The 288,358-nt window shown below is 40.9% G+C and overlaps 10 protein-coding genes and 1 long non-coding RNA gene across 28 annotated transcripts in view; 6 read left to right on the forward strand and 5 right to left on the reverse strand.

The window, feature by feature from the left end:
• Positions 1-650: 650 nt before the first annotated feature.
• Positions 651-3,963, forward strand: nphs2 (NPHS2 stomatin family member, podocin). The gene is made up of 7 exons (XM_034147954.1): positions 651-972; positions 1,111-1,214; positions 1,688-1,760; positions 1,998-2,080; positions 2,622-2,881; positions 3,344-3,422; positions 3,766-3,963. Exons 1-7 carry the CDS (start codon positions 651-653, stop codon positions 3,961-3,963), a joined length of 1,119 nt encoding a protein of 372 aa, XP_034003845.1.
• Positions 3,964-4,219: 256 nt separating this feature from the next.
• Positions 4,220-14,667, reverse strand: axdnd1 (axonemal dynein light chain domain containing 1). Its single transcript, XM_034146118.1, has 26 exons — positions 14,503-14,667; positions 13,854-13,984; positions 13,674-13,777; positions 13,172-13,265; positions 12,628-12,713; positions 12,460-12,516; positions 12,181-12,289; positions 11,885-12,006; positions 11,510-11,650; positions 11,258-11,362; positions 10,896-11,016; positions 10,592-10,693; positions 10,303-10,469; positions 10,075-10,144; positions 9,589-9,823; positions 9,081-9,297; positions 8,698-8,791; positions 8,251-8,441; positions 7,970-8,060; positions 7,564-7,707; positions 6,943-7,011; positions 6,700-6,732; positions 6,270-6,371; positions 6,065-6,153; positions 5,013-5,152; positions 4,220-4,880 (listed from the first exon to the last, which is right to left on the reverse strand). Exons 1-26 carry the CDS (start codon positions 14,570-14,572, stop codon positions 4,765-4,767), a joined length of 3,000 nt encoding a protein of 999 aa, XP_034002009.1. The 5' UTR covers positions 14,573-14,667; the 3' UTR covers positions 4,220-4,764.
• Positions 14,668-15,229: 562 nt separating this feature from the next.
• Positions 15,230-37,442, forward strand: crb1 (crumbs cell polarity complex component 1). 4 transcript variants are annotated; one of them, XR_004557150.1, is made up of 15 exons: positions 15,230-15,486; positions 17,875-18,111; positions 18,866-19,061; positions 19,240-19,379; positions 21,636-21,818; positions 24,653-25,618; positions 26,812-27,362; positions 27,602-27,767; positions 28,574-29,516; positions 30,193-30,240; positions 30,865-30,987; positions 31,691-31,817; positions 35,075-35,121; positions 35,500-35,752; positions 35,837-36,067. XR_004557150.1 is itself a non-coding variant. In XM_034146120.1 (14 exons), the coding sequence occupies exons 1-14, from the start codon at positions 15,411-15,413 to the stop codon at positions 35,567-35,569; spliced, it is 3,873 nt and encodes a 1,290-aa protein (XP_034002011.1). In that variant the 5' UTR covers positions 15,230-15,410; the 3' UTR covers positions 35,570-35,983. The 4 variants fall into 4 exon arrangements, 2 of the variants coding, with proteins under 2 accessions (XP_034002011.1, XP_034002010.1); XR_004557151.1 differs by having other exon boundaries at positions 35,500-35,746; positions 35,837-36,010; XM_034146120.1 differs by having other exon boundaries at positions 35,500-35,983.
• Positions 37,443-37,953: 511 nt separating this feature from the next.
• On the reverse strand, positions 37,954-144,540 carry dennd1b (DENN/MADD domain containing 1B). 2 transcript variants are annotated; one of them, XM_034146752.1, is made up of 23 exons: positions 144,261-144,540; positions 143,587-143,651; positions 122,797-122,840; positions 102,903-102,952; positions 101,750-101,869; positions 96,391-96,460; positions 94,564-94,644; positions 93,218-93,277; positions 90,118-90,171; positions 89,505-89,615; positions 79,729-79,829; positions 77,592-77,637; positions 75,900-76,001; positions 66,829-66,954; positions 63,159-63,260; positions 56,492-56,582; positions 55,243-55,283; positions 53,918-53,953; positions 53,403-53,459; positions 52,059-52,148; positions 44,306-44,397; positions 43,694-43,916; positions 37,954-42,791 (listed from the first exon to the last, which is right to left on the reverse strand). In XM_034146752.1, the coding sequence occupies exons 1-23, from the start codon at positions 144,275-144,277 to the stop codon at positions 41,961-41,963; spliced, it is 2,610 nt and encodes an 869-aa protein (XP_034002643.1). In that variant the 5' UTR covers positions 144,278-144,540; the 3' UTR covers positions 37,954-41,960. The 2 variants fall into 2 exon arrangements, with proteins under 2 accessions (XP_034002643.1, XP_034002644.1); XM_034146753.1 differs by lacking the exon at positions 93,218-93,277.
• A 3,233-nt stretch (positions 144,541-147,773) lies between these two features.
• cunh1orf53 (chromosome unknown C1orf53 homolog) lies at positions 147,774-152,257 on the forward strand. Of its 2 annotated transcripts, XM_034146276.1 has the most exons (4): positions 147,774-147,847; positions 148,148-148,317; positions 150,579-150,680; positions 151,939-152,257. In XM_034146276.1, the coding sequence occupies exons 1-4, from the start codon at positions 147,781-147,783 to the stop codon at positions 152,008-152,010; spliced, it is 411 nt and encodes a 136-aa protein (XP_034002167.1). In that variant the 5' UTR covers positions 147,774-147,780; the 3' UTR covers positions 152,011-152,257. The 2 variants fall into 2 exon arrangements, with proteins under 2 accessions (XP_034002167.1, XP_034002166.1); XM_034146275.1 differs by lacking the exon at positions 147,774-147,847 and having other exon boundaries at positions 147,858-148,317.
• Positions 152,258-157,836: 5,579 nt separating this feature from the next.
• lhx9 (LIM homeobox 9) lies at positions 157,837-170,965 on the forward strand. Of its 5 annotated transcripts, XM_034146202.1 has the most exons (6): positions 157,837-158,113; positions 161,250-161,488; positions 162,438-162,640; positions 163,656-164,011; positions 167,277-167,476; positions 168,071-170,179. In XM_034146202.1, the coding sequence occupies exons 2-6, from the start codon at positions 161,309-161,311 to the stop codon at positions 168,323-168,325; spliced, it is 1,194 nt and encodes a 397-aa protein (XP_034002093.1). In that variant the 5' UTR covers positions 157,837-158,113; positions 161,250-161,308; the 3' UTR covers positions 168,326-170,179. The 5 variants fall into 5 exon arrangements, with proteins under 5 accessions (XP_034002093.1, XP_034002095.1, XP_034002092.1 ...); XM_034146204.1 differs by lacking the exons at positions 157,837-158,113; positions 168,071-170,179 and adding an exon at positions 170,612-170,965 and having other exon boundaries at positions 160,955-161,488; XM_034146201.1 differs by lacking the exon at positions 157,837-158,113 and having other exon boundaries at positions 160,955-161,488.
• Positions 170,966-177,207: 6,242 nt separating this feature from the next.
• Positions 177,208-239,495, forward strand: nek7 (NIMA-related kinase 7). 3 transcript variants are annotated; one of them, XM_034146715.1, is made up of 11 exons: positions 177,215-177,494; positions 199,637-199,798; positions 199,907-199,994; positions 207,491-207,631; positions 208,465-208,527; positions 212,414-212,524; positions 216,303-216,411; positions 217,308-217,415; positions 225,139-225,233; positions 234,360-234,473; positions 237,070-239,495. In XM_034146715.1, the coding sequence occupies exons 2-11, from the start codon at positions 199,791-199,793 to the stop codon at positions 237,178-237,180; spliced, it is 948 nt and encodes a 315-aa protein (XP_034002606.1). In that variant the 5' UTR covers positions 177,215-177,494; positions 199,637-199,790; the 3' UTR covers positions 237,181-239,495. The 3 variants fall into 3 exon arrangements, with proteins under 3 accessions (XP_034002608.1, XP_034002606.1, XP_034002607.1); XM_034146716.1 differs by lacking the exon at positions 199,637-199,798; XM_034146717.1 differs by lacking the exons at positions 199,637-199,798; positions 199,907-199,994 and having other exon boundaries at positions 177,208-177,494.
• A 646-nt stretch (positions 239,496-240,141) lies between these two features.
• LOC117495463 lies at positions 240,142-241,961 on the reverse strand. The gene is made up of 5 exons (XR_004557182.1): positions 241,726-241,961; positions 241,562-241,621; positions 241,348-241,453; positions 241,016-241,059; positions 240,142-240,710 (listed from the first exon to the last, which is right to left on the reverse strand). It is a non-coding gene; the product is annotated as an uncharacterized LOC117495463 (long non-coding RNA).
• Positions 241,962-242,780: 819 nt separating this feature from the next.
• On the reverse strand, positions 242,781-248,115 carry LOC117495464 (cell wall protein DAN4-like). Of its 4 annotated transcripts, XM_034146719.1 has the most exons (11): positions 248,074-248,115; positions 247,310-247,357; positions 247,143-247,166; positions 245,470-245,604; positions 245,221-245,250; positions 244,721-244,993; positions 244,391-244,624; positions 244,179-244,292; positions 243,662-243,796; positions 243,421-243,570; positions 242,781-242,977 (listed from the first exon to the last, which is right to left on the reverse strand). In XM_034146719.1, exons 1-11 carry the CDS (start codon positions 248,087-248,089, stop codon positions 242,796-242,798), a joined length of 1,341 nt encoding a protein of 446 aa, XP_034002610.1. In that variant the 5' UTR covers positions 248,090-248,115; the 3' UTR covers positions 242,781-242,795. The 4 variants fall into 4 exon arrangements, with proteins under 4 accessions (XP_034002610.1, XP_034002611.1, XP_034002609.1 ...); XM_034146720.1 differs by lacking the exon at positions 247,143-247,166 and having other exon boundaries at positions 248,074-248,110; XM_034146718.1 differs by lacking the exon at positions 248,074-248,115 and having other exon boundaries at positions 247,143-247,157; positions 247,310-247,379.
• Positions 248,116-268,268: 20,153 nt separating this feature from the next.
• On the forward strand, positions 268,269-284,984 carry ptprc (protein tyrosine phosphatase receptor type C). 4 transcript variants are annotated; one of them, XM_034146452.1, is made up of 32 exons: positions 268,269-268,376; positions 268,488-268,597; positions 271,554-271,580; positions 272,634-272,837; positions 272,970-273,125; positions 273,348-273,377; positions 273,605-273,880; positions 273,977-274,210; positions 274,308-274,421; positions 274,734-274,868; positions 274,960-275,112; positions 275,552-275,701; positions 276,573-276,787; positions 276,893-276,953; positions 277,105-277,213; positions 277,463-277,500; positions 277,813-277,922; positions 278,079-278,169; positions 278,562-278,638; positions 278,751-278,787; positions 278,868-278,965; positions 279,120-279,245; positions 279,440-279,597; positions 280,215-280,350; positions 281,442-281,591; positions 281,734-281,824; positions 281,944-282,080; positions 282,349-282,474; positions 282,577-282,699; positions 282,824-282,984; positions 283,307-283,442; positions 284,109-284,984. In XM_034146452.1, the coding sequence occupies exons 2-32, from the start codon at positions 268,534-268,536 to the stop codon at positions 284,424-284,426; spliced, it is 4,041 nt and encodes a 1,346-aa protein (XP_034002343.1). In that variant the 5' UTR covers positions 268,269-268,376; positions 268,488-268,533; the 3' UTR covers positions 284,427-284,984. The 4 variants fall into 4 exon arrangements, with proteins under 4 accessions (XP_034002343.1, XP_034002344.1, XP_034002346.1 ...); XM_034146453.1 differs by lacking the exon at positions 272,634-272,837; XM_034146455.1 differs by lacking the exons at positions 272,634-272,837; positions 272,970-273,125 and having other exon boundaries at positions 284,109-284,983.
• Positions 284,985-286,977: 1,993 nt separating this feature from the next.
• The window catches only part of abhd8b (abhydrolase domain containing 8b), a 2,487-nt gene continuing 1,106 nt past the window's right edge, over positions 286,978-288,358 (reverse strand). Inside the window, exons 2-4 of the mRNA XM_034147987.1 lie at positions 287,921-288,091; positions 287,352-287,568; positions 286,978-287,265 (exon numbers count right to left, since the gene is read on the reverse strand). Of these exons, the coding sequence (XP_034003878.1) occupies positions 286,978-287,265; positions 287,352-287,568; positions 287,921-288,091 (676 nt within the window). The remainder of the gene's footprint in view (positions 287,266-287,351; positions 287,569-287,920; positions 288,092-288,358) is intronic.

Genomic DNA, 288,358 nt, shown 5'->3' on the forward strand with positions numbered 1-288,358 from the left:
AGCTTTGCCTTAAATAATAACTATAAAAACACATCTGGAATATTGATTTGCTTAATGCATGATAATGCCATTCTCAGTCTGGGAAAGCGTGCAAGATCATTTCTGGTTGTTCAATGGATGATGTGTACTTAAAAATCCTGTTTACATTCCATTGCATTTAGCTCACGCTTTATCCAAAACAACTTATAATAAGTGCAATCATGATGACACAAACTTAAAATAGCAAGAATCTTTCAAGTACTTCAGCTTTCAATATACCATTCTTAGTGCTTCTGCATTGGATTCAAATAAGCCAAACCTTTCTAAGTGCTACCTACAGAAGTGTTTTGTTTTCTTTCGATTTAAATTGTATTGGCTAAGGTACAACTCATCACCACAATAGAGAGGGTGGTAAGTGGCACTCCCACTGCTGTGCTACTCCCACATTCAAACAGTCAAGCCTAATTTATCTCACATGTATTCTGACAGTGGACGTCAGCTGCACTGACTCATCTCACAGACCTTCAGTCTGAGGAAGAACTCACAGCAGAACAAATCAAAACATTTCTCCTTGCTTTCTGCTTTCTCTACAAAAGGAAACCGTCCACTAACCCATAGAGCTGAAGCACCCCAACAGACATCACTCATATGCTTTTAACTGCACAGCCAGTATGGATAAGTCTTCTGATCATGTCTACCCCGGTCTCCCACCGAGATCTAGAATGACACCCAGGAAGGAGAGGGAGAGCGGAGCCTCTGTGCCTCCCAGAAGTCACAGACAAAGGCCATCGAAGGCAGGACGGGTCCCGGAGGCGTCTTCGGTGAGAAAAGAGAGACAGAAAAAGGAGAAACAGACAGAGACCAATGAGGTGAAGGTGGAGCAGGAGACAGAAGTGAAGGTGAGTTCCACTGTGGTGGACATAGACAGCGTGAGAGAGGAGGAGGTCAAGGAGGACAACCTGGGGCTCCTGGAGGCAGCAGAGCAGGAGGACGGTAAGTCAAAGCATGAAGAAAAGTTTTTCCCAGCTTGTTGTTCTGGAGATATTTAAGATAGTAATGATACAAATAAATATGTTTAATCTGAGTATCTGGTTGGAATTTCTCCATAATAAGTAGTGTGGATCTTTGCAGGTCTGAAGCGCAAAAACCTGGGAGTGTTTGAGTGGATGCTGATGGTCTTCGTCTTTGCTCTGGTTCTGCTCGTCCTCCCCATTTCCATTTGGTTCTGTGTCAAAGTAGGAACTACACCACACCACAGACCTACAAACAAAACTAACACCTCATAATAATCTACATAAAAAAATGCAAGGATTAACAACTGGGCAGATGCGCCAAATTCATGTGATGGAGAAATGAAAGTGTGATAATGTTATCGTTAAAGTTTAGTCTGAGGATTAATGTTGTTTTAACCTTTTTCACTTTGACAGGAAGTAAAATATTTGGACAAATTAGTTAATATCGGGAATTGCAGAAGTCAGCACCTTCACGTCATATATATTTCTTATTTCTAATCCAAGGTGTTTACTACTCACGCAAAAACAATGTATCTATGTACTGTCACATTCTGGCTGTATGTTATTGTACAAAAGCCTTGCATAAAAGCTGGCCTTATTGACACTTGGACCACTAACAGCTGTGGTATTTGAGCAGAACACTGACTGTCTCCCCTTCATATGGACTGACTCATGTCTGTCATTTTGATTGACAGGTAGTGAGGGAGCATGAGAGAGCTGTGATCTTCAGACTGGGTCACCTCCTGCGAGGAAGACCCAGAGGACCAGGTTCTCACCAACTACTGAGTGTTTAATGCAAAACAGTTGATATTTCTGTGGATTTAATTACTGTGCGTTTTGGATGGCTAGTGATCATAAAGTTAAATAATGTAAAGCTTTGACCCCATACAGTCAGTTCTAAAGTTTTTGTCAAAGTCATAATAAAATGAATTATATTATTCAATATATATATATTTAAAATATAAATCTGTCCTGAGATGAAACCCATCTTACTTATATTTTCAGGCCTTCTTTTCTACCTCCCACTCCTTGATGTGTGTCACAAAGTTGATATCCGACTACAAATGCTCAAGGTTCCTCCTCACACGGTAAATAACCACAAACAAACCAAAACTGCAGCGGCGAACCGTGTCTATCACAACTGGACCTTCTGTAGACACACACACACCCCATTTTATTTACATTTTATTAAATTGCATTAAATTGTATTCATATTATTATTATATAATTTTTGTGTTCCAGGGTATTCTCTGAATACCTTGAAGGCCCTGACGGTTCACCACTGAAAAACTGACATATTCACATTAAGCACAACATTTTAAAATAAAGGAAAATGAATTAAATATGGTAATTAATTATGTGTTTTGTATATTAATGTTGCTTTCCCTGAGCATACAGTACATTTGTCAAAGTCGACAAAGAGATCTAACGTATTTTAAATGGTTGGACATTTTATCATCTAGTAACTTTCTCTAATGCGTCTTCCCAGAAGTTCTATCTTTCTCACAATGTTTCTTAACCTTTTAGGATGATGAGTAAATGACGCGGCCCCCTGCTAAACTAATTAAGCAGACAGTGACAAGGCTTTAATTGGATTAGGCTACTTAATCCTCGTATGTCTTTACCCAGGTGGTGACGAAGGATTTGGTGAGGCCGGAGCTGAGCGCAGTGTGTTATTACCAGATAGAGAACGTGGCTCTGTGCAGCACGGCCCTGTCCAGTCTGACCACAGTGCTGCAGACTCTGGTCCAGGCCGTGGTCAGAGACATCCTCGCCCAACACACGTTCAGCCACATCCTGCTGCACAGGAGGAGGATCGGACAGCAGATACAGGCAGCGGTTGACTCTGTTGCTTGCCTCTGGGGCATCAGGGTGGAGAGAGCAGACATGTAAGACTGAAGATACAAAAGATCATGTATTTCTAATTAACCTTCCTCGGCTGCATCTGTCTCAGCTGGGGAATTCCACTGGAAGAAATGAAAAAATCGCAAAGCACATTACTTCATGTGGAAGCAATGACAGTTGGTCTACATTTGACTGTGGGTAGTGAGGTTTTGCTGCGCCTCCTACACTGGGTGACCATTAATGTTGAACACTTGAATATATGAAAATAGGATGATGACCTGTCAGTCCAAAAGATAGGTGTCTTTGAGCACTTGATAAAGCGCTTGATAAATAAAATATATTATTATTAAAACAGAAAGGTTATCAACTGTAAAAATGTATTGTGTGCAAAGTCTTGTTCCTCTGAAAGCTTTGATTTTTCCTGGTAAACAGCAAGGATGAATGTAGTGATTTGTGGTGTACTGTGATCTTCCTGCTGACCAGGCTTGTGTTTGATTTTCTGTCAGAGACGAGCTCAGTTTTCCTGTGGAGTTACAGCAGAGTCTGGCTGCCGAGGCCGAGGCAAAGAGACAACACCAGGTCAGAGTGAGTAACCACTGTATACCAGCTTTTTTAAGTCATATGTTTATTGTTTTATATTATAACATTTGTTAATGTTAATGGATTTTATGGTTCCCACAAAAAACAAATTATCAAAGTTACCTAATGGTAGTATAAAAGACTTCTTATCTCTGTCCAATACCTTGAAACACATTCAATGCAACATGGTTTCAGTTTTCATCTTAAATCATCTTGTAATGTTTTTTCAGCCCAGAGCTTGGCCTTGGTTTAGCCTTCCAACTGATGTTTACCTCGGCCAGAGAGATCATTCTCAGCAGGATTCGTAAAGCTAACATGTTTCCAACAGCAGTATACTTCCCTCCACCAGGTGAAAGCAGCAGAAGGGGAGAGAGATGCCTGGGAGGGGTTCAGGGCTTCCCTCCGTCTGCTCCAACCTGCCCTGGTCCTTCCAATCCCCCCCGATCTCCTCAGCGTGACCCCTGACCTCTCATCCCTACCCCCACCTCCTCCCCCAGCTGTGGAAGGAGAGGGTGGGGCGACAGATACAGACTCGCCAATGATGTGAAAGATTGTTTTGCCATAAAAGCTATTAATGTTGAAATATCGATGGCAATGCGAGCCAATAATTCTTACCTCATGGATGAGTTTCCAGTGGTATTCTTCATTATTTTAAAGAAGGTAACCTTTACAACAAATTATTGTTTGTTTAAGTACAATTTAAAAATATTAGTTTATAATCAATCAATCCTGAGTGCTTTGAGATTTGATTGGTTTACACTGGTGAGCGTGAGTGCTGAAGGGTGTGATAGCATCTAGTGTGAACTGGGTTTGTTTATTAAATTTCACAATTTCCACATATTTATAATAAAAGCTACAGAAAAGTATTACTTTTTTAGATTGTATGTCTGCAGACACTTTATTCTTTTTAAGAAAACAAAACCTATTTTGCCCTTAGTTGGTGTCAAAGACATAACACAAGGTTTAACACAACCACAGCAAACCATTAGATAAATGGTAATATGACGATATTAATGATCATACAACAGCAAGCAGTCTGAATATAGGACAATCTCCTGATACTTGAAATAGCTTTGATGCTAGTGCTGATGAGTGATGCTTTTTGTCTTTTCTTGTATGTGCAACAATCATTTGTAAACTTGTGAGACAGTAAATGTGCTGTTAATATGCACCAAAAGTCATAATACCCTCTGTGGCTTTCCTTTACTGGTTTACATGGATGTGATTTTGATGGAGTGTTAACTCTTGTAATAAACAAAGAAACATAAAACTCTTTAAGTGATTTTTTAAATAGTTCACTAGACATTTACTGGACATACTGTTGTGACATGTCCTGATCTTATTCAAGTCACCGTTTCTTGGTCTTTTTAACGCTGCTTGATGGTTTGGCTTCAGCTGCAGTTTTCTTTGGAGGAGCTGGGGTTTTTACTGGTATTGGAGTAGGTGGTGGTGTTTTCTTTTTCTCTGCAACACAATCAAAGACCGTTACCACCTTTTGAGATTAAACACTGTGTTACTAAATCTCAGACAGAAAATCCTTCATTTTGATTTACAGAATGTCCAATTACAAGTTAAATGTGTTTGTTTAGTCGGTACCTTCTGTACTTGTTGGCTCCAGACTGGGCCGGCCCTGCAGTTGTCTCTCCAGGTGCTTAGTCTTCTCCAGCGCTGCCTGCAGGGCTTCCTCAGCCTTCAGGGCTCGCTGCTCTGCACTCTGGACCCTCAGCTCTGAATCCCTTACAAACACATGGAGAGAAACATAACCTGGTTGTCTTGCAGACATTCACAAGTCAATAGAGGTCCTTTCTATTTCTGAACAACCACTGAAACCTAGGTGAATAAACTTGTTTCCACAATGCTTAAAGGTGGGGTAGGTAATTTCGGAGAAACCAGCTCAAGTGCGTAGAATTTGAAAATACACAACCGGAGAAAATCTGCCACTTCCTTACAGAGCCCCTCCTCCAACACACACCGCGCACATGACCAATGACGGCACGAGATAAGTTTGTGCACAGATGGAAGGCTGACAGGCAGGTCGGCCATCCAGTTATTTTAGCCGGGCCGGCTAAAATGATTGGTCGTGCTTTTTACAGTACTACGGCTTCCACAGATGACATTTCTTTATGGATTTGTTGTCAAAGCACTTAAGATATTCATTGCTATCGGGATGTTAAGAGCATTCCATGGGATATAACAAAAAGTGTATCTCGAGCCGGTTTCTCAAACTTACCTACCCCACCTTTAAATATTTCAGAACTAAACAGCAAATCGGACATATTTATTCCCTTGTTGTCCTTACGATTGGCTTTTGTCTAATTAACTCCAAGTCTGCAAAATCTCTTTTGACTCATTATGAGAGGCAATACAAAAGCATGTTTGTTAAGCCATGTTGGGAAATGCTGCTCATTCTAATGTCATAGTTTTTCCTTTTAAACAATAAAGAAACATTAAATTCTGTATGACTCAAAAGTCAGCGAGTGTTTAAAACAAAACGTGGACAAATTGTATATTTATTGATATAGTCATTGTCCCTTTTTTGGGGCAGCCATGAAGAAAACATTGACTATGTGGGATATCATAAAAATAGAAATAAACACATTTCCCCTCAAATACATGTGTTCGATTCAACTATAAGAAAGTGAACTTACTGTATTTCCTGCTGCAGTAATCCCACTGTGGTCAGATCACTAAAAGCTTTCTTGGATTCATCTGTTGTTGGAGACACAACCAACTCAGTCTGACAGACAGAGACAGACAGACGGATGTCAGAGAGACACAAATGTAGATTGTTCACTTCTGTAATGAAAAAGGCATTCCACTAACATTGAATACTGTGTGATTAAATTCACTGACCTCATTCAGCTGGACACTGCTCTCTCCCAGCTTTCTTTGTGTAATGTTTCCATCATAGTTTATCAGTTTCACCACTGGGCTCTCACACACCGTTAGCTCCCCCTGCAGGACAACAACAACATTGCTAATTTCTAACAAGTAGGTCCAATACAACTGTACAATAAATGTGAAGTTGTATTTTTTAAATGAGGCACATTAATACAAATTCATACATTCATCGAGAGTTTATTCAATTGTTTTAGACTGTTCTTTCTTCAACAAAACATCCACTTAAAATACTCAAAATGCACCATACATTTATAATTTCCCTGTTCCATACAAACCCTGGGTCCTCTTTCTCTAAATCACATTTTTTTCTTTAAAATGTCACTCATGTGCAGTCTAGCCATCTTAATACTCTTTATGGAAACTATATGAACACCTGACAAACCTCTTGTTGTTCATCCTGTCCTTCAGCAGTGCACTACGGAGACACAAGAATACCCTCACTGCCATCATTATCAACATGACACATCATGATTTTGTAACCTTATATGCTTCACATTATCATAATAAGAAATCACAATATATGGTACACAATAAATAGTGCTCTAAAAATCTAATGATAAATGACTGCCAGTGGTGAACCTACATAATAGTTATTCCACACAATCTCAACAGCTGTTAATGTGACCATTCTGGGTTCTACCTCAGTTTCATCTTCGACCTCTGCTGTAGCCTCTGCTGAAACATCTTGGTTCACCTGCACGCACACACACAACACACACACACACACACACCACACACACACAACACACACACACACACCACACACACAAACACACACACACACACACACACACACACACACACACACACACACACACACACACACACACACACACACACACACACACACACACACACACACACACACACACACACACACACACACACACACACACACACACACACACACACACACACACACACACACACACACCACACACACACACACACACACACACACACACACACACACACACACACACACACACACACACACACACACACACACACGCTTTAAATCCAGTCAAATCTGATAATTGATCAATAGAATCTTTCCTCTGCACCTACTTCACTGCAGTATCAGAATTATTGTCAGTCACCTGACACCATGCTTTCAAGTTATTTCTCCAATAATAAAAAGATGACCTACTCTATACAACAATCAAAAACTGCCACATTAATTTTCAATAATTCATCACAACAACGTAGGTCTATTCCTGTGGGTTGTATTTAACTGACTCCTCACCAGACTCTCGGTGCTGTCAGCTGGAGAGAGCGGGACATTGCTGCTGGAGGCGGGGTCAGCCTGTCGGACCGGAAGCTCCACAGGACCGCCTGTCAATCTTGAGAGCAGGGTTTTGCAGGTCTCCACCCAATCAGTGCACTCCCTCTGAGGCAGACACGACAACACACACACACATTACAGAAGTACATTTTCTCAGTATGGCTCCCTCTTCTGGAGTTTTATAATGTTTGAACACAAAATGTGTAAAAAAAACAAACAGCTGCTGTTCAGTTTTTAATGGAAAAAAGATTGCATTCTTGATTTCTGTAATTTGTCACCCTGAGGCAGTAAATAATTGTGAAATATAAAAACACAAAGTTCTTATATTGCCATTTTTTCTTTCTTTCTGTAACATAACTTATTTTACCTGCAGCTTTCTGCACTCGCTCATCTCATTTTCACCGTCAACTCTATATGGTTTCTGCAGAGTCTGTTCCTCCAGAATCAGCTTGCAGGAGCTAGAGTACCAAAAAAAAGATTTCCTAATGAGAAATCCTGGAGAAAATCCAACATTAATAATACTTTGAATAGCTTTATAGCATTGACCCTTTAGGTAACACTTCTCTGAAGTAAAATTCTGTTTAACACTTGTGCAAGAAGGTAAAGTTTACATTAATACTGAGCACTTATTGTTAATACTTATTGTACCTGCTGATATATGCAGAAGAAACGTCTAGTTTCTCAGCCAGCGTCTTGGCATCCTCTACCAGTGTCTGTAGTGAGATGGTTGTAATGTAATGATTTTCCTGTTCTTGGCTGTGGCCCTCGCTGTGGTCAGGTACCGTGAGGAGCATGAAATCCAACATCCAGCGGGTCTGAGCCATGTGAATAGAATGAACCTATTGGGAGGGGAAACACTAAAACTCAAGAGAAGCACCTTGTATCATACAGCAAACAAACTCATTCATCAAATACCTCTTAATGTAGTCTATCTAGTACTTTTGGCCATCTAAATGAGTAGCTGAGAAACCACATTTTAAGCTTTTGTTGGTTTGGATATTTGCGTGTTTAATATGAGAGTATCATATTCATGGAGCTGATGGAAATGCATGTATGTGATATTGATAGTGTTGACAAAATGTGGTTTATACTGACCTCTTCACTGATTCTGTGGTTCTCAGCCTCAGCGAAGTTGGACACGCTGATTATGAACTCCTTTACTTTGTCTAAAACATTGTCTGTCTCTGTACTGTTTGAAAGAAACAAACACAGGACACGGACACAGACACACACACCACACACACACATAGAAGAAAAGCAAATATCAGAACTCCATATCCAAAATGCTTGAAGTCTTAATTTCTTTCTATCTGCTCTAAAGACATTTGATTAAAAAATGTTTACAGAATACCAAGTTTCTTGTGGTAAAGAACAAACTAAAGTTTTATGATAGTAATACATGAACAAACTTTTCTATAAAATGGTAAAAAAAAATGCATCTGCCTCTTAATGAAATCCATAGTTTGGACCAAACTTACTATATGTCCGGCTCGTTTTTGTCCTTTTCGTTCTCTGTCTGTATAATGAGGACGTTTTGAAATATCTTTTGGGTCAAACTCTGCCAACTTCGCAGTGAACTTTCCAGCTTCTGCCAATCAGAGGCAGACATCATTTCTGACCGGCCAATCAGGACACCAAGTTTGGAAATCTGGGACTCCATAAACCCGAGCAGTGTCATCATCTGTCCATGGATCCCTGAAACAGTGTTGCTGTAATCAGTTTCCAAACATTGAGTCCATTTCTAAAAGGACTATACCACAATAAGACTCATTAATACATTACAAAAAAAGAGACAGATGGAATAAAGTATCCGTGACTATCGCTGTTCAGAGCACACATTGTGACACTTCCCAGGGTCCTGCATATGCAGCTGTCAGCAGTACAGATATTTCAAATTTAGCCAAACAAAAACTAAAGCAGTCTAAAAAATCCAGTTTCTATCTCAATTAATATTTTTAAGATATGTGTCTAACTCTCAGCCCTCACCACTCTCTCCACTGACTCGACTGTCCAGCTGTTTGAGGAGCTCTGACAGGACCCTGTCAAGCTCTCTTAGGGCCTGTTGGCCTTCACTGGGTTCCCCATCAGGAGAAAGGTGTCTTCTGAGCAGCTCAAGGCTCATAGTCAGCCATCTTTCCTGCACACTGCCAAGCTCTCCCAGTGTCTGCTGGCAGCAGAGCAGCTTCTCACCTTGGTAGTGGTCACACTGGAGAGACAACAGCTGCAGAGAAACAGAAAACACAGGAGTATTTTACGACAACAAAAACATACATATATATTACATTGTAATACTGTATGATCATAATTTCAACACAGCCAAAATGGCAACCAACTGTTTACCCTTTACAAAACATACACCACCTTTTCCTGGTCGAAAGACTATTTGAATACCAAGCCAATTGTTTAACACATCAGTTAAAATCAATGAACATGATAAAAAATGTCAGACAGAGGAAGTAAGTGTAAATGTACAATTGCCCACTGCTTCACATCAGCATGAATCTTTTCCAATGAAGCTTTTTCATATTGCAGGTCAGGGAACCTTGAAAGAGAAAAAAAGAGTAAATCAGAATGCATATCAATCTCCTCCTCCAATAATTGCTGTCAGTGGCTTTGCTGATAAAATAACAATAATAATAAATGTTTTCCAGAAAATCCTTATTTCTTAACAGGTGGGGTATGATCTCTGCTTGTCCTTACTTGTTCTTTGTGGCGCAGGAGTCCAGACACTTAGCAATGCCTTGCTGGATGGCACTGATCTGTTCACACTGAGCATGCTCAGTGTTCTTCAGCTGGGACATAAACACAGTGAGCTGCTCTTTCCAGTAGTCACTGAGCTTCATTATGGCATTCATGTCCTCTGTGTCCTACAGAGGGATGGTCACCAATATAATCAGAGTGTAATTGAAACACCAGGGATATTTCTGATGAGTCATCAGGGCCACTAGGTGTTTTGCCATGTGTTAAGAAATAGGAAGTGCATTGTTACCTTCAAAGCAATGCTGAGGCTGCAGTGCTCTGCCGTCTTAAACCAACTCTGCTCCATGATATGCAGCTGACTGACCAGCTGCAGCTTCTTCACACTGATCACCTGAAGAGCACAGAACAAATGAATCCTTAACATCCATAAATTGTAGTGAGCAGCATAAGGGCCATATGTGAATATAAAATGAGAGTCCAATAATGATTATATTGCTTGTGATTCTGCAAACAAAGTCAGTTAACCTATTTTCTAATCAGCATAAAAGTACATGAGTCCAATTAAAATAAAAACTAGATCATGGCTCACACACCTCGAGGGCCAGGCAGAATGTGATCTGGCTCCAGCAGTCCCTCTCCTCCGTCATCTGGAGCAGCTGAGCCTCCAGGCGACCCCTCTGCAGGTCGTACAGCTCATGGTAACCCTGGACCACACTGAGAAGGGCACATGGACCATTTAAAAGGTCTGGTATCTTAGACATGTATGAGTATTGAGTAATGCTTCTGTAGTATTTCTATTTACTGTAGTGTTTTGCTTTTTTTTTAACAACGCCCAAATGACTGTTGCGTGAATATAATCACATATTTTATTAGAAAAATAAGCAGAATTTTGGAATGCATCAACGTGAAGAAAAAGTGTCTTTGACTGAATGAACACCAGTTCAGTGGGACTAACTCTGAGTTGATATTAGTCTGCTCAAGCGCTCCAGCCAGCTGTTGGTGAGCACACTCTGCCTGCTGGGAAACGGAGTCATCATGGTCTCTGATTCTAGACAGTTCCCTGTGAAGAAATTGCACATCCATAAACATAAACATGTGCCCTAAAACATATCTTATTTTTCATTTTATTATTTATTTTGTAAAATAATCACTCTATGTTCCCAGCAAAGAGTTATTTAAATCATCATGGCCCTGCAGGCCTACGTACGCGTTGAGCTGCTGGATGGATCTCTTGATGCGGTGGATTTCTTCAGTGAGCCGGCGGTCCAGAGCCCGCTGTGCCACGGCCTCAGTGTGCAGAGCCTTCAGACGACTGGGGATTCGCTGGAGCAGCGTCTGGTAGCGCTGTCTGGACACAAAAACAAAAGAGCTGCTGGGAAAAAGGCTTCCTAGGGTCATAGAAAATATTTTCTGAAAATGTGAAATTTCTCAAAATATGTTTTGAGTTGTGATAACATGGGGATAATACATTTGCAGATTTGTGTTTCATCTTTTGATTCCTTATTTACATCCATATTTCTATAGTATGATTTTAAGGCTCATATAGTTACCATTTATTAATCTTTATTAATATGATGCTTACCTGAGTTTTGCTAGCAGCTGTCCTCTCTCAGCACAGCCCACGCTGACCTGCCTTATCAGTTCATGGAAAACAATGTTGTAGATGTTCTGCTCAACCTGCACCAGCTCCAGCAAACCCTCCATCTGCAGACATATCATTGCACTGTTTCCAATATTTATAGGTGGATATTATTCTAGAAGAATCTCCAAGTACATTCATTTTCCATATAAACTTTTAACAAAATGAAAACACAACAACATAAATGCACAGAACTAGTGTCAGCAGACTGTGTACTCTCTGCTTGTCCGTCTGCCTACCTGTGAGAGCTCTGTCAGCTCCTCACTCTGCTGATCCACTCCTGCCTTCTCCAGCATGTCATCCATCATCCGCGTCAGCTGGACCACTTCCAGTCTGCCGCTGGGCCTCCTGGATACACCCAACACACACACACACATATCTTGTTTTTTGCCAGCAATATTCCTACTTAAAGGTAAGCAGTACTATAACTTACCTACTATTAAGCTGTACCATAACTTACTCCTCAAATTGCGTGGTGATTACTACTTCACTAAAGCTAATCTGTAAAGGGAACTCACAGTGAAGGGAAGACCCGCAGCTTCTGCTCATCATCCTGCAGCTGTACTGTGAACGCACTGAGGAAGAGAAGCAAAGATGAGATGAAAGAAAATATTAATTAATATAATAACAAGAGGATTTTACAATGAACATGAATGAAGTGGTAGGACATCGTAAAGGAGACTCACTCCTCAAAGAACTCCAGGCTCCGAAGCCCTTTGTTTTTCACAATGTGATATTCTTCTGGGATCACACTTTCTGAGACACTGTAGTTCTGAAAGACAGTGACCATTATTATAACCTAAAACTGTAGAGTGTATAAATGAATTGTAATAATTGTGAATTTAAAATCAGTACTATTATTGTAAATCAGAGAATTTTAGATATATACTGCTACATAATATGGAACATTTGTAAAGTTCTCTCTAAACTTTAAAACAAAAATTTGAATCTGCATGGTATCTGAAATACTTAATAAACAATGGAGTAACAAGGAAGTATTGTGGTAGTTAATTTGGGCTTTTTTTGTGTATTTATCACTTCTGGTTGATGTTGTTATGTTGTATAGCACTGCTTGTAATTGTGTAAAACTATATTAATCTATACATGTTATACTAGGGATGATAAATTGAAAAGGGAAATTAAGTCACATTCTCAGGTCCTTTGGTCCTTGCCAAAAAGTGTAAAAATGACAGAAAGTAGAAATACTGTAGGTCAGCTGAGGTAACTGACCTGTGTGTCTCCATTGGCACTCCTCTCTGTCAGGGGTGGCAGGGGTGTTGTCTTCCTATGGGCTACCATAGCATCACACAGGAAGGAAATATCCCTGTATGAATACAATAAAAAAATTGTTTTACAAACAGGCCAAATGTGAGACTTTCTGAGACACCTACTATTGCCCTGATTCTATATAGATTACTTATTTACCTCATTTAAAATAACTAACTTCAGATATAACATAACATTAACTTGACTTTGCTAAGTGTCCAGTTATGTAAAGCCAAGCTACGTTTGTATTATCACCTAAGTTAGTCTCGAGACTAAATATACATAAATATGTTGCTTTCATTAATAAATAAACAGTTAACACTTAACATGTTTTTACTAGATGACAAAACACCACAGACATTTATTTAAATTAGATATTTGGGGGGACTTCTAGTTGCAACAACCAACGTAATGTTTGTGGTTAGTAAGTGTGGTTAGTTAATATGTGTGGTTTCGTGTAGCTGACCTGCCGGCTCCAGTGAGTGATGTTGGCTGTTCCAGAAAGAATTTGTATTTCTTGCGTCCCAGCGGGTGATGCCAGACTGCATCTGGTCGTCTGATTCCACAGCCCTGTATACAAGGTCATCTTAGATGTGAACTGCCAGATTAAAAAACTCCCTCTTAGATATAAATCGGGGTTGAATACCTTGCAGTGGCGATTGTGCGCAGTGTGCCCCAGCGTGCTCCTGCTGCAGACCGTGGAGGTGAGGCTGACCAGCAGCTCATCTGGGATGATGTGGTTGTCAACGGGAGGTGGTTGTGTCTTCCTTCTCTCTGCTGGGAGTTGAAAATTCAGTTCACAGCAACTCAGACAAACCAGTAGGTGAATAACCTAGAGTCTGACCTTGGTGTGAGGGGATGGTAAAGTGAATGCAATAACAAATAAACACATAGCTAGCAGTGAGAACTGAATCATCAATGCAAAAGTGTGTTTGCTGTTGTTGACTGCAGTTGTAGAATGTAACTCAGAACATTGACACATCTATGTACCAATTATAAGGTACTTATCTTTTCCTGGAAATTATTGTACATTTTAACATGAATAGGCCTACATTTACTTTTGATACTTAAAGTAGGCTACATTTTGCTCATTTGCATCCTACTTTTACCTTAGTAAAGTTTAAAATGTGGGTGTTTATTTTTGTGAGTATTTTTACAGTGCAGTAGGACACTTTACTAAAAGTTTTGAATACTTAGTACGTAGTGCATGTGTGAGGTGATGTGAGTCAGTATGAGGTAATGATTCCTAGCTTAAGCTAATGTTTGTTTGTTTGTTTGTTTATCGCTAACGTCACCTGTGCTGTCCAGCGGCTGCACCTGCCTCGATGACCCCGGCGCTGAGCTGGCTCTCATGGACGCAGACATCCTGAAATCACCGTGGAGATGTTACAAAGAGGTTTTTGACAAAGCCATGAAGACGAAAACGTAGCATTATTTTCCAAAAAAGGGAGGAAATCGTCCTACTCTCTCCCCTGAGGTTCAACTTCCTGGTCGCGTTGCCATGGGAACGTCCACCGCTATCCGGGGGACACAGAAGCTCGTTCATATTTAATTTATGTTTAGGAGAAAAACATTGTTTTGTAACGCGTTCTTTAATGGAAAATCGAATTAAATCACCAACATGTTTTGAAAAGCGTATGCCTTTGCAATACGTGTGAAGTGGTTACCGTAGCACTCAACTGTCAGGGTCAGGGAAGTTATTGAATGTTGTGTAGTGTGTTTTTTCTGTGTAGCACTTTGTAGTAGACGGTCCCTGCACACTCTTCTGTGTGTGCAGATTCTTCTGGCTGCAGATAGACACCAATGTAAGTGGTCCAGCTCGGAAGACGTCGTCGTGTATAGACTTATTTTAACGGAAATTAGTTATTAGCTCCTTGTCTACCTTACAGTTGTTAATAGCCTTGGTTTGTGTTTTAACAACGACTGGTTTATGAGTTATTAATCTGTCAAATTCAAACTTTACCAAACTCCGCCTCTGCACGGGGGAGGGGGAGTGCAGCCTGTTGAAGACCACGCTGTGCTCTTTTTTATTTTTTTTATCTCGTGTGATGGAGGCTCTTGATGGTGCTCCATCAAGAAGAGAAGTGTGCATCAAGTGGATCTGGAGATGACAACAGATGAGCCGCAGGCAGCAGGCAGAAGCAGGGGCTCTGTGTATGACAAGGATTCTACACAACGATCAGGATGATTTCCTGTCACGATTATGGATTTAATTCGCTATCATAATTTGGAATTACTTGCATGCACAATTTTTATCTCTTCACTGTTTGTGATAGATGGTGAGTAATTGTTTCATCTCCCTTGAGTTAATGTAGGCTACCATAAAAACGTGTGATGTGATGCTGTAGCTGTATAACAGTCATAAAAGTAAACTGATAATCAGTGCTTTGTCATATATTTTTTGCATTTCAACACCTGCAAAACTAGATTGTTGTTGCATACTATCATTATCAATTTTCTCATGCATGCAAGTTACAACACTAATTCAAATATTAGTCAAATATTATAACTTTCTTGCTAAAGTTTCATTTTTAACGGTGTAGAGATTGAAACCAGCACTGTGATTTTAATTTCAGTCGAGTAATTGGCTTGTATTTTAACCAGTCCATGCTTGGAATATCAATTAAGACTGTGAGGGTTTACATCATCGCATAGTGATGTCTACATTTTGTAAGGACAGAAAGGAATCTAACAATGGGGGGCAGCATTGACCCTAGGGTGTGTTTGAGGATTGGGGGGTTGGTGGGTATGTCGATAAGTGTCTAAAGGGGAAGGCACTATATGTGTCTTCGGCTTTACAAAACATCCAACAATAACATGTCTTCTTATCACCTCTGAAACAAACAGACAGCTACACAGAAACATGCATCTGTCAGGTGCTTCACATGTGCCATTTGAGGGCCTCCAGATAGGACCAAACAAAGCCCTGTAGAGCTCATTAGCATATGAAAAAGCCTTACATGCTGTGGGAGGGGATGTGTGGTTGGCTGGAGTTCCATCTCGGCCTATCTCTCCTCTGAACTCTGCCCCAGGGCAATACTGAAAGACCAGCGGATTCAAGAGCAAATCCTACACCACCTGTTGTGGTTTCCTTTAAAATAATACATAGATAGTCATTGCCAATTTCTTGCACCATGGTTTTAAGTCATGTGTTTTTGTATAACATAATGTATGGAGCATGCCTTCTGAATTTACTTGGCTGATCCTGGTTGTAATGAAAGATCATTTTGGCATATGGTCAGAACATAAACACAACCCATGATCTGCATCCCACCCCAGGACCTCGGCCTATACCTCCATTAGTCTAGACATGTATTATAATCTGCTCGGGGAGAACCCTGCCAACTGACTGGGGAATTGATTGACCTTAACGAAAGACAGAAGAAAATGTGGTGCCCGAGTTGGTGCAGATGGAGCACAAAGTGTAATTGCTCTCTTCTCTTATAGTCTGCACTCTGCCTGATTGTGCTCTTGAGGCATGATTACTGTGTGATTATCATCTGTGAGGATTTTATTAGAATATCTCTGCTCATATCAGTGTTGCTACATTTATTTTTCATGATTATGACGAATCATGCTTGCACCCCTCATGCAAAACACACTTTTTCTTTAAGAAATGTGGTACAGTCTGATTATTAATAGAGGCAACACTTGTTAAGCTGATTTGAAGTGTCTTTGTAGTGGCATCATGCCCCTGTGGCCCCTCATGCATGTATTATGAGGACCGTTGCCTCTGGAGCCAGTTGTTCTGACTGGAGTAAGGCAATATTGAGATTCCTTTTGGTACCTATTTGTCTTTGAAGTTTTCTTGCATATGTAAGAGCTGTACAAGTCTCAATGTTGACATTAAATATAAGCAATGCATCATCAGAGATAAGAGGTTTTAAGAAGTGTGGTCATCCGATCACAGTGGTACTGAATGTTTAACCATTTAAAACATTATCTTAACTTTATAAAATCATGATGTTGGAAATCCATTGAAATCAAGTTATCTCAAAATGTTCAATCAAATATATTGTGTTTTTTTTAAAGATTTGACAAGTTAGCTGTCAAGATTACAGAAAATACTATCCTTATACTACCGCACATTCCACTTTGTGAGTTGTTGCTCCCATAACTTCCAAGCTAAATATGACTTTCCTAACACAGTTCTAGACATATTAAGGTTTGGAAATATACATATCTATTTACGGCATTATCTAATCTATAAAGATATAATGATTGCTTTTCATTGTTGTTACTGGGAAGGATCAAGTGTTGATCCTCTTATTAGTATGAACAGCATGTGTTCAATGAATTGACACCTAAACCTCTGTCAGCGTGGCATTGATGTCTTCCTGATTAAAGCACACCGTAAAGTGTCGCCTCAGATCTTCTGTTCATGCAATTGCCATGGTAACAGATTGAACACTGAAGCCAAACAGTTAAATAAGTTACCATGGCAGCCAGCCATAACGCCTTGAGAGGCCCTTAAGTTTAAAGTCCTTTCGTTCCGGTACTGACAGCTGCTACATTGTTTCTCATCTAATTTAAACAGAAAATAAATAAGCTTTATTCCAGAAATGATTAAACTAATATAGCAATCAAGATTCTGTTAATCTGCAGTATCAAGATCAAAGAAATTATATTCTGTGATATCAATATTTTTTTATTTGATCTCTTTATAGGTGCATCTCCTGACAGGCCGCGTTCACCAGTGGACCAGTGCTCACCAAACCCGTGCCAGAACAGTGCGATATGCAGGATCCGCAGAGACGACTACTTGTGCTTCTGTGTGCCGGGGTTTCAAGGTGCACACTGTCAGATCGACGTGAATGAGTGTGCCTCACAGCCCTGCAGGAACGGAGCTACCTGCGTGGACCGAGTGGGCCAGTTCTCCTGTCTGTGTTCTCCTGGGTTCACTGGTGAGGGAAAAAATACATTCTGGGTCTCCCAGGAGCAACAATGAGACCAACTAATTTAAATCCTAACATAACACATAGCTTTTATGATAGAAGATATGTGTGGGATTGTTTTTTAATGTATGAAATGTTGTATAGGTCACCCATGTGGTCACAGCTAGTATGGCTGTAGATTATTGTTGTCATAGAAAACTGGCCAAGTGGAAGTTCAATACGATTATTTATAGTCATCCGGGGTAGTTAATGTTTACTTTGAAATCTTCCCTACACTGATGTCTTGATTTAATTTTTAAATCTAAAAATAAATCTACCCAATGAAGAATAGATGAACTAGTTAAACCCCATTGGATCAGTCTGCTGAAAGGAGCTTGAAAGCATTATATCAAAGCAGAGTCATTTCAGTATTCTAGTATCACCCATTTCATTGTTCGGATGGTTTACTTAATGCATGCAGCCTAAACTGTCTCATTATTTGTATTTCATTCTGTTAAACTTTCATTCCAATATTTCTCCCCCTAGTTGCATAAAGATGATAGGATATCTTTATTGCAGAGATACATTTGTAGATACATTTGTATTGTGCACAATATACTGTTTTTAGAGCTGCTGCAGAAGCCGCGCTTTGAAATAAAAGGAGCAATCCACACATGATCACAGCCAGTACACATGAAAGCTTTGTCCATTGTTGCCCCCTGCCCTCAGTCTATGCAGCAGGCCCACTCGCCCTCTGACATCTGTCCTGCTTTGATGTTCACAGGGGCCATTTGTGAGGTCCAGATTGATGAGTGTCAATCACAGCCATGTCTCAATGGCGGTAGTTGCCACGACTACGCTGGTGGCTTCACTTGCACCTGCCTGCCCGGTTTCCAAGGACACCAATGCGAAATCAACATTGACGAGTGCCAAGAGCAGCCATGCCAAAATGGGGCGCTGTGTATAGATGGGGTGAACGAGTAAGTGGCACATCTCCAGTCGCTGGAAATCAAATATAGTATCTCTTGCCAAGTGTTAAAAGACAAATGGTTTTGTACTGTACAGATTTCCTAATATGTTTCGACTTACAAACAAAGCATGGAGGAAATGCTCTTATTCATTTACCTCATGTGATTTGTGAATCCTGGCTTGTTTTAGCTCCAGCTGTGACTGCTCTCACCCAGCCTTCACTGGCAGACGCTGTGAGACCCCACTCCCAGCCTGCCTCTCTGACCCCTGCTTCAACAGCGCCACCTGCCAGGACAACCAGGGTGACTACAGCTGTGACTGCTGGCCAGGTACATGAAGCACTTCTCTGGATCAAATATTAGGGAAAACAATGTATTTCTGAGTTACAGCTTTTGAAGTTTTAAAAGGTATGTATCTTAAATATCAAGAGATATGGGTCTGGCAAAAACAGATCAGATGAAAAATGAATTTGTGAGCAGAGAATGAGTCGAAATATCTGCTGTTGAATAATTTGGCAAGGACAGAAGTATGCTAAAAGGTCCCACATTGTAAAAATTACATTAAAGCTAGTAGAAACCCAAGATACAACTATGAAACCGAAAATTAGCATTATGTCCCCTTTAAAAATGGAATCCGACCATAATTAAAATAAGATAAGATAAAATAGACCTTTATTAATCCCCGTGGGGAAATTCAGGAGTTTAAGCAGCAACAGGGTGATATTGAAAAACAGGACAGCACAGATTCACTCAAGATTAATACAATTAAAGATACAATTACAATTATATACAGGTAAGTAACTGTTAAAATAAGAAATTAATTAAATGAACATATAAACATATTTGAGTCCGGATTGTTAAATATATTTATATGTATGTGTGATAAAAATCCTACCAATAATATATACAAGTTGGAAATCAGTGTCCCAACATTTACAATTAACTCCAATAAAAAGTATTAGTAGTGAAACAAAATTGAGAAAAGAAACAAGGAGAGCTGCTAAACAGGCTGCCACTCACGGTGGCGCCAAGTAAAACGATTAATTAATTAAGCTTAAAGCTGCATGAAGCCTCATTCAAACATAAGTTCTGAATAATTTACTTAACCCTTCTCTTGCGTTAGGTCATACCCCCCTTCCCATACTATTTTCGGTCAAAATTGACCGGTGTGTTTTGCACAGTGATATCTCAGAAACCCCTTATCCAATGTTGATGGTTGACATCGCATTTGTACAGTCAAAGCAAGTAGAATAAAGGGGTGACAGACAGAATGACACCAGGGGTGAATTTCATGTTATAATTTTGCAGTAAGTTCAAAGATAGTGCTTACTGTACATTACTGTATATTATAAAAATGCTTGCCATGTAGGCTGTGTTTACTGGAGATGGAAATGCTTCAGTTGGTGTTGTAGCTGAGATTCTTCCCGTTCCAATGATGTATGGGATGTATTGATTTGATACAAGCAAGTCAGTGTTTCATTGTGTACTTTCAACTACAGTATATGGTCCGGACCCACCGGTGGGCCCATCAATTTCAGCATTCACTGTGATGAATATAAAATAAGACACTGATACTGTTTTCCTCAATGAACATTTAGAGAAAAATAAGATTCAGGGCTCCTCTCCCTCAGGGGCCTCTTCCTGGTCTGTTGACTGTTGGTCAGGCTCATAGTCTGGATCGCTGTTGTCTTCCATTTCTGAGACATCGTCCTCTATGTCTGGTTCAATCTCCTCTTCATCTGGTTCAAAACATTTGTCCAGAGTCTCTCTGACAGAAAATCCCCTAATCGGTCGCCTATTCATTGTGTCAATGAGTCAAATGTGAGCAAGGCACAAATATAACTGCATGAGAGACAGCAATGGAGGGGCATTTAGCGCGAGAAAGTGAGAGGTTTTTCTTTCTCGAGGGGCACAGAGCTCGCACCTGTGAGAAGGTATGATACATTGTATCATACAGCGCGAGAAAGTGAGAGGTTCCCGTAACTTAGAGTAAATTGTTTTGTCTGGAAGGTGTGGGGGGACATAAGCACAAGAAGTGTGTGTGTGTGTGTGTGTGTGTGTGTGTGTGTGTGTGTGTGTGTGTGTGTGTGTGTGTGTGTGTGTGTGTGTGTGTGTGTGTGTGTGTGTGTGTGTGTGTGTGTGTGTGTGTGTGTGTGTGTGTGTGTGTGTGTGTGTGTGTGTGTGTGTGTGTGTGTGTGTGTGTGTGTGTGAGAGAGACATCTGCAGGATGAACATACTGTAATACACTCATACCCATTCATTTCCTATGGCGGTCATTTCTGACCGAAAACATCATGGGTGTTTCACTGTTGAATAAATCACAAAAAAATCAATGCAAGTGGTGATCATCAATTGTATATGTTCAGAGGCCTAGTGTGGAGGATAACATAAGGTCTTGAGGCAATTGGATGAAAAACACAATATTTATGATCAAAAACAAAGTCACTCGGTCACTTTTGACCCGAAATGCAAGAGAAGGGGTCAACATGTGATATTATTTGTGTGTATAATATGTGTGTTAAAATGTGCTGTTAAACGCAAACATTTTTCAAATGGCCAACACTTTCTAACTGTCTAACATTCCAGGGTTTGAGGGGCGTCAGTGTGATATTGACATCAACGAGTGTGGCAGCCAGCCCTGCATGCATGGAGGCCGCTGCATGGAGAGGTCGTGGCAGCCTCTGTATGGCAGCGAGCCTCTGCTGCCCGAACACTACGACCAGCAGCATGCTGCGGGCTACATCTGCAGCTGTCCTCCAGGAACTACAGGTAATTACATTATCATTATGTCTTTCACAGGTCTATTAATATGCACAGTAAGATGTCTGAGCAGGAAACGTACACAGTTTCGAATGGAAGCAATAGCAAGTTGAAAGGGTAAATCCAAAAATAGGAATATATGGCTATTATTCAAAATACATATTCAAAATATAGAATATAAATCTATACATAAATAGACTGGCAAATGTATCTAAAATGGCCACACATATATACCTTAACAGGTGAGGCAAACGATGAGGCTGTTCAGTCAAAGCTGTTAAAGGACCCTTCCAGCAGGGGATTCCAGGGAAGCATTGTGAGAGTCAGGTTTGCTATTGCCAATCTGATTTTAGCGCCCCCCAGTGGTAGAATACAAAACACTTTTATTTTATTTTATCTGTGATGTTATAGTCACACAGTTGTCCGGGTTATATTAAATTAGTAGTTGGGTTTATGACATTTTGTCTGCCGGTCATATAATTGTGAATAATCCATATTACATTTACCACATTTACACTTTCACAGTATATTGTATGGTGCATTGTTGTCAAGAGAAGATTTTTCCTATGGCAGGTTGTTACATCAGATGATACTTTTCGGTTGCAAAGGCAGAAAATTCCAGTTTTCTGATTACACAAGACTTGATCTTACTATGTAGGTAAGACGGTGAGCTGCTGCCTGCTGAGAGTTGTGTTCTAAAAATTGACTATCTGCCAGTCACTGTGTTACTGACTCAGTAAGGTGGCCAAATAGCATTAGCCTAATCCCCAGGATCTGGCTTTGCTGGTCTCCTGACTGGAACCACTCAGCCCTACATTGTTGTAGCGAGGTAGACAAGGAGCAGACCTCCACTGGGATGGCATGTACACACACAAACTAATATGTTGCAGTTAGAGGAGTCTGGGGCTATCCTGGAGGAAAAAGTGACGGCATGATGTGGACACCCGCACCATGGATTTGGGGGATTGTATTGCTTGGAACAGGTAATAACAAGGACCGTTTTTTATTAATAGATATTTAGTAAAGGTTTTACATAATAGGTATTTCATTCTTTTTTTCTTTTGCCGGTTCTTCTACCAATATTGAACAAATACATGCTGAAACTTAATTGTTCTACAATTTCCTGTGTTGTACTATATAATCTATAGTTGTTGCATCATATGGCAAAGGGCCTACTCATTGCATTCATTTTAGCTTTAATCCAACCACTTTTCTACATCACAAATTTAAAATGCTGATGCATACTGTATAAAGCATATAGCATAATCACACGTACATTTCTGGAGATAAAAACATGCACAAAAATTAACAAAGCTTTCAGATAATATTAAATGTGCAAGACATGGACAATTAACCGTTGTAAAGAGTAATACACCCCACAAGCATTGAAAACTGGTTTGAAAACCAGACAATTTGACTTTTGCTCGGGCAAATTGAACGTTGTATTTTAGGCCCCAATTATAGCCTAGCACAAGTGTATGAGTGTGACTTGTTGGTTGTAAACAGGGAGATCTATTTCCTACAACACTACTGAACAAGGAATAATGACACTGCAAGGATGACATATTTTTGTAGGCCGACCCAGAAAATTACCATTATACTGATTCCCTTGACAAAAAGTCAATGGAATTATTTTATTTTGATTATTGCAGAAAATAAGCTACGGGCCAACAAGACATTACATGTTTTGTTCAGCAAGATCATAAATAAAAGCTTTTATGATTTCTATAGCGTGAATGTAATGTTTGGCTAGAAATATACTACAGGACATCAAGGACGCATGACTTCATGTCAACAGCACTAAGCTAAAGGATGACTAGGGTTTGTCATGATAAACTTTGAAGTAGTCTAATTTAACCACTTGTTAGCAATCTCTTTTAAGGTCATCAAATGTCCCAGGTTCTCAATTGGGGTATTTACTGACACACTTATTAATAAGGTAGAACAAAATGTGAAAATCTCTTCTAAGCTTACTTAACCACACATTTCAGGCATCTTATCAAAAAACCATTGACTTCAAGACAAGGGAACCGGACGTTTTAAAATGCTTACTCATTGGCGGGTTTTAGGATTCAATTTTGCACACATTTCAGTGGAAAAACTACACTGGTTCTTTTTTGTGTGACACCAAGCACAATATACTGCATTGGTGCATTTGCAAAATGGTAACACAGAGAGCGAAAGGGATGGATGCCGCTTTAAATATGCAGGCAAATTCAACATCCTGTGAGTCAAACTTGGTGCAAGTTTTTTGATTAGAAGCTTAAGATAAAAAAGAAAATCAGCATTAAGAGGAAGGGTAAAAAGGAGCAAGACTAAGAGGCATCTAATGGTGAAGTCGCAGATTGGAAAACAGCTGAATACCCCTCCGCTTCCACACATTGTCCTTTAGGTAACATTCAAAACTTAAATGGCGGATTGCAGTGAAGAGGACCTGCTCCATGTAGATATAAAAGGCTTATTCTAAACTAACAAAAACAAAAATCCTTAGATCGAAACATTATGATGAATAACCAATAAATCCTACTGGTCTTCTAAAAAGGTTCACATTAAAAGTTTAAGAGTACCTTTTGGGGCGGAGGAAGTGCAGTGAGCCAGTTCACATGCAGGCATGCTTGCACCAGCGCGGGACAGTCGCCACCGACAACAGACACCACAACTTCACTTTGCAGCGATAGGCTTTATCAGCATTGTGTGAACTTGTTTGTCAAGGTCTAGAATGAAACAGAAATGAATTAACATGAAAAGTCCCACACTGCAGCTGTAAGTTGTTTAACGACAGTAACACAGTCTAAAGGGGATTTGAGTTTTTATTAGTTTTTTCTGCTTTCTTTTGCTCACAGGTTCCCTCTGCCAGGAGGTGATAGACCAGTGCGACCCCAGTCCCTGCCACAATGGGGGCAGTTGTGAGAGCCATGTTGGAGGTTACATGTGCCACTGCCAAAAACAGAGTCATGATGGCGTCCTCTATGGAGGTGTAAACTGTGATGTGAGGATAGAAGGCTGTGAAGGACATAAATGTGAGAACCAAGGCTCCTGCTCTCCTTTCCTGTTGGATGGGTTTAATGGATATACCTGTTCCTGCTCACCTGGTTACACTGGACCCGTGTGTGGGACCCCCACCACCTTCTCCTTTGAGCGCAGAGGCTATCTGCTGCTGCAGAGTCCCCTGGTGGATGATGTGGTGTCCTGCAACATTACCCTCAGCTTCAAGACATCTCTACCAAGAGCGTTGTTGTTCCAGAGTAACAGCAGGGGGCTGCTGCTGAGTCTGGAGCTGCACGAGGGGCAGCTTCGTCTCACACTCAGGAAGGAGGCCTCTGCTGGGGATGAAGCAGACAGCCCAAGCCAGGTCCTGGAGCTTCCACACAATGTCACAGATGGAGAGTGGCACACTGTGGAAGCAGTGCTGGGGAGCTGGATGCTCAGTTTGACTCTCTTGGATGATAATGGGAGCTGTGGGAGCCAGTCATGTCACCAGGTGGCCTCAGTCCAAAGCACCATGGCCAGGCTGGTGTCACCTCCTCAGAACACTTTTATTGGAGGAGTGCTTCAGGACTCAAATGCCCCGGGTGAGGTCTCTCCACTTCCAGCATTCATTGGATGCATGCGGGATGTGTTTGTGGACTGGCAGCTCATTGTCCCCGGGGAATGGCTGAGCGACTCTGCTGTTAATGTGTCCCCCGGCTGCAGCCACAGGGACCGCTGCCTGGATGTGCCTTGCCAAAATGGAGGACAGTGTGTCAACCTGTGGGAGAGCTACCAGTGCAGATGTCCAAGGCCTTATGAGGGGCAGGACTGTGAGGAGGGTATGTTTTCAGTATTCAACTAATAGACTTTAGCAGGACAGTCAAAAAGCAGCAACGCTAAGTAAAACACTTTTTTTAAGTTTGAGATATAAAATCACCAAAAGCAGATATAGATCTCTTTCAACTTTGAGATTGGAGGGGAATATAGCAGGTCACTCTCACCACATTTCTCTAGAGGCTAATTAGATACAACCTAGTTACTGGTGATTAACAAGAGATAAGGACGTACAGATGAGGCCAATAAAAAGCCACAGTAATGGACGGAGGCAGAGATCCTCTTATCTGGCGTACTGGATTAAGGTTATAAGGGATTCTATTTTGGAAATGTACAGAACATGGAGACAGTAAACTGTTAATTACTCTGATTTAAAAACACGTTAAAATAACCAAGTAGAATGATAAAGTGTTTATATGAGTCACTCACGTTCCCCCTGGTAATATGGAACAGTTCACCGAGGACATGCATAGCCTCTTGAGTGTATCCAAGCAGATTACCGATCACACACAGTTACTCACATGTGAACAAATGCTCACCTGCACACTAGCACCGACACGCATGAACCCTGTTCATATGACCTTTCACACATTGCATGTGCTCCCTGCTTTAACTTTGTGTGTTCCCAGTCTCCTTGCTGCTTTACAAGGTGATCATCCCACAGTGGAAAGTGCTGACATGGGAAATAGAACATGAGGGCTGGTGGCTGCTGAAATGTCCTCTTTAGTTACCTGTTCTTCTAGAAACCTCGACATGAACTGCGTCAATATTAGTCCCTACATGTTCATTTATCCTGCAACAATTTAAATCAATCGAAATTACAGTATCATTTGAATATTTGGTTTGGACAGTTTGCTCTCCACAGATCAGAAAAAACAACACAAAGACGAATAAATGCTATTACAAGTTTGATTTGTGAGTGTAAGCTCTTTTTGTACTGTGGTGGATAATGACATTAAGTTACATGCACCCCAGCTCTCTTATATTTATGGTCAAGTTTTAGGTTTTTCCTCCTACCTTTGCTTTTTCCCTATTTCGAACTGTTAAATATATCCTTAAATGTATAAAACCTTACACTATGGCATAGCTGAAAAAGTCAAGAAGGTGTTTTTCTAAAGCTTACAAACAACCAAGTCACTTTTCTCTCGTCTTTAACCTGAAAAATGTTGCGGTCTAATCTTATTCACCTTTTTTGCAGAACATGTGACGACGCGCTTCGGAACCGATGACTCTCAAAGTTACGCATCTTTCACTGTCACCGATGATCTGGGTGATGGCCTCTCCATCTCCCTCTTCCTGCGCACACGGAGGAACAGCGGACTCCTCCTGGCGCTCGCCAACAGCAGCAGCCAGTACCTGCACCTGTGGCTGGAGGACGGCAAGGTCACAGTTCAACTCAATAACTTTGCGAGCCTGAAGGCGGAGAGTGCGATCAATGACGGGGAAATCCACTTTGTGAGTGTAGAGGTGGAGGAGGATCGTATGGCGCTGTATGTAGCAGATCAGAAACAAGGAGATGTAGCAGTCAGGACGATCAATGTCCAAGCCGGAGACACTGTGTATGTAGGAGGTCGCTCTGAGAGTTGGATGACTTCAGCGTTTGGTGGACATTTTAAAGGCTGTATTCAGGACCTGAGGATCAACGACAGGAGGCTGCAGATTTTTGGGTTGGACTCCTCAGTGAGATCTTATCCTCTGAAGTTCATAAGAAATGTGACTGATGGATGCTCTGGGGACAATGCCTGCAGTGTGAGTATAAGCGTTGTAATCCTCTTTTTAGTTATATTTGTTTACCTTTTATTATCAGCGTTCATTGACTCTTTTTTAATGTGAAGTAGAGGATGCAAAACTGGACTTAAAAGTATATTCTGCCTCAAATGAGACTCACTCTTATAACAGCATTTACATATAGTATTGTCAAATGTCCTATTTCCAGCAAGGGAAACAGACACTAAATACAATGAACTTATCAATGTCTCAATCCTCAGATGAACCCATGTCTAAACGGTGGGCTGTGCTACTCCATGTGGGATGATTTCACCTGCACCTGCCCTCCAAAGACAGAAGGGCGGCGCTGTGAGGAGGTCAGGTGGTGCGAGCTGGCTCCTTGCCCCCCAGACTCAGAGTGCAAGATGCTTAACCAGGGATATGAATGTAAGTGGTGTCAAAGAGTTCAACTGTTACAAGCAGGGGTGGTAATGCAAGTCATTTGAGAGACGTGCAGAGATGTGAAAGTCACAAAGCTTGATAGGCAGATTGCAGGTCATAAAGCCATGTTCAGACCAACACATTTATAATGAGGTGGAATTTGAAACAATGAGCTCACTTTAATCCTTATTATTGGGTAAGTTTTTCTCCTTGACCTATTTCCTTTGTTACTTAAAATCCCCTAAAGCCAGAGAGTGAGTTGTTTGCCTCTTAGACTTACTGACGTTCTATATATGTTCCCTAATCTTGACCTTGTTTGTGGAGTTGGTCATTGGTGCTCTGCTGTAATTGGCCACTATGTAAACTAGTTATTCAACATGCTTAGTTATATACTGGCAACAATCTGCCCACACAGTATACTGTGTGTGCTCCGTAAAGCAGGATTGGCTTTAGGCCAGTTTATCCTTTTTATGCTGGGATTAGTGATGATTGGTGGTGTTTCCCGTCTGTCCTGTCACACCCCTCCATGTTCAGTATCAAGGATATCTGCTCCTGGTGACCCCATTTAGCTGCCCAACAGGATTTTATTGACATCAAACATGACCATGCCATTCTTTAATAACATTGTTGTATTTGAAATATTTCGATTATAAATCATTGCTCTTCCCTGATGCCCTTGTTGTACTTTCATGCATAAAGCCAGTAAATAATCCAATACAAAAAGCAAACAAAGTGTTAGGGGTGCAACAAGGGAGTGTGTAAATGTGTATACAGTACATTATAAAAAACTAATACTTTCTCTAATCTCCTAGGCTACTCCAATGCAACTTTCCTGAATGAGAGCACTGTGTTGGTTTACCGGGGAAACGGCCACATATCCCGCAATATAACAAGCCTCTCCCTAAACCTACGCACACGGAAGCGTAACACGGCTATTCTCCACGCGGAGAAGGGCTCCTCTTTCTTCACACTGTCCATCCAGGGTGGTTTCATCTTCATGGAGCTTCAGAGCAGCAGTGGAGAGAACGGAACGGAGGGGGAGGGAGAGCAGGCTGTGACCGCGGTCAGCCTCAGCAGCAGGACGAGTGTCAGCGATGGAGAGTGGCACAGCATCAACCTGCTGATGGCGGCTCCATGGGCACAGACCTCCCGCTGGACTCTGGTTCCGGATGAAGAGATAGAGGAAGCCAGCACTTCCAGGATGCAGGGAGGCAACCTGAACTTCCTCAGGCAGGGGGTGGACATCTTCTTAGGAGGCCTGGCCCCTGATGCTGGGTGGTCCCTGGCTGGGTGCCTGGGGACAGTGGAGCTGGGGGGCATTGCCCTGCCTTACTTCAGCTCCTCTGATGTGAACTTTCCACGCCTACAGGAGGAGCGGTTCACCCGGACCTCCCTGCTGACCCCCCTCCACGGCTGCAGCGGGGCCCCGGTGTGTGAGCCCAACCCCTGCCTGAACCAAGGGGAGTGTCAGGACCTTTTCAACATCTTCAACTGCAGCTGTGCCACGGGCTGGGCCGGGAGGCGCTGCAGCTTCTTCACCGACACATGCGCTTCCAGTCCCTGTATCCACGGCAACTGCAGCGTCAACGGGCTGACCTACGAGTGCAGCTGTGAGTCGGGCTACACAGGCGTGGACTGTGAGGAGGAGGTGGATATGTGTGAGAAACACCTGTGTGCCCATGGAGGAACCTGTCTGCAGGGAGCAGACAGATACGCCTGCCTCTGCCCTGAGAACTACACTGGATCACTTTGCAAGTAAGTTCAGGTGTTGGCTCACCAGAGAAGATCAAATAAGTCAGAATAACACAGTGCAAAAGGCTTGTGCGAAATACAGACCAACAGCAGACGAGAAAACAATGCCATAATAAATATTCTCTGTTCCAAACATGGCTCTTCCATGAGCCGTTTTGAGCGCTTAGCTAGTTAGTCAACACAAAATACACAAAGAAGTGCTCCAATTTGCACAAACAAAGGAAATTCACCCAAACACAAATATAATCCTTCAATGTAAATGTCTCCACATCACTGCCTCTGTGCAGCTTTTCAACCACGCCTGCAGTGAGCGTCTCAGATGCTGCATTTCTATTCTAGTGTCAGCCAGAAAAGGCCTCAGTGTGCAGCGGTATCTCACTACACAAGGCTCTGTGGTTCGGAGCCAGTTTCTTTCCCCTGTCATCTACCGTTTGCCTCGGAAAACCAACAGGGGAACGCCTCGGAGCATTTATCCTGTAAATACACAGCCTCTTGCATTTTGCCTCCTTTGCACAAGGAAAACCTTTGCAAGTGTCTCGCTAAGACAAGCTGCACATCTCCCTTTACCGGGAACATCTACGCTGTAAAGTTTTCATCAAAATGACTTCTTTTTGTTTGTGTCTTTTGTTTGTGTCTCCTTCTATCCCCTCTCCCCGTCTTCCTTTCTGTCTGTCTCCAGTGATCGCATTGAAGAAATTCCGTGGTACATTATAACATCACGAAAAGTGTAAGTTGTTTTTCTCTTCCTCTTCCATTTCTCAGGTGTTCACTATTTGTTTCCTGTTAGATATTCGTCTCTCAAATGTCATGTACGACGTCTCCGTTTCTTTCGTTTAACTGTGTGCAACAAAATGCCAAGCAAAGCTAATATTAACGCTTCCTTTGACACCGTTTGTCTTAAAATAAATAGCAAATGTTTCAAATGAGTGACAGCTGTGAATCAAAAATGATTTCTGGATTCTAAGTGTAAACTTCAATAACAAAAATGGTATGCCTTTCAAAATCAAAAAAGCCTGTATTTTGTTACCATTGAGGGATGAATTCCAAGTTGCTTCTGGCAAACAGAAGGTTACAGGGGCCAGGAGAGAAATGGTTGGCGTTTTAATTCCTGTACATGTGTTTTGACTTTTTGATTGTGAATAGTTGCCAGAGGTTTTTAATCGTATTAGTGTGGTCCCCCCCCCCTAAGCCTCTGTGTCCCCCCCTGTGGGGAGCTGCAGGAGGGCATGCCCCTGCCTGGCTGATCCTTCTGACGCCAAACGCCTCAATACCTCAGATATTACTGCTTGAAATAAAAACAAAATTACTTACTTGTATTTACCTTTTTACATGTCTGACTGTCTCCTACCAGACGGCCTAAGCTGCCTGTTTCTGTGTGTGGAGATGACACCAGGAACTACACCTGCTTCAATGGAGGCAACTGCACAGAGCGAGAGCTGTCCTGTGACTGTCCATCCGGATTCACTGGACACCGGTAGGAAAGAAAAATATATTATGAAATCATTGTAAATAAGATCCAGAGCAGACTGAGATACTGGAACAAAATGTACTATCGTCCCCTGATTTATAAAGAGAGCACTATATAAAGACGGGAGGCTTGACTCGCACTTGCATTAGCGGATTTGTATGAGCTGCTTCACTCAGGCCTCAGAATCAGCTGACGACCAATCATATTCCTTATTCTTTATTAGGATCACTAGCATGAGCATTGGCTATTCTTCCTGGGGTCCTCACACACACAAAACATACAGAAACATACATAAAACAAAACTGAAACAAAACAGCTCATCATTTCATGCAATTTAGAGCGCTATATGAAGTGAAATGCTCATCCAATTTTAGCCATCATAAGGCCAAACAAAAGAAAATACAAATAATTGTACATAGTAATAAATACCTTGCACTTCTATTGCCATCATTGTTTGCTGCAGCAGCTTCCTCCATCATTATTGACAAAACTAATATTTAATGTTAACGCGTGTTTACTAAGGTTAATCGTCCCTGCAGAGCTCAGGTGCTTGAGGAGTGCCCTTAAACAGCAGAGCATTGTCCTCTTCAGAGTCTATTTAAAGAAAGATTGATATAAATGGTCGATAACACAATCAATAAACCAAACATATAATACATATGTACATATCAACAGTGTCCCTGACCGAAGTGTGATTTTGTGTCTGTAGGTGTGAGCAGGAGACTGATGAGTGCATGTCCAACCCCTGTCTGAACGGAGGCTACTGCCGCAACCTCATCAACAAGTTTGCCTGCGTGTGCGAAATGAGCTTCGCCGGAGAAATGTGCCAGACGGACGTAAGCGACATTTACTTTTACATGGCCATGCTGCTGTGGCAAAACCTCTTCCAGCTGCTGTCCTACCTCATCCTCAGTATGGACGATGAGCCAGAGGTGGACTGGGGAGGCATGGACTGAGTGTGTGTGTGTGTGTGTGTGTGTGTGCGTGTGCGTGTGCGTGTGCGTGTGCGTGTGCGTGTGTGTGTGTGTGTGTGTGTGTGTACAGTGGGGTTTGTGAGTGCATATGTAAAGGGTGGATATCCCACATTAAGCAGGGGATGAGGTATTTATGACGGCAGACTGCACACATTAGGGTCTTCTCTAGTTTGACGTCAGGTGATCGGTACCACAGAGCTGATTCTGTGCCTTAAAATTATACCATCAGTAGCACTTTATTCATTATTTTAATTTTATTTTACACATATTAATTTGAAATACTTGCTATAGAAAACACATTTGATAATCTCCTTCAAAACCAACAGACAAAATACAGTTTAGGCAGTGGTTGCGGAGGTATCTAATTTCAGCCAAATTGGACTCTTTCATATATTTTGAAGCTCCATAATATTTTTGATGTTGTTTCTTTAAGGCTGGCTGTGTTTATTGAAAAAATATTTACAACTGAAGAGCTATGAATTCTGCATCATTTGTAAAATGAGGTTTTTTTCTCTTTATCCCTCAAGCAAGATATGTAAAACAAGGTTAGTTTTAAAATACTAATCTTTAAAATACCCATCTTAACCTACAATATTTATATATTGACTTTCCCTGGTAACATGTTTTAAAAGGTTATACAATACACTTTATTATCAATCATTCTAAGAGAGGACCAACTGTTCATAAGTTAGCATCCATTATGATTATTAGTGTTGATCATTTGACTTGATACTTGATTGACAATACCTTGATTTAATTGACGAATTGTGTCCCGGGCCTTTAGTCTATTGAAATGAATAGACTAACTGATTTATCAGAATCATTGTGTTCTGCGTGAAACTGCACAGGATAGTAACTGTGGTCTAAAGGGAAGGGTAGTCTACATTGAATAAAGCACTTTGTGATGCAGTACAGAACATTATAGAATATGTATTTATAATGTTTGTCATTGAAGATATGCTGTCAGTCTTGAACTGGATTCTGGGAGCTCCATGCTGATACATGTGTGAACTATCAAAAACAGTGTTGTAGAAACAAAGGCACCTAGAGGAGTTGGAAGACGGCGAGATGTCTCACTTTGTTCTTGATGTGCGTTCAGAGCACTGTGGTGACTGACTGACTGCGTGTTGTTTTCTACCCAAATACGTTTTTTGTCTTCCCGGGTGAGGCGAAGCTATTTTAACCCGAAACATTCTCAGTGGCTCTGCTTGAACGGTACCTATCAACATTCCCCATGCTGTCGTGGTCAACATTTCATAACACTCCTAATCATTGTCGATTCTTCATGGACTTGATTCTGTTTTTGTTTGTCTTTTAGTCTTGTTGTGCTGACATCATCATCTTGTTTGTCCGCTTTCTTTCATAATATTATGTCCTGTCTCTGTCTTTGTTGTTGTCAAATAAAAAAGAAATCTCATCGGCCTTGTCTGTCTTCTGTCCTCTTTTCATCTTCCTCAACTAATTGTCTTCCATCATCACCACACTTCTTTTTTTTACAAATTCTTTCCTCCATTTCCTCCTGTACTGTACTGTAGATAAACTTCAATTGAAGATGAACTGCTGTACAAATGCTTTTATTGATTTCCTCACTGTGTATCAGTGTGTGTCGGGGAGTGAAGGAGCAGAGGCCGCAGTCCGGTGGCTTTCCTCACACTCAACACTTTATCCCTCTTAACAAGATGTAGTGTGCGAAGATCCCAGAATAGCCCAAGTTCATAGAGACACACACGCAGCCAAGGCGGAGTGCAACAGAGTGCAAGCACCTGTGTCTAAATACCTAAAGTGCTGTTAATGTATAGTTTGGGACCTGCTCATTGCTGTTTAACATGACATTCACCTGTAAAGCAAGGTTAAAGTGTAGTTTCCCAAGTCATCAAATCCTTAGAAAAATCAGGGGTGAGGATCATAACACCTCATAACATGCTTCCTCTCTTAATGGACTATTGTTTTAAAATATGCCTATTCTTCGTCAAAGAAATGGTTTTCTTATAAATGTGTTGCCTTAATGCCCAACATCAGTGCCCTGACTGCTCTCATGGTTTAATGATGTCAATTTCCTGCAGCCATGTCTTAAAATGGAGTCTGTTTCAGCAGCAGATCGGTGTTTATTGTTTTCATTGAGAATTTGAAACATTTACATAGGTCTAATGTCATGTTCAGTTAAACCATGTAATCCATATGCAGTCGCTCTCCTCTTTCGTACACCTGCCCCCTCTCTTCCCATCTCATATTTTCTAGTGTTTGCATGCGTGTGTGTGTGTGTGTGTGTGTGTGTGTGTGTGTGTGTGTGTGTGTGTGTGTAGCTAGCCCTAATAGTGAGGAAAGAGGGGGAGGAAATGGGAAGCAGTTTTTCAGCGTCGGCACTGATGTGGCCATCCTTTGAGGGAGCGGGTGAAGCAGAGGGAGAAATGTGCTGCGCCAGCGAAAAAAGCAGCATCTGGTGCTGAAGTGCAGTTTCAGCAGAGAGCTGCTGGTATTCACAGAAGTTTGGTCTGCTTCACAGAAACATATGAGGGCAGCTTATCTGGCAGGTACACACACACACACACACACACACACACACACACACACACACACACACACACACACACAGCAGGTAGATAGTGCTGACAGCAGGGAAGCATTGCTGTGTGTGTCGCTGCTCTGCTGAGGCTTCAGGGTGGCCTTGCCTTGTACCTCAGAGACTGGTTAGTTAGACATTTCCGTGTGTGTGTGTGTGTGTGTGTGGGTGACTGATGGCGGGTCCTGGCTGCAGGCTGCTCCGGCTCGCTGGTGTCACACTCACTCTGACAGCCCACTGTGCTGCAGTGACAGGTAAGCACTTTCAGGGAGTCAACAAAGAACCTGTAGCAAGAGGAAAGAGAGTGTAATGTCTACAGCGTGAGTGCAGGAGTTATTTTTTGCCTCGGGATATGGATGGTTGTATTTTTGTAAGAATTATGTTTCCAAGTTGATTGCTCAGTGTAAAGTTTGCTGACTTCTGAGATTTCTTCTTTTCATAGTCTTGTGTAACCTGACAGGTTCTGTAGGAGGCTTTAGTTTTAAACACGGTGTCAGACAACATTTGAAATGTAATGGAGTGATACTGAACGCTGTTGTTGCTGTTGGTTACCTTGTAGCAGCCACTCAAGGTGTCACGACTCTCACACCAACCAGAACTACTGATGTAAGTCAATCTTCTCCGTCTTTCTGCGCTTGTTAATTAATGTTAATAATCGGCTACCTGGGACGTTTTGATACGCCTTGATTCACTTGGTTTGAATTTAGAGGTCAGAAATGTGTGTGTTTGCATGCGGGGTAATTGTGTTTCTGGTCTGTTTTGTAGCTGCTTGTGTGATGATCAAAGGGCCAAAAGTTAAAAATGAATCTTAGCAGGTTTCACACGTCATTAAAACGCTTCATGTAAAGCAGCTTCTCTTCCTGTTAGAAAAAAGCATGTGTGTTTGTGTGAGCTATTTTTGCTGTGTGAGAGTTTCGGGTGGTGTATATGCAAATGGGATCATCAGGCAGCATCTTGCTCGTGTGTGTGTGTGATCCTCCACAGACGGAGCGTGCTCCATACAGCTCGCGAGTGGCTGCCGTGTTGGCACCGTGTCTGGTTGGCTTGGCGATAGTGGTGATGCTGGGGCTGCTGCTGGCCGTTGCCAAACTGCGAGAGAGGCGGCAGACGGAGGGAGGTTTGAGTCCGCGGCAACTCGATGCTCCTGGTGGTCGCAACCCACCTGCTGAGCTGGGAAACACATCCATCAGCACTTTGGCAGCTCGTGTGGAGCGCCTGGTGTAGAGGAGAAGTGTGTGTGAGTGTGAGAAACCGTGTGCGAGGGTACAGAAATAAGCTCCTCTAAACCAAAACGTTTGTTTCTGTCTGTTTTCCCCTCCAGTTGACCTCTTCGGGTTTGACCTCTGACCTCTTACTGTCCATCAGTCTGGTGTCCGTCGTCCTGCTGCTGATCTTCATCCTCACCTCCGTCAGCCTGGTGGTGGCGCTAAATCGCCGCGCCACCCACGGCACCTACAGCCCCAGCCGGCAGGAGAAGGAGGGGTCCCGGGTGGAGATGTGGAGCATCACCCAGCCGCCCCCTATGGAGAGGCTCATATGACATGCACGCTGATAATGTGGTTATTATAAAAATGAATGCTCCCGATAACAGATTTATAACTTAAAGGAATGCTTCACCCACACAATTATAATTTGTGTATCAATGACTCACCCTGTGTTGCCTCGAAAACGTTGGTGTGTTGCTTTCACTGTGAAAGAAAGACTAAACAAAACAGGAAATGATTGATGAATCAAGGTAACCCGGGATGAGTAATACATGTTTTTAGGGTGAGGTATTATTTTAAAGAATATCTGCAGCCTGGATATAGCCGTGGTCTTCCTTTCCACTTTAAAATACTGCTGTCTTTCTTCACATGCTGGAAGACTATCGGATCTTGTGTCATTTCTTTGTGTAATGGTTCATCCCAGTGTCTCATCCATCTTCCTGGGATGTTTTGCACCTGGCTTCACCACCCAGCAGTTCATCCATCTAAATGCAAAGATTTGAGTTGAAATCGTATCGAGTCTATCATACCTATTAGTCTGATCCATATTTTTTTTTTACACACATGGGTTTCATCTGGAAACAGGCAGAATGAGTTAGACAGTTCTTCATTAGAGGATAAATATGTTTTTTGTTCCATGTTCCTTAAGAGACGGAGTAACACTCGTTTTTCAACATTAATCCCATTGGTTCCTACTGAATACATTCATCTTTAAAACAAATAAAAAAGGCTCTGTAATCTCCTAAATCAGCTAGGCACTAATTTGATATGAAGTGTTACAGGACTAAATAGTACATTTCTTAAGATCCGTTTTTATCTGCGGATTAATACACATTTGCTATTCAACTCAATATTTAATGAAGCAACAGAGTGTATGTGAAATTAACTCAATTCAGTGTTTTGGGTCTTTTCAAGGTCTCTGACAATAAGACAAATATAGAATACCACCATACTTATCCTTCAAATTCATTCACTTCCATCGATGTGTCTTCATTATTGCATCAAAGCATTCAAAATCCATAAGTGTTACATGTCTATACGCTGTTTCTTGCTGCCAGTTTTTATTTATTTTGAGGGTATATTTCAATAAGAAATACTCTCACTCCTCACTGACAGAATAATGTAATTTAGAAGTCAGGTTTTAAGACACATTAGCTGAGAGTAGTTTCTTAGTTTCCTCTGGGTCGACTTGTATGTACTTAGTTAGCTGTAGTGTCATTTTAAATTGTATATACCATAATAGTGATGATTTTTGTTTATCATGTTTGAGACTGTGAATTTTATTTCTACCTTTAATTGTTGGAAGCTATACAAAAAATGTTCTGGTTAATAAAGTTAATTTATTTTATGTCGACACAATGTTACGTATTTTCTAGTGTTGCTAACTGTATTACTGTTAGAGAGCATTAGCATTTTCTTTCTTTGTATGCAATAATAAATTCAGTGAACAGATATTCACACACACATTATTTCCACACCTGGTTGCATCTTTCTATGTAAAACAACATTAAAGGTCCCCTATTATGTTTTTCATCAATATATTATAGGACTCAGATATATACACAACATGTCTCTGAAGTGTTTGGCACCAAATACCAAACAGATCATGTCTGAGAGATATTTGGTTAAAAAGAACACAATACACAATGGTGCTCTCGGAGGAGATTCAGGTGATAAGGTGGGGGGGGGGGGTTACCTTGGTTGGTGATTGGCTAATGGTTACACAAACCAAAAATACATTATGACATCATAAAGTGGCCAAAATCTGATCAGCTCATTTTCAGACAGGTTTTTATATAAATGGATCAGGACAAAAAGTGAGTGAATCTTTTGTCCTGAAACTTTCAGAATCTCTTTACACAGAGGGGACACCTGTTGATGCATAGAAGGCATGAACAAGTGGATTTTGCAGGATAGGTCCCCTTTAGAGTATAAATACAAATCCGGAGATGTATAAGCATGAAACAGTATCATTTATTTTCAGTTCACAGTGCATACAGTTGTACCAAGTTACTCACCAATAGCACATTAGATTGACCTCAGTTTTTAAGACAGTTGTTTTCTCTGAAATGAGAACATGCAAGTGTGCACAGAATCAGAAAATCAGTTAATGGCATATCGAAGAGTTAATAATCATTACAATACCCAAAAAGAGACTGAAAAAAGGTTGCTGTAATATGGCACTACGATGACAACTTTTTCTTTTTCTTATCTTTGTGAGGTTGAGTGTTTTCACTCGATCAGTACCTCAGTTAACGCTGCTACACATCCGCCTACCACACTCCAATTTGTAATTTCAGGACCACTATTTATTTATTGATTACACAATTGTTTGCAGTGTTAGTTATCCTTAGTATTAACACATCTGCAGACATTGAAATGCAAATCACCGGACCTTTTTTTTTTTTTTATTACAATTAGTATTTCTTCCCACAAACCTCTACGGTTAGATTTGAAGTAGAAATGTTTTATCATACTTAAAATGCAAGGCAGATGGCTTGTAAGTCCACAACACCTATCGCAAGGCAAAATAAATGTATAGCGCGAGACCCAACGTTGTTTCCATCATTCTCAATTTGATTGAAGCTCTAAATACTGAAATAATAATTAATACCAACAGAATAGACTGTCAAAACAAATAACAACAAAGAGGTACATACATGCAGAAACAACAATGAGCATTGTACCGTTTACAAGCAAGCGCCAGTCTCTGCTGATTCTGATTAGAAGGGGTCAAAAGCTTTCCAACATGAATGGCTACACGGGACATTTGTTAATATTCTCTATTTTTTTCTTCCAAAAATAAAACATTCAAATATTAGGTGTCATTTTTTCTTTACAACGTACAACACCAATCATATATTATCCATGTAAAATAAACTCAAGCCAGCAAAAATACACATCTATTCAGTTGAAAATAAATGTTCCTCAATATAGAATCAACTCCTCGGAGTAATGTGTTTTTTTAAATAGAGTAAGCTCAGAACAAGTGTTTTAAAAAAAGGAATAAAATAAACACAAATGATACAAATAATCACTTAAAAGAACCATTCAAAGAAAATCTATTTAACAAAGAGAAAAATATCCCAAAGTAATTCAAAGATCTTCTATTAAATACAGGCGGGAAGATTCCCACCAGCCACCGCAGCAGAAACACTGGACTGCAGCCCAGATGGAAACAAAGACAGCTACAAACACACCGCTAGTACCCAAGTTCATTTAGCTCCGATTCTAAGGACAAAACCAGGTCTGTTTATCATATAAATAAAACAATCTAAATGTTCCTTACTTTGATAAAAGGTGGTCTGAAAACATTGCATACACCTTTCTATAATACTGTACCTCTTTCTAATGACACTGGGTGGTACTCTTACTGTATAAGGCACACCATACACACTTTCTGTCACCCTCAGCTCACACACAGTTAAATAGACTTTCATATTTATTTATTTACGGACACATGAGGCTTCCCCTACTGGAAACTAGATTGATTGTTATTATTTTTCAAGTAGAATTGTGCATTATAATGTCTGTTAAAGACAACTGACCTTTTTCTTTTGATAATTTGTAATATTTGCATAGTAAATATGTATTTTTTTTTTTAAAGTGTTTACAATGAGTAAGGCCAGTGCAGAGATTTTACTGGAGTCTGTTTTTTTTTTCCTCCTCCTTTTTGGAATTACTAGGACTGTTTCTTGGGCTTTTAGAAGCACGCCAAAGACTTTATGAGCAAATCGTTAACGCAGTGCAGCACTAAAAAAGCAGAGAAATAGCTACTATTAAACTGCCACACCGACTGGCGTCTGGCATAAATCAGAAGAACAACGAACCATAAATGTAATAATCCCTACACAAGCACATGAAAAAGCTTTTCTTCTTTCCTCCGGGTTTGTGGCGACGCAGAGAATGATGGGAACCCACAGTCTCTGGACGCAGCGTTCCTCTCCACAGGAGAGTCTCTTTCAGAAATACTTTCGACTCTGTACACATTACATCCATGTAGCTTCTCTCTGAGGAGAACCGTATTGCTTCATTACAGTACAATCTTCAACCACTGCTTTGCATTACAGTGTGTGACTCTAACCTCCGAGGGCAGAGATTGCATTTCCTCCTGCGAGCACAGAAAGGGAGACAGACCCAGAGAACACTATGGGATATGTCTGGTGACATTTTTCTAAATATATACTAATTATACGTTTACCTGTCCCAAACAAATGCATCTTTTACTCCTGTTTGAGTACCATTTTCTAAGAACTACAGTTCCCAGCTGTAAGGTGGAACTTAAACTACATATTTGTGTCCCTATTATTTTTCTTATTAGTACTGGTTTGGTATGGGAAATCAGTACACGGTGCATTGTAATTTGTTCCCAAAAATAAACACATAAATATATCACCAGCTGTATCCTTTAAAGTACACCTTTCTGACATCCACTCCAAACCACAGTAGCTTCGGAAAAAAATGGCCGCCATTTTTAAGGTGGACAGTGCAAGTCAGATGTGCTGCAAGGACTACAAGGCAGAAACTTAGGAACATGATGGTGAAGAAAGAAAAGGACATGGAGCATTGACACTGGTATTGTCAGATCATCCTCTTAAACTTTTGAGATCATTTCCTCCTCTTCAGAGAGATGTGTCCTGAGGAACACAGAGAGGTTTCTCCATCTCATTATCTGGAATGCTATTTGAAAACAGCAGCTTAAAGCACATTATATATATATATATTAACTATTCTATTATTCCAGAGAAATACAACTCTGTTTTAGTACTGCTACTGTAATGTTGCATTTAAGATCTAAGATTACAAAGTACCTGTATAGATTAAGACACCAGAGTATCAAAAACAAATCACATGTCCATTTAAGGCCTGGTGATATAAAACAGTTAGATTACACAGTGTTTCATTAACTCCAAAAGAAGAGTGGACTTTGTGTTTCAAATCCTGTCTCACTGTCGTTTTTGCTCAGTGATTTTAGTACCAGGTGGTCAAGGCTGAGTACAATTCTTAAATCTACAAGTGCAAATGTATCTTGATCACGTGAAATGTTTGGAACACAAAATAAAACAGACAATAATGTGACGAGGAGATATCGTCCCTTCATAATCCTCACAAAGTACTGAGAGTTTTCTTATTTCGTTCAAGTGAAGCTGGAACAATCCTCCATTGCCGGCTGGATTGTTGGGCCTTTTTCCCCGGAATTTGAATATAAATGTCGATTATTACAGACAGATATACTTTGATGAGCAGTAGACCCAACACTGGAGAAATGTCCTTCTTATCTAGTTTTAGATGTTTGTGTTACTTAGTGAGTGAATAAGGTGTATTTTCTTTAAACAAGTGAAAGAATCTCGCCGTACCTTGGCCTCAGTTTGTGTTTTTGAGGTGAGGTTCTCTAAGATAATTCACTAGTTGGAAGAAATTACAACTTTGTAAACTAACAAGTTGTTTTTGCTTTATCAGAGTATCCAATTCACTCAGAGGAAAAGTACCTAAATGGCATTGATAGTGAAAAATGTCACACTGTAGTGAGATTATCATAACTTGTTACATTGCAAATACATGCATTTTAAGTTGTTTTCTTTTCAAATGAAGTAGAGAACTTGTTTTTTTAAATAGTTTTTTTGGTTTGAAGTAAAAAAATCCATTTAAAAAACAAGTACACATTTATTGGTTGAAACAAGTTCTAATAGTCTTACTACAGTGGAGGGTTTTTCCACTTATATCAAGAAAGCAAGGCTCTATTTACACAGAAATGTCTTGAAAGAAGGGAAGGTGTGCAAATCATTTCTGCTCTGAGGCTGTTTGTGTCTGTACGACATCATATTTGTTCAGAATGTTTCCTGATAACTGAGTGTTGAGATAAAAAAGCTCTGAGACTGTGGCTAGTATTGTGGAAGTATTACAGTGGATAGATTTCAGTAGAACGTATGGCGTTTCACAGACAGAGGGTCTTTGAGGTCCCTACGCCTCGTCTGTGTTGTTGCTCTGCAGCGGGTGGGGGGTGTTGTTGCAGTGGACCTGGGACAGCTGCAGGCTGCTGTGGAGCACTGAGCCCAGGCAACACATGGAGTCAATCTCCTCCAGGAGGCCCTGATCCTGCACCACAGCCCCCTCCGAGCTTCTCCCCTGACCCAGGCACATGCCGAACCCCAGGAGCCCCTCCTTGGAGACCTCTTTCTCCCAGGGGATCTGCATGGCAGCGTGGCTGTGCCTGGACGGGCTGCCATCCTGCCGGCCCTTGCTGCCCTTCCTCTGGAGGGCCTTCTCCTGGTAGTACCTCACCGTCTCCTTGGACAGCACCTTCCTCCTCAGGATGCTGGTGGAGGCGCTCTGGTTCTGTCCCTGAAGAGGGTCCGCGTTGCCTTGGGGGTCTGAGACCGTCCGAGCCCGGGCCGCCAGCACAGGAGAAGAGTTCGGCTGAGAACCGGGTGCTGGAGAACTGTAGGTGTGTGTGAGGGAGGGAGATGGGGGTGTAACTCTGTGGGACAGGGAAGGCGAGTAGGAGTAGCGGTCTCCAGGCTGTCGCCCTGGAGGTAGAGGGTGGGGGTCCGAGTTGAGTTGGTTGGAGCTGTCTGCCTCCTGGAGCGGGAAGGTGGCTGTGATGGTGGGCACGGGGAGTTTCTTTGCCACCTTCAGGCTGCTCTTGTTGGGCTGGCGGCGGGGGGAGGGGGGGAGGTGTTTCCCGTGGACCGCACTGTCATCCTGGCCCATATTCCAGCCGCTCTGATCCCCACCCCCCCCACCGTCACTCTCATCTGCAGGAGGACATTCACTGGAAGGAGTGGGCTTGCTCTGGAACCGAAGAAACACAAACATAACATTAAACCAATAACTTCATGCAAATATTTGGTAGTTATAAAATACCTGTCCTCAATTTCCTTTACATCACCATTTAGCATTTTAATCTCAGACTCTTTTTGGTCTGTTAAATGTCAAAGAACAAATCAATGCTGCTTTATCAAAGTTAAAGGTGATTGTTTTTGGTAGTCCAAAACACAAAGAGATTCCATTTAATATGACAGGAGATATCTCCAAACTTGAGAGGCTATAGAGCATCTTCCGCCATTTTAGCATTTAAAATGACGATGAATAATAGATCATTTTTCTGGCAATCTGCTTATCATATAGTTTACTGATTGTTGCTGCTTTGGTACTGCCGACTGTCTGACACAGACAGATAGGTGTAACCCTCGGTCCGTCATCATACCAATCGCCTGGTTGAACCTCATCACTGACTTAGCTTATGTCAGTTGAAACAGAAACCTGTCAGATTGAACTCTTTAGTTGGGTTATTAAAGAAGTCTGTGATGGTCCTTCTTTGAAACTTTAGGTATGGGGTTGAAATGTACATATTTTTTAAAAAGAATTAGAGACTTTGAGATGTTTTTAAATGGTGGCTGTAGTACCCCCAGTTTTGGGACTGGGACTCAAATGCTGAATAGATATAACATAAAGAAAAGCTGTGAACCAAATATAAGTGAATTTAATTAATTTGAAATAACCCATTAAAAACCAAATATATTTTAAGACTGATGAAGCAAATGTCAGCCTCTGTGTATCCATTTGTCCTCAACCCTCAAGTGTCAACTTGAACTCTTTCTGTTAGACCTCTTTGTCCTCTTTCTTTAAGTCCTAAATGGTCAATAATAACATGTCCTCTCATAACTTTGTCTCCCTCCGTCTCTCTTCCTCACCGGGGTCTTGTAGTCCAAGTCGTCCATGGACCTGAAGAAGTCCAGGCTCTTGGCAGCGCTGAGTTTGCCTTGCTCTATTGTCGTGGTGTTCAGAGAGTCCAGGATCTCCTCCAGCAGGTTCATCTGTCCGGAGCGAGACGAGTCCATGTCCAGTTCCAGCGAGTAGGAGTCATCGCTATCCTCAATATATGAAGGGACGTCCCCGCTGTCCTCTGAGGAAATCCTGAGACAGAGAGAGGAGGTATTCAACTTTCATTCATAACATAACCATGTTTGAGAGCATCCACAGCAGAACTATGGTGGAATTCTTCATAAGATTGTATGTATAATTATCACTGAGGAAAATACTGTGATAACCAGTTCCTTTGAATAGAAGTAGTTACACTGCATGAGTGACATTATTCTGTTACTAAATATATCCACTTGGGGGCAGTATCACCATGAGTAAGAACTGTGCTTGGAAAAGTGGCTTTCATCCTGCTATCAGCTTTTCTTTAGTAAAACGAATCCGTCAGCCAGCAAAAGTTCCAATATCTTGACACACCCGACACCCAAACTTGAAACATTATGAAAGCGGCTTCAGTGCCAAAATGTAAAAGTAGGAGAACTCACTTGCTTGCACTGTCCAGCTCATCATCCTCGAGCCCGTAGCCAAGATCTCGAGGGCCCATGCCCATGCTCACGTGATACTTGTTGAAGTTTTGCTGTTAATGAGAACACAGCAAGAGGATGCATTGAGACACGAAGCATAACAAGATAAAACAATGTAAGCGGACCCAGGGGCGTCTCAGCTTAATGATAAACGGCTCCTGATGAACACCAAGTCTAAACGGGATATGGACTTCTGCTGAGGCTACAGCTTTTCAGAGAACGAAGCCCGATAGAGAAAAGATGCAGGTCTGTGTCTTGTTGGTCCCCAAAAGACCAGCTTATAATGAGCCTGAAACCTTCAAAGTTGAGACTAAATTTGTCAAATTTGGGTCTAGGGATAAAATCTTTAAAATCCTCTGCAGCATTTTATTAAACTCAGCATTACTGTAAATGCAAACTAAAAGCAACATGGGTAACCGCATTAATCATTTGCATTGCGACAGTGTTGCACGTGACTGTATTAGTTATTGCAGAGTGTTGAAGGATCAGTGTGTACTGTAGTTGTCTGACACACAGGGTTTAATAAGCCACCTGTGTACCATATTTAATGGGCGGGTTAAAGAAGAGACAGGAGCTTTACAGAGCAGGGCAGCACTCTCCCCATGGGAGCCCAAATCTGCCCCAGGCCACTTATTAACATGCCTTCCACTCTGACGCACATGTTCCTCTCTCTCTGCATGCCCATGTTCGCTTATGTTAACACTATCTCTCACTTTCCAATTTACACTCTTTGCATTTTGCCCAAATCCCTTCTCACATTTTGCTGCACACCTCCTGTGACTATGTTTACGGGAATATATGAAACTGTCCTTCAGTTCCAAAAGCACTTGAGGGGTACAGTAAGCAAGTTTTGTTTTAGCTCCACCTCTCTGACTTCTCTGCATTTTTCTCTGCAGACTCACGTAGCCACATTATCAAAGCCCCCCAAAAAATGCTCTTTACAATCCTAAAAGTGTGTGAGTGTGCTTAAGAAGTGAAGACTTTAGTGTGTGTGATGCTGCATTGTGGTTTTGGTAAAACGTGAATCAGAGACACAAAGGTGAAGAACAGGAAGAGGACAGTTAAAGAGCGTCAAAAAGAAGAAAAAAAAACACCAAACCAGAATAAGGAGATAAGGAATGAATTCAAAAGGAATGAAGGAAGTATTGAGAGGTGAGGAAAGACTCCTCAAAGCCCCTAAGAATGATGGGATAGGGGGAAGGTCGGGGCAGTATTGGACCCGTGAACCAAGCCGGTCTTGATTAGCCGCCGCAGTGCCAGCCAGACAGGCGGAATGTAACGTGTGGCTGGCCTGGCCTCATTTAGGGCCCGTGTTCGGCCAGGGAAGACATACACACCCACATATACACACTCGGTCACATACGCACCCTATTACAACAAGAAACACAAAGAGTTAAAGTGCCATTTTCTCCATAAAAGTCAGCGGAGGAGATGTGTGCAGTAGCCACTTAAGCCTCTCAGCCATCGAGCTAAACACGAACACATGTGGTGGCACTGCTGATTGGCCGAGCCGCTCGCCTTCCATGGTAGCTTGGAGCTATAATGAAAGACATTTCAGAGGGGCTCAGGCCTGGGATCCCTAAACAGCCTTTAATGGATTCCTGTGTCAGGGCAGTAAATCTGGGGCCAGGCCGATATGCCAGCCTGCCAAAGAGGGCCGACAGAGCGGAGATGCACCTGTGAGACACTAGGGGAGGGGGGGGGGGGTTTGGACACAAACAGTTACACACAAACACAACAAATATGCAACGTATGTACTGTTATTTAGACAGTTTAGAGGGCTGTGTTTAGGGAAGCAGGGCCTCTCTGTGTCTAGGTGTTTATTAAAGCAAGGTGAACCCAAACACAACCAGACACAGGTCATGAAGCCTGGCCCTCTGATCTCAGTTACCGCTTTGGTGCCGTCTACAAGAGGAAGTTCCATAGGGAGCAGTAAATGGATGGTACCTCACTTCACGGCTTTATCAATTTGTCATTCCCTCTCTTCACTGTGACCCTTAAGTGCAGCAGTTAAGATTAAACTATTTACAACCAAGCATTTTACGATAGTAGGAGTGGGTTTATCACACTTTTCTTTAAATCTATCAACCTTTTGCATCCATTTAACTTGTAATGTAAGGAACAAAGTCAGATTTAGTCACTTGAGGACAAGATATTGCTGCTCCTCAAAAGCTGTCAAAATCAACAGCATCACAACTACATTTAGATGAACTGTGTGTCAATGTAAGAACAACAAAAATATAGAAAGACTCTTCAAATGTAGATATTCACGATGAGATATTCTAAACCGGTGCGAACAGGTCCTGTGTTAAAACAGCTCTGCCTCCCCAGGCCTGGCAGGACGGGGGCAAGCATGAAATAGCAGAACAACAGATTATCATACTGTTTCTTCATTAGCTTCTTGCAGTCGGTTAAAGCGAAGGTGAAAATGAAAAAAATGTTTCTCCCCCATGCCTTCCTGTCTCCCTCCATCACTTTGCTTCAGTGACAGATGTCAACGTTTCTGTCTTCCTGGCTCTCGCTTCCATTCGTCTCCAGCACCTCGCCACAAGTGAGACCCAACAGATCGCAGAGAGCGAGTCAGGAGGAGGTACAGCGGGGGGGGGGGTCATGAAATAATTTCAACAATCAGGGTTTTTCACTCAAACTATCTCAATCAAGCATGTGCAAGAGGGTGAATATCCTCTTATGTTCCTTAAATCTGAACATTATTTTGTAATCTTTTTTACTTTAATACGAGTTCCTGGTGAAAGAATTACCTTTAATTTGGGCTTCAAATGTATATCACATCCACTAAACAAACCTTTACAGTGGTGGATTGTGGGCAAATGAGGGTAGAATTGTAAGCATGACTTACTTATCCTTTACTCTAACCCTTTAAACCCAGATATGAAATATATCTAAGGGGCCTTACATTTGATACAACAAATTACATTTAATTTCTGTGTTTATGAGGGGAAAATAGTCATCACCATTTGAGTAGCTGCATTTGGAGAAACAAACTTTCCTCTCCTCTTCTCTTCTTTCTCTGCATGACCGGTTTTGCAGAACAACCGTGGCTCTCTGTGACAGGGCCAAATGCGAGCAGGCTTTAATAGCCAGTCTAACATTATACATTTCATATGGTATTTCTGAGCGGGCACTGATCTCACAGCTTGGCAGTGAATGTAAAGAGACGCCGGTAAAATGCAAACAAACCTTGGGGAGAGGCAGAGCCTTTGCAGAAGTACGGCCAAGTCTGTTTAAGAGCTGCTCACTGAAGAAAAAACAGCGTTTGAGGCAAGATCCATTTCTCGTCTGTCCAACTGGCTGTTGCTGAAAGCCAACTTCCCTTTCGCTTAAAAAAGGAGCCATATAAAAGAAGGAAAATGTGCATTATGATCATTCTGTTGGACACTAAACTAAAGTCATTGAGTAAAATCGCCAGGTGTCTCTGTGAATGTGGCACTGCAGTACTGTGAAGCTGCCAGGAGATGGCACTTTGGTTTCAGCGTGAGAGCAGTGTGTCTCTGAAGTGAGGAGAAACTAAATGAAGTGGAGACTACATACCATACACATAATGATGTAGACACACACACACCACTATGGACGGAGCCACTGTACTTAAAGTTCTTTGTAATGTATCCTAACTTTTTATAATACAATATCTATCTACAATTTGAATCCTACAATAATTATATTGAGCTACTTACCATTAGCGATTACCTTAAAAAATATAATTATTATAAATGATATCACACACAAACTGCATGTTTTATAATCTACAGTTCATAAGTAGGTTGTGAAATAATTTATTGAATAATTATATCCGGAATATATAGATTTTGCATTTTTTCCACATAATAACTTTTTATTTCATGTAGTGAACATAATGCATACTTAATGTCTAATACTGCGCAAAACCTCAAGTTTAGTGTTATTGTATTTCAAATACATACTAGAACAAGTATGTTATACTATACTACTAATATACTAAAATCACATAAATGTAAATGTTTCCCCCGGTGTAACACAGACACTTCACAAGTCATGTGTACAGTGCACGTATGTGTCCACCGGCCGTGAACACATGAGCTATCTCCCACTGATAGAGCACACAGACACACACGCTGCAGCAGGTACACACTGAAGTATCTGTGTGACTTTGTTCCTCTGTTTTACATCTTCCTCAGCTCCCTGTGTCCCCCCCCCCCCCCCACCAGGTGAAGAGTCCAGAGCCTGGGGCTGTCATTGTCCATCTCTATGACCCTACCTCCACTCTCTCAACAGCTGTCATTCGGCTGTCTCCAACCTGAGGCTAACTGCTAAATGCATGCATGACTGTGTACATACAGCACCCAAAATCAAATACACGTACAAAAGAGCTGAGGTTCAGACACTTTCTCTTTGCAGATTCTCACAGCACAATACCACATTAAACACACACACCTGGTATACAGTTCTAAAAAAAACAGAGGAGGCAATCGCACGCAAAAGCATACAAGAGCCAGAACAATGGCTGTGTTTGTTGTATCAGACAAGGAGTCAGCAGTCCAATTCAGTCTTGTTTTTGTCAAACGGAAGGATTACTCCTACATTCTTAATCAACAAGCTCACCAAACACTGCGAATCACCCACATCGCCAGATACGGCTGAAATATGTAGGCAAAATGACAGCAGCACTTTTACTTTGGTACATGTGTTGGCTGATCAAATAGAATGTGAATTTCATAACTCTGATTATTTTTGCTATGATTAATTAAAGGAAGCTTCTCCAAGATCATTCATTTCATTTCAAGGACAGATATGGAGGGGTTTGCAAAAAAAAAGGAAAAAGAAGATGAATGATAAAAATGTATCAGGCTTTTTCTTTCATACAGGAAGATGGAATGCCTTTAATCACATCACATTTTGGGAGCGCCAGATGACAACATGTTTCTGATTTTATATTAGCAGGTAAATCAATGTTTGTTGGTCACTTAGTCAGAGGTATGGACGTGTGGAAAGGACTCAAGTTGGTTTTTGGACTTCATGTTCTATAGGTAAAGACACAACAGGTTGCTTTAAGTCTTAAAGACTAAAGTATACATATATATCTTATGGTAATGTGAGTTTACTTTAAATTATGCATACCACTTTGTTCAAAAAGCAAAAGCCTCACACTAGCTTCAATATACACACTGTTGCCAGTTAATGAGGCACACCTTCAGAATCTACCGTTCTGCCTTTAAGAATGTTATAATGTTCGGTATTTGTTGAACTTATTTGAGAGGTGCTAATTCAATTTGATGTAATTTTTTCCATGTTTTTGTGTGTCACTGCTGAATTATATTGCATTATTCTGAGAGGGGTTTGGAATTATCTGTCTACTCTCACTGATTTAAGAATCTGGTGGACATACAAAAAAAATATGTGAGTAGCAAAAGTTTACTCCTGAGCTAAATCTGAATGTCCTTGATGAATGATCCTTGTCGTCAATGTGTAGGTAGGGGTGTGTGTGTGTGTGTGTGTGTGTGTGTGTGTGTGTGTGTGTGTGTGTGTGTGTGTGTGTGTGTGTGTGTGTGTGTGTGTGTGTGTGTGTGTGGGCACGAAAGGCGGGGGAGGTATGAGGATAATGGTAGGTTTTCTATTTTTTTTTCATTTGACTTAACCTTTATTTAACCAGGTTAGTCCCACTGAGAGCAATTTCTCGTGCAATGAACACCCGGTCAAGACAGTTGTGGGCAGAGCACAGCATCAAGATTTCATAGGAAGCAATCTAAAAAAAGGAGGGACAACATAGATTGAAGGGAAAGAGGCGTACGGAAAAGAGAGAGTAAGAACAATAGCTATATTTTTCCGCCAACATTCTTTTGAACTAAGTAAAATGTGAATACAGTTTGCTTTAAACAGTCAGGTGAAAGTAAATAAATGGCTGGCATATTGTACCTGCATTTGAAAAAATTCTATGAAGAACCTTTAAAGAGTCTTTATTTACTGCCAAATATTTGTGCAGAGGTGTTTTATGAACAAAAACACATTATTCCTGAACTGGACATAAAAAAAACTTTGGGTGTTGTTTTTCAGCTTCCATTTTGAGTAATGCGCATTCAAATGAAATCAACCAAGCAAATATGACTAACGTGGAAATAACAACAACACATTGAAGCAGCCAACTATCTCCAGTAAAATGTACTGTTTTGAAGAGTTTCAATCTTTCAGGGGTCACTGCACACTGACAGGACATACATTATCAAGGCTCTTGGCTTCTCAATTTCCAGTCTTAGTTTCAGTTGACTTAAAATAAATCTTGGGATGTCAGAGTGCACTCTCCTCAGGGGGTTGGGTCTTTAATGTGTAAGGGTCCTCGTAATATACTAATACACCTGGGTTATAAAGTATAAATAATGCAAAAAGGCAAAGTGAAAAGAGGAGAATGGGAATAGCAGCTGAAAAGAAACTGATGGACGACACTGTAAGTATAGACCTATATATATATATATATATTTATATACAAACACAAACACACACATAACCAGTGCTGTCCTGCGTGTCCCCCCTCCAGTGGTCTCCAGGGACCCGTTACTGTGGCAATGAACAGGCCTCAATGGTGGGGACAGGGGTGTGAGAGTGTGTATATCCTGAATACGGCATATGTGCGTGTTTGTGAGTGTGTGTGCACATCAATTGCATGTTAACGGTTAATCTTTGTGTGTTGTGTTGGCCAGTCTTTGTATGTGCACTAGCTGGAGGAGGGGGGGGGGGGGGGGGGGGGGGGTGTCCGAGGAGGCCTTTAGAAAAATCCCTAATTGCCGTTCCTCTCCTCTCCCCCGGCCGTCACACCTTCCTCCGCGCTAAGACTTTCCAGCCTCATCACACACAGGAAACACAACGCTAATTAGAGACAGCACAAACCTCTCCTAATCACACTCTTACATGACTGTGACCAAAAAATGTCAGTGTGTGCATGCAGGCATGTTTTTTTGTGTTTTGTTTATTAGACAGAATTGGAAGTCCACTTGGCATTTTCTTATTTAGCAATAAGCAGTGGAAAAGTTCCAGCTGTGAGTCACAGATATAAATATACAGTATGGTGGGATATCTAACCAGTAACTCAGGCTGTATGTGTTAAACACTGTACAGAAGTGTGCATTTTTAATTACATTAAACTAAGCTTCCTACTTCAAGAGCTATATGTGACATTGCTACATTCACACTCCTTCTCATTTTCTCTCTTGATACATTTATTGATGAATGTGTATTTTGTGAGCGTGCATGTGCTTGCAAGTTGTATGCCAGCTCTGCACACAACAAAGACAAAAAAACGTGCGATCCACTTATGGTGCACAGGCAAATTCTTCAGAGGAAATGCTGACCAGCAGATGAGCTGCTTCTACTGTCCGTGCTGTTCAGAGGAAAATACTGAATGTACAACATGAGTGCAAAAAAAAATGCTTATCATTACGTTTGGCACCCCGACAAACTACTGTACTTCCAAGAGTGGATACAAGAGAAAGAAAGTCGAAGGAGGAAAATAGAGAGAAGGATGAAGATTTTTTTTTTAAAGTGATGGGGAGAGGAAGAGAGGAAGAAATGTGGAAAGAAGGAGCACAGAAGTGGAACACTGCATCCATGTCGGTCAAGTGAAAACTGAGCTCTGGTATGATCAGCCAGGGTACATGTAGTTAACTCATTGTGTGTGTGTGTGTGTGTGTGTGTGTGTGTGTGTGTGTGTGTGTGTGTGTGTGTGTCATACCCGTCTCATCTTCTGCAGTCTCCTTGGAGACAGGCTCTTGGTGCTGGTGGGAGACCCCGCACAGACCATCACCCCCTCTTCTTCTTCTTCCTGAGAGAGCATCAGTAAATGTAAATCATATATGACTGGAGTGGTAAGTGAACCAAACTAACTAAAATATGAGCTACATGGAGAATAATGTGTTTTTTCATTGAATGTGATACATATAATGATATATTGAACTAAAGCAATAATGCTCTTTGTCCAGTTTGTTTTTATTTCTCAGTGACATTTGTAAACGATGATAGAATCAGACGCTTTCTACACACGCTGTCCTGTTATTGCCAGTCATGCACCAAATCTGCTGCTAAACATGTTCACATACAAATGCACCATTTACATGTGTTTGAGTGACATTTGATAAAAACTACTGTGCCCTGCTGATTTATAAAATAGTTGAGACTTATATATAGCAAACAAAGTATATATTCCCATGACCCTTCTTTAAAGATTTCTGTCTTCAGTAGGAACAAATGTGTTTGTGTCTAAAAGCCAAGGACATGTTACTGCAATTGGAAAAATTAAGAGAAGAAGTAACATATTGTTGCTTATTGTATCTTTTTTTTTTAATAGCAGATGTATTTAATATCACCAGCCGTATCCTTTAAAACATTCCCTACAAGGTTATACCAATTATATTCAAGGTAACCACCAGTGATGAGTTTAACTTCAATATGTTTGTGCATTGATGTCCTTGTGTCGACATCTGTGGCTGTCAGCTGAATAAATGCACTGCAGATTAAAAGTGTGAAAGTCAAATTAATTCATTTGTGTATTTGGGTATGAATTCATGAGCGCACAGGAAATCTGTTTAACTTCAAATCTAATAGATTTCAACACCTCTATTTGCCACTGTGTGTGTGTGTGTGTGTGTGTGTGTGTGCTCTTGGTGTTCATCATCAGTGCCCTCTCTGCAGTCTCCCACTGACAGATCAAACTGCTATTGCCTTATCAAATTCTTCAGGCTTATGGAAACATACACCTCGTTACATTAGCTTTGAGGAAATCACAGGCTCACTGATGAAATATGCAGACAATAAAAGAGAAAGAGGGGCCGGGGCTCCGATGACATGACAGGCCATAGCCAGAGGGGCGTTGGTTAAAAATGTACAGCCCTGAACAAAGCGCTAAGCAGGCTTCAACAGTCATTAAAGGACCCAGCGTCAAAATCACACACTCCATGTAAAGCAGCCTTCCTGTCTGTTTCTATGAGGGGGGTGTGTGTCTACTGTATCTGTAGCACACGCATGTTTCTGCGAGCGTGTGCACGTGTGACAGAGAGGTGTGAGGGTCCGTGCTGCTCACCCTCGCTTTAAGTCGGCCCTTAAAGTCCCGGATGCCCCTCTTGGCATGACTCTTGGCCTTGGAGGGGAAAAACAACACACACATTGGCGGATTACTAATCAACACATGTTGCATTAACATTCTGCTCTGGTTTCATGTAACATCAAGAAATGCTTTGATCCCTGTGGCAAAAACACGGAGACAAAAGGCTGGATGAGAGAGCCTCGCACACTAACAGGAGGCGAAAACATGAAAGGGCACCCTGACCACCTATTGTACATCACGTAACGGCAAGCTCATCAAACACACACCAGTCAGGAACAATGCTCCCATTCCCTCCACTGTCAATTCCAAAACAGAAGTCAATTTGACGTTTATTCATGCACACCGATTAATTTTCACAAAACAACCTGGGAAACGTCATTTAAGTTTATCAGGACTATTTCAGAGGAAGACTTTGATGTTTCAAGGTGCCGTAGATATACATGAACAGTGCTTTAAACAACATGAAATCAACGTTTTGCATGAGAACGTACTTTAGTCACAGCTGTGTTGAGGAGTGCTCCTCCTCTCTGTAATAGACACAGAAATGCATTAGTCAGTCACTTGAGAGGCGTTTTGGGTGAGTTTCCACACATATACACACATTCAAATGTTATTAGATTAAACATTTATTTATGCACACAGCATGAAATCACATCGTTATCTTATCAAATTTCAACATAAATTACTCGGAGCAAGTTGAAATGCTTTGACAATCATTTGATTATTTGATGTGATTTCTGCATGCATTTGTCATACTGTGATGTACAGTACACTCGGTACAAAATCACTCAGAGAAAGGACTAATTGTTGAAATCACACACAACCAAAACTGTTACAATATTATTGTAATGAAAGTGCAGTATTACAAATGGTGACAACAAGCATAGGATCATATAGCTGAGCCATTATAACAGCATGATTCAAAGCATTCAGGAGGGGATGTGTGTGATTGATTTCTTCTTTCAGTTGTGCAGACTGACATTATGGCGCCCAATATCTTTCTGCGCCTGTCTTCTTTTCTTTCTCTCTCTCACACAGAGTTGCTGCATCTCTCCTTTGGCGTCTCACTCTTTTTGTCTGTTTGGTCTTTAGTGTAAGCACAAAGCGTCGGCTAAACGGCTAAACAGAGTAAATGGCAGACAGCGTTTCAGAAGTCGGCAGAGGGAGAGGAGGAGTGAGGCCGAGGTGAAGGCCCCTCGTATAGATCCCTGTCAGTCAGGAAATGTGAACTTTAACAAACCTTTGAAGAGCACTCTAGAGAACTAATTCAGCCTTAGCTGACGGCGTGGGGAGAGAGGGAGGGTGAGGGAGAGATAGTCAGTGAGAGAGAGAGATGGGGGGGGGGGGCCGTGACAGAGATGAAAAGAGGGAGAGGAAGATAAAGAGAGAGATAGGGGAAGAAAAGGAGAGGAGGAAAGAGACAGGAGATGAAGAAGGAGGGAGAGATCTATGTTCTTGGGTCGGTTCAGCGGAGTAACGCCTGTGTTTGCTGCCAGATCAACATGTCATGTCGGAGGACGTCTTGTCACGTCAAATCACTTCTGTCTCCCTGTCTGTCTCCCCCCCTGTCTGTCTCCACTGTCCTGCTGCACGCGCCGCTTCACACACCAAACTGCACTCGAGCTGGATCTGTACATCCAGGCAGCCCCCCCCCCCCCCTCCCCCCTCATTCCAAAGGCAACACCAGGACTTCAAAAACTGAGTTGTGTCAATCACACCTACAATTAAATTTACCTCGGGATTGAAATGAGAGAAACATAAAAACAGCCATAGATAAAAGCATTTTGGTGTGATGTGCAGGACATTCTGCGATTACCTTCACAGTGTGCATCCATTGCTGGTAAGACCTTGAATTACCTGGAGGGGAGTATAAAACAATGAGAATATGAATGAATCATTTCACAGACTATAGCATTGTTTTAACATTGCAGAGCAAAAGTGTGTATATCACACTGTCTCACAACTACACACACTACAATATTAAACATCTTAAAACATCTCTGACAAAAGTATTTCTGTGTTGACATAACAGGACAGCATCAGGAAACAATGAGTTGATAAAGATAATTATATAATACATGTTGTGCCATTATTCCTTTTCCCTTAAGTCTCTTTTGTCATAAAGAAAAAGATACAAATATTTACTGAGACTTAAAAAATATGATTAGTAACTGGATGAAAAGTACTTGAAAGGGCAAAAAGAGGAGGCTTTTCTATGTTGTCCAAGGCTATTAAATGTTTCGGGAATAGAATTAAAGATGACAGTGTGGGTTTGGTTGAGGATCAGAGCTGATGAACCCAATAATATGACGGATGTTATACAGATGCTATTTCCGTTTTCTTGTCTGTAAAAACAACTTCAACCTGAAGTGCAGTAATCACAATGATATAATTTGTCTGAGCGTTCCTATGGGAGTTCAACCGTCTGATGTCTGGATCACAAACTGAACATTTAATAATGTTCCATCCTGCCAAAACTGTATTAGTTCTTCTTCTTTTGCCACATTCAATTAGATTTACAACGTTCGGTCTAATAAAACAATGTTTTCATCAGATGACAAGATGTCAAGATGCAAGTCAAATATTAAAAATGAACCAATTCCACCATGAGGGGATATTTAAATGTCTTTAAGTGACTTTAAGGCATAATGTTAACATTTGATTCAATAATTATTAAATTGGGCACAGGCATGTTCATGAAAAGATAAACATCCAACAAACTAAAACATAAGGAGTTCAGAAACAGATGTTAAAATAAAATGTACACAAACACTAGAGTTTGTGTACATTTTATTTTAACATCTGACTAGACTATAAAATATTCTTTCTGTGGCCATCTTTTTAATCAGTTTATACTGGTTTCAACCAGTTCATCATGAGTTTGTAAAGACAGATGAATTGTATTAAGGCAGTTAAGGTGCTTAGTGCCTTTTCTTTAAAGATTTCTCCTAGTTTTGTTCACCGCTTTTAAATCTTACTTTAGCACAATAACTACGGCCTTTAACATAAAATATGGCAAATAAATATAATGTGACTAATTGATAGACACGTCTAGCACTACTCACTTCCACAGAAGCCCCCCTCTGTGATCTCTTCTTCAAACACGTCCGAGAAGCCGCGGCCTGCGTTCAATTTGGCCAGCCGTCCGTCGATGAACTACAACCATAAATAACAATGTGCTTATTAAAGACGGGAGGATGGGGGGGGGGGGGGGGGGGGGGGTGAGTGGACACACTTAGACAGATAGAAAACACATACACAGATTCAAACACTCAGGCCACAGTGGGGTGTTATTAATCCTACCTGACAGAAACTACAACCCAAGATTAGGTGGCTTGAAGGTAATATGGATTTGTTAATGTGGAGCAGGTGAGGGATTAGGGCAGCAGACTACATGCTGCACACTGTCTGAGACATGAGGAAGTTTCATTTCCTCTCTTTGTAACATGGAGCGCATTAAACTCCATGTCATAAATATGGACCCAACAGCCAAGAAAGCTACACATTTCATGAGCACAGTCACAAACTCGTGTAAAAAGTTAAGCTAGTACAAGCGGTCACGCACATAAGCCTTAATATTTGTAATTAGCACAATTCAAAAATCAACAGCAGTTAAATGAAGAACACTAAAGCATGAAAAGTAGTTTTGAGTGTTTCAAAACCAAATAAGGGAAAATCTGGACAAATTAAAAACTAAATAAAGTTGTTAAATAGTTTTTAACAATGTTTTAAATCATTTTGGCACGTGACATTTTGGCCCTGTTGCAGCCTCCGATCAATGTACAGGTTTACTTATGTCACTGGCAGTTGTATTGTTGTTTTTGCAAGTAAAACATCTAACTGTACATCATCCTTCTTAACACAGAACATGAAGAAAACCGTTAAAACAATTATGTGAATGTAGATCACTCAGTCACACATATGCAACACTGTTTTCTATTAGCTAAATCCAACCACTTTGACCCCAGAGTTCCTGTTAGTTTCCTGTCCCATCGCTTATGATATCAGCAAATAACAGAGTGGATACAACACATTGCAGTGAAATCCTTGGGCTTATCTCGGCAAGATTCTGGCATAACAAAACAAAAAAAACAGCAGCTGCAACATCATACCTTTCTTTCATTATCTAGTTGTGGGGCCAAGGCCTGCAGATGTGCTGGAAAAACAACTTTCTACCAGTTTGTGCGTAGATTTTTTATAAATCAGTGTTCAACCCTTAACTTTATCTATCTTTCAAACCTCATCAGAGTTTATTTGTGTAAAAATAGAATGGAAAAGTAGCTTACAATTAGCAATTGTATCATTCAAAGATAAGACTATATAAAAAGAATTTGGATTTAAGGTTAAATATATTTTCTTGAGTGATGATTACATTACTAACCAATCAACACCTCCTACCTTTCAGGCAGGCTGTTGCAATTTCAAGAACAACAACAAAGGCTACACTATTCTTTTTAACAACATATTGTAAGAGAATAACTGCAGTAATCCTACTCCCACCTCTGCGCCTGTGTCCAGAGTACAACAACAGTGTTTTAGGGCGCGTGTCCTCAGGGACAGAATGCTAACTAGCGAGCGACACGGCCACCCGCTCGTCTGGTCAGAAGAGCCACAGACTCATCATTAGATCATTTTAATGAGAGGTGAGACTGCAGGTTTCACCCACTGCTCCGCTACTTGGCTGGCCTAATTAGTGCAGATAATCAACCCGAATCATCACCCAGCCAAAGCCTCCACTTATCTCCCCCCCCCCCCCCCTCACACACCCCAGCCAGATTACCTGCCTCACTGTGGGCCTTAATTGGACATTACTCAACAATGGCAGACTGTGATCACCACACACCCTCAACCACACAACAAACCAATACATTAAAAAAAACACTTGCACATGTGCACCTACACAAACACAACACAAAGGCTAATTGGCTTTGTTAAGAGAGGGAGACCCAAATAAAGAAGCTCTTTTAAAAAGAGATACATTTTAGGGTAGGGCCACATCAGGGCAGCACACTTTAAAAGACAATTTTATAATTAAACACACATTTTTTACTTTTTACCAAACAAACTACAAATAAATATGGTGAATTCTGCTCTCCACATGTCTACATGTCATCTTGTTTCCTGTTGCAGACGGGGAGAGTTATTCCATCTGGCTCCCAGGGCAGTGACTCACTCTCCGCTCGGTCACAGTGGTCGACATTTATTTAAACTGTGGAATTGCTGAGCCAGAAATTGGGATTAGGACTCTCCAGGGGTTCATTTACAGAGACATACACGGAGAGCCTAAACGCAATGTTATTTCTGCGATTTGGAATTTCAGCTTGGAAATTCAAATTTGGTCACAAGGAAGGAGGCCAGAAGAGAAAGTGGGAACCAGTATTGCTGCTTTAAAGGCTGAGATGCACAAACTAATATAAAGCAAAATATACTTCTTTACAGTATAAATATTATCCCTTAAGCAGTTCATAACTATCAAAACACACCTACAGTACATGCCACATAAACACACATAAGAAGAATGTTAATTAGTTGTTGAAAAATGTATTCTCTATTTAAAAAAAATAGCTTTCTTTACAGTAAAGGTTTTTGTAGGCATCATCTATCAGCCATTGGCAATAGTGACTTTTACAACCCATAGCACGGATACGGAGGTGTACATGCATCTGTCCCATTTATTAAAACTATTCAGTGGAAAGCTTGAGATATGAAGTCTTGTGAACTGGAGGGGATAGAGCAACTACACGATCAGATTTTAAATCAGATAATTTGGTTTTACAAGGACACACCTTTCCAGCTTTCAATAAATGGCTCGGCAATTGCATTCATAACACGGAGAATGACGGATGATTATTGATTGATGGGATGCACATTGTCTACAAAGGCTCCTGGCAGTAAATCATCAGACTGCAAGTCCCCCCAAAGACTCAATAAAACTGTGTAAGACTTAGTTTTGTCAATAAGAGGAAGAGACTTCATTGAATCAGTCTCTGCTAGCACACAAACGTGAACGACAGTGTGTGTGTGTGTGTGTGTGTGTGTGTGTGTGTGTGTGTGTGTGTGTGTGTGTGTGTGTGTGTGTGTGAGTGTGTAGGAGCTGCGGATGGTTGATAGGAAGCAGGTTAATGTCGACAGGCTTTCCCCCGCATTCTTTTAGAAGACATCTCCCACTTGTTCTGTTCTGAACAGAGACGGGCTGGTGGACCGAGCACACAGGAAACTGGAACAGAACAAAAGTGTGTAAGAAGGTGAAACTGTGACATTCTAAGAGGTGTGTATGTGTTGATATTTATTTAGGGTTGGCTTGGTGTCTATATTTCATAGAGGCAACAGATAAAGGGACCATTGTTTCTGCTTTTTGCTCCCTAAGCACACAACTCAAATGCACTCAGCATTTACAATTTTGTTATTAAGAAGGTGTTTAGCAAATCATTGGTTACAATTATAGATGTTAACAGGGGTTGAATGTAATTGATAGCCTTTAATGACATATGACAGCACACAATAGTCTCTCTGTCCACTTTGCTATTCAGCTCCAGAAGTATTACTAATGTTTTGCTGAATTTGCATGTTACCTCTATAAAACTGGAATTACTTGTGAAGCAAAAGAGCTGCTTTACAAGGAATGAAAACAAAATCACCTGTAGAAAAGCAATTTCCTGCTGAAACGGTAACACCTCAAACTCAGGTAACACCTCGGCATTATGCGTGTGTGCTTCGCCTTGTGTGTGTAATGTGTGTTGTGGTCCACCAATTGCAATAATATGGTTTCAATTTGGCTCAAGTTTGACCCATTATCGTTGACATATAGGCGACAGTGACAAATCCCACACTTTAAATGCCATTCTGCGCAAGTGAATATTTGATATATATAATTAAATACAATATATTAGTTGTTTTTTCTGTCTATTCCCATGCTAATGATTAGCTGCTTGATAATTGAGCAACACAACCTGTTTGCTTACACTATCCTCTGTCAACAGTCCCACTGGGGAATAATGCATTAATTGTTTCCTTTAGCTGGAATTTAGAGGGGGGGAAAAGCAGGTTCACTAAATAAATGAAAGTTTAAAGGTCTGCCTCTGTAAAAAGTGAATCCCTGCTCCTATTGTTAATGACATATTTTATCAATTGTAATTACATTCCAAAATACAAAGCAGCAAAAGTCTATTACTCAATATATTTTTGCAAAATGCTCTATATGTTTAATTTTTGGAGGGGGGGGCTCAAATAGGAGAGAGGTCCTACTTATGGCTATAAAAAAATGTGGGATATTCTGATAATGAAGACAATATATTTAGGTGCATAATAGGATTGTCCCGGTCCCAGTTTAAGATAAGATAAAATAAGATGGACCTTTATTCATTCCCATGGGAAAGTGTTAGCAGCAACAGAGATTAATTAAATTAAAGATACAATTACAATTCAAACTTAAAAATGATATACAGGTAAGTAGCTGTTTGTTTAGTTATGTATGTACAAATGTATGTGTGCATGTTGGTGGTCACGCACGTTTGCGAGCGGATGTGGGTCATGGCCACAGCAGAGCTCGGGCGTACCGCTGGCCTCCCTCACTTAGCCGAAAGAGGAGTGGAGGAGATAAGCTCACCCCATCCCCCGTGCTGGAGAGGAGGAGGAGGAGATAAGGGTTTGTTTCCCAATGCTACCGCGGAGGCATGAGCCAGCCGGGGAGGATGCTTTGAACTGCTGCGCGCTATCTGCTCGGCCTGGGAAAATTATAGACGGGGCAGAGTGTCCGGAGAAACAAAAGACTGATTGAGGGCTGCTGTGCTGTAACTCTCGGGGGTAAATCACACTACTATCACGGGTCAGAGAGCACAAAGAAAAATTCAATTGGTGAGAGAAAAAAAATTCGAAGCCAGAGGTGTCCTTCCACTCGGCTCAGGCTCAGTTAAGTTTTACTGAAGGGATAAGGGGTGGAGGACATATTAAGTATACATGGGAGAAGTGATTTGAAGGGAAACTCATGTAAACACACATGAATAAAGGATATGTGGTCGCACACACACGCACACATTCACTCCAGGTTGAAATTAGAGCCACATATTATTGCTTTTACAGGCTTATGCATACAGGTCGAGACAGAATATAACTTTAAAATGGTGTTATACAGTAAAAAATACATTTACCACGTATGAGTAATCGTGGTGATTTTTGTACTGCAGGCAAAATTGAGCAAACGGAACATTAAGACATGTTCAAGAGTGTTTTGAGAGATATCCGCAGTGAAAAGTTTCAAGGGGTCAATATCTGTCTATAATCCAAGGCCTCTCTCTTTGCCTTTTCTCTTCACTTTAAGAAACTGAACTGTCAAAATGCTAAAGGCATTACCCAGTTGAGCGTTTGATCAGCCCGTATTGGTGGGAGACAACTGTCAAAATGAAAATGTTCACCACTCTAAATACAAAATCTGCAGAAAGAAATGAAGAACAATGAATGAACATTGCTGGGAGAAGACACAGAACAGATCCGCACACAGTCTTTATATTTTCCTGCTTGCCTTTAGATAAAGGAAAAAGTTGAGCATCTGTCAATGTTACCATGTAGATGACAGCAGATTTTATAATAATGATCTAAGGATGAGAAATTGACGCATTCTTTATCTACCAAATAATTTACATTGAATTCAGTCCACAGGCTGTTTCAGGAGAAAGAGAAAGTCAAGTTAAATTTAGTTAAAGTGGACCTATCATGCTATATTTGAATAATATATTGTAGGGCCATACCTATATAAAACATGTCTGTGAAGTTTTTTTTTCAAAATACCAAACAGATCATGCATTTTAGCCATGCCTCATTTCGCTCCATTTGCTCTTTTCCAGCCCTGTTTTTGCAAGGGCTGATTCTGTGAGAAGTCTTCTTCGCTGCTTTTGTGGCAGACTACAGCGCCACTTACAGGCCTGGCATATGTACTACAGCGTCTCCAGCGCTTTCGAGCGGCAATGGCCGTGGCCCAACCCCCCATTCCCCTGATAGGTGGAGAGTTGCCCATATAGGCGGAGCTCCCCGTTTCTGACGTCAGAACAATTTCAAATCTGTATCAGCTCCGTTGCAGCCCCGTTTTTAGAGATTTGGGTATGGAGGAAAAGAGAGAGGGTTGTGTTTTCTGACACTTGGTGAGTTCCCTGACACACCGGGGACACATATTCATGTATAAAAGACGTACAAAAGTGTATTTTGCATGATAGGTCCCCTTTAAGTTGCTTAACAGTCCGTTCACAATATAAGCATTTGGCCTTTGTGTCTCCTTGAGATGTGTTATGTTCTTTTGGGACTCTTCCTTCTTTTTTCTTGTGAAACAATTTTATTTCCTTGAAAGGTGCTATACTTAATGAACATTCTATTATTATCATTATTTAATTAATGTAAATTACCTCACATAGTACTTTTAATGCTGACACACACACACACACACACACACACACACACACACACACACACACACACAACACACACACACACACAACACACACACACACACACACACACACACACACACACACACCAACACACACACAACACACACACACACACACACACACACACACACACACACACACACACACACACACACACACACACACACACACACACACACACACACACACACACACACACACACACACACACACACACACACACACACACACACACACACACACACACACACCCACACCACCACACCACACACCACCCCACACACACACACACACCCTGTTTGAAGAGCTGCAGGTTGACGGCCATGGACAGGAAGTTTTTCATGGTGCTGGATCGATGGTTCGCAAAACTCTCCTCACAGAAAGTGATGGGCTCCCCCTGAGAAGGACACAGTCACATTATTGGTAGAAATGGTAATAAATAATAATAATAATTCATTTGGCTCTTTTTTTTTGTACCAATCTGTTGTCCAACACTTTTACATTTTTCAGAAAATGAGCATGTGGTGCTTTGAAATGCAGGGGGGGCAAATAAACAATATGGTTTGTAATGTGATTCAAAGCACTAATACAAACCAATCTTCCTTTATCATTATGCATTGTAAAAAGTATTTTAAAAACCAGTATTTCAATTGATTTATTCATTAGTGGGCTAAGTGCGGCTGAAAACAGAAAACAAGTCAAAACGAGAGACAGGAAGGAAAAGAGGAAGGATCAAGCAGGAGGAAGAAGAGTATTAGAATAAAAAAACAGTCCTTTATAAAACAGCTCCCCTGGAAGAGCACAGACCATATCCCCCGGACGAGAAGACAATGTCCCAGTAAACTCCCCAGTACTCCACATGAACACATTATTTCTTTTTCTTACATCATGTGTGTTGGCCTGTGAGCTATAGACACGGAGGATGGCAGCAGAACCACTGCGGGCCAATCACACACAGCCCTACAGCCATTTCAAATGCATGTTTTCTCATATTTAACATAATTCTCACATATTTCAATGAAGCTCTAAATTCTTCGGGTGTAAAGAAAATGTGCTTTTGTCTTTTCCAGGCTACGAGCACAGTGTGGCACATAAAAACAACTTAACAACACCGGAATTAACCCCATTTTCCAGGATGGGCGCATGATACTGTACCAGTGGCCCAAATTACATCACAGGAATACTGCTCCACTTACATCACTAAAAGTTTTTTTAGGCGTGTTCTCTCGTAAAAGCCCAGTTGAAAGTGGCTTGTTGTAGTTTAATCAGCTTTGCCATTTCTATCTGGGTGCTACAGCCGCGGACCATAGTGCAGCTGAACACTGAAAAGCATGCGGAGACAAACAAATAACTTCTACTGAGAAACTCCTAACACTGGGTCTGTTTACAAGTTAGTATCCAACAATGTTCAAACAAATAACTTCTGAGAAACTTCTAACACTGGGTCTGTTTACAAGTTAGTATCCAACAATGTTTTGGCCGAACCCCAACTGATACTGCTGCTTGAATAATCTAAAAACTGTTTAAAACAACTAAAGGAAGAGAACAACACTCACTGAATCTCTTTACCAAGGTCATACGTTATACAAGAGATTGCAGATTTAGGAAGCCATTACATAAAAACAATTATAGAAAAAAGAGAAGCTTTTCATAGCAGATGTGTTCAACGTGCCAGAACAAGTGGGCAGTTCTCTGTGGATGAATGTTCAGATCTAGGGGGAACTAACTGTATAAGACGCAGTAAGTTTACAAGAAATCTATGAAAAAGACAATATCATTTACTGTCAGAGACAATTAGGGTATGTGGACACTTCTATCTACATGCACATATCAATATTGTACTGTACATTTTGGCAAATTCATATCTCTTTTCATCAGACTATCAGAATTTGATTTTTTGCCAACCAAGTTTTCACGTACAAGGAATGTTCTTTGGTGTATACATAAAAAAGTTATATTAAAAAATAATACTACAAAACACTTTAAAAAGGTAAAACAACAATGCTTACTTGTACATTAACGAGTTGATCAGCATGTTGGAGTATTTATAAGTGAAAGCATTGTTCCACACGGTAAAAAGATTTAAGATGGTAACTCCAATCTGTGCTATTAATGATGTTCAAGATTCCACATTTTTAAAAAACAGTTGTCATTAGTTTGTTTGTTGTCTTTCTGCATTTCACATTGGATTGAATGTATGTCAATATCTCTCTCTTTGTTGTCGAGTTGGTGTTATTTGTAGGTTTTGACTGTAAAAAAAACTGAGACTTTATTCTTACAGATCAAATTGTTCTTGTGCACTGAACAGTAACGAGCGCACACCACCGGATTATGCGCACCCACACACCTGACTTGGCTTCATCAACGGTGGTGAAAACTAATTTGAACTGCTATTTCAGGTTCTTTTTGCCAGACACGTGTGCTTCTCCGAGGTGGTGAGAAGCACCTGGGGACGCATCAACGTGAACTGAAATTGATGACCTAAGAAATGCTGTTCTAATCAGCTGATTTCTTCTCAACTCATTATCATTTTCCAGTATTGTTTCATTTACATCTCAGCAAGACTCCAACAAAACATCCACACCCCTCCTTCTGTCGGGGCATATGGGCCTGTGAACCACAGCGCTCAGAACAATCACTAGCAGAGTGATATTCAACAAATATCAGAGCGCAGCGAGTATCATCAGTATCTCCATGAAAGCAGATGTGCAGTTTGTGCATGTATGATAACTCCATGGCTTTTATTCAGATCCTGTCTACAAAAAAGAAAACAGTGTGAGCGTGAGTGAACTGAGAAATGACTGCATGTTGTGCTCACACATACACAATCACACACATACGCTGAGTCTCAGTGCTTGTGTCAGAGGGGAGGCAGTTTGTTCATATACTGTCTGTATACAGAGAAAAGAGAGACAGCATCAATAATGTAGCATCTTGACTCCGGGAGTCCACAAAGTCCAATTAATCTCAAAGCCAAACGAACAAAGGCTTTGCTATTTGACAAACAGGACATGCTGTAGTTTGCTCTGCTCTGACTCAGACTTGATAAGCAGAAAAGATCTAGAAAATAAATGTAAGAGGGGCTTAGTAAAACACCAACGGTGGCTAAAAGGGATGTTCAAAGGAACGTCCTGACTCTTTTCAGCTCCTTTGACATTTCACTGTCTCCGACAGGCCCACCTTAGCTCTATCTCCAGCTGAAAACACACCTTTTACCTTCAGTCAAACTGCCCCAGTCTAACCAGAACCCAGTCAAATGTTAATCTCTCATCAAAACTGGTTGCTACTGAAGGGCTAATATATTATATTCATGACTGATAATCTTTCTGCTTGTGAGAATAAAATACAATCTTTATACCTAATATTTAATCAATTCAATTTTTTTACATGTTACCCAACCAGAGCATGATCAGTTTAGAAAAATCGTAGTTACCACCGCCAAGGAGGTTGTGTTTTTGGCTTGCTTTGTTTGTTTGACAACACGATTAGGGCAACATAACTGGCCCAATATAAGGAAACTAGGTGTTGGAGTGGAGAATTGGCCAAAGGAGAACCCATTAAAATTGGATCACTCAAGGATCATGTGAATGCTGCCTTGGTATTGGCAGCGTACTGCACTCTCTCAGTGCTATTTAACATTTATGTTTGTTTGCTGTGCAGTTTGGAGATTTTAAATGTTCAGTTTAGCCAAAGAACAAAACAAAAACATTATTCCTCACTTACATTCAGATGTTTTCTGGTGCCATCTGTCTCTATAACAATGTGTTCTGTAAATATCTCAAGATAGGGGTTAGCTGATCCCTTTAAACCAGATAACTCAATGTATGTATCATACTTTAGGTTTGATAGTAACAAAGCATATAGTATACAAATTGAAATTATTTTTGGAAATGATGGCTCCAATATGGCGCAGCGATTTGATAAGACAAGGTGACTGGTAGTGATCAAAGATATTGGATCCTTACAGGCTTATATCTGAGGGCGTCTCGGTAGGATCCAAACAGAGCGGCCTGCCCTCTCAGGAAGGACCTCGCCACACCACTTCCTGTTGCTGTCGACTGCTTCTTCAGCTTGCTCTTCAGAGAGGACACCTGGTGGAAAACATAAAGAGAGAAAGAGAGAGACAGAAAGTGAGGGAAAGGGAAAGAGAAGTGGGAAGAGGAAAAGGGAGAGATGGAGGGGTAAAAGTTAAATTATCACCTCTGAAATTGGTGGAGGAAACAGCTAGCCCATTCTGGGTGTGAAGTATCACATTTGCAGGTCATCTCAAAAAAGGAAAGGGAAAAAAAAGGAAAAGCTTCAGCCTTTCCTGCTAGCTTCTCTGTTGTGCTGCTGGGAGCACCTGCTGCTTTGCTAATTGAGCAGAGGACGGGGGGGGGGGGGGGGCGTGAGGGAGGGGACAGAAGAGAGGAAATGGAAACTCGTATTTTGCCTTTTTGCCTTTCCACTTCTTCCTCCATTTCCTATTCTTCTCCTCTTTCTTACCAGTCCTCCCCTCCTCTGTTGGCTCTCCCAAACTCCCTCTAGAAAGGGACACTTGACATAAAATGTCTTTAATTATTTCCCCCCTCTCTTGGCTCTGTCTCCAGGACTCCAGGCGAGAGTGGAGGAGTAGCAGGCCCGAGCTTGTTTTAGGATGACAAAAGATTCACCCCGGCCAGCGGGCCCTGGGGAGTCCGGGAAGGAAGTTGTCAAGAGGCTCTCCTCACCTGCTCAGCAGTAGTCTGACTGTGTGGTGGCAGAGCGAGGAGGAGGAGGAGGAGGAGGCAGAGAGCGAGGGACTGCTGCGCTCTGTGTGGGCTGTGCCAACTTAGCACAAAAGCACAACAGTTGATTGGGTTGCACTGTAATGAAGAACTGGCTTGGATCACAATGTTAAAGAAATAAGATTTCATAAAGTTTAACCATCAACTTCAATTAGTTTCATTGTAGATCCTCACTGAAAACCTTTGGATGGTTTTATCTAACATGTCTACACTGTGTATCATCATATAATAAGCAAAGCCTTGTACATTTGATGCTTAAACTCTCTATACTGTATAGAACTCAGAAGAGTGAAATCTACAGATTTGAGCCTGTGGCTGGTGAGGATTGTGTGTCCTGCTCATGGGCACTACAAGAGGGCAGAGTTGTTCTAAGGTCTAACTTCCCTCTGCATTCTTAAAACGTTGGCGAGAAGTCTGACACATGAAGCACTGATGAAAGTGTGTGTGAAATAACAAGGAACAATGTGAATTAACCTTTTTGCTTAGCAGTCTGCCTATTCGATTGAACACTGCACTGCATATTTCACCGGTCCATTCAATCACCTCTTTATATTTAGTGCTACTTTTTGTGGTGTGTGTGCTCTGGACGTTCTGTGTTCAGAATGTGTGTCAGATATGTGTGGACTAATTGTCTAGCCTTTCCGCCCCTGTAAGGCTGCACATTACATGTACAACTCCATCTTTACAGTACATCAATATCATGCATTTTGAATGCTGCCAATGGTTGTACTGTAACAGTATTTGTGGGCACGAAGAGATGTAACAAAGGATGAAAGCAGTAGAACATTTGAAGTTGTGTCTACCATTTTATAACCCCAGTTCTTCTGTAATGGAAAACTATTTTGATCAGGTCTACTTCAATCAGAGGTGGCCATATATATCATGCTGTGTAGCCACAGCGTTCGAGGGATATCGTGGTCTGGCATCTGCAATTAGCCTATCTGGAAAACTTCAGGGAGGAGAAATAAAGTGTGAGAACAGCTCATACAGAGGACAGGCAGAAAGAAACAGAGGCTGAGGGAAAGCGAGACGGAGAGAGTGGCAGTCTTAAACTGGGACAAAGACAAAACGAACAGCGTGGATTCCTCTCCCCTGGGCTTTCTCACTCTCCACAACGTCCCCGCGCTGCCATTGCAAATGCTCATAGGCATCAAACACCAAGTTTATCACGGTTAAATTAACAAGTGCCATCTCCATATTCACTCATTGTGCTAAATGCTTTTATGTTTATGTAAAGCCTTTTCTGGAATTAATATTTCATGTTTATGTGCGTTTTCACTGATTTTTTTCTCATCCTCACAAATCATTAAACTGTCTTTTTTTTTGAGGAGGGGGGAATCAAAGCGAACACAATGTCAGTCTAAGTGGGGGAGGCATACCCCAAAGACTGTCAGAGAAGACGGGATAGCGGAGTTTACTGTGCACACAGAGTTCTGTACAGCAGCTTTGAACGGGTGAGAGCACTGCCGTGGCAAACACTTTTTAATGAGGTTGGGACACAATCACTTGTGTTATTTTACCCAGAGAAAAACGGGTGATAAAGCAATAAGTTCAAAGTTGCACTTTTATTCACGAGTGAGATTAGCCATGGTGCAAAATACTCCTTTTTAGTCAAATGATTATTAAATGATCACATATAACAAATATAGTAGAAGTGCATGACAAATACCAGAATATGGTTTTTGCTGACAGTAAAAGGAAGCACAGTCCGTGGTGTGCTCTTTCACATATCGGAGACAAAAAATAAATGTGTGTTTAGTAATTGGATATTGAATATGGCGCCTATGCCACAATCATCAGGTATGCCTCCGCGGTAATGGCTCTGTCAAACTAATTAACTTTTACAGTTTGAGTGAAGCTAACGAGATGCGTACAGGCATCAGAGGAAGGCCAGGCTCTACAGGTGATAACCCTATTTGGCAGTGACATTTTTTAGTGTAAAGTCACAGTGGCGGTGATGAGATCAAAGGCAGAGAGTCCCCCATTGGGTCCAATTAGAACTATAGCATTGTACAGGGAAGGAGTGGCAGGGGCGGGGGGGGGGGGGGGTGAGGGAGAAAAAAAAACTGTTGAGTTATGATATTCATAATCTATGCAGAGAGGCCTTTCCAGTACAGGTCTTCTCCCCATAGCTGTGATCTTTTCAATTTACATCAAGGGAAGATGGTCGGGGATGAAAGTGGGGCATCCGAGGCGCACAGCCCACAGAGGGCAGACATGGGGCCTCATTAAGGCCCAGCCCAGCCAGCCCCAAACAGGGTTTGAAGTGCGTCACATAAAGAGCAGGGGGTCAAAGGTCAGACAAAGAACAGATCTCCATTTAACTCTCCAGCTGGAGATGGTAATTAGCAGGTGCAATGATGATCCCTGTCTGGCTGTAAGGGATGATACCACCGTAGGTGACACCAGGCATCTGTGTGGATGTGGGTGTGAGTCCACGTATGTGTACACATGGATGCACGCGGTTCCTGGTGTCACCTACAGCAGTATTAAGGTTTACAGTCAGACAAGGACCATTGGAACACAAACATCCTGCCGGGGACTCCTATCCTACTCTCTACATGTTAATACACAATGTATGCATATTAATTTACACCCACACAATATATAAATAATAAAATAATGTTAATGTTAACACCTCTCATTTTCTTTGAACAAGAACAGCATTATTCTATTCTCAACCTTATGAAATAATTATATTTGTATCACTTTATGCATGAGAACAAAAAAATGCCAAAACAAAATGCTCATATACTGTAATGGTAAATGGACTGCATTTATACAGCGTTTTTCTAGCCACTCGAAACTCTATAATCAGTCAGACCACACAACATATTAAACCTGGTCATTGCTGTTAATTAGCTATTGGGCATATCAATATTGTTTTCTAAATAACTTCTAGTCAAAAAGAAAAGAAAAAACATGACAAAAGGTAAGAGTCTTACTGTCAAAATCATATTTACTGTTGAGTAAATTCTAAAAAGGCAAGTGAAAGAAGAACAAGTTATTCACAAATCACTGAATATATATTTAGATTTTCCTCTAAATGTTCACAAGAGCATAAAAAAATCCTCCCGAATAACGACCCTGACACTTGTCTGTTGTTAAAAAAATAAGTTGGGTTTTCTTCTCACAAAAAATGTTTTTGTTTAAGATTCTGTCCAGGGAAAGAAAGCCATGGGGACGCAATTAAAGAACTACAAAGAAAAAAAATAGTTATGAAAATCTCCCACTTTCTTTTGATGTGCTGCAGTCTGAACTGTACACACACACACACACGTACACAGAAAACACACACACACACAAATCTGAACAAAGACACACGGAGAACCGGCATACCCACTCACACATCCACACACATTCATGTGCATATTGAGAATGTTAGTTGCAATCTATGAAATAATTACTAACATTTCAAATAAATTATTGGTATTTCATGATTTTCTTAAATTTGTAATTACCTCTTTCTGACATACGGTAAATTGCAATATTAAACTAATACAATTTGAGTTAATTGGGGTAGATTTAACTACAATCATTCTTAACTTAACACATCAAATCATTAACTTCTAGTCTTTGGTAAGATAACAAATATTCTGAACATTAAATTATCAATGTTTAAACAGATAAATACATAAAAACGGAGAAAGACTAAATCAGATCAGCTATTAGAGCACCTAGTGAGATATATAATTTTAAGTAATTCAGTATTTTGATCTGCTGCATGCAATACAATACATTAGTCAAGCGAATTGAAAAAGAGTGAGAAAGCAAGGGGGAGAAAACTGATTTGTGTGTGTGTGTGTGTGTGTATGTGTTTTAATAGGGCTATCTCATTGCCATTAGACTCTCCCCGGTGTGGGGTTACTTTGTCGAGCTGACCTCTCATAGCAGCTGAGCGGCTGAGTTTTGCATACATAATTAACTACAGCTAAATGTCATCTCTCACTTCAATAACTAACGCAGTGGGTGATGCTGCTCTCTCTTTTTGACTCCTAATCCGGAGTGAACCGCCGGCAGAACGAGTATGTGAAAATGAAGTGCAGCTTTTAAACTCCACATGAGTAAATGAGGGGCTGTAACACTGCAGAGAGAGGGTGTGAGCACAGTTCAGCGTCATTTAAAACAATCATAACCTGTAAAACAATGTTTCAAATTAGCAGATACGGAGATTTGAAGTTAGTGAAGCACAGCCTTAATAAACAACGAGAAAATCAAATACTTTGGAGCTGGTAATTATCTGTTGTAGTCAGTGAGGCTGTTTTTAGTAAAGTACAGTATGTAACCGAGGTGGAGCGACCCCATCCCCACACTGAGCTAACATCTAGTTAGAACAGCATGTGAGGGGCTTTTCTGTAGGTGGCTCCGGCTTATTGGAAAGTCACCGGTTGAAATCAAACACTCTTGGCTGTATCTAAACTAAGAATGGAAGAATCTGGTGGACATACAAAAAAAATCTGTGAGTAGCAAAAGTTTACTCCTGAGCTAAATCTGAATGTCATTGATGAATGATCCTGGCCGTCAATGTGTAGGTAGGGGTGTGTGTGTGTGTGTGTGTGTGTGTGTGTGTGTGTGTGTGTGTGTGTGTGTGTGTGTGTATGTGTGTGTGTGTGTGTGTGTGTGTGTGTGTGTGTGTGTGTGTGTGTGTGTGTGTGTGTGTGTGTGTGTGTGTGTGTGTTGTCGGCTGTACTCTGTTGTAGATGATGATGTAGATGTTGTTTTCTGGGAGCATCGGAAACTGAACACCAAATTAAAGCCGCGATGTTTGATTAAGTGTGCCAGGTGATCTCAGGAGAGGCGCGCAGACACAACCTCAACCCCCTCATTCATTTGTAAACCTCCAAATGCAGGCTTGAAATACAGGAAGTAGGAGTGTACGCTGTAAATTCCCCCCTTGATTGGGAATACAAATGATCAAATGTATGAAGGCTAGGAATGTATGGGTACACGGTGTCAGCAAAGTAGCGAGAGGCAGAGAGGAGGAGAATAGAAGGAATTAGGCTGTGAAGTGAGAGAGAGCATCTGAAAATAAAGATGTAAGCTGCATTGTAGCACCTCACCTTGAATATGTGGCACAGAAAGAATAATAAATGAAAAAATTCTTCCGTCATTGGTTTGAGATCAATTGCCGGGATCAAAAAAAAATCTGATTCAGTCACACACTGTTTGTTTTCAGAATTAACAGACTCCTAATTCGCTATTCTTGGATACTTTTAATGACTAGCGCAGTAAACATCCCACCAACCAAAGCCAATTATAACTTTATCAGCACGATCTCTGCGCGGAAGAGGAACTGTGGATCTCAGAAAGAGAAACAAAAATACCTTGATCTTCCAGGAAGAAAAATGTTTATTATTGAATATTTCTTTCAGTGTGCTTGTCAACACATTGATTTTACTGACACGAGCACAGTCTCTCTGAGATTAATATGATTTATTTATGTGTAAAAACTATTGAAACTTTAAGTTCAACTTAGACAAATCTTGAAATGTGCAAAATCCTGCTAAAAATACAATATGTAACAATAGTAAAAATATATATATTTCCATAGTAATATCCGAATGTTTATCTAAAATATCAGTCAAAACAAAAAAAGCACAAACTAAAATAAAGCAACAAAAAAGTTCCATGATATGTATCATTTGTCAAACAAATATTTAAAAAAGAAAACACACAAGTTGAAGCAAGGAGGTTTTAGATTGACTTTAAATAAATACTACTACAATTAATGCTGAATGTTTCCAATTGAAGAAAAAGTCAAACACAATTTTCGAATAGATTGTTGCATCCTTTTTTGACCCCTTACCAATTCCTCTGTTATTCAGATTTTTCCTTTTTCTGCTAAACGGAACCGCTACTGGCATGGTAGCATAAGTAATAGTCAATAAATCTGAAATATTATGTGTGAAGTTGCGGGAAAAGACCATTAAGGGGCGGGCACAAGTGGAGCCGGTGTAGGGGTCTTGTCTGAAAGAGGGCGGCTAATTCAGGACAACTGTGAACTCTGAACCTGCTAAAAGCACGGCCACTGGTCAGCCGAGCGCTTTAATAGAGTCCACATGTGCTCACAGCCTGCATTGCTATAATTAGACAGATCTCTAAAGGTTTGCTTAAATCAACATCAGAGTGCTTTGTTTTCACTCTTAGTTAGACTTAAAAGACGCACAAAGACTGCCTGTGGCCTTCACCTTTTAATCCATTTCATGCTTTATATATTCATACAAAGTGATGCTGGGCTTTTAAAGCCAGAATAATCATTACTTTATAGGTCTCAGGGCTTCAGTTTCACACTGAATAAAGCCTGAGTGTTAAGTAGCCAGTGTTACACTGAGAATTAGGGAGAAATGAAGAGTGTTTAAATAGCTCAGACACGACGCACGGCAGCTCAGTTCAGGCAGAGAAGGCTCAGCATTAATCAAAATGTCAGGGCTCTGTTTGACAAACTGCACAATGCCTCAAACATCTTCTTGTCTGTAAACACAAACATCAAATGCCATGTGGCGTGTCCTCATCACTAACAAGCAAACTAACAAGAGACCTGGAATTCCACTCAATTAGTACCTGCTCGCTTCCCTATTAATCTACTAGCCCCGGTGAAAAGATGAGAAGAGACAGAAAAAAAAAAAGTGAAACGAATAAAAACAACAACAATTTGTTGCAATAAATATATTAATGCCAGTGAGGTTTCCGTTTCAGGTGGTGTAATTTGACATGATATGCAGGCTATGTTCTGTCATTAGTAAGGAAAAATGGTGAGGAGGGGATCAAAGCAAAAAGGCTCTGAGCCTGCCACTTAATTTATCACACGGCAAAGACAAAGGCTTTTCTCTCTGCTTCTGTCGTTTTTCAAAAGCCCTGACTCCTTTTTATGACAAACTCAGTTTGCAATTTAATTTAGGGCTCAAGTCCCTCGGTGCAGAAAAGCAAGCAGGCAGGAAGTGAAAAGGAGGTACTGCAGCCAGACAGGCACATGCAGAAGACAAACAAGCAGGAGAAGCTAACAGCGGGTGTGAAACGTCCAGGCTGGCGGCAAGAACTGTGAGAGAGACAAGAAGGCAGACAGGTGTCATGAAACTCCAGCAGGCAGGCAGTAAGGCAGGCTGGTAAACAGGCTAAAAAAGTAGGCAGGAAATTGTTTCAAATGTCGGGAAAGATCGCATTCTAGCAGGTCATAAGGAGGCATCAATGCACACTAGCAGCCATAGTATGCTGAGCAGTGCTAAGGCAGGAGAACCAGAAGTGTGGGAGTGTGACAAGGTCTGGAGTCTGTTGGGCAGTGGATTGAATTATATATTGCGTGTAGGCCAGGAGTCGGTAGGCGGTGGAACCTGAGAATATTCTGTTAGCAGTGTGGGTAATAGTGCGCCGCAGCCTCAGCAGGGCCTCAGTGACTCACAGAGGAGCTTTCATACATACACCCAGAAAAACAGCTAAACAAACAGATCCCACTTCCACAAAGACAAGAACGTGGTGTGTGTGTGTGTGTGTGTGTGTGTGTGTGTGTGTGTGTGTGTGTGTGTGTGTGTGTGTGTGTGTGTGTGTATAAATGTGCGAGTGACCCTGGCGCTGTGGCGATGCTTCCTGTATCACTGACCGGCGTCAGTGCTCCATTAATTAAAGAGACGATGCACTGGCAGGTGGCTTCACTGCCCACACTGGTAATTGGCCCCCTTCTTCCCACTCTCTCCCCCTAGAAAATCACCCATCTCTGCCTTTTCTTTTCTTTTCTCTGTCTCGTTCCCTCCTCCTATCTCTCGCTCTCAGAAACGTGCCAGTGGGCAGGCAGAAATGCAAGACTTTGTGAAATAATGATTAGAATGGATGGAGATGAAGGGAAGGGAGTTGCACATTTTCCCACAAGCCTCTGATGGTCGGGGAATGCTGTTTGCCTTCAAGCGTCATACGACGCGACGGGAGTTTACTTTAGACAGCCACAATCTGAGGAGCCTGTGCCGCAGTCATTAATGATGTGGGGAGGGGACAGAGCTGTACTTTGACAAGTTTCTGCATGTGTATGTGTTTGTCTGTGTAGGTTTTTTTGCGTGCGTGCGTGCGTGTGCGCGTGCGTGTGTGTGTGTGCGCGTGCGTGCGTGTGTCTGCATGTGAGCGTGAGTATGAGAGTATATTGGAGGGAAAGAGGATTTGTAATTATGAAACTTGATATGAATGAGGGAAAGGAACCTTCTGTTTGTCATGTGTAATGCTGACTGTTGAAAAGCTCCTAAAAGGTGTGTGTTTGTGTGTGTGGTCGTGTGTGTGTGTTTTCTCACCACGTCACTGGGCAGGTTGTGCAGGTCATCAAAAGGACTCTCCAGGGTGTTGGTGTCCACATTCAGAATGACCACATCCTCCAGTGATCGGCTGCGTACTTTCTAAAGGAGGAAATGTCCGGTGTTATCAGCAACAGTGCTCATGCTGCCACAGTCATTTACACTCTTCACAATCCTAAAAATATGTAAGAAATCTTCAACTAATTTATTATTATATTTATTTAAATATTATATTATTACATTTTCAATTTTGCATGCAAAAGTTGTTTTAATATTAACAATTTAAAATCTGCTGTACAAAACTGAATATAATAAATATCTGTAAAAGGCTGCATTTGATTGTTGCCAGATTTGGGGAATCATGGATATTTTTTATGTTTTAAATAATAAAAGCCTAAGAATATAGTTTGGTAAATTATCAAATCGTGTAATTAAGTTAACATTTGAAAGGTGGGGCCCAGGTGTGTGTCCTAGCAGATAAAGCCATTTCTGCACTGAAGCCCTAGAATAGGAGAAAGCACAGCGGTCACATTTAAAACCACACTGTCATCACACTCCTTTACGATTAGCAATGAAAAATGGCGTGTAGGAAAAAGAATGTTAGGACATCTTTACTGTAACACACACGCGCTGAAAAAATGAAGAATGGCACTGAAAGGAAACATTTGGATTGCGCAAACATTTTCCACAGCACCAGAACCTCATGCATCAACAACAACACAGTGATGCTGTGTGCATCCTGATGGCGACAAATTAAACTATTATTTCAGTGTGGAACAGGATGCAGGCAGGTGTGGGGGGGGGGAGGCAGCATAGTGTGTGAATTTCTAGTTTGTCACTTTTGTGACAGCATGTGCAGCGGAGGCTCACATGCTGATCTGGACTAATTATGTAGTGGTGGAAAGGGGGTCTGTCACGGATGCAGAGTGTGATAAATACTGCCTCTGCCGCAACTGTCAGACAGATATCACACACACACACACACATATTTGCATTACAACATATGCATTTGCACAATTACACACACACACACACACACACATACATACACACACACACACACACACACAACACACAACACACAACACACAACACACACACACAAACGCTTACATACTTACACAAGTGCAGAGCGCGCGTGCCTTTAACAAGCATTCACACACAACAGCAGTGCTGGTGACGGCTTGCCCCCAACCAACACTCAGGGTTTAACAATGAAGTAGAAAAAGCTCTTTGTTCGCAGAGGCTTTCTCTGCCTTTCTCCCTCTGTCTTTTGTACTTTTAGTTAAGAATGCACAGAAGCAAGACAGAGAGATAAAGATGAAAAAACATTTAAAAAATAAATATTCAATGTTTTGGAATGAAATACCTAATATTTTAGACCAAAATTAAGAGCACAATTCACCATAAGAGATGCAGCATTACCTGACCATTTATACAAAGAGGAATCATTAGGATTTTATATTTTATAATTCATATAGTGTCCTTAAATGTAGTTTGGTTATTCCTTTTAAAGAAGATCATCATATATATATATATATATATATATATATATTCATATAATACATTTCATATAGTGTTCACATACATATGTCAATTTGCAGCAGCATACATCATTATGCACATAGAATATAATGATGTAGATTTATTTACATGCACATAATATGCATACCCACAAATTGACTAACGTACCTCCAGCAGACTGAGATGAACTCCCACAAAGTATGGCATGGGGGCACTGTGAATGGAGAGAGGAAAACAAAACAATATCAATATCAGATTGTTACAGACAGTATATCAATATGTGTGGAGGCTTTACTAGCACAGTACATTTCACACAACCATCTGAAAAAGTTAACAGTTAAAGATATCTTTTTGATAATATAGAAAATTAATTAACTGACTAAGCCGATATTTGATTAATCTTAAGTTATTTATCAAGCAAAATAAGTATAAATCACATCCTATTCAGAGTAAGGATATGTTGCCTTTAGCGGTATTCTTATATAATTAAAAAAGAGCAGAGTTCTCAGCAAACCTCCCCTTAAACAAATGAAGCTTGATTAAAAGAAGATATACTTATTCTGTATTCACTCTGAAGGTATGACCTGTCAGTAATAAAACACCGGATTGCATTTTTACTTCAATTATTTAACTTATATTTTAACTTCTGATATTCAAATAATACTTAATCATAAAAGCTAAGAACATAAGCTCATATTATTTTAAAGGTTCTTAACTGCTAAAATGGTTGTTAAAAAAACTACTGTCATGCAACAGATGTGTACTGGATGCACTGAAACTAACAAACTCTGCATGAGAAAACATAATCCTAACATAGGCAGCAAATTGGATTTTCATATGTTGTTCCGTAAATCAATCTTTTAAATGAATGACAAAGCCACCAAACATTTTTTAATCCAAAAATAATTTCCACAAAGAATAGAAACGAGTGTGGAGCAGAGTAAGCTAAAATGTTCTGGTCTTACTGGACTGCTTTCACTTTTTAAATGTTTTCAGGACTTTCATTTGAGTATTTCATTTTTGTAGCCATTGACCTATGGCCTAACGTTTTTTAATTAATTCAATAAGGTTTTGTAAAGTCTGTCTCGGCTTTAAGTAAGCATTAATTTACCAGAAATACAACAAAAAAAACAGCAAAGCTACAACTTCTCTTATTACGAACACTATTTGGTATTTTAACAACACCAACAATGGATGCTTTTGCAGGACTTTTAACCGGTTTTCCTCTAAAAAAGAATGTAAACTCAGAAAAAACCGACAGACTTGGAACACTATGTTAAAGGGTAAAATGTTTTCTAATTTCCTGGGAGAAATGTGCATGCATGGTTATTACCATGCCACTCTTGGCTTATGAGATATGTATCTTCATTCTTAAGTTAGTTAAAGGAAAAGCTGAATAATACAGTATGTTGCCCTTCTACTATGAAAAAAAAAATCTAAAACAGTCAAATAATTGTATCCATTTCTATGACGAGGTCAAGAGAGGAGCCAATAATCGGATAGCTTTGGGTCGGTGTATTCCTGGGCAGAGGGATGCAGGGGCCACAGGCTTCTAATCAACTTAAAGTAAATGCAAAGCAAACAGCAGGCCTGTACAGGAGCTCTGAACTTCAGCTGCTGTCTCCTCTGTTTCATGAATATGCGGACTTTCACCAACATTTACACAAATACATGTACACACACAGAGCATGTAATATAATGTAGTTATCTAATCGGTGCTTGGAGGACACCCCTATGATTGAGTTAGATAATGATGAGTCTTTACAGAGTGTTGAAAATCACATTTTACTGTCAGTGATGAATAGGTGAATGCGCTACCGGCACTGATTCAACTAAAAACAGATCCTTTTACATAAGTTGACATCCCTACTCTGATTTTTCTCTTTATATGTACATATCTAATGTTGATATGAACACACATAGATTTGTAGATGAGCCGTTACCTCAGCTCTTTATTCAGTTTCAATCAAGTCCATTCAGATATGTTGGATTGGAGATGGATGGGTGGTAATGAACCCCTGAGAGGGCTAACATGATGAGAGCATGGTGCTTTCACTGGCATGAAATATGGAGCAAGGTGTTCCAGGTCGTTCATTATGTCGAGGGGCCACACAGGAGAAGGCAGCCCCCCCGAGAGGAATCATATGAAGAACTTGGAGACTGAGAGAATTTTGAGGAGATGTGTTTCTACACAAAATAATAGAAAGAATAAGAAAAAGAGTGTGGGTGTAAACACTTATTATGATGAGCATGAAGGTGGGTGTGTGTGTGTGTGTGTGTGTGTTTCAGAGGTGGTCAGCCTTACCAGCAGTAGTCCAGAAGATGCGGGGGCAGAACAGGGATGAAGATGTGCTGCCAGTACATAGGAAAGAGCAGAGCAGCCGCACCGTGGACACATGCAGTTAACTACAGAGAGGGAGAGAAGCCAGAGGAGAAACTCAACATAACTTTACAAAGCAACACAACAAAATAAGAAAAAGGAAATACACTTCTATGCTTTATGTCTACGGGTAGTTTAACATTTTTAACAGAAGGTTTGTGATTTCAGTCTCAAGGATTGCAACAAGGAAAAAACTGCAACAAGTCAAAATAACTTTGAGTCACATATACTGACATTTCGAAAACGTATCTAAAATGTTACCCTGCTAAAAACTATAACAGAATAGCAAAGACTATTCCTCGCAAAAAATATCCTGTTAATATCCTGTTTTTATGATAAAGATTGTTGCTTTGGTGATGTTTTGTGTTGATGCGTCAATGTGCAATTTGTTTGATTTCATTGAGCATGCTTTTAATCTTGCTTAAAAACAAAAGCCCTCAGAAAAGACACCGACATGTCTAGTGCTGTTGTGATGAACACACAACCTGCAAGCTATTGTTGAACAAGAGAAGAACGAATGAAAGCTGGAGATCAACCCGTTGATGGAAGTCTTATCTTAAACTCTTGACAGCAACACAGAATAAGAGAGACAACTTGATGTGAAGGTGAACATAAAAGTGTTGGAAAAAGTGACATGAAGAACGGCAACACGTGCTTTACACACGGAGAACATGAAACCAATGTTTCCTGCATATGGATTCATTTGTTGTGGGTCAGCACTCCAATAATATTGCACTTGGCATTTAGACATTTAAAAACATATCAATTCAATGGCCAAACATTCGAGCAAATGCATGCCCAGTGTTCATAATTAACTGCTTTTCAATTCATGTTCAAAGTGAGAATCGTGCTGTGACCTGCCCAAACAGACCAAAGTGAGCCAAAAACAGTTCTGACACTCCCCATCAAAATCTAAACTACCCCAACTACTTAGAGTAGGAAATTAAAAAGAAAATAATATTTTTTAACAAATAATGAGAAGCAATCACATGAATATGGCATCCGTTTTCAAAGGAGCTCTCTACATTGTCAAACCAACATTACACATAAAATTAAAGTCATTGTCTCCCATTGTCTTAAATCCGGCACCCCCTCTTGACATCTCATCTCATGAAAAGCCAGCTATAGTAATGACCTGCAACACACACACTGAGACACACAGACACGGCAGGGGAAAGAGGCGTTAGCTCATCCCCCAGATTAAAATAACATGATTAAATATGGAAAGAGAACAGAGGTCTGAGGGGCTCCTGCGGGACTTCATTAGGGCAAATTGCCAAAGAATGAAACATGAGTTAGCCAAGAGAGACTGCGGGCTAGGCCAATACCGCCGGGACCCCGGAGCAGCAGCCAGCGTTATACTGCTGCAGCTTCACAGTCAATGTGTGAAGCGGACACACACTATCACACTATCACACACACACACTACCAGGAGACCCCCTGCTCACTGACACACACAATGTCACAATTGACCGGACAAAAGCGGGTGAGCTTAGCGACGGAAAGCTACCACAGCCAGGGGAGGAGAAAGAGTGCCCCACCCTAAATCCATCCCAACATCAAGACCGGACATCTCCAAAGCTTCAAACTAAAAGTGTGTGTGTCCATGTGCCTCCCTGCATGTTTGTTTTAACTGTATTCATTTTTCACATAGGCTAGAAAAAGCAATGATTTTTTTTTTTGTATTGTTTCTGCTCAATAACTCATACACACAGTCCCACAATAGTTAGGACTTAATCAACATTTAATTGGTGTCTTGCTCTGTGTATCTGCATATGCATATTTCCGCTGCCGCCGTCTTCAAATAAAACACAACAATGCCACGCTCCTGTCAGGATGAATTCCCTGGCAAACAGTTTGTTTTTTTGCTAATTCTGAAAATAAATCAATGCTATGAATATTAATGTCTGAAAGTGAGGCACTTGGTGGAAGAGCTACTATCAAAACCATCACACCCCTTCTCCCCTTTTCCAAAGCGAGGACAGTGAGGGGCCATTAAATTGTGATGAAGAGAGGTCAGCTATCCGGCTGTGGATATACATACACACATACGTACATGAGCCACACGCACACGCATGCACACACTTAGCGGAGCGCCAACAGGCGAGTGTATTCCTCCTCTGGGAGTGCGAGACAAGCCCCAGCCATTCGCTGGTACCAGGAGGTAATGGCACAGAACACCTCGCTAACCAACTCCAATTATCTCCACCAGGCCTCAAGGTGAGCCCCCCAACTGGCATGATTTACTCTCAGGTTGAAAGGGAAAACAGGAGTCTCTCTCTCTGCTTCTCTTCTTCCCAGGCTGAGTTTGCTGGCTTGGGGGAGTTGGCCGAGAGGGGAGAGGGGTTACTGAAACTAAGATAATGATTTATAAAGCAAACATAGATTTCGGTTTTCCCTTTTATATGCTATCTCCAAAGCAATGGAGGTGGCAGTGTGCCTGAGATAAGAACATTTGGAGAGAACTCCAGAGGAATACTTCACATATTTGCTTCTCTAATTCAGCTTAATACAAATCCCTTCGTCCTTGTTAAGGTTTTAGAACGAACGAGGAAAAAAAGTAAAAGGAAGATAAATTGGAAAAAAGAGAAATCGCACCTTTTTTTCCCCTTCATTTAGAGGGGGGTCTTCACATGAGAGTGGGTCATGAGAGGCTAAGGCTGATAAAATATTTGCCAGGCTGATAAATAATAGATGAGTGGAGCCAAATGGCTTACACGCTCCACAAAAGACCTGGGTGCTTAATATTCCATTCAATGGAGAATCACAGATACAGTCCCCAAGAACAAATACAGGATTAGGTGCTGGGTCCAGTCCTCAGGGACCAGGGCTCTGCCCGGTAATGAGGGGCTGCCTGCCTCTTACACTGTGTGCGTGTGCGTGTGCGTGTGTGTGTGTGTGTGTGTGTGTTCCCCCTTCCTCTGAGAAAAGCTAACCGATTATACAGCGACAGCCTGCTTCAAAAAGCAGTCAAGGTCTTTGGTTCTGCCCTGAGAGCTTTTTAGCGCACTGCAGCCGAGACAGAGAGTGTCCACACTAACACTGGTTTCCCAAGATCCATTCCACGCGACTAAAGAAAGGAGAGACAGCGAGAGAGAGACATACAGAGATGAAGAAGAGGAGGTGAAAGTAAGAGAAGAAAATAGAGTTGTGAAAAAGAAACACAATAAGCTTTGACATTTTTAAGTACTTAGCAATGCACCTAAGATAAGTGGTCACGCACACTTTGTGTTATTAATGGGGTGTGAGACGATTGCCTTGTCCCCTTTCAAACTACATAATAGTAGTTTAAAGTAAGTACTACTAAATGTTTTACTTTATTATACGGTATTTGCAGTTGGTTTACATAATTCAATTAACACAATCCTTTTATTCTATCAAGAACAGTGTCAATGATATCAATCAAGCAGCAACGTTGTAATGTCTCAAATAGGCATTCAAATGTTTATAAAGAAATTAATACAGTAGTTGTGTTTTTTTTCTGCTGTGTTCACAAAACTGTTTTACAACCATTTAAAATGGGTTTTAACACTTTCCAGCAGTAAGCAGCCCCCATTTCTATTGTGCATTGCATTGTAGGACAATATTGTCCATTACGATCACACTGTAAAATCAAACGTATGTACGCTTACTGAATGTGACTTTTGTACAGTGTACACCACAAACTTCACAGTATAATCAAGTATGTAATAAGGATTCAGACAGTTATTCTTTTTCTGCAAGAAATAAACCAAGAAGCTGAATTATTGACACGTATATTCACAAAAACAAAAATGTTAGTCACATATGGATCCCAAACTCTTCTGACGGCTCTCCTTATTCATGCATCATCATATTAAGATAAGCTCGTCTCTCGAGCTGCTTGAAGAGCTACACAACTCTTCAACAGTGATGTGTCCTTCAAGACGCACCATAGAACTTAGATCTTCTAAACACTGCAACTCAGAGCTCTGCGGCCTCCTTCAGTGAGCAGTGTGTTTCCACTCACACCATTCCTCTTTACCTGAACAACTGGGCACGTTGAAGTGAAACACTGACAGAACACACAGAAACTGCTGCCGATACACCTCTTTCATTACATTACATTACATGACATTACATGTGTCTTGCCCAGGGACACAACGACATGCGAACTTGCTATCTCCTGATTCGAAGTCCAGCACACTACCCACTGAGCCACAGCCTCCCATTCTTTCGCATTTCATATTCAACGGCAGTGTAATGGAGATTTTAAGGGATTGGGCACACAACAACACACATTACCTCTGCTTGCATACTCTTAAAGTAGATGAGGGAACCCATTGCACTTTTTAAATTACAGCAAGAGCGGGGTGTGAGACAAATAGCTGCTGCAGGAAATGTAATTCAATTTGACAGGAGTAATGGTATCAACAGAGTTGCTCTTGACCTCTTCACACCAGCCTCAAACACTCATTTCCCCTCCACTAGCCTTTCCTTCCAACTCTGTCCCTACACACTTTCCAAATCCAATCCTCTCTTCTCCTTGCTCAGCCTCATTTCCATCCAAGTTCTTCATTTCTTATTCTGTTTTTCCTCCTCTCATCCTGCTGTCCTTCTGTCCGTTGCAACCTCTCCTTCGTTCCTTCCTGTTGGTTTATCCCTATGTTAGCCTCTGCCTCTTCCTCTCCCCTCCCCTGCACAGAGTAAGTCACCAATTACCCGCGCTCTGCTTCTCCCTCTGTTGACAAACGCTGGTGTCAGGCAGGTGTGCCACAAACAAGTAGGTGGCACAGGGAGAGAGAGAGAGAGGGCACACAGGACGACACAGGTAACAGCTAACACCAGGCCTCCCACACAGGAAGACACAAGACATAAGGTACAAACACCTGTGAGCTCAGAAGACACACAAACAGATGCATGCAAAAGAGACACAAACACCCACAAAGTGCACATATGCACATACTCGTTCACAGCGGCACAAGTCAGACACATGGCACGGGGCTGAGATGAGTCTATTGAGGGGAACATGTCCCGATGTTCTGCAGATTCCCAAAAACACAGAGACGCATTAAGACACCCGGGAAGAGGGATGCCAATTCAGAGAGAAAGACAGGTGTAGCCAGGCTGAGTGAGAGACAGATGGACAGAAAATAGTGTGTCAGCTAGGAAGAATAACTAAAGATGGAGAGAAAGTAAGGAAGCAGAGAGGAGTCAGGGAAGGAGAGGAGGAGAAGAACAGAGGAAAAGGCAGGAAACAGAGAGACAGCTGGCACTCTAGGGCATGGTGGATGGATAGTTCCTTGTTAGCATAGGCCTGACAGGCTGATGAGAGGGATGCTGTCAGCCGGGCCGGGCTCTCTGAGTTTGGGCGATATGCAGGGCAGAGGATGGGCTCGAGAGCTGGGGGGCCTCGGCAGATGAAAGACACGGAGGGTGGTGGGCCGATGGTGGTGGGGGTCCTCCCAACTGACTAGTTAGAGGAAGGGCCGCTGCAGCCCTATTATACGGCCCTATGACAAGGCTGCACGCTCGACTGGCTCCCGCCCCTGCGCCACCGCCGACCAGCCTTTAAAACAGTGGTACCATTCACCTCCGGTCACGAAACAGCAATAAGTCAACTGACGCATTGTTGTAAGATCATGATTTATTCCTTTGCTGTTGGCTGCTTGCGAGACGCGCCGCCATGTTCCGGCAGACTGACACGCTGGGTTCACCGGGGGCTTTAACACAGGCAGCACCTAGAGCAGGCAGAATAAATGCAGGATATCTCTGTGTGTGTGCGTGTCTTTCTCTCTCTTTCCACTTTCTATTCCGTTTCTCTTTCAGCTGAGAGGCTGGACAGGCGGAGGTGGTGAAAAGCAGCTGGATGGTACTAACGATGTTACTAACAATACCTTCTCACATAAATCCTCTATCTGTGCAAAGCAACTATAGAAATATTACCTGCTCACCCAGTGACTGCTGACACTCACTTCAACACACACGTTGACAAACTCTGATGTTAAATATATATTTTGCAGCATTTAAGGTATTTGATCACAGGATAGTGGTGTGGCATGCAGCTACAGTAAGCATGTATACACACAGAGAGATGTCTTACAGAATTGTAGCAGCCATTTCCACTTGAACTTGGAGGTCATTCGACCCAACAGCAAAAAATAACGCATCACAGGAGCAGTAATAACATCAGGCCTGCTAGTAATCCCAGTGGAGATGTGAAAATACCTTTGTACTACAGTGCCTGACATATATTGCTACAAAACCAAAACACTGCTCCCTGAGGAAGATGGATGGATAGACAGATGAGTGGATGAAGGCTTGCCGAGGATGAAAGCGTTACAGAGGTAAAGGTCTGACGTGGAAGCTCTTAAAAAATCCTGTCGACATAAATTTGTTAAAAAAACAAGTCAAGATTAGTCTCGGAGCAGCAGAAAACTGTAAATCACAGACAAATATCACCTCCACCCCCTTTTCCTGCTAAAAAGAAAAAAAACCTTCACCCTTGAGTCTGATAATTTACATGGTGTAACCCTGGTGTCACAGCGCAGTGTGCAGCCCGACTCAATGCTGGTCCGAGGTGCTGAGGGGAGACGGGTGATATTCTCTGAGGGCTGGGTAATTTTTACAGCTCTTTCTGATTATAGCTCCTATGGGAGACCTTGGGAACCGTTCCCTCCAGCACCCATCACCACCCACAGGCCCCTCCGGCTGTTCAGTGTTCTGCAGCCGCGTAGATACCGAGGCAGGACGGGCTACACCACCGATACAGATCGCACTTGGGTGACATCACTTCCCTCTCCCATCTCATCTGTCATAAACATTTGGCTCTGCCTCGTCAGACACATAGATAACGGGGGGAGGTTGGAATGAGGAACATAGGGCGGGAAAGAGGGAGAAAGACACAGAGAGATTTCCTCCCACGTACAGACAGAAGGGACTTTAAATTATGTTATAGAGCTCAGGCGTGTAATAAGGGATAATTTAAGGCTTTTCGGACATTAATATGTTGCAGTTATAAAACAAAAAGTCAAATATAATCCAGTTTTAGTGGGGATTTCACAGCTTGTCAGAGCGTGATAGCGCGGCTGTCTGACTGCAGGATGCCTGGGCAAAGAGGCGGGTGGGGGGGCAGACATATCAGCCTAACTTTCTCTGTACAAGTAGCTTAGCCATGTCAGATAAATATCCTCATCGCACTAATTAGGGTGTGATATCCTGCTGGATTATTGATGAAGGGATTCATGTTCAATCTAGGATTCAGTCCTTACATTTGAGATATATACTTTTTCAAGAGGGCAAATTGGTATCTGGATTTGATTTGAAGCGAAAAATAGCAACAGTGACTCTCTATGACTGTGAATGGTAAACATGCTATTATAATTTGATGTGATTTCTGATAAGAATATATACTATTATTTGTATTTGTATCTACCGTGTTTCACTGAGCTATGGAATGTTATTTTTGTACATAATATTGATGTTTTGTTATTGTATTTTTAAGTGGGAATGCTGATACAGCATTCCAACTATCTGTTATGCTACGCACAAAATTCTTTATTATTCCGCCGGGTTATTTTGCACCTCTTCTTCTCCCACGTTCCACATCGCAGAAACTCCGTTCAAACATCAAAACGTTCAGCTCGGTCGGGAATCGATGGCTATTACTTTTCTTATTCATAACTTTCATAATTCCAGAGATACATCCCATAATTCATCAAATGTTTTACATGGAAGTCAATGGAGAAACTCTTCAGACTTGAACAATCTTCATGCAACTTTAACTGCTCCTTCATACTTTCACTCAGAAACCTCATTCCAACTTTAAAATGTTACACATCTTTCTGACATTATTCGTGTAACACAACTTTTAAATCTGATTTGTACTTTTAGAGATATTAAACATTGTTCAGACCTTGGTAAAGAGGCCTTCTTCAGATTTTAGAGTGTGTGATGTCACAGCTAGAGTGGAGGACAGATTTAATTTTGCCTTCATATTTTTCTTTTAAACCTGCCATAATTCCCAAACCCTACATTCCTGAGACATAATTTTACATGAGAAACGTAGGAAAACATCTCGTAGCTTGAAAAATAAAAATAAATTAAGCAAAATAATTAAACAAAATGCCTCTTGAGGGCATGAAGTGACAAAAACTTTCAACATGTCTCCATTAAACCCCATTGTAAGTTCAGCCTCACCTTTCCCCACCACAGCAGCCGCACACCTTTTAGTTAATCTGCCAAAAAGGCCACATTATTAACCCGAAAGTACACAAAAAGTACACTTCAGATGCTCAAGTTCCTTGACATGCTTCACGCTTTGAAATTTCACCGATATCTGTTACGGTTCTTCAACAAAACGTTCACATGTAAGAGGTTTATCTCTCATTCAGAACAATGCAAATGCTCTCCTCTCACTGATTACTGCACATCACCATGGAAACCTTTGATCTCTGGACACGTCGTCAGCTCAAATATAAACACCTGTGTCATGGAACACGATGATGTCATAACTCCAACTGACATGCTCAGAGCAGCAGACTTCAGATAATGGTTAACACAGCTCTACGTCAATTATGGGGTGTCATCATATGCCGTTACCATGGAAACGCATCCCTCGCCATAAAACAAGATGTCGCTGTAACTCCAATGGACACTGTCCGATCGTCCCCCAAACTTCGCTTGTATATCACCGGTCCATGCCTCAACAGCTCTACGCAAAATCTGAGATCTCACCATAGGCTGTTGCCATGGAAACGCATCCCTCGCCATAAAACACGATGTTGTCGTGATACCTATGCAAATGGTCTAAAACAGCACCAGACTTCAGATAATGGTTAATGGTCGGGCCCTCAACAGCTCTATGTCAATTATGGGGGGTCATCATATGCCGTTTCCATGGAAACGCATCCCTCGCCATGAAACACGATGTCGCTGTAACTCCAATGGACACTGTCCGATCGTCCCCAAACTTCGCTTGTATATCACCGGTCCATGCCTCAAAACACGATATTGCTATAACTCCTATGAAAATTGTCAAAAAGTGCTAAAACTTTGCATGTGTGCTAACAGTCCGGCCGTGAAGATATGGGACAGTTTTGAGATTTCTTCAAATGCCGTTGCCATGGCAACACAATGCTCGCCATGAAACCCGGTTTTCTCATAACTTCAGTGAAAATGCTCCAAACAGCCCAAAACTTCACAGGTTTGGTAACGATGCAGCCATCAACATATCTAAGCGTATTATGGGGTGTCATCAAATACCGTTGCCATGGCGACAGATCATTTGCCATCAAGTTAGTTCAATAGTTTGCAGTTCAAATATTCTGCTGCTTTTCCAAGCCCTTTTACTTTCTGTTCTTCTCTCATCACACATTCAAGCCCCCAGTGTTCATTTCAATCTAAATTCTTCACTTTCTTCTTACACATTACATTTTAGCATAGCAATTCAGCATCAGCTTTTCAGCATAAAGCATTCCCACTAGCAATTTCTTCAGGAATTGCATTCTCTAGTTCATTATACTGTGCAATAAGTTCAAGAATCTAGAAGAATGAAACTTAAAAGACTGAAAACACAAAGTCTAACATGTTTTGACAAAAAAGTTCACCTCAATTGAGTAAAATGTTCAAGGAACTCATGTGCCTGCAGTACATGAACTATTTTCTAAAATACTTTCCCCTTGTGCCTGTCAGGGCAGGGCTGAGCTGCAGCTGAGAGAAGGACCTGGAAGGAATGGACTCACAGTGCTAAGCTTGCTTGAGGTAATGATGATGCGCCGTTCATGCAGCATACTGGCGTAGAGCTGGAGCATGTTGTTGACGTCCACAGCCACAAAGTACTCCGTCAGGTTCCTCTGGAGATAGACAGGAACAGAAGGATATTCAGGTACATCACAAACTGTCCTTGCTTACAGTAAAGTGTCATGCTGCAGACGGTGAGTGCCAGACTAAAGACAGACAAGCAGTACTGGCAGTAAAGGGACTTCTGTTCATTTTGTTTTGCAGTAAAACATAAATTGATAAGATATACAGATTCAAACCATTTCATATAGTCATGTTTGGGAAATAGCTTTAATCTCTGCTTGAATTGTTCATAAAACTGTTTTAAGGTGGGCCTCGTCATAAAGACTTCGATGCTAGAGCTACAATTTGAATACCAATTCAAAAGAAAGAGAGAACTTTGGCATTAAAAGTGCAAGCCCCACAGGAGATGAAACTGAACAAGAGGATGATGCAAACATTTCAATAGGTGACAAGTGTTTCTGATCAAGAATAATTAGAGACAGAAATGTTTCCAGAATAAAGGGACCCTCTATTAATCTCCTAGTGTCTCTTTTCTTTTCCATGAATACTTACGCTCTCAGGGATAGTTGGCAGTCCATTGATATCCGGGGCGATGAAGTAGGAGTGCTGCGAAAACACAAACATGCAGGAGAAAGAAGAGGGAAGGTCACATGTGAAGCATACCACTCACACAGAAGAGAATAAGGGGAAGGGGGGGGAAGGCCATTCACTTTGTTCTATGATTTATGGCTTATCTTCAGCTCTGTCTATATGAATTGCTGAGCTGGTGTCTGAACTGTTGCAGTGCTTTTATCAGGCCTACAGAACAGAGAAAGCTCAATAGCAGCTCAGCTCCCCATAGACGCAGACTGGGGTGATGTCTCCGGTGGAAAACTGAGTCTTTATTTAAGCATTAAAAAGGCTAGCGGAGCACACAGTATACGTACACGTGTGCGCATGTGCATCCATACACACACACACACACACAGGTTGTTTAGAGGATCACAGGGCTGCCTGTCTCACTTTGGGAGAGCAGGGCAGGTTCAGTGTTTAGATCAAAGGGGCCTGAGAGAGGTGGTGTTTGGAGACAGGTAGACAAAGCACCAACTGAAACACACTATTGTGTTTCTCTCACACACTCTCCGGTGTCCTCCTTAGTACACCTGCGTTTCTCCAAGCCTTCACTAGACCATCTGTTGCAGGTTTTTGCTTAAAACCAATGCAGTGTCTACAGTAAATATACATACATTATGTTTAGTATTCTACGACTCAAGTGTTTCAACGTGAATATTATTTACTTGTTATGCAAATCAGCAAATACATGTTCTCAGGCATCTGAAGTAATTGAGTATTTCTTTGATTTGTGGCCCTTGTGTCAGGAAGAATGGCATCAAACACCTGAGAGTTGCAAAACGGAATTGCATTTGTGACCCAAGTCTGATTAGTATACAATATGCACTTTATATTTAGAGATAAAATAATAAATAGATATATAGGAAAAACACCTGCTAAATTAATTCCATAAACAAAGGTCAACTTGAAAGTAGTACATCAGAAAACAAACAAGATTATTGAGAGTTTGCAAACATAATTGGAGTCATGCAAAAATCAGCAACCCCACCGAAGGTATCACCACAAAGAATCTCTGATGATAGAGACAGGAGAGAACATAAGAAACAAAACCCGTCACAGTCAGACAGTAAAGATATGGAATTGAGAGAATCAACAACAATGGAAAAATATCAGCTAAATACGCAGAGTCGTGTATGTTTGACTTGACCCCTTACCCATGACATTATTTGGCAAATGTTAGTAAGCATTTTAGTATTTAAAGTGCTGCTGGAAGAAAATGTTACAGTGCCGGAGATTAAATATTCTACTCAACATTTTGTATCTTTACGGCAGTTGGTGATCCAGTTACCACCAGTACAAATAATTATTAAGTCTCATGTGACACCATTTGAGCAAATAACCTTACAGTAATAACAAATAGTAAGGGGGAAAAAGAAATGGTGGCACCATATTGATCATTTGTTTAATGTAAAACAAAATGTTTCACACCCAGTCCACATCAAGTGCATTAAGTGTGAAAAACGTGAAAACTATTATCATGAGTAAACAATTGTCATATTCCCAGAGGAGGGTCATTGTTGGAGTGGAGCGAAGCTCAGAGGAGTTAAATACACAGCACAACAAACACTAAAGCCGAACAGGGCCTAGAGCTTTGGCGTTTAAGGTTTTTATTCTAATGGGCAAAATATTTTGTATCTGAGCCGAAGCAACTCCTACGCCTTCTTCTTAATGTCTACAGTAAGTGCATTTGTTTCAATAATACAGTTACTCCAGCCATAGTTTAAGTTGTTTTGCAAAGCTACCAGTTCCACAAAATAAAACCTTTATTATTGACATGGCAGTTAAAGACTTCTTTGCATTAATGTAAAGTATGAACAGCATGCTGCAAATAATGTGTTAGAAATCAACAAAATGCTCTCTTCCGAAGTTTAGTTTTCCCAGCAGCTTCCCAAACTTTTCAAACAGAAGCCAACCAGATGTTCTTTAAAGGTGTGCTTTTTGCCAATAAGCAAGATGAGAAAAAACAGCCGTATTTGTTTTAATAAAGTTAAAGTCAGTAAACTTCCTGTCTTTGCCTCCTTTATGAAGCTCTGTCCTTGTTCAAGTGCTGTAAAAGGGACATTTTAAATGGCACTCAAAGGACTTCTTAGTACTTAAAATCATTATAAGAAGACAGCAGATAATAAAATATAGATTTGAATAACTGCTGTTCCTATCACAACTCATCCCACCTGTGTAACCCTCATTCTTACACTGGTTGGTAAGAGGGAATTTGGTGCTCCGTTCGGTTGTACAATAAACTTAATTTGCTAACATCGCCTATAATTTGTCAGCTGTCAGACACGTGGATTTGCTTTCTTTGCTTCTATGTCGTCTTTGTAAACAATACTGCATGTGGGGAGGGGGGGGGGGGCTTATTCATAGAAGAGTAGTTATAGAATAATTCAAACTAAATACAATTTATTTTTTTGTAACTAAACAAAGATCAGTGACTTAAGACGGTGTATCTGTGGCACAGAAGAACCCCCAGAAACACATGCAGTGAAACATTACACTGTGTCTCTCCGTCTTTCTTTTGCTGTGCTTTGTGTGCTAAATAATGTTTCCCTGTTGGTCTACTCACATTCATGGCACTGTGATAATCACAAGCCATGCTCCTCGACTCAACCCAGGCTTTCATTGGCTGTTTGCTTGCTTATCTGCTTTTTTCTCATTCTTTCGAAGACATGTTTGTATAAAAACATTGAAAGTGGGTTAACTGGAGAGGCATCAAGGAGATTTTTTGAGCACAATTGCGTTTGCTTTAAACATAAATAGGGGTAAAAAACTTTTGATATTCAGAGAGAGAATATACAGTAGCAGTGTGGAATGGCATTAATCATTTACAAAGTTTGATTGTTTTCCAGAGGAGAAGAAACACACACCAAGGCCCAGGATAGTTTGTTTTTGTTATATTTAAAAAGATAGCGTGGCTTATTTGGCCAAATTGGAAAGCCGTTGCTCCCATGCGATTAGTACAGCGGCGGTTTCATATTTCACAGCAGCCTCCTTCCCTCCTCCCGTTTCTGCCGTTCACTCATTCCCCCCCCCCCCCACTCACCGGCTCCCTGCTTTGCCGATCTCTCAGTACTTGCCCAGTGGCGATATACAACTGCTCATTCTTGCACAATGAGAGAGAGAGAGATAGAGAACAAAACAGGGTTCACACATGAAAGGGGACAATGATCCTTCTTCTTGGCTGCCATGATAAAACAAAAAACACTCTTTAAGGGAATAATTCTGCTTCATCAATTAAATATCAAACTAGTGGCTTCTGCCAGCAAAGACATGGAGCCATCACCTCTGTTCTCCGGGGCTTCTTTCCCAATAAAGCTCCGAGACGCAGATGAAAAGATTCTGTGCATATATACAGCTGATAAAAAAAATACTGACACAGAGGAAATAAAACATAAGGAATCTTAATTGACCTTGTTAATCTTTATAGAGATGTATTGATCACCTTATATTAGTCTCGTTATTTCTTATTTATTTATCTGTGTAATTAGATGCATAGTCTTCTGAGACCTTTGCCGCAAAAAAAAAATCAGTGTTGCTTTTTTAATTGGTCCAAAAAAAATGAAAAAGGAGCGGAGGTCCTCAAGGACAAAAGGCTCACACTGAAACACTTTTGATCCCATTATGATGTGGAGTCCAAGCAACAGGATCATACAGATGTTGGTGAACAAACATGATGAGTTTAAGGAATGAAAATCATTGGTTCTACTTGTAAAGGCCAGGAGTATGTGAGCGAACAGTGATAGGGAGTAAGTATTTGATGTATGAGCTGGAAACACACGAGGAGAGATTGTGTCAGAGTTAAGACAAACACTGGCTGACTTTGAGGGACCTGTGCTCATTAAGCCATTTTACTTTTTGATAAGCAGGAGACATGGAGAGTTGTGAAGGACCCTTCCAGTTTAAACATGTCCAGCTCGGGCTTATCACACAGAAACCTGTTCGCGCCACTTCTTGTTTCCAAACAGAGTGTCAGTCCTGGGCCCTTTCCGTCTCTCTGTTGTTACCCATTGTACCTTCACCTCCTCCTGCTGCTATCTTTTCTGTCTGCTCTGTCCATCACTCGTTTAACGTGTCCATGTCAACCTCTAGGCTTTGTCTATCTCTCCCTGTTGCTTATTCCTTGTCTGTTTCTATGCCATCTTTGACTCTCCTCATTGTGTCAAATCCTCTTGTTTCCTCATTATTCCTCACTTTGTTTCCACTTATTGTCTAGTATAATTTGCGCTCGACTTTTGTCTTTTATATTTCTTGTTTTCCGCAGCCTCTTTCCTGATTCAACACGCTGCTACAGTGCCTGTCCCACTCTCCCTCTTTTTACCTCTTGTCTCAGCTGTCTTGCCTCTGATAAGGGGGGGGGGGGGGGGGGGGGGTTACGAGATCTGTACCTACCACACTCAGGTTGACTGGCGTGAAGGGCTTTGGCACTGGCAGATCATAGAGAGAATTCAGCATGTCATTCAAGTCATTTTCCTGGGGGAGAGAAAATAAACAACAAAGGAAAAGAAAAAACATTAAAACATAGGGCACATGAATTTTATTTAGTTGTTTTGTTGATGTCACAAGTTATGTGTCAATCTTAACAACAGTGCTGGGACAGGCGCTGCTGCAGACCAGAGGGCAATCCTGCAGCGTGGCCTGGAGGGCTCCAAAACTTCCGACTGACATGTGTTTAACGAGCAATGGTGAGGTTAAAAGACGGCTGAGCGTAGGGCTGCAGACGCTTATTATCCGGCAGCGTTGAATTACGGCCGTGAGCGGGCTGTCTGTAATTAAGCCGGGGTCCCCGCTCCAAAGACAAGGGCTTTAAGAAGCCGTCAGAGAGCTGGGCTTGACCACATAACGGGCCCTTGGATTATTCTTCCAGCATTTATGAGCTCTACAACAAGATTGCTATTTACACTCGGCTCGACAACTGAACAAACAACAGCTTGCAACTTGTACTCAAACTAACTACTGTGAACACAGAGGTTACGCACTTAAGTTTGCTTTAGTATCCTTTTTCTATTCGCCCTCTCAGAGAACTTTGTTTTGGTTTTGGCTACGAATCGTTGCTTGTTTGAGGAAACGTGCACATGTGGGTATGTGCGCGCCAGAAGGAAATAGAAACTTGAGAGGAATGGGCGGACATATACAGTAAGAGAAGGAGAATGGGGGGGGGGGAGGGAGGGAGGGGTGTTTGAGGGTGTGTGCGATCGAACAGCCTCCTGTCATGAGAGGCTCAATGCTCACACGCATGGTCAGCAACACGGCCTGGGGAAACAGTTCATTTACCCCTCGCCTTAAACCCTCATCGCTCTTCTGTCTTCCCTCGTCTGTCAACATCTCCCTCTCGCCTGGAACGGACAGCGGGGTAAATAGAAACCAAATCATGCACACTAACACTTCAGTCACCCAGGATTTGCAGCAATTCTTTTTTTTTTTTTTTTATCTCTCTCTCTTCCTTATCCACAAACTGGTCTATTTTATTTGTCTGTCTCTTTCCACATTAGAATATCCTGCCCCTTAATCACTTAAATGTGTGTGCATGTTGAATGTTTATGTGATATGTTTGCGATTGTCTTCTATAGCGGGCCTCTCTGTCCTGATCATTGCTCTCTAAGGGTCTTGGAAGCAGCAGTGACTACATGACAATTGAAAGCGGTCCCAAAGCTCTCTGCATCTCTTCCTCCCCCCCCCCCCCCAACCCTTTCCTCTCTCTTCAGTCTAAACATGGGAACATCACCTACACCCTCTGAGCTAGACGCTGCACATCTCCCCAGTTTGTTGCATATTTTACATTTTCCCTCCCTTTGCTAGTACAATGCAGTGAATAGTCAGGGGAAAAGACTTTTGTGAAGTGTGAGCATGTGTGTGTGTGTGTGTGTGTGTGTGTCTTTCCATTTCTTTCTTAACAATTTGTTTTCCAGTAAATGATCAGGAATAACTTCCAGTGTCAGATCAGCGTTTGGTCTGTGAAATGTCAACATTGTTGCTGCTAACAACAGGAGCCAAGTCGAGCCCAAGACGGCGAACAAAACTTGCACACAAAAGACAACATGCAGAAGAAGAACAGAATGGAGGGAAATATCTTACCACAGTACAGTTTCGAAAACACTAAACTGTGTGCTTGTTGCTCACTCAAATCAAAACCACCATGTCTTATTTCTCATGTGCTTACACCACATCATACATACATACATACATACAATTATAAATACATCCAGCAGATATGATTACCTGCTGTTTTGTTAGGTAGTCCGCCAGCGTATTCAGCAACTTGTAGTAGATTTCAAACCATGGTACATAGCTGCAAGAGTCAGAGAGACGGATTATTTATTAACAAAGTTTAAATCATTTTATCATCTCTTTAAATAAACAGACACCATGTGATTCAATGTCTGCATTTATGCTCTGTTTACATAAAAAAAATTAAAAAAGTCTCCTGGTAAAACAAATCAGTGTGTTGCAACTCATTCTTCGCATATAACGTGTCTATAATATAAATCATTTCACTATCTGCTGGACAGTAAAAATGTAAACAGCATTGAGTTTGTTGTGTATAGGTTTGCCATACACTACTACCGCGTGTATGTCCTGACTATTGTGAGTGACCTACAACTGAAAGATCAGATGCACACGGCACATTGATAATGAATTGTGTTCCCAGCTACTCAAAAGCACAGAGCTGGACAACAGGGGAAAAAAAGTAAATGCTATCCAGTCCTTATTATGACATTCTTCGTACCCAGGGTCCTCCGCATGCTAAGGATTCCTGTCATGTATGCCCTTTAAGCCAATAGCAAAAGAAAGTAGATGGAAAAAAAAACAATGGAATTTATATTCTTTATAAAAAAAAACAACAACATAGTTATCATGTCATGCGGAGAGATGCTATGGTTTACAAGCATGCTGCTCACAGATGCACAGGCTTAACAAAAATGCAGCCCAAGATGCCTCCTGCCCCCCCCCCCCCCCTCCTCCTCTCACTGCTTCTTTTTTATGCCTTTCACATTTAAAAAAAAAATTGCCTTATGGAATTAATGTAATATAAATTAATTAATTAACAAGCTCAAAATAATTTATACTGCCGTGTTTGTGTTAAAGCTAATCGCTGAGTACACCCACCATAAGCTAAAAGCATCTGCAGCATGGCTTTCTTTACAGAGTTGACATATTCTTGGCCAAGTCGGGTTGCTTTCTATGTGGAAGAAGGCCAACATTTTTCTTTCGGCATTAAAGCTGCGAGGGCTCAGTTCATTTAATGTTATGCAATCAAATAATAAAAACATGGTTTCCTATCAATGTATTGAATTTTGACTTAGTTTGGGGGTTTTAAAATGCACTTCTGAACATTGCATGAATAATGATTCTAGATGAGGATTTTTTTAACATTATCATTAAATAAACAGCAACCCATTAATGCTTCATTAGCTTGCCTGGATGCAGGGGTTGAAGAAATAAAGTATTGGGAAAATGAGCCAACCAATCAAAGGAGTTGTTTGCTCACCAAAATCAGCGAGTTATTCTCAATGTCAATGGGTGAAAATGATGTTAAATACAATTCATTATGACGATAATTTAATACAAATAAAAACTCTGACAAAGAGCTTAAATCTGCCGTTTCATAGGTATAATAAATGATGTATTTGTGAGAGGGAAGCTTTGGTTGTGTGAGTTTCTAAGCCAGTGAAGTCCTGCTCACGCAGTTGGCTGGAGACTGAGCAGTTTCCAGGGCATGGGTCACTGGCTGCTCTGTAGACTGGAATTAACACACAACAAGAAAACAATAAAGTGAACCGAATGCAAATTTTCATATCGCTAAATCCGCGAGGGGCCAATGGCAGGCCAGGTTCCTGGAAAAGTGCAGCCAAGCGCACCAATCAGAGAGGCTGAGTGACCATTAGCCTGAAACAATCAGCCTCTTAACATGCCAATATTTTGACGTCTGTGTGAAGATCTTCCGCAATCAGGTCAAATTCGCAGGAGCGACTAAATCAAACACGCCTATGTTAATTCACATGCTGACCGGATATCAACCTGAAGACCTATTTCTGCCACGTCAAACAACATATTACACAAATATCTGCATACGGGGTCAGTATACATTTAGCAATTACACAAACAAGTTCAGCCTGATGTTATGAATAGGGGGGGGGGGGGGGTGAGCCTTTGTATTATCTGACCCCAGTATGCGTGTTTAAAAAGCCAGGCTTCTGGACATTAATCCTCCATTCCTCACAGTTGAAGGGGATGTAAATAGGACTCTCGCTGTCAGAGCAGCCGTCAGGCCTCACAGATCTCACAGTCATTAAACCCCTACACCAAGGTGCTGGAAATCCTTTGTTTTAAAGGAAAATGCATAATCACTGGTGCAGGCAGCCAAGCACAAATTATCAATATTCCTCTAACATCTTCCCAAAATAGGCATTTGGGTTTTTATGCTTTCTTCAAATGCAGTAGGATGAATATAATATTAAGACGTATTGTTGTGTTCTACTTATCCTCCCCCCACCCCTACTCTGCTCTCTCTGTTGATGCAAAGTTAAAGTTTGGAAAGCTTAAAGAGATACTCCTACTCGCCACAGTTCATTGCTCAGATCTGTTTGTGCTTCGCAAATCCTCCGATAGAGAGAGAGGCATCCATCACAGGAGTGCTCAGTGTGTGGGGGCCCCGCAATCTCTCCTGCCATTTTAAACACATGTCTTTTCAAAGTGCCATGTACTCAGAGAATGAACCAGTTAATCTGCGGTCCACTCACAGCCCGTCGTGCTCTTTATCCCCGGCTCAGACTACCTAACGGCACGGAGATGTCTGACAGAAGACAGGGACACAGAGGTGCCATTGGGAGTTAAAATGATGCTATTATAGACAGGAGACGAGACACAAATCTAGCTGAAATCTGATGTTTTAATATAGTTTTAACAAGCATATTATATATATATATATCCAAAGAAAACTGTAGTTGAAATAGAAAATAAACACACCAAAAAAAAATGTAATATTTATTTTATTCATTACACCTCTCCGTTTGATTGGCTCCTAATATCATATAACTTTTATTAACCCTTCTTGCAGCCATAAAGTGCCTGTTGGGTGCTAAGTAAAACACTTATTCCTGTTCCTTAGATGAGTCTTAAATCTCCTTTAGTGCAGTCACCTGTAATCGTAAGTCATCTTACTCTTTGTAGAAGGCTCAGTGGAAGATTTCATTACACCTTTACTTTCACGGGTTAAGGGTTAAGTACAGGGAAGGAAGTGTCCTCCGGCGATCCTATGTGACCAAAAACTGAGGCAACGCAGTCCATAAAGTGTTTCTGAAGCGGCAGCCGTTAAAAAAAAAACTGAGGAAACACACATTCTTCCTTCTGAAATTACTCACATTTCAACAGAAATTCCTACAAATGTGAGGGACAAAGATTTAGGGAAGATTGGGGAGTAACACTATAAAATGGTACAAGTTTTAATTAGCGTTTTTCGCCTCGTTTTGTTTAAAGTTTGCCTGAAGGGAGCGCGGCCCTTTCGACCACGGCTTTAGCAGTCCGACTACAAAGGGCTGTCCACATAAAACTGTCCTGCTCATTAAGGCACTTCCTCCTGTAAGCTGAGGTGACAATTTTACGGTCCCAGCACTTCAACAATCACAGAGACGCAAACTGTTTTAATTACCTTTATCCTATATCCATGGGAAGTGATAGATTAAATCAAAAATTAACTAGTGGGCCTTGGCCTTCCTGCTTTGCATTTCACAAAGAGCATTTTAACTGATAATTCTTTAAGATTAGCCATTTACAAGATCTGCATTTTCTTCCCCTTTTTCTTTGGTTATTATTCTTTCTTAACACAAATCAATCTTAATGCTGTATCACTTAACTAATATGGCAAAATGAAAACACTGTTTAAAGAAAAATATTTGTCATGCTTTAGAATATTTTCACTTGTTCTATCTATGCTAAGAAAATAAAAAAGATCACAACCCAAAAAAGGAAGCACACAAACAATTTAAATTAACGATAAAAAAAAAAAACTTTCTATACGTTGTCTTATTAAAAATGAAGCAAGCCATGCAAACTACTCAAAATGCATAATGAATTTTATACATCATATGTCAAATGAATTAGCATGTCTAACTCAGCGAGAGGGACAGGGGAACCTCTGCTAATTGGCAGTGAAGCTTCATGCATAATTATGGGCCAAGCGTCTTTGCTGTCGCACTGTGGCAGTAGCCGAATAACGAGGAGAAAAGAGAGAGAGAGGGAGAGAGAGAGCAAGAGAGACGGAGGGAGAGAAAGAGAGAGAAAGGAAAAGAAAAACAAAGGCCACGGAAGCTGGCCGGGGAGGGTGGGTGGTGAGGGAGGAGGGACACTGTTCTTCACAGCGGCTCATCAGGGCAGCGACAAACCCACGACTGTCCATCAACAGCAACACGCACAGCGCACACACACACACACACAGAGACAGAAACACACATAGACCGACAGAAACACACACACACACACACACACACACAGGCGATAGCAGCACTTACACAATGCTGCCTTACACCAACAGAGAAAAAGAAAAGGCTTTGTGCTCCATTTCCAGTTTGTTGTTTGTTTAACTGCTTAATACATTCATTAAAAATTGATTTATATTGTACATTTTCCTCAGTTTATTCTAAAGTGCATAAGCCTGTCCACTGAGATTAACACTGGAGTGCTCCTTCTTTGTAATGTTAAGGTAATTACATCTGTAAAAATATTGTGTCAACATGCAATTACATGGGAATTAAATGATAATAGCCTTTGTTGGAGAGTAATTATGCAAAGAAAATGCAATTTTCCATGAGTTTGGTATCCTCATTTACGTACGCTGTGATAAGATAAATCCACCTATGAAATATCAAAAACTGCTAAATTTCAGGATAATTATAGGCACATCACTAACATATTTGTGTGGGCAGATGAGAATATAAATGTGTTATTCTGGCATAGTGCAGCTCAGTGTGAAGTGTGAGAATGAATAGAAATACTGTCTAAAAAAATCAGTTTGCCTTTCTAAGATCTAGTAAATTAATTTTTTTCATCAAACTTGAGAAATAAATGCAGCCCTATATACAGTATAGATAGAGTATATATATATATATATATAGCTCTGAGACCAATCCATAGATTATCTTTTTTTTAAAGGGCAAAACAACTCTTGGTTATTTGAACGGGAAAACAAAGACACTGGTGTTTGAAAAGGTCTTTTTCCTCACATTCTCGTGATTCTGATTATGAATTTTAAATATGAAAGGCTGACTTTTATATGTTTGGACTTGTGAAGTGCAGCATAACTTCTAGAACATCCAGTTATCTATTGACATTATTTATGGGAATTGGATGTATTTGTTCTTGTAAAAAATGCAAATGGTATGAAACCCAGTGTTAAAGATTATTGTAAGCAGTAAGTTCATTAGGACAACAAGAACAAAATACATGACGGAAATAAAACAAATGAAATAGACACGTACAGTATCTTGGAGTATTAAAAGCAAAACAAGAATTAGTGAGCATGTGAATGTGAACGTGCATGTGTGTGCGTGCATGTGTGTGTGTGTGTGTGTGTGTGTATTACCTGAGCAGACATATGCAGACCCGGCAGCCTTGAGTGAGTCGGCAGAAACCAAACCTCTGCTTGCCGTCGATGTCCGTCAGCACAAAGGTGAAGTTCTGCCCCACCTGATTCTGGGAGACCCTGGGGCCAGACACAGGGGACACATACTCACACAGGGCCAACACCATAATGACTCAACAATCAACTGAATACAATTGGGTACAGTAAATCTACAAAATCATATACACTTAGAATACTATATAAGAAAACACGATGTTGTCTGGCTGGATTAGAACCAAACTCATTCTCAGACAAAATCTCACTATGAGCTAATTCTCTAGTCTTGGTCCAAATCTGATGTCACATCTGTATGGCAGCCAATATGGCTGCTTGAAAAACGGTACAAATCTTTTTAAACCCCAAGGTACATTTTAGAGAATCTCTGCACATCCCTACACCACTAGATGGCAGCAGCTCAGCTTCAGTAAAAGAAAGAGCAGTCCCCCCCCCCCCCCCCCCCCCCCTCCATTTCTCTCTCTGTGTCTTTACAATGGGAATTTTAACATGTCATTTTCCATACTCAAAATAAAGAAGCCGGTACTTTTCAGAGAGCTGCTGGCCGCATCAGGCCTATATTATTAGCAAAGGAAAAGACTCATCCATAGAATCTGTGCTCTCTAACGCTCAGGAACTTACTGTATAAACTACTGTGCACAACCATTCAAGTGCGCAGGTAACTGATGACCTCATCAGCATCGTACCTCGTTATAGTGTCCTCAGCATCAAAACCTTTACATTTTTTGGGATATGTTTATGTTTTTGGGATGTTTTTCGCAGGTACAGCTAGCACAGATTGTGTTCAAGAAATGTTCAGATCTGCAGGGGTTTAATACCTGAGGCAACTAGCAATCACAATATGAAATACACTCATCATTACACTTTGACAGTTAGCAAATCATCCTGTGAATGTTCCTAGGAATGATGGTAATTTCACCGTATCAGTGTGATACGAAAAACACACATCATCTCATTTCCTTTTTTCAAATGCACATGTGTATGTGTATTGTAGTGTTTTTGTGTGTACGTGCGTGTTTATGTGTGTGTGATCAAGAGAGGTGGAAGTGAGCTGTTGTGCTTAAAAAAACGAAGAAGCATTGAAGGAGAGGAATCGTACCTTTCCACGTCAAAGGGAAAGCAGAACTTTGGTATCGTCTGAAGGACCTCCTGAGAAACCAGAAGAGAGAGAAAGACACACACCTTTTAAGAGAAAGACACATATCAGGGAAAACAAATAATACCTGTGCACTTCAATACAAAAATCTCTTGGGCTTACACTAAGTGGGTGCTATCAACTGGCTAAACAAAATGAGGATTAATGTTAAATGCTGCTGATAGCAATCAGACAAAGTCTTCACATCCCAAACACTGCAGCCTAAATGCACTTAATCCAAATGAATGGGCAATATAAACCCCTTCAATTGGCAGAACACAGTGGAAAGGTTCCCTTTTTTTGCCGAGATTTGGGAGGGATCCTCGATCCACAGCTTGAATAATTAGCAGTTAATAAGTTCATCGATTATCGGGTGCCAAAGGGAGATGAAAAGATAAAGGGAGAGCGAGAAGGAAAGAAAGAAAGAGAGAGAGGAGAGACCGGGGACACAACACTAAGGCGATGGTGGCAGATTGTAGTGACAATGGGCTAAGCAGCTCTGAGGGGTTAAGAGGTAGGGGGGGGGGGGGGCACAAGCCTTCGGGGCTTTACCTCCCAACACCTCCCTTGTGGGATGGGGGAGTGTAGGGAGGCTGAGGGTCTGCAAGCGAGGTGGGAGGGAAGGGGAGAGGGGGGCAACTTTTCACCAGCAGCATATGGATTTAGACAGGGAGCAGGAACAGAGTGGAGCACCATATGGGTGAGCCTCTCCAGACCAGAGTAACCTGCTCCCCGCTCTGACTGTGGATACGTCTGTGAACATTTTTTTATATATATATATATATATATTTTTTGGAATATATTTTATTCTCTTGGACGGTGAGAAACTGCATATCGGTCTCCCTGTTTGTACCACACACACTGATAATAAAGTTGACTTGACTATGACTATGGATCTGATTATGGATCTATCTGTGGCTCTGTCTGTGGCTCAGTCTGTGGCTCGGCCTGTATCTCTGTCTGTCTCTCTGTCTGTGGTTCTGTCTGTCTGCCCTCTCACTGGCTGCTAACCTGGCACAGAGCGGTCACCAGGCTCCGGGTCTTTTCCCCCCGTCTGTCTTCCTGCTACCTCTCCCTGTGTTGTGGCCCGGCTCTGCCAGCCTCACACACTAATCCCTGGGACGGGGTGTCTGTCTGCTCTGGCCTCCCTCGCCGTCTCTCTTTCTCTTGGTCTGCCTGCCAAGCTCGGCCACTGAGCCCAAGGTCTGTCTCTTCTCTCTGAAGGGAGACGTCCGAGCCGAGTGATGCAGCTGCTCCACAACCTCTCACTCTGCCTCCCCCCGAGAGACGGATCCAAACGACAGGTTGGGTGTCTTCGGCTGCGTTCTGTGGCTAGGACCTCGCCGTGGGGAGCATGTCACTGATCTCCCCCCCCCCCGTGCCCCTCCTTATCAAAACTTAAAGCTGCCACCCCAGCACAACACGACCATCGGCACAGACAAGCCAGCAACAGCAACAATGAGCTATGACAGAACGGGGGGGGGGATAAGGCTATGTGTGTGTGTGTGTGTGTGTGTGTGTGTGTGTGTGTGTGTGTGTGTGTGTGTGTGTGCTGTATTTGTGAATTTGACTGTATGATGTATGTGACTGCCTGCCTGCTTCAAGGACTTTGTGCATTCAATGTGAGAGGGTGGTTAAGCATGTGCATTTGTACGTGTTTGTGTGTATGTGGGTGGGCGGCTGAGTTTGACTTGGCTGTGTGTGTGTGTGTGTGTGTGTGTGTGTGTGTGTGTGTGTGTGTGTGTGTGTGTGTGCCCACATATGGAGCATACGGGAGGGGCGGGAAGGCGAGGCGGGGTGGGTGGGAAGTGGTTGTTTTTACTTATCAGGATCTGTGATAAAATTGAGAACTCAACAAAGACTGAGGGCTCGGTGGCAGAGGAGGTCTTCGTCTCTGCTGTGGGAGTGTGTGTGTGGGGGTGTGTGTGTGTGTGTGTGTGTGTGTGTGTGTGTGTGTGTGTGTGTGTGTGTGTGTGTGTGTGTGTAAAACTGTCACACACATCAGAGCTGCCATCGCTGTATGCGTTTGCTACTATTATTAACCACTATGTACGCACACCAATATGTTCCAGAGAGCCCTCCCTGGCGCACTGCATATGGCACACAAACCCAAACAGACACACACGTGCACAATCACACACAAACACGCTCTCTTTCCGTGCAAATAAAAACATTTGACTTGCCAGATTTGAGAGTTGTCACAGCCCCGCCCACATCAGTTGTCTCTGTTTGAGTGACAGTGTAGGGGCTGTAGAGACTCTGATCTCATACGGGACCAGAGGGAAGTGATGTGTTTGAATGTGTGTATAATGTGACAGCAGACATGCTTTATATACATATATTTATATACATTCTTCGTATCATATACTGTTTACATATCAGTCTTAGAGCCTCCCTTAGGAATCTGAAGCCATACAGTCTTTTATTTTAATGTGCTGTCTTTAGCCATTAAAGAGACTTTATTAAATCAAACAATATCTACGTTATCCCTATGTATCAATGCACTATATGGATACAACTTCCATAATTACTTAATAATCTGTTGTTTGTTTGTTTCTGTTCATTGATTCGTTGAAATAACGTAAATCATAGTGAGAAAATGTCCAAAACCATTTAAGGTCTCACTTTGTGCTCTTAGGAACTCAGATCTGACTAACGGTCCAAAGCCTAAAGATATTCAATGATATAGAGCCACGAAAAGCAGTAAACAGTGACATTTGGGCGACTAAAATCAGTAAATGTTCGACATATTAGCTTGAAGAGATTCTGCCTTCTGGTTAGTAGACATATTGGTTCAGCTCTAATGTATTTACATTAATATAATACCAACTCTTCTTTACTTCTTTTACTTAAAGGGGACCTATCATGCAAAATGCACTTTTGTACGTCTTTTCTACATGAATATGTGTCCCCGGTGTTCCAGGGAACTCACCAAGTGTCAGAAAACACAACCCTCTCTATTTTCCTCCATACCCAAATCTCTAAAAAAGGGGCTGCAACGGATCTGATAAAAACTGATCCAGATTTGAACACTTCACTGACGTCAGGACGGTGGCGCTACGGCTATTGGGCCAACTCTCCACCTATCAGGGGAATGTGGGGTTGGGCCACGGCCGGCCATTGCCGCTCGAAAGCGCTGGAGACGCTGTAGTACATAATGCCAGGCCTGTAAGTGGCGCTGTAGTCTGCCACAAAAGCAGCGAAGAAGACTTCCCGCCCATAGTTACCATGGTTACCCTTCTGTTTATTCTCCGCTGTGGCTTTTTTTCTCCCTCCCCGAGGCAAGCGTTTGCTCCTGCTGCTGTAATTCAATGCAATCCCTCCCCGTCGAGCCAAGCACTGTAATTCTCTCCGGTTAGTCCACCAGCAGATGACAAACACCCACCCTCTCCCGCCTCTTCCAAGGAACGAGGGGACCGTGCGGCAGAGTTTCAGTTAGGTTTTCTTTCGCCAGTCAAGATGTCTGTTAAAGTTTAAATCTTCCGGACAAAATTAGAAAAGTGCCGGTCAAAGGTCTTCTTTGTTATTTATTGAGCTTTAAAACAAATGAATAACGACTCTATAGGCCTATAACAATATAATAAAACATGGAGGACGGAGATCTTTTTTTCTCCCCCTCTTGACTTGATCAGAGCACGGCTCCTCTCTCCTGCAGGGGGGCGTGGTCAGCTGCAGCTCACAGAATCAGCCCCGTAGACAGCAAACAGCACATAGAGCGAAATGAGGCATGGCTAAAATGCATGATCTGTTTTGTATTTTGAAAACAAAAACGTATAAATATACCTTATATAGGTATGGCCCTACAATATATCATTTAAATATAGCATGATAGGTGTCCTTTAATGTTTTTTATGAATGGAAAATCAATACAAACTTTTAAGGGAAATTGCTCGAGAGAAAAAATAATCATTATGTTATTGTTGAAGTGAATGAGACACACTGTGAGATTTACAAACAGAAATATAATGTATGAAAATAATGTATTTTTAGGTTCTTACAAAATTAATAAAATGACATGTCATTAGTGGCCTGCTTTTTAAAATCAGGGTCTGGATAATTTACAGACTTCACTGTCAAAACTCCTTATTCAATCTAGAAATCAGCTAGAAAGAAGTCCCATAAGGGTAAAGGGATGTGAATATCTTGCAAAAAAAAAAAAAAAACATATCTGAAAACCCAAGAATAACACCAAAACTATCTGTATGGCACTACCACTGGTAAGTGAGAAAATATGTTTTGGATGAATCGCCCCTTTATCGTGAGCTCAACAGTGTTCCTGTTCCAACATCCCTTTGAGTTTTTAACCAAGAAGACAGCTTGTATGCAATGTGCGACTCATAATCTTACTTTTCCTCATCTGGGAGTCTGTTTTCTGTTTCCTACATCATACCTGTAGAACTGATAACTCTCACTCGCATCTCTTTCCACGTCCCTCTGTCCATGACTGGGCCCTATACCGTGGGGATATGTCTAAACAGGAACGGCACAAAGGGGGGTGTTCTTCCGCAGTTTTTAGTACAGTGAGCCCCCCACCACCACCACACACACACACACATATATATACACACACACACACTCCCCCTGCTTGCCATTTTCCCAAGACAAAAGAAAAAGAGGCAGCTAATATATTTGCAGCTTTGTAAGGGGGGGTTGGTGGGGAGGTGGAGGAGGAATCTGCTGCTAGGCTGGGCTTGGCAGACAGTCGTGTGTGTGTGTGTGTGTGTGTGTGTGTGTGTGTGTGTGTGTGTGTGTGTGTGTGTGTGTGTGTGTACACTGTTTATCGTGAGTGGAGACAGGGGTATCACTCAGTGAGACAGAATACTCTGGGTTCCCCCAGCGGACGATCCTGCTATCACTGCACCACAACACTACAGCAGCACACAGCAGCACACAGCAGCACACAGCAGCACACAGCAGCAGCACACAGCGGCTTTGCATGGCGGCCCTGCAGGATAGCAACATACAATGGGGGAAACGCAACAAACTTTGCAGCACAGAGCGACAATTTCGCTTTTATACTCTTAAAAATAGATCTAGACTTGACTAGTATACATGCTCCAGCCTAATTCTATTAAAAGTCATTGTGGTGGGTTAAGCTATAGTTAAGGCATACAGGGGTATGGAGGGATTTGACAGGTGACAGATCATACTCTGTGGGCTCTATGCACGCAACACCTTTTTTTGGCCACTCCCCAACACTAAAAAGGAAAAAAATCAGCTTCTAAGATCACAGCAAGTGGACAGAATGATGTTAACCAGTTTGTTATTAACGGATTAAAAGCAAAACTCTGCATGGGCCATGGTGTTTCATTTTGGGTGTGAACTTCATGAGCAACTTTCATTTTCCCATACGCTTGCAAAGAAAGAGGTGAGAGGCAGGAGTGTTGCAGAGAAATGGATTAAAAAAAGGCAAGGATGGAGTGAAAGTGAAAAAGGCCAAAAATCTAAAGCTTTGAGGGTTTTTTTTAAAACAAGTTAAAGAGAAGGGGAGAGGCAAACAGAGAGACTGACATAATTGAATATGTTATGGAAGGAGAGATGGAGAAGATATTCGATGGACGGACACAGCAACAGAGGGAACGAGGGGAAGGAAGGGGGGGGGGGGGGGGGGGGGAGAGCAGCCCAGTTCATGCCCCTCTCCCCATGCAGCGAGGACTCCTCCCTGGGGGGACTCAGACTTTAAGCCCCTGCCCTGCTTTATATTCCCCTGGCTACTGCAGCCAGATCAATCTAGCTAGCTTCCCAGTGTAACTCAACCTAGTTCATAGCAGCGTGGCCCCCAGAGCCCCCCATACAGGCTGTGGTTCTGGGAGGAATGGAGGCCAGAGGCAGGCACATTTGTAAATGTACCACTGGTATACCCATATTAGAAACACACTTTAAAAGGACTATATCAGTGTTTTTGCATGTGTTAGCCCATTACTTCAATTCACATATACTTTACATTACTGTCAGCCGTTTTCAAAGCATGCTGTGCTGTTTTAGATTTTCTGAATGTGATTTTTACTGTATGATCCATCATAGTGAACATTGTGCCGGCTTTTATTTTTTTGTCAAAGTTAATTTATTATTTCCAGGTAATGCAATTGAAAGACTGATTTGAAAAGCCTGCGCTGCGTTACCGCACAAAAATAACATAACTCAAAATAATGCAGACAAGATGTTCACTGTGATGAATTACCTACGTTTTTGCCAGACGAGTTTTCATACCATATGGACATAAATAGAAATCAATTTATGTTGTGATGGTAGTAAAACAAATTTGAACTTCCAAGAGTGTACTGCACATATCTGTGAGGATTTAACAGTGACTATGCAAACTATCTGGAGAGTGTGTCACACGTGGTGAGCTAATGTGCACAAGTCATCAAAGGACTGGTTAGGGCAGCATAATATATTGGGGGTTTTATTTAGCTATTAACTTGCAGAATAACCACATTGCGTGGGCAGCAATATTGCACACGGATTGTTTTATGTTTAAGTCAAAGAGTAGCAGTAATGCACTTATGAAATGTATATATTGGAGTATTTTGTGTTCAGTTTAATTTAAAACAGAGCAAAATCTGTTAGACTATAGACAATTTCAGCCAAAACGATTCTGTGAGGTTAAAAATGTCAAGATAACTTAGGATGTATAAAGTTAACGAAGAGGACATCAGCTGGAGAAGTGGCCAATAGCGATGCCTCTTTGCTTATCGCTCCCATTTAAAGTGTGTATGAGAACTACTGTGGCCTTCAGGTGACATGAAAAAACACACAGAAAGCCCTCTAGAGCCAGAGTGTGTCTGCTCTGAGCTACTGTAAACATGGCGGTGCAACATGGTGGCCTTTGTGAAGAGGACCCGCTTCTTTAGTAGGTATAAAGGGCTCTACTGGGTACTTTCAGCAACATTTTTGGTGCCATTGAGAAAATTCCCTTATCAACTGAAGACGACCACAAGATGACCTAAAGCCCCCAAAAAAGCTTGTTAGTGATCCACTACAAAAATAAGTTAAAGTATACAAAAAATTATTTGGGGAACTGTCAAAGGTTAAATGCCTTGTAACGCAAACATGCCCAATGTTTACGCACATAAGCCAATTTCCCACGAGGGTCGATAAACATGTTTCTGATTTAAATTCCGATACAAATAAGCTATAAAATAAATAAATGAACAGCTGGTTCCTGCTCACAACTCTATTTAGAATTCATTACCTTTTAACTATGGCAACTCTGTATTGCAAAGTGTGCTGAGCAACGGTCTGTTGAACACATAAATAGTTCACATGAATATTGTCACACCTCACACGATCTTTCTTCTTTTTTTTTTTTACTATTCATGTATATGAAAGTATTCCCCAACTGATGCTCGCTCTGCTGGAATCAAAAGTATGCTTTAAGGTAAAAGTCGAGAGGGACCAGTTCCTGTTGAATGTGTTTAATAACAGCAAGAAAAGCAGCGTGTGCAGAGCTATCTTTTCCATATGTGTCAGGCAGTATAATGGAGTTTTGGGCTACAGTGGTTTGCAGGCAGGGACCCTGGTTATCCAGCCAGCACTTCAACAGTATAATGACATCGTCAGCAGGGCTACTCACACATCAGCGCCGGAAACCACAGTGTCTCCACTCACCCTTCCTTCACCTCTTCCTCCCGCATGCTCTTGTGCCCTCTTCATCACCTTCTCTCTTCCTCTTCCCTTCTCTCACATTCCCTCCATCCCCCACTCTCAGTCCTCTTTCACCTCCCTCCCAAACCCCCTGTCGTCATCTTAGAATACCCCCTCCTGTACACCCCACCTTTTCCTCACCCTTACCAGCACCCCTCGTCCCCCCTCTCACCCCCCTTTTCCCAATTAGTCTGTCTGTGTGCAGCTACCCAGCCGATCTCTGCCCATCCTGCCGGTGCTGGTTCGCTCACCGAGCCCCTCTGGCGAACATGACAAAGAGAGATCCTCAGTATTCAAACAGACACACACTGCTTTCAAATGCCGAATGGCAGGGTCGACCTGGGTGCAGCTTTAAGCAAAATATTCAAATTCTCAGCCTTTCTTTTTTAAGAATTTGCATGGATATGCATTCATTTGCAATGTGTAAAGGCACAAGGACAGCTGAGCCTTGGTTGATGGAGAGAGAAAATAAATAATGCAGAATAAATATATATGATGGTATGAAAGCTTGATTGGGTGGACTGTTGAATTGAAACTAGGAAAAACGTTTAACACAACGATACATGTCGATTTTTGGCACCGAATAATTGATGAACTGATAACTGACTTTTATCAGGTCTTTTACAGGGGAAGAATTGGTCTGTGTTCTAATATAGGGTAAAGGACTAACTTCCTGAACAACTTCCTGTTTCCTCGGTGATATCAAATCTGCACCAGATACTGAAGGTTACTGAGGAATAGGTATTACGAGAAAGAAAGAATGAAAAGCATAAGAGTTGGAGAGAATATAATATCTAAGTGTTTAATGCTCTATTAACATTTATGGAAAAAAATGTTGCATTCAAATTGTAGATCCATGAGAAGATGTAGCACTAGTTGTGACATGAGCAGTTGTTCCTTTCAGGCAAAAAAAGACAAAAGGGCTGATTCCTATTCCTCCATTTTTGTGTTGCTTTAATACGTGCCCATATTAGTATTCATTGTGTAACATGATTTAACCAATACATATGGAAAAGGCACAAGTGCTGAATCTACTGCCATGTTATAGACTACAGCATATTATTATAATGCTTTACAAGTGTCAAACAATCTATACGAGCAAGTCCAATAATGTTTACTAAACCTCTCTTCCTGAACAATAGTATTATTTTCTTAGACCAACAGATAAACCCAGGTATGCTAGTGCCTGGAAAATGTAGCTTAAGGCATATCAAAGCTAAGAACTGCTTGACCACAGAAAGGCATGCATACCAATGTAATCTGTTTTCAGAGTGCATGTCAAAGCTACAGGTTATTATCCTGCTTTTGCTACAAATGAACAAGGTGAGGGCTAAGCAGAGCTACTGCTTTTTATGAATGTTATGAGAGTGGAACCCAGGATTTGATCCCTGATGTCAGGACATTTCCGCGTTTGGAAAGGAGAAACGTTTTTGGCAAACATGTCGAAGGGGGATAAATGACGACAATAGATGTCATGATTATTCTCAGAGGGAATATCACGGTTTTATGGGTATCAATCAAGGGATTAGATTTTTAAGTTTGGTTTCTAATAATGAAATTAGGGTTTAATGGTAGAACACATTTGGTAATATGATGTCCCTGCAGGTTCGGAGAGTAATCAGTAACACCTTGAGCTTGTGATTTCCAAAATAGGGATGTCCTGACACCATAACAACGGTTCTAATAACAGTGAAATTCCATGATTCTCGATACCCAAGTCGATGCAAAATACATGATTGTGTTTTTAATGGAATATTTGCTTTGACTATTGGCATCAATCATTTTCATTTTGCATTTTTAACTAGTGTTATAAAGTTAAACAGGTTATAATTCCTTCTCATATATGTTTTATATTGCTTTCTAAACATCTGTATTTATTCAAGTTTCCTTAAAAAAATGAAATTGCATTTAGTTTATAGTTTAGTTAAATTAAAATCATGATTTACTTACATTTCTACAGAATAATGATTGAACGCGTGAAACTAAACAGAAATACCTTATTTTGTAGGGGGCAACTGAGTGCAAACATTATCTGGTGCAGACACAGAGGGAAACTAAAAGAAGGTTTAGAGATAAAGGAGACAAAGGAAAAGACTGAGAGAGACACAGAAAATGACAGACAGAGACGGGAGAGATGGCAATGAGGCCAGATAAAAAGATGGAATAAAAAAACCTAGAGATGGTGAGGAGAGTAGCCGCAGAACAACGGGCAGAGACACAGGCTCCTCTGGCCACAGCAGACCTCAGACCCTGCAGAGATTCCTTTCATTAGGCTTTAATAGTATGCTGCCGGCTTGCCATTCTGACCCGCGCTCTGTGCCAGTAATAAGAACGGCCTTCAAAGCTGGACCAAAGCACCAGAGCTGCTTGAGAGGGGGAAGGTGGGGTGCACTTTCAAATTGACACGGGGGCGTTACATTTTCACATCCTTGCTCACTCTGCCTGGGCTGATAGGAGAGGGAAATGTGGGGAAAGGAACAGTTTTGTCTTTCTGTTTTTTTTTTTTACTCGCCTCCGTTAGATTTTCTTCCCTTATGCAGTGTGTTAGGGGAGGTTATTTTTGGTTCAGTCCCATGTTACCAAAGCTCCTCTCCAGGAGGTGTTGAAGGTGGCATATTGATCTTATGGCCTCTTCAAGCACATGCCAACACCTGACAGGTATATGTGGTCGTATATCCATATGTGTATGTGCCACCTCTATAGCAATATGGAACCCTGAAATATTTGTTATTTTCAAATCTGCACTTCTAGACCCCTAAAGGATATCAAAGATGCCTTAGCCAAGGACAGAATAATGGCTTTGGTTTTCCCCTCCTGTGAAGCACAACAGCACACACTTCCACCGGCCTCAACACCTTACAACCCCCTCTTGATTGGGACACGTCACTGGAACATTAGCATCCCAGAAGCAATGGTATTTGTCCTGGCTCAAGTTTAACAACGATAGGTAAAATGTTGCTTGAAATCTTTTATTTCCTCTTTGGGCTATAGTGCACATGTAGCACCAATGTATCAATTTGTGTTAACAGGAGCGATAAGATCCCCTTAACCTCCCACTGTCCAGCCCCAAAGTCATTCCTCTGTCTATCAGCTGTTAATGAGTCACCTCTAATATAATAACAATGCACTGGGGTAGTTTAAATGTGGTCCATTGTGCTGCACTCATTTATTTTCAGCTTTTTCCATAATGGATGTATTTATTTATGTTATGAGGTGAGGGGGCATATTGCTTGGAGAATAAGTATATGGCATCAACAATAACAGTGTGCATTATTCCAGTGCTAATAACCTGTCCTGCTGATGTCCTTTCTACATATCACAGATGGGCTCAGACAGGGGAGAGCGGCAGTATTATGCCTCTGCCGAGATCTTCCACTGAATATATTACCATGTGATAGGGGGAGATGTCTCACTCCCTCACACACACACACACACACACACACACACTTGTAGTGTTGGGCCAAGAGAGCTGCATATGCCCCAAACATACAAGCATGGGCTTCATTAATGAAGTGCCAAGAGGAGAGAGAGAGAGCGTGTGTGTGTGTGAGCGTGTGTGTGCGTGTGCGTGTGCGTGTGAGTGTGCGTGCACCAAGCAGCCGGGGGGGATTTCCTTCTTTAAGCTCTTAGCTCCCACTGGGCCTCGCTCGACTGTATGAACCCTGATGTGGGCCTACCTCTAACACATGGCGTCACACACACACACTCACACACAGATATACCCTCGCACACACGTACACACAAAGAATGTATACATTGAAGCTCAGCAGGAGGGCGGCACTGGCTCCAAAACATTTGGCTGTGGACGTCTCATTGACAGATGTACATGGAATCTAGCGGTGGAGGTCAGGTCATCGCTGCACCCTCCTCTTCCTCCTTCTTCCTCCTTCTTCCTCCCCTCCCTCCCTCTCTTCATCCTTCTCTTCCTTTACAAAACACCCTAAGTGCTTTGCTATTGCCTCTGTCTCTGTCCGTAGCTGGTGGCTGCTGGCTGTGTCCTGTATGTTGGGGTGGTTAAGGAGACTTGCACGCCAATCAAGCCCGATACGTGTGATTGTGTGATATCTCTGTTGGCAACAGCAGTGTGCGGTTATGGTAAGCCTGGCATCTTTTACCGTAAATATGAGCTTCCTGGTTGACAGGGACAACCTGTTTCTAAGTGTAGAGATGCACTCTTTCTTCCTCTGAATGCAGCCACAATGCTGAGGGAGTTTGGCAGCTTTCAAGAAAACGTTTGAGAATATGCACTGCAGTATTACACTAGTCCAGTTTGGTAAACCCAATAAGCAGCTCTGGCAGATTAATGTACAATTCAAGAGTTCATAACAAAGCAAAACAATGTCTTAGCACATGACTAACAACATCCCTGTTCCCTATTCTAAAATCTCTGTTCCCTTACTGTGGCTACAAAGTCAGTTTCTAACTGTTGTTAAACTATTGCATTTTAAAAATCTGTGATAAACATCCCGAGTGATGAAGCTTGATGACGCAAAGATTTAATTTAACTAACTTGTTCATCGGTTTTTTTACACAGTAATTTGATATTTTTCTATTGACCATTAGCATCATTTATGTTTAGCAGGAACTAGTTTAGTCCAAATACACCATCTATTTACTGTACCGTGCTTTTGGAACTGGGATATTAGTGAAATAAAATAATATATGTAGCTGAATCCAATGCTGTCTGCCTGCAACTTGGGAAACACGAGCCACCAACAGTTTTTTACTCGACCGCCAAAACACACCACTGCTTTCTTTTCGCCGGTCACTGTGCGATGCTGGAGAGATGTGAGCAGCGGGGCGTAAAAACACTTCTCCATGCTCCCATCTCCACCACCCATCGTCTCTTAGGAAGCCAGCCCAGAGGTCAGCGCAATCAGGATCCATGAGCAACAAAGGGCCCGTACTTAGGCGTCCAGCTCAGTGCCCTAGCCAAAGGCCAGTTTAGTGGGCCGAGACTGTCTATTAGGCAAGACCCTGGAACACCCTAGGGATCCAAGGTGAAAAGGGTTAGGAAGAAGAATAAAAACACTATCAACCCAGACATATTCTCCAAGACATACACAGATCATATGAGGCCTTGTTTGACACCGCTGTCAGGGTGCAGTGAAGGGGAAAGACGAGACCCTGTGACACGCTTAGAAATCACACACGTACGTACACAAATACACACACATTCAGGCCTCTACTTTTCCACACACACATAAAAAACGTATAAATTTCCATCTTTTTCATCTCTCAGTTTCCCGTACTTCTTGCCTTGCTGTTAGAGCTTCACAAAACTGGCTGTAGCAGCATCTAAAGAGCTGGCAAAATATGCTAATTCTCAACAGCATGTCACTACCTCTCTGTCTCCTATCTGTTTGGAGGATGGGTGGGGAAGTTGGCCCTTGTGATAAGACTCTAGTCTGACAGAGGTGATGTACTTTTCTCTGTAGCATCATCCTTTTACTGCTATCAACCATCCCACGCCTTCCTCTGTCAACCACAGTCAGCCTACACAAATGTGCCGTCTGGTGCATTATCATTGACGATATCACTGACTTTATCACTAATAGGTGGTGTTTCGCATCTGAACTTGTTCATTTCTCAGTAACTGTGAAAACAACCTTATCTGAGTGTGGACAACATTTTATGATGGGTTTGTAGAATAACTCTGACTTCTCACTGTCTTTTTTCTATTTTGTCATTTCCATGCCCCTCATCTTGTTTCACCTTTCCACCTCCAATCTTGTGACTCCGTCACCTCCTGCCAACTTTAACATTTTGTTCCATAACTTTTTTTTTATAAACTAACCTGCTTTCAATTTCCCCTTGTCTTTTTTTACCTCTTCTAGTTTTCTATACTGTGCTCAACATCAGGACACAAACCACAGTGACAGTTTTATCCCAACGGCCATAAGACTGATCAACTCCTGAGCCCTGTTAAGTGCCTTCAGAACTTTAAGCATTCATAACATATTGATTTATTGATGCATTACTTCAATAAGCAGTATTTTGTTCTTGTACAGTATTTGATCCAACATTCTATGTTTATCTCTTCTTATTCAATTTTACATGTATATAGTTTACTTCTGCATTACTTGCACACTGGTCAATTTATCTTGCACTAATTTATTTGTATTCTGTTTCTTTCAGCACTATTTTTCTTTAATTCATTGGTTATGTCATTTATATTTATGTTGCATTGTTGAAGGAGAATGGGACTTAAAAGTTGAATTGGCATAACTACACTGTCGCTAGAGTACATATGACAATAAAACCTTTGAATCTTAAATCTTGAATCTTTTCGGTGCTATAAGGTCTCAACTGAGGGCCACATGTCATTACCTTGCATCTCTGGCTCCGTGCTACTGATCCTCCGCACACCCACCTCCACTCCTCCACCACCACCACCTTCACCAACTATCTCCTCCTCTCCTTAGAGTTGACACTTGTCCACCAGCTCCCCTCCTTTACCTTAAACCCTCAGACCCCTCCTACCTCTACCACTAAATCCTTCCCCGTTCTCGCCTCACCCACCCAGGACCTGCCCATAGCTGTGGCCACCAATCACATGATGTCAGGCAGCCTGTCCTGAAGGAGCACGGTGTCAGAGCAACACTCAGAGTTGCCAAGGTTGAAGCCTCGAGAGACTCTCCGCCTCTCTTCTTCCCCCCCCCCCCCCCCCTCTTTTTCTGTCCCTCGCTCTTTTCCTGTCTGGCTGATGACACAGTGGGCTTTTGAGCAGAGATGGATGTACAGAACTACGTGAACGGAAAATAAGCCAAGTTTAGCCAGAAGTCATGGCATCTCAAAAAACCTTGACAGTGGTTCAAACTAAATACGCACAAGGACAGTACCATTTGAATCTTATGAGTGCTGTTACATTTGAAGGCTGTTGCTACATTTATCTAGCCCCCATGAATAATTTTCCAAAAGCGGATGATATGATATTAAGTGAATGCAAACGTCTCTCTGCTACGGTGAAGTGTGATAAAGTAAATATTTGTACCTGCAGTACAGGTATTTTTGTAAAGCAATTTGTCAGTTCAACTGATCCAAAAGGCCAGAGCCAGATTTTAGGCATCTTGCTTTGCATCAAATTGTTACACTTACACAAAGAAATCTCCACAATCGAACAAGCAAAGATAACACTTACTCCACCTAAGCTAATTTGTCCAAAATGCAAAGTAGCATCAACGCGTAAAATGCTTTAAATACGCTCTGTGACTCGGGAAACTCTTTCTTTGCTCCAGGGATTGCTCTCTGCAACACCCAAATGTTCCTAATGCAAAATAAAAAAAGGCCTACTAGAAAATGTAGAAAGTCACAGGAAAATGTACTACATTCTACACAACATATGTACTTGAGTGCAATAAATGTCACACATTGATTATACATAGCAAGGTTTGAATCTGTATCAACGCATGGATTTCCTTTTAGAATCAGATTACACCTACTCTAGCCTTGGTATAAATGAAAAACCGCATGTTATACAGTCAACTCTATGCAGTATGCAGCAGAGAGATCAAAGGTTTCCCTATTCAAATGTGTGGAATGGCCATAGAGAGTTAACATCAACTTTAGTTCATATCCGAGAGTAAAATCTATTCATTATTCAATCTATTCATTATTCAATATTTTCTTTATTTCTCTCTGGATATTATGCTGCAACCGGCCTGGTGGTTTATGTGTAATTTGCAATTTTCTGCAACAGTGTCTTTAGAGGGAAAATATGACAGAAGGTGTTTAAAACCAGATTGTTGATGAACGGCAGGCAGCAAGAGATACAAATGGATATAAGGGATGGACAGAATAATAGGAATGTACCAATACTAATACTAAACAATGACATGCTAAGAAAGCAAACACAATGTTATCTCCCTGTGAATGGAGAGAGAGAGAAATGGAAATGAGGAATGTTAGTGAATTAAAAAGAGTAGCGAGTGTGCAGAATGTGAAGTTATATGTTTCTATTTCATGAGAGTAAGGAAACTATTTTACCAATGTACACGGAGCATGGATTGGTGAGGGTGTCTATGTAAAAGACAGTCGTTTCTCTACAGCCAGCTTTTGGAATTTGTTTTCTTACATTGCAGGCAAAATGATCTTAGAAAGGCTGTAGATTTTACTTAAACACAAACCTTTAGGTATATCTTCAAAATGCACAATATAGAGAGAACCAAAACATCAGTACTAACTATTTATTTCATTATTTTATTGATTTATATACTGCATTGTCTTCTTTATGTTTCTTATGCTGGTGTTATGTATTGTGTATCTTGTTTTTTATGTGTTTGTACGGCGACCTTGAGAGCCTTGAAAGGCGCCTATATAAAATAAATGAATTATTATTATTATTATTAAAATCCAGTATTCATCCCTCAAAATATCCAGACAATAAAAAAAGTGGCCATGGTCATACAGCATTTATCCACACTCCCTACAGTACAGCAGAGTAGGTGTCCCAGTTAAAATGGATCTATGCTTAGGAGATCAAAAGAAATTGAAAGAAGTACACAGGCTTTCCCAGACTTGCAGCCACACCCCCCAAGGTATTTCTATTTTTATCTCTTTTCCCCACAATGCTTTATGTAATATGTTTGAGTTTCCGTCAATGAGGTGACACCCCTTGTAGAATTTGCCTAAACACGTTTTTAGGCAAATTATACATTAACATTACAGTCACATTTGAATATCTGACAAGTGTTTCAACAAGAGTTAATAAACGTATCAAACCTCAAATGAGATTAACGTTAGGGGTAATTCCAAATTCTGATAAGGTCAGGTAGAGAAGAGGCCAAAAGGACCCTTGAAATGTTCCTTTAAGGTCCGATGATTCACATTAAACACCTTAGTTTGTTTATGAAAACCTTATAGGGTGAGTTGAATGCACGGGACTTACATCATAACAGCCCAAAGCAAACATAACACATGCATAAATTGGTATGGTTTAGCCTGTCAATCTTAAAAATGTGCCTGCAGTGTTAGGCAAAGAAAGTACAGCAAATCTCTGCGGGGTGTATCTGAGTGAGGAACTTCACATTTTTACATACTGCAGAGTTGCTTTTCAAATGGCCGTCTGTTTGTGGAACTTGCTGAGTGTTTATCATATCATCCTCTGTTCTCTACAGAGGAGTGGGCCCTCTTTTCACCAAACTGTGGTTAACTAACTAGCAGAACCATATTCTGAATTGTGTGTGTGTCTGTGCGTTCGTGTGTGTGTGTGTGTGTGTGTGTGTGTGTGTGTGTGTGTGTGTGTGTGTGTGTGTGTGTGTGTGTGTGTGTGTGTGTGTGTGTGTGTTCTGTCTGCTGTGTTTTTTCCACAACTTTGGGATGAGATCTGAGAGGAAACGGACAGATTTCCATCTGTCTGCTTCATTTGCACAAAAAAAAAAAAGCCCTTCTTGCGATTCAAATATATGCTTTAGCCACCTCTCTCTTGCCCGCCCTCCCTCCCTCTCTCTCTCCTCCTTCTTCTCTCCCTCCCTATCCAAGTGGCATCTGTGGATGACCAGGGCATCAAGAGTCTCAGGGGCTGAGGAAGGGATAGGGGGAGCAGGAGGGAAAAAAGAAAGGGGAGAGAAAGAAAAAGAGGGAGCAAGCGCCTCTCACTTCATATTTCCCCAGCACCACCCCGGCGTGCCAGCCAGCCTGCAGTCTGTTCTCCTTTGAGCTTTCTATTCTACCACAGAACAGAACAAAAATCAATTCATATTTCCATAATCCACACTCCTGTCTGTCTGCATGTCTTTGCCTCTCCCCCCTCCTTCCATCCCTCTCCCTCGCTTCCTCTTTTCTGTCTCCCTCTCTCTCCCCTGGGGTAGACTAACCCCTCCACCCCGATCCTACGGCCTACAAATGTCATTACGCAGAGCAACAATAACGGTCTAAACAAAAGGAGGCCTTGCTCTGAGCTCTGAGCCCCTCTGTGGAGACTGTTGGCTGCTGCTGCCATATGCTGGCCAGCTCGGGCCACAGAAAGAGAGCGACTGTGGCTACAGAGGACTCCTGCCTTCAGCCCCACAAAGGAGGAAAGGAGCCCTAATCCTGGTAATGAGGCCCGTGAATACAGCCTTATGTATACGGGGGAAAGGGCCAATCCCTCTGTACACAGCACGCTAACTCGCCATCTTAAGGGCCATCTTATCCACACAAACGATCTGGTGGACAACAGAATGAAAGAAAAGTAAGTGAGACATCTCGGAGAGGAAGGATGAGGCAGGCGCATGACGACACATACACTGTTTACACTATTTTTTTTAAATGTCATCTCTCTTGGGTTCAGCCGCTGTTTTTACTCCTTTTCTATTACTTCCACTTCCTGTGCCTACCTCTGCAAGTCTGTAATTTCTCGCTAACACTCCCTCTCTCTACTTCTTACTCTGATTGCATGCTCTGGTTCTTGTGGGGCAGGCAGACATCGCCTGAAGCATCTTTCGACAAGCCCGTTTATTCCTTAAAGTGGATCAGAGGGGCAGGAGAGCTGTTGAAACTCACTGGCTTGGCTGCGGTGTTGAGAGCCTACGCAAATATTGTTTTCTTTTCTCTATTTTTTCTTAGTTGACAATGTTTTTCCTTCAGCTTCCGATGAGCTGCTGCAGTCATCTGTCCAGCAATGTTGCCAACTTGTGTCTCTCTGTCAAATCTCTGTTTTCCGTCATTCTTGGACTAACTAACGGAATCAAAATACCACACACACACACTGCCTGAGAGGCCACAGCAGCAGAGCGCAGGAGTCATGCTGCCCAGATCATGAGTAATCTATTACAGAGTGATGTGCACAACATAGAGATTAATACGCATATTATTACAGGCTGCGTGATTGTTTTGATCAAGTTGGATTTTAGACTGTAGTTCTTTGAAGGTGAAGCCAGAGAGAAAGACACCCTGCTGAGTAGGAGTAATTTTCTAAGGGTAAGAGCAAGGCTTTAAGAATAAAAGGAATATCAAATCATTTTTAATTACTCCAAGAGGTTTTTGCTTCTGTGTGTTCACATTGCCCCCCTGAGACCGCCAGTACACTTTTGTGATTGGCTCAAAAAGAAATGTGGGTTTATGACAACTTGGGTCTTTGGCCATTATTTCTAAAGCTTACAATAACAATGACACTTATCAACTTAAATGAAGTTAATTTAAGTAATAAGAACTCATATGGGGAAATACATATTCATTTAGCATAAACAAACCCTCAAAAAATAAAATAGGGATGCACCAACCTAACTTTTTATTTCATTATAATAATTTCCATACTTTCAACCAATCCGTGCATCCTTCCAGAAAAAAAGGTAGTCCTTTAATACGACCTAGTATGTAAGTTGTATGTTTCAGTTGCAGGTTGTTAGACCTACTGTACTTACTGTTATGTGCACACATACAGTAATAGAATATAGTAGAACTTTTGGGTCAGTTTTATGTCAAAATAAAGTGTTTTTTATCTAGTTTGATTTGTTTACAATGTGTGATTGTCAGTAGCTTGTGTTTCTTGACCATTGGATTTTAATGTAGCAATGTTATTAAGACCTCCACTACTTCTTCAATAAGTCCAATGTGATTATTATCAGTAGAAATGATAAGCAAAGATACCAAAATAAGACTCAGGTAATTCTTCATAATGGCGTCCTCTTTAAAATGTGATTCTTTAACACAGTGGGAGATTGGCATGTCTTACCTTAAAATATAAACCCCTGACTGGTTTAAGGAAGAGCATGGTGTTCCAAAAACTATTGCAAAACAGCTGCAGATTTTCTCTTTCAGATTCAAAATGAACCCGATAATGCTTTAAAATGTGAAACAATAGGAAGTAGCACACTGAGAGAAAGCAAGAGATATAGACAGAGAGAGAGAAAGCGGGGGAAACAGAGGTGTGCATTCCTGTCACGGTTGCATGATAATTACTGATTCGTCGGTTATTGAAGACCTGCTCACTGCTTGTCATTACCAGCAACAGACGTACAATGAGAGAGAGAAGAAGAGGAGGAAGCACTGATGGGGATGAGGAGGAGAGCAGTGGTGGTGGTGGTGGTGATAGGTGTTGGGGGGGGGGGGGGGCCGCTACCACAGCATGGCAGGGTGAGTGAGGGCATTAGGCAAGGAAGGGAGATGGGAGAGGAGGAGGAGGAGGAGGTAAAGGTTGTCTGTAACAGTGAAGGAGTGAGAGAGGGAGAGAGAGAGGGAGAAAGAGGGAGAGAGAGGGAGAAAAGAATGAGAAAGCAGAGTGTGTTCCAACCTGGTCGGTGTGGTCCTGGGGGAAGCTCCACAGCACGGTTGGATCTAGAGGTAATTGACAGACAGCATTAATCAGCGGGTGAGAAACACACCGTCTTCGCTAGCTGCCTCAGAACACATACATATTAATGAGAGGGGTGGGGGCAAGGGGTGGCTGCTGCGAGTCTGTGCACGCACACACACACACACACACACACACTTATACTTATATACTCACTTCCACACACACACACACATACACAGAGCAGCGCACAGTGAAAGACAAGAGAGAGAGAGTGTCTAGGCGGTATGTGCTGTAAATATGCTAATCTATATCCTCAGTGTAGATATGATAGCTTATATTTAAAACAAATCATGCACGTTTAAGAAAGTCATACCAACACAAACTCTAGTTTATTCGCTTAATTATTGCTGGATTGATACAAGTCTAGCTGTTTGCTCAAGAGATGTAAAACTTAAAAATGTATAATTATAATAGTTTGTGGGTTTGTATGTCTTTGCAGTAAATACCATCAGTGCTGGAGGATAAGCCAAGTTAATAATACATTTTTTAATCAATGGGAACATTTTATTTTGTTAAATAACAGTTTTGTCCGTTTTTGAGTGGATATAAATAACATAAGCTGCTTTCAAAAGCTTCAACAATGCTATAATAAGTGGAAATGAACACAGGACAATATATGAAATTGCAGCAAAATGACTTATTATACAGCAAGGGTTGCTTCTGTTTCCTTAGTCAGTGTAAGTCTTGTTTGCATCTCTCTTAAAGCAATTTTCCAAACTAAATCATGAGACTTGCTCCTTGCTGGCTTTTACCATGTGGTTGAAAGGAAGCAGCAACCGAGCCACAGCCTGAACACAGGGGTCTCTGGTAAACATGGCTTCCACAGCTCCAAGGTCACCCTGTGACCTCAGCAGGAACAGCAAGGGTTTGAAGAGACAAGCTCTCGCATGCCAGCTCCACTGCCATGGACATGGTAAAGGCATAAATGCTCATGAACAAACCCTGACCTCTGTCCGAACAAATCTGGCTGAGAGACGGGGAATCTGCGTTTAAGCTTTTGATAGCATGGATACTTCAGTCCACAAACAATAACTGTGAGTTCAAAAGGGATAACAGGTTAATTAAGTCCTGTAATTGAAAATGTATGACCATTTAAACACAGGCTAAATGTGGGTTCGATCCTCCTCTATGCATATCCCCTAAAAGATTAAAATAGACATGTATTAAGTCAGGGGAGAGGACCCCTACCTTAGTAAAGAGGACATGCAATAACACACAGTGTGTGAAGTAGCTTCATGGCTAACACACCAGGCTGCCTGAAATACAGGGGCACACAATGGACAAACGGATGACAGGACGCAGCAGAATCTATCCTGCCTTACATAATCCTGTTGGATCATTTCATGGGCCCCATCTTGAAAAGAGCGGCACAGAAAAAAAAGGCAACAGAGCACTAAGCTCTACACACCAAACCCCCCCCCCCCCCCCCTTTCCTTACCCTATGATCTGCCACCGTTAGGGCTATTTTATGCTGATTTACTGGGTGAGAGGATGGGAACTGCTGCTGGAGTGTGATACAGGACCGAAGAAAAGGGACAGGAAGAGAACAGGGGAGGGGGTCCAATGTTTGTAACTTTTGGCAGCCATGCTTACTTTTCGCAGTGATTGGCCAGGTTTGCATTGGTATCAAAATAGGGGGGGGGGGGGGGGGGGGGGGGCTTCAACACAATAAAAGCACAGCAAATTGACAAAATTCACAGCAAACATATTGTCTTGTTGTGGAGAAGGAGCACAGGTTATATTATAGGAAGTTGCCTGGAGATTAATTTCATTTTTCCTGTCGCCTTTTATTTATCTCTTGTACCACTGATTCCAGTGCTGTATGATGAATAGCTTCATGATTTACATTTGCTGCTCTAATCAAGTTTCTACTACTCTTTTTCTCACATGGTAAGACGAAGACACACCATAGGGGCTGATTAGCGTACACCTTAGGAAAAGCTATAGAAGATTAGACTGATATAAGATCATGTCACATGACTGAATAGACATGAAATCAGCCGAAATCACACTTACAGTAAGCACTGAATATTGAATTCAGTATAGAATGGAGGAACATACAGTGGTGTAGAGTGATACAGAGAAGAATGATTAAAGATAGCTCTGGAGGCAGAAGAGAGCTGTAACAACACACAGCTGAGGACCTGTGAGATCTGTAGAGCTCGAGCAAACACCTTATCTTTCATACCAGCGCTTTCCTCTGCGTCTTTTGAGCACTTTCCTTTCTCTAAAACCATCTGTTATTGTTTCTGTTTCGCTCCACTTTCACATTTCTCTTCCAATCATTTCTCCTCCTGCTTTTCTTATCCACTGTCTTTCCTCCTCCATATTACTTGATTTTTTCCCCACTGTAAATGTAAGTCCTTCTCCTAACCTCTCTCAGTTTCCCATGTTTGCCTAATTTTTGCTATTCCTTCAACAACCTTTGTTTCTCTTCATCCCGCCCTCCCCTGCGCAGCTCTCTGTCCTCTACACTTCTGCACCCGCTCTCTATTTTTTGCACTCTCTTTCCTTCGAATACTCCTCCCTTTGGACGTGCTGGGCGTGTGGTGGAAGCAAGAGGGGGCCTGAATGGGGTTAAGGCTGAAAGTTGAAGGTTACAGAGGTGAAGAGGACCCCCGCTGCTCCGCCAGGGGACACAAATGTCACCATGACAGATCCTCCACTGGTTAATCCACCCTCCCCTTTTTCGATACACACATTAACACACTAGAGCTCCATGACACAGACCAACAATTACAACAATTTATTCCTGAATAATGCAACTGTCATCTTTGACATATGCAAAAAAAGCATGTGCTAAATTTAAATTATTTTCAGCACATACTAAATATATTTTTGGTTCTAATGACATCAGAATCAGAATCAAGTGTATTGCTATAGGTACCTTTACACATACAAGGAACTTGCTTTGGTATCTGGTGGTGGGAACATACCAAATAATCTAAACAAATTAGTTGCAAAGTAGGTCAAACAAATAAGAAATATATAGGGATAATACAAAATAAGTATTTTTAAGAAACAATTTAGCATTACAAATGGATGCTCAAGACAAGTATTTACACCAAATTGAAATGTTACTATACAAATAACCTTAAAAGCTACAAATCAAAAACCCTTATAGGACAAGGCAAACTACAGTGGATTATATTTTAAAGTGGAGGGCTGTGCAGACATGTGCAAAAAGCAGTCGGAGAGTTGAGCATGATCATGGCTCACAGTATTAAGAAAGACAAAAAGAACAAGATGTTGTTCACATGATGTGCTTTAATGTAATGCATAATGTTTTTGGGGTGGATAAAAGTCAGTGCTTGTGATTTTATGCACTGAAATAGTCAACAATTGTAATGATTTGATTTGAAAACCATGAGATCACCGCAAAAACATTTTTGTCAGCAGCATCTGTGCATTCGACTTTTGGGGGTTTTGCGTTTTCAAAACCCAGGCTGTCGGTTTTACACTTGCATTATATGAATGTTTCTGGCTTAGTTACGTGGTCATGAAGCATTTTCTGCATGCAACAGACACATGTAGCTGTCAATTACAATGCAACACGACAAAGTTAGAGACAGAAGGGTCTGGAGGAAACCAGCAATGCCATCTGCAAACATAAGCATGAACCCACATGCACACGATGCTTTGTTAGACATCAGCCTCTCCGTCACCTATCAGACGAAATGCAGAAGATTCAAAATGTGTTTATTGTATTTCCTACAGTTGAGAAAATCTATAAAGAGCTGTTGCAAACCGTATAAAAACAGTCCGTTTGATTTGACACCAGTGGCAGCTCGATTGACAGGGGGAAAACAACCTATAGCATATTCCACCCTGGTGGCGTGTAAACAGATCCAGTGGGTGAGAATTGAATTGAAATCACCTATCCAGAGATAGATTCCTCCATTCTCACCTCAGGAAATGGATACGAGGCAAATGTGAGGAGAAGCTGGAAGAGTGACCATTGGTCTCTGTTTGGGCAGTGCATGTGTGTGTACGGTGCAAGAACACGCATGTTTACAGACAGATAACAAGCTCAGGAGTGAATATTTACTGTATAGCATGTCCGATGATCTCTGAGGGCTTCAAGCGTGGCTGACCTCCAACAGTCACGATGGGGGCAACATGCGTGAAGCCCCTGAGCCGTGACACAGATACTGGGAGGGGGGGGGGAGGTGGTAGATATGGGGGGAAAATCAATGTTTTGGATATTCCTGAGACGCCTGTCTTTAAAAAGTCGAAGGAGGAGAGTGAGCGAGCTGAAAGGAGGGTTAATAGGTGAAGGGTGCTGGGAACTGAGAGCAGGGCAACAGGGAGAGAGGGGGAGAAATTGGATGGATTGCCTGTGTGGGAGGTAGATCTCTGCCTCTCTCCACTGACACCACTTCTCTACTACCTATTCAGGTGGATCATTAAACTTGGTGGGATTAAACAGAATAAATGAGCAAGATATATGTTTGCCGAAAAACCTGAGAGTTGATAAATAAGCCTACCCCTTCATGCCTTATTTCTTCTAATCTCTACATAAATCTATGGATACTGGCACTTCCAAGTAGGCTAAAAATGAAAAATGCTGGCATCCTTATCTTGGCATAAATCTACCTTTCTTGGGATTTCCAAGTAGGCTAAAAATAAGAAGTTGGCAGAGCATGTCATTCCTAATGCTGCTGGCTGGGAGAATAGGTTGGCGTGTAACACCGGTGTGTCAGACACTGCCCAGCCATGCACGGCAAGTTTCTTAACTTTAAGCTATTTTGTCACCAACCTTAAAAAGTAAAACCCAACTTACTGACTTACTTTGCAAAGGCTATTTTTATAAAGCTTCATATCATTCAAACTACTGGGAAAAGCATATGATAAACATGAAATACACCCACATGGCAGAGGCCTGTGCTTGTGTTTCTATAGGATCACCTTCGCAGCTCAATAACAGTGCAGTGAATACATGGTTCTGGCTTTAAGACTGAGAAAAAATGCAGTCAAACACAAAAAGACCTAACCCTAAATCCAGTGTGAATACACATTTAGATGAAAGCCTCTAGTTTATAATTCTCTATACTATGCGAATCAAACACAGACTTAGAGCCCTCATGGCCATCCAATGTTCTAAAGGCATAAAAAATGCACTTTTTTCACCTTACTCCATGAACGGCTGAATGTGTGTTGTGAGTGAATAGGGGGCCTGTTTGTTAAGAGAGGCCAAATCCCATATGGTGAACAGCAGCTCCTCTGGTGAGAAGAGAGGCTGTGAAAGCCACCGGCAGCCCCTCTCCTCCATCCGTGCTCAGGAGATGAAGGGATGTAGCGCCTGCCTCTCCTTGTTCCGCCTTTCTCTCGCTCCCTTTGCCTCCTCTCCTCCCTCTTTCTTGGCCAGGGGTTAAACTGCTGCACTCTAACCTCCTTGGCAGTGATTTCATTCACTGCGTTTCTCCTGCTCGCTCTCTCATCTCTGAGAGAGATTTATTTCACAGTATGTAGTGGATTAGGCCCCCTTGTACGCCCTCGGACAAAAGCATTGTTTTAGCACTAGCCTGTTGGCTCTAACGGGAGGAAGCTACCGCTACTAAGCATCCACAATACGGCCATTGTGGACACAAGCTGTAGGACCCTGCCTCGGAGGCCGTCTAGACTTTGAGCCTGGGCCGATTGGAGAAACAGAGGGAGAAAATCCCATCAGGCAGTGGAGTGAAAGTTAACTAAGGTAACCTGCTGTGAACCTGATGAAGATGTCAAGCCAACATATGGTAAAAAATGTCTATTGTCAGAAGAAGGAGCTTTCTTCCCTCTGAGGGAGGGTACGGTGGAGGAGGAGGAGGAGACGAGGGGAGGCTAAAGAAGACTAGGGGGGGTGCACAACCTAAAGGAAGGCATAACTGTGGTGGTCATCGTTTTACTTCTGGATCAGTAGCCTCATTCTGGCCCAGAGGAGGCCAACCCCTAAACTCACAATTAAAAGGAGTAAGCAGATTAACTGGCATCTTTCAAAGGCCAGCAAAGAGAAAACACACTCACAGACGTTTTAAAACATTTTTTTCTCCCCCTTTGCCCATCATGTCTAAGACTTCACACTGCAAATGGCATTACATTTCATGCTGATTTACTAAGCAGAGTTTTCAGAAAAGAGAAACTTCTTACACGATGATATGGTCCTTACGTTTGCTAATACTGATTGGTCACACTATGTTGTTACAAATGAGGACTGGGGACTTTTGGAAAGAGTGCAAGCCTTCGGTTAGTTAAAAACAACTAATTGGATTAAATTAGAACCGATTTGTTTTTGACATTTAATTGTTATCTACAACTTCACTGTGACAAAAATGCTGGTACATGACATATAAGAATATATCATCAATTGTAAAAGGCACATCAAATACTTCATTATACTGGTCTAGATCCGGTTTAGAAGTAGGTCTCAATTTGGAAAAAAAGGGTGAGGAGCGTTTTAATTCCAAAGCTTGAAAATTTGAATAAAACAAAAAGAAAACAACCTCTAAGGTAGAACCTCCTTTACCAGCCAAAAGGAAAATCAACTGGCAGGCTTCACATGTGAGAGATGCTGGCCTGTGGGGATTTATAAGCCACTTCTACAGCTGCATCAGAAAAAAGGTAAACAACAGCCTCAGCCACTGGAAGGAGAAGAAAGAAAGAGCTGCATGGAGATGATGTGACCCTATTAATGCCACATTAGTTGTTCCGTCTTCCCAGAAAAATGCTTCAGTGGGATGAGCTGAGAGGCTGAGAGAGCGAGAGAGAGAGAGAGAGGGACGGAAAGAGAGACGTGAAAGCGATACTGTCTCCAGGCTAGTTGGGATGCAACCCAATTTCACAGCTTCACGAATGAGTGGCACAGCATATGGATGCAACCTTTGTGACAGCCTCTGTGTATCACCACATATCAGCGTTGATATTCCCAGTCAGATTCCATACTGGTCCAACATTATGTCAAACACTGGCTCCGCATGACTGCATCTTCAACACAGCACACAGGCAGCATGTTTGTTGGGGGGGGTGTTAGCCTCCTAAGCTAAAGAAAACAAACCAGATCTCCCTAGACAGACTACTCTCCAACTCTTTCTTCACCGTATGATGTGCAGTTGCCGCAGAATAACAACATCTAGTGCTGACATTAAAGCATTATTGTGCCCTAAAATCTGAGATATAACCTGAAATCTGAGATATGACCCAGATATTTATTTCCGAAGAGGTAGCTAAGTTGCAACAGTACAGGTTAGTGGTGGTGATGGAGGGATTCCATTTCTGGATGTCACCTGGTTGGCTTAAAAAACAACATTTCTTCACAGAATCACATAGGATGTATGTATGTGTATATATATTTTTATTATTTATAATTATTATTTATTTATATTCATTTTGTTTTAATTCCAATTCCAATGTATTCATATTCTTAAGAATCAGAAGTTAATTTAATTAAAAGGTGTATGCCATTATATTATCCTTATATCAGTGAAGTAAAATGGTCGTAACATGACAATAATTACGTTGATCACAATTTCTATGGGACATTATATCATCCTAACAAAAGCAGTTACAGTGGCAGGCCTATTTGAGTGGAGTCTCATTTTAAAAACAACATTGCATTTTGTTTTTGGATTTACAACTTTTAAAGTTTAAGAACGCCACTGATCAGGTCATTGTCACTCAATTACACACGCTTAGGGGAGAGTTCCTTTGCTAGTGTTTGAGGTGGAGGTTGCAGCATCAGAGAAAACAGTGTGTGTAGCACAGCAGCTCCTTGAGGTGTGGAGAGGATCGATCTCAGTTAATGTCAGATGGCACAGCACCCAGAGGCAGCTGCATGGTGCTGATGACAGTGTAAAGCTTTGCCTTTGGCGGCTACATGCTTGGTGCTGCTGAGCTGTGATTTGAAGTTCACATGCAAAGGCTGACAGACAGACAGCTCTCAGTCAGGCAGGCAGGCAGGCAGGCAGGCAGGCAGGCAGTCAATCTTTCCACAGGGATGACAATACATCTGTATGTGTTAAAAGCCTACAATACTGCCTAAACACATTTACAGAGGTCTCAATGCTCTGCAGGACTGACGGACGAAATACTGACAGAAAAATACACTATCCAACAACTGAAACCTAGACTCACACACACACACTTCCCCAAACGTAACTGACTTTAGCAAAAATAAAAGTGAAAGACTTCAGGCTTTGGGGAATCAAAACTTTAGAGAATATTTATTCGGCCATTTTAAGAAAAAAGGCCCTTGCCATCCAGAAAATTCTACACTTGTCCATCGATTATTATTCCTGTGCTTGATGGTGTTTAAAAAACACATTTTAACCGCACTGGACCCATTGATAACAGACTGTCCCAGCTTTAATTCCCTTAAACTGTAGCTCAATACAGATAGCTGCTAAACCAGTCATTTACTGGTTGGAATATACTTCATTACAGCTGCAAAGAAAACCATTTTTAGTACATCTTTTTTTAATTACTTTGTTTCATAAAAACTATTAAAAAAAACTGCTTATCATACATCGTAGAGCCCAAGATGAGACCGTCTAATGTTTTATCTAACTACTCCCTGAAAAAAATCTACTTACAATGATACAAATAGAGAAAATAACAAATCCTCACATTTGAGAAATAAATGCTTGGCATTTTTGCTTGATGACAGTTTTGGTCAAAATATCATAACACTATTATAGTATATTAACAGTATCGTTTTGAAAACCAGTTGAAACTAGTTGTTGCTGTTCTAAGAATGTTTGAATTTCAAAACAGCCAGATTAATGACTAAACGATTTATTAGTTAACACCAATATCTCCCGTAAGATTGGATGTAATCCTGGAGTATTTTCTGTAATTTCCCCAGGAACACGTTTTAAGATTCTATCCCAAAGTATAAGGTCTAAGGATAAGGGATTCATATGCTGTACAGAGTATGAAGCCCATACAGCGTGCGTGCGTGCATGCGTGTGTGTGTGTGTGAGCATGCATGTGTCTGCATGCGTGTCCATCTACTGTATATGTGAAAAACAAAGACTTTGTGGATGAGTTACATGATTTGCAATGATAAATGGTCTCGGACATTCACGAAGACATCTAGATTGACCTATATTTTCCGTCTGAAAAATAGGCCAGAACCCAAATTAAGGGCCAGTAGGGCAACTACATGCATGTAAACACCATCATCTTCACAGTAATTGTGTGGTGTTAGGCAACATGGAAGCAGCCTTGGATGGAGAGACGTAGCCTCAGGGCATGGCTGTTGACATGTAAATAGTGGGGACAGAAGCTGAGATGACAGCACAGACAGTGGGCTTGTACTACTAGTTCTGCTTGACTTGGGTTTGGCATTGGTCACAACAATTAAGGTCTAAAGGACAACAGTCTACATGTCAGGATACCAGTACTCATATCATGTCAATAAGTAGGTTGATTCCCTTAATTGCCGAGGAAAATACATTTCTGTCTTTATCATCATTCATCTTTTAGATCATTGTACGTCAGTCTATGGCAGCAGCCCTTAGAGACCACAACATCCTTTGTAACAATCTCTGCCTTTATCTGCTTCTTCTGTTTGTCTAAAAGTGTGGTTTTAAGAACACTGGGATATCTGTCTGCAGTCTTCCAAGCAAAATGAATACTCTTCCTTTTACGGCATGAGTTGTTTTGCCAATAATACAGATAAGAAATAACTAGACATCCATAATATGCATAGTCGGACTGAACCATAAATCAAAAACACAGACAGGTAAAGGTTCCAGTAGGAAAATGCTTAAAGGTCACCTATTATGCAAAATCCACATTTTCATGTCTTTTATACATAAGCATGTGTCCCCTCTGTGTAAAGAGATTCTGAAAGTTTCAGGAAAAAAGATTCGCTCACTCTTTGTCCTGATCCATTTATATAAAAACCTGTCTGAAAATGAGCTGATCAGATTTTGGCCACTTTATGATGTCATAACGATTTTTTGGCTTGTGTAAAAGTATCACCTGAATCTCCTCCTAGAGCACCATTGTGTTCTTTTTAACCAAATATCTCTCAGAGGGGCGTGGGGAGTGGATCCTTATTTTCATCTAAAGTAACAGACAGAGAATCAGCACTTTTGAAACAGGGCTGAAACAGAGGGGATTATGGGATGCTACAATGCATGATCTGTTTGGTATTTGGAGCCAAACACTTCAGAGACATGTTTTGTATATATCTGAGACCTATAATATATTGATGAAAAACAATATAATAGGGGACCTTTAATATGGGTACAAATAATTCATATTAAAAGCTTTATGATCCTCTTTTTATAATTGTGTCTGCACACGGAGGAGAAGTGGGCAGGTTGGTGTAGTCATTAGAAGTGAGTCATGCTTAAATCCTGTTAAAAATCCTGTCATTATAAAATATGCTCAAAATGACAGTCACCAAAGTCAGATTTTTTAGCAGAGCTTTTTTTTTGTTGCTGAAATCCAATTTGCCAGACTAGGAACAGATTAACATCACTAAAGCTACATTAAAGCAGGAGCTACACTAATCCTGTTCATTTGTGGGCTAAACTAGGCCACATTGGTATTACATGCATAAGAACCAGCCAATCATTGTTCTTTGACTGAATACTTGTTGTCTGTGGGGGTGTGCGTGTGTTTGGTTGTACATGCATGTGCCATCTGCTGAGCTGAACATATATACATGTGGACTTCTATTGTCATGCTTTGATTGGATACATGTGAAGAAGAGCTTCGCTTCAAGATGACACTAGCAGTTTTTTGGAAGCTAAAATTCAGCTGGACGTTATCCTAGCCTTTGCATCGTGCTTTTTATTTTTAAACACACAAAATTCCCACAGCTCTCTGGAGCATAACTTAAGAGTGGTCACGAGGGAATAGATTCATCTGCCATCACACGAAGATGCATAGCACACAGAAACACACAGACAAAAAAACACGGCACCGACAACAATGCTGCGAGGCTCCAAGAGGGGGTGAGGTGATGAAACTCTACTGCATTCATCAAAATCATCACCTTTTAAATCATTGATCGGGTCCTTATTTTTCCCCCTCTTTTTCGCCGTAAAAAGGGGAAGTCTAAAAATAGCCGGTGAGCGTCAGTGCCTAGAAGTCTTTCCATGTTCTCCCAGGCTGGCAGCATTAGTGAATTCAGATGAGCCTCCTGCAGCTCCCACAGCCTCTGTGTCTCTTTCTCATGCACGGTCACACACATCCACGCAGCCGTGCACACACACACACACACACAGCTATACATGCACAACACACACTATTCACTTAAACATGTACCTGCTATCACACATGAAAAACAGTTTGTCCCTGGAGTTTTACCACGGCATACGTGAGTGGAAAAGCTCAGCCAGCAACCCCCTCCGTATCTCACCTCTCAGTTTATAGACTAGTGCCATCAGCATATCCACCACCCCCTTCATCCTCCCTCTCTCTCTCTCCCCCATATCCCTCACTTCATCCCCAACCCCACCCTGTTTCATTTTGCCCCAGTTCTTCATGCTTTGGCCAATAATACTTTGCGCTATGAAGAAACAACAGAAAAGTCCACTCACAGCTGTCCTGCTGGACGTGGATGCATGTGTATCAGTTTGTGTGTGTGTGTGTTTGCCAAAACATGAACGTAGCGAGGTCACCACCTGAAAGGTCCCAGTGACTTGTTCCCTCTCTCCATTCTCCCTGTAGGGCCCGTCTGTCAATGTAATAGGGAGGCTGTGGCTCAGTGGTTAGTGTGCTGAACTTCGAATCAGGGGATAGCAAGTTTGAGTCCCACTGCAGTCAGCATGTCGTTGTGTCCCTGGGCAAGACACCTCACCTCAAATTGCTCCTGTGGGGATTGTCCACAGTACTGAATGTATGTAAGATGCTTTGGATAAAAGCGTCTAACAAATGACATGTAATGTAATGTAATGTAATGTAATGTAATGTAATGTAATGTAAAGTGATAATCAGAAAGGGGTGCGAGATGGATTGCGCCTTGTATGTGACTGTGCAAACAACGTGTGATCACAAAGAAAAGTTGCTACGTGAGAAAACGAACATGAAGAGTCAGGACATGAGAAGTGTGATTAAAATGTGTGAGTGTATAAAAGGCAGATGTTCATGGACAGAATAAATGCAGAGGATGGCAATGGCGGCAGGTTTTGTGTCTACACAGACGGAGCCATTTCCCTCCCTGGTGTTTCATTAGCGTAAGTTTCTGCTGTTGAATTCTCCTGCATTTTCTATTCTTCTGGATTCAATTTTCCTCTGTGCCTTGGTAACAACTAACATGTCATGTGCCTGCACTGGCCTACAATGTATTCAGACAATGCCACATTATTTATTTTTGGTTTGAGCTTTACCATTTAATCTGAACCCGAACAGGCCAGGGTGAAGACAGCTGGAACTGAACCCAGTAAGCAGCAGGCCACCACACAGCTACTGAATGGATGAGTGATTGCGAGCAGCGAGCTACAAATGACTGCGGACACGGACAAAAGAACAAGACAGTGGGGCACTGAGAAAAGCAGTCACACCAGTATACGGCCAACTTGTCATTAAGATAACCAAAATGGATAAACAAACAAGTGTAATGGTATATTTTACTGTATTATACAGGCAAACTGGTGATGAAAAACCTAGCATTTGAAGAAATATTCCCCTTGAAACTGAATTCCCACTGCTGATTAAATCAAACACTAGCCTTATATTGATATCTGAACATATCAATATAAAATCAGACAAATTTGAATTGTGTTATCATTGAATCCCCAGTTTTGGCTCGATTACATAGATTTCATGCAGTAATGTTATATCACCTATACATTCAATATGCTTATTGCAGTTAAAATCTAAAAAATAAATAACGTTTTATTTTATTTCACTTGAGCCTTTATGATGCAGTTGAAACTTTTTTTAAATGTGATTGTGAACTTCCGTCGTATGATGAAATAAGCCCCACCCCACTTATTTACCGACACTCTTTGTGCTAGGTAAAATAGGTGTTTTTCTGCTGAAAGTTAGACTGTGCGTCAGACATCATCATATAGACAGACAGGGGACATCAAGGGGGAGGGTATTTCTCAGAGTTCATTCACACTGTGGTTGATACCTTACCATAGCAGGGAAGTGAGGGACTTCCTCATTTCAGTCCAGAGGAAACCGATAGATCTAACTCAGATAGTATTTGATTCGGTGTAAAAGAGCCAATTTAGCAAAGTCATATGGGTGAGACAAAAGAGAAGGGCAGATAAACAAAGTGTGAGACCCCAGGTCCTTTCAGGAGTGTGAGTGGAGGAGTGTGGCCTCTCTAATGACCAATCAACACCCTCCTTGCTGCCATGGCATCTGTTAGTACTCCAATGGCCTCCCGTCTGAGTGTGAGCCTGCCGTGAACTCAACACGCTGCCGAAATCCAATCAGACTGCAGAACCGGCAAAGCGTGGGTCAAGGAGCACTTCTGACATTTTGCAGAATGTCAACGTTCAACCTTTTCTAAAAGTTATATTATACAGGAGTTTTGTTCCACGAATACGAAGGGTGAAATGGGAAAGAGGGGAAGGCAAAGGAAAAAAAGAAGGAACATCACAGTGCTGCTTGAGGGCGCTACAGTAGGAGATTGATAACAAACTAGAGAACAGTAGGTGACACCGTGAGACCTTTCGCATCTCAGGGAAATAAATGCTCTCAGGACACAGAACAAAAGTAAAAGTAACTTTTCTTAGTTCTACTGAAGCTTTAAGGCTCCCGGAAATCAAGGAGAGAATTTTGTCTACTCTATAGTATTGCTTTCTGTTCCCCAAACATATGCAAGTGCATCCTCCTGCAGATTATTCTAACACTAGTAAGAAACTCTCTTGAGATACTGCAGCAAACAATAAACCTTTCACTAATTTCTTACCAAAAAAGACACATAATCTATGATAAACTGACGGGCGCTGACATGAGATTAAAACAAGATAACAAAAACCCTGTCACTCTTCCTCTAAGGCCCCGGCCACACGAGGACGATAACGGTCGTATCTGCTACAGTTCACTATCAGATAGACGGTTCGGCCACACGAGTCCGTCTTCTTTTAACTGCTGATTCTGGGAATTCTGCTGTGCTTGTGCTTTTAGATTTGTCTGCTGCTTTTGACACCATTGACCACCAAATTATTTTATCACGCCTTGAACTGTGTGTTGGAATTAAAGGTAATGTCCTAAAATGGTTTCAATCCTATCTGTCAGAAAGGACCTTCTCTGTGCATCTTGGCCAGTATTCTTCAGCTGCAGCCCCACTAGCATATGGGGTCCCTCAAGGTTCTATCCTAGGCCCCATTTTGTTCAGTCTGTATTTACTACCTCTGGGGTCAATTTTTAAAAAGCATAACATTTCTTACCATTGCTTTGCAGATGATCTGCAGGTATACCTGCCTATAAAAGCAAATAAGAAATCTAGGATTGCCTTGCTTAGCTGTCTGAAAGACATAAAATCATGGATGGAAATCAACTTCTTGACTCTCAACGAAAACAAGACAGAGATTATAATATTTGGACAGTCTGAACTCCTGGATGGCTTTAATAGTGTACTCGGCCCCTTAGCCTCCTACAGCCGTCCCTCTGTGAGAAATCTTGGAGTCATCTTTGACAGCTGTTTTAAATTCGACAAACAAATAAGCTCAGTTGTCAAGACAAGCTTCTTCCAGCTGTGGCTACTGGGGAAGGTAAAGGCCTATCTTCCTAGTAAGGAATTTGAACAGCTAATCCACCTATTTATAACGTCTCGTTTAGACTATTGTAACTCCCTGTATATTGGTGTTGATAAGTGTTTGATCCGTCGCCTGCAGCTGGTCCAAAATGCGGCTGCACGCCTTCTTACTGGGAAGAGACGTTATGACCACATCACACCCGTTTTGGCAGACCTTCATTGGCTTCCGTCAGTTACAGGATCCAGTTTTAAATCATTGCATGGACTGGCACCACATTACCTGTCTGAGTTGTTGCACCGCCATGCTCCAGCTAGAGCACTGCGATCAGCTCAGCAAAATATGTTGGTGGTTCCTCGGTGCAGGAAAAAAAAACGAGGTGACAGGGCTTTCAGTGTTGCAGCTCCCAGACTGTGGAACAGCCTCCCATTACAGTACATATCCGGACTGCTGAGTCTATTGAACTTTTTAAATCTCAGCTAAAAACTCACCTCTTTGCACTGGCTTTTAATACTAGTTGAACATTACATTTTTACATTTGTATGTGTTTTTTAATATGTTTCTAGTTATTGTGCTTTTTATCATGTTTTTAATTATTGTTTTATTAGTGTTATTTAATATTGTAGTTATTGCCTGTACAGCACTTTGGTCAACTGAAGGTTGTTTTAAATGTGCTATATAAATAAATAAAGATTGAGATTGAGTCCGACATGGAAACGCAGAAAACGATAACGATAACGGGTCCCAAGGTGGGTAGATCTGCAAACGAAACGCTCTGGGGGGGCAAACGGCTCCGTGTTTACGCCTATACGATCATTTCCTGATAACGATGACGCAATAGCCCCGCCTCTCCCACCTCTCCTGCTCAGAGATCAGCTGCTGGGCTGTCAGAAGAGGGGGAGGAAAAGAGAGGCTCCGTTTATTATTCTTATATTATTATATAGAGTCGTTATCAATTTGTTTTAAAGCTCAATAAATAACAAAGAAGACCTTTGACATGCACTTTTCAAATTTTGTCCGGAAGATTTCAACTTTAACGGACATGTTGACCGGCGAAAAAAAATCTAACTGAAACTCTGCCGCACGGTCCCCTCGCCCCTTGGAGGAGGCAGAGAGGTGGGTGTTTTCATCTGCTGGTGGACTACCGGAGAGATTTAGAGCAGGAGAAAACGCTTGCCTCGGGGAGGGAGAAAAAGAGCCAGAGCGGAGAATAAACAGAAGGGCAACCATGGCAACCATGCGCGGGAAGTCTTCTTCGCTGCTTTTGTGGCAGGAGTACAGCGCCACTTACAGGCCCGGCATATGTACTACAGCGTCTCCAGCGCTTTCGAGCGGTCTCGTGTGAACGGACACGTTTCTGGTGCGTGTGGACGGAAGCCTTTTTTTAAATCGATTTCGGTCCGTTTGCGTTATCGTCCTCTTGTGGCTCCAGCCTAAGGCTAGAGGGAGTCATGTGATGTATAGATTGTAAAGTATGATGCTAGTCTGTAGTGAGGCATGGAAAAAGCATTCACAATCCTTTAGATCGCTTGTGGCTCTCTCTTCATCTGACATGCAATTTTGAACTGAGGGAGCAATGAAGAAAAAAGATACTTAAGTGTACACAGAAACACCATGTAAGGCAAATGACAGAAACAAGAACCAGAGCCAGATTTTAAACCCAAGACTGTCGTCCTGTATGCATCAGCTCTAGCCAAACTGCTCTTAATTAAGTTTTTTTTTTAACAGTAAATCGTTCCCCCCTAATTGCAGCATGAATGTTGCAGTAAAATTGATACACCAGTCTATTAAGTTTATTGCTTTGTTACTTGGAACAATCTGGCTGGAGGGAGCGGGCGAGGACAGGTAGCATCTGTCCCCACCTACTGCCTTGGCAGCATTAGCGTCATCTGCTAGCTTTGGCAGCATCTTGGAAGCACATCAATATGGCTTTATGTAGCCAGGGCCGCTAGTAGCTAGCATGCCAGTCACGCTCTCAGGCAACGCTCGCTCACAGCCTGAGCATCCACAGAGCACTGAGCCAACAGAGCTAAGCGGAACTGAGCTCGGGCTGAACAGGGAGGCCAGGTCTCCATGGACCTGCATGAGGAAAAAGGGCCAGTGTCTGTCATCTATCGACACATCCATGGTTAGAAGAGTGGGGCCAAGTCCAGATATAAACACTGCCACCATTGTAGCTGGGAGCTTTATTTTCCTGTCTTTTTGTCCCAGCAACACTGCTGATGCTCACGTCAAATCTTAATAACTAATGTGCAATAAATAATATCTGTGAGGTGATGGACTGTTCTGTTCTTACCTGCGCTACTGATGTTATTTTGCTACCACAAGTATTGCCAAAAAACAGGAATCTACCCACTGGAGAAAAAAGTGGGACTAACGGGAACAGTCTCAGAACACTGGAAGAGTTTATTATACTAAATGACATGCTTTAAAACTGACAAATAGTATTCTCCTTGACCACAGTTAGACAAAAACTGGATCTGGATGTCAGTTAGGGCTAAAAGGTCTTGCATCAAAAGCAGCAAAGTCCATGTTATTCAGAGTAGCTGAATAGCCCTGTTGGCTAAACATCAGAGATCTTCAGAGGTCTTACGAGGCTTTGCTTACAGCAGTGTACTTAACAGTCAAATCTGTAAAATGTGATCACTTTACAAAGAAGTACAAAGATAGACAAAGTTTATTTTAGTAGATTTTTTTTGTTGGATTGGATCATTGTCTGGTTTTTATTACTGGAAATACTTAAGACAAAATAAGCTGAATTGGCAACTGCCCCTTTGGAATATCTTTAGCAATGCTTGTTAAGGGATACATATTTAAAACAGCTTCCTGAAAGGTGTCCTGTTGAGTTCTCTGGTAAACTATGTATGTGCACATTCAATACTACTCACTATAACTGACAAAAATGTGAAAGAGGGAAGTAAAGTAAAAAGCATTCACAATCAAGGGATGGATATATAATTATTTGTCAGAATCAGATCATTTATATCATATATATTATTTATAGTAGATTATAAAAATGTCTTCTCATTTTTGTATTCACTAAGGATCGTGAGCTGGCACATCCTGTTTGAGCCACCCAGTTGATTTACACAGACGCCTATAGGACGTGGGCAGTGCTTCAAAACTGACACTCACTCTGTGGCTTGATATTCAGCAAAAAGCCACACAATATGTAAACAATTACACATAATTCTGCACAACTTGTGTGTTGTACTGCAGGATTACAAATTGTGATTACTCGCCAAAATGTAAACTTTTTATGAGTGATAAGTGAATACTTAGACCATCGGTTTAATAAGGTCACTGAAAAACAACGCTTAAAAAAAAAAATGTCTTATTGCAGGCCTGTGTGCAAACATGTGGGCGTTGTCTGCACACATCTCGCTGACTGCTTAAGATGTGAAACCACTTAACACAGGAAGTTATGGGAAAGGTGAACTGGCCATCTAGAAAAAGCAAAGCTATATTTACTGACTACATTACAGGTGTCTCAGTTTGCACTTTGTTTGTGATTACAACAAAGGGGAGTACAGTACACTCTACACTAGTTTGGAATCATGCCATGCTGTCACAGATGCATTGTAGTTTCAGACCTGCAGGACCAGGATGTGGTGGAAAAACAATGTTGCCGCATCAGCAAAACCCTACCCACACCAGACCAAGGTTTCAAGAGGAAAGCCTTTCAGTCACTTCACAGCACGATGGTTCAAACTGGATCGATGATAGAGTGAAACACAAAAACAGGGATGCAGCCAAAATCAATCTAAAATTAAGCTTGTATTCCCTTAACTGTGAGGAGGAGTTTTGAGAAATATGAGCAAGCTGAAACCTTCTAACATTCCTCGAAATGCTCAAATGTTCTACACCATGTTGCTATGACAATTTAATTATAGTCTATCATGGTTGCACTGTTGTTTGTTTGCCTCTGTGAGTTAGTGGTAAGATAATGTGTGAATATGAAGTGGTGCTTTTTGGCAAAGGACTCAAAGTTTGGCTGTAGGAGAAACAGCTCTAGTTAGCGGTGAGTGACTGTGGAGGTTTCATATCTGGCCAAAGCTGTTCTGTTATGACTCATAGCATTAACCCTTTCAGCTCATATTAAAAGTAAGCAACACAGAATTGAGACAAATGCATGCGTTACCAAATGTAAACTGTAATGCCTAAATCATGTATACATCTATAAAAATCCGCTCCATTTAGGCCTAGCACAATGACAGCACAGTTTTAGCGTTCAAGAAGCGTTTCATTACATACAGATGGCAGCTAAAGCCAAGTTAAAGAACGGGAAATTGATCAGATTCAGGGAGAAGTGACTCATTCCTTAAATGGTTATCCGAAACTTCTCCTGTAAAAAAACAATCCACCACAACCCTAAGCCTCGCCTGTCAGACTGTCCACATCTACAACAAAACAATGCCCTCTTACATCCAATCAGGACAGAGACGGCACTTCAGTCATGACTGAGCAGAACTCGTATGTTCAATCTGACCTGAGGAGTGTGCAAACATGGCTCTGTAGCTGTGCCCCAGGGAGCAGGAGTCCGGATATGAGTCTAACCCCGGATCATACATGGGGGAAGTCAGTTATTACAGTGCAGGCCGGTGGTTTATGAGTTGGTTTAAAATCCAATATCAGATGTACATCCAAGGACAACTTTCAGTCTACTCTGGTCAGCTCAGCAGCTGCACAAGTGAACCATCTACATAACACCTCTTTAACGTCAAAACTGAGTGGGCAAAATAAGACAGCTGGTGTAATATGCAGTGAAAATGTTTTTACATGATATTTGACTTATAGGCGAAACTTGATATTGATGTGAAATATAGGTTACTTTCTTTCCTATATTAATAAAAGGCAGAATATGGTGTTGTTATTCATTGGTCACAGTCATTTCCGAGACTAGTCTGAGCACTTTTTGTGAGGGCCTCCATTGCAGGAATGTTTGACCACTGCAAACAGCAGAACGGTTGATGCAGCTTGCTGAACCAAGCGTGATCTTTCTAAAACAATCTGTGTGGGGTCACGGTTACAAGAGAAATGCCTGCACTGGTTAAATTGTGGTCATGCTCAATAACAGAATAGAGCAGACTGGAAATTATGTGAAATAAATGACAAATGCAAAACACTAATAGAGATCTCAAAGCAGCTTACATCTCTTTAACAGCTGAACTCATCGTCAACCTTCTTTAGTCCTTAGGATCTTGACAGTTAACTCTGGAGCACACATAATAACACCCCAGACATAATGATGGCCCTCATTGTGCAGGAAAGACCGGACTCAGTCATGTAGGGCAGTTCTGTGACGCTCATGGCCTTTCTTAAAACACTTCAAAAACACCCCTGTACAGCCTTACAATTACTGTACAACAAACAGTAATTTTCCCGCCCCATGGCTTACAAAAGGATACAACTTGAGGCAAAAAAACAAAGACATCTTTATCAGAATACATATTAGCCACAACTAACAACTGTTTAGTATACAAAAACTTTTTTTACTAGGGAAATTGTTTAGTAAGGAATTTGAGGAAAATGTCCATCAAAATTGACCAGAGGTCAAGGGGACAATTCAAACTTTTGAGGGTCTGGAAACAAAGGCTTTTTGGCATTCTTGCTTGATAAATGAATGGCCAAGTGTAAAAATAGCTGAAGATTAGTTTTACCAACCCGTAAATTCAGTCTGATAGATGTTACAAAATAATTATATTCTACTCTATTTCTTGCTGTCAATTACCTATTTTAATAAAGTCACCTTTGTTCTACGAATGTCAGAAATGCTGATGACACTTTAATAAAGCCAAAGGCAATGTCTTTCTTCTTTCTTGTCTGATTGTAATTGTATGTATTTTAAAATGTGGAATCAGTGAATGATGGGCATGTTTGGCTTATAAAACGACTTTGATGATTTATAATTCATGTAAATAGTTTTAACTGAACATAATCAATGAGTCGTTCAACTAGACCATCATTTATTATGCAAGTTATTAAAGGGTTCAGAAACGTTTTCCTCTCACCTGTCTGTACCAAGCAGCTGGCAGACTGACAGTATATTATTAATGAAAATATTTACATCATCACCTACCTTCATTTTCAGATGTTGGACATGCCACCTGTACAACCAGATCAAATGTTCTCTCTGGATTCTCCCTGCAAACAACAAAACACTGTTTACTCAGGGGAGATAAGTGGCAGCTGTTATCACACACAACCATGGGCAACAAGTGTGTGTTCAGCATTAGCACACGTAGCAACTGTGTTGAATTCCCTTGCATGTGCATTAGTATAACATCAATGAAGTGCACATGCCCTACTTTACCTGACACACTGTCAATAGCGGACAACGTCAATACGAGCATGTTAGCTAAAGCTGGTGGGGCTTTATGTAAGAATGAGGAGTTATCTTATCGGACAACGTGCAATATTTGGACAAACTTTGGTCACAGGACACTGTCGCTGGGTGTCCTGTCCACATGTAATACCCTATGTACGGCTGTGTGTGCTCGGTTAGCGGAGCGGCTAATTGGTGGTCAGCTAACGGACAGAGCAACAGAATGACCCAAATGCTAGAGCCAGCTGGCGGTTAAATCCACGGCTGGAGGGGGCTCGAATTACGGCCAACATTCCTCCGTATTTCACACTCAGCTGCGAGTTAACGCTGCGAGCCGGGGACCACATATTAGCCGTTAGCTCGACAGCTCTATATCAATGAGCGACAGCAAAGGGGGGATTAAAAAACACAAATCTCAGGGGTCTTACTTGATTCTGCTGTCCATGGTTTAGCTACAACATCGCGACAACTCCGTGCTGTCGGCGGCTCTGCTGTGGCTGTGCCTGGCTGTCCGCGAGGATCTCCAGCTCGACCTTCCTCAGTCCCACCCGTCACTTCTTCTGCCTTATCTGACACCTCTCGAAAGTTGCCGCGACCGCATGCTTGGAGGTGGGACAGTGTGGGAGTTTGTGCCGTCCTTCTGCCGTTAGATGTAGCCTGAATCCACAGTTCAGCACCACGGCGGATATTTCCCACAACAAACAGCACTCCAGGAAGTGCTGTCAAAGATTTGGTGACGTCAGCGCGTCAGATGAGCACCTTGCTGCTTCTGCCTGCAAGCATCTCTGCTCCACTTGAAATGAGTAACCAGCAGGATACACACAGCAGACCTCAGCCGTGTGATTCATGCTTTTAAAAAAAATGGTTTCCCTACGAGACTGTATTATTCGTTCAGTAATTGTGGCATCGGTAGCCTTTAGCAGTTGCTACAAAAGTGGGGTCCTCCTGGGACCATCAGGGGTCCTTGTGAGGGCTTCCAAAGTATTAAAATATGTTTTGGCCACTTAAGGGCTGACTAACAACCTACAAAGACAACATTGCTCTAAATATATTTTTAAGTTATTATGTTTAACATCATAGCAAACAGTTGCCTATACATTTAGATATACCAAGTAATATTTGTATTAATTTTCATTCAGTATTTTCATTATGGATTAGTCTACAAGTTATTTTCTGGATCAATAGTTTGCTTTATAAATTGCCAAATAAATGTCAGAAAGTATTTAACAAAAAATGTCCACCCCAATTTTAAATCCATGGTGATGTGTACAATCATTGCATCATTACTAACACTCGATGTGTTGTTGATCTTCACCATGTAATAGGGAATTATATGGTTGCTTAGCTGGTAAAAATACGATTTTATATGAAATTTATAATAATATTAACAATAATGCATACATTTATTTACCAGTTGATAGCTAGGCAACGCAATTTGTTTGTTTAACATGATAAGTGAGCAATGACCACAACTTATCATGGGTAACTTCATTTAAAAGAAGCATAGAGCTTCTGAAAACCAGCTTTTGCCTTCATATTTCTTAACCAGCGTTAAGTTGCATTTGAACAAAGCCTGAAGCTTTGAAACACAGGCTTATGACTAAATGGCTGTCAGCCATGGTATGTGTGGGGAAAGTGAAACAGTAGTGCTTGCCTCTATTTACCACCACAGAAGTGCCTTAGAGCAAGGCTTTTAACCCCCAAATGCTCCAGTGCACACAGACTGTGGGGGGCAGTTGAAGTTGAAGAAGACTGGCATGATCACTTGACTTTATCCTGCATAATAACAGTGTGCCATGTCTAAATGCTACTTACAGTAACCATGTTAGACGCCAGTAGTCCGTGCATGAAATAAATGCTGAAGTCGCAATACATAATTCAGTTACATAAGCTTTTGAACATTCTCTGTGTCAGGCACACAAACCATGAACTGTTTGGAATCAGTGTTACGTCCCAGCAACATAAAACCAGTTGTACTTAGTATAAATAAAGTTGTTTAATGAAAACTCTAATTAAATTACATACGAGCAGCTTAACATCAGCCTATACTGTATATGACTATTAAATCTGCTTCAGGACTGCACATTAAACACGTTGTTCATGAATAAGCTGAGTCACTGGCCCAAGGGGAAATCCATCCTAAAATGATAGGATTTATTTAATGTTGCACTACTCATTGATTTAATTTAGTAATTTAAATGAGACAACCCCTTTCCGATTCATAACTGTGAAACTTTATAATATTAAAATCATTAATTTTGGCATTATTTAGGTAAAATATATAGTATGATCTCTGAGATCATATGAGTCTAAAGAGTCAGTAACAAATTAATTATTGGTTGACCAGCGCCCTAAAGTGACACCTGATGACATGATCAATTAGCATTGAAAATCTTTTAATTTCCTTTTTAAGGGTAATATTATTCGTTTTTTCATGGATGTCTTTCTATTCATCCTAAATATGCAGTGCCATGTAAATCCTTTTTTAGGGTGGGCTTTCCTTTTATTGTTTGCATGTTTATGCAATATTTGTCCCATGGTAAATTGAAACCAATGGCTTAGATGTACATCTCTCTCCTCTCCAGAGAGTCTGCCTGGATCCCAGCCAGATTTCTTCAGGCTGACTGGAAGGTAATTAAGTGGCAGCAGACTGGGGCATGCTGTTTCAGGCATCCATATGAAATGATAATGGCTGCTGCCTCACCAAAAAAGAAAAACACAATATGACACACATAAACACAAACAGAAACATACATAAAGCTAGAGTCTTGGACATTTTGAACCAGTGAGATATCACATTTCAGAGAACTGTAAACAGTTATCTTAACCTCAAATAGAAAAAAAGGACAATATGATGTTCCATTGTTTTAAATCCCTTGAAATATGTTTCTGATTTGCTTCAAACATTTGACCTAGCTGAGGTGCACATGATTAAACTCAATCGAAATATCATCACAAGTAATTATAGAAAGAGGGCTTTTGTTTTAAGTTCATTAAAATGCAGCCTTAAAGCCAACAGAAGAGCAACTGCAACATCTTGCACTGTTTCCCAACATTCAGTGCAAAGTGTAACTTGTAAAGCATATGCATTATCTTACATTTCAGCTTGTTTTACTAAAGAAAGAAAATAATCTTGTTTTATTCATCTAGCGTTTTTTGTGTGTACAATGTTCCTCATCGTAAGCATGAATATGTATATTATCATTGATGTGTAATTTGTCTTAGGGTGCATTGACCCCACAGTGTCAGTCAAAAGACACTTGTCAGGTTTCATTACCCAGAGTTCATTTGTAGACACATCAGAGGTGGCTTACAGCGATGGATAACCTTGAGAGGACTCATTAATGTCCACTCATCAACCTTGCAGTGCTTTGTCCAAGTCACTATATAACTATATTATGGGAAGGTGTCTTTGTTTGCATTGCTCCCAAGGAGGGCAAAGCTTGGAATTTAGGGATAGTGTATAGGCTTACAATTTAAATTATACAATAACAGGAGGTTTAAAATGGCATATACATCATATTCAGAGGTGTACAGCAGAAAAAAGACAATAGCACTTTTAATTACAGAGGATTTTTGCTACTTTTAGCTAAGTAAAATATCAAAGTGCTTTTTGGGAGTGAATGAGATGTGTTTTTCAAAAATTTAGGAAAATTACCCTTTCACTTGTGTAATGGGTGCTATTTATTTTTAGAAGAAAATAGTGCACCAATGCTTTAAGATTTGTGTCTGTATTTGGTCATTGTTAAATCACTAATAATTAATTTCTATATGTAGTCGCATAACTAAATGTACTAATGCGGTGATGATTCACAAAACTATTATATTTGTCAGTCATTATTTGGTGTTTTATGTAGGCTATATTGTTTTAGGTTATCCTCCCACGGGGCGCGTGCGGCTGCAGTGAAGCAGCAGAGGTGGCGCTGTGAGAGCCAGTGGATCAGTAGCATGGTCACATGTCATGTGACCAGGCGAAGCAGGAAGTACGTTTCTGTAGAGGGAAAACCGGCAAAAAGTGAGTGGAGGACGCAAAAGTAAACATGTAACATCTTTCAAACATGTGATATAATCAGTCGTTTCTGTGTTTGATTATATGGGCGGTTTTCCCGGATATCTATTTGCACTCAAGTGCAAGGTGATTAGTTTGAAGTAGTTTAACCTTTACCCGGTTCCAGTAGGTAGTATTTTTATGTTTTACAGGTCATGTTTCACCAACATTACCGCCGGTGTAAAGATGTTGTCTGCCGATTGATTATCCTCCGTGTGCCGTTTAATAAACGACTTTTAACAATGTCAATACCGAACCTATCTGAAGAAAGCTCGAAGCGACTGAAAGGCAGAGCCAGGTTACAGTCCAATGCAGACAGGAGAGGAGCAGACCCCAGTGAGGGGCTGACAACATGCAGCATTGTACACGAGCACCCTGCAAGAAAGTTCACAGAGGAAGAGATGGACATCCACAGAACCCACAGAGAGGCATGTGAGGTGAGACCATCACTCTCCCACCCACTGCTCCCATGTTGATGTCAATCTGATCACATGATTAATTACAACAGTGTGTGATATGTTATTTGCAGCATCAAAATAAACCTAACGTGCCAAAAGTACTTATTATGCAAATTGGCCCATTTCAGAATAATATATCATGTTTTGATTATAATTATTGATGCATTAAAGTGTTATCAAAGCTGGTAAAGGTGCAGCTAGTTGTAATGACTTTGTATACTGCAGGGTAGCTTCTGAATGTTATTCCAGGTGTAACTAAAGTCTTATTTAAGTGTTGATCATATTTCACATCATTAATCAAAATCTTCAAAGTAGAGGAGTAAAAGTACAATATTTACCTCTGAATTGTAGTGGAGTAGAAGTACAAAGTAGCATAACATGGGAATACTTATGTATTACTTACTTGAGTAAATGTAATTATTTACTTCCCCAACTCTGGTTATTTGTTGGTTTTAATTCTCTACTGAGTTAATTAACTTCAGTTGTGGCATGTGTAAGATGATTTTATTTAAAGTAGCAAAGCCACAATGTAAAGATACTTTGAGTACAATACTCTCATTCAGAACATTGCTTTTTGTACAGTATTCAAATGCTGGTCAATTATCTTTCAATGTAGGATCTGAAAATGCAAAGCATGTAGTCAAATAGCTGTCTTTGAACAATAAATAATATCAATTGCTGAATTGTAGCCAACTAGAAGTATTATAATCATGATGGTATCACAAACCTACTTGAGTTGTTCTCAACTGTTTGCATTAGAGTCTAGCTGTACACAATTACACCATGTCAACAAAAAAACATGTATGCATTCTTTCACTATTGTAGTGCTACACTGAAAATATGAAACAGGTATTTTAACTGTTCACCAAAACAAATGTAATATATGCAAGCTAAGTAGCAATTCTTTTTGGAGCTATACTCAATATTGTGTCTACTTATTTATGTTGAGTTAAAATGTTGCCTGTTAAGCATTATGAATAATGAGAATCTAGTAGAGAAGACTGACTACCTTGAGGTGATTGAATGTTTTTTTTAAAAGCCCACCATGGTACATTTTAATTTCTACTAAGTGATATGCTCCTTCAAATAACAAACCAAATGTGAATTTCACAATAATTCAAATACTATTAGTACAAACAGTACTGTATCAAATAGGATTATTGTTTATCAAAACTGTCCTGTACCTGTAGAGCCATTGTTCACTTTTTCTTCTAGAAACCCCCCAATGTGTCCTTGGTATAATTACATTTACTGTCATTTGCAATTTTAAATTTGATACAAGGTTTCCTTATTTTCATTGTAATTTCCTTATTTGTCATTTGTATTATATTCTGGATCACAAAGGGATTGTCAATATATTACACATCTATGGTGCAAATATATGCACCATAGATATATTTTAGGAAAATTACAGTTGTAAAAAAACCATTTTGATTTACTTTGACGCACGCTTACCTACTCAGTGTTTCTACACAGTACCTGTCATGTAAGTAATTGTCAGATCCATCATATTCAACCAAATCTTCCTTGCTCTTCCATCAAACAGAGTGTGTCTCTGTGGTGATGACAGTGGTGAATAGGTGTCATCTTCATGCCTCCAGGCTTATCTGTTGTAAATATTGTGCTTCTGAGTGTGGATGAAGTTGAGGCAAGTTGGCCGTGACCTGAGGAGAGTGGTAGGGCCTGGGTGGGAAAAGCACAATGCAGAGGGGGCCCTGCTATGCCAGCTTCACTATGTGCCCCTGCAATGCCATGCGAAATGACAGGCTGTGTCACCAAATGGCCTGGGGGCTTTTTCCCTTTGTGGCCTGTCAAAGCTCACCAACTAGTGGGCTCTCAGTTTGAAACAGACTGAAGGATGACATTTTCTAACTTCCCAAGGAATGGCAGAGTAGCTCAGTGTTTTCTTCTACATACAGAAGAGTTTAAATGTCTGTACAAGATGCAGATCAGTTGATAACTCATTGCAGATTTTCACCTACAAAAGAGCTGCACTAATTATTTAGTAAAATCAGAGATTCACCATGTTGCATCTGTTTGTATGCACATAGGTTTTCCATTCCCTCACCTCCTTGACCCAAAGCAATCTGTCTCTATATGTTCACATTCAGTAGTATACCCGCCTGTGCATTTGTGTTAGATATGTACATGTAGGTATATGGTGATGTATGCAGGGGTCACACACCAGCATGTGTTTGTATGTCACACTAATTAAATAATAATGTGTTCATTCTGTTCAGACAAAGAAGCAGATGTACGTGGACCCTTCCAGTGGGTACAAGGTGTTCACAGAGTATGCCCAACTTCAGAGAGGGAAATGCTGTGGCAGCGCGTGCAGACATGTGAGCCCTTTGATTTCTTGTGTACCAGGTTGTGTGTTTCTCCACTTCAATCTGTTTTTTCACAGCATGTTTTTTCTTTTCATCTGGCCTCAGTGGTATGTTTAGTTTTGTCCCATCCTCTTCATTTTTTTTTAATCTATCTAGTTTCCATATGTCAATTTGCCTTCGATTTAACCTGTGTTTTCTTAAAGATCAAATAGTCTTACATTTATTATGCCCAAAATAGCACAAGTTTATATGCATGGCCGGTTGACAAGAGCATCTGAACATCAGCTGTCCCTGGTGCCGAAGACAATAATTTATTATTTTCAATAAGTCCATTATTCTGTATGTTTTTTCTTTTCAAACGGCACATGTAAATCATTTTACTCAGTTTGACAATGTACTTTAATGTTCAGTGAACACTAAGCTTTAGGCTTGCTACATTTGATATGATACATGTTACTAATGTAAACCAGACAAGGGCTGCACAGCATGTGGCCTGCTTGGTGCATGACAACATTTTATCCCTCAAAAAACAAATCCTTTTTTCCTCCAGTGGTTTTACTTTTGCAGACATTACTGATGAAATAAAAGGCTTAAATAGTTATTTCTTTTGTATGGGGGTAAACTGCTTATTTTACAAACATCACTTACTGTATGTTGCACCAAACAAACACATTACATTTCATTTAGCTGACGCTTTTATCCAAAGCGTCTTACAATTACAGGGACATTCTCCCTGGAGTAACTAAGGACTTACTCAAGGGCACACTAGTGGTGGTGTTCCTGGCGGGATTTGAACTCACAACCTTGCGATCTTCAGCCCACCTCACTATCCATTAGACCACCACTATCCCCACAAAGTGAATGACCCATTTTTAAGCTTTACCAGTTACAATATGGTATCAAAGATGAATGGAAAAACAGTACATAATTTCCCCTAATCCTACAAGTGTTAAACTTCTCAATGCTTAATACTTTTAACGTTGACACATATCTTTAGGTTTATTATTTGAAAATCAAACCACACTCTGTAAATGTAGGTCAATATAGACAAGATGGATTTGATCATAACATTATACCCTCATTATACCTGTGACTCACTTCACCTATGTTGTGACCTGGTGACATGTGTCGTCCTTTCTTACTGTGTCTGGTTCAGTCCTAGATATTCTTTTAACCTCATCCTGTTGAAAGCTTACAACCATGTCTTGTTCTCTGTGTGACTGATGTTTTACTCCACATATGACTATTTATTTTTTCATTTCTCCTCTAGTGTCCATATGGCCAAGTCAACGTGAAGGACCCTGCAATGAAGAAACAATTTAATACTTTATTTTATGCATGACGAAGGTAAAATGCCTGTTCAGAATGGAACACAAAACATGTTGCTTATCTTCTGCCTGTCATTATCCGAACTACTTTGGAGTCATTTTTAGCAGTGTACTAAATGATGAAATAGGGGTACTGTCTGTGCAATATCTACCTCCAGTGAATCACAACTATTCTCAGGATTATTATTATTCTCACAAGACGGGGGAGGAGGAGCAAGGATTTGTTCACTAGAGCCTCATATAAAATAGTCTTTAATCACATTTTTGTTTTGCCATATTTTTCAGTTCTTTTTCTCCAATGTCCAATGAAATGCCTTGAGCTCCATTTCTTGTTTCTCTTTAAGAGTACTTAATATTTTGTGGTTTTCTGCTACTCTGATGCATTTACAAGGGTTGTGGGAGTATGGAGATGAAAACTGAAAGAGCATTTTAGATCTTTGCCCTCTAGATAAAGGGCATATAAGCGAAACTAACTGCAGATAGTCAGATGGAGTCTTGTGCTCTTTTGCTTTGCATCTCTAGTTATTTTTCCTCCCAAATGTACGACTGTATGAATATTAGCATCATTTACACTCCACAAGTGCTCGTCTGAACTGTCTACCTTTGACTGAAACGCTGTGTTGTTAAAAATAGGCAGGGGCCAAGGGTCAGCCCTCACACTTGGCTGCGCTTCTTTTACACTACTTGATGGAATCAGGCTGCTAACAAACATGCCATGGACATCAACAGCAGCCCTCCCCACCGGACTCCCAGCTCAGCCTCCTGGCAACACTTGGCTCCAGCTCAGCTCCCTGCGGCTGCTCTCCTGAGCTGCAGCCTAATGAACTCCTGGGCCCTCCTATCCCAGCACTGCAATAGATCAGCTCATGTTCACGAGCTTGTTTAGACGCACACATGCATAGACAGGCTTACTCCATCAGAGCACCCTGTGGCTCCTAATAGGCCAATATAGAATAAAGGTTGCTCTAAACACCGCACTGTGTAGCCCACAGTAATAGTACAAGGTAAGGTCAAGCGCTCATGCGGCAATACCTGTGCGTGCGAGAGATGTTGAGGGAAGATGTGGCACTTGATTTGTGAGTGCATGAGGGGAGGCAGCGCCATGCCTCCGGGCGCTGGCTGTGAACCTGCCACACACACTCGCCTGTCTCCGCCTGATCGGGCAAACAGCGTCGGGATGAGAGGATGTGTCTGCCGCGGAGTCCTGTCGCAGCCGCCTATACTGGCGCAGCCACACTTTCCCTCGGCAGGTGGGTCCCAAAGGCAAGTGCTTAGTGATCGGACAAAAGCCCTGTGAGCGGCTACAAGGAGATTCATGATCCCAACAGTGCTGGGGAGGACAGGTTCTTGGGGACGCGTCGTCAGGCGGGATGAGAGGCAAATGTATTTGGTGTTATTCTAAACCGAGGCAGCGGAGCGTGCGGCAGCAACATTCCTACAGCGGGACGGTGAAGGTGTCACACTCATCAAGTACCTGGGCCCGCTCGCCTGCCGCGGCTCTGCGGGTTTTGCCTAGGGACTTGTCTGTCACATTAAAGTAGATGCATTGCCATTCAGGGCCTCGGCGGTCCCGCAGCCTGACCATGAAATAGGCCAACTTTCATGTCTGCCTCATCCCTCCACGTCTTCCCGATCCAGTGATGGCACAGTTTGAAATGCTTTTTTTTCCTTTTCTAAATCATGTTCTTGCCTATCAGTTGTTGACTGAGACACAAACAACACAGCAATCCCTTTGACAGATTTATGGAGAAAGTTACTTGGAAAAACCTCCTGCCACCATAAGCAATTATCATATTAAAGTATGTTTGGAAACAGTAAGCATGTTCTTGAATTGTGCTTTTTTGAAAGCATGTCATTCACTTCCACAATGAGAGAGCATTGAAAAGACAGCCATCTTTTGTATTTGTCTTGCTTATAAATTGGTTTAATAGTCTTTTTTTTCAACTTATTAAATTGTGTTTGACAACTTTAAAACTGTAATGGCAATCAACCTCATGAACAAATTCATTCTGTTGACTTTGGCTGTATTATGCAATATCAGTAGAATGATGAAAATGGAAGAAATCTCTCAATAGGCAAATATCCTTACACCCACATTTGCACACACATGGTATTCCCTCAGTGCAGATGTGCTCTGAAGTTACCACAGCCAACCCGACATGTGAGGTGTTTATTTCAGGCATTTTGGACTGAACATCTCTGACCTTCAGCCGGAGCATATGCTGTGCTGGAGCAGAGTGGCAGATAGACCGTGTGCCTTTCTACAGGATGATGGCACTAGCCGCAGAGAAAAAGAGAGCTGTCCAGTTTGGAACTGTGACCAGACAAGTCACAACCAGTTGACAGGCCAAGTAGCCCCTCCCTCACTCAGCCCCCCCCACCCCCCCCATCCATCTCAAACAGGAACAGCAGCCCTGCGGCCAATGGCCCCGACCACAGTCAGTTACAGTGTCTCCATCACTGTTAGCCAGACCAGCCAGGAACTGACATAGGGTTGGGCGGGGGGGAGAAAAAAAACTTGAGTGTCAGCCGTATGATGGCTGAAAGGAACATCAGTCTAAGCAATTGGCCGGGCACTGCTATGTACTTGTTGGTGTGCATGCTCGTGGGTATACGTGCATGTGTGTCTTGATATTCAAGCAGCATTTGAGCAGCCCCTACATCAACGTCTGGTCCTGCTACACACACACTGTCAGCTCGCCTCGGGGCAGCAGCCTCCACAGTGGTCATATGGACAACCAGATCCCTGTGGTAGAATTAGTGATAAAAAACACACATGGCCACTGAGTGACAGTCAGCGCACCAGATTCCTTTGGACAGACAGGGCTGCAAATAGCACGGAGGAGCAGTTTCTCCTTCAGACCGCAACTGGTGGTCAGGCTCATGCCAGGCCAAGTCGTGGCTGCCAGATGAGCCCAGATAAAAGGAGAGTCAGGGGCAGAAGCAGACACCTAAGTGCCTAGGAGCACTTTGCCCTGATTATTTCTCTCCTGTTTTTACATCAATGCAGGATTTCTTGTCTACACTAACAAGAGAAGGCATGTGATTGCTTTTCTTGTGGCTTTTACACTATTTAACCTCTAACTTGTGATTCCCTCTGACTCACTCTTCAGTGAATGGTTGAAGTAGAAAGAAAGGGAGTGTTTGACAGTATAACAACATATACAAGCATCGCCTAGTCTTCTGCGCTTTGCCCCATAAGGTTATATAGCTATAAAGAACATTTGTCTATTATGTTTCCATGTCCTTTCTAGTGTGGCCAGATATGGAGTAATACGCGCACTATTCCCCAGGAGGATACTCTGTCCCCAGAGGAGCTGGTGGGGGTGTGGGGGGTGTGGAGGTTTGCTTTTGGAGCTGTTCTGGAGGCAGGGAGGGGAGGCAGGCAGCAGTTGGTGTGCAGAGAGCAGAGGCTCAGGCTGGCTAGTTAAGAGCTTCTCTCTCCTATCCTCCATCTGCCAGGGACCGGGGCTGTGATTTGAGCTCCAGCAGAGCAGAGCAGAGAGGAGATCGAAGTAGGGGTGGAGGGAAGTAGGGGATGGGGCGGTGGGGGGTGGTGTTTGTCAGTGGTAGTCAGGGGGGGAAGGAAGGGGAGCGTTGGTTGGAAGAGAGAGAAAAGAGAGAGTGGAAGGAGCGGGGAGGAGAGGGGGAAAAGTGAGAGAGAAAGAGCTGGAGAGAGAAAATATGGATGGAAATGAAGAAAAAAACAAATGTGTGAGGATTGAGACGCCTCTAAACAGGGCTATTTTTGTCTGAGTTTTTATATATTATCATTCTAAACCCCCTTTAGAGTTTGAATGCCAGGTGTTTGCTATAAAAACAGAGTTTAAGGCATGATATTTTACCCATGCTTATGTTTTTTTTATATTTCCTTTCCTCATGAAACCATGTCCACTGTGTGTTTGTGAATATTTCCAGGATGTCTCACCCACCCACCCAGGCTCATGTGACTGGGTTACATCTTTACAGTGCTTCACTCCTCCCTCTGTTCCTCCTCCTCTACCCCCCCCTTCCCTCCCTTTCCTTTCCCACTCCTCTCCTCTCCTACTCCTCTCCTTCATTCTGTCAGTGTTTAGCCCGTGGTTCCCCGCTGCACAGTGGATCCTGGGAGAGCCTTCCCACCTCCTCCTCCTCCTCCTCCTCCTCCTTCTCCTTCTTCCTCGCCTCCTCAGCTCCTATTCTGGCCATGCTCTGGGAGTGACTGAGAGCTCCCTCCACGAGACTGAGTGTCACTTGAGGTGACCCAGAAATGATGACTCCAGATGAACCCTGGATGTGTGGTAATCTAACCACCATGCCCAAGGAGCCAGGCAGCCGTGGAGGCAGGCATCCCGGGCTGATGCAGTGTCTGTGGTCTCACTGTTGAGCCAAGCTCGCTGCACATCCTGTCTGCGTGTCGTGCTCCCAGAATGCTGTGTGCACTGTTCGTGTTGTGGTACACAGTGAAATGGATCTCAGTGGCGTTGCATTATTGATGAGATACATTGTGATGTCAGCCCAGGCGGAAGGAGCAAAGCAAAATGACTGTTAGCAGTATGGCACTGTGTCATTTATGCAAGCATACAGAGGTGTAATTAATTGTCACCCTTTGCTCTCATTGGAGCTAACAGCGTCTATTCACTTGTGTCAATAGAAATCAGTCCATCTATACCTTAATGTGTTATCCAATTGGACAGTGTGAGCAGGTTTAGGGCATCCTGTCCTCTGGATGACCTGTCTTTTTTTATGTTAACAGCAAATATATAATTCAGATGGAGGCACCATGCACTTTAAAGTGTTAACATTTTGTTATTAACATTATTATTATTTAACTGCTTGTCCTGTTGTTTAGGTGACTAATAATCCACCAATGCACAAAGCAAATACACCAACATTATGGACCATTATACTGTTTAGGGAAATTCATTCTCAATATTGAAATAAAATAAACATATCCTCTTATTAGCAGTCAGGAAAAATGAAATCTTTAAAGCATAAACAATATTAATATTTACTAAAAAACCTGACATTATTCAATGTGGTGAATTTTTCATCAACATTTCTTTTTATTCATTAGATGTTGCAACATGAGGCAAAATGTGTGTAGATGGTGCAGCTCTGAATCCTGCAGTGGGTTATAATAGGAAGTTTGTCAGCTGGACTCTGCTGGAGAGTCAGATGGAGAAACATGCATCACAGTTCAGGGGAAACGAAACTTGAACCAAATTATTAAATTATTTTTAATATTGTCGATATGGGGAATTAATTCAATACAACCAGAAAATAGGAATCTAGAGAAAGACACCAGAAAAAGAAAGATATAGCATTTAATGTGTGTACAGTTTACATGACGTTGAAATATAATGAATAACATTATAGCCATAGCAAAGGCCTATCACTGCTTGGTGCAGATTTGTCACATTAAATTGGTAAAATTCAGAAATTATTTAGCACCTTTATTTCAAAAACACTTTAACAGCACGCTTTGTGTTTCTGTGCTCCATATCTATGTCAGATTGATTGCTGTAGTTTGACTATAGCTACTTATTTATTCACAAAAACTTCTGCTCTCACACCAATGAAATTACAGCTGTAAGTATTTCACTTAAATCCCATATAGTGAATTCTTGAGTGATATACAGTTTATGTTCTTGATCACATCCTTTAACGTTGTTTGCAATATGCGTTCCCAAATAGTCTTTTGGGGTTAGAATAACACTTTACTATTTAAATTCATACAAAACAGCTGTGAAATGCATATCGTTTGAAGGGGGGGAAACACCAGATTTGTCTAATATTACAAAATCCTGCTCTATATAACAGTAGTTGCTTTCCATTTGGCGAATCTAGATTATTTTTATTTTTATTTTACATCACACATTCTAACCTATAGGCCATTGGCTCATAGCTTCCCATTTTCTGTGCTGTTGCCTGCGTGTGTGCTGTGTTGTGTTGAGGGCTTCCTGCATACGGGAGAGGAATATTTAAATGTCTTGTGTTTTAATTGACGCCCGAACTAGAGGAGCTCAGAAACGAGGAACAGCCCCCATCTACCGGCAGCGTGTCCTCTGTCTCCGACACTGCCTCAGTCCGGAGCTACTCCGCTGCACGCTGCACAGGGATCTCACACTGCCTCAGGTAAGACCTTTTTCCATCTCTGCCCTGGGTAAATACAAATACAAAGTAGGCCTATGTTTAATTAAAAAAAAAAAACCGCGTGAAGCAATGCCCGACTGATCTGAAGCATGATTACGTTCTCCGGTATAAACAGGCATGTGGTAAAACAAAAGGCAAACCCCTCGAATCTCTATATTACTCCCTATATTTTTTATTAACGGGCTACGAAATATTACGTAATCATCTTAATATAACCTAACATATGCGTTTGTTGGTGGTATTAAAAGTGTGCAAGTTCAACGGCAGGAACAATATGAATTGACGCCCTTCATTAAAAATAGGTAATAGCCTGGTTGTTTTTACTGTTCGCTGCAGAGATTTTATTATTTTTAATTAATAAAATCCAGGGAGTCATCTTGGATTTACACGCCATTTTAAATATTGTTATCAGTGTTTTTGTTTTTTTACGCGTCAAATATTTTTAAATGAAGCTCCATACAGTGCATAAACAAGCAGCGTGCATTACGTTTTTAAAAGACTTGGCATGATAAAGCCAGATCACAAATATTAAATTAGGGCCAATCAGTCCCAGTAACTTAACGAATAATGACACTGAACCGTCCAGATGAATTGTCTTCAATTGATTTAGAGCCAGTAATAAAATATGATGGATAACATAACTCAGTTTCTTTATTAATAGGATTCGCTCAGAACACGATTCAAACGATAGGCTACGTGCATATTTCCTAATTGATAAAACACTGTCACATTTCTTAAATGTTTTTGTAAAAGCATGATATTGTGAATTGGCTTTGGTTTATCTAAGATTTTCTAACAAATAACAATATGAACTAAAATATAATAAATATAAAAGCAGTGGTTTAAATGTAGTTGCAGGTAGCCCTAATATCCTAATTAGATACCAAGAAAAGGAAACGAAACAAAACAAAACGAACACAAAAGACAGTATTCCCTCAGCCCCTTGGTGTTCACTGACACATTGTTAAACCCTCTTCAGTCAAATGAAATGTCACTGCTGGAGGCAACGGGTCAAAACACTGTTCTTTATCGACATTAACGATATGTCTTAATAAAAAAATACGTAAACATGTACACACTGTATTTATAGTAGGCTACACAGTGTAATCAAGCCCAGTTTTTGAATTGAGCCTTTCTAATTTCCGTGGAGAAAGAAAACAGCAGAAAGATTAAATATCACACAGAGCTGAGTTGATCGGTCCTCTCAGGGTGTCTTTGTCCAGGTGAAAGAAATCCCTGTGTCCTTTTTGACTCTCCTTTCACCGCTTTCTGGCTGGTGCTGGGACTCTGACAAAGCGCAAATGAACGATATGTCTCCAGAACAGCTGCAGGTCCAGCCCGTACAGGAGGGTCCGAGCATTGTCTCATAGCGCAGTTATCAGGAGGCCTCCAATTAAAGCCAACACAACTTCATGCTGGGGGAGTGGGAGGGTGGGAGGGAGTGCACATGATAATGTAACACGTCTTGAGATGAAGCATCCACACCTGCAAACCCCCCTGAGCCTCAGTAAGCTAAATCTATTAATGGGACCATAGTCACAGATTCAGTGAGTCTATTGTTTTATGGCAAAAATCTTCCATCTAGCCATCGACCCTAAGCTGCAAAGGCCCGTGTGCAAGGAAATATTATCGATACAGACCTTGAGCTGCCTCATTTTGGTTTGTTGTCACCGTATTTGGCCTGCATGTTGGACAGTAAAGCCATTCATTCTATTTGCGTTTCAGAGTTTTCACACTCTTTAAACCTGACACATTTATTTGTAACTCCAAAGTCGCCTATAACGTAGATTATATAGTAAACTAAATGGAACGCTGATTTCTGAAAATATTCAATTGATTCATAGTATAAAAGGTAAAATAAATGTGTTTATATTATAAATCATATATGCTGCAAGCTAATGCAGGGAGTTATTTGTGTTTTAATTTGGTTAAATTAAGAAAAAAATGAACTGAAAATACTTGCATATATAATAATAATTCAATTTATTTCAGATTGTTTAATATCTGTCACCGCCCTCTAGCCTATCAATGATCACTGCCCCGCCCCAAACAATACACACACACACACACACTCTCTCTCACACACACACAAACACACACTTATTATTATTGTATTTTCCCACCCACCAAACAGCTGATAAAGAAAGAATTAAACACTTAAATCTGTGATTTTTAACAGTAAAGCAATTAAAGTGTCTTCAAAGCAGCAATAATTGAATATATTCGGGAGAATCACTTATCCTCATATCTTACTACTTTAATGAAACTCCAATAATTTAACATAGGCCTACTTTAAATGCATGTTATTTTTAATATGTTTAAAATATATTTACACTCAAATTACTCCATTGCAGTTTATGCAACATCTGCATACTCTCCAGCATCCTCTCCTGTATATGGAGGAATAAAAGTAATCAAAATGTCAATACCATAAAGTAGTGGTCCTTCGCGCAGCCAGAATCGGGAGTTTTTTAGGGTAGAGTGACAGCTCTTTGTTGGTGAATAGAAATCAGTGCCGATGGAGAGAGAGAGAGTGAGAGGGGGGAGACACAGAGTATGAAGAGAGAGAGAGAGAGAGAGAGAGAGAGAGAGAGAGAGAGAGAGAGAGAGAGAGAGAGAGAGAGAGAGAGAGAGAGAGAGAGAGAGAGAGAGAGAGAGAGAGAGAGAGAGAAAGAGAGAGTGGGGGGAACTCCTCCTACCAAATTATTCAGACTGGGCAGGCTTTGCTCTCTTCACAAATAGGACACGGTTCTCAAATCCAGGCAGTCCCAACCTGACCTCCAAGCACCAAGGAACCCCTGACTGGGAAACCGGGAGAGAGAAATCACCAAAAAAGAATCAACAAAAACTTTGGCCAGTTTTCACACTGTAGCCCCCTCCCCTCCTCCCTCCCCACCACTTCCACACCGGTGTGTCGCGTCATTTGGACTATATATTTTTCCTCGAGGAGAGACATTCACGGGAAGAAGGAAAAAGCTGGTGCACCACCACCACCTCCTCCTGTCCCACCCATGTTGTAGTTTCTTGGTTCCATTTTTCTTCCAGTTGCCTTTGCACTGTGGGGAGAAGCTGATCTGAATCTCTGGGGTTGAGTTGTTGTGTTGTGTGCCTCTCTCAGAGCCTCAGAGCCCGGTTGGATGCGCTGAGAGAGCGGGGCGCAGCGCTGCAGTTCAGTATATGGAAGTTGTGAGCTGCAAGACAGAGGCAGGCAGTTGCAAGTTGCGTCCAGGACCGGGAGCCATGCTTTTCCACGGGATCTCCGGGGATCACATCCAAGGGATCATGGAGGAGATGGAGAGAAGGTCGAAAACCGAGTCGCGTATGGCGAAGGGGATGCAGCTGAACGGAAGAGAGTCGGTAAGTGTCCACCAGTGTTTGAATTCATGTTGAAACTCGTTTTAACCTACTGTTTGAACCACGACTGTGGCACCGTGACACAGGAAAAATACAGTTGTTTTGTTCTAAACAGGATTAGGAGGATTTATCAGTTACTTATTTGTGTTTAATTATGTTAAAATGTTGTAGTCTTTGTCCAAAATTCATTTTCCCTGGAGTGTATTTCCATGTCCTATTTTGTTGTTATAACTTCTCAATAAGGCCTGTTTGAACAAAATAACTACTAAAAGCAAACTGGCTCCCTATTTACATGCAGTTGTCTCTATATATATTTGAAACACACAGTTTTACTCTTGACATCAAATAAAACATTGTGGAACAGGAATACATCGTTTTCTGTGGACAAATGTATAGGCTACTGGTTGCAGTTCTGGCAATTATTTATGTAGAATTAACTGTTGTCAAAAAAAAGCTTAATTATTTGTATTTTATTATTATCATTATTATTATTAATTCTTACATTTTAGTTTTTTTTAAATGGAAAATATCCTATATTTACTCATGTTTTAATAGGCTTTTATTCAATAAATATATGTTTGACCCTAAAATTGTTACAGTGAATTTATTTTTATTTTACTTTAATGAACATAAGGATAGCCTATATTAAACTAAGACAAATATAAGGTTGGCAAAACAAAAGTATTTAACTCTCCCTAATATTCATTTCATTTTCCTAAGCACAGTCTTTCATTGACAGTGTGTATAGCATACCTTAATTGGGGCATGTGAACACACCAAGCCTGCATTTGTTTAACAGCGTGTTTAAAGCTCTTAAAAAGGCCTTTACTTGATCGATTAAACGTTTAATCTCGTGTGCATAAAGCTTCCAAAGGCCTCTGTTTTTACATATGTGTTGAATAAGTCTCTTGACGGGAGTTGCCATGACCTTTTTTCTGTCTCGTTGACTCAGACCATAACTTCCATGAGCCAGGAGAAGCCTGCTCTGTGTGCCGGCTGTGGCGGCAAGATTTCGGACAGATACTACCTCCTGGCCGTGGACAAACAGTGGCACCTGCGGTGTCTCAAATGCTGTGAATGTAAACTAGCGCTGGAGTCAGAGCTTACGTGTTTTGCCAAGGATGGGAGTATCTATTGCAAGGAGGACTACTACAGGTATGAACAATGAAGGTTAACATTTTTAGAAATGTACAGACGTCTCACGAAAACATTAGTCTCTAGTGCGCACATCCTCCCAAAGCTGCTGATCGTAATTATATATTTTAATTTAATTTTAAACCCTTTAATAAACAACGAATTTTAGGGGGAAATATTTTATACACACTTTTGCCTTTAACCTGGTTCAACAGGCTCTGGTTGTTCATCTTGAATTATGTTTAAGCCTTTAGGTCCAATTAAGTCGTCTTATCTTCTGAATATAATCATAACAATCTCACAGGGACCTTCGTGGGGTTAATTGGTAAAAATATATGATATTAATTCATTAATTTTCTTTGGTTTGAAGTCCAGATGTAATATTTTCCCATGACAATGGGTGTAATGTAAACCCTATTAGCTTAAGCCTAACATAAGCAGGAACAAAAGAGCAAATCGTTGTACATTTATATCCTGTTATAAAACGACCCTTAGCTTTGTTCGACAACTTCAATGTGGATAATAACGAGTTATAATGATCAGTTAAAATACAGTCATTAGTGTGTTAATATGCATTTATACGCCATGCACATGCCTGAATGTTATTTAGAATTCACAATAATAAGAAAACAATATGGTAAAAAGAAAAATCATGTTTACCAAGGTTAGCTGTCTCGCCGATACTAATAGGCTACTATAGCCTACTTCCGCATATTAGCCTTTTGTGTTAAATGTCAGCTACAGGTTAGCAAACGCACCTCAGTTTAATCACTGAAACTGTGGACTGTTAGAGAAAAATATTTTTATTTGTAGGCCAGATGTGGCTAATAGCTCAGAATCTAAATTCAGTCTATAGCCTTTTATAGTCCTACTGCCAAATACAATAAAGCAGTGGCAGGTAGGCTATAACTTGTCTCTCAAGACAAGGAAAAAGCATGGTTAGGTTATTTTAGCCTGTTAACGTGCCGGTTATATTTCGGCCCCTGTCCCACTTTGTCTCTTTGTATGAAGAGTCTTGACGATTAATCTGTTCCAGAAGGTTCTCCGTGCAGAGGTGCGCGCGCTGCCACCTCGGGATATCGGCCTCGGAGATGGTGATGCGGGCACGCGACTCCGTGTACCACCTGAGCTGCTTCACGTGCACCACCTGCAACAAGACGCTGAGCACAGGTGACCACTTCGGCATGAAGGACAGCCTGGTGTACTGCCGGCTGCACTTCGAGACGCTGGTGCAGGGACCGGACTACCACCAGCAGCTCAACTTCGCCGAGCTGGGGGCCAAGGGCGGCGGCCACACCCTGCCTTACTTCAACGGCACCGGGACATCACAGAAGGGGAGGCCGCGCAAGAGGAAGAGCCCGGCCATGGGGATAGATATACCCAGCTACAACGGTGAGCCTCACTTCAAGTCAGCAACACAAACACACGTAGGCCACATAGGCTACTATAAAGTTATTAGTCTACCCAAATTGTAGCCTTAACAGTAGGCCTATATGTCCTCTTTTACAAATGCCAAATAATGGGAACATCGAAACTTATCACAAAACAAACCGAGCTGTTAAGCTAATTACACTCTAAGCAGTTCCTCATTATGGGTTGACCCTTTGGAGCCCAAACTATGGCAACCTTTTTTTCTGCATTGTGGTTAATGTATTCTTCACTAAAATCTACCAACATGTCTTCTTCGTAAATGATTTGTAGTGTTCTAAAATACAGCACCGATATGAATAAGTTTAGGTAAAATTGGCATCAATTAGGCTAAATAGCCTAGATAAATATAGGCCTACGTATTTTTAAATAACCTTTCTGGATGGATTTGTTTCCATTGCGCAGAAAATCCTCACTTTTTTTCTCCCAGACGGTTCGTGAACGCCTCAGCTAGTAGATACACCTTACAAGTCTGATGAATGCATCTCTGCTGTAGGCTATGCTAATGTAGTTGGACATTGCCTGCGTGTAGCGGCGCCCGCAGCCGTGGGATAATTGATATGCAGCTTTCTGTCCACGCGTCTTTCACGCCCCGTTTTTGTGCTTTAAACGGTGGCGTGTGTTGCACGGAGAAAGATCGAAAATGGACATGGCCGTCAACCTTCACTTCGACTTTTACAATTAAGACTAATTTAGGTCAAGAAAAGTGTTTGAACGGGTGTGAAGGGGCTACATTTAGTTTGGTACTGCTGCGTAAAAATCGAGGCCAAAAGTCAGTGCTTTCACAGTCTTTGACTTTTGTTGGAAGACAGAAAAACTGTTTACTATTAGCCTACCAGTCAACATTAAAGGTCTGCTAAATGTAGGTTTCATTCAAAATCTCGCATTGAATCGCTGATTGTTATAACCCGACCCCCCCCCCCCCCCCCCCCCCCCCCCCCCACGGTAGCGTCCCCATTTTGTTGTCGCTCTCTGCGAATTAGTGTTCGGTTGAGAAGGTTTGTCTTTGTGCGCCAAGTTTCCTGTGTTCCTGCTGAATGGGGAGGAATAAGGGTAATCTGCGCGTTAATTGTTCTTCGCTAATTGAAGGTGACGTTGGAATCTCTGCCCTCCTGAGCGGCGGTCAGCCCGGTTCTCACAGCGCCAAGCACAGGGGCCTGCTGCAGGGAGAGGCCGGCCAGCACTGTACACCCAGCCCGGCTCTAAACCTTGTTATCCGCAAACACAACAGATTATGCAAAACCTAAAGTTCTCATGGATGCCTTAGTAGGAAAATTACCATTGTAGCATTGTATTTTTATTTAATAGCACGACATTCCTAACCTACTTCAGCAAAGCGTTTGAATAACATATAATACAGCCTAAACAGGTAAAAGAACCCACAGAAAAATACATACAACTCAGTAATAATTCCTTGTGAGTTCATTATCTAGCGCCACAGACACAGTAAAAGGTCCCTGTGGGAATATCATGTTTTACATTTGGTTTACTAAATAAAATAGAATGACTTCGAATATATTTTCTAATTTTAAAAGAGCCACTAAGCTTCTTTAGGTAATGTTAAATGTTCAAAATATGTGTTAAATGTAGGACCTTAAAGCATTCAAATCAGCCTGAACTAAAATAAATACAAACATAAAAACATACAATAAATTATGTATTAACTAAATACGTTTAGTGTTGATATCTTGTCTCTTTTTCCTCTGTTGTTTAGGTTAATGTATTGTTCTGCAGATCAGGAGACTCATATTCATGACAAATAGGAGGAGGTTTTGAGCACATTCGTGTTTGTTTTCACCAGGGAAAGATATGGGTCTACTGAGTATTCCACATCACTCAGTAAAGTTTGTTTGGATATAGAGACCCCTAGTGGGTAATATCTAGTGAAACACAATCCAGTGAAGGCTGGAACAGAAGAACAAAGATGTCAATGATTGTCATATTAATGGTGCGTTTAAGTGTCACACGCCTTGTATAAAAAAAAAAAAAATGCAGGCCATTACGTGTACCCCGAAAATATGCCACACACAATATGTGTCCCATAGATTGATAATTCTGTGTCTGCCTTATTAAAACTGATTTGTAATATAAGTCATAATTCCTCCTTGAGACACTCTTTGCACTGCATCTTTATGATGAAACTATAGTGTAAGTCATTTCATATTTTATCATCCACTAAAAAAAACATGTGGTCAGCATTGCTGTTACATGGAGACACGAAAAATCAATAGAGCCTATACTGTATAATTTAGAAATCCTATGCTTATTCTTTGCTGAATATTTACTCCCCTGAGGACACAATCTTATATGACCTGCTCTGACATAAATCTTAGATTCTATAGAAGAATTATACTCCATAAAAAATATAATTATTTGTATTTTGCTGTATATTTTTTTATCAGGTTTTCAAAAGTCAGTCAATTGTTAATATCACTTGCAAGCATTTATTTGACACTGGAATTTGCTGTTGCAAAAGAATAGAATAATGCAAAAACGATGTCGTACAACAATATGACGAATTATACATTATCTTTTCTTAATGCTGAGATAAATGTTTTCTCCACGCTTTTTTGCCACACAAGCATTTTTTCAGTAGAACCGTTTTAGCATTTCAACGTCTTTAAGTATTTTACACATGCAGTTCTAAGCTATTGACAAATGAGGCCCATTAGTCCTATTAGTATTTGCAAACACAAGCAGAAATAATTCAGCCCGTTCCCATTGTGGTTAAAAAATCGAATACAGATGATACAAAAAACACAATAATTGTGACTACTAATTCTTTGCAATACATTTCGGTTTAGTCAGCTCAATGAATTTCTTAACACTTATTTGCACAATTGCAACTGTTTGTTATGAATATACCAAATATTCACTACTTTTCCGAAGGGCATATGAAAGATCTGTTAACAAAGCAAGTCAAAGGAAATGCATGAGCTTTCCACAATCAGGTCCACATGAGATCGCCTTAGTCTAATACGCTTAACTGTATATTAGACTAACTCCTTGCTTAACTGGATGATGTCATTTCAAGAAATCATTAGAGACAATTTTGAAATATCCTTATTTAGTAATTTTTCAGTTTTATTTTCAGGTGTTTATTATTTTTTGAGCACAGATAAAATGAACTCACATGCAAAGTGTCAGAAAACGAAATTAACATTTGTTGCTGTTGTTCCATTCAGACTCTGATCCTCCCTCTGTGCTCTGCTCTCTGCCCCCCCCCCAGGCTGTAACGAGAACGACACGGATCACATGGACCGGGAGCAGTCCTACGCTCCAACACAGAAGACCAAACGCATGCGGACGTCCTTCAAGCACCATCAGCTGCGGACAATGAAATCCTACTTTGCCATCAACCACAACCCAGATGCCAAGGACTTAAAGCAACTGGCCCAGAAAACTGGCCTCACTAAGAGAGTTCTACAGGTAAGCACAACGCCATTCCTATTGATCTGATCACCCCATATGTGAGTCTGCACACCACTCCTCCTCCATGTCCCTCTCATTTCACACCAATATTACCATTCAAGTCATCTTTTTGATTTTGTTTGTTTTGTTGGCCCATTTAGTCATTAGATGTATATCCAGGGGTATTACTCAGAAATCTTGTAGATTCTTAAATGTAATATTTCTTGGGAAAGAAAGCAGAAACGTTGTTGATAGGCGTAGAAACATAAGTGTATAAGTGAAGCTGATATTATTATTAATCAGAGTGCACATGCTCTTTTATCTGTGGAACAGAAAATGGTGTAATTCAAATCTCCCAGATAAAACATTCAAAATAATTTTTGATTTGTTGTTCAGGAGCTACCTGGTTCATTGTTATCTGCCCCTTAAGCTCAAATTAATGTATGACAATGGCAATATAAAAATTCATAGACATATGGCAAGGGCAAGTTGATACAGAAATAGCTGTGATAACTTGATATGTAAACTACTGTACAAATGATTTGATACTTTCTTTTTCAAAATTAATCTTAAACGCAAAAAAGTAAAAGCCACATTGGGATTGGTTTGCAGGTTTGGTTCCAAAACGCAAGAGCCAAATTCAGAAGGAACGTTTTGCGACAGGAGAATGGAGGTGTTGATAAGGCTGATGGCACCTCACTCCCTCCACCCTCATCTGACAGTGGGGCCATGAGCCCCCCCTCCAGCGCGGCCACACTAACAGACCTGACAAACCCCTCTATCACTGTAGTGACCTCCGTCACCTCTAGTTTGGACAGCCATGATTCGGGGAGCCCTTCACAAACTACCTTGACAAACCTTTTCTAACACGCTATCCCCAACAGACTGTTTTTTTTATCTGTTTTTATTTTGTTTTTGTTTTATTTCCTCAATTTACATTTTATTTTTTTAAGTGACACCTTTAAGAGACAGCTCCTTGGAACTGAAAGTGCTGTACTGTGTACACAAACAAGAACAACAAGAGCAAGAACAGCAGCGACCACATTAAAACACGAGGACATCTTTTAACGTGTAGCATTTTAAACCGCATGGCAGCCGTGTCTGTAGTTGACTTACAGTTTGCAGAGATTGATTTTGGACGGGACATTTTTGAAGTTGAAGGCATTACAAAATTGTCATGGATCTCACAATTCATCAAAAAAACAAACTAAACTTAAAGCGTGTCTGGAAATCTTAATTGATTTGACTTTATTTGTACATTTGTAATGATTTATGATAAAACAAGCCCTTCCTAATTTATGGTTAATTGGTGATTTTAAAATACTATGAATATTTTGCGCTGAGAAAATCCTGTATATGTATGCACTGTTTTCGCACTATCCAATTTGAAGATTTATTTTCTGTTTTGGCATCATTTGGGAAATAAACTTGTAGAATGTTCTGTTTATGGGTAACTCCAGAAAACAGGCTTAATATTTCCGCATGTTTCAGTCTTAATGACTGAGTTGGATGGAATCAGACGTGGAGAGATCTCACAGAGCTACATGTAAAACGTCTAAATTGCATTCTAAGCGCCCAACCATCGCAGCTTATATGGCAGCTAGATGCTGAAACCACATAGGTTTTTGTTTTGATTCACAAATCTACTGTGAAAAAGAGAAAACATCTAATCCCACAATCTGTACAGTGGTAACTGTTCAACATGTAATGCAGTCAGTTTGATCATTTGAAATCAGCAGGAGAAATTGGGATCTGAGAACAGTTTATGCACGCTGTTGCAATCGATTGTTTTCATGACAGAGCACTTTTTCAGATTTGTTGGCATCTCAGATTAACCGTAGTCAAATGGATAAATCCTAGTAAACATATCCATAGATCCACAGCTTAACTCAATTGCACAGTGACAATATACTGCCCAGTGAAAAGTGCATTATTGTTTTTATCATGTTGCTCAGGGTAACGATGTGATTTTAAAAGGGAAAAGGAGTAGGGGGAGAAATGAAGTGGTTGCGACGTTGCAGACTAGATTTGTAGAGCTGACATGAACTATAAAAATGACCTCAGATAGGTGGAGTCGCAAGAGGCAGCCAGTGGGAAATCATTGTCCATGTGTTCTCCTTTTTGGCCATATGTATACTTTCTTTAATGACACTTGCCACTGAACAGACCAAAAACATGTTTCTTCTGGCTGAGAGAAAGAGAGAAAAGAAAGACAGAGCAAATCTTCAATAGAGTTGATACATTTCATTGTGAGCGTCACAATTTGTTCTATTGTAGAACAAAGTGGTACTCTAGATCTACTTAATGAAGTAGATGCCTAACTCAGTTCTGCTATGTGCCTTATGCTATAACTTGGGAGAAAGTTTGTGATATTCAGGATATATGTGTTCTTTGTTAACTGATTCACATCCTTTTGACGCCTCACTAGTTTTGTACTGTTTTGCATCTTATTTCCGAAGATCTTTTTATGGTGTATCCTGTTCAAAAGGGGGCAGCGATGTCATAGAAAGCATTTGTGCACTCTTTCAGATATAGTTGGGTAATCCAAGAACCTTATATATTGATCTTCGTGTTAATAGTTGAGTACAGTAAGTGTTCTATCAAGATTGTCCATGTTTCCCTGTTTCTTGATAAAGATGGTGTATAGAAACTATTTCCCCCTAAATATTTATGGACCAAACGGTTGTTATATATCTTATTAAATTTGTGTGAATAAAAATACTTTGCTTTAAATGGGTTTTATTTTTCATTACACTTGCCATTTTTGTGTTTTATCTTGAGTACAATTTTCTTTTATCACATCTGCAAATGAGTAAAGCATTCAGTTATTAATGACCAGTTAAACGTCCTCATTTTTGCTCCCATTTTTAATTTCTATTTCCTATTTTATGATGTTTATGGTTTTGAACGTAATGCCCCATGGATTTGCATCTAAACCCTGCAGTCAGAAATATGAATTTGCTTTTTAATGCATGAATATGGCTTTTAAATTTAAATCAAAGGAATGCTGCAAAGCATTTATCAATATATATCTATATTTATATATATTATGCATAACATTGGTAAACCTAAAATGAAGTAAGAGTAATTGCAGACCCAGTAAAGCCAGGTTGCTCTGTAGTTAATATATTCTTACTCTATTATTTCTTTCAGGGAGAACAAATCTTGGGGCATTACAGCCATACATCCCGGCGTTTGAAAATTCCCTAAAGTATTAACAGAAGGGGAAAACTTTGATGGGAATTCCTCACCATTGAAGACAAAGACAATATTAGGATAAGACGTTAGCATATTGAGAACAAATAAACAACCAACATAAAACCTGTTTGAGTTGCAAATGTACAACGGATGATTTTTTTAACAACAATTTGTCCTGATTGTTTGAATCCATCAACGGAGGAGACCCTACAATGTATGCTATTTATGACATCAATGTGAAGAAAAAAAATCTTTCTGTATTGGAATGGTATATACACAAAACTGATGATTAAAATGTATTGTAACATAGTAAAAAAAAAAAAAAAACTGACAGTACTGCAAAGGATGTAATTACAACAGCAGGAATCCAACATGACAACAGTGTGAAACAGAGACGCTATGGATGATATTGGTATACACACACACACACACACACACACACACACACACACACACACTACACTACACATGTACTTTTTCCTATTGCCTTGCTCCTAAATAAGCACTATATATAAATTCCTATAATCTTTGTTCTGCAACACACACACTTAGATAAACAAATGCACACACGCTGCTGCCCCCCTGCACCCCGCCCAAGAATCAGCTTGCTAAATAGAAGTTTTCTTTTGTCACAAGTGTCATTTTCGTAAACACATGGCCTCCTTGAAACTCGGCAGCAGGATGCCCATCAAATGTGATGAGTGTATGAAGAGGACTGCAGAGCTGGAGCTTTGCCATCTGGCTGTACCGAGGGAAGGAAGTGAAAAAACAAAGCAGATAAAGAAGAGATTCTCATTTTGCATGCGCTCATCATCTTGCTAACATTTCCTTGAGATGTGTATAATTTCCTTTGATTCATTGTATCAAAATAAAGCATATGAAAATGATGTCCCTGATGCCACTATAGTACCTCACGGTGGAAAAACACTCCTATAGATTATATTTCCTTCTATAAATGTATCATAACAATTACTTTCAGTTAGATTTAGAACAATACAGTCACACATTTGCAGAAATAGCTACATTATATTTGCCAGTTTAATTGAATAACGTAGCAAAAAATGAACAACAGAATGCACAAACTGTAATTGGCATAACGTGAATGCTTCAGTTAGTTGTTTGGCAGTTTCACTACTTAGTATGAATGCTGGGTATGTAATTTAAAGAAGGTGTGTTGTGGAACGAGAAAAAAAGAAAAGAAAGAAATCTGAAGCCACATGGGGACCAGTAAACAGGCTGGTGTTGAATTCCAACAATGTGGGAAACAGAAAATACTTCCGTCAGGCCAAGAGGAGCTCAGTCGCTGGGGTGCCTCTGCGCTGTGGCAGCAGGGCTGTGTTCCCCGGGTCTGATGGGAGGACGGGGGGCGGGTTGACACCACAGAGCTACAGGAAGCAGGGGCTGGAGCACAAACACAAACAAACACAGCCAGCACTGCTCAGTTCTGGAGCTGCGAGATGAAAACTCTGGACAACGTCATGGCCCTGCGTTGACAAGCATTCCAGGGTTTGCTGCTGGGCTGTCGGTGAATGAAATCCACCTTATGTTCGTGTGTGTGTGTGTGTGTGTGTGTGTGTGTGTGTGTGTGTGTGTGTGTGTGTGTGTGTGTGTGTGTGTGTGTGTGTGTGTGTGTGTGTTTGCACTTCAGCCACCGTCTTGCCAACTGGATTGATTTACCTTATTCCAGGTATGCTTTTTCATTTCCAAAAATATGTTTAAGAAAATAAATAAAAGAATAAAATGATACATTATTGTTCCCTTGTTGAAACATTTGTAGCAACAGATATATTTTAGTTCACTTTAAAACTACAAAATCCAGCTCATAAATCTATTTACAACCTGTGACCTATATTTTTGGATTAATATCTGTTAAATAGATTAATCTCTGTTAAAATATAAACACAGTGTTGCCTGTCTGTGTGGAGACCTGCACAGGTTGGAACGAAAGGAGGGCTCCTCCTCCACCTCTTATCTCCTTCCCCGGTTAAATGACAGCCTCTGTTCACTATGACTGTGCAAAAACAATGCTGACAGAGCTGCATGTTTCCTGTCAAACACACAGTCTTTTCATAAAGTTCAGGGGACTCTGAAACAGTATTTGACACTTTAAAATAAAGGAAAACATCTGAAATGCTCCACCATTCAAAGTCAAATACGAATGCAAATAAATTAAATGCGATTGGAATAGCCGTATTAACATGTACAGACAGAATTCAAATTTACAGACAGATGGTTTGGGAATTAAACATTATTTTCCCACTTTTTTAAATGTATTAACAAGGACACAGTTAATTAAACTTACAAGGGGTTCACATGTTACTCAACATGACTCGGATACATGCCAGGGTTGGGTTTCACAAACGTGCTCAAACTGTGACATTTGCAACTGAGGCCTGCCTATTTGGTCAGATCTGACCGATAAAATGTGTTACATGTAAAGGTCAAATTAGAATACCAACGGAAAGGACAAGCACTTAACACTGCCTGTCATCACAACAAAAATTAGGGGAAATCTCCAGTGTCCATTCATTATTTTGACATCAGATATCACCCTGCAACAGCCAAACCAAATCAACAATACAGTCATGTGCTCTGGTTTCTAACATTTTGTAAGAATTAAATACTTCCTATAATATTAAACGCCTTGAATTCACTCTACCTTTTACAACTATATTGTAAAATGAGGAAAGTGTGTCTCTGAAGGCACACACACACACATGGTCAGTCACAGAGACATTACCAGACATTATACACACACAGTGACAGGCGACAGGGTCAAAACAAAGTATGGGATGATCACTGAGGCATAGGCCACACCTGCAGGGTACATGTTGCTCTGATAGTGCTGTTTCTTTTGTCACAGCTTGTGTGTGTGTATGTATGTATGTATGGGTGTGTGTGTGTGTGTGTGTGTGTGTGTGTGTGTCTGCCAGTTCCGCCTCAGTTCTCTCCCCTCATTGCTAGGCGCCTATTTAACCTCACCTCACATACCAACCACCCTGCTAACACAGATACACACCGGCACGGGGACACACAACAAACACCAGTGCACACAGGCAGATGTCAGAGGGGTGACGATGTGAATGAGACACAGTTAAACTGGTGTGTGTGTGTGTGTGTGTGTGTGTGTGTGTGTGTGTGTGTGTGTGTGTGTGTGTGTGTGTGTGTGTGTGTGTGTGTGTGTGTGTGTGTGTGTGTGTGTGTGTGTGTGTGTGTGTGTGTGTGTGTCAGTACGACTGAGGCCTGCCCCGCTGTTTAATGCAGAGCAGGTGGAGAGATTCTCTGTGCTGGGAAAAACACTGAAATATACACATGTAAGTAGTAGTATACACAACACAAACACACACAAATTGACAAAGTGATTTTAGGCAGAAATCGTATATGTCAGATTTGTCCTTCACATTATCACATGATCTCTCCTGTGCCTCATTTGTGCGGTGCTTTAAACACAACATAAATCCTTTATTTCTTTGTTGTGCTGTTATTCTATATTTACGATATCTGTTATGTGACGGCTCACATCTAGACAACCTTGAAAACGCTGCGATCAAGGCTGATAACTACGGGTTGCAATTGCACTTTGAAGACAAAACAACATTAATTAGCGTTTAAAATGGAAATGCAGGCGTCACATGCATGCTGCCTCCAAGTTCACCTGGGTATATGAAAAGAGAGGCAAGATTTTATACATATTTCCATCTGTAATCTCTTTCTCTTTTCCTCTGATAGCTGTGCTCTGTGAGGTACATAAACAGGAAGCTCATCTACATTGATACGGCATGTTTCAGAGTGTGACAGGTCATCTTTGTACTGGTAGAGTGTAACCTCTCAGTTCTTGCTAAACCTTCAGGTTGCACGCGGCTCCTCTCCCCTCCATCTGCTGGTCTCTATGAAGTCTGCGCCGGATCACAGGAGCTTTGACTGCAGCTTCTGTCTCTACCACATTGCAGTCATACTTAACCCCTGAGCCAGATCAACAACACATAGGGAAATAGAAAAAAGACATGAGTGAAAACATCAACATTTTTTTCTTTTAAAGTGTTTAAAATGTGCTTTCAGCCCCTGGGTGCAACATTTTTGAATATTTTGCAATGATAAAATACCCAGGTTGAATTCCCCTGAAATGTGCATGTTGAAGAAAACTAAAAATAAAGTAGTGTGCATGTATTATACTATAGGTCTTGTCCATAATATAGTGAATTCATGGTTTTAATGATCAGAAATCAGTTTTGCAAATGAGCTGAAATTAGCCATTTTCTCTGCATCTAAAAAGATAGATTTTTGGCAATAGTGCTTTAAAGTATTCTTCCTCATGCTGTTCATTGTCATAAACAAAACATGTGAGTCCCCAAATTCTCATAAATTCAAATTAATTGTCATCAGATCACATTAGTAGGCAGTTTTGTTTAGAAAAAAAGGCCTTAATACGTCCACGATTTTGTTCTAACACAGAGTTAAATGTCACGATTGCAATATAATGTCTCTATAAATCTAGCGATTCAACCTTCCTCATTTCCCCTGGAGGGAGAACCTTTTCCATTCTGGTTACCTGCAAGCGACACCAGAAAGTTTGAAGGGGAAGAGAGTGAAAAAGATGACAATACTCTATTCATGCTAAAAAAAAATCCCTGTATCAAAAGGAAATCCTCTCTGTTAAATAAACAATATCAGCAAAAAGAACACAAAAAGTTTTCTATTGGTTTAAAGCACCAGATCAGTGCAGAGAGCCACTTTTAGAACAATGGAAATTCAACACGATTATTAAACAGTTTTTCTACCAAACAGACGTGGAAGCATACGTGTTGAACTAGAGGATCTCTGGGTGCAGCTTCCCTCGCAGACTGATGCATTACTTTTCATCCATCCATCTAATTATTCCCTTAGAAACCTGAAATTTGAAGATACAAAAGACCGTCCCTATCTGTCACTGAGCGCCATTGATCTTATTGAAAGAAAATGTGGGTGTAGAGGAAACCCAATATAACTCATGCCATTAAATTCCACACAGCATTATTCACATACAGAATTGACAGATTTCCGTGAGACATTTCTTTTAATCTTCAACTGTTGTTGAAGAAAAAGGGGGAAAAATCCTACACTCCAGGCATCTTTCCCTTTTCCATATTTGCAGTGAGGTTAACAAAAAAGGCTATTGAAGTGTAGCAGAAGAAACACAACCCCACCTAACTTGTTGATTATTAACAACGGGGATGGGAAGAAGACAGATGTGTTCCTGTGTATCAGTGGTGTTTGAATTGTCAGTGTGAAATCAGCTATGAAACTTTTATCAAAGCAAAGTAAGCTGATCAATTCCAGATGCTCTCGCTGTCCATGCGAGTCAATCTGCGAAACCATTTTTGTCAATAAATTCTCATGATATTCCCAAGAGCAGCGCATGCGTGTCATGGGATGTGTGGGTATTCTGCATGTGTATAATTATAGAAAGCGAGACTGTGTCGAAGTCTGTGCTTATGACTGTGTTTTTTCAGGAGAATCCAATAAGGCTGTCTCTGTCGTGCATTCACTTACACACATACTTTTACACTCTCAACAAATCACCATGTGTATTTTAAACAAATTCAGAATAACCAATGTTTTGTTTTGTTGGAACATAAGAATATGTCAAAGAAGTTGAGCGTCATTATGTAGCCTGTATTTAATTAAAGATTTTAACTCACTATATGTATCTATTGGATAAAAGTGTCTAACAAGTGACATAATATTGTTGGTCCCACCTGAAAGCTATTGTTTCTATTTTACAAACAGAACATATGGATAGTCTATAAAAATGTATGCAGTTTAATAGATTAAACTAATTAACATTTTAAGATTAGTTTGAACATATATAATTGGTATTTCAGCAACATCTGAACAAACATGAAGAGTGTGAGAAGTTGTTCAAAGTAAAGGGAAAAGATGGTAAGTGGACCTTGATGTCAGATTTTTTTTAAACACATTAAAATGATCAAAATAATAAAAGAAAACCAGAAAATCTTCACATTTAACAAGTTGAAGCCATTAGATGTCTTTGTATGAAAAATAATAAGTAAATGATTCTCATGAATGTTGCTTCTATAGTTAAACTCTTCACATGTATTCTGTGCAAACATCTTCATTTGTAAAGTAGGCCTCAAAACTAAAGCTTTCAGATAAATGTAGTGGATTTAATCGTTTAAAAAATCCCTCTCAAATGTAGTGAATTGGAAAGGGGCCTGAAACTAAAAGCCTCAAAAAAGGAAGCACAAGAAATACCTCAAAGTTATTTGTGATACAATAGGATGTCATAATGTAGGCTACTTTCCACAAGAGTCGTGGTTAAAGCTCTCCAGAAGGCTGATATAAACTTTTTTGTTTTCAGATCCAACTGTACTTGCTCTCTTACTATAATCTCCTACTGCTCAATAATTTCCATACACGTTTAATGGTGAAAGCAGGGGAGTTGTGATGGTTTGAGTTGGAGTTCCTCTGTTGAATCTCGCGGTATTTGACAGCTTCCCTCCACTCTTTGACACTTGCCCCTCCCCTCCGCTCCGGGAATGCTGGGTTGTTTACATTACTGGCACACGAGTCAGCACAGTGGTGATGAGAGGGGCCTAGCTGCTGCACACACTTTCTGAAAACACGTACGCATCTCGACTGTCTCTCTCTCGCTCTCTCCGAAAAAAACTTTCCAGCGCTTAGCCGACGGTGCCACGCAACAAGAGAGGCCCGCCGAGTCAACTTTTAGGAGCGACCTTGGAAAGAGAAGGGAAAGTCAAAACAAGACAACCGCCATAACCACCAGGAGAAACTTTCAACGTGAAGAAGGAATAGCTTAGCAACAGACTCCCACTTCCTGGTAAGAACTGAGACACCGTTAGCTGGCACTGAACTTATGAATGTGTACCACTTTGGAAAACTAACACAACACTTATTTAAACCTCATCTATATTCTGGCTCGGTTGGAGATTGATAGGCTTAAACGGCTCTAAGCATGTCACCGTTCCTAGTGCGAAGTCGATGTTGACACTCACTTGAAAAAGTTTCGACAAAGTTCGCTAGTTAGCCTAGCTTCTTAGCCGACTAGCATGGAACATTGTTAACTTTCACTACTTTGAAGTTACACAGTAGCCGCTATCATTTCAAGTTAACAACGACATTATCACGATATAATAACAGTGTTGGAAAGACAATCTTCCGTATAATGAAGTTTACAGCCATACATGTAGTTAAACCTGTTGTGGCAGCATGACGGTAGCAAAATAAAGTAGCCTTTTCTGATGCCATGCTAGAGTTACAATTATGGTACTGTACACGTATACTGTACATAATAACCTCGTACGGCCGTACTTATGGAATAGTTTTACGTTTTATTCTTAAAGGTGAGACTTAATTGATGTGACATTACAACACATTTCTGTATTTACTCTCTATTTTTACTGCTGGTATATGACGTCTTTGCAGTGTTGGTATGTTACTGTGTAACTAATGTGTGGTCTAGATATTTCTATATGTTCTGTAGAGGTAGTAAACGTCCTATCTGCAACAGCAAATATCCATTCGTTCCTATAGGCTTACCTTACTTTGGATAACTTAATTGATATTATAGTAGAACAAAAAAAAAAGTAAACAAGAGTGACATGCAGATGAATACATGTGTAAGTGTCAGGCTGTGCGATCATAGATCTACAGGCCTATAAGGGTTTTGACCACAATTGCTGCACATTTACTTGATATTTTAGGGAAAGTGCCTTTTCAAAGTCATCATGCTAAGGGGAAGCATTTACGCAATGTGGTGCCTTTTCATTTCAGGTTCTCACTTTGTATTTCTTCGCCCCTTTCCCTCAAACTATTTTAGGAGAGTGGATTTACGTAGACACGTTGTGCCTCTCTTCCTCTGTTTCTTACTTCTCTCTTCCTACCACTGTCTCTCAGACCTATCCTAAGGGAGCAGACACGTTCTGCCTCTCTATCTCCGAGGGTCAAAGATTCATATGGCCAGGGATTCCTTTGAGCGATATGCGCCGGCCCGTGCCTTAAGCCTTGGACTTCTACACAACTGCTCGGGTCTTGATAGATTGAGTGGGGAAGTTCAGGAGAACAACAACAACAGTGTTAACCTTCCATGTGCCTCTGCATAGTATAACACATCTGTATCCTACAAACACATCTTCCAACAAACTTATTTGCACAATACAGAAGTTGAGGCCTTCAAGCGTACACATTTTGTAATAAATAAATACATAGCTGATGAAAGTAATATTTAGTTGTGAAAATATGCTTCTGAATTCAACCTTTATTAACTGGTTATATGAGACTTGGTTTGATAATGGCACACACACTGATCTGTGTTTTTCCTGGCTCAGATGAGGCAAAGTTGACTGAGTTGATTTGATCTATGAACTTTGGTTTATTACTTTAAAAGTAAGTTTTGATTGACTTTAAGTGACTTTAATTTGATTGCTTGTCAGTTCACTATTTATATTGTGCTTCACCATCACATGGAGTGACTTTATACCTTGTAAAACATGCAGGGCAGTAGCATTCAAGTGGTTGCATTAGTTGAGGAGGTAACTTTATTTAGTGACTCAGTAATTGCTGGAAGAGAAGCTAACAGTTTGAGGAGGGAATAGGGAAGAGGCCTATGACTGATACATTGTCCAGTTCCCGTTTAAAATGATACATTTTCCACACTAATATTAACATTTTCTTTGATGGATGGCATACAGAGTAATGAACAATATATACATTTAGTCAATACATTTATTAATAAGGTGTTTGAATTCATTATTTTGCTCTAATTAATTACATTTAAAAAAAGTGAAAATGATGGAGGAAAAGTATTTATATTTCTTACCTGCTTTGTTTTTGATCATGTATGAGTTAACAGGGTAACACAAGGCCATCTCTAAAACCTTGGGCCATATTTACTATCAACAATTGTTTCTTTAACATTAAGTCATTTTCAATGTACATTTTGCTAAATGATAAAATGTGCGTTGTATTGTGTGACCCATCTCCGTATGGAAAAAGCCCAACGTGCTGCTTCCAGCTGTCTGTTTCACACTGTTGAACACATTAAGAGTTATAGCCTTGCAGACAGTGTTTATTTGAAGTAGAACTACTGGTAGTTGTAAAGGGGTGATTTATTTGAATGAAAAATAAATCAAGAAGTATGTTTTGGGAAGAAAGTGTTTTGTGTGCGAGTCACTGTTTTTTGTGTGAGTCAGAATGGTTATTGCAAAATCGTTAGCACACTGAATCCATCAGCGGCTGTGTTGGATAATTTTTTAATTGCTCATCTTAATGGTATTATGAATAATGATTTAGAAAAAATATAAAATAATAGTAATAATAATGTTACAGAATTACTAAAATCTTCAAGGCAGAATAATAATATAATAATAAAAAGTAAATAAAAGCCAGCAAGAAGTCAAACAAGCAATTCAAATCAAACTTTACACTCCCAGGCCTAACCGTTTTGGGGGTCACACACATAGAGTGAAAACTGTTTCTCATGCCATGTTGCTGTCACTGCTTATCACAGCCAAATATTTCAGGCATCATACTACCACATTTGGCTACGCTGCAGAGAGATGATTCAGACAAGAGTTAGTGGAAACTGACATACCTTGTTGACCCAATTATTACTCACTTCTCTGTTGCCACACTCGATGATCGTCAAAGACAACAGGCTTGAGTCTGCCAGCGTCATCAGGTGATGGAGATGAACACCGGCTGGCTCTGTGAAGTTGACTATCAAGGAATGTGTCATGAACCGGATGATCAGCAAATTGCTGCCAAATGTTTGCATCACTCTGTGTTGAGGGATTTCTGCCAGTATATCCCGCTTTGAATCTGAACTGATGAGAGGTGGATTACTTTTGACAGGTTTTGGCAAAACTTTATTATTTTTGCCTGGATCTATTGTTTGGATTATACAGGGGTAATAAGGGTGGACTTTAAAGTGGTGAGAGCAGTGATTGCTAGTGTTATGCCTGATTGAAACTGAAAATAAAAGTACACCGGAATAGGAATTCTCTTATCAGGACTTAGTTAAAGGTGGGGTAGGTAAGTTTGAGAAACCGGCTCGAGTGCGCTAGATTTTGAAAATACACAACCGGAAAAAATCTGCCACTTCCTTACTGATTGGTCGTGCTTTTTACAGTATTACGGCTTCCACAGATGACATTTTTTTATGAATTTTTTGTCAAAGCACTTAAGATATTCATTGCTATCGGGATGTTATGAGCATTCCATGGAATATAACAAAAAGTGTATCTCGAGCCGGTTTCTCAAACTTACCTACCCCACCTTTAAGTTATCTTACTTGATTATTGGAAGATTCAATGATGATTCAATGATGATATGGCATATATAAAATTTGACCTTCTAAAGATATATTATCAACCAGACCTTTCCAATGATTTATACTGGGTTCACATACATGCATATTAGCCTATACATATGTTCTGTCAGTGTAGCTTTAATGGAATCTAACATTTCTGCTACTAAGACGTTTAGAGTGAAAAAGGCCATTCATTGGCGAGGATAAATCTTCTGCAACCCAAGCAGTGATTTAGCGCAGTGGAATTGACCAAATCGCTATATCCTGTGAGAGCTTCCTGTTTTAGCCCTGGAGCTGGCCCCTCTGCTGGATTAAAGATCAGATGAGACATTTGTCATCTGACCACTTACACAGTCATCTTGCCTTTGGCTTTCATAAAGAACTAAAAATGTTAGCTATGTTTTTCTTTCATTCCCAAAGCATATTTGAAAGAAGATGCTTCCTAAGGCCATTTTTGAGCTACATTAAACACTGTCTTTTGCATGATGTCAAAGACCTTGGCCCTGCATTGTACAGAGAAGATGCTGGCAAAGGTAGCGGATCACTGCTTAGGATATAGGCTCTTTTGGTGTACTTTCTCTGCAATTAGTTCTTGCATTATCAAATAATAAAAGCTAGAAAAAGAAAATACATGCTTGACGCCTTCCCCAGAAGAATTTAGAATCAAGTCTTTCCAACCCGCGTCTCAGTTTGGCTAGAGTTTAGTAAGGTCTTTGGCAATGAGAGTGGGCTGTAAGATGCTCCTTACGCTCCCCTCAAACAGCCAGCCAGTCAATATTTTTCCTATCCATCTCCCTTACATCTTATGAAGGGTCACTGATGTTTCAAGCATTCAAATATCCTTGGAGGATGCCTTGCGGCTCCCTGTGTCATGTGAAAGTTCTCAATTTCTCTCTGGCATTGATGCTTTTCTCAATGGGCCCTGCAGTGCTCTGGGGGGAACAGACTTCAAAGACATGCAAACACAAGAATTACTGACCTACGACCCTGCTCAAAGTTTATGAAATGCTTTCAATGCCCTTTGCTCAGCTGGTGCCATGACCACACAATATCAGTGTGGGTTATTTTGACTACAAAGGGTGCCAGAAAAAGGTTTTATTCATCCTTTTTTTTAATATATATATTTGTTATCTTGTCTTTGGTTCTGAAATCCTGCTCTAAATGAAACAACTCTATTTTTGTATATATTGGAGTTAATAACCTATTTAATGAATGCATTAATTACCATAAAAGGATTAAACAAAGATGAATAAATAATTAGCTTGAATACTCCTGCATGTTGAACGTGTACACTGGAAAGGTTAAAACAAGGCCTATTTAAAAATAACACTGTTAAGCTTTAAGTGGGTAAACATTTCTGTATTTTTTATGACAGAAATAGCATGCTGTTTGAATGACTTAATGGAACTTACTGAAATAGCTGTGTATGGCATCTGTTAGTTACTGGTGAACTGGAGCCTTTTTCCTAGTTTCTCTGGTTGGTACTTGAATGGGCCTATTTATTTGATAACTAACATTTTACCAACATAAACAGCCATTTACTGACTTTATGTATTTGATGACTGCATTATACTTTAATATCAAGTTCTTGTTATGTATGAACTGTGTATATATGCATTACTGCATGTTGAAGAATAAGCAGTTTTTTTACCATTTAAAAAAAAGCCACCAAGTCCATGGCATATGTGAACTGTGCTGGAAATCTGGCTGTCAAGCAGCATCCTCATTTATTGGAGATCACTCTCCAATCGTCCCCTCTCCCTCTCTATCTCTTTTGATCTTCCACACGCAGAAATACAAGTCCCTCAGGATACAAATTCACTTTCACAAATAATTACAAGATGCTATCTGCCACTGTAAACACCACATCAGTGACAGTGACAGTATGCATTTGTCATGAGAAGAGACAAAAGCAGAATGAATTTGCACTCATGAACAGAACTTCATATCTGTTTGTGTTGCTTGCTGACTGTGCTATGGGCGTTTGTTCCAACCTCATCACAAATGAGCGTTAATGTTTCACACAGGATTTGCTGCAGAAGAGAGCACATTTGTATGAGAGCATCTTGTTTTGACAGACGGTCTGTTTTTACCCTCCTCCTATTCAGTGTGAAAAGCCGTAGACATTTCACTGTCTTCTATGCCCTCTTTTTTCTGCTCCGTTTTCTTTCACACTCGGTTTCTTTTTTCCTTGTGACTATGCCAGTTGTTCTTAATTTATCAGTATTGGTTTTGCAAAGCTGGATTCTTTATTATTTATTATTATAACTCATTACAGTAATGGGTATACAAGTATTGCCTTAAAGTGATCCATTACATCCGTTGAAATGTATTCAACACTTAACTGTGAAACTGTGAGGCAGGTTTAATGAACAATATTCATTGTTTGTCCACTGGACAAAGAGCTTCTAGCAGTTCAAAAAGGTTGAAATGTATCAACTAAATAGTTATATGTTATGAGGGATGGATCTAAATGCTTCTATTAGTTGAAACCTGCATTAGAACATTATATGTGGGACTAATAGGGTCATCCAAATCTTTTTCAGTACACTTCCTACATATACTCTACAGTTCCTATTATACTATCCGATGTGTCATCATGAATGCTCTGTACAGCGTTCTGCTTTTGGTTCTTAGTCTCTTTTTTTTTACGCTGCCTTGTTTGGGTGCCTGGGACATCTTTCTCCCCCTCCCTCCTCCCCCCTCTTTGCTCTGTTCCCTGACTCACAGCTGTCCTCCACGGTCTCCCTGGTCTCTTGGCTTTGCCGGGGGGCTTTGAGGTTATGGTCAAGGCCCGGAGGCATGAAGAAGGAAGAGGAGTCGTAATGAGAAGCTCCCCTCAACCTGCCCTTGAGCCTCTTTGTCTCGGTCTCTCGCCACTTCCATGCGACCCATCTTACTCTTCACTCTCTTCCTATTACTGCCACTCGTTTTAGACACTCCTTCATGCTTCCTCGCCTGCCCTCTTCCCTCTTTAGTTGCCTTATTCGGCTTTCACTGCTCAACCTTTATGACTCTCAATCTGTCCCCCATTCGCGTCTCTGCTCTCCTCTCCTGGGGTCCTCTGTACCCGGGGCCTCCCCTCAGCCTCCTCCTCCCTGCCCAGCCTGGCCCACAGTCAATGGGAGGCAGGCAGCCTGACTCCCTCGGAGCAGCAGGAAGCTGCAGCAGCAGGGGTTAGGCCTGTATGGCGCTGCCGGCTGGTTCTGTCAGAAGTCCTGCCAAGCCAAGGATGAGAGACCTTTGCCAGTGCGGTATTGGGGCACCGAATACAAATATTTTACAGATGTCTGAAGTCAGGAACCAGGAGTCTGCAGCGACTTACTCAGGCTAGAGCAGAGGTGCAACTACAGTATGTGTGTGCTAATGTATTTGTGTGTAGGTTTTATGAATAAGATAGTATGAATTATTAACTGCATTAACTAAGTATAAATGCAGGTGAAAAGGTTTTAAAGGGACTCAATAAAGCGGTCATTAGGAGTCTGGGCATTTCAGGAATTGGGTGTGTGACAGGAGGAGGAAGATAGGCTGGTCTCATTCTGGATTGGCTGGAGGAAAAAGTGATTGGTTTTGTTTGAAGAGAGAGGGGAGGAGGGGGGGGCAATGCTGTACTGTGAATGCCTGGCTGGGTTCCCAAACAGTTCTGGCTTGACAGTTTAACAGTGAATATTTAACATTGCGCCTCTCCGCGGGGCTTGGCTGTAAACAGCAGTCAGCAAGCAGCATAGCAGCAAAAGCCTGCGTGACGCTGGGCCGCGGTTGTGAAGCCCACCTAAAAACAACGCACAAGCAGGAAACACATCTTGAAGTTGTGATTTTAGAAAAAGGCAGATGGCATGGGCTGTTGGTGTCACACTGTAAAAAAAGCCAGGATCGCCTGATGAAAGCAGCTCCCGCTTGCTTTGAACAGCAAGTCTGTCATGGCTGGTGTCTGCTGTGTGGCTCCGGGTCAAACTGTGATACGCAACTCCTGGAATTTTTCGCTTTTTACGTTTTTCATGTTCAAATCGTCTGAGGAGGAAAAGCAGAGGGGGGGAAACAGGAAGTTTCATTAATATTCTAATATGTGAAGGAGGCAGGGAAGACCTATCTGCTTTCAACCCCTGTTGTGGAGCTTTTCTCTCTCTTTCTGTTTTTGTTGCTCTTCTTCTTCCCTTTGTCTCGCTCTCTGCAATTTCAGTATAAATTACGTTTTACTGTTTATCTATTTATATAACAACACTTAGATTCATATGATCCTTTTGGTTAATAACTATTAAACAACATGTAGGTTTCTGGTCTGACATATCATCAAACGCATATTTATGGTTTGAGTTGTATCACAAAAAGCTGATTTAAAAAAAAAATCAAAATCAACACTTAACTTATAGCTGAAGCTTGAATTATGTTTCCCTTTGGCCAATGGCAATGCTTCCGTTGGATCTTGCAGTGTTTTGTGATTGTACAGAATGGATACGTAATGGTGATTGGTTGAGTGGTTGTATGATGGTGAGAGCACAGTGGGATGGACAGAGTGCTTAAGATTGTATTAGCTTTAATTAGATGGATAGAAATGGTTATGACATTTGATTATTAACTGTTTTTCTAGGTTCTGTTTTCATCTCTGAATGATCATTTGGAAACAGTCTTTGAACAAGTCGCCTATTTTGGGTGGTCCGTTGTAATACCATGGGTTCTCATTATGTGCTTAGTTTTCTGTGAATTAATATTCTGTCCGGCAGATATTAACTTCCCAATGGGGGTTTGCTTCCAAACAAACAAACACACAAACAAACAGTGTGTTTGAAGACGAGTCGGTGACATTTGAATCCAGCTGTGTATTAAACTCAACTCTGCCCTGATGTCTAAAAACGAGGCTGATTTGTGGAGTTTTACAGATGTTGGATGAATGCAGGTCTGAGGCCGGCCTCTGTGTGAAGGATGGTGGAACAGGTCTGACATCTCTCCTGAACTGAAAAGGGAAATCCCTGCAGGCACAGAGAGGAGAGGAGGGATAAGGGAGGAGGGCGAGACCGGATAGAGGTGCGACCCCTTAGGGGTAACGTTCTTCTCCGATCGTCAGCTCCTTACACTCGCACACACTCTGTCTGTCGGTGTGCCGGGTGATGCACTCATGCAAAGAAGGATGAGCGCCTCAGGATATACCATTTAAAAAAACTTCTTCTGGGTGCATGTGTGTTTCTGCCGATGCATATGTTCTGCTAACATGCAAGTTTATGTTTTTATATAATCGTTTGAGGTGCTTGGCCTCTTCAGAGAAAAAGTCTAATTTCTCACGTCACTGCCCTGCACAGAACATAGACATTTTACATATTTAGTTATTCCAAGAGAAGAAATAAAAGACAAGCAATTTATTTTCAAGTACCCATTCCATAAATAGTGACTGGCTTTTATTTAGTCACAATGTTCCGGATTTATTTTCAGTCCCAAGTTCTTCCTCAAAGCTACACCTCCTCTTCAACACAGAGCCATATGTCTAGGAATGAACAATGCACGCCTGCCTGCACCCCCTGTTATTACTTATCACACAGTTTCTTTTTTCAAATCCCAAATTTAAAAACCTTGAAGAAAACCTAGCTTGAGCTGTTCATTTGGATTTGCAGCTTTATAGATTAAACATATGTGGTCAAAGTAAACCAATTAATTTCAATGCCATGTGAAATGAATCCAGGATACACTGTGCTACTGGAATGAAGTTGTTTTTGTTGTTTCATAAGCCGCGTTCACACCGGAGTACTTTTCCCCGTACTTTTCGCGTTTAGTTCCGTTAGTACCCCTTATGTTACGTTCACACCAAAAAGAGTACTTCAAGCCGGGAACTTTTACCCCCATTTGTAGTGCCTGCTGAGAGATGGTACTTTCCTGGGGGAAAAAAGTGCCCCAGTTCTGATTGGCTGGGCGAATTGCAAACCACGCCCCGTAAAACTCTGAAATGTTTTGTAGAGCCGCCATTTTATTATCCTCGCATTAGCATTATTAGCATTAGCATTCGCCCAGTGCACAAACGCAGAGAGACTAACTTATGGCAACACAAAATAAAGCATGGGAGCGGTGGAGATGTGGAGGTGTCGGCGTTCTGGCGATTTACTCGGAAGGCTTCAGTAGAAGCCAGTCCCCAACTCCGGGGACTTCCGGCCGGGGACTCCGGGTGGCAGTATACGCCGTGAAGTGGTTTGCGGCCTGCCAGTAAACCCAAAGCAGAAGAAGACGAAGTGACGTCAGCGGCTCATTTGCGTAATCTTCCCTCAGGGAACTTATTCCGGTGTGAACGCGATCTGTACTAAGTGCCCTGGGGTAATAAGTGCTGGGGCACTAAGTGCCGGCACTAAGTACAGCAAAGTACTTGGTGTGAACGCGGCTATAATAGTTAGGAGTCATCCTCCTTGACAGTACGACATGGTGTATGTGCACACAGTCACATGAAGCAACAGTACTGTACTTGACCTCTGATTGAGTAGCCCTGCTCTGGATTTGGTTAGAAGGTTGTGTGTTTGTGTTTGTGTGTGTGTGTGTGTGTGTGTATGTGTGTGTGTGTGTGTGTGTGTGTGTGTGTGGTTGTGTGTGCGGCAGCCAGCAGGGTCCACCTCAGAAGCCACAGCAGGCTGAAACCGAACCAGAGCCAAGCTTGATTTCTGTGGAGCCACATTTCCATGGGCCCACTATTAGTATGTATTCAGAATGTGCATCCAGCTTTACATTTGCTGCGGCTGCTTGTCTGTGGCTTTCTGTGTATATTAATGTGTGGACTCACATTTTGTGTTTAAGTATCTATTTCCCCTCCTCCTCGTGGACTCAGGGTCTTGGATGTTTCTATTAGTGACTGTGGCGATGCTGAAGGGTTGTGGTCCTCCTTCCTCCGTCCCCCCACAGAGCACACGAGAAGTCCTGGGCCCAGAAAAGCCTCAACACGAGCCCATAGCCCTCACGTTAGCACTCAGCTATGTAACGAGACATGCCTGGGAACTGCACCTCTCACATTACTAATGACTTGGACATCTTGCTCTTGTCATTTCTTTTTAGACAAACTTCGATGCTGACACAGGGTAACTGCTTCAAACTATCCAGGGAGAAAAGGGGGAAAACCTGCTGGAAGGGAGTATGAGAGACTGCTGGTTTTGTGTGAAGGGAAAATAGACTACATTCACCAGATGTTTTTTTAACGGTTGTTTCATAGACGAGAAACTCATGACAGGCTTCGTCATTTCCAAACAACACTGAGATGGGTCAGTTGCTGCTTTATCATTGCTGTATAGTGAGTACTGCAGGCAGGTTGAAAGGTTTGGAATAAAACTGATAACTAGGTTAATTTTCTTTGTAACCCCTCTAAAAACACCTTTTATACTTACATTTCTTGTGTAAAACAAATGGCGCATTAAGTGTGTGAATGATCACATAGACATTTTTGAATTTATTGGTCGTTTGCTTTTTTGTTCACATCGGCCAGACAAGCAGACTCCCTCTTTGCAGCTTCCTCTCCTCCTGTATGGATATTAACAGAGGACAAAGAAGGCTAAGTCATTTCCGAATCTGATCAGTGCGTAGATGATGCTCTCATCTGTTCACTCCTGAGTATAATCACGAGGTTAGGCTTCAGAAAACACAGCTGTACGGATGAAAACCAGACTCTTGGTGGACATGCGGTGTAAAAGGATCCTTTATTTAGAACCGAAAAGAGAAGTGAGCGTGGCATTCCCTTATTTTATTTTTTCATGAGATTCCCTCATCTGTCCCTATTTCATGTCTTACGTTTTTTTTTTTTTATAACTGTAAGCCCTCTAGCCTTGCAGACAAACAGCCCCAGCCCTGTGGTTCAGAATGTCACATCCTATATCCTGGTGCCAGAGGTGATGAAGCTAATTTGGTGGTCAGTCAGTGACATGGCTAACAAACAAAGCCCTTATTAGTCCCCGAGCTCTGGGAGCTCTGCTGTGCTGTGCAACGCTCTGTTCTGCATTGTGAAAGAACATGACTTGTTGCCAAAGGGCACTATTGCATCTTCGTCATGGCGCGGTGTGCAAATCTGGGTGTGGAGATTTTGTTCAAATGTTCAGATGAACTTAGATGTGCTCCTTAAAATACCCCAAATGTTGCTTAAATAACAATTAAACAAAAATAATCCTACACATTAGCATTATTTGTGCTTCATTTATTTAGCTTAGAGTATAAAGCTATTTCAGTGTAGGAAAGTTAAAATATGAAAGGGATCAGTATAATATACTATTATAGTGATTTATTTCTTTTTGTACAAAAAAATGATTTGTTTAAAACAATGAATCAAATATCACGGATGACAATGACCTAAACTTAGATTTTCATGAAGAATGTACGTTAGGGGTAGGACCAGAAACGTTTTTAAGCATCTTCTTGCCCCTTTTGAACATGACAGAAACTATTTGAGAATTTCTTTTTTTTTCTTTTTTTATACCTTGAACGTTTTATTTTATTTTGCTTCTCTTTGTTATAATTAATAATTATTATAATTATTATTATTGTTTCTTTTGTTCAATAAATTGACTAATACAAAAAAAAGAAAATAGTGATGTGATGTAAACATACAAGGGGGTTTCTCAATGAAGTGACACAGTGAACGCTTTTCAAGAACTAATGATGGCTTTGTGTTCTTAGTGCTGAGAATTCATTGTTTTTCTTGTGTATTTTGTTTCAGTAAACAAATACAGAGTTTTGGACTTAAGACATAATGAGACATTTGATGACGTCGCATTGGGCTTGATGCTTTTATAATGGGCATTTTGCCATGGTTCCAGCTTTTCAATACATAAATCCATTCATCAGAAAAATAACTAGTAAATGAACGTACAATCATTAGCTGCATATTTCATCTACAATGGGTGTGTGGCATCCCAAAAGTTGCGGTTTTGCTCATCAGCCTGGAGTTGGAACTACATCCATGATCAGTCGCTCGAACATCCTAAAAATGTATGACATCACTTGCAGCTTGATCAGCCAGTTTAAATGAAGTGCTCTTGATTTTCTTTCACATAATGCATTCACTTTCTATTTTAACTGAGGTGTGGTGGTGATATGGCATTTTGAAGGGCTGTGAATGTAGTGAGAGTGTGCAAGCATAGCCAAAACCCCCAGGGTCCCCTCTCCTTAACGCCTGGGGGGCTCTCTCCTTCACACAGCCTGCGCCTTCACATACTAAGCTGCTTTCTGAGGGATCACACAGCTGTCTTAAACACAGCTCCGTTGCATACTTTGCCCACACAATTTTGTCTTTCCTTACACAGTCAGCAATTTGTCAATTTGTTTATTCTCAGTGATTGACAGTATGAATTGGATTCACCTAGGAAAAGGAAAAAAGAGAAAAGGGTAGAGTGGCTGGCGGTCTGTTTTTGACTGGTACCATGGCTGTCTGTCACTCTTCTTTTATCATTGAAATTGGAGTTTATCTTTTACAAGCCTGAGTGGAATGTTTTTGTTTTTCAAGTGATTATTAGCATCCTCTTGGCTGCCGTCTCCGGCTGATGAGATAAGCACATCAAACGCCGCGCCGCGCTAACGAAGCGCTGTTTGCTCGCTGGCTGGCTCCTGCCTTTTTTTCTGTAAGGCACCTGCTGAAGTGACAGGCTGGCAACAAAGGGCCCCTCGCCACAAGAGAGCCGTCAGTGGCCCCGTGGAGTGGGCAGGACAATAGAGCGGAGAGGTGGCCGGGGCTTTTAGCCACGTGCCAGCTCGTGTCGACAACACACAGGAGCAGCAGAGCGAGGAGGAGCAGGAGGAGGGGGGGGGGGGGACAAGAGCGAGGGAGAAGAAAGAGGAGGAGAGTGGCTGACACCTGCATGTCCTTGAGCCCCTTTCTCAATTGTGGACATCTTCACTATACATGGTGGTTCTAAATGCGAAAGGGAAACTGAGATGAGAGGGGGAACAAATGTGCAGGTGTGCAGGCGGACGCACACAGAAGATGACAGAGGAGAGTCCAGTGTTGTTTCATGGGTTCACTGGCTCATGGAAGGTCAGGTGATGGTGCAGATGTGTTTTATAGAGGCTTCAGTAGGTGAAATGTACACACAGCGGAGCAGAGCAATGTGCTAGTTTATTTGGATTGTCGGGGAATAAATCAATTTAGGCCTCACATGAAGCCCAGGGTATGTGTGCTGTGCTATTTACTTCTGCAGTGAAATGATCATTAGCCTATAAAATGTGAAAGTGAAAAATGTAAAAGAGCGCTATAAATAGTTAGCAAGCGGCATTATAGATCACTGGCCTTGTAGCGTCCCTATGGACCACAGTGGTTTTCTTTGGCTTAATTCCCTTTATTATAATTTCTCTGTACTCCTTCCACTAGGGAGGGGGTGAAGGTCTGAGTTGTACTAATATATCACACTCAAACGTACACACATACACTAGTATTTGTACAGAGCAGAAACATCAGAGTTGTAATTGTTTATACTTCGTGTCTTTTCAATGAATAACTCCAGAACACATTATGCAGACACTTTGACTTTCAGAGTCAGAACTATAGATAGACCACCGAGTCTGCTGGGCTTAAAAAAACAACCAGCTTCAGTTATTTGCAGGTATGTTGGTAAGGGTAAATATGGCTGCCAATAAGTCACAACAAATTGCATTTTAAATATGTCAAACATCTACCATTTGAGGTGATTTAGAAATGGTATTTTTTTATTAAATGTTCCGCTTAGTACATATCTTAGCCCCAATTAATTTATACATAAGTCATCCATTTAAAAATGTTGATCTTTTTTTTGTTTTCAATAGAGGAAAAAACAATAACATTATTGTTATCAGATTTATTGAAGATTTTCAAACATTTCTATCTGTATTGGCCTCAAAAATGTTTCCAGGCTACAGGCGGAACCTCCTGAAAAGCCACTTTGAGTTTGATCAGATGCATACAGCCTGAAAGAGACAAAGCCATTCATCCAGCCATGTTCTGCCGGTTGGAAAATGAATCCTGTTTAATGTCAGAGTTGTTGTTTGGGCCCTGTGTGACTGTTGGAGATACTTTAATAATCTCATACTGAGGTGCGCTGATTAACGTTGTGCTTTCGTAGCCAGATTTGGGAGAGGGAAAAGTCTAAATGATTAGACTGTGTCGTTTTGGCTGGCTTTGCAAAGCCTACTTTCAAAGCTTTCTCCCTTTTTATCTTCATGTTTTTCCTTTTAGATCGAGAGACAATAAAGTTTCCTCTCTTCATATTTTATTCCATCAACTCTTGGACCGTCTTACTCAAAGACCTCAGACGGGCTCACATGCTGAGGTGTAATTGGTCCGCTCCCACTCTCCGTCTTTCTCTCGGCTCGTGGTCCAACGAACACGAGTGCTCGCACATTCAGGCTAATGATTTTGAATAGTGATTAAAATGAATTGGTGAGTGTGCCGCTTCTGTAGTATCCGGACCCCTCCATCATTAGTGGTTCTCTTCCTTTTTTCCTCTTACTGTATCATCAGTGTTAGTCGAGCAGGGGTTTCAGACGAGGCCTGGGGTGGGCTTTCATGAGCACAGACTCAAAGATGTCTCCACTTCTTGTAATCATGGACACCACTCTTCTAGCATTTCACTGTCGTCTTCTAGTTCCTCAAAGGTGCCTTTGATTCCCTCACATCCTACACCCAGGCCGGAAAGTGTCACATTATATTTTTCCTCTCCCCTCTTTAAACTCCCCCCTAACCCTTTTCTTCCCTTCCATTCTTTCCCATCTCTCTCTTGCCTCGTTAGACCCAGGCTCATCAGTCCGTGTTCAGATATGTTGTCCTCGGATTGAGAGCTGATGTAGCACTCTTCGTTTTGGGACCGCTTAACTCCAGGACACTTCCCCTTCACTTCCCCATCCCCCCCCCCAGTTTGCCTTGATCCACCTTTTTATAATCTGCCCCCTCTCTTTGTTTTACCTCTTCTCCTATTTTAAATAAATAATGCCGAATGGAGGAACTGAGGATTAAAGAGGCGCTAAAGCCAGCCCAGCTCCACACCGTCTCTCAGGACCGCCAACACATCAGGGCTAACAAGCTTCTTCTTTTCTCACCTCTGCATCTGTCCCACTCTGTCCTACTCCCTCCCTGCTGTCCCCCTGCTCCCTTTTGCATTCTCCCACTCAGTTTTGCCCTAGAAGACTGAAGATATGCTCTTTAATGTCAAGGTTGGACGACTTGTTGCCTACCAAGCCAACTTCGTGACATGTTTTCAGTGCCTTTTTCTTTAAAGGTTGAACAAATAATTATGAAAGAAACTTTGAAGTTGAACAGTTCTGTGGCAGAATAGGTCAATAAACCACATAAAACAGCAAAAATACGGATAGAATATTGGATTAAAGTGAAGAAAATAAGAAATAAAGCAAGTAACGGATAAAATGATTAAAGGTGGGGTAGGTAAGTTTGAGAAACCGGCTCAAGATACACATTTTGTTATATTCCATGGAATGCTCTTAACATCCCGATAGCAATGAATATCTTAAAGGTGGGGTAGGTAAGTTTGAGAAACCGGCTCGAGATACACTTTTTGTTATATTCCATGGAATGCTCGTAACATCCCGATAGCAATGAATATCTTAAGTGCTTTGACAAAAAATCCATAAAAAAATGTCATCTGTGGAAGCCGTAATACTGTAAAAAGCACGACCAATCATTTGAGCCGGCCCGGCTAAAATAACTGGATGGCCTATCTGCCTGTCAGCCTTCCATCTGTGCACAAACTTATCTCGTGCCCTCATTGGTCATGTGCGAGTTCGTGTCTGTTGGAGGAGGGGCTCTATAAGGAAGTGGCAGTTTTTCTCCGGTTGTGTATTTTCAACAGTGGCGAGCCGTGAGCTTTATACCTAGGCCCTCTGACCCCCACCAATTCCCTCGAAAAAAAAAAAAAAAAAGAGTTATTACGTCACAGCGTATACTTCAGCGGAATATCAAAACAACGGCCCAGGGTGCAAAACGCATCAATGACAGCGACCCTCTACCACACAAAACAACACCTGGGAACCCAATTTGTGTTCTTTGACATTGAAAATGATATTGCATTGTGTTTGTTACTTTCGTTGCAGTTGTATGTCTTAAGTGTAATTTGGCATGCTTTTATTTTGAAGGCGAGTTCACGCTGTTGACAGGAAGTTGTTGTTGCTATGGAAACAAGAAAAGTTTCACAGCGGGCGGAACTTGTCATAAAGTCCGCGATAATAAAACCCACCCATTTAGAGGGAAGATATGATTGGTCAATTGTACTGTCATTTGACATTACTCTCTCGTTCAGTTACTATAGCGGGCCCTATCGCAGAGGGCCAGACGAGCTTCTTTCATGTAACCCTTCACATTCAACAGAGACTGAACAGGCAGATTCGATGGATTTATTTCTTTGGAAATGTTATTTTAAATACAATTAAATCAAGTTTTTTTTCAGTAAAACTAATGAAAAATATAACAAAAATAATATTAAAAAAATATATATTTAAAAAAAATATATATTTTTTTAAATGTTTTTAAATATTATTTTTTAGAATATCTTAGGCCCTCACAGAGGGCCTAGAGGGCCCTGACGGCTCGCCACTGATTTTCAAATTCTAGCGATATCGAGCCGGTTTCTCAAACTTACCTACCCTACCTTTAAAGGTCCCATGGCATGGCCATTTCTACTGATCATATTTCCATTGTTGAGGTCTACTAGAATAGATTTAAATTGTGCAATTTTCCAAAATCACATTGGTTTCTCATACAGCATCTCTGTACAGTATGTGTATTCACCAGGTATTCACTCTCTGTCCTAAACGGCTTGTTGGAGCTCCTGCCCCCCCCTCCCTGTGAGCCCAGTGTGCTCTGATTGGTCGGGACGTTGCGAGGCTCGTTGCTGCTCGGGAGGAGCGGACAGGTTTCCGAGAACAAGAACAAGCAAAACTCATCCTGAGCACACACAAACACTCAACACTCAAGTAAAAACAATAAGTGTGGCTTGATATTGAGTAAGAAAAAGGTTTATAACGCTGTGAGAATGGGTCTGCGGAGAGCATTTCTCCGCGATCCCAACTCGTCTATTACCAGCATTCAGGGAGCTCTATGCAAGTCAATGGGGACTCCCTGTTAGTTAGCCAAGGGATCCTGGTGTGTGAGGTGCTCCGTGGATTGGTCCATTTGGGCCAATCCGGTCATTTGTGGTTGATTTGGGTATTCACACGTCACAGAACCCAGGAAGAAAACAATGGAAAATGAGAAATCTCCAACGAGGCGTTCTGGGGCAGCATAGACAGGGCTTTTCTGTGTTAGAGTTTTACTCGCTACAGGGTGTACTTTGAGGGTTTTTGACTCTGCAGACCGTTTACATGCATAAAAACCTTCATAACACACAAGGGGACGGGTAATAACCGGAAAAGCATGACATGGGACCTTTAAGAAAAACCAGAACGGGAAGAGGGCAGTGAGTTTTCTCTAAATATGATAACAAGAGTCAACTTCTCTTGTAAATCAAGAGAAGTTGACTTGAAAGGGCTCTCCACTTATTCACGAAGCTCAGTTTACCCGTCATGAGGAGTACTTCTTGGCCTCCTGTGAGAGCCGTTGTATAATCTCTGTTGTACCTTGACGGTTCTTCAGGGAGCTCTCCAAAGTCTGAAAATATAACCCTGATGATGTCATCAGATGAGTCCCACGACTTTATGAAAGTGCAATACTGAAATCGTTGGAGTTGCCTTATTTTAATGACATTTTTTTTATTGGGCCCAGCATTTTATGGTTTTCAGGGGAACTACAGACCAAACTACCTAAAGTCTACTTCTTGGTGAGCAGAGTTTTGCACAGTGCAGTTGGCGATAGAGCGTATTTTATTACAGAAAAATAAAAGCATGATAAGAAGTGGTGAGAGTTGGAGAAGTGTAGCAAGTAAGGAAACAAAAGCAAATGAACAAATGTGTGCTGGAAGTATGAGAACAAACAATGTTCACAGAAAATGGCAGAATCTTGTTAATATCCTTTTCTTTCCTCGTCTTGTTCTGCCTGCCTCAGTTTCTCCCTTCCCTCCTCCATTTAATTACCTTCGTGTGACGGGCCTGCTGTGAGAATGTCGGGCTGGAGTCGCACGTTAGACGGAACGCAGTCAGAAAACAGTGTTTGTTTACACCGAGTGGTTGGTGGTCTGGATGGGAGAGTTTTTTTTAAACTACCATCAGTTTATCAGAGAGGTAAATTGTGATCTTGCTAGCTCTGTGGCTCCATTGTACTTTAGATCCCGCCAATGTTATCTGCAAAGAAATTATATATTCACACCTGTCAGCCTAACTGCAATGGAAATGCTGAGAACCATTGGGGATAATTTGTAGACATTCTTTTGTAATAAAGTACAGTATTACAATAGTTAGACGGTCAGCACAATTGGGACTTTTTCACAGCCGAAAAAATTACAACAAAGGAACTTAAATATGAGTCTAGATGGTAAAACTCAGGAACAAAAATATGTAATATGAGCATAATGTGTGTCCACATAGTAGGCCTGTATTGATTCTCTCTACCTCACTCTTACTCTTACATTATTCTATCCTGTTGTATATTTGCAGCCGTCTCGGAACAACGTTCTGCACTGGTCTCTGACATGCATCTATCAATAGTTAGTGCAGCTTTTAGCAGTTGATAAAACACTAACCAGCCCACCACCATTTCTCGCGGGCAGAATGGTACATTGAGTTCCCACTGCTGCTTGTGCCAACCAAATGTTTTGTAAGTCAAAGATTCCTCTCTGTGATGAGAGCAGGATCTTTTGTGGATCAGAGTTGATGGCAGAATAGTGTAAACAGCGGAGTGGGTTTGAGGAGAGGGAGATTTGGTAGCTTTAAGGTTCACATGATGAAAGTTTAAATACATCTGTGTGTTTGATTCCTCGGCTCACTAGGACTATGCTTTGCTTTTGATGGGTTGAACTGACTTGAACTGTGTGTGAATAGGGAGCCCTGAGAGCCTGACCCTGCCTCTTTTGATTGACTAAGCTCCGTTAATTGTGCCGTTTCCTGGTGTGTGTTAATCTAACCCGGCAGTCTTAATTGATCTCGTTAATGTGGGATGTGGGAGGCGAAAGAACGTCAGGGAGCAAAGACGCCCCCTGGTTATTTTGACACTTAGACAGTCAGGAACACAGGAGGGTTAGGGAGAGGAGTAAGGGTGCCAGCCCCAATCTAACAAAACACACGGCTGAAGTGCAAAGAATCACTTCAAGAGGCAGGAGGCCGCCTGGCTGGGTGACTTGTGAAGTCCCCTGTGACACCCTAATCAAAATGTCACGACACCCTTCCACTCAGCTTCTGTCTGATAGGCTCTGTTTTCACCTAGTCCTTATGGATATCCAGGATGTCTCAAGATTGTCTTAATTGAACTTGAATCCAAATTAAAACACATATTGAAGCCCAAAGTATGTGCTTTCTGTTTTACTAGAATTGTGCAGATTAGAAATAAATTTTTTATTTTTAACAATTGACAGAATTATAATCACCAAAAAATGATTCCGTCACCATGGTACACAAAACATTGTTATGGTGCTGTTTATTTGTAGTTCTCAGTCTTGAGAACAAACTAATTCACGAACAACACCCAATACTTTCCCTTTACGATGCCAGTGGTGAAGTGCCAAACAGTAATGTTTTATGTGAAGATACATTTATTGAGATGAACTAATATATGACAGTTAACTTTATAACCAAAATGAGTAGACTCATTCATGTCAATGTGTTTAAAACGTTACAGTGATTTTGTGAATTGAGCAGATTAGCGCAGATTATTTTGTGTGACTGGAATCGTATATTTATTTGTGTAGGGAAATTACATTTCAGTATAGGAACAACAAGTAAAAGTGATTTTGAAGTTGAATTTGATTCCTAACACGGTACAAACTCTCGCCTTCAAATTGGGACAATTCTCTATATAGGCTTGATAAAAACATTTATGTTTCCCTATTTATTTATATTATTTTAATTTAAAAATAATGCATTAATATGGAAAAAACACTTAGTCTGATGTCATTGGTACATTAGGGCAGCCTTACCAGAGTTAGACCTTTACACAAGCCATGGCAATAGTTGGCTTTTAAAAGATTATTTTCCTTTAGTTGGTTTATTAAGTAAAATAATAAGAACCAAAAGGCTCTTGTTCAGATATTAAACCTGTTTTCTAGTTTGCCTTTTTGCCTCCAGCTAAAAATCCTTATTATTTGTAACCCTTTTTTACATTCAAATTGATTTAAACTTGTCGGAAACAAGCTTTTAATGTTAATTTCCGAATAAACAATATTCCCAATATAGTCAATGCACTCCCAGGAGAAATAGTGTTGTGCAAACAGTTCTTTCCACCAGCTTCAAAGCTCACATGAAGGCCAGCGAGCCCCGGAAAGAAAAGCTGGGCTAATCCTAAATAAACAACCACACTATTTGCTAAATTCTTGCATGCTCAAGCGCACACATACACATGCTTTCTTACAGGCACATATTAAAGACCCTCAACATGCTTTTATTTATATATATATACATACATATATGCATATATATATTGCAGATGTCTAATTAGCATTATTAACCTTTAGTGCATGGGACTGCAGCATCAGGGGAGAGACGGCTCCTCGCTGCCATTCTCCTCTCCATTGTACCAGGGGACGTTTAATTGGCCGGGGAGGTTTGAGGCGACAGAGACGGGAGACACTTAGTAAAACACAAATGACTGACTGACAGATCCGCAGACAGACGGCCTTCACTCTAGTGGAAAAACATGCAAATGTCCCACTGTGGAGAGTGTCCCATTTAGCTTTTGTGTGGAAATGAATGTGGGTATTAGCATGCACGTTGTGAAGCCATGTAAATAAGACACAATAGATATTAGCAGAAGCATAAAAGCCTACACTAGAATCAGCATGGGTAGATATTCCTATATGATATAGTCATACTACTGATTATGCCAAGTCCAGGCTTTTTTCCCCCTGCCTCTGTCGATACATTCTGCTCGTTAATACTTTGACCCAGCATGTGCGCGGATGCACGTGCACTGTATGCCCACATGTGAACAGCACGCTCCTAAACATCCCAGACAATATGTGTGCACACACTTCCATACTGTAGCTGACATTTGTATGTTGTTTACATGCAAACAGCACACCTAAGATATGCATTTCCATGGGGATAACACGTTTGCTATTATGCATTCAATATATAATGTGTATTTTATGAGTAAATTGGTGTTAATTGTTCGTCTATGTAACCGTACTATGTGCATACAGTGTGCATGGGAAGTGATTCTAGAGCATCTGTCAAAAATCATCCCACATGCATGAGTTAACTGGAGACTGTGGAATAATATAGAAGCTAATTGCATGTGTGAATATAAGTTTTGCATCATACTTTTTTAGCTTTGTGTCAATTGTTAAACCAGGTAACATTTCATATTGTGACACTGTCAGTTGTAAGTGCGCAATAAGCCAAGCAACCGGTGGTGGAGAATCTTATGCAATTAGTTTGCTTCTAGGCTACATGCCAGAACATGCAATTATACAGCACCATGCCGTACACCCGTAGCCAACACACTCACCTCGCTGTGACCTATATTTTCTCAGAAAACTGAAAATGAAGTGCAACGGCATACATGCTGGAATAACCATACTCCCATGAAAGGTTCATGAACGTTTTCCAAGGAAGTATAGTGTCATTATCTCTGCTTTGTTCAGATTAATATAGCTGCCTGCTGCAACTTGAGAGGGGCCCAGACAAAGAGTGTCAAATCCACCGGCATGACGTGAGATCCAGTTCTGCTGAAACTAGACACTCTGGCTGTAACCGGCTCTCAATAGTGAAACAGGGAACACTTGTCCAGCTGATAAAATGTTACGGTAGTACTTTGGTATTTTTTATATTTAAGGAAAATGGCTGTAGAGTGTTTAGTTTCATATTCAAAGTCGGCTAACTAGAAGGTGTATTTGTGTGTTTGTTGTTCCCAGAGGTGTAAAGGATCAGCCTCCTAACACCATGGATATGGACACACAGCCACAAGGACAGCAAGCCGCCGTGCCAGTCTTTCAGCCCCAGGTAAACTCCACACACAGACACACACAAGCCAAACTGCTAGCTAGGATTGTAAGGTGAGATAAGGAAATGCAGCTGAATTAAACAAATATGTTGTCATACCTTTTAATAGTGAAGAGAAAACCAATACACTTAAGTATTGCAATATGATGTTTTGTGGTACTTGATTTATTTATAACTAGTAGTTTATATGCAAGGTTAGTGGCTTAGATGTGTTGTGTTTGTCTGTTGGATGTTACAGGGACGGGGATACATGGATGCAAATCCCACTGCTCTGATTGCCCTAAAAGAGTCCACTTTTAAATGTACGCCTACGATTGTGTGACCTCTTATTCTCTGACAGTTTAAAAAAAATTAATTATAAATATCTCAATAAATAGTCTAGGTTTTGATCAATTGTAATGTATTCAATCATAACCTCTCAACCATAGTGTGTATCATTATGCCAGGTTTCTTTTACGGGATTGTTGCATTAATGTGATGAAGGCTCTTGATTTTGTAAGTCTAAATCATTTGAATAGACCAAACCACACACACACACAATCAGGGCCATTTGATCTATAAACACATATTCAATATATCTTGTTGAAAATGACACGCGTGATAATATTATTATTATACATCAGTAAATGATTTATTACCGACATGTGTAATCTTATCATTTGGTACTGTATGTGATTTCGTTACATTTTATAATGATTGTGGAATTACAAAGGGGAAGCATTTGATACTCATTCATAAGAAAACCCACTGATCCATGGAATCATATTTGGAACTGTAAATATTCAGTTTTAACCTTTTTTTCCTTGCGTCAATCAAGTTGTGTGTGTGTGTGTGTGTGTGTGTGTGTGTGTGTGTGTGTGTGTGTGTGTGTGTGGTGTGTGTGTGTGTGTGTGTGTGTGTGTGTGTGTGGTGTGTGTGTGTGTGTGTGTGTGTGTGTGTGTGTGTGTGTGTGTGTGTGTGTGTGTGTGTGTGTGTGTGTGTGTGTGTGTGTGTGTGTGTGTGTGTGTGTGTGTGTGTGTTAGTGTGTGTGTGTGTGTGTGTGGTGTAGTGTGTGTGTGTTGTGTGTGTGGTGTGTGTGTGTGGTGTGTGTGTGTGTTGTGTGTGTGTGTGTGTGTGTGTAGTGTGTGTGTGTGTGTGTGTGTAGTGTGTGTGTGTGGTGTGTGGTGTAGTGTGTGTGTGTGTGTGTGTAGTGTGTGTGTGTGGTGTGTGTGTGTGTGTGTGTGTGTAGTGTGTGTGTGTGTGTGTGGTGTGTGTGTGTGTGTGTGTGTGTGTGTGTGTGTGTGTGTGTGTGTGTGTGTGTGTGTGTGTTATGCATGCGTGTTGAGTTGTTTCTATTGATCAGGGCCTCCCTGTATGCCTCTCTCGGTTCAATACAGCTCCGGTTTGCTCTGTGCAGATCTGGTCATTGTTGGATTTTAATTCCGCCCTCCAACATCAGGTCCATTGATTTCTTTCCAGAAGGATGTCTTTGCCTCCATAACTATTGAATAGACTTTAAACAAAGAGGATCATCCATATGCCCCAGAGTAAATGTGGATTTTACTTTGGAGGAAGAAACAACACTAAAAATAGGCCTTTGCTCTCAGTTGTTGTTCTTCTTGTGTATGCAAGGGCACTGCAACATTAACACTGGAATTGCCAAGAGGGTTCATTTATATTCTGAGATTTGTAATTGCAAAATTAAGGATAATTGGGTTGCGCACAAAAGAAAGTCAGATAAAAGCTCTAATGATTAATTTCACTTAGGCAACACCCCCCCACGCATACACACACAGACACTAGATCTTCCACTGATCTCCCAACAGTTGATTGTGTGTTATTGTTCAGGCTTAATGATTTCTCCCTCCGTTTTTCAGTCTATTTCTAGCGGTTTACATCAGTGTTAATTCCAAGCCCACTTTTTTTTGCTTAGGTTCTTGAAAGCACCCTGAACTTTCTGCGTTGCGTCATGTTTTTTTTCACTCTCACAGAAGAAGTCAGAACTGATTTCACATTTAGTGGGAGAGTCAGTCAGAGTATGTAGATGGCAGTCTAAGCAGCATCCAGATGGGTGTCTTTCAACAAGTCCTGTATCTGTTTCACACTTTCCCAAGGTTCAGTCTGCTCGGCAGCACAGGGGGGAAAAAAAAAAATCACCAGCCTCCTCCTGAAGAAATCTGAATTGTATATGTGATGAAGGATATTCTGTATCGCTTGCAATATCACTTCTCTTGGTCCCGGAGGTATGATGCATATGCATTAGGTAAACGAGATGAGCTGGTAAGATGTGCATTTTTAATGGCGCATTTGCTCTTTGAGTGAGTGGGAGGGTTGGTGAGGAGGCCCCCCTCAGATCATATTTTGATCGTCACTGCAGAGTTTGACAGACACGGATCTGTCTGAACGTGCTGAGACAAGGCGGTGCGGTTGTGGATCAGATTGAGAGGAGAAGAAGAGCGATATGCACCTTTGGGGTGAATCCTGCCGGTTGGCTGAGGATGAATATTGCATGGATGCCGTGCTCAAGGGGGGGGGGGGGGGCAGGTGACTGGTGGGGCGGGAGGCCTAGCTGCCTGCCAGTTGCTGCCTCCGCTGCTCCTTGTATCCCTCCCTGTCTCTCTTGGAGAATACATCCACAGTCATCTGTCACTTTCATGGAAATCATAGTCCATCCTGAAAAGCATGCAAAAGAGGAAATAACCCAATAGACTGAAAATCCCTTTTTCTTCATCCAAGCACTCAACAACCAGAACATGTTTATTTATTGTGCATTATAATTGTTAATTGATATGTTTTACTGCACTGATTGTTGGCCACTACTTCTGATAATAACATAAACATAAATACAACATCACCTGTATTGGGTGAACAGCTTATTCACATTTTGAATCCGTGATCTCAGGGGGCTCTGGTGGGATTATTTCACTGACCATGAACCTGGGACCCTCATTCTTATCTCCTCTCCTTACCTCCAATTTCAATGTCTTAATCTAATCTAATTGACCCCATCCACACTGAAATATGCAGCTCTCTCTATTGATTTAGAGTGTGGCAAAATGCGGGGTTTATTATGTTAAAATGGAGAGATGCATTTTTAAATTTAGCCGGCTCTTCGTGGATGTGCCCTCGGTTCCTCTCCCTCTCTCTCTGGGAGACAGCAGCACCTCTCTGCCGCCGCTGGCCTTTCTGTGGCAGCCGTTGGCACATGCTTGGCTGTCACATCACACCCTCGCCCCTCTGCTGCTTGTCTTTCCCCCCTCTCACTCTCTCTCCCTCTCCCTGTCTTCCGCATTCCCTCTTCCACTCTCCATGTGGCTTGTCAGTTGTGTTTGGCAATGGTGTCATTATTGGGCCGCCCGAATCACACTTCCTCCGATGGGCTGTCTGTCTGCTCTCCCCCTGTCTCTCTCTCCTCCTCTCTTTCTCCCTTCTCTTCTCTCTCTTTCAATCCCCCTGCTAGTGAGTTGCCCATGGCGGTTGTGTGTCACCTTTATACCCAAGACACGCTGTCCCTCACAGACGTTACCCATAATGCCTTGCGCGCCTGCCACTTATCTCCATCCCCTGCAGCTTGTCCTCATCACAAAACCAGAATGATGCGAGTGAAAAGAGTAAGCACACCCCAGAAATGTGAGTCAAGCAAAACATGAAGAAAGTCTGTAGCATCAAGCTCAGAACAGAATGAGACAGTAGTAATCAATCAGCCTCAAACTGATGAATGTTTCTGCATTCATTTATAGTCAAGGTCTGGAGTAAGTTGAATTATTTCTAACATTTGATTTGCGATCTCAAATTCGAAAATGATTCAACTTTGGCCAGTGTTAAAGGAGCTGCATTCTATTTTTGCTTCAACATTGTAAGGTAATAAGAGATATGTCTTGCAAGTTTAAAAAAGTGGTTTCGGATAGTTTTGCCCTTTGGTTTTCAGACTTTTTGAATAATGTTCACCCCTTTTTATAAGAATGGAAGCACTGTAAAAGACTCAAACATGTATCCTTGACAGAATATGTGCCATACTTAACTCATTCACATAAACAAGGAGGAAAGGTCTACTAGGCCACCCTCCATATTTAGATCCCACCATTATATTTAACATATACACAAACAATCACATTTAGAAGCAGCAGTCTATAACCCCCCCCCTCCAGTTTTGTTCAGACACTGACCCCTGTGTCATTCAGGGTCATTCCTCTGTGACTTCCTTCCTTGTGTGTGTGTGTTTGTCGGGGCCTTGTGTTTCAGCTGGGAGCTCCTGATTGTGTGACACCCGTGTGCGGCAGATGAGACGGCCTGTCACTCAGCTTCGGCCTGGCTGCCCTTTGAAGGCCAGGCCAGGGGGCGAAGAGGTGCCGCAAATGGCCTGTGAAGTTTACATACACTGCCCACTGCTAAACAGATTAGCTCTAATGAAGTGTCTAATGCCGGGGCCGCTGGCTGACATAATCCTGCCTGGCAGCCCGGCCCCTTGGCTGCCAAAAAAGCCGCCCTCCCTCCAGCCCTCTCTTCCGCCCTCGCACGGCCTCTGCTGCCACCCAGGGCGACTCCACACAGGGAGGTGCCCACTGTTAATCATGCCGGACAGTGTGCGATCTGACATGCAAATGTAGGTCATTGCATATGTAAATGTGTGATTAGGGGGCTGGCATGCCAGGACACATTAGCAAGACTGTGCTCTCAGCAGGCGGTTGTCACAGCGCTTTAGAGGCTCATGCTAACATTTGTCAAGCTACCACGCAGCGAATGAAAGTAATGCCCTCTCGTCCTCTTTGCCCCCCCATCTCACTCTCTCTCTTTTTCTCTGTCTCTCTCGTCTCTGAATGTATATACCTCGATCTGTCCATCCTGCATCCTTGCACAAATGCTTCTGTCACCATTATGACAAGTCACTGCACAATATGGTCACACTTTCAATGTGTCCTACCCTGTACTTATTTAAGTATTATACCTCTCTTCTATGTGTGTTTACTTTAAGTCCAAAGTGAACAATATGTTACTATTGTTAAAACATTCAGTCGTCGCTATTAGCAGAGCATTTTCTTTTTTTCCGAGCTGAAGTGATGTTGCACTAAGGTTTGTGAAGCAGTGTCTCATGCTCTCTGTCACAGTGACTCTCAGACAGCTCGGTGATGGCGGTGTCATGCTGAAAAATGCACACACACCTCGACGGTGTTAAGTGTTAATTGGACTGGGCATCTAATTGGCTCACTCGTCTTCCTTTAGCTGTCAACTTTCAACTTTGAAAAAACAATGAAATGCTTAAATTGGTTGCCAAAACAACCCCCACCACCCAGCCTCATACCTTTTATGAACAATTGTGTTAGTAGTCGTTCTTCCCTTCACTGTCAATGTGTGTTTTTTTGTATTTGTAAATATATCCATTGGTTAATCTTTGCAAGAAATGTTCAGTCTTTGGGTTGGTTTTGTCTGCATACATTTAAATGAGTGATGGCAGCATTTAACATGACCTTATACAGCACTATTATCTTATCTTATTAGTGGTATCACTAATGCTGAAATAATCAGTGGATGGCTGTTTCAAAATATGAAATGAATATGTTTTGTATTACTCTTGACTGAACCAGCAATATGAAATTTGAAAGAAAATTGTTTTAAAGAAAATCAGATTGGTCAAAAGTAAAAATAATAATTGGTTGCCGCCGTACTAACAGGTGAACAAGTTCCCTTTATCAGTATTTTGGTTTGATTTTTAGTTGCTGTTTTTTTCCTTAGGATTCATTGTCTTCCATATATATATATATATATATATATATATATATATATATATATATATATATATATATATATATATATATATATATATATATAGACAGACAAGACAATGAATTTCATTTAATGGATTATATATATATATGATATATAATATATATTATAATATATACTGCATGCAGGTGAGTGAGGTATTGTTGTGAAATTGCCTGAAATATATATATATATATATAATGCCCAGGTGGCTAAGGGAATCTTTTTAAGCCTCTGATCTGATGGTATATAACTCAACATTACAAGACGCAAGTTACCTTGGCACTCCCTTCTTATGTGTTTTAGTGCTTGGGAAATTCATTTTTGACCTTCTTCCCACTTTGTTTGCACACCTCTGTCCCGAGTAGCTTGCCCCTGAGCTGCTCCCACGGCAACACTGGCAGAAGTGCTGGTGACATGTGGCATTCTGATATCTGTCACCTTCTGTTGGCTCCCGCCGAAGCCTTGTACACGTTTACCAAAAGCCTGGAAAGGTCACACAGGCTGCTTTGAGCTTTTTTTCACACATCATATCTTGGGGGCTCATTCTGGTTTTATTTTTGAATGTTTTTTCTATTTATTTATAGTAGAAGGTGAGTGTCTCCGCCTGGACGACAAATCATGTCGTGAGAAGTCCTTTAGTCTGTGGCCCTAATGTCAGTAATACAAGTTGTCAGACAAAAGAAGGGAGAGGACTCTGGATTCCTGTGACCTTAAAAACCAAGTTCGGTGTAATGATTAGATGGCCAAATATGTGTGAAATGTTGTACGTCCCTCTAGAGAAATCGTTTTTTCAATTTATCTTAAAGGTAGGGTAGGTAAGTTTGAGAAACCGGCTCGAGATCGCTAGAATTTGAAATAACACAACCGGAGAAAATCTGCCACTTCCTTATAGAGCCCCTCCTCCAACACACACGAACGCGCACATGACCAATGAGGGCACGAGATAAGTTTGTGCACAGATGGAAGGCTGACAGGCAGGTAGGCCATCCAGTTATTTTAGCCGGGCCGGCTAAAATGATTGGTCGTGCTTTTTACAGTATTACGGCTTCCACAGATGACATTTTTTAATGGATTTTTTGTCAAAGCACTTAAGATATTCATTGCTATCGGGATGTAAAGAGCATTCCATGGAATATAACAAAGTGTATCTCGAGCCGGTTTCTCAAACTTACCTACCCTAACTTTAAGAGAGGTCATTTTAAGCTACTAAAGATAACCCATGCCACCAGTGGCGATTCATTTATCTGCCTAGCAAGTACATTGGAAAATAATCAATCAAAATATAAAACAATGGAAAAAAAAACTGTAACTAGTAATCAGAAGTAAATGTCTGGTGCCAACATGTCAGTGACTTCCAAGACATTCTGCCAGGTCCTGCATGATGCTGTCATAGATCACGATGATCTATGTAAACTACTTTTGAAAAATGAACTTTCTTCCATCTATGGGCTTAAATGAGCTAATATGGTTCAGCAGTGTGCATATTTACAAGGACTCTCAGCTTCACATCAGCCTAATGCCAGTCAAATCATCAGCAGCCTAGAGCAGCCTCTCAGCAAATCAATTTACAGAATCTGGGGCCTCACCAACATTTCCTCACTCAGTAATGTGGAGATGGTTGCACTTGGTTGGCAGATAAATACTTTTGCAAAATGTCCGTTAATCCTTTTTCCCCTTGTAATATGTGTGCGCATATGCTGTGTGAAAAAGCTAGTAGGTGCACAAATTCTAAAAATGTGTTTTTTATTATTCAGAAACCATTACAACCAGACATGGGGCATAACTCACTGGCAAACTTCCAGATCGAGAAGAAGATTGGACGTGGCCAGTTCAGCGAGGTGTGGCGGGCGAGGTACCTGTTAGACAACACGTCAGTCGCCCTGAAAAAAGTCCAGGTGAGACACAGTCGAACACATCACTTTGGATACCGGGTGCAACCAAAATATTCAGCCAGAGAGATGTTGAACTATTCTTCACTCTTGTATGTCCTCATGAAGAGTTAACCCGAGACAAGTTGTCAATCTGTCACTAGGCTAACACAAACAGACAGCCAAATATACTCACACTTTCAGGCAATTTCACAACAATACCTCACTCACCTGCATGCAGTATATATTCGACTTAAGAAAAAGTCATGAATCCACACGCACACAAACTTCACACACAAACACACACTCTGAAAAATAAATTGCATGTCAGTAAGCTGAAAAAGACAAGAACAGAGAAGCAGATTCTATTCTTTTATTTATGAAACAATTGCTAAATTCCATTGTTCTTTTAAGTGCAACATGACTGTGAAGGCTAATCTACCTTAACAATGTGACTCAGCTGTCTTGAAGATTGTACACACACATACACGCACGCATGCACGCACGCACACACACACACACACACAATTGCAGACATGCACATACATTCAGTATTATTCGCTGACTTATACACTCATACACACCCACATGAGGATATGCTGTTCTGGTTGAGCATGTATACACATATTCTCACACACACCTTACACAGGCATACGTGTGTGTTACTCAGGTTTGAAATACCTGTAGTCACTCCAACGCCACCCTCTAGATAACAGCAACCATGTTTTTCGGTTTAGTATTTTTTTCCCCCTTGTTTTATTTTTTACATCTCTCCATCTTAGCATTACTTGAATATGTCATAACACCCCTCTCTGTCCTCTCTCTCTTTCTCCCTCTCTCCCCTTTTGATCTCTTGATAGATATTCGACTTGATGGATGCCAAAGCTCGGCAAGATTGCATCAAAGAGATAGATCTCCTTAAGGTAAAGAACCAGAGAGAAGGGAGACGGCGTCATGCGCTGCGCTCTGTTCTCTTAAGGTGCCTCAGCTGAGACCTTCCACCACAGGAAAACAATTGATCTGCACCAGACGGCTTGGATTTGTGTGTTGATGTGTGGGCACGTGCACGTGTGTGTGCGTGCTTCCTTGCATGGTTATGAATGCAGAGGGCTGTTTGAGTATTTGTGTATTTTGCACACAAGAGAGAATTTGAATGAGTGTGTGAGTGTGTGAGTGTACAGTACATGTGTATTACTGTCTCCACATGTCTCTAAGCTTTTGTGTGTGCAGGGGAGCATCAGTGTAACATCCCTCCAGGCTCACATTGACTTTTTTTTAAATGCCAAAACTATTGTTTTTTATCTTTTTGTAATGTTTAGAGCCGGGCAACAGTGCATCAGCATGGAAATTTAGCAGTCTCCCACATGTGTCTCTTGATATTTTACCTCCTCCCTTTTCAGATTTTTGCTTTTACTTTTTTTCCCCTTCCCATTAAGTGGGGCTTTCATTTATCAAACCACCTTAAACATGTGTCAGCTGGGATGCTCTCAAATACTAATGAACAAACTAATGACAGCTTCGATATCTACCCCTGTCTGCAAGATCCGAGATGCGTGTCAGAGCCGTCTGTGTTTGTGGATTGATTGTGTGTGTGTGCGTTCCTCGCAGCGTTTCCCACTATATAGGAAGCCTTTGTGCGCACGCCCGTGCACTACAGGCAGTTTGTGTGCATACACACCATCACACATACACATTAGTGGAATAAAACAAAACCAATTAGTTTGTACCACTCAAACACATCAGTGAAGGTCCCGGGGCTCTTTTTGCCAATCAAAGACAACGATACTGGGCTGCAGTGGAGACCCTGTGGAGAGCTGTAATCTGAGTAGCAGATCATTGACTTGACGACAGCAGACAGCGCTCTGTATCCCTGACCTCCTAACAGGGGTCAGGGCGGGGTTAAATGTCATACTTTGCCAACTAAGTTTTCCTTTATGCATTTATTTCACTCTAATTACACGGATCCTCGTCCTCCGTACTCTTTTTAATGTGTTGTTTCCATTCTGCTCACTCCTTGATCTCTTCACTCCTTTTCACCCAGTTTCTATGTCTTTCCATCCATCCCTCCTGATTTCCCTCTCCCTGCTTGTCTCTTCCCCCCCCCCCCCCCCCCCCCAGAGCTTTTTGTTCCCTTCTTTTCATCCTGTAAGCTGATTGCTAGTGAACATGGAAGTTATGCCCGGCCCTGCACTGCCCAGCCAGCCTGATAATAAAGGGCTGAGTGTGAGAGAGAGACAGTCCTTCTGCCTTATCCCCCGCTAGACAGGCCAACAGGAGATACAGCCAAATCAGAATAATGAGAGGCACACTGGCATGGACCGACTGGAATGACACACATATACTGGCGCTCAGTCTCTCACACACACACACACACACACACACACACACACACACACACACACACACACACACACACACACACACACACACACACACACACACACACACACACACACACACACACACACACACACACACACACACACACACACACACACACACACACACACACACAGACTTATACTCATGGCCTCTCAACAGTCTGCTGCCTATTTGTTTGTTTGTCTGTCCGTCTGTGTTTGTGTCTGCTCATTCATCTGCATTTTCCCGTTCTGACATGATGATTTCAACTTGAGAATCTCACTTCTCACTCTGCCCTTTTGTCTAAATCCTCGCTGATAGGAATGTTGTGTTGCTGAAATAGCCCGCTCCCTGCCAATCGTCTAGTTTCACCATTCCTGAAATCCCACAGCTGTGAATTCCTCTCGCTTGTGGGTTACTATCAAGCCTGGATTATATTCTGGAGACTAATGATCTGCCCTAATCAGCAGTGAGAAGCTGTAATGATGTCTGTGTGTTTGCTACTCTGTGCTTTGTGTTTCTGTACAATTGTGTGTGTGTGTTTGTGTGTGTGTGTGTGTGCATGCTTGTCTGCATCTGATTAGATTATACCAGAGGTTTACTGACGAGACAGAGAATTGGCAGCAACTAGCTTAATTCAACCCGATCGCACACTATAAATTCACTTTAATCTTTGTTTCCCTGTGAGCCTTTACATTTATTTTGTATAAGTTTAGCACATATTTACTTTATCTTCTAATTGACAAACAACCCAACATTGCACATCTTCTAATTTTCTTGTTCAGTGAATTGAAAAAAATCCATATGTCGTGTTTGTGCTGGTGATGGACATTGAAATCTGTATCATATTTCATTGCTGAAGGACACTAGAATATCATTTTTTTTAAATCTTTAATATCATTGATAATTGTTCTGCGGCTCCCCTATTAGCATGTCATTCCATTTGTAAATACACTTTTACCCAACGTTTCATCACGGTTAATTTTATACCATCAGATTGCATTAGTCAGTATCTAGTTGCTCTTTGAAACACATCACCAGCTCACCAAATATATCACTTAGAGTTTTGCATGATTAAGTAATTACACACGCTGGTGGGTCTCAGCCAGCTTGTGTAATTACATAATCATGCAAGACTCAATGTGATATCCCAATGAATGATTGTTGTATTGCATCCATCATTTACATAAACATCTGCATGTGAACACATCTCTTTATTTCTCTGTATCCTGTGCCTGAGGTTCAAGTAGTGGAAGAGGCGTGGGATGGGGGGGCTGTTGGGGGTGTTAGAGGGGGTGGGGGGGGACTTGTCAACACTCCCTGGCTGTGCTACAGTGTGGAGCCGTGCAGAACTGCCACTCTGAGACAAAAATACATCTGGCAAGAGAGGACAGGGAGAGGGAGAAGGAAAGATGGAGATATGAGGAAGGGGAAGAGAGAGCGAATGGGGAAGGGGATTGTGGACGGATGCAGAGCCGGAGTGGAGAGTGTAGTGTTGCGTAGTGTACTGTACTGCGCTCTCCTCGGCATCATCCGGAGCATGAACATTTCTTTAATCACAGCAGAGAAAGCAGAGCCGAGTGGAGGACGCGTGTCACACTGCTCCGTCTGCTCTCATCACGCCCCCCCCCCCCCCCCCACACTACATTGCCATGCCACACAGCTCCATGTCTCCTGCTCTCCACATATCACTATCTCTCCCTTTCCCCCCCCCCCCCCTTCTCTAACTCTGCTCATCTTATCCCTCTTTTTTCCTACCTCACCTTTTGTTCTCTTTCCCTACCTCTTCACCCTGCCCTGTCTCCATCATTCTTTTGCTTGTCTGTGTCACTGTGTCATTTGTTTCTTACCCTTCAATGCGCCTTTCTCCCTCCCTCCCCCTTTTTTCTTCTTGCTCTGGATGGATAGAGACTTTTTGTTTACTACAGGGAATGCTGTTCCTGCCTTATTGACCAACCAACAGGAAGGAATCTCAGCCAGAGATGAGCCTGGGATGCTTGTTTTTCTGACTGCCAGCCATGTCAGCCTGTCAGACGTGTGTGTGTGTGTGTGTGCGTGTGCGTGTGCGTGTCTGTGTTTCACACATGGGTTGTTGTCATCACAGACAGAGGGATTGTTGTGACATCCCATCCAGCTTTGTCACACTGAAGGACAAAACCGTCTCATTATGTCCGCACTTACCTAATATGGAATTTTGGTTTTGATTTAATTGGTGATGAAAGTACAGTGGATTCCAAAACTCCTAACATGAACCTTGTTTATTTATCAGCTGATGGGGTTGTTTTGAAAGAAATAGTTTGACAAGTTAGCAATAGGATGCAATTGTTTGTAGCTTCTTCAATAACTGACTGATCAGATAGTGTGACCATGGAAGCCCTTAATGAGACAAGTGTCATCAAAATGTCTCCTTTTTTTAATTTCCTTAATGACCATTTTTTTCTCCCACAGCAATTGAACCACCCCAATGTGATAAAGTACCATGCGTCTTTTATTGAAGACAATGAGCTGAACATAGTCCTGGAGCTGGCGGATGCAGGGGACCTCTCGCGGATGATCAAGGTAAGGAATCACAACCCTAACCTCTACAGTGAGATACCCACTATCAAACACTCTTACCCACACTTCTGGAGGTAAGGCAGACTTCTTTTGATGTGATCATGAAAAACTTCAAGTAAGCCTTAAAGGAAACACTGAACTGTCTTGGTTTATCAGATTTACCAAAGATCAAGTAAGAAAGTTCCAGTATATATAATATTTCACAAAAGACCCAGTCCAACCTCATATCACACATTTGGTGTCAAAAGGAATGCTGGTGAGGAGGGAGCAAACTGCTGACGTGGCCTTTTAATAAATGAAGGAATGCTCGCAGTCGGTCAGTGGTTTGTGGTTTTTACAGGATTTTTATTACCTGGACACTGAGTCAATCTGACTCATCCTTTCAATGCTGAAACCAAAAACCAACTAATATAATGCTTCCCGCAACCTCCTTTAATCCCAGCAGTCTGCAGACTGTCAAAGGGAAGTTGTTAAGAATCAAGCAATGATTAATGCTCATAAAGATCCAGCATGTGTTGTTTGTAGGGGGTATGGGAAAAATGCTCAGCTTATTTGGCTTTCATCTCACATTTTCCTTAAATGTTTTATATATTAAATCTTGAGGTGAGATCTTTTCATGAAAGCTGTAATCTTATTGTAATGAAGGAATTTGGGAAACTTGATGTTTTAATAGTTTGTTCCCCCTCCTGTACATTACTATTTTGCCACACTAAAGAAGTCTGTCCAGCTTTATTATCTTGGTGAGAAAATAGATGTAATATTTATACGGTTTCAACCAGTTAAAGGTGGGGTAGGTACATTTGAGCAACCAGCTCGAGTGCGCTAGAATTTGAAAATACACAACCGGAAAAAATCTGCCACTTCCTTATAGAGCCCCTCCTCCAACAGATAAGTTTGTGCACAGATGGAAGGCTGACAGGCAGGTAGGCCATCCAGTTATTTTAGCCGGTCCGGCTAAAATGATTGGTCGTGCTTTTTACAGTATTACGGCTTCCAGAGATGACATTTTTTATGGATTTTTTTGTCAAAGCACTTAAGATATTCATTGCTATCGGGATGTTAAGAGCATTCCATGGAATATAACAAAAAGTGTATCTCGAGCCGGTTTCTCAAACTTACCTACCCCACCTTTAAATCAATATTTAGTTGAAATATAAGCACATTTGTTTGTGATTAAATTATAGAAATTGCAGCTTTGAGCCACGTGAATATGTAAAGTTGACCGTATCTTTAACCCATACCAGCAAGGCGTTTTGTGGAGAGAATTTGTTGTAAGAATTGGAGCAGAAAGAAAAGCCTTGTTCAAAAATGGGTTGCGATTACAACCCATGCTCGCCCTGTTATTCGGCTTTGAGTTAGACCAAACCCCCAGTTATTCTAAGAACCTGCCAGTATAGCAAATTAGTGGTGTGCATATAAAAAGCCTGGTCTTCTCCCATGCATAAATGATGCCGCAGCGTTGTATCGGCATAGCTCGACAAGCTGTTTGCAGTCATACTCAGCAGATCCACATCCGCGCAGTTCAGCACAGCAAATTAGGAGAGGCGAGGATTAGTGGTACAAGAGAGTGAACATGGCAGGCTCAGCACACACACTAACACATATCTGGTATATCCAGTACACACACACTCACACTCACACTCACACTCACACTCACACTCACACTCACACACACACACACACACACAGTACGGACATAGAAATGTGCAGACACAACCATAGAAAAAGAAACTCACCCACATGTTAAGCGATGGACTTAACAGACAGACAACAGACAAACCAGTTAGCGTCACTGCTATCTTAGCTTAGCATTCAGGCTGTGTCACCTTATAGCTGATGACAGCATACAGTCGTAAAACACAAGTACACTCCTCCTCACCATTTGTCTCCTTCCCAGTTCTAAATTATTTGTTTTTCTAATGTTACCGTGGCAGTCCAGAGGTGTGTGCCACATATAAGCCCCCCCCCAGGCTGTAATGTGAAGTAAACACATTCGAACAGTGTGCCATATGTAAAACAGACCCCCCCCCCCCCCCCCCCCTCCCATGCATGAATTTAACATTTTTTATTCTTTTTGATTTTCCATCCTCCACACCGCTCTCTCCTCCCTTTTTTTTTCTCCCTCCCTCAATCTCTATAACTCTCTCCCTCGGACCATCTCAGAATTCAAATGAAATCAAATGGTCCTTGATTTGCATGCACTTACAGAATATTGCATGTGCAGTGTTTGCTGTTAAAGGCATGGAGAAGAGGAGGAGGGTGGTGTTGGTGGGCGTCTATGTGCTTCCCCATTGACATCAAACGGTCCTCTGATATGGAAATTGGAGGGCAAGGGAAGAATGGCTTCTCACTGAGGCTTTGTTTGGATGTAGGCCAAGGTCTATCCCTCCCTCTCCATCTATCTTCCTCCATCCCTCTCTTTTTCTCATAACTTCCTTCATGTTCTGTATCTCTTACCCTCACCTATAACCTACATTCTTTATCGTACTTCATTCTATAGCTTCACTTTCTCCTGTCTCCCTTTCTGTCTCTTTCTTTTCGCTCATTCTGTCTCTTTCACGTTGTTTTTCTAGGGCTATGCACCAGTAATAAAAACATTTCTCTCTTTTCACCCCCATGACCCCTGACCACACTAGTGACGGTTATTCTATTTCTATAATGGATAGACCTTGTTCCTACTATATACTTACCTATTGTAGTGTTTACATATTGTAGCCTCATTAAGAGAACACCCTGAAGAGGCACAGAGTTGGTTGGAACAGAACAACAGGAAACATGGTGACGCAGGAAGGCACGGTCACAAGTTTTGATTCCGTTCGATAATCATGTTTGAAGTTGCATTTTGCTGTTGCTTAGCAATTATCTCAATGTGTTTCAGTAGTTGTGGTAAGAGCAAGTTTGTGACACAGTTCCCATTGCTAATGTAAGTGTCCTGTTTGTAATGTAGGTAATCATCATTTTGCAGTATGTTATATTATAAATATAACATAATTAGATCAAAGAAATCGAATTACAATGTGGTGGATTAAGTTTATCGCGAAGGAAAAATGTCAGTCAGGTCTTATTTATCTTGTTACTTAGGGTTAGCTTATGTACTGTTGCTCTTAATAAACGTTTTTCTTGGTAAGATTCCCTAAAGATTGTGCAAAATGCTTCATTTCTAATTTAAGGGCAGGACTCTCATCAAACCTAGTCTTACCCACTGCTGTTTGAGGAAGACTTACTCGCTGATTATAGCCACTGTCAATCAAAAATGCATGAGGCCTAAGTTGTTTTATGTCGACTCTGTCACCATCGTGGCTTCTCTGGGGATGGACGAAACTCTGGTTGATACAACACAACTTCCTCATGCCCCCAAATTAAATAAATAAACCAAAAACAACTGTGACCACTGTGCCATTGAAAGCTGTACCTAAAAAAGAGCTGTGCGCCAGATGAGGGAGTTTTGGAAGGTACCACAAATGTCCTCTCTGTTCTGAGAATGCATGTGCTTTCCATTGAAGGCCATAGAGAAAATGAGCCAATGCTCGGTTAGGAGGGGACCGGCTGGAGGAGAGGGGTCTGGGTTCCATTAGCAGTGGAGTCAGAGCTGGGGACTGTGGCTGGGGATGCATGCTATACAAACACACACAGACATCCACCATTTTCTACCATTTTGGTATTGCATGCCACACAAGACAATTTCCCACTCCTGTTAAAATATTTGAGCTGTTCCTTCTTTGAGGTACGCTAGTGTTGCTTTTTGATTTTCTGATTTGGTCTGTTTGTGTTTACTCTACAGCACTTTAAGAAGCAGAGGAGGCTTATCCCAGAGAGAACGGTGTGGAAGTACTTCGTCCAGCTCTGCAGTGCGCTCGAACACATGCACTCCCGGAGAGTCATGCACAGAGGTAGCGCTGATGCAAATACATACACACATACTGTACATATACCCTACACACACACACACACACTCGCATATTAATTAAACAAGGACATTGGCTTATTGTTCATTAAAAGTACAAGATCATCTTATAATCTTTATAACTTGAGCCACAATTCAAGTTTTGAAAAGGTTTTATAGTACTAATGGAAGATACTTACTAGTTAGAGCCTAGCACGGCCTCTTAAAAATGAAGTTGGTTAAAAAACTAAACATGAAGTGAGTGAATTTTCAGTTTGATCAACCTAGTTGCATATGACAGGAGGCTTAAGTGTAGGTGTTAAACAACACCGAGACCAGAGAACACAGTGTTTATGGGCCCATATGCTGTCAAATCAAGTCCTGGATTCACACACACACACACACACACACACACACACACACACACACACACACACACACACACACACACACACACACACACACACACACACACACACACACACACACACACACACACACACACACACACCCCTACAGGTGGTGTGCTTCCGTTGGCTGACTCTGATTAGGGCACAGGGACACTAATGAACCCTGAGTTCTGGGCTTTAATGACCACTTAACAGAGGCCGCCTATTCAAAAGCCGCTTACAATTATATTAGAGCAGTACATTTCAAAGGCTGATGCAGGTCACATTAACATGATTTCAGGAAAAAGTTACAGAAATGGTCGGGTTACGTCCACATTGATATATTTTCAATAATATATTTTTCGTCCAGTAAATCTAAACATTAACTTGCACTTTATTTTCTGAATGATTATATTGCTTTACTGTAGCCATTGTTGCCCCTCAAATGTTCTGTCATGAAAAATAAGGTATTAACGCTCTTTTTATCTACATTGAATGACTCTTTCCTCTTCAGATATCAAGCCAGCCAATGTATTCATCACAGCTACAGGAGTAGTGAAACTTGGAGACTTGGGCCTGGGACGATTCTTCAGCTCCAAAACAACGGCCGCTCACTCACTAGGTAATTTGCAACAGTCTCTACATATGTGGATACACACACTTGAACACATGCTCTTTACTCACTCATGAACACACAAATGCACACTCAGACACTTTCAGTCACAGCGGTCCCTAGTAATAATCACCCAATGTTGGATGTGTTTCATTAGGCATGGTGAGCCCAGAGCCATGTGTCATGTAGTCATGGAGCCTGGCCACGTCTGTGCCCGCCCCTTCATAGGCCACTTAGCCACTTCCTGTTGCCTTGACCTTTAAACCTAACACAGATGAAGACTCAACAGAGGCCTTCCACACACAGCTTTGATTGTGACTGTGAGCCATAAAACAAGCCAGCCAACTTTACAATCCGGGTTACTGTTGGCATTGATAGGTGTGTTTGTCACTTCTAGGAAGTAAAATTATATAGTATTTGTCAGAATGTTGTGTTCAAAGAAGCGAGAATTGTACATTAGGCCTATTTTAAGACATACAAGTGTTTTAAAACTGACAAACTGAATGGTACCACATGTTCATGCTTTCTTTAAGGCATAAGGTGTTAATGACTTAGGCCTTTTACTGTAAATCTTTAGGAGTCAGGCCTGTTTCCTCAAGAAGAGTGCGAAACAACATTTAACTGATTATTCATTTCCAAGGAAACATACATTTGTACCACCTCAAGCTTTGTCCTTCCAGTCGTAAAATATATCTTTCCTCAATTTACTGAAGACATGAGGTTTAACACAAATACAGAGAGAGACTCACATACACACCCTTTAGTGTTTAAAACACAAATGTACACATTAACAATTTGTTAACTGCCTGTTCCTACCAGCCTTCCTCACTTTGCCATATTTCAAAGCTTATTATCTCCTCTACCTTTTTTGTTGTCTATCATTTCAGTAAATATTGCTGGACAATAAAAAAAAAAAAAAAAGGCAGGCCATGAAAGATATATTGAAATGAAAATAAACTGTTCAGGAAAAGAATCAATAACAACACTTCAACCTTTCTAGAGTATTCTCAATAGCAGCATCAGTGAAAAATGCTGACACACGAGCAGCATTTAAAAGATATATTGTGTTCCCCTTACTTTTTCATTCCAACAAAAACATGTCCGTATAGAAAAATTGCCAATGAAACAAAGACAAAAAATGTCATCCAGTAGCTTGAAAGAACCATATGACGGTCATTGGTTAAAGAACACTTTCTTATATGTGTCACAAGTTATTCTGAACCATTTTGATTTGGTTAAACTCATTTGGCGACTGTACAAACACAGGAGCAAGCTGTAGTTGCATTTTGTTTATACATTATTTTGAATCAGGTGTCTGGTCTATATAAAACACATTTGCAAACGGCACCTTTCTCTCTTTTGTTTTAGCCGACTTCCCTTAGTAAACTGTATTAATACGTTTAAAATATCTCCAGTTCACTGGCAATGCACTTAAGCTGTTGCACGTTCAGTTTTATATGTTAAAATGTGACACAGACACCCAACCACCCCTGGACGGTTTCAGCTGTTTCATAGATTGGAAAATGTAGAAAAATGATTCCAGAGACAAATATAAACGCTGTTATTCACACTGTCTCACATCCCCATCTCAAACTGTTATTACCACAAACAGCGTGCTATTCTCAGCCCCTGTACAGCAGCGGCCCAGCCGTTTGAGAAAGTGTGAATCACATGATCTGCTGAACAATAGCCCGATCATCTCAGCAGCCTGCAGTGCCAGCAGAGTGGAGTGAAGGCTTCTGTGATTGCTCATTAAACGTTGAGTCCACAGCACCCTCTTTAGGCGGACAAAGGATAGGCAGCCCCATGAGCACAGGGTACCAGAATACTGTCAGCATTCATCTCAAGCAATCAAGACTGCCTCAATAATATCCAGAGAACTACCAAAATCACAGGTTTATATTTGTTAGACACATATGTGACGTAGATGCATTTAATTTAAAACATTTACATCTGCCCTCATAATATTTACTCACAACAAATGGACAGGTGACGTTTGCATATAAGATTTTGCAATGGTATATTTTCTAAATACTTTGAATTTAGTTTTTAATATTTTAACTGAGAATGAATTCAGTGGAGGATTTTGTACTGATGATCTCCCTGAGTTAGTGTGACCTGTCGACACAAGGGACTCGCAGTGCGTCATCCTCCAGTTCTCTGTCCATGACTTTCCCCTTGACATTTCTTTTCCGTTTCTTTCAAATAGCAAATCTCCTCTGTCTTTTTATTTGTCACATATCCTTCTCTGCTCCTGCTTTTTCTTTACTTGACTTGTCCTCCCTTCTCCTTCCCTCTCTCCCTCCCTCTGGTGCTTTGACTGTTAGTCAGACAGAGAAAGACAGAGTTTGGGTTGAATGGAAGAAAGAGATACGGTGTGAGAAAACTAGAGCTGGAGAATGGAAAACGGCTAACGGAGTGAGAGTGAAGTGGAAGAGAGACGAAAGCAATATGTCGGGGAAAAAAAGATAATAAATAGAAGAACTAGTGACAAAGAAAAGTAGAATGTGTCGGGAGCGAGAGAAGAAAATGTGACAGTGACACCATGAAGAGAGAGGAGAAAGAAAGCAGGGAGGGAAAAAAAGTTGGAAGAAGAGGGAGAGAGAGAGAGAAGGAGGAGAATATGAGAATATGACAATGACAAAAAATGAAGGACAAAAAGGAAAGCAAACGTGAGAAAGAGGGATGGAAGGGAAATAAGTGTGTGTGTGTGTGTGTGTGTGTGTGTGTGTGTGTGTGTGTGTGTGTTGTGTGTGTGTGTGTGTGTGTGTGTGTGTGTGTGGTGTGTGTGTGTGTGTGTGTGTGTGTGTTGTGTGTGTGTGTGTGGTGTGTGTGTGTGTGTGTGTGTGTGTGTGTGTGTGTGTGTGTGTGTGTGTGTGTGTGTGTGTGTGTGTGTGTGTGTGTGTGTGTGTGTGTGTGTGTGTGTGTGTGTGTGTGTGTGTGTGTGTGTGTGTGTGTGTGTGTGTGTGTGTGTGTGTGTGTGTGTGTGTGTGTGTGTGTGTGTGTGTGATCACGTGCCAGTGTGGGTCTGTAATGAGCCAGCCACCCAGCTGAACAGTGTAGCAGGGTGGTGGAGATGAGATGGAGGTCCAGGCATACAGCCTGTCAGCTACTAGGTTTTCAACTGAGCCGCTCAGCAGCCTGCGCGCGCACACACACACACACAGTTAGTTTTTTGTCTTTTTCACACTAACACAGTTCGTTTTTTGTCTTTTTCACACTCACTGAAATGCTTTTAGTCTCTTTGTCTCCTTTACAGTTGTATATATGCTCAAATACACATGTGCATATCCTTATGGGCACACATGCATGCACACATGCAGAGGCAGATGATCTTGAACATACACACAGATTTGCAGCTTACAAATAAACACTCAGTGATGCATATACATCAACACTGTGTCACAAGACTGGCAAAAAGACACCCAATGTGTTCCGTGGTGAGGATGCCTATATCCCTTGCCATAACCCTGGCAGAGTTGGATTGAAAAGAGAAACAGAATAAAAGAACAGGAAAGCTGATGCAATCGTTGGAGCAATGATGGACTAGCCAATTGGCAGTAATAAGTAGTATAATATATCTGCAATTAACACCTGTAATGAGAGAGGTGTTAACGATAAGTACCGGGGAAAGGGAGGGAAAGGAAAGAAGAGAGGAGGAGGAGGAGGGAGAACAAAATGGAAGCAGAAAGACTTCAGGGAGGCTGATGTTGAAAAGAATTATGACTATTTCAACATGTATATAAAGGCTTCTTCGTATAAAGGCAAGCAAGCAAGCAAATCCTGAAACAGAGAGGGGTAGGAGGAAAGCCAAATGGGAAGTGAGGGGTGAGCAGGACATATATAACACCAAGAAAAACATAATGGGAATATAGGGGCACACAGAGAACGCCTTCTGACTACAAGATGAAGTCATTCTAGCTTTGCTGCTACCTAGAACTTTACGTGTTATTGGTTAAAATACAAAAGGGCACAGGTTTCTCGGAATCTCGGAACTATGCTTAAAGGTCCCATGTCATGCTTTTCCGGTTACTACCCGTCCCCTTGTGTGTTATGAAGGTTTTTCTGCATGTAAACGGTCTGCAGTCACAAACCCTCAAAGTACACCCTGTAGCGAGTAAAACTCTAACACAGAAAATACCTGTCTCTGCTGCCCCAGAACGCCTCGTTGGAGATTTCTCTTTTTCTTCCTGGGTACAGTGACGTGACCATACATAAATGGACCAATCCATGGAGCTCCTCACACACACACACACACACACACACACACACACACCACACACACACACACACACACACACACACACACACACACACACACACACACACACACACACACACACACACACACACACACACACACACACACACACACACACACACACACACACACACACACACAACACACACACCACACACACACACACACACACACACACACACACACACACACACACACAAATGAGCTCCAACAAGCCGTTTAGGACAGAGAGTGAATACACATACTATACAGAGATGCTGTATGAGAAACCAATGTGAGTTTGGAAAATTGCACAATATAAATCTATTCTAGTATACCTCAACAATGGAATTATGATCAGTAGAAATGGCCATGACATGGGACCTTTAATAAGAGCATAACTCATAGCCTTTGAGATTACAGCAAAATGTTGCTTGCAGTTAAAAATGCTGAACTGGTAATGCAGCACAGATTAATGAGCTTTATATTAAATGTATCACAATGTTTAAATGGCTTGTAAACAATTTAAGTGTTTTAGTTTTTTTTATATTGGATGGCATCTCACCTCCTATATAACAACGATTACCCTGTTTCGCACAGAATACACTGTTGTCACAGCCATTCACAATAATGGAAATCAATCCCAACATGACTTTCAATTTATTTGTATGAATAAGTAATGTGCCCTTGATTTAGCATGCAGAAGGAGCCTCAGCCCAGCGCTGCTGCCTTTCTATTTCTATGCCACTATTAGCATAAGAGAGGCTGATTCTTTTTAATCAACTAATAATGAATGTTAGAGGAGCTTGTTCAGACCGCACCATTAGACCTCACACACACACACACACACACACACACACACACACACACACACACACACACACACACACACACACACACACCACAATACCAACCTGATGACCAATTAAAACAGCAATCCCCTGTTTCTTCTTCCATTTGCTCTCTCTTGTGTATTCTCTGCCTTTGCAGATTATTATTTTTGGAATGACAGGTAACATTTCATTATTCAAAAATTGCAAATTTAAGATGAAAGCTTTTTCCCAACCCAATTAGATTCGCACCAAAATTAAAAGCTTTTATTTCAGTTCCCATACACTTGAAATGTAATAGCCCCCTCTGTAATAGTTGTATTAATTGCATTGACATTAGTTGATTTTACCCCAACCTGGTAATGTGCAGAATGGCTCTGGAGAGTTTGTGTATTTATGGTTTTTCCTACCATTTTCCTGCTAGACAACTTTTCTCCTGAGTTCTTTCCACTCTTCCTCATAGCGCTATCTACCCATTTTACCCAGTGCACAATTTGTATATATGCTAGGGGCAAGACTGTGTTGGTTTGGTTATTAAGAAAACTATTCTGGGAAGAGAGAAAATAACCCAATTCAATACATTGAAGTTAGCTTTTACATTTACCAATTTGGCCGAGGCTTACTGTATGTCCAAAGCAATGTTCAAATAAGGTAAAACTGCTTTTTCAATTTGGCTTTAATTAAACCTCACACAGTAGAGCAACGAAAAGGTCCCCAAAACTTTCATTTTCTGCCCCTGGTGTCAAGTACTGTTTAAGATTCCACCAACAAGCTAATTACCAGCCACAACTGCAAAATGTGGTCAATGAGACACCTTTGAAAGTATAGTACTCTGCCTTGAAGTTTATATGTTTGACTGATTTTGTCAACACCAGGTTTTGTCTAAACAGGGCAACAGGGGCACTGCGCCCTCTTACTGTAGGCGTGCGCCCTCATACCCAAATGCAGATTTTCCCCGTAAAATGTTAAAGTGATGCCAGAAAAGAATATTTCTGTTCATCAAAAACTGTATAATTACTCAAGAAATTTGAAAATCGTGTCAAATTGACTGTCAGACGGCATTGACAGCTTTGTTTTTGGGGAGCTCCGAATAAATAGGGGATCGATGTCCGGTCGGTCTGCCGCTGGATGAGTGGCAGGCAGCAGGCTTACACTTAAACTGTGATTTCTGAATTAGATTGTTTCTTTTACTGTCCTTTTTTCTGTAGAGGAAGTAAAGATACTGTAACATGGGATTTATTTGTTGTTTGAGGTGCAATATATGACTCAGCAAATGTTAGACATGAACAAACTATTATGCCGGAAAGTTGGCGGGACCGTAACATTTGGCCGGAAGTGACGTTAGCGCCCTCTTACTATATTTCTCTAGAAAAACCCTGCCATATTGTCACAACCGTGTAAAATCAGCGGGTGTCATTTTTTAGCGCATTTCTAACAAGTAGATAAGTCATAAATACTATATAAAGAAAACAATGCAATGTTGTGTCATCTATCTCATGTGGACTTGGTATTCAGCAAATGTCAAAAAATCAGTTAAACTTGTAAAACTAGTTATTCCAGTCAATAATGGGAGCGTAAAAAATCAGTTTCAGGTTAATAATAAGTACGGATCACAAGGAGAATGCAGGAGGATGTTGATTATTTTGTGAAGCACAAGCTCTACAGTATGCTCCACACATTGTCATGTGCAGCGCTGCTACTGATGGATGTACAGCGACTCAGCAGAGCCAATGTAGCTGTCATCTCCATATGTCAGCAAGCCTCCATTCACATGTGTGCTTGAAAGGATGTGGACTGAGAGCTGCTCAGCACTGGTTAGAGGGCTGGTACAATTTCCATCCACTAACCATATGTGATTAATTTAAAAACCTCTGCTGGATTTGCTTGATGGACTTTTACATTGGAAATCACAGCAAATAGAAAGCAAATGAAAAAAGCAGCCAGTCAGACTCGGCTCGGAAAGCTTCCTCTAGCGTGTTATATGGATGTGATGCTAAGCTGTGGTTCGTCTCTGCGTCCAGTTGGGTGAGGGTCTGATTCTCTGGAGCTCTGCCAGCCGCCCTGGCAGTTTGGGATTCTTGAGTTTCCAAACCAGATCCAGAAACGGGCAAACTTTTTAAGGCTCCACCGCTGCTCCCTGGGCGTATTCTCTGACTACTGTTTCAGATCATTACCGAGCCGCAGTAATCAAAACTGATTTATGTACAGTATATTTAGTGTGTGACTGTGTGTGCGAGTATGTCTGCTGTACATATGTATGTGGTACTTCGCATGCGGTACTTTGCACACTGTACGAGTGTGCATGATAATATCTAACCTCATCAAAATATCATCTAACTGTTGCTTACTTTGAATTAACAATTCAATGATGGAAAGTCTCCGTCAAGTTTTCTTTCTTAAGCTTTGTTACAATATGGCGAGTGTTCCTTCCTGAATGTGTCACAGAGTGAGACTACACCTCCATTCCTCGCATGCTTTCCTGTACTGTGTGAGGTGTGTCAGTGATGACGTTGATGAACTGGGGGGAAGCATGGGTTTGCATTGCAAAATGTTAACTCTCTCTCCCTTTGTCTTGTTCTCCTTTTCCACTTCTGTCTATCTCCCTCTGTCCTTCTCCCTCCCCCTCTCCCCCTCCCTCATTCTCTCTCCCTCTATGTTCCAGTGGGTACTCCGTACTACATGTCACCAGAGAGGATACATGAAAACGGATACAACTTCAAATCTGACATCTGGTCGCTAGGATGCCTGCTCTACGAGGTAAACTATGGGGATATGTGCACACGCTGTCACCCCACTCGGCTGTAGGAGTGACATGAGAACACATCGCCTCAGACACACACACAAGCAAACAAACTATCCACAATATATTAGAGTACTGTAAGAAAATACATACAAATACACCTGCACTTTTCCACATGTTTATACTGTATCCACCCCCACTTCAAGGCATAAAGTGGAACAAATCCAAATTACACACACTTATTGTAATAATATATTCAAATGTGCACTCTTTCCCTCCTTTCCTTTCATTCTTTCACTGTGGCCTGTTGGAAAGGAGTCCTTTAGACTCTTTAAGGTAAAGTGATTTAGCCTGGGAACCTGCTAAGCATTGAGAAGCTGGCGAGTGAAGGGAACTGACATGGCCATGTGTTTTAGATAAGGCCGCCCAGTGACACTGACTAGTTTGATTAGGCAGCAGCAACACACCACAGGGCTTTGACACAGACCACACTGAGTTGAAGCGAGAGCGTGAGGAGCACAGCGGAGGGAACAAAGAGGAACGATGGAAGAGCAGAACAATGACAGACATGGATGACAGCAGTCAATCTGATTCCCACCTTGCAAACCTTCATGTGCACTGAATACACACACACACACACATGTTGAGAGACACACTGTCGGCCAGGGAAACACCCACATTTCCCTCCCCTCCTCTCTCCTAACTCCCCTGAGTTGCTGATCACTTGGGCTGCATTTCAACGCACCAGTGACTACACCTTCTCTACAGCGCCTCAGGCATGGAGAGGTGGAGAGCGCGCGAGGAAGAAGTTTAAGCTCAGCTTGCAGGTCATGGTTGCTCAGAGACCACAGTCCTTCATGCTAATTAGTTCCCCACAATGCACTGCGGCAATGCAGAGCTGTGGTTGGCTGAAAGTGGTGGATGCTGTAGGTCACATTCTGTTTTTTGTGTTGTTTTTTTACATGTCTGGTGTGTGTGTCTGCTGTTTTAGATGGAATACGCTACTTATACTGTTAACAAAAAACAGAGTGCTATAGTTTATTCTGTTGCATGGTTTCTGCAGGTAATATGATTGCGTAATCTGAACTAAAGCTCATTCAGATGTTGCTCATTTTGTTAGGATGAGATAAGTTTAGGTTTTTATTTAGGTTTAGTAACACAATACTGTGACATACATTGCCATACAAAAGTAAACTATTCACTTAGTTACTTTTTCATTTTTTGCCCTTTATTTATTTGGCAACAGTGGTCATAGAAACAGGAGACGAAAGGAAAGAGGGAAGAGAACAACATTTTACAGAGTCCACCCTCGACACTACTTATTATTTTCACTATTTCCTTTTATACAATGATCTTCAAGCTTGAAGGTTGAATATGTACAATGTCTACATGTTAAAGAGTTGAGTATTTGAATAAGTCCCTCAACATAATCATCAGACCTTTTGGTTTGTGTTCAATTCTTACAAATTCTTTCAATATTTTGTTTCGGAAGCTGTTCTTTTTTAAATTGTTATAATACATGTGCAGCCTGAGCATTGATTGTTTCAAAGTTTCAGATGGGACACATTTCATTGATCATTTATGAGTTCCACCCTTTAGGACAACCACTATGAGACACAGTGAGAAAGAAAGATGGAGACCAGAGATGAGGAGAGGGGAGGGAGAACTAGAGAGCAAAAGTGAAAAAATAGAAGAAGGCTTGTTGCTCCCTCTGGAGGTCAGGAGGCAGGGAAAAAAGATGTAAGGTGCAAAAGTTTAGGAATCTATATAGGAGAAATATAGGTAGCCAGAGAAGTAGATGAGCAGTAGGAGTTTTAAGAGAGAATGAGAAGACTATAGAAGGTTAGAGGGAGAGAAAGAGCAGAGGGGGAGAAGTGGAAAAAAACAAATGGCGAGAGCAGGTTTATAGATTGCTGGAGAGAAGAGAAAAATGGGGGGTGTTCTTTCGGAGAGCAAGAAACAGAACTCCAGCCATCAGGTCAAGGTGAGCCATGCGAGCAGCCTGTGGAGATAAAGATTTTACAACCTTATTGTTGCCAGAGCAGTGCTCACCACGTCATGCATATTCTCTTTGAAGAGCAGACCCTTCTTGGGTTGAGGGCTCCGCAGTGCATTCAGTGTCAGGAAACTTCTCTCCTTCTCTGCAAAACTCTCTCCTTCACTCCTCCTCGCTCTCTTCTCCTCCCTTCTGCTGTGTCTCCCTCCATATGCCTCCCTTTTTCACACTTAACCTTCAGGCATAAGGAATTCACATATAAATCCACGCCTCATCCCTTTGGTACTCATTGATTTCCCTCTGAACGTACAGTAGGGGCCGAGGATTGAGCTGGTGTGTGTCTCCCATGGAGTTTGGTTCCTTATGTGTGAAACGGCTCCATTTTGAGAACGCCTGCATTTTTCATTCTAGTGCCTGGGGGTCGGGCAAGGGTCCGAAGGGGTCCGCCCGTCAATACCTGGTCATTGTATCTGCGTCCATCTTCATCTCCCATTCTGTTTGATCCCTTTCTCCTCGTGTCCGACCTCATTACATCCCCTGACCCTGCCCTGTGCCCCCTCACCTGAACCTCCTACGCTGTAAACAGGGATGCTGCACTGGCTGGTTTTGTGTCCCAGGGAGACCAGGAAGGTGGTCACTGCCAGTGGATGAGATTACCCTCTCCTAGCGCTCTCTCCTTCTGCTCTTAGTCAAAGCCCACTCATATTGGCATATTCCCCCCCCCCCCTTGCCCAGTGTGCTCTGTAAAAGAGATGCATTTTACACACACGCTGTAGGTCTCCAGCTTGTATGGATGTTCTGCATTTTTATATGAAAGTTAGCAGGGGAGGAGAATATCTTAGAGTAGCTTTACTGGAATGTGTCTCCTTCCTGTTGGAGCTCGGCTATCCGTACCTCTGACTGTGCCCAGGCCTCCTGCCTCACCCCTCTCCCTCCACTCTTGTTTTGCTGTTGGTTTTATGAAACTTTCAGAACGCTAGGTTCCCAGCAGATTGTGTTTGCATGTGAGTCCCTGTATGTTCTTGAAAGTTGGAGTGGCGTTATAGATGTAAAAGACAGAAAGACTGCTCCTTTTGAATAGCTTTGGTGTCCTTTTATCTGTTTCATACAGTATGTGTAGTTTTGGAAGCGTTAATGTTAGTGATGCCACAGTGAAAGAAATGTTAGGGACACAGGTTTTACCAATTATATCCGACATTTTTGTGGAATTTTAATTGAATGAATCAATGAGACTTATAATTATTATTTTGATCTTTTGATTGGCTGTATGGCTGGCCTTTCCACCGTGTTCAGGCTACGGCCCGCACAACTTTGTACTATTTACAGATTAGCTCGTATCGTTATCAGGTTGCATATAAGTCTTAGGTTTATGAAAATTGAAATTGTATATTAAATATTGTTAAAGAAAAAGGTACTTTTTAGTTTTTTAGTTTGACACAAAATCATTCAGCTTTGTCTTTTTGGTCAACTTTATCCCTTGATAAGTAAACTCTGACATCTTCTCCTCTGTTGCTGCTGCTGTGTGAGGTAACTCATTTCAGTTTCTATTATCCGAGTGAATATTGATAACAAGCAAATTAAACAAATTAGCAAGATGTTCATTTTGCTTTGAAAAAGAAAAACGAGAGTGGAGCAAGTGATGTCATTGGAATGGCCTACTGTAACGCAATGTCACACCGGTAACGCAGACAGCTTGGCAGGGCTAGTCTAACATCATGATCCTCCAAGTGTCAGTATCAGGCTGTTCTGAATCTAGTAAACTATCTGACCAATTTGTGTGAAATATGTCACTTCCTCTTGATTCTTGCAAACCCATTGTTTGACATTTTGTTAAATATACTGATTTGCTTTTTTGCTGAGCGTTAGATGAGAAGACAGAGACCACCCCTGTAAATAGTCCCTCTCTTTACACATCAGGTACAGTATAGTCTATTGTAGGGATTAAACAAACAAGATACAATATGTTTATTAGTTAGCTTCATAGGTCCTGGGAGGTCGATTTTGTTATCTTGGCACAGAACCATGCTGTCTCCAGCTTCTGTTCTAAACTAAGCTAACAGGATGCAGGCTGGAGCGTCATCATTTACAGACAGATTACAGACTGGCATTGACGTTCTCCTCTATCTCTCAGCAAAAAAGCAAATAAGTGTGTTTAAAAAAAATGCTGTATCTTTTCTATACATCATTAAACACACCATGTAGTTTAGCCGCAGTGAGATGGGGCCATAAGAACACATCCAGTTTTTCCTCAAAGTTGAACCCACTGGAGCGATCTGGCACTTTGAAGTAATTCGTCCATTCTTCTTCTACTTCTTCTCATCTTTCTTTCCTTTTTAGTGTATTGAAGTAGAGAAGTGACGACTCCACTGGGTGTAGGTATATTTTTAATGACTGTCCCTACTCTATGACTTATTGCCTTGATTAATATATCATCATAAAACCACATGAAGGACCAATGAGCACATCAAAAAGTCATGCTCTCCTCAGTTGTAATGTGTGAGTGTGTGTGTGCAGAGAATACAAAATATACCTCTATTTTGCATATGTATGTTAACAATTAGATTTTTATTTGTGTATAGTGCTTGCCTGTAATTTTGTGTGTGAGTGTCTTTGTGTGTGTTTATAAATGAGTAAGTGAGAAGTTGTGAGGAACCCTTCGGTCCCAGGCTATAAGGGCTCCAGGGATGAAGACGGGTGGAGGGAGAAGACGGGAGCCTCTCATAGCTCCCTTTTTAATTGGCGTACAGGGAGAGAAGCTGGAGAGAGCGAGCGGGATCAGTGTTAATTACGCTGGAAGGCCCCATCTAGACCTTTTACACGGACAGGGATGCTGCCTTTACATGTCTGGGCTGAGGAGAGCGCAGCCTGGCCAGCTGAAGAAGAGCAGAGGAACAAAGGAAGGAGATGGTGTGTGTGTGTGTGTGTGTGTGTGTGTGAGGATGTGTGTGTGTGAGGATGTGCGTGTGTTCTGCCACCAGCAGCTCACACCCCTTAGACAGACAGCAGGCATGCGTGTGCATTGTATGTCTCTCGAATATCAATGAACCGTGCACACGCACACACACACATACACACATACACACATACACACAGTCTTATACTCACCAGGGCCTCAGAGGTCAGAGAGTGAGTCAATCATCTAACCCATTGCGACGACACAATATGAAAAAAAGAGTAAGTGTGTGTGTGTGTGCTGAGAGCAGGGGGCCGGCAGCTGTCAGGGGCTAGGAGCAGCAGGCACTAATGAAGCAGATGAATAGTGCAAAAACTCCCAAATACAAAACAGGACAGTTGACATTTTTCATCTGTCAAAAGCAGAAGATGCATGAAAATACGATGGGGGTCTGTTTTAACCCCTTACCTCCTGGGGTTTATAGCTGGCTGATTTTCTTCTTCTTCTGTCCCACTCGCAATTTCCTCTTGCCAACAGAGAAACCTATCGTTTTTTTTAAAGCACTAGCCTTCCTACCTAGCCTTTACACACAAACAACAGACATCCACACTAGTTACAAATATATTTGTTATAAAGCAATTAAGAGGTGTTCTCCCACATGGCTCTTTTTAAGGCATTGAAGTGAACCAGTACTGAAAATAGTCAGCATTTTCTGTGCCAAACATGGACACTCCATACCCTTTTAAAGGAAAGCCAGCTGAGTCCGCCTGGTTCTGCCCTTTTACTTCTTTGAAACCTCTCAGTTTGTTTATTGGAAAGGGATTTGGTTCTGAAACAGAAAAGCAAGATATTTGTTGACCTTAGTGGTACATTCCTGATGATAAAATATAACATTTTCTTAACTCACTGGAGTGATAACATATTTATAGGCTGCAGCAAATGGGAAGTTAGTTAAAAGAACTAGTGGAATGACAATTTGAATGCCTGTCGATCAATTATTGCACAATCCAAAGTGAAATCGTAGGTTACAGATAAGAGGCTTTGTTTCTAATGGAAGTGCATTATTGCTGACACACACAGGAATACACATTTCCTCACACATCTCATCACTGTCAACCGCCTGCTGTGCCATTCTCAGTCCTAATGTTTGGACCAGAGGGAGAGAAAGAGAGCAGGAGAGAGAGATCATTTTTACTCTGTGTTTACGTGTTTTTCTGAGGAAATGCCGTGTTAATACGAGGATGTGATGAAGAACGCTGATTAATATTGGATGGTAAATGATGTCCAGAGGAGAGAGGGCCTACTGAGATTGTGTCGTCTTGACTTCCCACTGGAAGCTGTGACGGAGACTCTGTCAAAATGTGCCCTATAGGGAACGAGAAGTTTTCTGTCTCTGCACCATCAATGTTTGACACATTCTTCATTGAAGACTGAAATGAAATTGTTGATGTGCTTGACACTTTTTGAAATGCATCAAAGAGTTACATTTGTAGCTGGAGCCACAAAGGGAGGCCATTTCCACTTGTTTAAAGTAGACCTATCATGCTATATTTAAATGATATATTGTAGGGCCATACCTATATAAGGTATATTTATACGTTTTTGTTTTCAAAATACTAAACAGATCATGCATTTTAGCCATGCCTCATTTCGCTCTATGTGCTGTTTGCTGTCTACGGGGCTGATTCTGTGAGCTGCAGCTGACCACGCCCCCCTGCAGGAGAGGGAAGCCGTGCTCTGATCAAGTCAAGAGGGGGAGAAAAAAAGATCTCCGTCCTCCGTGTTTTATTATATTGTTATAGGCCTATAGAGTCGTTATTCATTTGTTTTAAAGCTCAATAAATAACAAAGAAGACCTTTGACCGGCACTTTTCTAATTTTGTCCGGAAGATTTAATACTTTAACGGACATCTTGGACCGGCGAAGAAAGAAACTGAAACTGAAACTCTGCCGCACGGTCCCCTCGTTCCTTGGAAGAGGCGGAGAGGTGGGTGTTTGTCATTGCTGGTGGACTAACCGGAGAGAATTACAGTGCTTGCCTCGACGGGGAGGGATTGCATTGAATTAAAGCAGCGGGAGCAAACGCTTGCCTCGGGGAGGGAGAAAAAAAGCCACAGCGGAGAATAAACAGAAGGGTAACCATGGTAACTATGGGCGGGAAGTCTTCTTCGCTGCTTTTGTGGCAGACTACAGCGCCACTTACAGGCCTGGCATATGTACTACAGCGTCTCCAGCGCTTTCGAGCGGCAATGGCCGGCCGTGGCCCAACCCCACATTCCCCTGATAGGTGGAGAGATGGCCCAATAGCCGTAGCGCCACTTCTGTGACGTCATTGAAGTGTTCAAATCTGGATCAGTTTTTATCAGATCCGTTGCAGCCCCTTTTTTAGAGATTTGGGTATGGAGGAAAATAGAGAGGGTTGTGTTTTCTGACACTTGGTGAGTTCCCTGGAACACCGGGGATACATATTCATGTATAAAAGACGTACAAAAGTGCATTTTGCATGATAGGTCCCTCTTTAAGTAGTAATACGTCTTGTGACTTAACAAAACAAAATGTGTTGGTCTCTCTATCTTGGAGGATGGAAAGCATTGCCATTTGAAAAGGGATGTTAAGACATAACCTCGTCTTTTCCTCAGATGCTGTTTACATGTTAATACTCCATGTCACAGGATAGCCTGTCCCCCATTGTAACTGAAAGACAGCTTCTGTAATCTACCTCCACTTCCTTCCGTAGTCCTATTTACGGAAAAATATTTAGTCTCTAATATGCCTTATATTGTGGAAGGTGGCACATTAACACTCACCTGCTTTATTCTGCATGGAACGATTCCATTTGGATTCAGATATGGACACATTGTTATCATTTGTTTCTCACTACCAATTAACAGGCTGTCAAACACACTCTCGGATAATAATGTAGGGCCACCTGGAAAAAATAATTGAATATTTATTTGTTTAATTACCTGTGCTTTCACAAACTTGTGATTATCTTTTGCCCTGCATGCTCCTGGTGATGAAACACTCGTCAATATCACATTGGAGTTTGAAATACCCCACAGTACTGACACAATACTGCAGATGGAGGCGGTGAGAAAAACAAATGGAAACCAATAAGCAATGACGACTATAATTGGATCTTGTTTCACATTGTTCCACAAGACACTTCCTCTCTTCTGGATGTCATTAGGACGTACAGCAACATTTCAAAGTACACAGAAATGCCCTCTCCCCATAACAGGTGCAGGGCATGACATTGCAATATGGCTTTTGCATACTTATTTTACTGTACAACCTTTTGCATAAGAGAATGTCTTTTTTTCCTCTGAATAAATATGAAATAGAAGTCCTTTAATATCATGTTGGATACTCACTTCTTCCTATGTAACACTATGTAAATAAGTAACAACCGAATCAACAAGCTACAGTTTCTTTAAGCAGCTCCTCATCATTTACACTGACAGCCATTCTAACCACAATTATTTATTATTAGTTAAGCAATTTGGGCCAACACAAAAGCCTAACGCACTATTCATTTCCGAAGGCACTGAATCAGAAAAACAATAAGAGTGTGAGTGTGCTTGTTATGCAAACCTGCTGCAGGCTTCACCTTCCGCATACACATTTTAACAATAAGAAGTGAGTCAGTCACTAACCCTGGCAGATATGGCATGCTATATTTTCTATTCTTAGACATGCAGGAGGGGTTTTTCACATATTTCCACTCAGCAAAAGTCTCCTTATCCTTTCCACTCTTCCTTAGCATTCCCATCTGCCTCTGCTCTCCTCTGCTCTGCTTGCTTGCATTTGTTTTCTCACTGCTCCAGCAAACTGAGAAATTCTCTCTCTCATAATATGCCTGCACCCCTCTCCTCACTCTGCTCCTCTTCCATTCTCAACAATTTTATATAACTTTATATCTCCACATTTTCGAAGCAGTGCAGCAGAGAGGGCTAGCAAACTACAGGAAAACACATAAGCTAAGAGAATCGCTCGTGAATTTTTCTGTTTTGCTTCACTTGAATTTTAGACTTGCACTCATTCCTATACCAAACACTATAAAAAAAAAAAGTTTGCCGATTTTATAAACACAAACTTTCTCTCAATACTGCTTTTTTATCAATTAGTCATATACCTCGATAACAGTGAACTGTTCTTGAACTCACTGTACAGTGACAGTTGAAATTCTGCGTGTTCAAATTTTTACTATGCTAACACCCTGCCTTTCCTTTCCCTCATATCTTTATATTTCAGATGGCAGCCCTGCAGAGTCCGTTCTACGGGGATAAGATGAACCTCTACTCTCTTTGTAAGAAGATAGAACAGTGTGACTACCCCCCACTTCCCTCAGATCACTACTCAGAGGAGGTAAGTACTGTACCAGCTGCCATTCACTGCTGTCATAGGTAGATACAGACCTGCTCAGTGTTGTAAAAGGACTTCTATTCCTAAACTCCTTCTTAAAATAAACCTTTAGAAAATTCTTAATATCTTTTAGGTGAAGTACTGTGTAAAGCAGTGGTAGCCGGTTTCTCTTTCTCTGTGCCAGTTCGCTGATTTTGACTTGTGTTGACTATTAAAGTTTTTTTTATATGCGAGTGAAATCCACCCAACTGTCTGAGCTACAGTTCAGTATGATATTGCTCTGTGATCAAAAGACCGGCTATGATTTTAACCATTTGAAAAATTAAATGCACATATCAAAAGCATCTGGCCATGCTACAAAGTGGGGTGAAGCTGAATGGGCTACAGTGTCATGTTTCCCTAACTAAATGTTAAATCATCTGCTGTAGTTCTGCGTAGACTTACCCATGCACAGAAATGTAATGTAGTCGGGCTGCGGTCAAAGATCTCCTTATTGCTGATTGCCGCTGACGTGTGTATGAATGCGCATGGCTTTGTGTTTGCATGCCCTCTTTATGTGGGTGGCATTTTTTCCCTAACATTTCTGTCCTTTTCTCTTAAATATATTAAGTAAATTGTAGACACATGCAAAAAACGTAGACACTGACTCATAGGCACACACGCACATACACTGCAGGCATTACCTTCATTCACCAGTGACACTGTGCTTTGGTATGGGCGCACTACAGCTTTGTGAGTTATAATAATAATTAACAATAAATACCTGTGTTTTTCATTGTTCCAGCCTTTGTACTTTAGGTGACATTGCAATTTAAACTTAATCTCATTATTGATTAGTATGTCCAATACTTTTTGATAAGTTGATGATTTATTCAGTCTATGAAATGTCAGAAAATAGTCCAGATAAGATCCCGTGGTGACGTCTTTGTATAGTTGTTTGTGTCTCTAATTATAACTGGAAGTCCAAACTGGAAGATACACTCGGCACAAGGTGACATTTGAGAGCCTGAAACCGTTTCAGAAAAAACTTTCAGGCTCTGAAGTCAGAAATGTAAAACATTTTACAGCAAATATTTTACATTTTCTACTTGAACTAATCCATAGATTCATTTATTCCTCCAGGATTGAACTAAATCATTTTCAGTCAATCAACAAATTGATTAATTGACTCATGACATACCAGTATTAAGATGCCTTTACATTCCTACATGTTAAATGTCTTCTAAAAAGGTGCAACTATTTGCCCTCCATGCTCTCTGCTGTACTATCACAGTATCTGTGTACAGCTAGTTTAAGTGGTTCTCCTAATTCATGTTAAATAATAAACCCTATTAAGAGGCTTTATTATACTGTGGCATTGACTTCATCAGGAGGATAAAGGCTAATTGCGAGGTGTCTGAAGCCTCTGTAGTCTCTATGACTGAGTTTTTGTTTGTGCATGAGCAATTGTGCAAGTGTATATTTTGCAACAAGAGCTCTCTCCACTCACACACCACGCTGAGCTTCTGCGTTGCCCCACATGTCACCCCCATCCAGGAGAAAGGGAGACAAAGCGAAAGAGAGAGGGAATGATAGAGCGAGAGACAGGGCGATGGAGAGATGGAGATGAGGGGGGTGCCTGCAGCGCCTGTCTGGATGTAAACAATGCTCCTGAAGGATCGGCAGCAAACTGTCAGCTGCTCATCTTTGTTGTGTCATTTAACCATCTCCGTCTATGCTTCCCCCCCACGCCTCCCTTCACCAGCTCCCACTCCCCCCCCCCTCCACCTGACACTCTCCCCCACTCCCCCATCCCACTCGCCATGCAAAGAAGCGCATGAATATTTTACATATCTGCATCTCCCCCCCCCCCCCCTCTCCATCTCCATTCTGTGGGACTAATTCTCAGACTGTCTGAATTTGCATCTTTCTCCCACTTTCTCTTTCTCACACACACACACACACACACACACCCACACACACACACACACACACACACACACACACACACACACACACACACACACACACGTGCGCACGCACACACGCACATATATAAACACAGCGGCTGACGAGAACTCGTCCAAGCCGGTGCCACGCAACAGCGGCCAGGAAGTCGGCAGACGGTTACCATAGCGACCTCGCGTAGATGTTATATTTTTTTCTTCTTTCCTCTCAATCTTTTATTCTCTTCTCTTTTTTTAATGATGGCGGTGGCTGTTCCGCCTGCGAGCCTGTCTATCTATCTGCTCCAATCAGCCGCTTCGCTCGGCTTCAAGTGTAAGTGCTGTCTCCGGATGGCAATGGAGTGGCAGCAGTGTGTGCGTTAGTGTGTCTGTGTGTACTTGTGGGGCTGGGGTAAATGTGGATTCAGACCAATCGTAGATTAGTGCACTAACACAGCTCTGCGTCTTTGTCTCAGCTCGATTACCTGTGGCCTTGTTATTGCTTTTATGAAATGAGCTCATCTAGAGGGCACAGAGAGACGAGCAGGTCTCCGTTAGCGAGGGTTTGTTCATTTCTCAAGCTGCTCTTTTACAGTTTGCTCACACTACAGTTTTATTGATTGTTTAATTTCTCTGTTTACCCCCCACCCACACCCCCCTGTCTCTCTCACCAGCTGAGGAACTTGGTAGATATGTGCATCAACCCTGACCCGGAGAAGAGGCCGGACATCACCTACGTGTACGACATTGCCAAACACATGCAGAACACGACACAGGGCAGCTAAACCCAGAGTGACACGCATATAGCTCGCAGAACTCCTCCCCACTTCCCTTCTTGCTTTTCATGCTGGACTCGAAAAAATCTATTGGCTTTTATACAATAACTCCAGAGTTTAGCTCCTTGTGATAAGAAGCAACATAATTATTGTAAAGGTGGAGGTACAGTCCATTATATAACTGACACCCACACCTTTCTGCCTTAGGATAAAGATTATACTTCTTGTCAGATGGACCTCCCATTCCTCAGACTTCAATAATGATACAGCACTGAAAATCAGCGTATTGTAACTCACTGATGTGCTATAGCTTTAAAATGCATTTCCTCTGTATATTCATGTATTGAAGTGATGGTGTTCTTCAGCAGCTGATAGAAGCATATTGTGTTTAAAGCAGATGTACTGAAAAAAGATTATAAGAAGAAAATAAAAAGGCAAAGTTAGCTGTTACCTATCCACAAAACAGTTAATCATGGATCAGAAATAAAAGAAAAATGACCATTAACGGTTTACTAGTTGAGACCGCAATTAGCACAAAAAAGACATGAACACTTTAAAAAAAAAAGTTTTTCACTCGAGGGCAGCAGAACTGAGAGACGTAACAAAGTGTTATTTGGTGGTAGAGGAGGTGTTGTGTTGCACTTTATCCTGGTACTGAAAGGAAGGCAGGGTGATCATGTCTAATGACTGTATTGGGAAAGGAAGGATCATTTAGAGGGAAGACTAGAGACGTGCCGGGGGGGAAAACATGGGCAAATGTCTCCACAACACTTTGAATGTAAGTCATTTTGACATCTATGTATTGTCTTTGAAAAATTCAGAATGTCTCTTTTTTGACAGCCTAGAAGGAGTCGAGAAGCTGAAAGAAAAGCAGCTTTACGTCTGCTGTTTACCTTAGTCACTGACACCAAAAGATTCCCTCCCTTGGTTCAACTCAAGCAAAATATATTTTAAATCACAATAAAGACATGGGAAGTCAAAACACATAGTTCTCCATCATTGTCCAGCGGCTGCATTTGTGGACAAAATGTTGTGATTGTTTAGGTTGCTGTGTACGTTTGCAGTGTAGTTGTCTTGTTAAGTAACAGATGTGTTGAAGAGAGAGCAGATCCTTGTGTAGCCGTCCATGTCATGAGTCAATCACAGCGTGCCTACCTAACTTATCCTCCAGTAGGGATACCAAAGACAAAGTCACGTATAGACAGAGCACTTTCTACATGTGTTTGGTGTTATTCATGGGAAGTATATCAAGGAGTTGTCCTGAAAATACAAACACCATTGGGCATTGTTTTACTGTACATAGTAAAGAAGTTCCTATAGATGTAATACTGTAAGGTTTAATAACCCTTTATTCATCTGGAGGAAGGATACAGGGGTATGTATGTTTGTTTTAATTAGTTTTTAACAGTTAATAGGTTTACTCCAGTAGGTCACAAATGACCAGCACCAGTTTACATAGTAACAAAATACCACACGAAAGTTATAACGGTTAATAACGCTTAATTTCGGTCGCTTATGAATTCTCTTCTATCATTAAATAGCCGCTCATTGAAATGATTGTACTTGTATGCCCATGTTTGATCATGTTTTTTCATTAACATGAAATAATAAATAGTAGAAAATCAAAGCTTATAGATAAGAAAATATAAGTGATTTTGTCTCAGTCGACACATTATTGTGATAGTGTGTTGATCGCAGATATTTCCCTGGGACTTGCAGATGCAGTTTTTGTTTACCATTGCTTTCTCACTCTCCCCTCCATTTCAGTTTTTAATCTTTATTAGCTAATATTTGTCATTGTGTTCACCCAAAGTTCTTTTAATTATATATTTAGTTCTCTAAACAATAGCATTTCTATGGCACCAAAGTATTTTAGCAAATAGAGCAATTGAGTTTTGATGCTAAATGCTTTTATATCAGCCTGACAGTTGCATCCAATGCAAGTACCAGTCTGTTATAAAAGATGTAATATACTGTATATTGAACAAAATGCCTTGCTTTTAAAAAAGAAATCCTCACTAGCAGGTTTATAACACACAGTGCTAAGTCACTTTAATGGTTACGGCCCTTTCTTGGTAGTGAGCGTTTTAGCCTTCATGTCACATACAGTGCTCTCCTGTGTCCTAGCCTTTTACTTCGACTCAGTTTCCTTTCCACAGACCCTCTGAAGTTGGGATTGAAGAGTCTAGGGGGGTTTCCAGAAAGTCAAATATTGCAAATAATATTTATTGTTTTGTTTTTTTCAGAACATTTCATGTCAAATTAAAGACCCTTATCACAAATGCCTTGTATGCTAACTAAATGCAATAAAGCTTTCAAATTCATTTTGGACATTAGAGTGAGTGTTTGGAGCGTGACCCGGTTTCAATGAGTTTCACATCCGAACATTTGATCAACAAGAAATACAGCAATTACTGTTTCACACCTGAAGACCTGCACCAGATTAGTCATTTATTAAAGGACTGAACTTTGAAAGGGGACATGTATCATGATTCCTGAATGTACAGCAAGAGGGCGTTTTCCTCTGAACGACAACTGGCAAGTGAAACCAGCTTAATGGTAAGTATATTTATATAACTTCATTTTCTTTTTTTAACACAACATAAAAATGTATCATTGTAGGTTTTGTCTGAACTCCACAAGTACATTTTGTTGTTTCATTGTTCTAGAGGTTAAAGAGTTCCAGTATTACAGTAGATGCCTAGTAAATGTCGTGTAATGTGGTATTTCCTGTCATGTTGTAACTAAAAAATTGCCTAAATACACCACTTAACCACTCATAGCACAATGGACTATTGGATACCAATGGCTACATGGAATTATCTTGGCATCTTTTCAGATTAGGGCCAATTTAGTTGGGATGTTATAATCATTTCCTTACTGTTGCCAATACCAAAAGTGTATATTGGTTTAATTATTGATTCTTAAATTGTAATAACTTCTTAAAGAAAAAGAAAACATGAAATGTGATGTTTTATGGTTACAAGCGCACTACTATTTTTATTTGTTTGCATTATGAGTAATTATTGGTCATACAAATATGAAAGGTAATACATCACATACACACATGTGAAAAACTGCAGCTGTTACAAAAGACTTAAAACACCACCAATACCTTCAGCTGCTGTACATATCAACCTGTCTGCATCTGCAAGACTTAACAACTGTTGCTATTCATTTCCCTCTCTTTAGGTGGTGTCGTCTGGCAAAGGTGTAAATATAAAAGGAAAATGTGACGTAATCTCAACAGAACAATAAAACCGGTTATAATCTTATAAGAGATAAACATTTGAATACAAAACTTAAATGTTCCACTTGTTACAGTGCACACATTAAAACACAACAACCCAAAACGACTAAAACATGAAGCAATTAATCCATCCCATCTTCTCTTAAACACACCATTGCCAGTGTAAGCAGATTACAATTATTTCTACGTCACATGAGTAAATGATGATTTGGTTGGCAGCTCCATCAGGCCGTTCTTCATCAGGTTGAGTCTCTACGGCGGCATTCAGATTGAGGCACATTAGCATAAACTACAGCAGGGAAATAAAAGGAAAATTGTGCAACTTAATGTTATGTACTCGTCAATATACAGTGCACTTAACACACACTTCACAAAGATATATTGTCATACTTTAAAACTACAAGATGGCCTATTAGTTGTAGAATATAGTCAAGCAAAATAAGGCAGTATATACTACTAAAGCTATATGTGCTTTAGAATTACTAATAAAAAGAACTTACTTAATAGTTTATATGTCTAATTTAATATAAAGTGTTACAGGGATTTCTGCTACTTCAAACAAAATGATAGTAAAAAGAAAACTATTCTACTCACTTTCTGTTAGTTCAATCACAGCATTTTCATCCACATCCGCATCGCTGTGAAGAAAAAAGCTCAAATGTAGCTTTATGGAAAAACAATTATATAGAATATAACATATTGTAATATTCAATAATGTATTAAACAGTTAACTTTTATATATGTAATGTGTTACCTCTGCCTAAAAAAGACGAGATAAAACTGAATAAATATAATTTAAAAATGTCATCACATCCTTTACTGTAAATAATAGTATTAATATCAAACTTAAACAACTGTAAAACAAGCCAGAGAGAATGTAAAAGTCAAAACTGATAAGTTGGGGTAAGAAGTAAGTAAGTATTTACTTCCTGGACTTTCTGAGCCTCTGAGTGTAGATATAGAGCACCACGGCGAAGGCCACAGATGCCACGATGAAGAAGACCAGACTAACTATGAGAGCTTTGTCATTGTCTGTGACATAAGAGTTAAATACAATGAATGAAAAGAGATAGTGTACAAGTGTCAAATGACTTAGTTAATAAAAACCATTATTGGCATGAATGGAAAACCACCACATACAGGAAGGGAGACAGATTGTTGGTTGGCTTTGCCCTCGTATTGTCCATTGGAAGCAGTCACCTGGAACACAGGAGATCTCCTCATCAGGAAATATAGCATTTGAAGAAATATGAGGAATAAAGTTTAAATAGTGTTGGGAACCCAAAGGTTTGGCTCATACACACCTTCAGTTCGTATTTGGTTGAGTAGCTTAAATCTTTGAATTCAAACTCGCATTTGGTTTTGTTCAGAATCTTAATCAGGACACCATCACCATAAAGACGTGCGATGTAATCCTCCTCAGGTCCATTAAAATCAGTTGGATTTAGACGATCACAGGTTGCGTTAATCACGTTATGCTCTGGAAGATGCACCATCACGTTCTTAATTGCTCCTGGCACTGTAAAAAAACATATTTGAAGTGATATTTCAATTTGTTTAAACAGCATTTTAAACAATGATTTGCATCAGAAGTGTGTTGCTGCATTGGATGAATGGTTGTAGGGATATAAATACAAACTGCAAATCAAAGAAAGCTGCATTGAAAACATGTATCATTATAAATTCAATGTAAAAAGTTTTTATTCTTTAATCTTTTATGTTTTATAAGGATGAATGAATTTTTGTTATGTCATTTATCTGACACGACTGTTACAGTGTGTGTTGGGGGAAGTCTGCAGGTTGGACTTCACATGCATCACATTTATGAAATTTCAATTTCAATTTTTAAAGGAAATAACAATGAGTTATGAAGTTGTATATGATAGGCAGCCACATAGTAGGTGACACGTAAATGTACATCAAGTTAAAGTTGATTCATTTGTTAAATGAATTAGTTGAGTCAGAACAGACTCAAGTCGGTAGAGTTATAGCAAAACACAACACAATACAATAAAAAACACTGTTCTTCACATATGACTGGAAATACAGTGTAATGTTCATTATAATGGCCTGAAAAACAATGATGTTATTGATATGCTGTCTCATTCACAGCATTTAATATCATTTGTTAAAAAAAGACAGACAGAATAAGATAAGTCACATCATTTATATGATGATATTAAATAGAAGAAATTAGATAACATTTTTTAAGTACTATCACGTAATTACTATAACTTAACATTCTAAAATCATTGATTATATTAAATTGTGTGTTGATGTTCCAAATTGAAATAATGAGTGACTTTATAACGTACCTTTCAACAAAATAGGAAATAAACAACCTTAATAAATATTTGTTTATATTACCTTTGATCTAAATATTATCCAAGTGACATTTTAGACACTTACCTCCAATATTTGTCCTAGTCGGTTTTACATTAGTTGGTTCAGGAACGTAGTTGTTGTATTTGGGATGTACTGCACAGTTATACTCGGTGTATGGTTTCAGCCGATCAATTTTACATGTTCCTCCAGATGGATTTTTGTCAGCTACAGCTACATTAGTAGTTTGATTCAATATAGAGAAAGCAAAGACAGAACATTGGGATTATACAACAGCACATTGTTTTGTTGGTTAAGATACCTGTTGCTATTAATCAAACAATCAATAAATCATTCACTCAATCAGTAACATCCGTCATTGGTAGAATCACCAACCGTGCACCTTCTTAAATTAATTCAAATTGTGTCATTATGCAAATATATGGGGAAATGAACAACATTTTATATATTGTATAATATTTCATGAACATTATATAAATATTCTTCAGGAAACATTGACTTGTTCTATCATCTCAGGTTATGACTAACACCTACCTTCACTCAGCATGCTAGCATGTGTTAGCATGGAGCACTGATTCAAATTTCCAAATTCAAATTTTTTTTTTGCCTATGTTCAACTGAGCAATAAAATAGATAATCTAAATATTTTAACTTACTTTTCTCATATGATTGAGTAGGTTTACAGCTGCACTCATAATGAAACTGAGGTTTAGGAAGGACAACTCCACAGTTCTCACTGTCTGTGGTCCAACTCAGAGCAATGGAGGTGTTGGTGACACTTGTCACTGGGATGCTCATTTTAAGATCTGTAGGGACACATCAGACATTAATTAAACTTCTCTTCTCCATAGTTATCTTTATTATCATTGCCCTGAGGTAAGGTGATTATTCACGTACCACAGTCAATCCTGAACTCGATAGCAGTTGTGTTTTTTATGTTGACATTGTTGTCCGTGATCTGACCGGTACAGCTGTAGTCTGTGTAGGGCTCCAGGTCAGTAAGATTCTTCAGCTCATCGGGTTTTCCAACTTCTAAAAACACAAGTTAGACAACATTTCTTCAATAGATGTTACATAAATCCCTGTGAGCTCTTACATGTTGGGTTTGGATAAGATTCAAATGTAGACAGATGTTTACACCAATGGAGAAAAATAGATATTATATACAGAGTGTATTCACAGAGTGCAATACACTCAAGCCAAACCTGATGCCTGTGAGAACCTGCACCCACAATCAACAAAGTCATAGTCAAAGCAAAACCTCAACTTCCTCATACACTAAACGAAAATTGAGATTCAGTTTAAGATAAAACTGTATGTGTTTCTACAGTGAGATCATCTCATGTGAATATTTCCATGTTAATCCAGTCATAATGTTGGTGACAGACTCTTTAGTTCTGGTCTTTCCTCTTACCCTGACAGCTGTAAGTGATGTTGAGATTCTTGCAGTTTGGAGGCAAATCTGTTTTTATTTCTGCAGGAAGTTTAGTTGGACTTGTTTGATTTATTTCACTTGTATTTAAGAAATCTGTTGGGAAAAAAAGGAAACAGTGCATACATGAAAAATGATGAATGAGGTTTACACCACATGCATTTTTAAACAAACAAAGACTCTACTGTACATACCAGTAGTGATGCTTCTGGTGAGGCTCAAGGCGTTACAGTTTCCTGAAGTGAACTTCGTAGTCAAATTGGTGCAAATGTCATTGTAAGGAGGTTTGAAACAGATCACATTTTTGTCACTTTTGCACGGCTCAGCTGAAATATTATTTGACGTTGATAGTGAAGAGCTGATGTCCCAGTCACTACGGTAACAAACATATCCAAGCATGCAGCTGCCATTTTTAATATCACCTTCTTCTGAAATACACAAGTGAAAATTAACAAACACTTCTGTCAGTGTGTCTCCTTATATTTAAAAAAGTAAGATGATATTCAACATTTATTTATACTCACTCCATTCGTTTGTCTTAGTTGTATTCGTTTGCGTGGTGCAGGGTGTTTTTTTGCCAGCAGCATCAATAAATGCCACATCATGCTCATACTCAGTGCAGGGCTTCAGGTGTTTGATTTCATGTGTTGAGCTTTCATTGGAGAACTGAACTGAATAGTTATGTCCACTATCTGGTCGGCCCGTTTCTTTGATGTAGATGATGTAGTTGCCAGTCGTAAAGTTCTTATTCATGGTAATGTTGAAGCCAGAGTTGCTGGGTGTGACCGTGTAAGAACCTGGACACAAAATAAAAACAAAACCTGGTGACATCCTTTAATCCCAGACACTTTGTTCATGTAGATGTTGAAAGTTCTCCGGGGAATCTAAACTTTACTTTCTGCAATAGCATTCATTGCCAAGGATAACACAATGGAGAAATACAAACATAATCTTTGAATGTTTTTGTTAAGATGAGTGTGAAGAAGACCTGTATTATGTCTTGAAAATAAAAACTGATACTCACACTCCAGAGGTGGAGGGGCTGGAGCTTCGGCTGGAGAACACATTCAAAGTGATCAGAAAAATAAACATGTTAATTTATGCTTATGACAACTTTCAATACTCTTGCAACTGTGTGTATTTTATTAACCTAATGTAACACACTCATTAGCAGTGCTAGTAGCTGTAGTCTACATTCATAATAGTAACACAGTAATATCAGAGTCTTATAGAAGAACAAATGGCGGGCTTGTTAAGGAGAAAACGTTCCAACCTGTGGCGAAAGGAGTCACTGATGTGTTGGGCGTGGTGACTGGAAGTTGAGTCTGGGTTTGAGAGGTGTTTGTCGGTGTGGGTGTGGTGATGGGTTTGGATGAGGGTGAGGTGATTGTAGGAAGAGCAGTAGTGGCTGTAAGAGGGAGAGCATGCTAGAGGTCACCCTACAAAATGTTCTGCCAATAGTCCTACCAGATGTCAGCAATGTCAGGCTGATTTCAACGCTGTTTCCAATAAAAGTGTAAACTGAGGCAGAATACATTACCAGATATACTAGTTGAATATGTTGAAGGCATTGGTGAGTTTGAGGTGAGTATTGGAGTGGTGAGTGGAGGTTTGTGGGCACTTGTTTGATTTTCTGGAGATACTGTTGAATTAGATTACATTTTTTGTATCCTTTTCAAAACTACATTTACGTCAACATATATTTAGTATTCGTCCTATTCCTAATTTTTGTTTCATTGAAAAGTACTGGTAAAGACACAGTAAAGTATAAAATGTGGTTTGTATTTAACTTAAACTCACTATGCAGGCACTTCAGACAAGGAAACAAAACATTCATACATTTTATTATGGACACAAGCATGAGATAATTGCTGTGTATAATATTATCAATATATTATGCACAAACACCATGTGAATAATTTAAAACTTCTAAAAGTGTAGATGCTATGAGGTCAGTTATTGCTAGGCTGGGTTTGAGAGGTGTTTGGAGGAGGAGCAGGAGAGATCACCCTATAATCTAGGAGAGGTGGCAGAGCAGAGAGGCTGCCAGTTATACGCAGTTTCGAGGTTAGGTGCCATAGGGCCGAGGAGGTGAACTGCACCTCTCCAGCTACCAGCTCGCTCCATTTTTATTGATTTGTTTGGTCCGATTGGGGCGTGGCCCGGCAACCCTTCGGTTCCAAGACCAAGTCCCTACAGACTGAGCCACTGCCACCTCCTTAAAATCCTAGTTACTAAAAAGACCTCATGCAAACATCTTTTAATCTCAGACACTTTGTTCATGTTTAACTTGCTACTGACATTCCAAACATTAATGTATAAATCTACTTTTAATAGCCAATTTAAATTAAAAAGGGAGAGGGGACTCGGTGGAGACTGGAAAATACATTTTTAAATCTACCACACTTCTTTTCTCTGTGTAGTTATCTTTATCTTTCTTGTCATTCAGTTAAGTATTCATTCATATGCTGCAGTCAATCCTAAACTCGAGTTTTTTGTTCCGGGACATTTTTGTCCTTGATCCGACCAATACTGATAGTTTGTGAAGGGTTCCAATTCAGGAAGTTGTCTATGCTCATTAAGTTTGCCTTCTACTGATAAAACACAAGTAAGACGACTTTCTATAAAAGCTTGAACGAACCTAATGTCCTGTGAGTACTAACATGTTGGGTTTAGATAATATAAGAATAAGGACACATTCACAGCAAACAAATAAATAGATATTATATTCAGAGTGTATGTGCAGAGTTCACAAAGCAGCACTTCAACTTCCTCTGCAGGAAAGCCAAACTTGAACACACTAAAAAGTTATAAAATCTCCTAGGAAATAAAAAACACCTGCAGGCGTCTTTGTTCAAGTTTAACGTGCTCCTGACAATCCAAACATTTATGTATACATCTACCTTAAATAGCCAATTTAAATGAAAAGAAAAAACTGATACTCACATTGCTGATATTGAGCTGTGGTGACTAGAGAAACATTTTAATTGAAATTTGAAAAAACGAATAACACAATGTTAATAAGGGTTTTTGAATCTTTGAAATACTTAAATCAATATATTGTGTTGTTTATTGGTAGAGAGGCCTGTTTGTCATGAAGAGGGTTTACTTACCCTCCGCCATAACGAGGATCCCAGCCCAGAGCAGCAGGATCTTGAGACCTGCCATTACCAGGAGTTGGGGTTTTGTCATAAAGTATTGTAAGGATAGAGGATAATCAATCAGCAGACGAGTACTTCTATTTAATGCAGAGAAAGAAATGTCTAATTTTGAACTTGCATGCTTTCCAACTCAGCGTCTGTCAAGTTAAACCACTCTTATCTTCACAACTTCTGCAATGACGCTGCAGTTATTTTCTAAGTATTTCTTTGATGGTCACTATGTGAATATGCAAATTATTTGTCTGGCTTCTATTCCAGCTGTAGCGTCAATGATATGAGAGACTCCGGGTTTAATCCCGAATATTAGACATTAATTAGGAGAGTTATAGAGTGAACATACATTGAATACACTGAACATTATAGACTTCATACAAGTAGATGTTTTTGCATGTTGTATTAAACCGCTTACATTGTACAGGTGTACCTTAAGAGGCAAGTAAGTGTATATTTTAAATAGCTTATTTAAAGCTATTTAATTAAAAGTTGTAAGTACGTTTTTATCCAAATTGTACAGCCATACATATTTTTCCACATGCATTGATCCATCTATAAATCCGCCTACTGTAGCAGATCTAAAATAAAATGTATTGCACTAAATAAAAACGTAACTGTCATAGACACTACCTTTTACAAGAATACACTTTTATTGTATTATCTATATATGCCAATCCTCAGCTGTTATCATTTTATAAGTAATAATAAATACAGTTACTTACAGTTGGCCATAGCCATGATCTCAGGTCAGAGCCACAGTTTCTCAACCAGCGGTTAGGTCGCAAGTGCACTTAGAAGACGGAACAAAGACAAGATCACACGCCTGTATTTCCTCTTTCTAGTTAAAGTTTGTGCTAATTACATTGTGTTAAAAGAACATCTCTATTAGGATAAACATTGCAATTAAACCATGACTTCCTGTGTTGTCTGCACAGTCCCTTTAGTGACATTTCAGACAAACGTTTCGTGCAATGCTGCTTTAAAACTTCAGTGCTCTTTCTAAAAGAGTTTGGTGACTTTTTCAGAACAAAATCTCATTTAGACAGAGTGAGAATAGTGTGCATAACATGCCTAACAATAACTTTGAAGAACAGCAAATCAAATGTAGAGTTAACTCAAATAGTGAACTCCAAAGTGCATTGAGTGCAAAGAGACACTCAGCTCTCAGGCCTGCAGTATTGAAGCCTTCAGATGCTGTCTCTTCTCTCCCAAACTTTGTTCTCCCCTTTTTCTCTTATTTCAAAAAGAGAAAACATTCTTCCATTTGCTCCTGGAGTGAATGTCTTAATTTGCACAGTTTCATTAATTTCTGCTACAGTGTTAGTGTGTTTGAGGTCATTAGCTGAGTGTTTATGGTTTATTTCCTTATTGCCTCCCTCGAGTCGCCCCCCCTCACCCCATTCTGTAGGTTACCTCCACTCCCCCCACCCTCACTAACCGATCCCTCTGGGTACTCCAAATCCCTCTTGGCCAGGGAGCACTGGCTCTTTCCCTGTAATGAACTCCACAGGGACTGTTATTCAGTTTCATCACAGCAAAAATTGCTCCCATGGTGCCCTGAACACAGTGAAAACAAACAAAAGTAAATATCGGGAATGAATACGCACGTTGTTTGGCGCTCCCCAGCATCTATGGCCTTACTCCTCTGCTTCAGAGCATGGCGAGATATTTATACACAGCTGGAAATTGGCTCTGCATTTTCGGTATAATGATACAAAAACACATTTCCCGAGCATGCAGTTTTTCCTGCTGTTTGCCATACATCCAAAACCATGCATCCCTAAGTCCATCTTGTGGTGAAAAGTCTTCATTGCAGTTTGCTTTCACTCCTGGGTCCTGTTTAACAAATATAAAAGTGCTCTGGAGCTTTGATTATACTCAATCTCATACTCAAATAATTTGCGAAGGAGTGACCAAACTTAAAGCAGTTAAGCAATACCAGAACTGAAACTGAACATTTTGTCTCTGAATAAGGCCCATTTCATGAGCTATCACTTACTTATAAGTGATAAACATTCCTAAGTCTCAACCTAGTTTTTTTAGATTCATCCAACCTTGTTTTTATATATTTGAGAATGTCAATTCAAAGAAAATGTGAATTGGGAACATGGTTTCCATACATCACGGAATGTCAAGGTTTTGTACATAGTTAACCAAGTGAAAATGTGAAACCAAACTCTGTTGCTAGAGTCTCTCAGCATGAATTTGTTGGCGCTCACACCTTAACTTCTTGAGAGCAAAAAAAGATTGAAGAAGACCTGCACTCACTCTTTAAATAGAACACGACTTTAAGTATAAGCATGGTGTGTGTGTGTTTGTGTGTAAGTTAAAGAAAGAGCATTGAAGAAGCAGCAGAATAATCATTTGTCCCAGGTGATCTCTGAGTGTTCTGAGGCAGAAAAATGAGGCCGTTCCAGAGGACATTGACTTGGATTTTTTTTGTTTTCGTTTGTTTGTTTTGTTTTTAGAAGCCTGGAATATCAATATTTTTTTGCACATTTGAAATAGCTTGTGGCGCAGGCTTGGCAATGGCAGCCTGAGCTTCAAACATATTAGTTTGCTGGGAGAGAAGAATCACCAGGGACAGTCTCCAAACACAAGCGGGAACAGCAGCACAGTCCTGTTCATCATTTGAAAGCTGCTATTGTTTGAACTTGAATAACTTTAAACAGGTTAAACTCATATTTAGAATGAAACAGTTGTCTTGTAGTCCTTCTCGGTTTTCAGGTTAGAATATTTGTCAGCCGCTGCTCTCCAGGGAAAATGATGTGAGGTTCAGGCAAAGAAAGACGGTCCCTGCAGTCATTTATCAGTTGGAAGCTACACCCAGCATGCAGCAACTGGCGTCACTCTGCAGCACTTTCCCTGACATATGTGGAAGCAGACACACACACACACACACACACACACACACACACACACACACACACACACACACACACACACACACACACACACACACACACACACACACACACACAGTAAACACCACACATAATAAGCATGTGTACGCCGGTGTAATGATTGGGCCTTGCTCTGCATGTCCTTAATCTGCAACCACCAGGCCAGCACAGAGGGGGCACAGTAAAGTACAAGCAGCCTGCAGTGAGCTGAGCCAAAATAAAAAGCCAAGTGGCTCACTAAACCCGTCAGGGGCTCTTAAAAGGCACGCACTGCTTCTCCCTCGTCCGTCCTGCAGCCCCACGGGAGCTTCATAAAACGCCGCCCTGCAAAACCAAACTCGGATGCATCGGTCCAGCCTTCCGGAACAGGCGTTTTCACAAACTGTAAACTATTGGAAACAAATGCCATCTTAAATGTGTTCAAAAGAAACCTGATCCTCAGAGTCTTTACATGTGGCTGGGGGTGTGTCAGATGTAGACACACACACACACACACACACACACACACCAATACAATACTGTTTTTTGCTTCCTATGTGAGACTTTAAGTCCCGACCTCCTCCCCTATGTTGACCAAATCACTGCCTGTAAAATGTGTGTGTGTGTGTGTGTGTGTGTGTGTGTGTGTGTGTGTGTGTGTGTGTGTGTGTGTGTGTGTGTGTGTGTGTGTGTGTGTGTGTGTGGTGTGTGTGTGGTGTGTGTGGTGTGTGTGTGTGTGTGTGTGTGGTGTGTGTGTGTGTGTGTGTGTGTGTGTGTGTGTGTGTGTGTGTGTGTGTGTGTGTGTGTGTGTGTGTGTGTGTGTGTGTGTGTGTGTGTGTGTGTGTGTGTGTGTGTGTGTGTGTGTGTGTGTGTGTGTGTGTTCATTAAATTACTTAAGTTCCTCTGAAAAATAAATATTGAGAAATTCAATAAAACCCATTTACTACTTTAATTAATTATTGCATGAATGCTGAGCATCTCATCTTAACATTTAAGGATAGTACACATTTTTGGAGACTGAATTTAAAACAGGATTTTTTTTATCATCTTGTGTTTTGGGACACAACTCCCTGAGATTTTCTTGGTGATAAACATCAGGCGGGTTTTATGTCCTCTTAAGTCTCCTATATTTCAACCGTATGCCAGACTTCCGAAAGGATTTCCGTCACTGTCACAAGCACATGTGCTCGGCTCCAGTAAAATAAGCACTCTGGCCATAAACTTGCCAATGAGCTGTCCCCAAATAACCACATCTGTCAGCTCAACTTAAACAGGCCCTAAAGAGTCACTTTTAAAGATGAAGAGATTTTACCGGCTCCACAAAGACGGAGACAATTCTTACCTTTGGCATGACATTTAACAAAATAAACATAATGAGAATCTCTCATGTGCTAATCAAGACTGGGATACTAAGATACTAAGATAATTGAATTCTGAAGGATTTCGTTTTTTAGTAAAACAATACTTAGTTCTTTAACCAAATATTCCTGATAAAAGGTGCTTTCTAAATCAATCTGTCATATTTTAATTGTTAAACCGTACAATCATGCAACATTATGTAACACTGCACATTATAATTCTAACTAATTACCGTAGTTCTGTGACTCTGCTTTTTATTACCAGCCAAGTTAAATTCAAACCATCACAAACTTGCACACAACTTGAGCTCATAGCATCTCACCTCATAACAGTAAAGCCCGGGACAATAAACTTGCTGGTCTCAAATTTAGGCCGTGCAGTTTGCATCCCAGCAGAGAATTAAACACAGCTGGAGTGAGATGAGCTGAGACCCTGTACGCAGGAGAGCAGAGATTTGAATGAGTGTGTGTATTGTGAAGGAAAGAGGGGGGTTGTTGTACCTGGCCAAGCTGTGTTTCCTTGTTCCCACGGTCCTCTCTGTGCTGCACCCAACCTCTCCACCCCCTGAACCTACCTCCTCTGAAATTATGGAAACAAAATGTCCTCCTTAAACCAAGATTTAAAGGTTGCTGACAAGGGAGGGGGGGGTGGATGAAAGAGCACAAGGTAGTGGGGGTTGCTGTCAGCATATCCTGGATAAGTTTTATACGTCAACTTCAAGAAGAAGCTTAAAAAATGAGATTTAACACGAAGCATTGTCTGTTAAAATGACAGGAGTTGGTGTATTACTAGCTGCACCTGAAAGACAGGCGAGGAGCCAGACACACTTTTTCACGGTTAAAAAAAAAAGAGGATAAAATAAAGACTTGGATCATCATGAAATGCCGTCTGTTCTGGATATAATCAATAGCAAAAGAAGAATCCAGTTCAGGGTTGTCTCTCATATTTCAATCCCTGCTCCTCTGTGATCAATAAAAGTGAGCTGAAATCAAAGCGAGCCCTCTTTACTATTGTCTATTCAACGTTAGCAGACAAAGACTGAGGAGCCTTTGATCGCCCTGTCTGCAGGGCCCACAGCTAAACACAGACCCCATCCTCCCACACCCACCCAGCACCTCCAGGTGAGCCGTGTGTGTGTGTGTGTGTGTGTGTAACATGTCTTTCATACACGTACACAAGCACACACACAAAATAGAAGCCCTTTTTATAGGATTCACAGAGAGGGAAGCTATGAGGTTGTGTTTTCAGCTGGCAGGTCATCACATAAGTTGCTGGCCACTGTGTAACAGTGTGTTACAGTGTGTTACAGTGTGTGTCTTATGTGTGTCTTATGTGTTATTTGCATGTGGTTGTACTGGGACGTTAGTGGCTATACAGTTTCCCGTTTAAAGTTCTGCTAAACTGTATGTAGAGGACAGTTCTCTTCCGTCTTAAAGTTATCTTGTTTTTTAATATTCTGTCCTCTTCTGTTTTACTCTTTGTTTTCCCTATCATGTCCTTTTTTCTTTTATTGTCTTTTGTAAATGTTTTTCCTTTTCCATCAAGATCTGTTTTCTCTCTTTTTGCCCAGTCCTCTTATGTCTTCCTGCTTGTCTTACTCTCTTCTTCTCTCTTTGGTTCCTGTTGTATTCCCTTAAGTTGTGTGCTTTTCTGTTTGTCCAGAATAATGTTGTTCCTTCTCAAACATTGGATATGTATTTTTTTGTCTCTACAAATGTTGGTCCCCTCCCGCATCCTCTGCCTGTCCTGTTCTCTCTTATCGTCGTCTACTCCATTAGAGTTAGGCCAAGAATTCAGAGTTTGTGAATCGAGGCTTTTCCATTTGCTGTTGAGGGGGCCGATGCTCTCCGATTAAACAATAAAATAATGATTCCAGTCCTCGTTTTTATCTCCTGTTCTGTCTCCTTGCTTCTGTGATGTCCTTTTCAGTTTTGTCCTCCAAGACTTTACTGTTTTTTGATCTGTACTGTTTCGTTCCGATTTGTCAGCTGTCCTTCTGTTCTCTCCTGTCCTGTTCGCTTCTATTTGTCCTTGTCTTTCTTTCAGTTTCTTCTTCTGTTTTGTCTCCTTGGTCCTGTCATTCCTCGATCTGTTTTGCTTTCTTTTGCCACTTCTTCTGATATTTCTCCTTCTCTCTTGTCCTCATTCCTTCACCGCCGCTCCTCTGTTTTGTGTGTTTTCTGTCAGCTTGCAGAAAGCGGCAGGACCTTTCGACTAAACGACACACAGCCTGCTGGGGCCTCCCGTGTCAAGGAGAGGAGCGGAGGATCTGCTTGGGTTATACACAAACAGCTTAATATGAGCTTCATATTAAAGGTGCGGAAGAACACGCAGGTGAAAATTATAACTGATGCTCTCTTCACATGGCCTCATGAGTGCATCGCCACAGAGTTAAGGCATGATTAATTAATAACCCCGGTGAGTGAAAACCCACTTACCGGCGTTATTAAGTTACTGAGACGTGTGCCCAGAAAAAGATGGTACTCTGAAAATTAAATGGTAACTACAGCTGTTAGCTAAATGTAGCAAGTAAAAAAGCTGTATTTAGCTCTGAAATGTCTTGGAATAGATGTATAAAGTAACCTCAAATGGAAATACAGAAGTTAAATTCAAGTGAAGTACCTTAAAATTGCACTATGGCAAAACATATGACATGCATTTACCCAGAACCCCCTGTCTCTGCTCTGTCACTGTGACCAGAAAAAGTAACTCTCACCAGCCGTTCCTCACCAGTGTGCCTGCTTGTTAGCTTGTTGCTCTGTGTGTTTGTGGATACCCACATGTGTGAATGTGCATTTGTTCTGTATGCTTGTTAAATGTGCTGTCACTGAGGAATGGATAACACAAATGGACAGGTAGCCAAATTAAAATTGTGTATGTTTTCCTCTCACAACCTGGTTTAGAAAAGGTGGAATTGTTTTTATCAAAGAAAGTCACAAATAGGAATGTTTAGAAAGTCACGTCCACAAAGCGAGAGGGGACTGTTTTTATTCATTATTTATGAAGTGTGCCGCCGGTTTCTAATAAACACTGACATTTTATTCAGATGCCTCAAAATTAATAGACGTTGTGAACTTTATAACATTCCTCTGTCACGTTGTTATGTAAGTCTGAGTAGATGTTTGGCGCAGAATAAGAATCATATGCATTTATGCAAGTGAACAAACATGAGGCTGAAAGTGTGTTTTGTGAATTTGTTTAAAGGCCAGTATTAGCATACAGCGACAGACAGGCCTGAGTCCTGATTTCCATTCAAAATCCCCGGTTCTCCAGTGACAGTCAATCAGCCCGCACCTAAGAAATTGAACGGCAGCCATGGAGCAAACCTTTCACATCTGGGTGAAAGGTCATGACCTTCAGCCAGTACCTCTTCCTGTATTGCTGTAGCGGAAGGGCCTTTGGTGAGCAACAAAAGGAAATAAGAAGATAAGAAAAGTTAAGAACTCGCAGGCAGAGCAAGTTTTCCTCTCTCTATATGCCTAACCTTTAAGCTGAGTTCCCCCCCGCGACTCCTGGATTCCTGATTAGTTTACAGTATACTCCCAAATCAGCATAATAAAGCGTGTGATGAGGCTGATGAGATCTAACAGTCTGCTCTTGTTTACCCCGCCGCAGCACCAGCTCCTTCTCTGCATGTGTGTGTGTCTGACCCCGAGGCACCGAGTCACTTGATGCGCCTTGCATCTCCCTCTAACAAACATCTACACGCACACACAAACACACACACCCACACAACCCCCCCACTGGTAGAAATCCTAGTTGTGCTGCCGGATCTCAGCGGAGGCCGGGAATCCACATCCCCTTTAGGCTAGTCCTGGGGTGCATTTACTCCACACACACACACAGAAACAAACACACGCCCATAAATACATTCATGTGCACACACCCAGACACACGCGCTATCTTAATGAGAGAAGAAGATGGTACTATGAAGGCGACAGCAGAATGAAACCTACTCACCAAGGACTGACCTGTGGTTCGGGGGCGGCAGCAGCTCTGCAGGGAGCCCCTCTCCGCGCGCTGATCAGAGGGCTGCGCCGCCGAGGCTGCTCGCGCTGACGGCGCTGGAAAAACCAACTGATTAAACGCCGCTGTCGCCTCAGCTCAGCTGCTATATGGAAAGAAAGCTTCCTCTCTTTTATATATTTTTTCACTCATTGTTTGTTTGTTTGTCAGTCTTCTTTGTTTTCTTTGTCCTCTGCCGAGACAGCGGTGCCGGTGGATTGGAGCTGTGAGCGTGAGGGATTTGTGCGTAATTAGCTGAAACGCTCACCCAAGCAAGCACAAAAAGTTACATTTTAAACTTTTTGAACTATGCTCCTTTTTTAACGTTATTTCTCTGACACTCTGCTTCACTTCCAAGATCAAAACCTCGCTTCATGGTAGAAATATATTTTATGTGAGTCTTTGGAGTACATGGACAGCAAAACAGTGCTGCCAACTTGCAAGTCCTATTAACAAGTTGTGCGAACTTCAAATTGTGCAAAGTGTGTGCATGAAAAAAAGGCATGCCTGTGAGAAAATATGAATACATTGGTGAAATGTGAACAGAGTGACAGTAGACAGAGTAATTGGATCCGTTGATCAGTTTTAAAATCAGGTAATCGTTAAAATCCTGTCCATTGTGTGCAGCTAGGCTCGTTTGACTGAGAAGCTCAGTGGTCCCACTGAAGCAAAATGTTCAAATGTGCCAGGGTCCGGGCCACATGAAGATTTTAGAGACATTCTTTGCTTACTTTTGCAAAGCAAAAAGTGGATTTCTTGGAAATTATTAAAATGATCGGAACTTTTGGCAAATGAACAATAAAATATTCCAGTTTACAATTAAAAAGCTCTGATAAAAGAGTCACTTTGAGTGAGGGGTGAAAGGTAGCTCTGAGTCAGAGGTTGAGGGCGGCCCGCCTACCAAACGTCCCAATCAGCAGCCAATTCACAGTTGTGGACCTCAGAACAGGGATTGTCTATCTGTTTGACCAAATGAGTAGTGGAATGAAACATTGTTGAATGTGGAGACATTCTGGCACAAATGAAAGGTTAAAAGACCTTGCCCATTATGTGTGCCCTCTGGTCGAGTTGGGCAAGTCATCCAAGGATGTGCAGCGACTCTGCCAGCCCGGGGCCAGACTTCACTGACTGCCAGCTCAGCAAGCCTTTGTTGGTTGGTCTCAACAAAGCTTTGTGTTAGAATTTTTGAGATCCAAACAAAAACATTTGTATCAGTATTGTCATGTAATTTGAAAAAAGAAAGTATTGTAAGAAAATAGTAGGTTTGCTACAATGGTTTGCTGGGTGTTCAGCTGCCCTCCACCTGACTGTACCTCTCGCCCTTGACTGCCACAGTTTGGCCGGGGGCTTCTCTGGCCACAGTTGACAGATCAGGGAAGGGGCTCCGAGAGAAAGGACAAGGCCAAGCTCACTGCCATGCCCTTGAATGACAGAGACCTACTCCAACAGGCAGACAATGGTCACCTTGCATATCCAGCCAAGTCAACTTTTCATTCATCTTCCCCAGTTTTGTCTGCCTTTTTTTATAATTTAAAAGTTAGCCCCTCTCATTTCAAAGTCACTGACCACCCTTGGCCCCTGCTGTGACAGCCAGGAGAGAAGCGAAATATCTTGAGGCAAGAGAGAAAGAGAGACCTAGCATTATCTCATCTGGGCCCACAGGCAGCAGACGGAAGGAAAAGGGAAGGTGAAAAAAGAGGCCGGGCAGCTTCAGCAGGGGTAGGGAAGCAATGGCTGGCAGCACAAAGAATGGTTCTCCTTCTTTTTTTCTGCTCCATTAATATCTGAGCTCCAGCCTGCATATATCCTCATTCATTATTCATGAACCGACCAGGAAAGAACGCAGGCGGGGAGGAAGGTGGGAAAGCAAAGGCCAGAGATAGTTCCAATCAGTCCTGGTTTAAATGACACTGAGTGGCAGAGCCTGGGGTTTTATGGCTCGCTGTTCAAATGAGACACTGCGCCGTGGTAAAAGGTCCACACTGGCCCGCCGTTAATGACCAGCAGGACGTATTAGAGGCTGCGCCGCTCGTAAAGCTGGCTGCCACTAGGTAGCAAATTTACCCAAACTTACTTATCATGGTTCTACACGGCAGCACTGAGGGAACAATATAACATAGTCCACTAACCTGCACAAGACCTACACTGAAGAGCATTTGAATACATTTTGAAGGCTTGCAAAAAGTACATTTATGTATGTTGTAGTTTTTACTTATCAGATCATTTAGGCTTTTAAAAATGCTTCTTTTTATTTTTTCTATCTGCCAAACTGTACATGAGTCAGCACTGCACGCTGTCAAACTAAATGTCTGGATAGATTCATTTAATTATCAATTTAATAAATCCTGTTTTTTTATTTTCTAGATTAATCAATTCATCTTTTGGAGTAAAAAATGCACATTAAAAAGTTAATATGTATAAATCCAAGGTAATGTCTTTAAATGTCTTGCTTCATCAGTCTACAAGATATTCAGTTTTGGGATTTTCAGAATCAGAAAATCTTCTTTTGCGATCGATCAATGTTTCATTAAACTAGCAATATTTCTTTCTTTCAAACAGCCAACCCATTAGTTGATTCTTAATGCAGCACTAAAGCCATCAATTAATTGATGCCAATTACAAGTTTTGTGCCTGATTTTGTTTTAAAGAGCACAATTGTTGTCTAAAAGCTGTTGAACCCATAAATGGGCCGCACTGTTGCACTGGGGGATATAAGGTTTATCCCTTATTACAATTAATATGGGCACAGAATTGTGAAGTGAATCACACCATTATGCCACTAAAAACGAATTTTAAAAGATCTTCTGGAAGACCAAATCTATATTAGTATTGGAATATACTGTAGGGATTTCTTAACATACTAACAGACTGGACAAACACATTGTCAGTCTTCTTTTTGGATTTATTGAGAAAAATTGAATATGACAGGCGGTTCTTTTAACGTTCATGGTTAATCCCTAAACCTTTCTTGACCTACATTATTTAAACAACCTATAAATTGTACAACATGTATTGTTTTATTCTTTGGGAAGTGAAACACTATCATCTGTGTTCTACTGTTCTGTATTAAACAGTGTTATATTCAGTTAATATTGATACAACTCCTCTTTGCCCTTGTGTGCTTAAACATTCTTGAATTGAACTGAATTTGATGCTTAGTCAGATCAGTGAAACCCTGTCCCTCCGGCACTGATGTCACTTTAAAAATGCTTCACGCCTACCAGGATCATTGTTCAGAGATTAGTGAACAAAAATGAAAACAAGCTCTCAATGAATATGTTAAAGTAAAAGGGAATTTTTAAGCAGAATGTATAGTAAGCATTTTGCAAAAATATTTTATCATCTCATGGGGCATCTGGTGAGTAGGCCTTCTGTGTGTGTGCCTGTGTGTGTCTCTCTGTGTGTGTGTGCGTGTGTGCGTGTGTGCTTTCCTGAAGTCTCAGAAATGGTAATGCCCTTAACCCCAATGCAGGGAAGACTTAACAGTTGGTATTGACTTTGTGAACATTTACCATAGAGGATTCAGACTATTCAATTCTATTTCAACTGAGGGCTGCAGACGGATAGGGAGGAAGTCCCTAGGCTCTATGTTGCTCACACACAAACACACACACACTCTCATACACCAGCACACAGCCGCACACACACACACACACTCATGCGTGTTGAATGTGTTATTCTCCAGTGATATCGACTCAATCGGATTTTAACCCCTCTCTGCTGGAGCCGTACAGAGACAAACGCTCTCAACATAACAAAGGGTGTGTGTGTGTGTGTGTGTGTGTGTGTGTGTGTGTGTGTGTGTGTGTGTGTGTGTGTGTGTGTGTGTGTGTGTGTGTGTGTGTGTGTGTGTGTGTGTGTGTGTGTGTGTGTGTGTGTGTGTGTGTGTGTGTGTGTGTGTGTGTGTGTGTGTGTGTGTGTGTGTGTGTGTGTGTGTGTGTGTGTGTGTGTGTGTGTGTGTGTGTGTGTGTGTGTGTGTGTGTGTGTGTGTACATTTTGGATTGCTGTTTCAGATGTGTAGCCCTTTGAATAGCCGCCACACAGGGGAGTACAAATGTGCCACTGCCGTCAACATAAATCAAAATAAAACTCAAATTTAAATGTTTACAACTTCAAATCCACTCTGTTCTTAAATGAATTGTTCAACATTTTGGGAAATATTTAGCTGGCTAAGTGTTTCATGAAAATATTGTTAATACTTTCATATATGTCCGTTACATTTTCATAGTAGTTCCTACTCTTTTCCTAAACCTAATTAACTAAATAGTTTTGTTGCCTAAACCTAACCAAACTGCAACCGTTTCAAACCTTAACCATGTGTTTAAAGCTGCAATTATAAAGTTTAGGTATGAAGATGTGTTAAACTCCTTCCAATGCTAATTAAGGAAACACCATAGTGTGTCAAAATATAGCAGGAACAAACGACTTATGTGGACGTTTCGTGTTGGAGGAATTTGTACACGTTTAATTCTTCACTTTTCTCCGAGTACATTCCCTGATTTTCTGTCCTCAACCATTTTTCAGTCTCTGGCCTGTCTCCCAAACCCAACCCATGCTCTCTAAGGATTGATTCCACACAGCCACACATCCTACCAGGACTCCCCCCCTTCAACCACCCACCCACCCACATCATTTATACATGTGAGCATTAGGACTTGTCACAGCCTCTCAGTCAGGCCCTTTATCAGTCCAGGCCATAGATTCTCATTAAACGGATGAATCCCCTGTCCCTGACACTTTGGCCATCACATGTCCACTCTGCCATCCCTCCACTACTGACCATTTGTCCGATCCAACTGGACAGATAGTAGTGCAGCGACTGTGCGATCGCTTGCCTCTCAGAGAGCTAGGGTGGCATTTCTACACTGCTATCATATCATACTGGCAAGCACGCACAAGCTTACACAAAAATAAAATACCTCACATTCCACGATTAGTCAAAAATCCCATCCAGAGCCAAAAAAGTGTATTGCATGGTCATCAGTGTATCTCTGCTTACTGTAAGTTGACTGGACGATTGGCTAATCAGTTTAGCCAGTGGTCAAACACGGTCAGGAGATAGCCAGCGCTGTGTGGTCACTAGATAAGAGGTGCTTCTCCTCCAAAGACGGGCTAGCTGCCTCGTTAGTGCTGGGTCAGTGAACTGCCGTGCAGATTTCTAAATGGCCACTCAAAGCCCAGAGCTGGATTTGTGTGAGTGTGTATGTGTGAGACCCTTGTTACTGCTGTCTCTCTGGACTTTCTCACTGAAGGCTCACTGTTTTGCGCGGTTTACCACGTCCCCTCAGTGTGTCGTTGCAGGGGGAAATGTTTAATAGGGATGTTTGTATACCGCTGCTGTTTTTGACTTGAGATTGGAAGTGAGATGCTGAGTTTTGTTTCCCCTTCTGCTGGGGAACACACACACACACACACGCGCTCCTACACGCTCCTGAGGGCTTTGGTGTTATATTGAAGCAAGTAAATATCAGCGGCATACAGTATTTAGCAGGCCTGAATAGAAGAGTCCTCACACTCTTCCAGCCCCCTGACCCTGTACCTTTCTTTGTACACACACATACACACGTATCTCTGGCCCCTGAACCGAGAGGCAATGAGGTGTGTGTGTGTGTGTGTGTGTGTGTGTGTGTGTGTGTGTGTGTGTGTGTGTGTGTGTGTGTGTGTGTGTGTGTGTGTGTGTGTGTGTGTGTGTGTGTGTGTGTGTGTGTGTGTGTGTGTGTGTGTGTGTGTGTGTGTGTGTGTGTGTGTGTGTGTGTGTGTGTGTGTGTGTGTGTGTGTGTGTGTGTGTGTGTGTGTGTGTGTGTGTGTGTGTGTGTGTGTGTGTGTGTGTGTGTGTGTGTGAAATGTAAAAAATGAATGTATCCTCTACCTCCTGCTGCATCAGGTATTTGTTTGGCTTATAGGAACCTCTCTCACACCCACAATCAAACATAAAGCATATGCATGTATGTGGGGTGAATCTGTGGTAGATTTTGATTTACACATTCATCCTCATGCCGTGTGTGTATATAAATATATATATTTGATATTATACATCAACATTTAATGGCAGCAGGAGGGCGGGATCCACCACATTTTTCCACCTTGGTTTGAATGCACCAGATCTGTCACTACGCGGGGGGTAGAGAGAATGTCATGCAGGAGGTATGTCTTTCTTCATCGTATCCATCCACATAGTATTTTAATTGGGTTTTCTCTCCTCCGCAGAAAAAAAAAGAGAGGGGACAGAGGTGAGAGGTGGAATGAATCATGAAGGGGTGGAGGGGGGAGAAAACATGCTGCTCTGGGTTTCCATCCTCACCTCCCCAGCTATGCCGTCTCACCATTGTGGCCCTCACAATGACTACACTCCAACATACACATCTACGCATGTGCACTTCAGCTAGCCCTCGGTGGTGTTGCGTGGTGTTGTAACGTGTTTGTATTGAGCCTTATTGAACAATGCTGCAGCTGACATTCCTTGTGTTGGATAAGGCTGCCTCATAGAAACATAATCACACTGCTAAACCGAAACCGTCTCCCAGTGACTGTCAAACACTCTCTGAGCAATGGACAAACTGATTGAGCCTTGGAAATGGGACAGAGAATGTATTCAGATAAAGAGTATGTGTGGATGATGTGTGTGGGGGGGTATAAATATGGGCGTGAGCGTACATGCGCATGAGGGTGTGCGTGCGTTGTATGTTGATGGTTGATGTACAGGCCTGGAGGGCAAACGCTCGGGGCTGCTCTCGTTAAGAACCTGTCAGTCATCGGCAGAGAGGAACCAAAAGCAGTCCAAATCGCAACACTGAGCGCGTGTGTATGTGTGTGTACACGTGTTTGTGTGTGTATAAAATGCATTCAGCCACTTGGCTATTCCTAAAAACAAGTGAGGAGAGAAATGTTTGTGAAAAAGGGGAACAGCTCTGGTGCAACATGAAGCCACACTGCCCTCCAGTGGTTGTAAGTTGCTTCACGATTTCAGACATGTTGTGAAACTGGAGGCTGACTTTGTAGATTTATTAACACAACATGGGACATACTTGTTCACAGAGGAGATTTCAGAATAATAACAAATGTAAACTATTCTCAGACATCACTGAAAGGTGTGGCTTCATGTAAACATTGCACTGTAGGGAGGATTCATTAATAAAGTGTTACTGTGCAATGACACAGTGCAAAGAGTGCAGACAGGAAAGAAAAGGAGGAAGTGTAAAAGAGGTTGTTCAGTCTCTAATCTTTAACGCTGTTCACTGGATACATCAAATGCAAAAGTTGTATGTCTTAATTTAGTTTAAATGACATTATAGTACAGCAAAGATCAGAGTATTGTGTTTGTATGTAATAGTGGATGTTTTGGGTTATTGTGTTATTGACTTACAGTGAGAACTGATCATACAAGTCACTTAAAAGCAGTATTTTAAAGACTGCACTGGGATGTTGCATCTTGTTAATTTTTAATGGTGTTCATTTTTTGATATATATTTCTGAGAATCAGTTGGAAGAGCTGGATATTCAGTCGCCCCCTCTCACTAGTCACCTCTAACCTTTATCATCAGATGCTATTCTAGCCTATACCAGATTTGTATTTCTGTCAGATTCTTTATATGGCTTGGTACATTTGTAAAAAGCATGTAGCACTTTTAAACACTGTAGTGTAATCTTTATGACTTTTTTTCATCTATGACCAAACTTTATTATCTTGTACTTTCCTCACCTTAACTTATATTTGAGGTATTTTAAACCTCTAATGAGCAATCAACAGACATATGTTGAAAAGGGTGAATTTGAATTGCAGAAGGACAATACCCGAAACCTGTAACCCATTTACAAAGTGTAGGTGCACTGTGCAGAGGGTGGAGGAGGACATTTGCATGCATCAGGGTGTAGGGCATACATCGCTTTGCAATCCACTTTTATCACACCTCCCTGTGGTCACAGCTGTGACTGCACAGAGGAACTGACTGCACAAACTCGAGTAGATATTCTGCGGCCTCCCCCCTCTGCTGTCCTCTCCGCCATTTGTTAGGAGCTTTAGATACTTACCATGATAAGGAGAGGAGAGGAGTGAATAGGAGAGGAGAGAAGAGAAAGAGACAGGGGAGGAATCTTTTTGAGCAACAACCTAAGACTGTAGAAATTGAAGAAAGAAAAAAGAAGAAGTTGGGGAAGCTGTGACACAGTTTCTCATTCAAACCACACCCACCGCTTCAGCCCGTACAAAAACATGCAGAGCTCAAAATAGAGGCCAGACTTGTGCTGTTAACACCAACAATTATTTTCTCATCCTACAGTAGCTGGACATCAATGAAAGAACATGCCCTCAGTTTACATTTAACATTCACAGTCACGCTATTGAAGACATAGCCGTTATACTTTTAGGCTGATTACATCTTGTTATAGCAATGGGAATGCACCTAAGCTAAGGTACGATCAGAAATTCCCCCTGAAATCTTACTAAACAAAGAAGTGCTGCAATGTGGGATGAAAGACCGTCTAGTTTCCCTTCACCTCTCAGGTTTCAATCTGATGGATGTAAAACAAGGGCTCATCTGAGACTAGCCAGGGTTGATAAAGGTCAAATGGAAAACAGTATAAGGCATAAGTTGTGATTCGGTATGTATATTATTTTAGGAGTTTTCACACATAAAACTGAAATATACTGTATAAATGTTTGAGGAAATACTTTATTGTGAGGTGTCACCTTATCTGTCTCCCCCTGTTGCCACTCTTTATGACAATAACTTTCTCATCTGACTTTCAGCAATAAAGCAAATAAGTGTAATGTATTTCTTTAAATCTCTACAAATACATAAATAATATAAAAAACTCTCAGTAAGTAGCATTGTTGGACTACTGTGTATTAACGTATAGGTTCAAAGTGTTAGCAAACAAAGCTGACAACTAATCCAACAGAAACACAGAAACGGCAGCAAATTATAATAATGAACCTGCACATTACCCGTAGTTTTATTAGCTGATTCATAAAGAAAATGTCTGCTTCTAGGCAACTGAAGAAGTTAAAAAAAAGTGATCTCTCTCTGTCTAAATGAGTTGTAAATGTTAATCGTTTATTTCCCCCGGAAAGTTAATCCGTGCTCATATTTAATCTCAGTTTAAGACTGGCAGGTATCAAAACTTCCAGCGCACAGCACACAGACGATGAGAAAATACCTTTTTGTGCTAGACATCTCATGTTTAGGAGTTGAACCTTGAAATGAATTATAGTTACATATTGAAAGAATCCCCATTTCTCTAAGAGTGATAACACAAATGTTTTGAGAATAACTGGGAATTTAAATGTTTCTGTTGCAAAACAATATCAGGCACACGTTTTAGAGCCTTTGTGTTATAAAACATGTCTGCAGGTGAACTGTAGATGGAAGAGCGAGACCAGAGGAAACTGGTCACCAAAACCGGGAAAAGTGTGTTCTAACCCAAGTCATGAGTAGGGTTAGCCATCAAACCAAAAGGAAACTAAAAATAATACCTGGTTATCATTTTCATATGTTTGGAAACTAGGAAAAGATGACAACATATCCACAGCGTTTCCATGATCATGTAAAACCGTGGTCTTAAAAATATCAAAAGTGACTATTGGTGACTAAATAGAATGTAAACCTACAGTCAGATGCCTACTCATGACGCCCTCACACAACATCAAACTGCATCTCAAAATTAACATCAAATGACATTGACATTGAACAGTTATTGAATGTAATATATAGGAGGCCTGTGTGTTAAGTCAATAATAGCAGGGGTTTTTCAAAGTTTGATGGAATTGATCAAATGTGATAACATGAGGCAGATAGACCAATTACTTCCTGATTAAATAGATACTGATGTCATGTGAGGTCTTTAGCCGATGCACCATTATAGGAACCGCAGTGTCCACTAACAGCAGAGAGAGTTTAAGTGGATTTTCGCAGATTGTGTCATTCTGTCTCCAGTGGCACTTCTTTTGTATCTTTGCCTAATGACATACAACTTATAGTCTTTTGAAAGTATTTGTAAAGAACAAATAATGATGTTTTAAAAGTGTGACAGTGTTGCAGGGAGACACAGTGGTTAGCTGACAGGGTCCAGTGACTCACTCACTTGATATGTGACTTCTGTTTTTTAATTGTGGATGGTTTAAGAAAAGACAGTGAGAAACTTAAATAGGCAACAGTTTGTCATTCAATTGAAACGTCGCATTGAATTGTGAAATTCAGACTGGAAAATATTTCTTCAACTTTGTAATTTTCCAGTTGTTGTTGTTGGGATGATCAGGACACATGTTGTGCCCTAGGGTCTTGTGTATGTGAAGTACTATTGTATGAAATGCTTTAACATTATAAAGCAACAACTTTAAATAAGGTGGAGAAGAGCAGACAAAAACAGATCATTCTGAGCAGTGTGTCAGAGGCACGCTTCAGTGAACTTCAGCTCCCCCCTGACACTGATTCCAGCCGTGCATTTTGACATGTTTGACTTTGTTGTAGGAAACTCTACATGATAATAATGGCCCATGAAAAAACAACATTACAATTGTTTCAGTTTATCAATTGATTAATATAATCACACACAAAATGTGTTATGGGTAAACAGGCTAGTAATGGTCTGTATTTTGACCTCAGTGGTGTGCAAACAGTTCAGTACTGCCCTCAGCAGCAAGCAGCTTCACATTTGTGTTACTTCATAAGATAAGGTATAAGATAAGAAGACAAGATAATATAAGATAAGCATTTATTCAACTTCTAGAGGAGAATCTGGGTGTTGCAGCATCACAAAGTAATAATAATTATTTAAGTTTAGAAGTATTGATATGGTATAACAGAATGGTGATTCTAGCTCAGCTCATAATGTAATAATAATAATTATTATATTACAGGCTACAATTCCGAAGTGTCCCTGATGACTCTTTAAAGTGCACAGAGGCTGTTAAAGTTCAGTTCATTACACCTGTAAAACCATTCAAGTGTGAGAGTTGGAGAGTTTATTCTCTGGGAAGCATGAATTGTAATTTTTACAACAATTGGATTAAATGTATATATTTGATCCATGTAAATGTTTGCCTGATAAAAGAAAAAAGGTCTCGGGTTGTTCTAACAGGCCTCAGTGAAATAGAAGCATCAACCAGAATATTTCTACTGTTCATCTTTACAGTAAACATAAAATAGCTTTCTTTTGTAGATTCATCTGTGCAAAGGAGAATGTGCTTGCTGCTCCACTGCTCTTGAGGTTAAGAAGCTTGCATTTCTATTCACATATACGATGTTGTAACAAGTCATACATTTTTTGCAGATGTAAGGCAAATTGCCGGTGAAAATATAATCTATTCTTATTATTTAGATGATGTCCGAACTGCCAACCGCATCATAAGACAGAAATATGTTGCGTGACTGAATACAGATGAATTTGGTTTGCGTTTACTTCATTCTGCTTGCTTAAGAGCTACTTCCTGATAACCAGAATCTATATTCTCAGAAGTGGAAATAACCAAATGGCATGTGTGCCACTGGTTTAGGAGGAAATCTATATTTAGATTCTTGTGCTTAAAATGTGTCAGAAATGCGGTTTTCCCATTGGGCTTCAGATTCACATTTATGTTCACCAAAATATATTATTTCTAAGAAGGCAAGCAGCTAGTCTGTAACCTATTTAATCCCATCAGAATAAACACTAATATATTTCTGAAGGTTTTATGTGATCTACTGTATGTGTTATTGTCTTGACTTTGTATTCTAAATATACCATTGAGATTCATATCACCCTCGCCTTGCTGTAGAGACTCTACCACCTCAGAATCAAACTGTCTACATTCTAAAATGGGTCTTCTAAGTTGCATGTATTATTTGCATTCAACTGCATGAACTAGCTGACTGTGTTTCATCCACATTCATCTCAGCCCACCACCCAGTGTGTGAGTCTCGATCCCCGGAGAGTTTCTCCACTCCGCTCCTTCCTGTTTTATCCCCTATTTTCTTGTGTATGTAAACAGAAGTAAAGCATTTAAAGCTCCAAGGCAGAGGATGATGATCAAACACTGTACATGATCAATGACTTTGAAGAGATCTAACAGCCCTTATACATGTATTTCACACAGAAGGAACAGCAGAAATGTAAAAATTCACTTCTGGAGCCAATGGCCACATGTTTCTCTCTGAAGACTGATAGAAAAAAACAACATTTGAGAAAGGAAAGACTGCATATTTTTTGTCTTGCACATTGTAGTGCGAGCTCCTCGTGCGCTTTTGATAACATGGCCGAACGTCTGTAGGCCTGTAAGCTTAAGAGCAGGGAGGAGTCAGCACCAAAGAAGAGGAGCTGTGAGAGGTAGCACTAGTGTATGTCAAATGTTTCAGATGTAAAATAGCTCATTCTGATGTTGAACTGTCTAACAAAAGCCAACTAGACAGAGGACATTGACCTGGGAAGCGCTGTTGTTTAACATTGTCTTTCTCGCTCTGTCTATTGACATGGAGTTAAACTGTCAAACAATGTGTGCTAAGCATGTATCTAAAAAACCTCCAAATCATAAACTTTAAGTAAAATAAAAAGCTGAAATTCACTCTTTTGTTTCACAAGTCAGATGGTTTTCACACTTAAACACAAGAGAGTGAAGATTAGATGAGAGAAGACTTCCTGTTCTCGTGGTCTAGCTGAAAATTAAGCTTCCTGTAACCAAGTGTTAAGGTAAAGGCAGTCTCTTTTTGTGTGACATCACTCCCACTTGCTTGACTTGAAACCAGAGGCGAGGTTTAGGGTTTGGGGAACAAGTCCAGGAAGCTGCGTCCACTGATAAGACAAAAAACGTATGTAGTTTTAAATAACGTCTTTTGACTTATTTCTCTCTTAGAAGTGAGTTTAGAATAGGGGATACGCTTCTGTTTGACGGTGACTACCTGCCTGTTGGTCCCCACTAGGACTTTACTGCATGGTGTGTGTCCGAACACACCTTAACTCCTGGAAATGGCAGGTCGCTGTGGACTGACGACCCTGCTGCTCTGGGCTTGGATCGTCGCTTTGGCCAACTGTAAGTACCCAAATATTCATTTGGTTGATGAGGAAAGGAAAATAAATGGTGTTTTAGAAAGTTGTGCCTTCGTGATTGTCATCGGAAAGTTGTTCAGATGGAAATAAATCTATATATGATGCAAAACACAAGTGATAGCCAACTGTACCTGATAAGGTCTTTTATTCTTCTGACCTGTTTTTGAAGCATATGGTTGATCGAGTTTATGAGAAAAAGGAGAAATGATTTCCATTCCTCAGATAGAGACATGAATCTGTCAGCGCAAACACGCTATATAACTTGTTTTTTTTAAACTGGAAAACATCACCACACAAACTAAAATCACTTAAACTAAAGCTAAGGGCAGAAATGACAAGCTACAGTATATCATGCCTTTGAGTTGCGCCTCCGTTTGTGCTACTTCACGTTTCTTAAACTTTCAAAACACAAGAACACAAGACATTACAGAGCACACTTGATGTGAGAAGCTGAAAAGTGACAGGTTTGGGAGCCCCTTTGGCATAAGAATAAACAGTTATGTTCGATCAAAGAGCACTGTTAATAAGAAGACTCTTTAAAACATGTTCTAACACTTGGTACAAAGCTGTGGGAATTTTTGCAATCATGTTTCTGTTCTGCTTTGACATTGTGTGTGTGTGTGTGTGTGTGTGTGTGTGTGTGTGTGTGTGTGTGTGTGTGTGTGTGTGTGTGTGTGTGTGTGTGTGTGTGTGTGTGTGTGTGTGTGTGTGTGTGTGTGTGTGTGTGTGTGTGTGTGTGTGTGTGTGTGTGTGTGTGTGTGTGTGTGTGTGTGTGTGTGTGTGTGTGTGTGTGTGTGTGTGTGGGTGTGTCAGAGATGAGAGGATTTTTCTGGGTGTGTCCCTTCAAGTTCTTCACTTCAACCCTAGTGACTTTGGGTTTCGTATAAGATAGAAATCTGTGTGCGTGTGGTTTGCGTGTGTGTGTGTTCGCGCATTGTGCAAATGTGCGTGTGTTAAGTGAGACCCTCCTTACTGCCTCTTGCATCACTCAGAGTTCTGCTACTGTTGAGCACATCAAATTATGTCTGCTATTTTCAGCTCAGATGTCTATCCATGTGATCTGAAATAAACCCTTGAATCTATTTATCTTACTTAAGTGAAAGTGTACAAGTATAATCAGATAAATATACTTAAAGTATTACAATCACATCATGCTGTTTCTGCAGAAAAGTGGCCTGTGTAAGGGAAGATATGTATTCAAACAGTAAATACTTTTGACATGCAACACATATTTGTACCACAACTTTCCACATCATGATGTTTAAGCATAATATAGCAGCACACACAAACTAGTCAAAGACAAATCCTTTTCAAAACTAAGCTCAACTTTATCTTCTTCAACCTTTTTGGATTTTTATTATAGATCACATGCACACCACATGTATATATTCAAACCAACTAGATGAAGGCAACAGTGCCCCATTAAGATGCAAAGTTGTCACGCTCTCTTTTGCTGCTGCGGGACAGAGTTGTGTGATCAAGAAGTTGACCACTTCCGTGTTCCATTCGAGTCGCCTTCATTTCCTGGCAGAGCAGAGCAGAGCACCAAGCAGACTAAAACAGAGCACAAGTAAATGACTTGAGAATTCATGAAAAAGGGGAAGTTCAGTGTGTAAAATGAAGAAGTGAGGTCACAAAAGTTAGACACAATTAAAGCTGTTTCTCGGAGGAGGGGGAGCGTTTATGTCAATGCAAAATATGAGAAGAAAGTAGAAGCAGATTTTTTGATTGTGATGATGGTGAACCCTGAAAACTGATACGTAAGAGATAAATCCAGACACTGCATCAGTTTCTTTACCAAATTACAGGCAAGTAAATGGATTCAGGGTCAAGTGTGGCGGGCAGTTGAACTCTGGTTTTTGCTGTCAACTTTGCACTGTTACATTTATTCTTCTGCTTCTTTTTCTCTCAAACGTGGACAAATGCTTGTAACCTTGGACAGGGTGATGTTAAAATATCACACTTATCTTTCCAACTTAACTCTGGAGACACTGAATAAAATGTAACCAAAGGACCAACAAGCTTCACTTAAAACTATTCTTAAAAACAACTTTAAAAAAATATGTATTTATGATGATAATTTGAGTTTGAATAACGTTTTCCCAGTAGCTTTTTGAATTACTCATAAAGCACAGTTGACACGTCTCAAACAACTTTCTGAAACTATTCAGATCAGTCACCACAAAGTACAAAGGTTGTAAATGTCACTGCAGAGAGCATGCATCTCTGCTCAATGTAGAAAAAAAAGAGCGCCAAACCACATCCTGAGTCTCATTGTTCATCTGTCCCCCATCACATCACCCTCACTGTTCACTGCTGTTACTATTAGGAACAATGAACAGCTGAGATGTGCTAATGGTAAACGTATTCTTAAGTTGTGTATGCATGTAGTGAGGAAACAGCCAAATCAATTAACATTATTATCAATAACACCTTTAAATGACATGTGCTGATATTGACTTGGTAAAACTAATGTAATGTAGAATGCAGAATTGGAAAGTTATGAATAAAATTCGTTTTTGAGATATAAAGTATTTTTGATGACATGACTGGCATGAATGTTATTTTGAATGATAATAGTTTTCTAAAGAAAGGAGACAAAGACCATTAGTGCTTCTACATTGGCCTGTCTTCTGTCTAAACTGAAACTAATCTTGTATGGGGATTTTGTAGGTTTCATCTTAAAGCAGGAAGTAGCGGTTTGCCTTCTGAAATAGCAAATGTGGCTTGTTGCCGCATTGTCATAGCAACCAGGTTGCACAGCGCTGTCTCATGCAGAACTTAATGAGCACGGTCGCATGATAATGCCTCGGCCCTGCAGGAAGGGTTTCATCTTTCTGATGAAGTTGACGCTTAAAAACACAAAACACTAACTTTCCATTTTTTCATCTTTTATTGACAAAAAGCCACAATGATTTACATTTATTTTCTCTTTGCAGGTCAAGAACTAACTTCAGATGCAACCAGTAAGTGGCTAAACTAAAATATGTAACTTTCCTTACATACAGATAGTTTTTATATTTTGTGCTCACTTGCTTTGCAAAGGATGTATAATTCACATTTGTGTTGAAGTCCAGTGCAAACGTATTGTTAAATTCATACACAGTATAAAGTCTTACTTTGTGTTAGGGTATTCTACCTGTTATAAATAAATTAGCAATAACTGACCTCATACAGTAGCATCTACACTTTTAGGAGTTTTAACTTATTCACATGGTGTTTGTGCATAATATATTGATAATATTATACACAGCAATTATCTCATGCTTGTGTCCATAATACAATGTATGAATGTTTTGTTTCCTTGTCTGAAGTGCCTGCATAGTGAGTTTAAGTTAAATACAAACCACATTTTATACTTTACTGTGTCTTTACCAGTACTTTTCAATGAAACAAAAATCAGGAATCGGACGAATACTAAATATATGTTGACGTAAATGTAGTTTTGAAAATGATACAAAAAATGTAATCTAATTCAACAGTCCTTGTTTTATAGAAATACATTGTGAGGGTTTATCCAACAGGTTCTGTGTGAAAGCTGTAGAAATGTGTCATCATAGTCGTGTTTCATCACATCAAACTTTGTTTTTGACCCTGTGAAGAAGCTAAGCTAGGTAGCTATCATGTAACATCACTGTACCTCTCTTTACACAATCCTGTTCGAGTTGGCAACCTTGCTAGGGTTTTGTCATCCTAAAACAGGAAGTATTTAATCTCACAGCATTTCAACTATTCTCGCTCAATTGTCCTACTGAGCACTTCCAGCTGTATACTGCCTTTCCTCCTCTGAAAATACATATGGTCTTGCTCTGTGATCAAATGTTCTCCTCTTATTAAAACAAATGTATTTTAGGACACATGTAGGTAAGAATTGACAAGTGGCAACACCATCTTTCTGACAACAGGAAACAGAATTAATTTATTTGCTGAGTTAATTTGTGTTCCTGTTGCACCTTTTGATGAACTAGCGTTGTCATATTGTGTTTGGCCTGATTTATTTTTATTTTCTTGGAACGCAGATGTTTCAACCACCTTACCTCCACGCACCAGCACAAATTCCCCTTCAGCATTCAGTTCAAACAGCACCTCAACTCCACGCACCATGACAGAAACTGCTGTCATATCTCCAGACAATCAAACAACTGCCCACAAACCTCCACTCACCACTCCAACACTCACCTCAAACTCACCAATGCCTGCAACATATTCAACTAATATATCTGGTAATGTATTCTGCCTCAGTTTACACTTTTATTGGAAACAGCGTTGAAATCAGCCTGACATTGCTGACATCTGGTAGGACTATTGGCAGAACATTTTGTAGGGTGACCTCTAGCATGCTCTCCCTCTTACAGCCACTACTGCTCCTCCTACAATCACCACTGCTCCTCCTACAATCACCTTACCCTCATCCAAACCCATCACCACACCCACACCGACAAACACCTCTCAAACCCAGCCTCAACCTCCAATCACCACGTCCAACACATCAGTGACTCCTAACGCCACAGGTTGGAACGTTTTCTCCTTAACAAGCCCGCCATTTGTTCTTCTATAAGACTCTGATATTACTGTGTTACTATTATGAATGTAGACTACAGCTACTAGCACTGCTAATGAGTGTGTTACATTAGGTTAATAAAATACACACAGTTGCAAGAGTATTGAAAGTTGTCATAAGCATAAATTAACATGTTGTTTATTTTTCTGATCACTTTGAATGTGTTCTCCAGCCAAGACTCCAGCCCCTCCACCTCTGGAGTGTGAGTATCAGTTTTTATTTTCAAGACATAATACAGGTCTTCTTCACACTCATCTTAACAAAAACATTCAAAGATTATGTTTGTATTTCTCCATTGTGTTATCCTTGGCAATGAATGCTATTGCAGAAAGTAAAGTTTAGATTCCCCGGAGAACTTTCAACATCTACATGAACAAAGTGTCTGGGATTAAAGGATGTCACCAGGTTTTGTTTTTATTTTGTGTCCAGGTTCTTACACGGTCACACCCAGCAACTCTGGCTTAGACATTACCATGAATAAGAACTTTACGACGGGCAACTACACCATCATCATCAAAGAAACGGGCCAACCAGATACTGGAAACAACGATCCTTTTCTGTTCTCCGAAAACTCAACACATGAAATCAAACACCTGAAGCCCTGCACTGAGTATGAGCATGATGTGGCATTTATTGATGCTGCTGGCAAAAAAACACCCTGTAACTGCACCACACAAACGAATACAACTAAGACAAACGAATGGAGTGAGTATTAATAATTGTTGAATATTATCTTCCTTTTTTAAATATAAGGAGAGACACTGACAGAAGTGTTTGTTAATTTTCACTTGTGTATTTCAGAAGAAGGTGATATTAAAAATGGCAGCTGCATGCTTGGATATGTTTGTTACCGTAGTGACTGGGACATCAGCTCTTCACTATCAACGTCAAATAATATTTCAGCTGAGCCGTGCAAAAGTGACAAAAATGTGATCTGTTTCAAACCTCATTACAATGACATTTGCACCAATTTGACTACGAAGTTCACTTCAGGAAACTGTAACGCCTTGAGCCTCACCAGAAGCATCACTACTGGTATGTACAGTAGAGTCTTTGTTTGTTTAAAAATGCATGTGGTGTAAACCTCATTCATCATTTTTCATGTATGCACTGTTTCCTTTTTTTCCAACAGAGTTCTTAAATCCAAGTGAAATAAATCAAACAAGTCCAACTAAACTTCCTGCAGAAATAAAAACAGATTTGCCTCGAAACTGCACGAATCTCAAGATCACTTACAGCTGTCAGGGTAAGAGGAAAGACCAGAAGTAAAGAGTCTGTCACAAACATTATGACTGGATTAACATGGAAATATTCACATGAGATGATCTCACTGTAGAAACACAGTTTTATCTAAAAGTGTATTATTATTTTTTCTCGTTCAAGATAAAGTTGAAGTGTTGCTTTGTGCACTCAAAGTTTTGAATATGATATCAATTTTTCTTGATTGCTATAAACATCTGTCCACATGTAAATATTATACTAACCCAGCATGCGAAAGCTCACAGGGATTTATGTACCATCTATTGACGAAGAAATGTTGTCTAACTTGTGTTTTTAGAAGTTGGAAAACCCGATGAGCTGAAGAATCTTACTGACCTGGAGCCCTACACAGACTACAGCTGTACCGGTCAGATCACGGACAACAATGTCAACATAAAAAACACAACTGCTATCAAGTTCAGGATTGAATGTGGTACGTGAATAATCACCTTACCTCAGGGCAATGATAATAAAGATAACTATGGAGAAGAGAAGTTTAATTAATGTCTGATGTGTCCCTACAGATCTTAAAATGAACATCAAAGTGACAAGTGTCACCAACACCTCCATTGCTCTGAGTTGGACCACAGCCAGTGAGAAATGTGGAGTTGTCCTTCCTGAACTTCAGAAGCTTTCTTATGAGTGCAGCTGTAAACCTACTCAATCATATGAGAAAAGTAAGTTAAAATATTTAGATTATCTATTTTATTGCTCAGTTGAACATAGGCAAAAAAAAATTGAATTTGGAAATTTGAATCAGTGCTCCATGCTAACACATGCTAGCATGCTGAGTGAAGGTAGGTGTTAGTCATAACCTGAGATGATAGAACAAGTCAATGTTTCCTGAAGAATATTTATATAATGTTCATGAAATATTATACAAATATATACATGTTGTTAATTTCCCCATATATTTGCATAATGACACAATTTGAATTTAATTTAAGAGTGCATGGTTGGTGATCTACCAATGACGGATGTTACTGATTGAGTGAATGATTTATTGATTGTTTGATTAATAGCAACAGGTATCTTAACCAACAAAACAATGTGCTGTTGTATAATCCCAATGTTCTGTCTTTGCTTTCTCTATATTGAATCAAACTACTAATGTAGCTGCTCAAGCTGACAAAAATCCATCTGGAGGAACATGTAAAATTGATCGGCTGAAACCAAACACCGAGTATAAGTGTGCAGTCCAACCCAAATACAACAACTACGTTCCTGAAAGAACTCATGTAAAACCGACTAGGACAAATATTGGAGGTAAGTGTCTAAAATGTCACTTGGATAATATTTAGATCAAAGGTAATATAAACAAATATTTATTAAGGTTGTTTATTTCCTATTTTGTTGAAAGGTACGTTATAAAGTCACTCATTATTTCAATTTGGAACATCAACACACAATTTAATATAATCAATGATTTTAGAATGTTAAGTTATAGTAATTACGTGATAGTACTTAAAAAATGTTATCTAATTTCTTCTATTTAATATCATCATATAAATGATGTGACTAATCTTATTCTGTCTGTCTTTTTTTAACAAATGATATTAAATGCTGTGAATGAGACAGCATATCAATATACATCATTGTTTTTCAGGCCATTATAATAAACACACTGTATTTACAGTCATTAGTGAAGAACAGTGTTTTTTATTGTATTGTGTTTTGCTATAACTCTACCGACTTGAGTCTGTTCTGACCCAACTAATTAATTAAACAAATGAATCAACTTTAAGATGTGCATGTTACATTTACGTGTCACCTACTATGTGGCTGCCTATCGTAATCATTTCATAACTCATTGTTATTTCCTTTAAAAATTACAATTTCCATAAATGTGATGCATGTGAAGTCCAACCTGCAGACTTCCCCCAACACAGGGGTGTCAGATAAAGGAAATAACAAAAATTAATTCATCCTTAAAAATCATAAAAGATTAAAGAATAAAAACTTTTTACATTGAATTTATAATGATACATTTTTTCAATGCAACTTTCTTTGATTTGCAGTTTGTATTTATATCCCTACAACCATTCATCCAATGCAGCAACACACTTCTGATGCAAATCATTGTTTAAAATGCTGTTTAAACAAATTGAAATATCACTTAAAATATGTTTTTTTACAGTGCCAGGAGAAATTAAGAACCTGAAGGTGCATCTTCCAGAGCATAACGTGATTAACGCAACCTGTGATCCTCTAAATCCAACTGATTTTAATGGACCTAGGAAGTATTACGTCGCACGTCTTTATAGTGGTGATGTCCTGAATAAGATTCTGAACCAAAGCGAATGCAAGTTTGAATTCAAAGATTTAAGCTACTCAACCGAATACAAACTGCAGGTGTGTATGAGCCAAACCTTTGGGTTCCCAACACTATTTAAACTTTGTTCCTCTTATTTCTTCAAATGCTATATTTCCTGATGAGGAGGTCTCCTGTGTTTCCAGGTGACTGCTTCCAATGGACAATACGAGGGCATTCCCAGCGGAGTACCTGTCACCACTTCCTGTATGTGATGTTTTAATTCATGCCAAATTGTCTTGCATTGTTCTGTTAACTGAATAAATGTTCTGACCTACATCAAATATATTCAATACCATAGATTGTGTCTTTAACATAAATGCCACAGCTTTGATATTATGTTCCCATCATTTTACAGATAATGACAAAGCTGTCATTGGGTTTTTGGTCTTCCTCATCATCCTCACGTCTGTGGCCCTGCTTCTGGTCGTCTACAAGATTTACGTTCTGAGGCGCAGACAGTCCCAGTGAGTTTCATTCAGCGTCAATTTTACTTTCGCGTGGATTCTGGTTATGGTTTAGTTCTGTGATTGTTTTGTTGTAAACAAATGCAACTGCAGGTTTTATACTGATACATCCATTTTGTTACATTTCCAGTAAATGAAAAGTGATATTATTGCATTATAGACATAACTAACATTACTGGTATAAAGCTTTTCCTCTTAGCTTTCTTTTTCCAGTCTTTGAAGCCTATTTTCTATTTTTTATTTTTGCAGTAACCTGGGTGAAAGCATGTTGCTTATTACTACAGCAAGTGAGTAGACTTCATATTTCCACTTTCCTTTACTTAGTCTTTAATAACATGCTCAAAACAGTCTTTAAGTATGTAATAAATACATTAGCTGCTACTTTTGTCAAATTAGCATGAGGTTTGTAGAAAGATTTGAATACTCACATGTATTCCTTGTCATATGATGAAGAAGCGCGTTTCAAGACAAATGTATGGGGAAATCAATGAAGTACCACATGTACATTGTAATTTAGAATAAGGGTTAGTAACAAATAAGCACTAATACAGTATTACATTGTTTCGGTGTCTTATCTTCTGGCTGGTTTGCTGATGTAGACGACGAGGAGAATCTTCTGGCAGTGGAGCCGATCGCAGCAGAGGTCCTGCTGGAAACCTACAAGAGGAAGCTTGCTGATGAGGGAAGACTCTTCCTGGCTGAGTTTCAGGTACAATTTAAACCATTTGGGACATTGTTTTTTATATATATTTGTCTATCTTTGGATGTCAAGGTAGTAAAAGTTTAAGGCTGAACATAGACAGTTTGATGAACATGATCAGGACAAAGACATCATTTGGCAAACAAAATGTTTTTCTGTTGACAGAGCATGCCCAGAATCTTCACGAGGTACACCGTGAAAGAGGCCAAAAAGGCGTGCAACGTCCCCAAGAATCGCTACGTGGACATCCTGCCATGTGAGTCTGTCCAACAACACATGACACCATCACTTAGTTGTACCTGGCTTTGTCTACACTCGTTTGCCATAGTGTTTAAACGGTGACAGATTTCTTTAATATCTATTCAACTGTTGTGGGAAATGTTGCAAATCTGTGAGCAGGATTGCAGGATTTGATTCACATCAGTTGTTCTTTATTAATTTATTACATTTGTTATTTGTTTTTATGTTGTTTGTGTTGTTGTGGTTTTTAACTCTAACTCAAGATATATTATATATATATATAAAGAGTAAATTAAAATGGGACATATGCATGTTATGTTTTTAACATAATTATAAACAGCTTCTGAATCGAATTTCAATAATACTTCTTGAGTTGTTAATAATTATTTATTTTCTGTCCTGAACCAGATGATTATAACCGTGTTCAGCTGACCACTGGAAATGGGGAGACAGGCTGTGACTACATCAATGCCAGCTTCATCGATGTATGAACAATCCTATACTACAACTATGTCTGCTACTACTGCTGCATCACATTACACACTCATGATCTCTTTCTGACAATACACGCCTTATTGACATTGTTTCCTGTTGCAGGGGTACAAGGAATCCAAAAAATACATCGCAGCACAAGGTAAAGCAATTAATCACACAAACACTTCTGCACTTGTCCATTTATATACAGTATTTATGTATATATTGTGTGTGTTGTAGGGCCAAAGGAAGAGACTGTCAGTGACTTTTGGAGGATGGTGTGGGAGCAGCAGTCCTCTATCATCGTTATGGTAACACGTTGTGAAGAAGGAAACCGGGTAAGACTTGATCACTGCTTCTCTGCCACATACACTTTATCAGATATATTCATTCACACTCATGCCCACACTGTGGTCTTGTTTCTTGGAGAATGCTGCTGATAGTGAACATTTACCAATATGTTACTGATGTCTTAATGATTTGCCAAATCAGGTCAAATGTGCGCAGTACTGGCCGTCTCGAGACCGCGAGGCAGAGATCTTTGAGGAGTTTATTGTGAAGCTGAACTCAGAGGACCACTGCCCAGATTACACCATCCGCCATCTCAGCCTTACTAATGTGAGTTCACTGGATAAACTAGAGGAAATGTATATTGTTACTTTTAGCCTGTGTGTGTGTATACATGTGTGTCTGTGTGTAAGTGAAAGCCAGTATATCTGTCAGTCTTTATCTCAATAAATATGAAATGTGAATGAATCTGTGTTTATATATGTCTTTGTGCATGTATGCATTACCTCCCTGTGTGTTTGCAGAAGAGGGAGAAGAACTCAGAGAGGGAAGTGACTCACATCCAGTTCATGAGCTGGCCGGACCACGGCGTCCCCGGAGAGCCACATCTGCTCCTGAAACTGAGGCGGCGCGTCAATGCGTTCAAGAATTTCTTCAGCGGCCCCATCGTTGTTCACTGCAGGTTAGTAGCCTACAAGCTTCAGCTAACAAATACTACACGTTGTTCTAATAATCAGAGTAAACAACATTTGTAATCTACTTCTAGTTGTGATTGGATGTGATTCCATTCCCCATTGTTTCCATTTGTCTTTGAGGCATGATCAGGCCATATCTAATATATTCTGTGCTTATTTCCCAATATTAAGTTCATTACTGATATGCCATACTTGCAATCATTTATACTGTTTATGCTGCATATTGTTTTGTTCATTTTCTATATATATCACAGTCACATCCCTTACAGAATATCCCATTTCTCCACAAAGTGTACATGGGATGCTTGAGTAATGCCAAACTAATCTTCTAATTGGAAAAAGTCTGATGAAATCTACTAATGACCAAAGACCGTAGACAATCTAATGCACCAAGTACATTTTCTAAAGAGATTTTCAGACAGACCTGATCTTTCATGCTTCAATGACTTATGAGTTAAGACAAAAAGGGATGACATTTTGAATCACTCATCAACCCATTTCCCCCCTTTATGTGTTTCTAAACTAATGCTCGACTTCACCTTTCCTTGTGACTGATAGACATGTATAGATGTGTGTCAGCCTAATGTTATGATCTCATGTGCAGCGCGGGGGTCGGCAGGACAGGCACATACATTGGTATTGATGCCATGATGGAGTGTCTGGAGGCGGAGGGCAGAGTCGACATCTACGGTTATGTGGTCAGACTCCGCAGACAGAGATGTCTAATGGTTCAAGTAGAGGTAAAATATCAACTATGATCATATTTTGTGTGTCTCATGAGAGTTTAGCTAATCGGTTGAGTTTATTAACACATACAAATAATGAAACTTCAGTTCTCAGTATGAATACTCACCGTGCAAGATCAACCATACAGGAAGTGAAGCAACAGGAACATACAGCTAAACAAAGATGATAAGAGAGACAAGGATACACACGCAACATAAAGACAGAGAAAACCTTTAAATAGAGGTTACTTTTACAATATTATGGTCTGGTGGCAAGACGTTACGGCAGTTCCAAGGGCATTTGAATAAATAAACAAGTACAGTTCATTTATATTTGTCCTGTAGAAATGATAACTTTTTATGAAATGTTAATATTGTCAAGTAGATGATGTAGAATATAATAGACACACATGCAGGTTATTGGAATGACAAAGAATGTATATTTAATTTCGGTTTACATTTTTTTATTATTCATCAAAATAATCAATTCATCAATTAAATAATCATTCAAATCAATTATTCAAGTTTAATAATGCATCATTTAAAAGCAAACATAAATAAAATAAATAACCATTTTTTAATATTCAATATATTGATTGAGTATAACAACAGACCTTGAAAGTCTAAAATCATTTTCAGGTCTCATCTTGACTTTATCTTTTGGCTATTTGCAGCTATCTTACAATGAATATACAGGATTGAGTTACACTATGATATAGTATAAATATAAAATGTACATTGCTAGTTTAATGTGTGTATTGTGTGCGTAATGTTGTGTGGACTGAAGCTGTCTACTTTCTGACGCCCACCAGTGGGCAGAAGCTGAAATAACTTGTGCACAGTATATGTTTGAGCATATGCAGTACATTAACAATACAATTCATTTATTTCTATATATTGAGTGCCAATCAGAGGGCAAAGAAGGCAAACTATTTGAGAAATGAACACAGGTAAAGATCAAACATTACAGAAGCAGAATTGTGTTTATTAAATCCAAACCATTCACAGAGAAGGAGAAAGCGTTGATTGCTGTCCGTCTTGTGCATAATGGCTCCATCCCCAAACTGTATATCCGTTTTTTATGAAGTGATGTTGTCCTCACGCAGGCCCAGTACATCTTGATACACCAGGCGCTGCTGGAGCACAATCAGTTTGGAGAGACTGAGACCACTGTGTCCGAGCTCCACAGCACCCTGAGCACGCTCAAACAGAAAAACTCCAGCAGTGAACCCACCTTATTGGAGGATGAGTTTGAGGTATGGCACTCCACAGCATTAGTGGTCCCTTTAAAATGTAGTCCTATCCTTTTCCCCCTGCTTACATCTTATTAGTGTATATGGAAGGAACTGTAGACCTTTCTTTAGCACTATGATGAACAGTCTTTGTCTTGCAATTCAGAGACTCCCCATCTATAAAAACTGGAGGACATTCAACAAGGGGCTCACAGAAGAGAACAAGAAGAAGAATCGCTTTACTTCTGTCATCCCATGTAGGTTTCAGCTCAGCAAAGGGGCATTACATTTTACACAATAGAATAACATCTATAATACATCTGAGTGTTCAATCATTTACCAAAGTAAATTTAATTTCACTTCACTTCTGCCTCAGATGACTACAACCGAGTGTTGCTGAAATTAGATGAAGGACGCAGTCGTGACAGTGACCCTGATGACGAGGAAGAGGAAGAATCATCAGATGAGGAGGAAGAGGATTCATCTATGTACATCAATGCCTCCCACATAGATGTACGATTTACATATACTTATATACATATACGTCTAATTGAATAACCTCTTTCTGCGTACTTTACACTTTATAGAAATGGATTCCTGGACAAAAATAATTGTGTTTTTTTTAACTGAAACATTGTCTTGCACCTTCCCTGTTGAAGCAGGGTTTGTCTCTTTCACGCAGACAGTTGCATTTTTAAATCTAATTTGAATTTACCACATCCTGTTGGTTAGAATTGTGTGCAACAATAGATGTGTGATGTGTTTTTTCTTGCCCACACAGGGGTACTGGGGCCCACAAAACTTCATCGCAGCGCAGACCCCCCTGCCGGACACCGTGGCTGACTTCTGGTTGATGGTTTACCAAAAGAAAACATCTGCAATCGTCATGCTCTCAGACAGCAGTGAGGTATTAATTATGTTCTGTATGTACCTCGCATAGAGAATAAACCACATGCTCTTAGTACATATATGGTAAATAAACGTTGTGTGTGTGTTTTCTTGTGAACAGGAGTCTAACTCTGTCTACTGGGACAAAGATAAGAAAACATTTGGGGACTTCGAGGTGGAAGTGGAAAGCACAGACACCTCCCCAACTTTCATCACCCGCAACATGCTGCTCCGTCACGTCAAGGTAACACGACAGATGCCTACTGAATAAAGTCTGTTATTTTCCGATGTTTATCATCTATCAGCCTAAGATGAGATGGGTCCTTTCAACAAGCTGTTTTAACCCCCCACACAACTCCTGTCCACAGAGGAAAGAGACTCGGTCGGTGAAACAGTTCCAGTTCCTGACGTGGTCCAACAACGAGCTGCCGGAGAAAGCTCAGGAGCTCACGGACATGATCAAGGACATCAAGCAGAGCTGTGGAGGAGGAAAATCACAGAGGAACTCACCCGTTGTGGTCCACTGCAAGTAAGACAACCTCACAGAAAATGTCCTCTTGAATCTTAAAGGAGTAGTATATAATCAGAACATATCCAAATGTTCTCATAAGGAGCTTTAAAATATACATTTTAGACCTTTAAACTCTCTTGGAGAAAAAAACCTACTGATTTAAGTTTAAGATTAAGGCGCTTTAAAAAGGGAAACGAGTTGAAGTTGTTACCCATTTTAAGATGTTGTGTTTTCATAGTAAATAACATTCATGAACATAACAGAAAAGCACATATATGTCCTTCTGGGAGAGTTTGCTGATTCTCAATCTAACTGTTTGTGTGTGTGTGTGTCTCCCCAGTAATGGCTCATCCCGGTCAGGGATTTTCTGTGCTCTGTGGAACCTGCTGGACAGCGCTGAGACTGAGAAGCTGATGGATGTTTTCCAGGTGGCCAAAACCCTGCGCAAGGAGAGACAAGGCATGCTGTCCAACCTGGTAAGAAAGAGGAACCAAATATCTGTCAGCCCAAAGTTTCACAGCTTTAACTTCTAACAGCTTTGAGTGTGAAAAGTATTACATAATATTACTGCCCGTTATGGACATAAAAAACCCCTTATATCTATTTGCAGTCTAATGTGCTAGGTTTTTAGAAAATAAAGACCTAAAGAAATATAGATATAAAGCTTTAATGTATTGGGAATGTATTTCACTTTAACCAGCGCCACAGTTTAATGCTGTAAAAACTAAAAATGTCTCCTCTATGTTTCAGTTCCTTTGCTTGAATGTTCCTTTAAAAGATATATTGAGAAGTGAGCTTTAGTGACTACAACAGCAGGAAAGGCGTATGTGAGATGACTCAAAAACAAAACTACAGTGGCCATGTTCATCACAATAAAGGAACATGCCCAGCAGTGGGAGTGAGCGGCTCATTAATGTGTTTTGAATAGATTAGATTGAAAATCACCTGTAGTATACCATGCTTTCTAGAATGATACTTTTACTCTTTTGTTGACACAGTAACAATATGGCAAAAAGCTGTTTTCTGGTGCTCTTATTTGTGTGCTGTTCAAAGGGTCACCTAAAAGTCCACAATCAAATGTTTTCCTCTACATCACAGCAACATATCGTGATGTTTTTACTCTCTGCCTGCGTGTCTCACAGGAGCAGTACCAGTTCTTGTACGAGGCCCTGGAGGGGGTCTTCCCTGTTCAGAACGGGGAACTGAAAGCAGTCCAGGCCTCTTCAGTCGACTCCGTCCAGGTTGTGAATGAAACCAAAGCAGCAGAGAAGCCAGCAGGAGAGAAGGCTGCCAGCACTATCAGCAATGACCAGCAGGGGGCAGCAGAGAGCTCTCCTCTTGTGGCTGATGGTGGGAAGGAAGACAAAAAAGAGGAGCCCGAAGAGGTTTCCAGTGTCCCCATAGAGACCACCCCTCTGCAGGACACCAGCAACGGAGCCACGGTTACTGTGGAGGTCTGAGGGGTCGCAGGTGGATGCTGTGACTTTTACTTTTAGGAAATAAGTGCTTCAGCTGAATGCTTTCTTTTAATTATGTTATGAATGTATAAACATTGTAAAGCATTTTACAACGTGATGTTTTTGTTAAGATTTGTTACAGAATTGGATCAAATATTGTATTGTCAATTTGCAAAAATATCATTTAAATTAAGTTATAAATATTTTCTTAGAAAAGCTGTAAGAATGCAAATAATAGGTACCGTGAGTGGAAATGCTGTTGTCAAACTAGGGGCCTTGGTAAGAGAATACATAGTAGATACGTTATGTAAGTTTTTGCTTTATAACCCTCTTTAAAAGTGCATGGTGCGTTTATTAACTTTAATATAATACTTTATTCAATTGACATTCATTTTAAAACCACCATGCACTTTTTTTCCCCTCAACAAAAACAAATGCTTGAGTCTGCATTTATATATATATATATATATATATGGCTTGTTTGAATAATTGAGTTGTTTATTTTAAAATGTTTTATGTGTCATTGTGTCATTTCATTAAAGGAGACTTACAAAAAAAGAGTATTTCTACCAGGACTTTTGTCAAGACTCAAGCCCATTCTTTTTCACACTATATACTCTATCATGCTGGATTTACAAAATGTGAATAACATCTTTACAGGCCTCCAAAAAATATTGTATTAATCCGCTTCTTATTTTGATCCATGGTTTCTAAGTGATCATTTGCTTAATTTCAAACCGTTTTCATTAGTTCACATGAGAGATGTCATGTTGTCAGTGGTTTGAAGTAGGCATTTCTCTGTTGAAAAAAACACACATCACATTTTGATGTTTACTCATATCTCAATCAAAGTCTGTTGACAGTTGTCGGGTTGTTAGCCAAGCTTATTTTTTGTTTTGCTTTTGCTTTCTGGGAATGTGTGCCCCTGTTTTAGGCACAGAGAGTGTCACACACACATTTCAATTTAATACACATGGCAAAAAAGTTGAACTCGACCCGTGTTCATCAAAAGATGCAACAGTGGCCTGGAAGGCTTCTGGCTGATGGTTGCCAGCTGATTGTCTTTGAAACAAATCACGGATCATTTCCAATTTTTTACAACATGATTTTATTAATGATAAGCTGACATAAGCTTGAGTCTCAAAACAACTGTGATCAGAGCTGTGTCTTCAATTAATCGCGTGAATTCCTTGCTACAATGTCTTTTAGAGCTCTAAACATTCATCACGATTAGAAAAGAAAAGTATAAAAAGACTAATCTATGTATGAAAAACATAAAATGCCGTTTTGGTGAGATGTTGCACTTCATTGAAGCATCTCAATACAAGCCTTCTTATTATTGATTAACATCCCCATCATGTACAAATGATCAGTGTTAAGAAATGTGCCCTTTTTCTACATATAAAGTTATGATTCATTGCTGAGCCTCAACTATTGCTACCTACAGTAACAGGATACACTCGACTGAACACACATTTTACTGAATTCTATGGGGGGCAGCGAATATACAGTACTTTCACTTCTGTCTTTATCAGTGCTTGATCATTTTACACTTCAAATTCATAACTGAAACAGTCACAAATCCCTCTGTTCCCTTTGTTAATACTCTCACCTCTACAAAAGGTGAGAGATTTTAATGTATCATTTTGAGATTTGAAATTTTGAATTTCAAGACAAAGACACACAAAGCTAGCTCAGCGTGTCACAATTTGAAATTGAAACTGGGTCGGCAACTTTGGAGAAACCAGCAAGAGTAAAGCAAGCAAAGCCACCGCCCTGACACCCAAGTAAAAACCTTATACAAATTACCGTAAATTACAAACATGGCTTTTTTTGGTACTACCAGGTTAGTTTGGGGAAATGTTGTCTGCCTAATGTTTTTATATATGTTTCTATTGTCAGAGCATTTGCTTTATCGATGTAAAGACAATTTAAACAAATAAAACTACAAGTGCTTCTAAAACGAATGTCCTACCTTAGCTTTCTTCCTTAAGTAGACTAATACGTTAGGATTTTCCATCTAGCTAGTTTCAATAAGGCTTACTGGCTTTGCTGCTGGTTTACGTAGGGCAGCGTAAGAACAAGTCAACCAGGAGAATGTTACATACAAAACTTTGCTTTTTCTTTTATTCTCCACAGTTCAGTAATGGAAAAGTCAGAGCAGGCAATCAGGTGTTATCCTTTCTAATATTATAACTTTCAGCAAGGCATGTGACAATTTGTCAAAAATGACCTTTTTTGTTCATTTTCACCATCGCCCCTCCGTCTCTTCAAGGCACAGCCACATCTTCCTTGCTGTATGTTAAAGTCAGAGAGCAGTCCACTGAAGTGCTGACCTCCAGTATCCATTTTTGGGGCTCCTCTTTTCTCTGTCCCTCAGCCCATCAGCTGACATAACTGATCAGACTTGAATCCCTTCATTCTGTCACATTTTCAAATGTCCAACATTCAGTTGCAACAGCCTACACAGTCTAAGATATTCAGGATTCACATAGTGCATGGCCAGCCATGACATTGTATAACAACCACTGGAAGCTTCAGCTTAACGTTTCAGTCATTTATTGGTCTTGCTGTCTGGTGTCTGGTCCACTGTGCCGCTGTTGGATGACATTTGCCTTGCAGTTTCAGGTCGAGCATTAGAAGGTTCAGATGAAGACTTTGTGTTTTCAGTTCGGGCTTTGGCAGTTTCTGGACGTGCTTTAGAGTCTTTCTTTGGAGGGGCAGGTGTGGCCGGCTCCCACAGGATGAACTCGTGCAGGAGTGTGTTGACAGCCTGAGGACACTCCATCATGATCATGTGACTGCCGTCCTCCAGGACTTTCAGGAAGGCCATTAGGAGGATCTGACAGCATAACAAGAAATTACATTTTGGAATCATCAACAAAGCACTGCCACTTTATGATTGTTTGGTTGATGAGGCCCACTCACCTCCGCCATGCGCTGGTCTTCTTCGATGGGGACAAACTTGTCGTGCATGCCGTGAACCAGCAGGACAGGGACTGTGATTTCAGCATGGTAGAGCTCGTCCCCCTCAGGCCAGTACTGTCCGCTCATCATGGCGCGCAGCACAAAGGACGACACGTTGAAGGCATTGTTGTCTTTCAGAAGCTGCTTCTCCCTGGCACCCTGCCGAGCAAAGCCAGCCCTGTAGGCGGCAGAGCAGATTAACAAACAGCTTAAAAAACAACAGGATTCTGATAACATTAGGGAACACAACATATATATCACACTTGGCCAAGAACATGTTTACAATGATCAATGTTTCTATTATTTTTTGAAGTCCAAAAGCTTTTTTTCAAAATTACTTTTTGTTTCCCATTATTCTAAATGAAAGTTATTAGAGATTGGCCTTCAGCAACTTTAAGCTACATTGTATTTCATAACACCCTATACAAAAAAGTTATACAAGCTGGATCATTTTTTACTTACAGCAAAATAGCATAAGGAACGCACTGTTCGTGGTAAAACAGTTTCTATTGTGTTGCTGTCTGTCTTACTTGAGAAAGCTCCAGGCTAGCAGCGGGGAGAGGCAGTGAAGCACACAGGTGGGCAGGTTGAAGATGGAGCAGAGGCTGGGCTCCAGCGCTGTGGGACCACCTCCATTGATCATCACCATCTTGTGGATCTGGTCCGGATACTCATGGGCCAGGAAGGTGCAGAAGGACACGCTGGGGGAGCAGAGCAAAAGGATGGTTACAGGACAGGCCAGAATAATCAGGGTATTCTGTTTGTATTGTGGTAGTGGAAATGTATCATTTAAGCATTTGGGGAATAAAAAGCATTCACTTGTTCATCACAAGAAATAAGAAGAACAGCTGTAATGGCTAAACCCTGAATGACTTGCATTGAGCAATAGTTCATCTTATTGCTTATGAATTAAAATGTTCATTTATAAGAAGGAAATTGTGTTATTTCTCTTTTTAAATCTTAAATAG

This window comes from Trematomus bernacchii, unplaced genomic scaffold (genome assembly GCF_902827165.1).
Source record: "Trematomus bernacchii unplaced genomic scaffold, fTreBer1.1, whole genome shotgun sequence".
Lineage (NCBI taxonomy): Eukaryota > Metazoa > Chordata > Actinopteri > Perciformes > Nototheniidae > Trematomus > Trematomus bernacchii.

Coding starts and splice junctions, on each gene's coding strand:
- nphs2 (XM_034147954.1), top strand. CDS start 651: ATGGATAAGTCTTCTGATCATGTCTACCCCGGTCTCCCACCGAGATCT. Junction 2,081..2,621: donor TCAAGGTTCCTCCTCACACG/GTAAATAACCAC, acceptor GTCTTTACCCAG/GTGGTGACGAAGGATTTGGT. Junction 3,423..3,765: donor AGAGACAACACCAGGTCAGA/GTGAGTAACCAC, acceptor TCCCTCCACCAG/GTGAAAGCAGCAGAAGGGGA.
- axdnd1 (XM_034146118.1), bottom strand. CDS start 14,572: ATGTCTGCGTCCATGAGAGCCAGCTCAGCGCCGGGGTCATCGAGGCAG. Junction 13,266..13,673: donor TCACTCACTGGAGCCGGCAG/GTCAGCTACACG, acceptor GTATTCATACAG/GGATATTTCCTTCCTGTGTG. Junction 12,517..12,627: donor AGCCTGGAGTTCTTTGAGGA/GTGAGTCTCCTT, acceptor TCTCTTCCTCAG/TGCGTTCACAGTACAGCTGC.
- crb1 (XM_034146119.1), top strand. CDS start 15,411: ATGGATTTAATTCGCTATCATAATTTGGAATTACTTGCATGCACAATT. Junction 18,112..18,865: donor GTGTTCTCCTGGGTTCACTG/GTGAGGGAAAAA, acceptor TGATGTTCACAG/GGGCCATTTGTGAGGTCCAG. Junction 31,818..35,836: donor GAGAAATGTGCCAGACGGAC/GTAAGCGACATT, acceptor TTTCCCCTCCAG/TTGACCTCTTCGGGTTTGAC.
- dennd1b (XM_034146752.1), bottom strand. Junction 122,841..143,586: donor TCCAACATCTGAAAATGAAG/GTAGGTGATGAT, acceptor AATTACCTCTAG/ATCCAACCGTGCTGTGGAGC. Junction 93,278..94,563: donor CGCCAGTCAACCTGAGTGTG/GTAGGTACAGAT, acceptor TCATTGTGCAAG/AATGAGCAGTTGTATATCGC.
- cunh1orf53 (XM_034146275.1), top strand. CDS start 148,036: ATGTTTCACCAACATTACCGCCGGTGTAAAGATGTTGTCTGCCGATTG. Junction 148,318..150,578: donor CCCACAGAGAGGCATGTGAG/GTGAGACCATCA, acceptor CATTCTGTTCAG/ACAAAGAAGCAGATGTACGT. Junction 150,681..151,938: donor GTGGCAGCGCGTGCAGACAT/GTGAGCCCTTTG, acceptor TTTCTCCTCTAG/TGTCCATATGGCCAAGTCAA.
- lhx9 (XM_034146202.1), top strand. CDS start 161,309: ATGGAAGTTGTGAGCTGCAAGACAGAGGCAGGCAGTTGCAAGTTGCGT. Junction 164,012..167,276: donor AGATATACCCAGCTACAACG/GTGAGCCTCACT, acceptor CCCCCCCCCCAG/GCTGTAACGAGAACGACACG. Junction 167,477..168,070: donor TCACTAAGAGAGTTCTACAG/GTAAGCACAACG, acceptor ATTGGTTTGCAG/GTTTGGTTCCAAAACGCAAG.
- nek7 (XM_034146715.1), top strand. Junction 208,528..212,413: donor AAGAGATAGATCTCCTTAAG/GTAAAGAACCAG, acceptor TTTCTCCCACAG/CAATTGAACCACCCCAATGT. Junction 212,525..216,302: donor ACCTCTCGCGGATGATCAAG/GTAAGGAATCAC, acceptor TTTACTCTACAG/CACTTTAAGAAGCAGAGGAG.
- LOC117495464 (XM_034146719.1), bottom strand. Junction 244,625..244,720: donor AACTAAGACAAACGAATGGA/GTGAGTATAAAT, acceptor TGTGTATTTCAG/AAGAAGGTGATATTAAAAAT. Junction 242,978..243,420: donor TACTCAATCATATGAGAAAA/GTAAGTTAAAAT, acceptor CTACTAATGTAG/CTGTAGCTGACAAAAATCCA.
- ptprc (XM_034146452.1), top strand. CDS start 268,534: ATGGCAGGTCGCTGTGGACTGACGACCCTGCTGCTCTGGGCTTGGATC. Junction 273,378..273,604: donor AGCCCCTCCACCTCTGGAGT/GTGAGTATCAGT, acceptor TTTTGTGTCCAG/GTTCTTACACGGTCACACCC. Junction 282,700..282,823: donor TGCTGCTCCGTCACGTCAAG/GTAACACGACAG, acceptor TCCTGTCCACAG/AGGAAAGAGACTCGGTCGGT.